This window comes from Aythya marila (genome assembly GCF_965140915.1).
Source record: "Aythya marila genome assembly, chromosome: 15".
NCBI lineage: Eukaryota > Metazoa > Chordata > Aves > Anseriformes > Anatidae > Aythya > Aythya marila.
This window is the reverse complement of record NC_139056.1, coordinates 12,119,408-12,325,489: the sequence shown is the minus strand read 5'-3', so window position 1 is coordinate 12,325,489 and position 206,082 is coordinate 12,119,408. Positions and strand designations below refer to the sequence as shown.

The 206,082-nt window shown below is 51.5% G+C and overlaps 6 protein-coding genes across 15 annotated transcripts; 5 read left to right on the top strand and 1 right to left on the bottom strand.

The window, feature by feature from the left end:
* The first annotated feature begins 44,763 nt into the window (after positions 1-44,763).
* On the top strand, positions 44,764-47,867 carry PSMG3 (proteasome assembly chaperone 3). Of its 2 annotated transcripts, none has more exons than XM_082772007.1 (3): positions 44,764-44,830; positions 45,432-45,649; positions 47,322-47,867. In XM_082772007.1, the coding sequence occupies exons 2-3, from the start codon at positions 45,434-45,436 to the stop codon at positions 47,472-47,474; spliced, it is 369 nt and encodes a 122-aa protein (XP_082628133.1). In that variant the 5' UTR covers positions 44,764-44,830; positions 45,432-45,433; the 3' UTR covers positions 47,475-47,867. The 2 variants fall into 2 exon arrangements, with proteins under 2 accessions (XP_082628133.1, XP_082628132.1); XM_082772006.1 differs by lacking the exon at positions 44,764-44,830 and adding an exon at positions 45,101-45,345.
* Positions 47,868-49,539: 1,672 nt separating this feature from the next.
* On the top strand, positions 49,540-59,134 carry TMEM184A (transmembrane protein 184A). Of its 3 annotated transcripts, none has more exons than XM_082772326.1 (9): positions 49,540-49,617; positions 52,397-52,621; positions 53,056-53,221; positions 54,013-54,103; positions 54,198-54,273; positions 54,833-54,924; positions 55,307-55,476; positions 55,564-55,761; positions 55,880-59,134. In XM_082772326.1, the coding sequence occupies exons 2-9, from the start codon at positions 52,397-52,399 to the stop codon at positions 56,128-56,130; spliced, it is 1,269 nt and encodes a 422-aa protein (XP_082628452.1). In that variant the 5' UTR covers positions 49,540-49,617; the 3' UTR covers positions 56,131-59,134. The 3 variants fall into 3 exon arrangements, with proteins under 3 accessions (XP_082628452.1, XP_082628451.1, XP_082628453.1); XM_082772325.1 differs by lacking the exon at positions 49,540-49,617 and adding an exon at positions 49,658-49,854; XM_082772327.1 differs by lacking the exon at positions 49,540-49,617 and adding an exon at positions 49,899-51,049.
* A 4,710-nt stretch (positions 59,135-63,844) lies between these two features.
* Positions 63,845-73,017, bottom strand: MAFK (MAF bZIP transcription factor K). Of its 3 annotated transcripts, none has more exons than XM_082772127.1 (3): positions 72,941-73,017; positions 65,580-65,659; positions 63,845-64,687 (listed from the first exon to the last, which is right to left on the bottom strand). In XM_082772127.1, the coding sequence occupies exons 2-3, from the start codon at positions 65,613-65,615 to the stop codon at positions 64,253-64,255; spliced, it is 471 nt and encodes a 156-aa protein (XP_082628253.1). In that variant the 5' UTR covers positions 65,616-65,659; positions 72,941-73,017; the 3' UTR covers positions 63,845-64,252. The 3 variants fall into 3 exon arrangements, with proteins under 3 accessions (XP_082628253.1, XP_082628254.1, XP_082628255.1); XM_082772128.1 differs by lacking the exon at positions 72,941-73,017 and adding an exon at positions 67,446-67,661; XM_082772129.1 differs by lacking the exon at positions 72,941-73,017 and adding an exon at positions 66,561-66,671.
* Positions 71,335-84,766, top strand: LOC309883776 (lysosomal alpha-glucosidase-like). Of its 5 annotated transcripts, none has more exons than XM_082772126.1 (20): positions 71,335-71,516; positions 76,342-76,903; positions 77,119-77,264; positions 77,883-78,048; positions 78,328-78,424; positions 79,321-79,440; positions 79,539-79,657; positions 79,736-79,867; positions 80,627-80,737; positions 81,331-81,444; positions 81,709-81,793; positions 82,089-82,206; positions 82,527-82,660; positions 82,802-82,953; positions 83,055-83,203; positions 83,296-83,437; positions 83,631-83,729; positions 83,901-84,065; positions 84,150-84,296; positions 84,445-84,766. In XM_082772126.1, the coding sequence occupies exons 2-20, from the start codon at positions 76,352-76,354 to the stop codon at positions 84,505-84,507; spliced, it is 2,811 nt and encodes a 936-aa protein (XP_082628252.1). In that variant the 5' UTR covers positions 71,335-71,516; positions 76,342-76,351; the 3' UTR covers positions 84,508-84,766. The 5 variants fall into 5 exon arrangements, with proteins under 5 accessions (XP_082628252.1, XP_082628249.1, XP_082628248.1 ...); XM_082772123.1 differs by lacking the exon at positions 71,335-71,516 and adding an exon at positions 74,457-74,644 and having other exon boundaries at positions 84,445-84,765; XM_082772122.1 differs by lacking the exon at positions 71,335-71,516 and adding an exon at positions 74,911-75,262 and having other exon boundaries at positions 84,445-84,765.
* Positions 84,767-85,452: 686 nt separating this feature from the next.
* On the top strand, positions 85,453-114,133 carry INTS1 (integrator complex subunit 1). Its single transcript, XM_082772756.1, has 47 exons — positions 85,453-85,582; positions 85,672-85,962; positions 86,508-86,704; positions 86,944-87,081; positions 87,803-87,962; positions 88,255-88,360; positions 88,630-88,816; positions 88,938-89,083; positions 89,367-89,508; positions 89,905-90,081; positions 90,306-90,414; positions 90,935-91,055; positions 91,739-91,816; positions 92,326-92,483; positions 92,953-93,049; positions 93,482-93,573; positions 93,909-93,969; positions 94,333-94,530; positions 94,810-94,939; positions 95,031-95,210; positions 95,302-95,451; positions 96,014-96,193; positions 96,389-96,493; positions 97,428-97,595; positions 97,943-98,054; positions 98,487-98,648; positions 99,840-99,986; positions 100,359-100,457; positions 100,836-100,960; positions 101,672-101,926; positions 102,581-102,740; positions 103,359-103,499; positions 103,895-104,075; positions 104,157-104,280; positions 104,801-104,919; positions 105,962-106,049; positions 106,680-106,906; positions 107,453-107,576; positions 108,051-108,184; positions 108,488-108,680; positions 108,900-109,027; positions 109,512-109,624; positions 110,182-110,295; positions 111,165-111,235; positions 111,783-111,874; positions 111,988-112,097; positions 112,392-114,133. Exons 1-47 carry the CDS (start codon positions 85,525-85,527, stop codon positions 112,505-112,507), a joined length of 6,564 nt encoding a protein of 2,187 aa, XP_082628882.1. The 5' UTR covers positions 85,453-85,524; the 3' UTR covers positions 112,508-114,133.
* Positions 114,134-121,930: 7,797 nt separating this feature from the next.
* On the top strand, positions 121,931-145,885 carry MICALL2 (MICAL like 2). The gene is made up of 17 exons (XM_082772872.1): positions 121,931-122,221; positions 128,807-128,855; positions 132,030-132,171; positions 133,899-134,059; positions 134,732-134,853; positions 135,224-135,892; positions 136,110-136,285; positions 137,131-137,206; positions 137,527-137,642; positions 138,168-138,320; positions 141,054-141,109; positions 141,623-141,746; positions 142,344-142,434; positions 142,761-142,834; positions 143,145-143,259; positions 144,206-144,252; positions 144,338-145,885. The coding sequence occupies exons 1-17, from the start codon at positions 122,079-122,081 to the stop codon at positions 144,421-144,423; spliced, it is 2,400 nt and encodes a 799-aa protein (XP_082628998.1). The 5' UTR covers positions 121,931-122,078; the 3' UTR covers positions 144,424-145,885.
* Positions 145,886-206,082: the final 60,197 nt, after the last annotated feature.

The following is a 206,082-nucleotide window of genomic DNA, read 5'->3' as shown; positions in this document are numbered from 1 at the left end:
GCTTGCAGAGCAGGCAGCAGCTCTCCATCCCTCAGGCCACACACCAGGCCCTGCAATTCACTGCTCAGCACGGCTTTCCCAAGAGAAGATATCTGGGAGTGACAATTGCAGTCCCCACCACAATTAGCAGGAGCTAATTGGCACAGCAACACCAGCAATCACATCTCTCATCCCACAGACCCCATCTCTCTCCCTTCCTACATCTGCTCTTGTACCTCCTGTGTCCTAACCAGAGGCAGGACGAGCACAAGGGTTATGGCTTTGGTTTCCAAGCCATGTCGTAGGGCAGGGCTGGTTCAGATAAAACAGTAGTAGGTATTTTTATACCCCAAACTAGCTGCTCAAGCACAAACTCCTCAGCATGACTCTGAGCAGGGAGCTAAAGAGAAACTGCTTGAGCATCCCAGGCTTCTGCCTTGTGTTCAGACTGCCCAGCCTGGTGGGGAAAGAGTTAATTAATAACATCAGAAAGTGAGCATTCAGGCCACACAGTTATCCTCTCCTGCCGGAATACCTTGGTGAGCCAGCAGCATCACAACACGGCCAGCTCTGAAGTCGAGACACTTATCCTTTGACAATGGGCTGTTGCAATGACTTTATTTTGATGATACCAGGTGATTAATGCTTACGGCTGCTGTCATTTTGTGTGATAGATTTTGGGGCTGCGGAGTGACATTTGCTCAATGCACCGTTCCTGAAAAGCCGTGCTCGTCTTAGTGAGGAGAGAGGCATCTGGCAGCCAGACTTTCTGCAAGCCACAGGTGATCGGGAGAGTTGCTGCGAGGAACGTGGGGATGCTCACAGAAAGCCCTGCCTGGGAAAGGCTGCATGGAGAGGAAGGTGCATTAAACAGCCAATGTTGTAAGAAATGGTGAGTTTATCTCATCCACAGATTGTCAGTTATAAACATTCACAGCCAAGAGCCACAGCAGACTGCTCGGGTTTGCCACAAACAGGCTGGAAGACGGAGCAAGTTGCAGAGATCGGATCCCCAGCTGAGGCTCTGCAGGGCTGACTTTCAGCCACACTGAGCTCTCACAGCTGCTCTCAGAGCCAAAAAGCATCCAAAAAAATCAAACTGATCAATCAGCAAAACAAGACACAAACAAATGTCTTAATCATAGCATTCACTAACATGAGAAACTTGGAAGCCTGAATCCCAACCTCTGTGCCTCCAACTCCCCCCACCTGTAACACAAGGACAAGAACCACCTACCTCCCCCAGCTGTTGCAAGCTTTTCCTAATCAATCAGCTCATTAATTCATGCAGAGCATTAGGTAGACAGCAGATGGACAGCTTTATACAATAGTCTTTTCTGCAAGGTGAAATATTTCTGCCTAATCCCCCGCCAGCAGCTGCCTGCCCGTTCCCATCCCACAGGCACCAGGGTCTCCCCAGGACCCAAACAGCACCCAAGGCCACACGGGATTCTCTGGCCGGAGACACCCCATCCCAGAGCTTCTTACAGATTTGATTTTCATCTCGTCATATTTAAAAGCTGTCTCAGGAGCGTAATGATTTTAAATTCACTCACCACCACAGTCCATCAATTGAGCGGCGGCTGCTAGCGCCTCGCGAGCGGGCGGTGATGAATGGGGCTTTCGAGATGGCATCGCTCAGCTCCAAGCGAGAGCAGAGCGTGGGCAGAGGGTGGAGAAGGGAAAAGCAAAGAATTTAAAAGGAAGAAACAGGGAGGGGAAGGGAAAAGCCCAATCTGCTCACTGCAAGCTTCGGACAAGCGTTTCCCCACTGCCGGGAGGCATGGCTTTGAGGGAGCAGCCTTGGCTTGTGTTAGTCTCCCTGATCTGATATTTGTCATCTTATATTTGTAATTAAAATATTGGACAGTTTATTTAGTAATCAATAGCCCCACATCTGCCTTGTGGAGACCAAGCTGCCAGCTTCTGCCCCGCACATGTGCCCTTACCCAGCAAGGGGAGGCACTGCTTCCCTTTCCAGGAGGGGAAAAAAAGCAACCACCTCGTACCACAGGCATGTGTTCCTTCGAGAAACGTCAAGGAAGGGCACAGCACTGCAGGCATTACCCCCTTACTCATCCCAAACCTGTGGGATTAGGACAGGGAGCACCAGCACCCATCCCTGCAGCTGCCATGGGTGCTGCTCCCCTCCACGGGAAGCCCAGCACAGCCCTCACCCCAACACCTCCCCACTGCTTGTCCCCAAAAGTCACAGCCACCTCCTGCCACACACACGGGACACATCCCCTACAGGGGTGCTGCTCCGGGGAGATCAGCCCTACTAGCTGCTTCTCCCCCCTGCAGGGGAGGGAAAAAAGCAATTGCATGCACACAGCAATCCCCCTGCTTGGGGCATCCTAAAGTTACATCCCCCAGATCTCACCCTGCTCTGCTGCCAAGCGCCCTGCTCCCCTAGGAGGGGATGGTGCTGAGCACTGGGAAGGAGACACTTCACATCTGGGCCCCTATTTCTCCTTTTTCCTCCAGTTATGGGGCCAGGTCAGCGCTGTGCAGCTTGCGAGCACAAAACTATTCACAGCACATAAAGCTGTACCGAAGAGGCTGCAGTTCGTGGTGTGAGCACCACAGCTGCGTGCTACCACTCTCAGAGAGGGGAAAGAAGCAGAAAAATTAAATCCACAAAACAAGCAAAAATAAAAATAAGAGGCAGTAAAAGTAAATTAATGATGTTGCTCTAATTTGAGCAAACACTAATTAAGAATGTGTAATTGAATTAATGCATTATTTAGAAACCCTAGAAAATACCAAGAAGGGGTAAAAATACATCGTAGGGCTCCTCTGACATCCCATATCTCACGCCTCACTACTCGCAATTTATTTTAATGTCACCAGAATCTCCAGATTTATTTATGTCCTTGTCACTCATCATTGTTTGGTATTTATCCTGTATATCTATATTCTTTCCCCCCAGTTTTAGCCACACATATGGGGCAGTGGATGGCCGTGTGATAAGTCAGAGCCGTGTAATGAATTAGTTCAGCTCTTCAGCCACTTTCCCTCTCTCTGCCCGGTAGCCAGAGGTCTGGGTCTAATTTGTCTAGAGCCTGGAAAAATGTCAAATGCTTCATTAACAAACAAACCCAGTTTCTGGAAATGTTTTCCTCCAGCAGCCTCAAGTGTCACTTCACTGCAAAGGGCCCCACACAAGCAGGATCTGAGCCTGACCCAGAACAGGTCGGCCAAACGGTGTCATCGCAGCCTGAAAACGTGGAGGAAGCACCATCCCAGGGAAAAGGGGGAAATATCAGCCCCTCGAAGGTTGCACAGCAGATATCCATACCTGCAGAAGGTCCCAAGATAATTATATTTGCAAATGGGACAGTTCACTAGTGCTTTGGGTATTTAGTTATAGGTTTTACATACGTTATTCTCCCCCCTTCTGAGCCCTTCACAGTGAGGCTTACAGTTTTTGTTTTTGTTGTGTTTTTTTTTTTTTTTTTTTTTTTTTTTACACCTGGGTTTCCAAGAAGAGATACAGACAAATACACCAAAAGGAAATAAATTGCTTAAAAAAGTCTAAAGACGCTTTCAAGGAAGGCATCACGCAAAAGTAACACAGGCATAGCTGAGCTCACACACACGTAGCTCTAAGAAGGGGGAAAAGCAGCAGCATTACAGCATCTGACACTTAGGTGTAAGCATATATTGTAGCAAAACATGCATGCTGTTTATAAAGCATACTGGAAGACTTTTCCCCCAAAGATGCCGTATACAGTGTAAAATTTTATTATCTCTGCCTGTCCGTTTCACAAAGATCTACAGAGAAACACGTCGACAAACCTGCCTGCAGTTTAACTCCATTAAATCCAATGAATTAGTTTGGCCCACAAAAAAAACTCTGCACTTACTGTAATAAAGCTAAAAGCTGATAGCAGCTGATACAGTAAAACACACATTTCTATACATTTCTTCCTCCTGATTTAAAAATACGAGCGAGCTGCACAGACTGCTCTTGTCCAGCTCCTAAAGAAATGCTGTAATGGGGGAGGAAAAAAATATTGGAGTTTTCCTCTTCACTTTGTTTGAGTTTAAAAAAGCTCACAGCTTTTTCTCTGCTGTTATAACTTCACCAGCTCCACATCCATGTCCTCCAGTGTCCCTCCAGCCCCCTTACACAAGCTGATATCCCCCTTGTCATCCCAGACCCTCCTGCCCCAGCTCCTCTTGGTGCGAGGAAGCTCCAGGTCCCCTTGCAGCTCCTTTTTTAGGATATTTCTTGTTTATTTCTATTACAGGCATGTCTCAGAGAACCAGAGGGCTCCTGTGCTAGGGGCCATATGTATGGTCACTGCCTCAGTGGCCAAGTTGTACCTGAGGTATTATTTTATGTTCTTCCTCCTCTTCCTTCCACACCACCGTGCTCCTCAGGGTATGGAAGACAGAGGGCCACTCAAGGTCTCTGCTCCAGCCCCTTCTCCCTGAGGTCTTCACAGACCTGCTTCACAGCCCTGCCTCCCTTCTTACCTGCGCTTTGGGGCCACCTCACCAAGCCCCAGCCTCTCCCCTCCACCAGCCCCACATTGCTGCTGACCCCACACCTCCCTCACACCATGCCAGAAATCACCACCACACAAAGCCCCAGTGCCATCCACAGTCTCAGACCCTAGGATCGTAACACTAAAAAAATAAATAAAATAAAAATAAAAGCTTATTTTTCCCCAGCAGCCACACCAGCCACCCTGGAGGGCTGCACACCCTGCTCACACCCCTTCACATCCCCTCTGGAGCATCCCCATCCACATCAAATACCCCCTACACCCCAGCACAGCCTACCTGCAGCAAACCACCAGCATCCTCTCCTCCAGGGCCTCACCCTGCCCTGCAGCGGCTCTTTTCAAGCCCCTCTGCTCCACGGTGCCCTTTGCTGAGTAATCCCAGGCTGCCTTACACCTGGGGCTAACGCCAATTCACGGCCAAGTGCCAGCAGCTGTGACTGGGTGCTGCCGTGATCCTGTTTTGTGGTTTTTTTTTCCTCCTTTTTTTTCAGTGAAATTCCAGCCCTGGACTGTGCCCGGCTGCTGCTCTCTGCGTCCCTTGGGGACACGGGGCTTCACCAACATAACCCACAGCCGCTTGCTGGTCCCCAACTCATGCACAAGGAAAATAAGCCCTGGGAAATATTGCCCGAGGATGGGGCTGAGGATTTACAAGCAGAGTCCTGTCCCTGTCACAACCCCTCTGAGTCCAGCATTAGGTCTGGAGCCCAGCTCGGAAACCTCCGAAGCGCTGTCCGCATCCTTCTGTTTGTACGCCTTGTGCGGTCCTATATTTAGCGTGTGATAGCGAAATAAATAATCCATAGCTCGTAATAATTAGCATTACACCTTGAATAAGCCAAAAGCCTGACCTTTCCTAGCGAGGCTGTCCTGGTGAGAGGTTAGATCTCGTGTTTTCTGATCATCAAACGGGAAAGCATCCGCCAGACAGGGAGAACAAGCTCTTATCTAGACCTGATTTCTCTCCCCTCCAGGGGATCCTGTAGGATATTTCAGTTCTCTCCCGCTCGCTGTATGACTCTTCCCTCCCCCAGTTGCTTGAAATCAGCCAAATTCACAATCTCATCTGGCCGGGAGTCAAAGGGGGAAAAAAAATCAAGTCCTAACGCAGCGACTACTTTGAACAGGGACCCGAAGCCCATGAGGAAGGCGTTATCAATCCCAGCTTGGGGCACCTCGGCCACGGAGGGGAAAATCAGGGGCAGCCACAGAGCACGGCTGGGTCCGGCACAAGTCCCTGGTGGGTGCGCATGGCTCGGGTGAGCAGGCACCCATCGCCCTGTGCTGGCACCAGCGGGCACCCAGGGGTGGGTGAGAGCTACGTTCGCTTCTCACCTGTCGCCGTGCGCCTTGGTGTGCGGCACCTTGCAGCGTGCATCGCCTCAGAACTGCTACAACGAGTGTGTGCACGGCAGCGATGCACACATCTACACGGTGCTGGTGTGGGGCAGCTCCATGCGTGAGCAGGGCAGGGGATTGGGGTGTGTGTGTGTCCGTGGGTGATGCTGTGCCCCCAGCACCAAGCTGCAGGACCCCCTAGCAGCCTCCCTCTGGGCAGGAGAAGGCAGCAGAGGAGAGGGGGCACCGGGCCGGGGCTGGGCTCGATTCTGGGTGAGCTCCCGGTGCTTTTGGCCCGCGTCGGCGCTGGCTCCGTGCTCCTTATGTAACCGCAGCAGGGCCGTGGTGGGGAAGGGGCACCGAGACCGGGGGGAGACGAGCCCCCCAAAACCAAAAGGGGCCTGGAGCAGAAGCTGGGTGCCCCCCTTTGGTGGAGAGGGGGGGATCTAGATGGCTACTGGGTGTCTACTGGGTGTGCTGGGCCCTGCTCGGGGCAGCTCCGGGCTCCCCCCCGGTGCGCTGCGGGGCAGGATCCGGCCACTGGTGCAGGTCCCCGCGGGGGAAGCTGCCTCCAGCTCGGCTCCCCTGGGGAAGGGGCTCTGCCCCGGAGCCCCCCCGGTCCCACCCCAAAACCTCAGCGCCTTGTGGTGCCGGGGAACTTTAGGGAATCCCAGATTTTGGAGGGAAGCGGGAATAAAACACAGGGGGAGGGGGGCGTTAAAAAAAAAAAAAAAAAGAAAGCCCCCAAACCCCCGTGGGGTCCCGGCGGCTCCTGTGCCCCCCTCCCCGTGCTGAGCCCCCCCGGAGCATCCCTGGCACCGCGGAGCCGTGCGGCTGCCGGCACCCCCTTACCTGCCGCTCTCCCGTCTGCTGCCTGCCCTGCTCCGGCTCTTCCTCTCCTCCTTCCTCCTCCTCCTCCTCCTCTCTCCCTCTCCCTGCTGCTCGGGGCTCTTTATGGAGATTCATTCATTCATGCCTTCCCATCGGGCCCCCAGCGTTTCCCTGCCTCCCGGAGGCAGAGCGTGTGACGCCTCGCCCCTTTCCAGCCACTTTCTGCTGGCACAAAGCGCCCCAGCCCCGGGGCGGAGGGGGGGGCGTGGGGGGGGGACACGGACACGCGTGGGCAGCCCAGCCCGTGGGAGCCTCCCCCCTAGAGCCGGGAGGGGCAGGTTTAAGGGGCGTGGGCTTTGGGGGGGGGGGTACGACACAAAAAGGTTTCCTCCGGTGCCCATCACCGCGGTGTCGGGTCGCCCGGGGACCCCTCACCTTTTCGGTGTCCCCCCCCACCCACCTCGGGATCCGCTGCACGATCGCAGCCCGGAGCTGCCGGAGCCACGCGGAGCTTCCCCGCCCCCCCAAGTGTCCCCCCCGTGTCACCCCCCTGTGCCACCCGCTGCTCCTCGCACCTCTGGGTGCCCGGTAAAGCCTCCCCTTGCCCCAGCCTTCCCCAGGACGAGGAGGGGGGAGCTCATCGCTGCCTCCCCACTGCTGCAACTTGGTGGGGAAGAGGCTGGCTGCCCCCCACAGCCCCCCCCTCGACGGCATCCCGCTGCCCCCGACCATGCCGGGCAGTTTGGGGAGGGGGTCGGGCTGGTATGGGGGTGCAGGGGGGGCTTTTTTAGGTGCTAAACTTCAGGCGGATTGCCTCCTCTCCGCACAGGCACGGGGGAAACGACTTCCCAGCCAGGCAGAGCTGCTTTTTCCCCTTTAGACGCCGCGGGAAATGGGCAGATTTGGGCGCTGCCAGAGCGCCGAACCCCTTAATTTGGGGTATAAAACCACCTAAAACGCTGCCCGAAGGGCCCCGCCCGCTCACCGGGGAGCCGGGCCGTTTGCACGGGCGGTGCCACCCCCTTGGAAGCGTTGCCATCGATCTCTCTCAGCGCCCGCTTTTATTCACCGCAAACTTGTAAATATTTCATCCAGCGCAAACCGGCCCCGGCACGCCCGGAGCTGCTGCGAGGGGGCTGGGGAAGGGGCGCGGGGCTGCCTCCGGCCTCCAAGCCTCTGCTCCGGGGGGGCCTGTTGATACCGGGCCCCCCCTCAATCCGCTGAGCATCCCTGGGGCTGCAAATCGCAGCCAGGACCTGCTTCCCCTGGGCTCCTCGGACCGGGGACAGCAGGGCTGAGCAGGGATGCGGGGGGTCCAGGGATGGGTGGGGGGCACCCTATGAGGCTGAGGACCCCCGGGGGCCGGGCTCCCCCCCTATCCTGACAGCCCCGGCGCAAGGGCAGCTCCTCACCCGCAATGGCAGGCGCTTGGCTCAGCAGGGACCCCCCCGGGGATCCCCTCCTCACGCCCCTCCGCCCCCCCAGGTCGTTATCTGCTCTTCATTAAAATGCAAGCAAGAAATTTCTTCGGCAGCTCCGGCCGCGGCTCCACGCGTGCTCCGCGCCCGGCAAGTGCCCCCGTCCTTCGGGCTCAGCCGGAATTTGGAAACTGAGCCGGAACTTTACGGCAACATCTGGCACTGCCATCAAAGCCGCACCGCGTCCACCGAGCGGGATCACGCTCCCCTTCCTCCGTCGGCACCTTATTTTTAATTTTTGGGGGGGTCTCAAACTCATAGGTGGGCACCTGCCCCCCCCCCCATCCCCGCCCCGAGCCCTCCGGCAGCGGCACCGGGCGGGGACTTGGGGCCGGGGCCGTCCCGGGGAGCAGCCCCCGGCTGGATGCGGTGTCCCCGTCCCCCCCCCCCACCTCCCCCAGCCACCACCGCCCTCCCCCATTAATTTTCTTTAATTAAAGCACTAAGTGCGGCACGTTTCGCCAGGACGGAAATAGCCGCCGAAGGAGAGCATGTGGGGAGGGGGAGGCACGTCCAAATTACCGGCGTGGGAATGCGGGGGGGGGATGCTGACCGGGAGCGGCTCTTCCGCAGCCCCCACCCCACTCATCCCATAGCCCCCGGGGGATGGGGTCACTCGGGGTGCTCGGGGAGAGCCCCCCTGCGCGCTGCGGGGACGGGATGCGAACGGACCCCCCCTTACCCCAGGGGATGCTGCTGGCACCTGCTGCCCCCCCGGGGCACGGGGGCTTCCCGGAGCCACCGGTTGCAGCAGGAACCCCCCACACACCCGGACTTCTCCTCACCCCATAGCGCTGGGGCGGCCCCGACGTGGGGCACCCCAATGGGCAGGGGGCGTGCGGCGGGGGCGGCTGCCGGGACCCCCCCCGCGCCCCCAACCCGCTCCGGCCACGACTTCCCCGGGGGCACAGGGGACCGGGAGCGGCTCCAGCCAAACCGGGGGACCCCCGGGTGGCGGCGGGGAGGGCTCCGGGCTCCCCCCCCCGCCGCCTGCCCCGCGGCATCCCCATCATCCCCATCCGAGTCCCACGCCGGGCTATGGCGGCGAAAAGTTTGGCGACACGGAGCGGCCACCGGGGGGGTCCCGGCGGCCGGCACCGGCCGGGGGGCACCGGAATAGCGGGAGGGGGGGCTCAGCTGGGGAAGGGTGGGAGCCGGAATCGGGGGGATGCTGCGGGGGCACCTACCTGCTCCGGCGGCGGCTGCGGGCGCCCGGCAGCGGCAGCCCCGAGGCGCGGTGATGGGCGCAGCCCTGGCTGCGGCTCCCCGAGCCCCCTCCAGGCGGGCGGGCCGGGGGCAGGAGGCGGGCAGGGAAACGCAGCCGGAGCCGAGCAAATCCCAGCGCTGGAGCCGGCCTCCGAGAAGAGCAGGGCTGCAGCTCCTCACTGCGTCAGGCGGAGAGCCCTGCCCGTGCAGGCGGCGCCGGGCAGCGCTGCCAGGCCCGGGGGGCTCCCATCGGCACGGCTCGGCACGGCTCGGCCCCGCCTGGCACGGCTCGGATCGGCTCGGATCGGCTCGGAGAGAAGCAGGGAGACGCGGGCAGGGCGGGGGGCGCGGCACGGCTCGGCACGGCTCGGCCTAGCACGGTCCGGTTCGGCTCGGCTCGGTTTGGCACGGCGAGGCTCGGTCCGATCGGGTTGGGTTCAGCGCAGCTCGCCCGGGCTGGGTGCGACCCGGCTGGGCTCGGCACGGCTCGGCTCGGCGTGGCCGGGTTGTCACGGCTCGGAGCGATAAGCGGCTTGGCCGGGAGAGCCGGGCTGGCAGCGGGGAGAGAGGGGGGAGCTGGGGGGGTGCGTGTGGATGGCGTGTGTGTGTGAGTGTGCGTGTATAGGGGGGGGTGTGCGTGTATATGGGGTCTGTGTGCGTGCATATGGGGTGTGCACTAGTGTATATGGGGTCTGTGTGCATGTATATGGGGTGTGTGTGCATGTATATTGGGTGTGCACTCTTTTATATGGTGTGTGTGCACCCGTGTGGATGTGCGTGTGCTCGTGTGTGATGGGGGTGCGTGTCTCAGGGTGTGTGAGCACAAATGTGTGTGCCGGGGGTACCTGCATGTGTGTGACAGTGAGACCGTGTGTGTATGTGGCTGTAGGTGCACCCGTGTGTGTGCACGCGTGTGTGAATGTCTCCATGTGTCACCCGGCCCCAAGCTCTGTGGGTCAAACTGGGCCCAGCCCAGCCAGGCAATGGGGAGAGCACGGGGTTGAGGGCAAGCAGGTGGGGAGCTGAGCAGCAATGGGGCTGCTCCAGGACCCCTGCCCGCATCTCCTGGAGCCCCCTGGGTGGCCCCAGTCCTGGCTGCAGCCAGTGCACCCTGTGTTCAGCCCTGCCCAGGCACCATCCTGCCCCAAGACCATCATCCCCTGCCTGCCCCAGAGGCTGCCCTTCCATCCCCCTGGGGCCTCTTTTGATGCTGTTTAGCAACACAACACAAAACTTAGAGTGACTAAAGTGTGGCTGGCCCCTGGAATAAAAGTGCTTTTCCCTCCTAGCGCTGTCACTGGGGTAAGGGCTGGCCATGACGTTTCTTGTAATGTCCCAGGGTGTCCAAACACAAGCCCGCAAATCCCTTTCACAGCCCTGCAGGGATGTGGCAGGGGAGACACAGAAGGTGGGGTGCAGCAGCGAAATGTTCAGCTTAATAGCAACAACAACAACAGCAAAGCAGCCAAAAAACCTGAAGCGTGGAGCGATGGAGCCGGGAGACAGCTGGGGAACAGGCAGGCCGTGGCCCCTCTCCAAACGGCAGCTGGCAACCTGGCGCGGCGCTCGCCTGTGTTTGGGCACGCAGCCCCGGGGAAGCACTCGCCGAAAGGCAAGAGAAAACCCTGCGGGATGGGGAGGGATGGGGCAGGGAGAAGCACTCCAGCATCTCCTGCTCTGCAGCCCCCACCTGGCCTCTGACCCGCCGGGGGGCTGCAGGGCTCGGTCTCTGTGTGAGCTCTGTGCTCTGGGGTTCCTCTTCCCCTTCCCTGCCACCAGCTGGGCTCATGTCCCCGAAGCACAGGGGGTCCTCCATCCCCTTTCTCCCATGTCCCATGGGCTGCCCTGAAGTCATGGGGTCCTCTTGAAATTGCTCTGAATTAATAAACACACGGGCAGGCTGCAGGCAGTGAGGCTGGAGGTAACGGGTCCCATCCCTCCTCTGCCTGTGCTGGAGAAGGCTCTCGAGCATCACCAAGCTGTCACCTCCCTTCCTGGGCAGGGACACGGCACCTGCCAGCCCCCTGGCTGCAGGAGGGGGGTGCTTGGGGAGCAGGGAGCGACACCGATACTAGGGGGCTTTGTACCCAGGGGGCTCTGGCAGCTGGAGGAAGAATCACCTGCGGGGGACGGGGATGCCACCAAGGCTGTGCTGTGCTGCAGGTGTCACCCATGGACACCAGCAGGGAGGGCAGGGAAGGTTTGCAGAAGGCTCTTTGCAACTCCTAGCTCAGCACCCTGGGGCTGACTTGGGGGAGGCAGCCCCCCAAACCTCCAGAATCATCCATGGATCAAAGACAACAAGCTTTAAAGCAGCAGCATCTGAGCTGCCAGGCCGAGCCGGGGTGGAATGACTTCGTGCAGTCAAACTTTACCAACCCAGATAAACGAATAAAAGAAGTACTTCTAGGCAAGCTGCTCCAATTCGTCTGGGAGGAAGTGACGCCACCCCAGCCTCTAGCCCTATATTTAGTAAAAATCTAAACCAGACATTGATAATATTATTAAAGACAGGAAGGAGTAAAAGAAGATGTAGCTGTGCTCGGATGACTGCTCTATTTACGCCAGGCGCGGGAGGAATGCTGTGAGAAAGGTGTCTCGGGTCAGGACAGCCTCGGGTGGCTGTTCCCCTCCACCAGCAGCAGAAGATGACTGGCACAGCAGGTTCAAGAAGTCCTAACCCAGTTTAGCCAGTGGTAACAGGGGGGAGAGGATGGTTAATAAAGCACCGGCTGCTTCTCCTGGTGACAAGGAGGAGGCATGGGAACGAGGGCTCCTCTGCTGCCTGTTGTAGCATCACCTGGAAGGGAAACGCTGGGCAATGCACAGAGTGGGCAGCACTCTGCTTGTCCATGTAAAACAGGAGGTATTAAGTTAATTAAGGATGTAAATGACTCCAAACTGTGTGACCTTGGGCAAGCGAGATCCCTCCTGGCCTTGCTCGGGGCAGGGGCTGGGCTGTCCCCAGGGAGGTGCCCACAGCAGCAAGGCTCAAATGGGGATTCAGTCTGTGTGACAGTAGCCTGCAATCGTGGCAACCTGCTGTCTTCAAAGAGAGGAAGGCATTCCCCAAAACAGGCTAGTCCAGGAGGGAGAGGTGGCAGTGTGACATCCTCAACACTGCCTCCTGCAGGGTCTGGGCAGGCCTCCCCATCACACCTTCATGGCACCCCACGCAGGGCAAAGGATGGAGGTTTGGGGTCCTTTGCTCAGTTACACCATATTTTCCCCTCAAACCAAGTGGTTTCAAATGCCTTAAAAATCAGAAGCTCCTGAACCATCCCAGTGAGCCCATCGCAGCCACGACCCCCTGTGGACAGCGGGTGAAAGCCAAACTGGGCTCCGGCGAGGGCTCTGCCTGCAGCTCCCTGCTCCCGCCACTGGTGCATCAAAAACAAGCCATGACCAGGAGCTCTGACCAAAAAAAAGGTAGAAGTGCTCCCTGTGGGAAGGGCAGGACCCCCTTCCCACCATGTCCCTGCAGCCTGGTCCCACAGCACCAAGGGGGAGTGAGACACCCACCCTGCAAAACAGGGGGGAGCAGAGCTGCTCCTGTTCCCAGCAAAGCACCGGGGCGGCTCTGGGTGACGTTGTCCAAAGGATCATCTTTTTTGCAGGCCGAGATGCTTTTTAGCTGTTGTTGTCAGATCCTATCTAAAAATCATCAGGCTAATTAGAAAACAAAAAATGACATTTTACGGGCTGTTAGTGCCGTGAGTGGACGAAGGCCTCACGGTATTTAAAGAATGACGGGGAAACAACAGCAAGATTTACATCTGGGATTGAGTTACCGACCTACCGGGCTCAGGCAGTATTTTAGAACATTTTTGTTTAACCTACTCAGCCTTGGTGATGACAAATATTACTGCACATCATTACCCCAATTTTTCAGGGTGTTAATACCTCATCTATTGCAAATCCTACATGCTATAGACTTGGCAGCTTGGATGCGTTTTTATAGATTGCCATTTGTTCTGATTTTTCTTTTATTTTTTCATTTTTGCCTTTGAAACTTTGAAAAAGTCAATTTTGTGTCAGCAAAAGGTATCGGCGGTGGGGACGGGGGCTTCGTGCTAGCCCACACCCAGGCGCAGTGTGGTTGTGCTCAAGAATTGCTCTGCTTAGAGCCTCCTACCTGCAGATGCAGAGACATCCAGGACTGGTTTGGTCTTTTTTTTTTTTTTCTTTTTTTTTTCCCCTCTCATACACACATTGTCCACGAGGAGAATGAGAAATTCCCCAGTGCACATGCGTGGCGTTATTCACAAACCTCTTTGGTGAATAACTCTTGGCTTGTGGTTACTTTCAAACCCACAAGGGGAATCTGCCGTCAGATCTCCAAGTTGTGATTTGAGTCACAGCCCAGAACAGCATGTTTCAAACTGTGCGTCCTAGGGCGAAGCACCAAGGGCACCCAGCCCACCTCGCCACCTCCAGGCACCAGTGGGTGCAGAGAAAACACTTCTCTCTGCCTTTCTGGCACTGCAGAGGCCCCAGAACAGACTGTATGACACCCATCTTCACAAGTGGATGCCAAGCTCGGGCCTCATTTGAGATGTTCATAGTATGCTGCCGGTAGCCAAGGTTTAGCCTTTTGGGGAATGGTGGTGAAGGTAAGTCAGCTTGGATCTGAAGAGTTTCACAGCAAAATTTTTCCACTCCTGGTGTCCACCTGAGCACCTCTCCAGTGCCCCTTTGCTCAAGGAGCCTCCCCTCATCACGAGGGACCTCATCTGCCCCTCACGAGGCAGAGCTGGTTCAAGGCTCCTTGGTGGCTTTGGCCAGACCAAGCGATGCTGCTCCAGGGCTGTCACTGAGTTGGAGCTCCTCAGCTTTGCCAGAGCTGCCCCTGAAGCCAAACCCTGGCAAGAAAGGTTGGCAGGGAGCACACGCCTGCCTCGGAGACATGCAGATGCAGCATGACTTTCTTTTTATTTACAGAGCATCAGATTGCACACTCCCTAAGAGCTCTGATTCATCCTTCCCCAACCCTAGAACAAATAACTCCAAAATCAGTCTATGGCGTGGGGACAGGCTTTGTTCAGTGCTTTGAAAGAGAGCAGGTAAAGTCATTACCCTCACTTTGCATAGCAAAAATGATATGCATAAAGCTGCACAGAACAGCCCTGCAAAGCTCAAAGGAAACAAATGGGCGACTTGCACCATGAATTTCAATGGGACTTTGTGCCGCCAGGATAATAGCCAGTGAGACAGTGAAATATTGCACAGAGAGACACTGGGCAGTAAAAACAAATTCGACTTGCTAATGCGGTGGAATATCCCACGATATCGCATGGGGGGGTTGCAGAGGGGTTGTGTGGGGGCACGTGGAGCACACAGGGGGCAGCGGCCATCCCATGGAGCTGTGCTGTGTGCAAGAATAATTGGGGGTGGTGGCAGGGGGGTCTTTTAAACACTGGGAATTACCCTTTGGCTTCTCACCGGAGCTGCCTCGGAGAGTTATTTATCCATCTTGCCTTGGAGTCAGCAGCTGGTTTGCAGTGAGGTCTCCAGCCGATTTTTCACGTGGTTTGGCCATGGCCCTTTGGTACCCGGCCTGCCGAGCCGGCAGCGGCTGTGCTGCGGGGATCTGTAACCAAGTTTCTTGTTGCTCCCCGGAGCTGCCTGAACACCTCTGCTGTCACACAGCCCTGCTCCAGGTTCCTGCCGTGCTGAGGTCCCAGGCAGCAGGGACATCGATGCTGCCTGTCCTTGAGGAGGGATGTGGCTGGAGGACCGTGCTGGCTCCCCCCTCTCCATCCCAGTCCCAGCCCTGAGCGGCCCTTCATTTCATCCAGCACTCAACTTCCAGATTCCACAACTGTCACCTCTCCCATTGCACTGTCCCCTTCTCCAGCCAGCATCACAACCCCAAACAGGCTCAGTGAGGTCTCTAAATACTGAGGTAGGTCACCCTTTGACACATGGGGAAGAGGAGGTTCCACGTATCTGGATAACTCACCCAAGGCTGGAGCAGCGCGAATTAGCATCCCTTAAATTAAAGAGCTTTAAACAGCATCTTCTCCCCAAACTGCCACTATCTCCATTTCAGTGGTTACAGCAAACACTTTACAAGTAGACCCAGAGGAGGAGGAGGAGAAGGAGGAAGAGGAGGGAGGAAGCCAAGCCAGGAGGACAGGCGATGCTCTGGCACGGCCGGAGGCACGGGCTGGCTCCAGGAGCAGCCGCTCTGCTGCTGAGGCAAACACGTTCCTGTGCAATTCCCTAAGGCACCTTCAGCTTTTATAGATTGCTGATGGTGGAAGCAGTAAATGAAAGGACACCTTTGAGTGAGCACTCATGTATTAAATAGCCTCGGAGGTTGTCCCTGTGCAAAATAGCATGTGTTTTTCAAGGCTGTGCAACTCCACCGCGAGTACAATGCATAAGGGTTGCTAAATCCAGAACGGGAAACCTCGCTGGGACCTCCGAGGTGTGTTTCCAAGAGGATTACAAAGAGCACAGTCCAGGGGACATGGCAGTGGGACGGCCTGAGTGCCGCCGTGGAGACTGACTGCAGGTTCTTATGCATGGCCACAGCACTATTGTAGGGTTTTTTTGTGTTTCAGACCAAAGGGAGAAGGGGGAAAAAGGGGAGAATAACTGAGATGTGAAGGTGAAGCTGCAAGGCAGGATAGGCTAGGTCACAGCTGTTGGGACTTAAACTTTTTGACTCCAAAAAGCAGAAAAAAAAACTGTAAGCTGGGTGAAGCTATGGACAAACTGGAAGTTCAGCTGGGAATCCAGCTACCCCCTGTACTAAATCAGGGATTGGTGACATCATCTCAGCTTCCTCCCTTATTGTAAGGCTGAGAAGGAGCCAAACACGAGCGTACTCCAGAGGAGACCAAGGAAGGTGCTGGCAGTGACTCACACGCTGTGCCTCCGTTCCCCAATTTCCCCCCCAGGATGCAGGCAGCGGAGACCTCCGCACCATCCCCGTTCTTCACGTGGCCCCAGGCAGGCTGAGCGCCGCCTCGGAAGGAGAGCACAGGGAGCTCCTCTCTGCATCTCCACGAACCCACGGCCACGGGGCTCTGATGGCAGCTCTGGGGCAATTTTCCCTTTTTATTGGCACGGCGTTTGGAATTGCTGGGCACGCGGGGCCGCTGACTCAGAGGCACCGAGGTAAGGCAGGAGAGAGGCTGCGAGGCTGCAAGCGCATCCCACGGTGAGCCCCGGCTGTGCCGTGATGCCCACCATCCCAAATATCTTTCTCCCTCCGCTGAGACCCCAAGCCCCCCCTTGGGGAAGGGCAGGACCTGCTATTCGCACCGCTAGCGATGCTGTCAGACCCCAGGGGAATGGTTTTTTTTTGTTTGTTTGTTTGTTTTTTTGTTTTTTTTTTTTTTTCTCAGCGAATGGGAGCTCAGAGGATTTCTGCAGCCTCCCTCCCAAATCTTGATTTGCCTCGCCGAATTAAAAGCAGTGTGGGCTGGGAACGACGTTAAAAGGAAGAAAGGAGACAGAAAAATCCTGCTGAGTGTATTGTTCTGGATAAATAAGACATAGGCGTGTTGCTGAAGGTAGCTAAACCCATCCCACAAATGGTCTTCTCCTGCCAGGAAGATGTGACAAAAATAATTACTTGGGCTATACATAATTATTGTGCTGCTCTGAGCAGCAGCCTGCCCTTGGCACAGCTACGGGAGCTTTTTCCTGATATTGGTTAATAACATTAACCATTAGCCCCTTGATGTCCTGACCTGCTGAAAGGGCTGGGATGCAGCAGGTAGCAGCCCCTAGGGAGACACCATGTGCCCGTCACAAGGGAATTGCTCCCAGTTGCCATTCCCAGTCGCACCAGTGCCCAGGGATGGGTGGTCCCCAGTGCAATCCTGCACTGAGACTTCCACTTAGGCAATTTTGTTTGCCCCCAGCAGCACCAGTGTTGGTCCTGTGGTGCCAGAGGCAACCTGTGGCCCTCAACAAGAGCACAGAGTTGGTGTGGAGGTGAAAAGAGAAAGGGAAGAGGGAATGAGATCTTATATCCCCCCCAACTGGAGAGAGCTCCAAATTCCTCCAGTTTCAGTCCAGCTGCCAGGAAGGGGCCTCTTTCGTGGTCACCTGGAGAAACCTCCACGGGATAAATGAAATGTTCGTCATGTAATTCTCTCAAAGGAGGCAACATGAGTTTTACAACCAGCTGTCAAGTGCTCTGCAGCTAAAATATCAACAAACTATGACAGATGCAAGATGGAAAAAGCCTCTGAGGTTTCCTTTTATTGACTGGAAAGTCTCTGTTTTTTATCTTATTATCTTTCAAGCTAAACCTATATGAACTGTACAATCAGGAAATTGAATAGCATCATTGGCAAAGACCATCCTCTCTCTAAATAGCTGACAGTGACGAATAACCGAGAATACCGATGGCTCCAGCACGGGGGGATGGAACACAACGTGTTTGATCTCAGCCCACACAGCCAATTCGGCAGGGACTGCTGGGGACCCAAGCGTCCAGCACCTCCGAGGGGTTCCTCTGCTGATAATCTCACGTTTGGGCCACGCGGAGCCGGGTCTCAGATTTATAACCACATACTTGAAGATCACAGGCTATGAAAATTATTGCTGTGCTGGCTGGAATAAATTATGCAAAGCAATGCGTTATCTGGGAGCCTGCACCGCGCGCACACGCGCGCGCACACACACTTCGGTGATCTATCGCTCTCCATGCAGATGTTCTGCTGCAAAGACATTTTAATTAATACATTGAAAATATGTTTCCTGCCTTGTCTGCACCGGAGATGAGCAGGGAAATGACGCTGAGTGGGGGAAAAGCCCCCACTGTGAAAGAAATGGTGAAGGGAAAGGCGGTGACTTAAAACCAGAATCAAGCAGGGTCTGAACTGGGCCCAGCTGATGCATTGAGCTGCTGGCTGTGGGAAAGCAAACAGTGAGGACAAATGATGGTCCTGCTGTCCTGAAGGCTCTCCAGGGCTGTAGCAGTAGCTACCCAGCCCTCTCCACCCCTATTTCTCCCTTAGGATATGCCCATACCCACACTCCGTCCCCAGCATCCCCGTTGCCTCCCCGGCTGCGCGGTGGGGGACCCAGCCTGAGGTTTTGGGGGTTCAAAGCAGAAACCAAAACTCAAGTGGGAAATGTGGCTTTTCCAGGAGCACCACCAAAATGAAAAAGGCCAGCTACACCATCCCTGCCAGCAACACCTGGGTATGAATGCCACCTTTGCAGCGAAGAGAAATAACTTGGGAAAGCAATTGTCAGCACTCAAAGCAAAATGAAAGGGTGAGACATTTGGCTTAATTAGGAGAAAGATTTCTGCCTTTCATCCTTTTCTCCTTTTCCACTTTAATTTTCTGACTCTCCTGCCTTGCCCATGACGCTATCTATCCCAGGCAAAGACCATGGCAGCAGTAACACACAACCACAGGCCAGGATCACCCAGCTGTCACAGTGCCTGCTCCAAGAGGCACAGCCCGTGAGCTGTTCCTCCCCATGCCACTCTGGGCATCACAGCTGGCCTCATCCACCCCATCACATAGAGGTGGCTTAAATCACCCCACCAGAGCGGGACTTGAGGGCAGGAGGCAAAATGCCACCATATTCCTGCTCTGTCCCCACCAAGGGGACACAGGCAGGTCGGGGTGTGGGACGCAGTCCATCTGGTCACCCACATCCTGCTCCATCGGGACCCACGCACAGCGAGATCCCAACCCCCCAGATCAATGCAATCAGCCACAGAGGGCTCCGGCTTCATGCAGGGAGAAACCCAGATCTATCCCCTGGAGAAAAATAAAAAAAAAGAGATGTGAAATTAGCCTTGCCAGGCTAGGGAGTGCTTTTAAATTGCAGCAGAAGTGTCTGAGAGATAGCTCTGCTCTCCACAGGAGCTTCTCCCTATCCTTGGGCTTTAAGCCTGTTAATAGTGGAGTATGATGATATTATCTGTTTGTATTGCAGCTTTATCACAAACGGCTCCCAGAGTGATTTGCTATCATGCCCTCTGAGAGCCACTGAAACTCAGGCCCTGATGGGAAGCGATGGTGAGGCAGCCCCCACCCCGCTTCTGGGTGGGAGAAGGGGGAGATTTGGACCAAAAAAAACATGTCCTTGACTCCTCGGGCCCTCACAAATGAGAAATGAGTCCCACTGACCAGGGCACCACGTGTGGAGGACGGGTGATGTCTCTCCCTGAGGATCCCTCCTGCAGGCAGATCCTAGCAGACCACAGCACGAGCAGGAGAAAACAAAATGAAATCCTTTTGCCAGGTGGGGAAATACCTGTGCTCCTCACCCTCCCATTCAATCCCAGGTGCTGGCCTCTGTTCCCCAGCTCCCAGCCCAGAACGAGGAGGATTGATGGGTACACACCTCTGATGGGAAACACAGACTCTTTCTTGGGTTCAGACATGAGACTGAGCAGCAAACCCTGTAGCCTCTAAACCCAAAATCCAAATAATCCGCCCTCTAGAGACCCTAGCTCTGCAGAACTAACCAGGGCCACCCTGACCTGCCTCCTGGCAGCATCCTCTTCACTTCATCCCTGGCTTTGCTGGGATGTGTGGGGCTGAATCCCAGGAATGTGGATGAGGACAACTACAGCTGGAGAGCCAGCAAAAGCAGAACCAGCACCTGCATGAACCACCTGGACACTGAAGTACGAGGATACAGTGAGCATCACCTGGCAATGCACACAATTAGGAGAAGTATTTTTGTTTTCCCTGCAGCACAGGAAGACAGACACACTTTGCCATTTCCTTCCTGAAGAGCCAGCCGTGGGTGCTGTGCCCAGTTCTCCTCCTGCGGCCACTTCGTAGCCAGAGGCACCGGGCACACTCACTCCAACCCCTTGGAGCATCGCGGGGAGAAGAGAGCTCGCTGCTCCGTGCTGGGAATACCAGTGGAGCCACAAAGCGATTTCACTTGCAGCTACATCATCCCCTGATTGACAGCCTGTAATAAAGAGATCCGCCACATAATTACCGTGTGTTTGGGATGCAGCACCATTCTTTTTTTTTCTTTTTTTTTTTTTTTTTCTTAACCCGGTGACAGCTTTAAACAGCAGTTAAAGTATGTGTTTATATTAATGTCATTAGTTATTTTTGTGTATTTATCTGAAAAGGCTTTTCCTCGGAACAGCAATACGGTAAACAATAGCTCGGGTGTCTTCTGGAGACATCTCCACCTCTACGTGCAGATGAGCTGTTTAAGCAAAGGGGAGGGGAAGGGCCTACACACCTTGTTTTATATTATCTTATATTGTCTTCTTGTCTGCCCCAGCCTCACAGCAGAGATGGTAAACCAGGCTTATAGCAAATGAGAGAGGGAGCCTGGCATTTGCTGGTAGGGAGGAAGAGTAATAGATGATGTTTTTTATTAAGAAATATTACCTAGAATGTTTTCCTATTTCAAGGGCCTCTGTCACCCTACAATGTAATAAAGAGGGAAAAGAAAACAGGGAGGAGAAAATTAGAATAATGAAGCTGATCGAATAAAAACACGCGGATATATATGCCTTAAGTCAATAACACCTAGATGCCGCGGCTGGGTTTGTGTTTCTCTGCGATGAGAGAATGGCCACATTTCATAAGCTGATACAAATTATCCCGGAATCAAAATGAAAATGGGGACAAGAGAGAGGTGGTGAAATATTATCAGTCAGGAAGGGGAGCGCGGCTCCTTCCATCACTGTCACCGGGAAGTGGCGGCTCCAGCGGATGTGTGGAGCCCGGCCTCCAAGTGTCTCCACGCCCTCTCCCCGTGGCATCTTTCTGACAGTCCCATCCGTTCCCCAAGGCAGACCCCTGTGCTTCACAAGCGTGTGTGTTAAAGGGCCACGTGGGAGCTTTCAGCGGGCTGCTTGGCCCTGCTCCTCGGCCTCCTACCATCCCCAGCAAGCCATTGTAGATCAGAAACACCATTTCTGTTCTCCCAGGAACAAGATCCTGCCTGAGAGCTTCTCCTTCCATGGATATGAGATGCCATCAGAGGTGCTTTGTACCCACTCTTCTCTTCCCACAGGGAAAGAGAAGAACCAGATCAGCATAAAGCCCCTGGAGGTAAAATCATCTCACCCATGGTGGGACTCTAACTACAGAATACCAACCGAGCATCTTGCTGATTGTCCCCAGTACAGCACCAGGATAGGGACTTCACCCCGCTGTGCCATGGGGGTAGCACACTCCTCTGCCTCCTGCGTGGAATCGCATCCTCTCCTGGCCACGGGGCTGTGATGGACACAACAGAGCTGACCCACGGGCCAGGCTGCAGCTCTGCAGTGGTAGTCACCCATCATTAACTGGGGCGTTTGGACATTTTCCTCAGCTGCTGCTCAGTTCCCAGCCGGCAGCAGAAGTCCGTGTTATCTGTCCTTACGTGTATGACCTTGCTCCACTGGCTCTCGGAGGTTTAATCACTTCTACTCGTGTCGAGATCACCCAGGTCTTCGGCTATGATATTACGTGCCGCTGCGTTGAGGATACTTCCCAGCATTGTATCTCCAGAGTATGTCATTAGCATAAGACTAATTTTTGTACTGAGGTCATTAATTAAAACATTATATGATGAAAACCTTGCTGTTCCCGAAACCTGCCTTTGAGGATCTCTGTGCACCATCAGCCCTTTGCCCAGTGCTTCCCTGCTGCACACTGCACTGCCTTTTACCCCACTAATTCCCACCTGCAGACGGGGGGACGTCACTCTCAGTGCTCACTGGACGGGGTCCCTGAGGTTGATATCTGCATATATAACAAAAAGAGAGGGCACACAATGCCTAGGACAAGACAGAAAAGCGTCCCAGCAGCAGGAGAGGTGCAAGGAGCGCACAGCTCCACGTGGCCCCACGTCTTCTTAACTCTTCCCTCCGGCTGAGTGGCAGGCGAGGCAGGCAAGAAGTAACCTCGGTGATTGCGTTTCTTTGTATGACCCCCTCTAAAACTTTCGACATCAGATAAACAACTCCCAAGGGTCAATTAACATGTCTTGAGATGATTAGAGTCTGACACTGATGAAACCCAGCAGTAATTAGCAAATTAAAAAAAAAAAAAACCACCTTTTGATTAGTACTCAGCATAATTCCCTCCAATTATTCAAAGTTCATGACTACAGGGGGTGGAATATCTCCAGGAATATTTATTTATATCCCTATTTTTTTCCAATCAACTTTGTGAATCTAGTTAATCATCAGCACTTGAACTTGTTAACTTGGAGAGTTTCAGAGCTGTCACTCTGTCTGATTGCTGGCGACAGCCTGGGGAAGAGTTTGGGGAGGACAGAACATTCAAATACCTGTCTCAGGCAAAGAGAAAGCAGAAAGAAAAAAAAAATCAGAAAAAAAAAATCCAACTCACTGCAGCAAGGGAAAATAAAAATACAGTGTTTTCCCTCTCTTTGTTTAGAGTCACAGCTTGGTGCTGGCATGTTTTACATCAGGCTGTCAGACAGTGCTTTGCAAAGGCAGGCAACACACCTCCTTCTGCACACGGACAAAATCCTCTCCGAGGAGATGCTCGTGCCTGCACAGTCCAAATATCTGGGCAGGAGCGGGCCAGGCAGCCAAGCTTGCCCTGGGAATGTGATCCACCGTAATGCAGGCAAAGGATGGCCTCGGGCTGCTGAGCTCCTGGGCTGCAGGAGTAGTAAATCAGCCCCGCAGCCAGCCCTGGCCATCCCTCCCTGCTGCCCGTCCTCTCCGCATGGGAAGCAGGGGCAGGGCACGGCAAGGCTGGGCTTCCTCTGGAAGTCATCATCGCCCGCAGGGAAGCTTTGCTAAAGGATTTCATGCCTGTCTTCAGATGGTATGAGAACCGCTTCCCTGCCCTAAATCCTCCCACATCCTCTCCAGGAGGAGGGAGGGGACCAAGGGCCATGAAGCTGCTCCTTCTGAGTCTCTCCACGAAGCTGCTGCAGCAACCGGTGCTTGTGGCTGCCTGGAGGCAGAGGCAGGATGTGGAGCAGCATCCCACAGAGGTGAGGTTGGGCGCAGCATCCCACAGGGATGGCACCAACATCCCTGCCCAAGCTCATGCTGCCATCAGTGACCCCATCCCACAGCCCCATCCGCCCCCGACCTGCCACTGGCTCCTTGCTCCCAGAGGTGCCTCCAGACCTGCGCGGGAGCTGGATGAACAGGGAGCCACTGCTCAGCACCACAAAGGATTAAAGTGGTCAAAGAGCAGCACGCCCATACCTCCTGGGCTCCACAGCCCCCTCTGTGCCAACCTGTGCCCCCCACAAGTGGACGGAGCTGCTCCCCATCCAGGTGGCCCCAGGGATTGCACTTCCCAGCCTACAGGGCCGAGCACAAGGGACACACAGACCCGACCACCTGGAGAATTGCTTGCTGGGCTCTGAGCTGCAGCTCCTCCGCCCTCGGCTTCATTAAAACCTTCTTTCCTGCCTGAGTGCGCCCTGAGGGATGGAGACTAGTCCCACATAGGAAGACGTATGCTTAAACCTTTCAAAGCCATTTTTCATTGGACTTCTCTAAATTCATCACTGCAGACTAACAGAGATTTTCTCTTTAGTTTAGATGATTTTTTTAGATTTTTTTTTTAATTTAATCCTATCCAGAGAGAGCCCTCTAGGGAGCTCCTAACCCTGCTTTAATAACATGCTCATTAGCAAGGTTATTCAGGGAGTGGTTTCTATTTGACACTCCAGCATCTTTCCAATTAATGTTGCTTTAAAACAAGCAAACCTTAAAAAAGAGGGAATATCAAACAGCTCAGAGTCAGCACTGCAGGAAACCAGCAATTTCCTCTGGATTTTCATCTCCCTTCTCTCCAAAACTTGGTTCTTAGCTTCCCAGCCATTTGCTGAGACAGGAGTAAATTAAAAGACTACGAGGCCCCGTGGCTTTGGAGCCTGAAGGCAGGAGGGGACACAGCAGGTGGGACACCGAGGGTGGCTCGGTGGAGCTGGCCTTGGCTCTGCAGTGTGTGTTCTGCTCAGGCACGGTGGTGGTGTGCAGAGGGATGGTGCCATACGAGCAGGAGCAGGGACACAAAACTCTTTGAGTCTTTCTCTGGGCTTACCCAGCTGCTTGCAGCTTTATTTTCCCCCTTTGCTTAGTTATTTCATAAAGGCTGGATGAGCCCAGAACTCTGACATGATGCAGTGACCTCCCAGGTGGTATTTCCAGGTGCGTGCCTCAGTTTCCCTTCCTCAGAGGGGAGCTCTGGGTGCAGGTACAGCAATGTGCTGAGGCCTCTCTGCTGCAGGAGCAAGAAGAGGGAGAGCCTCACAGGGCAGCAGCCTCAGGAGGTGAAGCATCACAAGGCCAGGGCACGAGCTATCCAAACCAGTTCCCAAACACAGCCCGTTTGCCCACGATAGGCAGGACCGAAGCACTTCCTTTGCTGCGCACCGCTTCCCCTGCCACAGTAACAGGACCTCTTAATTTCATTTTAGATTCAGAAAATTGAAAATCCAGGCTGGAAACGGGGAAGGCAGAGGCATGCACAGGGCACAGCCAACTGCAAAGAAATATTACTGTTGGCAAGGCAGCAGCTGCACAGGGAGCGTGACGGGGCCAAATTCTGCCCCATCCAAGGGTTGTTCTGCCTCATGGACCAAGGAGAGCTGCGGCTGCTCACACCAGGGCTGAGCAGGGCCAGGGAGGGCCAGGAGCTGCTGGGGAAGAGCTGAAAAGCTGCAGAGAGCAGCGATAAGGGGGCTCAGAGCCTGTGAATTCCTAGAGCTGGTACCAGCACCAGGAGGAGATTGGTGTGGGGCTTCCCTTGGTGCTGTCCTCGAGTCATTCCACACACCCTGGACTGAAATAAGGGGATAACTGTGCTGCCTACTGCAGCTCGGCAAGCAACACATCCCTGCCTGTGACGCAGGGAATAAATGTCAGCGTTACCCATTCGTAGGAAGAGCTGAACTCTGAGCAAGTCTGCTGGCATCCTCCGCTCATGATCATCGCGAGCCCCCCTTAGGCTCTTCCCTTCACCTTCCTCAGCCTTACACAGAGTTTTGGCTCCTTCATCGTTAATTAAATGAGAGCCGTCTGCAGCCAGAGCTTGAATTACACCTGCCTGGAGCGACGGGGATTGATTGGGATTGCTGCATCGTTGTGATTGCAAAGGTTCGCACACAAGGCAAAACAAGCAGGGAGAGCAGGCACATGCCGAGTGCTTCCCTTCTGCCCCCGCGCACCCGAGGCCTGTCCCCAGCTCTCCTTGCACGAGCTGAAAGGCAAGACTGAGCAAAATTAATTATTTTATATATATATATATTTTGCCTTGGGCTGTGGCTGCTTGCAGCGCTGTGCAATGGATGTGTTGGCAGCTGCTGGTGCTGGCCGGAGCCGTCTGTGGGAGCCAAGGTGGTGCTGGAGCTGCAGCTCTGCCTGTCCTGGAGGAGTCCTCTCCAGCAGGATCTCAGCAGCCGGTGCTCCCCCGCCTGCTTTTATGGCTGGGGTGGAACGCGAAAAGCCGATGAAAGGGATTTAAGCAGAATGGGCTAAGTTAGAAGAAGGAGCACAAAGATGAAAGGGGAGCAATGAGTGAGGCTGCATGGGAGCTCTGCCCAGCGCTTCCCAAAGGGCTGCCTGCTCTCCTCCCCGCTGCCTCTTCCACCTTGTTCTTCACTCCCCAAACTGTCCTGAGCAGCAAAAGAGGATGCCTGAGACTCACCAGTGTGTTGGGAAGAGCCCATCCCCGAGGGATAGGAAGAGCTCACGGGGGCTGTGGTGGCACAGCCACCTCGGGGAGCACTGGAACAGAGCCTGTGAGCAGCTCGGGGACAGGAGGGTCCAGGCTGTGCCCGGGTCCCCTGCCTCTAGCAGCTCTGCCATTGCACTGGGCACAGTGGGACCAGTAAATATCAAACCAGCCAGTAAACCCACAATCCAAGAAGCAAAATCGTGGGGGAAATCAGGCTGAATTTGGCAAACCTGCAAGGAAAATCCCTACAGGAGGGAGGCAGCAGGGAAGCGTTGCCCTCTTGCATTTAGGCTTTCTGCTGTGGTTTTGGTTTTCTTTGAAAACCAGACCTCACCTTAGAAGTGAGGCAGAGAGAAGGCAGGAAACATTTCTGACAGCTGTGGTCTCCAGCTGAACAATGAAGGTAGAGGAAAGGGGGTGACCCGACCCAAATTCTTCCCCCTTGGTTTATTGAGTCAGAAACCAGCTCAAACCTCTTATGAAGCATGTTTCAAGCTTTCCCCACCGAATGCTGAAAAAGTCGTGTTTTTGGAGGTCTGGAATAGATTCTTCAATGTATTTGTTTGGAGCAATAATGACATCCAGTGGCTGGTTAGCTTAGTCCTCGAGGGGAATCGTGCATGAGCATCCCCCAGGAGCGGTGCCCATCCTGGCCCTCTTTGAGGGTGGTAAAGTGGGGCAGGCTGGAGCAGAAGGAATCGTGTGCAGGACACGTGGGACTGCTCTCACCCCTGGAAGGGACAGCACTGGGATTAGCCCTGCACCTCCTCCAGCAGCCAGAGAACCTGCTCTGAGGACATGTTCCCTCTGAATCTTCCCTGGGAAGCCCTGAGCTTGCTTCCTTTGAAGCTGAAAGCCTCGTGGCTTCAGGGAGGGAGCAGGATGAGAGCCAGGAGCTCTGCTTCTGGCTGCTCCAGGTGCACCCCGGGCTTGCTGGAGGAGCACAGATGGCAAAAGCACACCCAGAGAAGCAAGTTGGGCTGTGTGGGCACTGTCTGCCACACAGAGCTTGTGGCATCGAGTGACAAAAGCCACTCGAGGTCAGGTTGAGCTGGTTCTGTGCCCAGTGGGACCACTGGGACACCACAGGGGGCATCTTTTGATTCTGGTGGCTCAGACAGCAAGCCACCACAGTGGCTTTCTCACATCCCCTGATGGCAGCCAATGCAGGAGGATGGTTTATTTGAAGCGTGAGGTTTGCCCCGTGTCTGCTTCTCTCCCACTTCCCATCTCAGGGAAAGCCGCCCTTGCCCTGGATCCATCTGCAGGATCAGAGCAGCCACAGCCAGACCAGGCATTACCACAGCCAACATACCAGCTGGGTGGGATGTTTTTGGTTTCACAGGTCCTTGGCCAGACGTTGCCCAGGCCCAGGAGCTGGTGGTCTCATTTGGCTCCTCTGGGCCAGCTGCTGGAGCATGGGAAGCAGGGGGTGATCCCAGACCAGCCCTGCTGCGGAGGTTTCTCCAGTGAAATGAATTGTTGTACAGAGCAGGAAAACTTCTCTGATGTTTGCCAGGGGATTTTGCTGAGGGAGAGGCGAGGCAGAGCCAGCTGTAGTGAACGTGCAGCGTGGTGCAAGAGCAGGGAGAGAAAGCCCAGGTCTGACCCCAGCAGCAAGCGGGTGCATGGCCGCAGGCGATGCTGCCAGCTGTTTTGCAATCTCATTTCATACAGACATTGTTTTCCCTGCCTTCAGTTCATTGCTGTTGCTCATTTCTGGCCTGTGGGGAAGGGAATGGAAAGGGAGAAAGGGAAAAGAAAAAAAAAAAAAAAAAAAGGAAAAAGAAAAAAAGGAAGGGAAAAAGGACAGAAAAAAAGAGAAAAGTTATTGCAGACCCATAGGAGCCTTCCAGCATAACATTTAATAGGCTTTCTCCTGTTATATTAGCACTAGACAATCGAACTGTTCAGCACAAGGTTATTTCCCTCTAGGATAGAGCAGTGGCTTGGTGAATGCTTAAGGAGATCTAACAAACATGTTATTGCATTCCTGATGGCGGAGGGACCACCAGCGACCCGCGCTGGTCTCTAATTGCCTCTGTGCTGCTGGGTTTGGGACGAGAGAAACCAGAGGTCTGGGCTGTAAGGAGTCACCCCGCACCCTGCCTCTGCCCTGGGAGGAGGGGACCACATCCCTGGCTATGATATTCAGGATATTTGGGATATTCAGCATTCCTCTCCCAGCTCACCTTCCCAACGTGCTGCTGCTGGCTGCCATTGAGCAGCTGAGACTTCTCCCACTGGAGACCTCTGCTTCCCAGGCCTCCATCACTTCCAAAACGCTGTAGGAAGGGGCATAAACTGCATCCGCAGCCCCACTGACCCCGCAGCAGCCTCTCCTGCCTGCACCACGGAGCAGAGCACACCGAGAGATCCGCTGCCCATTCCCATTACAGACCCCAGACCCCAACCAGCCTTAACGGCAAAAAGTCAGTTTTGGTTATGGGAATTGATTTTCTCCTCTTACAACTCATCCCCACCAGGTACGGCGTTGTCAGTCACTAATTAAAGAAAATCATTTCTTTTCTTCCTTCAGGCAGTGCTCCTTGCAGCCTTACATCTTAGCCTGCTTCTCCCCTAGTCTCCTCCACCTACTTAACTTCCTTAATCCTTCCTCCCGTATCTCCTCACTGCAACGTCCCACTGCTGCCTCACTGCCATGCCCCAGGCTGGATGCGATTCCCCTGGGTGCTCCCCTGTGCTGTGCAAGGCGAAACAGCTGCAGGGCCTACAGGCAGTGCTACCAACGGGCACTTCTCTCTTTCTCACCCTTCCTTTATCTCTTACTCTTCCTTTTGTCCTTTCCCTTTCCTTTCCCTCTCCCTTTTCCTTTCTCCCTTCTCTTCTCCCTTCCTTTCTTCTCTTTCCCTTTCCTTTTCTTTCCCAAAGAAAATCCCCCCTAGGTCCACGTATGGATGTGGGGACAGCAGGGTCCCTTTGAGCACCCAGTCCCCACAGTGCAGAGATGCTCAGTCTCACATTTTCCAAGGTCGTGTGGCTCTTTGGGGAAAGTGAAGGAGCCTCGACACCTCCCCAGCCTGGCACTGCTCTGCTGCTGGCACGAATCCTAGCTCCCCTGTGCTGCAGCAAGCCATTTAGAGCTCTCTTCAACGCCATTACCTTTTCCTCGTACGTTTTTGATCCAAAGCACAGGAGAAAGCTAACAGAGGGAAATCAGCAGTTTAGCTGGCTGATGTGGCAGTTCATAAGCAAGTCAGCTTATACATGGGTTTGGACGATAAAGAAATTGGCTAGTGGGAAGAATATTTACAGGAGTCTTTTCCCAGCTTTGGAATTAGAGAAAATAATCCTACTGAATTAAACAAAAGTGATAATAATATAAGAGAGCGCTTCTTAAACATAACAGCTTCCTTCCTTGCCAGCAACATAGAACTCAATGTTTTCAACACATGTATAATACATTTTTAATGTAAACAGCGGGAGGCATAATTCCAGCATAGGAAGTGAAATAGAGAAATTGTTCAGGAAGGGAGCTGGGGAAATTGCTAACGTTGCACGCAGAATGAAACTTTCTCTAAATCCCAGCTCTGTCTGTGGGGCATTACGGCATCAACGCTATTATCACCGCGCGCCACGGACAGCTTATTGCTATTAATGATGTTAGCGAAATAAAGGATCCTTTCTGGCTGGACTGGGTGGACGATGTTAAGCCGTGCTGGAAAAGCTGGATAAACCTCATTAAGGAGAATTTGGCACTGGGAGAGAGAACACTGCAGCTCTCACCAAGTTCAGGATATTTTGGAGGAAATCACGGCCCCTGATAATGGGGATCTCAGGAGCCAGGACAGCTCTGGGCATCCTTCATCCTGCAGCCCACTGGGGTCTGCCCAGGAAGGGACCGTCCCCACACCTTGCCACCTCCTCAGCCACCAGCTGTAATCCTGGGGTTACGAACTCTGCCCCTTTGTTTTGGGGCTCCTTGGTTAAAGAGAACATGGGGAAAGGGCTGTGGCCCCTAGCAGGCACCCAAGGGGGTGGCAGGTCCCTGGGTGGCAGGCTATGGGGACAGCCAGGTTGCGCATCCTCCTGGCTCCCGCTCCGTCCTGTGTTTGCTCTGAAGACACGTTGATGGATGAAGGAGCAGCTTTATTATGCATGCAGACAAGAGTGATCAGGGAGGGATGGCAAGGACGTTTTGGGGACAAGGCTAGAATTCAAAATAATTTAGACTAGTCGGAGGAAAGGGCCCCAAATCCAGAGGTGAAATGCAAAGTGGGGACGGCAGCAAGGTGCTGCCTTTCAGCAGGAGGCACGGGGAGCTCAGATCCAGGTGGGAATGAAGGGAGGAACGGCCTCTCATCCAGAAGGGAGCTGGGAGAGCAGCAGGTGCAGGGCAATGGTGCCATTAGGAAATGGGACGGAGTCAGGCAGCCCTGTGCCACAGGAGGAATGGTCCCTCACCGTACTTAGCCTAAGAAATAGCAGAGGGGGGCTGTTAGCCTTGTCTCCCCCTCAGCTTAACTGCTAAGTCCTTAAGGCCTTTAAAAGATAACCTTCGGGAGGAAGGGAACAGCCTGTTCTCCACGCCTGCGGCAGACAGGACAAGATGCCACGGGCTCAAACTGCAGCAAGGGCAAACAGGGTTACACCCGGAGAGCTGTCATAGGGCTGCTGGAGCAGGTGCCCTGCGGGTGCTGGGGGCTCTCCACTCAATGGGTTTAATAGCAGCAGAGCTGCAAACTTTTATCTCCTATCAGTGTGTGGTCTTCCCTCCTTCTGTGGTGTCAAAAATGCACAGGGAATGCAGGAATTTCAGCCGTGCTCAGGGAGAGGAGCGGGTCTGGGTTCCCCCCGAAGCCTCTTCCCCTGCACAGGAGAGGCAAGGCCAGCTCATTGCCCTATGAATTAATGCAGCGCTGAATAAATGGGAAAAGATTTAAGTGATGCTATTTTCGAAGGCAATATTGAATGTAAATAGACATGGCCAGGTGCCAGCTTCAAAACATAACAGTTTCCAATGCAGCCAGGAGAGGCATTCAAAGAGTCTTTTGAAAAATCCATTAAGGCTCCATCAAAACAAGGAGCTTTTCATGATGACAGACACATAGGTGCCTCCTTCAGCTTGGCCATTGAAATACAAAAATCAGGCAGGTTTTCTCCTCATTTTCCTTCACTCAGATTCAGCCCCTCCAGGAAAAAAAAAAAAAAAAAATCTTTTTTTTTTTTTTTTTTTTTGTTACAGGGAAGAAGGCAGCACCGTTTCAAGTTTTAACAGATCTCCTATTGATCAGCCTTAAATTCACTGCACGCTGCCTTCATTCGAGCTCTCAGCCCCGCTGCACTGCTGCTGGCATGGAAGGGACTTAGCAGGCAAGCAGAGAGCTCAGCAGAACACGACCCTCATCTGGCTCCAATATGCAGAAGCGTTTCAAGGCTGAAAAGCCCAAGCTTTTGCCTTTCCACCAGTAGGTCTCTGAACACCTCTGGGTCTTCATAATAGCAGCTTCTGCTTCATCATTTCAATTTCTGCATGAGTCACAGTTCCCCCCATGTACTACTTTTCTTTTCCTGCTCTGCCTCAGAGATAAGATTTCACGGTGTCCCAGAGCAGAGATTTGAGAAAATTCAGGCAATGGGTTCATGTCCTGGAAAAAATGGGAAAAAAGAAAAAAAAGGAATAAAAAAAAAGAATCTTATCTATGACAAAAAGGGAAAAGGAAAGGGGAAAAATGGGTTTGTAATAAGGTTGTTAAGAGACTAAATCAGTGCTTCCTTAGGAAGTCTCTACGATGTAAAGTGCCAATTAATGTGCACATGATGTGAAATATGAATAGGCTGGGGTTTTGGCTCATCCCCCAGTACCAACTAAGTGAGGGGCTTGAGTCGACAACACAAGTAGCAATCTGAAGGGAGAAAAGGAAAGCCTTTCATCCCGATCGGGATGTGCCTCCAGCCATCACAGAAGGACAGAGGAAGAAATACGAGTTAGGAATGCCAAGATCCGGAGAAGTGACCTGAGGGTGCCGTGGTCTGCCTTGGACATGTGCTGGATGAAAGCCCCAAGTCCTCACAACGTTTTTTCCCAGTCACGAATCCAACAACTGTTGCAAACTCGTTCACACAAGCACAGACATCAGACTGCAAAGGCACAGCGCAGACCTCCTACAGCTGCGGACCCCCAGGCACTGGGTCACGCTCATCAACCACCCCCCCTGGTGCCTCTGGCGCTAAGGTATTTTTAAAAGGCTATTTTAGGAGACAGGACAAGGGGCAAATTGTTGAGAAAGCCACCAGAATCGGTCATTTGATTCTTTAGGAGATCTGCATGCTGGTGAAGGAGCTGGATGCTGGGGCTGTGCCCTCGGACCATCCCAGCCAAGACAGGATCAGTGCTCACGTCCTGCCCGGTTGTTGATGCTCTGGACCAAGCCAGGCTGGTGCTGAGGCACCGAGGAGAAGCCAAAGCCATTCCTGGTGCGCTCTGTACTTACAGCTGCAGTGCAATCAAATCCATCAGGCAGGAAGAGGAGTTCAGTTGGCGCTGTGGCGTCCCGGAGGAAAGCCGGGTTGACTCAATTAGAAGACGCGTACGAGTATTGATTAATGTCAAGTACACATTCTCTCTCTCTCAACTATGTGGTGCACTGGTAGCTTATTTGCCCCCTCCAGGTTGTTCTTAATTTCAGACCAACACGATCCTTGTTGTTCCAAATGCACAATACAAATTGACAATGTAATGTGGTTTGTATTACCGCGGTCCCTACTGGCCTCTAATGAGTTACTAATTCAGCCATCTGATTTCCTCCTTTTATTTCCTTTGTGCTTGTGGGTTCCACACTCCCTGCAAATGTATTTCTTGCTGATGTTCCAGGCCAAGTCACCTCACAGCAGTAGGCTGCCCTACAGATTTTTCTTGTCTTTGGACTTCACCGTAAAGGTGGCCGTATCTCCTCCTGCAGGACACTTTCCTCATCTCCAGGGCAATTTTTGTGCCCCCGGTGTGAGGTGAGGGCAGGTTCCTGGGAGCCAACCCCTCCCCATGTGCTGGGACAACTGGTTCGGGGAGGACAGCAGAGCCTGGAGCTCCCCACCTCGGTTTACCTACAAAACTCAGGCTGGCCCTACTCAGGGAATGGGTGCTGCACCCTCCAGGACAGCACCTGGACTCCAGCACTTCAGGACAAAGGAAGTGTTAGACCCTCACTGAACGCATCTGCCTACAGAGCTTATTCCTCCAAGAGGGAATTCTTCATCTCTGCCTGGGGAAATAAAGCCATTTGAGTACCTTACTATAAAATTAAGAGCTAACCAGGCTCTCCACCAGCTGAAAACAGAGACCTCGAGGTCCTGTAGCTCAGTCAGAGCAGCCAGGAAGGACCAGCTTTCTGTGCCAGCACTGCCAGTCTCCTCTCCAGGCACTGCAATCCCAAAGCCCTGCAGCTTGTTGCATGGCACAGGCAAAATGCACTGGCTGCATTGAGTAAGGCTGGGGGCTCAGAGGTCTCATGATCTCACCAGAAGATATTAAAATTCTCCATCTTCCTCTTGCTTGATGAAGGAGGGGTGAACTGTGCTTGGGCCAGTTGGAAATTAAACCGTTTCAAGCGTATAACGTCTATTGCTCTCCTTGGGGATGACTCAGGATGTGAGCAACACAGTTCTGGTGGAATGGCACTGGAGAGGACAGCAGGGCCAGCACTTCGGCTCTCTATTTATGGGTATCATCAGAGAAGCTTTATTGGATACATATTTTGCAATCCTCTCCCTGGAGGGTCCAGCTGAATTTCGCAATATCTTTTTCTCTTGCTTTCAGTAGTTGATTTTAGCTCTGTGTTGTATACCTATGTATGACATGGAAGGGACTTGGGGAAGGCTCCCTTCAAGTATGGGGAACTGGCAGGTGATCCCCATTTGGCATAGGAAGGGAAAACAGAGCTCCAACCTTGGGTGCAAGGTCCAGAGCGGGTCTGTCCCTTCTGCCTGTCACCTCACCATGCTTCCCTCCTCCAAAGGAGACCGGCGAATTGCTTGCCTTGCACAAAGGAGGCCTGCCAAGGCTGCTCGCTCTTCTGGTTGCCTGCCAAGATGTGCTGCTTCCCCCATTTTGGCCACCTCTCAAGGGCACCCGATGTCCTCAATGAGAAGTGCCGGGTTCCCTGGAGAGTGGGTCCTCCCCTCTCCAACAGGTGAGAGGCCTGAGGATTTCCTTCCAAACAGGGAAAAGGAAGCAATATTTGGAAAGTTTTCGCAAAGCCAGCACATCCCGCGGGGAGCCTGGGTCAATCAAATGTTTTCTTTCGCTCTCTGTTTTCCCATGTAAGATAAAATGTGGATGAAAAATTGACACGAAGTGAAAATGACTGCAGCTTTGTTTGAAAAATCATCAAAGCAGAGCACTGTAAGCTAGAAGTTACTTTTGAAAAGGCAATGATCAAAACAATATGGCCTGATGTGTCAAAATAGCATTTCCAGCAAAAATTGCTTTGACAACATTTTTTCCGAAAAGCTTTTCATTGCACCTTCCCCAAAAGAACTGCTCCTGGTGACACCACGAGAAGATCATCACAATATCATCCAGGCATTTTTCCCTCTTGTATCTCCCCTTTGGGCAGTGGTGATGTGTATGGCCTCTCCTTCTCCCTTGCTGTGCTATGGGACATTTAGTCTTTAGTACAAAGGTCTTGTGATTATTGTTGGCCATGCAGGGAGCATTTGTGTAAATGGACGACTTCCTAGACCCCTGCAGACTTCACAAGGGTTTCGTGTTCGCCTGCAGGGGCAAGGGATTGGTCTTAGCTGACACAGATGTCCCCAAGACAGTGGTGATTTATGAGAAGCACATGAGGGAGAGTGAGCCTGGCATGAAGGGTGCGTTACACGTTTTGGGCCATTCATATTCATAAGTGCAATGTGCATCTGCTGGCTGAGGCACACGTATAGAGCAGATATTGGGATAGGACGGTGTGTGCTTCTGCAGTTGTCAGCACGGCATTGAGATGGCCGGCACGTAGTAGAAATATATATAGGAAATGATAGTTGGAGCATGATTGTGTGATCTCTGCTCGAGATAGTACATGCTGAACTCCGTCCACACGAGCAGGATGGTACAGACCTGAACAGAGCATAATGAATGCCCTTCTTCATCATGCAGGTGTCACTTCTCCTGACTCAGATTCAATTACACTCGTGGAGCTGATTGCAGATTTCAGACTACTCTCGCATATCAAGAGCATATTCAGTGTTCCGGGGACTCGATGAAACAAAATGTCAGCACGTGGTCTTCTTTACAGCCCCTGGGTCTTGTTCATCCCTGGTGGAGCTACATAAAGAACAAGCTTGGCCTATTTTGTCAGATGCAGGGATATCTGTGGAATAGTATGTTCAATCTCTTATGTCAGGCCATCTATCTCTCCTCAGCAAAATGCATCTGTGATTACTTCTCCGTTTGTTGTTTTGTTTTTTAAATATAGAATTATACAGTAGCCCTCCAACAGAAGGAGGGGGGAATGAAAATGTTTCATTTAAAAGTTTATCTACTCAAAGTAAAGTTAGGAAGAGCACTGAGCATCTCAGGTGCTGGTTACCCTATAAATGAAAAATAATGAAGACAGGGAAGAGGAATATTAAATGAAGTGGATTCCTCAGGGATTCATATCTTGGCTCATATACAAGTCTGAGCTGCTGCAGGAGAGGAATGGGAAGGCTGGGCTGGCGGATAGGAGATAGAAGAAGAGAGAAAACTTCAGTGGAGCCTGGGTAAGGTGAAAAATAGCTCCACCAGCAAACCAGGCCAGGCTGGATTCACCCCACATAACAGCAGCGATGGAGTTTGCCCTCAGAACCAAATGGCAAAGCAAGTTCTGTGGTAGAGCTTCACCACCCATGCAGCCGAGATGTCAGGGTGGTTCACTTTGCACAGAGCTTGCTTTAAGGAAGATGGCATTCACACCGCTCCCCCTCCTCCAGCCAGGGACCCTGTCTCTGGGGACTACACACTGCCTTTTGGCAGACACAGCCCTCTTCATAATTCACGGCAGGCTCCCATGACACTGTCCCCGTCTGCTTTCTCTTGCCCGTGCAGGAGTGTGAGACCAGGATCAGTGCAAGAAACACCAAAACCCCCCAGCAGGTTGTTCATCTGGTGGCTAAGATGGGTCCTGGCACATTTTTCTCTTAGCCCTGCTCTCTTCAGCTTCTTGGTGGGAGCTGACGCTGTGGGAGCCGTGTTGCATTGCTGTGTGGATAAGTAGAAATCTCCACTCAAAAGCTCTGCCTTGGCTTCCAAGTCAACAATGAATAAACTTCAGCGAAGAACACCGTGTTGTAATGCAGGTCCCAGCTGGCTCCAGGAACGTTGTTCTGTTGGAGACTATATTTCACGGTGTGTAACTGTGACAGGGTTTCCTGTAGCAGGCCAAACGCGGGAACATTTCTCACTCCTTGAAAGTTGCTGTTTGTTCCTCGGCACAGATTTACAATTTAATTAAAAAAAAAAAAAAAAAGGCAAGAGAAGAAATGTTGATTAATGCTGCTCTTAATCATCAAGGCTTCCACCGGGGACCACCTGGTTCTGCCCGCCCAAGCCATAACATGCATTACAGGACTGACAGTAGAAATATTCAGAGAGGAGAATATCATAAGAATGAGGCAAATTTGGGTCTCACTTCCTTGGGAGAAACTCTATGACTTAAGTAGCCTTTCCATCTTTCTGTGACCGCAGAAGCTCGGCTTGGCCCAGCGCCTTCTTGGTATTGAACATTTTCCTGGCTTCTAATCTGTAGGACCTTTCCCCAGCAAGCGTCCCTTCAGGCTCCCATTTGTAATGTTTGCATGATATATCAGGAAACATCTAATCACAGTCTGTCTAAAATGAGACATCAGTCCGCGGCATGGAGTCCTCTCTGGGAAATTATCTGCTGCGCTGCAGGCTGTGAAGGGGAGATCTGTTACCACTCAAGAGCTGCCCCATTCAAAAACTGCTGAAGCAAATAGCAAAAATTCTCTGAGTCAAGCCTGAACCAAAGCCCCAGCCAATATCAGGGAGCCCTATTCTGTCAGAAGAGCCTCTTTTCAGATAAGACTTTCATCCAAGGTTATCCGAACACTTGCAATCAAGTGGCATTTTGTGCTAACATTAATCCCGGTGTCCTGGCCATGATCCAGTTTGAGTAACAACACTCTGCCAACCTAGATTCCTCCAGAGGTTTCAGCAGGATGCAATTTTCATCTTCTTTGCTGTCTTCCATTTTGGGGCAGTTAATTCTGGATGGTGTAGAAGACTGACCATGTTCCACCCCGCAGCTGGCAGGGGTACACCGATGGAGAAAGAGGATATTGAAGTGAGTAGGAATTCTCTAGGAGCAAAACACTGCATGAAGCAGTTTATTAGTAACAAATGCCTTTTAAAACACACTTGTACTTTTCTTTTATACTCTGGTATCAATTTAAAATATAGAGCTGGAATACCGCTGAGATCCCTGAGAAAGGTTATTGGCAATCCCAGCAATCAGCAAAGAGAAGTGTATTTTAAGTTGTAATCAATAGGCTTACGACACAAATGAAAGGCAGGTGTTACATAAGGATTTTTTTTCCACCGTAGAAAGCCCTGACAGCCAGTGATTGCAGTGAGGAAGAGAAGTCATCCAGATGGACTCTCTGTCACACTAATGAAGCCGTCTCATAACTGTAACAGAGCCCTCATGTATCTGCTGTGACACTTAGCAAATCCGGGCATGAATAAATAACCAAAGTCCAATTGAATTAACCTCCAACTGATCAGCACTACTAAACAAATTATCCTAAACTCCGAACGAGATGAGAAGGACTGGCATGGGCCAGAATCATGTGGTAGGAGTGTTAATTCAGTTTAACAGGTTTAAACCTAATCTCTCAACATTCTCTGATCCCAGGGTTTCAGGGCAAACGGGTTCCAAAATGCTCTTGGAAGCGACAGGAAAGGAAACTCACATGAAGTTGCGAGCAACAACACGAGCAACAGGCTAGAGTCCCCTGGAGAAACAGAATTAAGTGAGGAGCAGAGAAAGACTGAAGCAGAGCATTTCTTGCAGACACAGAAGAGAAAGTAGGAAATGACACTGATTTCCTTTTGGAGTAGTCAGACCTCATTTCCAGGATGAAATTTTAAAAGTTCACGGCATATCTCCTTTTCTTGATGAGTATGCTTCTTGCACAGAAATAGAAAAGCATTTGTGAAATAAGGGACAATATTTTAATGCCATTTTCTTCAGTGTATAATTGTATTTTTACTCCTCAGAGTATGTGTATACTGTATATCAAAGGCACAATTCCATTATTACAAACTTCAGTTTATTACTTAGGATAGTAATAACAAACAATTTCAATACTATTTTCTTTCTAATGTTGGTTCACTTAATTTTAATGTTGATTCTTTATGTGGTCAGTGAAAATTAACTATTTAAACTTCAGCTTTAACAGACTTAACATTTTCCAGGTTTCTGAAATGTCAAATCTGCTTACAAGAGAAAACATTTATCCTGTCACTCTCTAGGGACAGGAATGGATGCAGAAAATTCTACAAGTGTTATGAAATGGAGATAAGGATCTGAAGCACTTCTAAATACAAATTTGTGCAGCGTATGCACATGCCTCACAAAATCTTTCCAATCACAATATTCTTAGCTAGACCAATTTTTTTGTCATAGCTATGTCCTTCAGTATGGCTTCCAGTTTCTTAAAATCTCACATTTTTTTCAGAGACTGAATCAGGTCACTGTCAGTAGATGGAGACTGGGATCGGAGAGCTCATACATCCCACCGAAGGGTGCCTGCCTCCATTCTTTTGCCTTGTCATGGTATGTCTTTATGCAGGTCTGACATTTATGACCAAAAAATGTGTTATTCATTCTTTATAGTGATCTACAGCATTTTTTTTTTTTTGTGCTAAGTATTTTAATTTTGACTTAATTTTGATGACCAAAAAAAAAATGTAATGAACTACAAAAAAGTTCATTCAGACACCAGGCATTTCCACCATCCCTGTTTTCAAAATCTGTAGAGAACTTCAAAATTAGATGGTGCCATTTTCATCTAATATCCAAGAGTGTTTCTTAACACCCAGAATAATTTTGATTTTTTTGCATTACCAAGGCACAAAGCTACTCACTTCACTGGGAGAAGCCTCAATATTTCCACATATTTAAGTTCTGCAAAATGAATACTTTCTGTAATTCTGAAATTTTTGTTACATGACCCTCAAAATCCAATCACGACTACTGCATACTTTGCTGTTATTTATGCAGTATATGCACTAAAAGTAAATATTTATTCTAATTTTCCACTGCGTGCACTGACTGATATCTCCCAAAGTTAACAGTAGCATTATGAGCTGCAAATGATGATGCACTGTCAAAGTTGAAAACATTTGGTTATATGCCTCTTATATTTTCAAATATTCCCAATGCAATTTCATAACTGTCTTGAACATAATGAGACAATGGATTTTTTCTCTTTCAACTGTGTAATAATGAACAACTATTAGAAACAATTTATTATTTCCAGAGTTTAAGGGATCAGTGGCCACAGAGAAAATATGCCCTTTTCAACCAAGTTTTTAATTGTTTTCTCACTTGAAAGAGGAGCTAATATATTACTGGCAGTGCACAAAGCATTTGTCTCATCAAGACACATCATTTTAACTATGGTTGAATTCTAGACAACGGCACTATTTAATTTGCTGTCACAATTAAGTGATTTATACAACCGACCATGCTGTTAGTATTATACCCATAGTCTGATATTCTCCTGTTGCTTCTGCAAGAGTCAAGTTGTTATTTTGTCTCCACACTTCTTAGCAACAAAGAGCGGTACGAATTTTGTTCTTAGAAGCTACGCTATTATTATTTTTATGATCCACTCCATTTGCATGCTGCCTTTCATTTGACAGACCACCGTGAGCAACTGAAAAACTCCTGCACAAACTAGAGTGAGCTTTATGACAATTACTGCTGTCTTTACTGATCCATGGAAATAATTTCTTCAGCCGTTCCAGCAATTCAAAGTTTCTGCTGCTCACAGAGTGGATCTGTTGATGGATGATACCATCCACAGGCACTGTCATGGTCATGATCAATGTAGGGCTGTTATTTGACAAATGAAAATTATGTAAACAGTACTCAAACTCAATCTTGCAGCATGATGACTCTATCTGCTCTGTACCCCCTGGGTGCAGTGCCCAGTACAGGCAGCTGTTATCTTATGATAAATATTGTAGATAAAATTATTGTTAGCACCACCGAGACTGCATGATGTAATCCCGAGCCTTTTAGGTAGCCGGAGTTCTTTAGGTAGACTGGGGCTGCTCTGGATGCATTTCACACATTTCAAGAATGTCGTTTTCATTTCAGCAGCTGCTGAAGTTATTTCTGGATAATTTTTGCAAATAAACGTAGGATCCACTGATTTTCAAGGTACTGGCTATAAGAAAACTACTGCTGCTCAAGATCAAGCACCCAGGAAACCGTTTTCAGCAAAGTCCTTCTGTAGGTGTGACTTGCCTCACTTGTGCCAGGTTCTACAATCTCGGGAGCAGCCCCTTTCTTAAATTCTCCCAAGCATCAAAGAAGCCCATTTCTCATCCCAGTCTCATTGATCTCAAGTCCTCCTACCCCACTCTGCACAGCAGCCCAGAAAACACAAATGACGCAGCATAACAAAGTCCTATAAGGCCTGGAGTACTTCTTTTTATAGCTTGCTAAATCGGGGGGAAAAAAAAAATGTAAAGAGCTCTAGTCAAATTGCTACCTAGATGTTTCCAGGCCCAGCCAGAGCGTGTTGGCTTATTGCCATGTTTTTAAATCCTACCCTACACACTGAGCTTTTGCAGGAGAATACGCTAGTGTTCATATGTGGGAAGTTGCTATTTACACAGACATCAACGAACATTCCCATATTGTTTTCTTACTACGTTGAAAATGATGGGAAAAAAAAAAAAAAAAAAAAGACAATAGGATGACCTGAGAGTCTCAGGCATGCAACTACATACAGCAATTCAGATGTGCAGCTGACTGCAGTCTAAGGACTATACAGAAAGGAAATAATTAGTTGTTGAGCTTTTGTTTTGTTGTTGTTTTGTTAGAAGGTTGTGGTGGTGTGGTTGGTTCTTTTTTTTTCTTTTTTTTTTTTCTTTTTCAGGCTGAATTCATCACTAAGAAAAAAAAAAAAAAAAGCTTAATCAATGAACAGGTAAATAGCTTAGAGGGCTTCTGCAATGCCTGATTGATTGGCTTAGCCTTCCTCTTAGTTATGCAACAAATGAATGAAATAGGAGATGTCGCACACAATGAGAGCTGTGTAGAAAACTTAAGGACAAAGCACATCTCCTCGACTGGTCTCTTAGAACAGGAAATGATACTGAAACTCTGAAAGTTCTGTTAAGCTGTCACCTAAACCTGGACATGTCCGAACTCAGATTTTAACCTCAGGTTTCCCTGCAAACTTGATGTCCTGTTTCAGTCCACGTGCAGAAGCTGTTCTCTTTGGGTCATGTTTAGCAGGCACATACCTATGTCAGGTGTCAGCCTGACTGGGGTTTAGAAACCAGGAGATACAACAGCCAGCTTCAGCCCCGGCAGGCTTGACTCCTAGCTGTAGGTAGCCAGGTTCTAAGGTGTGCTTCTGCTTCATATCTAGGCGTGACATAGCCTCTCCCAACTGGCTGCAGAGATAGCCAGCTGAGATAAAAAGGCTTCTGGTACCAAAGCTGATCTTCAAGAACAGCACCAAATGTGCTCCTCCACTTTCCCTAGGCTCTCATTTCAGTGCTATTTTCTGGACATGGACACAGCCTCTGTCAGACTCCATTTAAATGCAGTGGGAACTGCTTGAAAAAATCAGGAGGTGGATTTCTGTCATCCCTCTTACCCCTTTGACACAACCGCCCCAAAGAGGGAGCAGTGACAAGCAGGCACATAACCCTGCACCACCCACACCCTCCCGACCTTGCTGTGATGCTGATATGGTGAAGAGGAGCACTCTGATATTGCCTGGCCAGACAAGAGCCCTTAACAGCAGCTCTGCTTCACGCACCTGATTGATAACAAGGGTCAGAATAATTCCCAAGCAGCTCCTCCATCAGGGAGCAAACTAATTCCTTTCCTCTCTCCTTGGATGCGCAGACCAGAGCCCAGCTGCACCTGAGGTTCCAGCTCACAGTCTATATTCTGCATCATAAAAGATACAAGAGAGAAATCTAAACTAGAGAAGTAATAACCTGTAAACTAATAAACCAACCCAGCGCTTTGATAGCTAGGCACTCCCAAGAGCAGGGATTATTAATGGATGTCCTGAAACACTATGTGTCTAGTTTTCAAGAGAAGTGGGAAACATTTCTAATGCTCTGTGGATCCTACGCATTTGCTCTATAAAATCACTTCAGATAAATGCAAAGATTATTATAAAAAGCAGACTGCTTCCAGTCTACACATAGGCACTTAAGCATTTTAAAAGGAAGAGTAGTAAGAAGCTGCTCAAATAAATAATAATAAAGGTATAAAACTGCAGTATTATGAGTAGTTTTTCTTGTCAAAGTATTGGGCTGCACAGTCATTGAGTTTCACTGGTAATTGAGATAGTGACATGCATGACTTATGTTTCTTCAGCACTCAGTGCCTGGGAATGGAAGAGATCCTGGAATCCTGCACAATCTCTGGCCAAGGACGTGATGGCTTCTCAGCTGCTGTCTCCCTCAATTCTTTATTTCCCTTGGACCGTAAAATGGGGTATATTAATAACCTCGTATGTCAAAAGAGAGTTCATGAAGCTAAATGTAATAATGTTTGCAATGTGATTAGGGATCTTTGGATGAAAAGTGCTATAGATAACCAGACTGTAAGCACAGATACGTATCTTTCTCAGCCAGAACATGATGGGAAGCAGGTGGTGGTCAGGCGGGCAGACCCCATGGGAAGGGTCCCATTATCTACCAAGGTGTGCATTCTCAAATCCCCATGCCCTGCCTGCATCAGACAAAAAACAGTCAGACAAATACAATCTCCTTAAAAGTAATCCATATATTTTTAAAATGTATTTATTTTTTGTGATGAAAATTCAGGGCTCAGTTACCTCTTGCTGTCTGCTTCATGCATTTGCTACATCCTACCTCAGATCCATGCCAAAATGTGACTTCCAATTAAATGAAACTGTTAAAAATAACTCTTTGCTCCAAACCTAATGAAAAACAGTGAAGTATGAGGGACAGAGCTGTTTCCATCTAAGTTTGAACTACAGTGGACTGTCTTTGTCCTCCTGTCATGTAAAAAATAAAACAGAGTCTGGCAAGGATGGCAGGAAGAATCTGGTCCTTTGTGTTTCCTGAAGTAAAATTATTCTCCAGAGAAGGTAGAGCAGGAATAAACTTCTTCATGAGTCAGGAGGCTTTACTGACAAGAGCTGCTATTATCTCTGTCAAACAGGCAAAGCCTCAAGTGATTGTGGTAGGCAAGAAATAGGAATGCTGGTTTTTCGCAGTGCTGGAAAACAGACTATTTGCCAGACTGTGCAGAGTGCCAAAAAGGTATCAAGCCTCTCCTTTTGCGTTAACCACAATAACCTGCTGTAGCAGAAGTTTTTTTCCGTGGACCTCTACTGCTCTCTAATGGTGCCTTAAAGCATTCTCAGCACGAAGTTTATGCACTCTTCCTAGAATTTAGTTAAAAGTTTTGCTGAAACTTTTAATACAAAACAAAAATATCATGAGCTCTTAAGAGTGATCTTCTGAAGAGGTAACCCAGCATTCAGGATGTTTTTCCTGCAACCATAGCTGGGATATTTTGTGTCTGGTATGAAGAATGGTAAAGAACAGCTAACAAGTAGAAATGAAGGCTTAGATTGAATTTTAGATGCACTGAGCGCAGCAAATGCAAAGGTCCAGAAAGTTGTGAATCTCAGAAAAAAACAGTTTCCAGAGCTTTGTATAAATTGGCCAAAATTGTTACTCATAAGCACTAGCAATTCAAAGGAGGAAAGGAGAAAAATCCTAATTAGCACTAAAATAACTGTATGAACGTAACAGAAATTAAATGTTTGTATGAATGGCTCATGGTGTATAAATATCTTTTTGCACGCTTCACATACATGCCGTTATCTCCCATTATAGCACAGGTGGGCAGCAGCTACTTGCTCGAGCCATATGCATACTGCTCAGGAACCAAGACCAAAGGGGGCAAGGCTTGAAGGGTATTTTATTGGTAAAAACAACCCCGTTTCTCCCATCAGCATTGAACCCAGGTGTCCCACCAGTGCCAGGGGAGGACGGGACCCAAGTGAAGGCATCCTTGAGCTCATGGATGGCCCAAAACCAAAGGTGTCGTGACAGAATGTGTCCCCTTTGCTGACCCGCCCTGCAGTCCTCAGCCACTCAGCACCACACCACAACCCCCAGCTGCTGGGCACAGTCACATCCTGCGTGAAAACTTGAGAAAAACAAACAAATAAATAAATAAATATTAAAGGTTAAATTTAGCAGCCTCCATCCTGCCACCAGGTCAACCCCGTCCCGCCACACACCCAGGGCAGTCACGGACGGGCACATCCCACTCCCTCCTATATTTTCAGCCGCGATTTTCAGCGAAAAATGGGCAGAAAACACCCAAAAAGGGGCTTGGGGGGGGGGGCGGGGGCTGCCCGTGAGGGGAGCAGAGTTGGGGGGGGAGCTGCAGATGGCGCCTCCCTGGGCGGGCGGCCCGCTAATGGCGGCCCCGCGCTGAGGGGACGGCGGCGGCGGCGATGGCGGCGGCCCTGCGCCATCTCCCCGCGCCGCGGGCGGCTGGAGGGAGGGGAAAGGCGCCGCTTCTGTCGTGGCTGGGCGGGCCCGGGCGGAGAACGGCGGCGGCGGCGAGGCCTGAGGAGGGTACGGGCGGGCGAGCGGGGCCTGTGATCAGCCTGAGCCCGGGGCAGGTTGAGGGGATGGCGGGCACGTCCCGCAGCGAGGGTGCTGTGGGGGCGCAGCGCTGCTCCCCTCATCTCTGAGGGATGCGATGTTGGGGGGGGGGGGCATCCTAAAAAAAATACATAGTTTGGGGTTGTTATTGTTGGTGTTTTTGTTTCCTGCTTGCCTGCCCGCCCAGTGCTGAAGTCTGGGAGGTGCGGGGGGTTTGGGGGGCTCCCCTTGATGGCAGTAAGGGTGAGGAACTGCCATGAGGTTTTGCATCATGCTGCACTTGGTGGGAACAGGTCCACTCATTGTTAAACTGCGAGCAGTGTGAAAACCTATAAACAGCAACTTTTCCATGTAGGGGCATTTGTATTTCACCTTCCTGTGAGGTGCGTGTGTGGACACTGGGTGTTGACAACTGTTCCTGTCCTGGCTCACCGCTTCGCCTACACCTCTGGGTGCTGTTACTCCCTGAAATCAACTTAACCTTGGTACACCAAGTGAATGAAAGGATTCGGGCTTTTTATAGCCTGTGATCTGTGTTTTTAATCTAATGTCGTGTTATTGTTTTCTGCAGCAATGGCAGCAAATCCCATCGTGACGTCAAAGCAGCGAGAGGAAGTGGTACACGGGGTCCCCACGGAGGTGGTGTGCACGGCCTTCTCCAACTCCATTCTTGTGGTGGTAACGCAGTACGGCAAGCTGGGGACGCTCGTCTACGTGGACCCCAACACAATAGGCGACAACATTGGCAGGCCTTCGCTCACCACAAAAGTGCTACTGGGCAAGGATGAGGTAAGAACAGATGTACAGCACGCTGGCACCAAGGCAGAGGGGGAAATGTGGTAGGTGGGGCTGCACCAGTTGCCAGGGAGTTGATGAATCACGGTAGTTAAGCAGTGTTTGCATAGTGGTAAAATTAATGTAAAAATCTGTTCCGAAGGAAGAGGGGTTCATCAGAAAAATATGCGCATTTATCTGTTCTTCAGCGTAAGTTTAACTAACTGAGTGGTTTGGGGGCCTGGTATTTTGTATCTTACAGGATATGGGTTGCTTTGCAGTGTTTATGGCAGGTTTGATACAGCTGGTGTTGATTTAAAGGTTGCAAGATCAAACATTTGGCCTTCGATAACCTTTTCTGGGTTTCAGTTCCAATAAATTTAACTTTTCAAGTCTCGTCTCCTCCCCCCAGCCCCCACCCATGCCAGCCCCATAATGGACTTTAGTTGCCCTCTCCCAAGTGTGCTTGCCAGCACCTGCCCTTGATAAAGTTTAATTTGTTTTGCTTCAACAAAATGAGTTTTTATCGACTATTTCACAAAGCTGGAGAGAAAGCAGAAGGAAACGCATTTTGCAAAGCGTCAACTAGTCAAGCATTAAAACAAAAAGTTACAGAGCTACAAGATTATGAGGCTTTCCATCAGGGCTGGAGCTGTCAAATATTACTTACTAGCCTAAAGTAGAAAAAACTAGCAGCACAGGTTCCCAATTCTGTCTGCAGCTTCTCATTATGGAGTTCTCATTCTTCAGTAATAGCTGCCTTTCCTAGATGGGAGAACCTTTGCTTTGGTAGGTGTGACATCTGCTAATTCTGAATGGCACCACCTTCAATCTGTTTTTATGTTTTATTTTGGAGATGGAAAGTGCCTTTTTATACTTGGTTACATAGTATTTTTAAATAATTTTACCAACTTAATCAATCTAAACTTTAAGGAAAGGCTTTTTAGTTTGCTGGTTTCCTGCTTGTTGCCATTAACATCCCTGTTTGGGATAGGACACGCTTCCAACACACAATGTTTGCTAAAATCAAACAAGCTCAGCCTTTTAATAAATACATAGCTATGGTGCCAATAAATCCTAGACAAGCTTGACATTCTTGTTAAAGAAACATCACTAAGAAAATTCTATCCCTTTTCTTCTCTGCTTTGGCCTCACCATTTATTTCTGTTTTTCATTATTCTATTAAAATCAGAAACACGTCTTTTACACATGGCATGTAAAGAGCATGTATATAACACCACTTTGAGATCTCTAAGAATTGCAAAAAACAAGACAGCTTTCTTCGCTGTCTTTCTACAACGGTGGAAGGAAAGATTCCCCACACCAGCTTTCCAAATTTTCCAAATGAGTGCAAAACTTAATTCAAGTGCAGCTCCCGTTAAGTTGTTTCAGGGTGGGTTGAACAGCTGTTGCTCTCAGGTCCAAACTCTTCCATTTTAAGATAGTTGAGAAAGTGCTTTCTAAAATGTCCTGTACCATGGCTTGGCTTTGCTGACCAGCCAAGCTGCGTGTCTGTTTCTAATCATGCTGGAACTGTTCAGCAAACTCATGTTCAATCTGAGTCCAGTATAGGCAGGTTCTCTGTGTGCTCCACGAACGAGTCATTGCAAGACTCTTCCTCTCCTAACGCACGTAGGAGGGCTCTCCCAGCTGTAAGAGTACACATCTGTATACCTTTGCTTTTCAGCCCCTCGTCCATGTTTGTGCCAAAAACCTGGTGGCGTTCGTGTCTCAGGAAGCTGGGAACAAACCTGTTCTTCTCGCCATGGCTTTAAAAGACAAGACCATGGAAGGAATACAAGCTCTACGGGAAGTGATCCGAAGTTGCCAAGTGTGGTGAAGTTGTACCATCTGGATTCAAGGAAATGATCTTGAGTCCATGACTCATCACCACTTTTTTAAAAGGACAAAAAATGAAAATGATGGAATGTCTTTGTGCTGGTTTTGGACATACTGAGGAATTTGATGAATTTTTCTCTACTGTGTAGAATGTTTGTGGGTTTTATTACTGTGACAGGTTTGCAGTCCATATAGTCAGTGATGAGACAAGCACAACTGTCTCGACATACAAGAGAAATTTTATTTTTATCACTTTGGGTGGGTTGTATATTTGAGAAACATGGCTCTGCATTTGTGTCCTGAGGAGTAATAGATGCCAAGCTCTGTAGCTACAGTGTACCGCAAAGGGGAACACCCAGTGCAGAGTGAATAAAAGAAACATTGATGAATCTAATTTTATGTGTTTTCTTTCTTACTCTGTGAAAATCACTTCAATTGAAATACAAGCCTCGGTAACAAATCAGCAGCAGTTGCATAATAGGAAAGACTTTCTTGACTGTTTTTTTTAAGGAAATGAGTCCTATATGAGTGCTTTTGTCCGTATGTCAGTCCCTTCCTGATGTATTCTGAACCCATTCTTTACTTTCAGTCAAATTTTAAAGAGAGGTAGATAATTAAACTGCTCAAAGTTTTTGAAAGCTGACGTCAGGATGGCAGAAAGGAACCCAAATTAGTAGTGGAAAAAAGACAAAATATTGGCTGTTTACTTGTTATATGTCACCAGCATTTTAGAGAGGCAGCATGTGCGTAGCTCTGGACCACCCGCAGCAAGCTGCCCCTGTTCTAAACCATCTGTCAGAGGAGATGTGAGGTCAGAAGGACTCGTGGGGGTTACACAGCGGTGTGTCTGCCAAGTCCATTGAAAAGAAGTGGTGTTACTTGAAGTCATGTGAGTAAACGCAACACTTAATAGCCCAGCTCTTGCTATTTGCCTGGAAAGCAGGTTTGTTTTTACCTTTTCTTTGAACAATTAACACCAAGTAGTAAATTTGTAAGTAAGCCATTACACACTTTTGTCACTTATGAACTTGACTGAGTAGACAGAGGACAGGTCTTGTGTTTAAATTCTGGGCAGGAAAGACCTGTGTTGTGTTAGGAACCATTGATACTAGCAGAATCAGCACAGCCATTCCCCTTGTAGATCCAGTTGCAGGATCATTTCTGTTGCTAAAAGATCCCCTAAAGGTAGAAAAGCAGAAAATGAACTTCAAAAGGACTCCCTCTGAAGGAAGGGTTATTTACAATATTTAAAGGATAATGAGAAATGAAAGGTTTTTTTAAAGTACATTCAAAAGCTGCAGGCTCGCAGCTGCCCTTGACAAGAAATTTCATCTAAAAATAGTTTTCCAAACTGTGCTTCCAAGAATCAAAGATTTGCATCTGTCAGAACTCCACATTTTCTCTCTTTTACACTTTTTTATGTTGTTGCTCTAGGAGGGCTGAGAGAGGCATGTGGAATTTGTTAATGCTGATCCTGGTTTGCTGGTAGAGATCCTTTTCCGTTACAAAATTCAGTGAATTTCCTGGTTCGTGGTACTCCCACGGTGTCTGTGGGTCCAGCAACTTGTGGAAAGTGTATGTTAATCAGCAAATTGAATGTAAATCATCACATCTCCCACTGTGGTGGTAACGTCAGCACACCGCTGCTGTGCCCTGAAGACCTTGAGTGTTGCTACCTGAACGCCAACCACAGATTAACCACCAGAATTTCCTGGTTCTCTTTGCCACCAGGTCTGCACACAGTGGCAGGCAAAGAAAGGACGTGGCAATCTCTGCCATTTGATGCTCGGAGCCGCAACAGACTTATCTGGCTGCCTTCCTGCGGGTGATAAATCTGACCGTGAGCACTTGGTCCTTCGACTTTGCTCTCTGCTCTGCAGTAAAGCTGGGGGAAGGCCTGCCCCAAAAAACAGCCACGCGAGCCTGGCTGCTTGTACAACCAGATGTCTGCCTTTTAGTCATCGTTATCCTCCGGGAAAGATTTAACTCCCAACTGCAAGGAGAACCGTCTTCGCTGCCCGTGCAGGTGGCACGGCGCTCACCCACAGCCACGGGGTGCTCACGGGGCGCTCACGGGGCAGCAGCGCCGGAGCCTTCCGTGTTTGCTTTCCGGGCGTGGGTGCCAAGTGGGGCGGACTGGAAAGGTACGTTTGGCAGCTTTTCCTCAGGAGGCAAAGCTCTACCTGCTGCTCCAGCCACCCTGGGGCCCAGGGAAGGGGCAGAGGGGCTGGGACTGAGCCCCCCGGGGCTGGCGAGGTGAGGGTGCCCGGCTGGGAAGGTGCCCGGAGGAGGAGTCTGGTGGTGGAGGAGGGCGCAGGGGATGCGGAGGCAGGTGCACGGCAGGAGGCAGCCGAGGCCGGCTCCCGGAGGAGCCCCGCAGGGTGAGTGGGGCCCTGGGATGGGGAAGGGGATCCCGGTGGGCTGCTGGGGGGTCCCGGTGCTCCTCAAACAGAGCAGAGGCTGCCCCAGCCATCGGCTCCCAGCACCTGTGGGTGCAGGTGGCAGGGCAGAGCCTGCAGCAGGAGCCCTGTGCGTGCATCACGCACTGCTCCGCCTTATTTTGGGTGCTGCTCTGCCTTATTTTGGGCACATGCTGGAGGTATTCCTCCTGGCGGGGGGTTGTGGGGGCTTCTGCTCCCTTCCTGGCTGTCCCTGCCCCACGGGGCAGCCGCCAGGGTGGGGTTTGTGCTCCGCAAGGCGTCCTGGCAGCAGGCAGCTGGGGAGGGATCCAGCAGCCTGTCATGCAAGGAAAATCCCAGACAACACAATCCTACAGGTGGTCTGCCCCAAGAAAGGTGCCAGTGCCTGTTTTTTTTTTTGGCTCAGCGCTCCCTTAACATCCCCAAGTCGCAGAGGGGAACAGGGCAGGTGTCTGAGCACAGCCCGGCTGGATGTGGCACTAGCACCATCCCGTTGAGCTGAGTTTTGGAGCTAGAATTACCCTCGCACCTCCTGGCTGCCTTTGTTTTGGAAGCAAACGGGCCCTTGGCTGCATTGAATTGCCCGGCTACCTTGCACGGCCGGGATCTGATTACCTCTGGAGCTGGGAGCCCTGGCTCCGAGTGGCACGGAGGCTGTTGTCTTTAATGACTTGCTGCGACGTGTTAAGAGTTTTACAATGCGGGAGAGCCTGCCAGGGCCGGCTGCTGGTGCCGTGGTGCTCGCTGCGCAGCCGGGCTGTGAAAGCTAATAGGAGGCAGCACGGCTTGGGCCGAGCATCCGCGGCACGGCGCCGGGCTGAGAACAGAATAAATGGGTCTAGCGATTAGGAATTGAGCCGGATCGTGCCCTCCCCCAACACAAAGCTTGGGCAGAGGGACAGCACCTGACACAGGGCATCCCCAAAAAGCACGGGGGGCTGCGGGGAAGGGGGCCCAGCTCGTCTCTCTCCCTCCTCCCCATGCCTCCAGCTCTCCCTGGCCTCCAGTTAATGTTTACAAGGCAGGTCCGCTCTGTCCAAAGAACAGATCCCTCCCCGGGATCCTGCTTCCTGCTGGCCGGGGCAGGGTCACGACGGCTGCACGGGGCAAAAAAACCCAGCTCCTGCCACCTCCGTGAGCCCTCGGCCAGCCGCAGGTACGCCGGGACGAGCCCTTGGGACCTCGCCAGCCCGCGGCCACCCAGCCCGCCCCGGGCATCTCCTCTTACAGGCGGTGGGAGGTATTTTTAGGGCCGTTGATCTGACACCAGCTGGGTTTCCTCTCCTACCAGCTTGGGGTTCGGAGAGAGGGCGAGCCAGGCGAGCTCCAGCTTTGGGTTGGTTCCTGTGTTTTAAGTGGATCGAGGTCGTTCCCTAGCAGGCTTATCGCCGGCAGATATTTTCCTGCCGCTCGCCAGTCCGTGCTTACAGGTTTTCCTCCGGGTGATAGTTACCGAGCAGCTGAAATCTTTGTTTATGACCAGCGTGCCGAGGAGCGTCTGCATTGGTAGAGCTCCTCTCGCTGCTGGTTTTCAAACCACTATTGTTGTACTTGGGGAAAAAGCAGCTTTCCATAGATTAGCACAAAGAGAGGCCAAACACGGCAGTTTGTGCATCTGTTGGCCTTGAGATATGAAGCTGCCCTATAAATAAAAGTGTATTATTAGGCTGGTCCTTGCTGTTTGGAGCTGCAGGGTGCACAGTGCCCTGTGTGTCCCAGCCACTCTCTGTGCTGGGAGTGCTTGGGGTGAGCGGCTTTGGGGAGGGCAGAGCTGCCCATGAGGACGCTGTGGAGGTGCAGGAGTGCTCCAGCATCCCCAAATCCCAGCAGGACCCCCTAAATCCCGAAAGGGCTGAGGCTTGCTCCCTGGCTGAACTTCAAGTGATGGCGATGCCAAATGCCCAGCTCCTTGGTAAACCCCAGGGTTTGCCCCTAGCGTGTTACCCATGGGGAAAGGAGCCACATTTTTTTGGGGGGGGGGAGATGACACTGCAAGGGTCTTGGTGTTCTCTGGAGTCCCAAGGAGATGAAGATGTGCACGCACTGTCTGAAGGGATGTCAGGGGCCTGATGGTTTGTTGGTAAGGGGCTGGATGGGGGTGATTTTAGGCCTTAAGTCTCTGGTGCCTGGTGAAAAAGGGTCCTGAGCCACAAGTGTCCTCCAAGGAGCACAAACATGGGCAGGTCTTTCCCTGAGAAAACCAGAAGGAGCAAGGCAGGCGGGGAAAAGCAGGCATTTCATGGGACACAGGGAGCACAGACACCCCCTTGGAGACACGAGGGTCTGCTCTTGGAGGACATTTGCATTGTCCTGTGGGAAGCAGCAGCCCTGGCCACAGTGAATCGGCTGGCTTGGGTGAGGGACCTGCTGGAAAAGGCCTGGGGAGGAGAAAAACTCACAGGTGGTTTGTCCACGTTGCGTGGGCCGGGAAACCTGCAGGGACCTTCCCCCTCCCCAGCTTACCTCCATCCTGCGCCACTCCCCGTGCCTCTCCCTCCTGCAGATGAGTAATGCCACCCGGGCCATGCCCTCTCCCACGCCACCCGGCTCCCCGGGGCCCAGCACGGTGACCAGGCTGCCCTCGGCCACCCCTTCCCCAGCCTTTGCCATGCCGATGACCGCCCACAACGACTCCCAGGACGGCCAGCAGCTCTTCCTCACCACCACGGCGGCACAGGCCATCTCCGGCATCTTCGTCTGGTCGGCGCTCATCATCACCTTCCACCAGGTACAGGCAGGATGGAGCTGCAGCTCTGGGGTAGCTCTGGGGCAAAGCTATCGATCGGCACCAAGCTCGCTGCAAACCATCGCCCCGGGTGGGTATTTCCTCCTGGGGCTGCAGGGGATATCTCTGCCTCGCGAGCGTGGACTTTGCCCGCATGCTGCCAGAGCTGGGAGAGGTGCAGGGCATCAGCAGCGCCTGCAGGCAGCTCCCAGCCAGGAGCTCCAGCACGTGTCTCCTCCAGCACCCCAGAACTGTGCCTTTGGGGCACGCGGCCTTGCAGCACCCTGCCAGCAGGCACGTTTTGTGATGCTGCTGGTGATTTTAGATCCGTGCTGCTGGGGCTGCCCTGGGGTGAGCCACTGCCTCCAGGAGCCAGCCCCAGCTCAGTCATCAGTCCTAGCCGGAGCTGTGTGCAACGGGCACGCTCTCCTCTGCAGATCTACACGCACCTGAGGAACTACACCATCCCCAAGGAGCAGCGCTACATCATCCGCATCCTCTTCATCGTGCCCATCTACGCCTTCGACTCCTGGCTCAGCCTCCTCCTCCTCGGCAGCCACCAGTACTACGTCTACTTCGACTCGGTGCGCGACTGCTACGAAGGTGAGCACGGGGTGCTGAAAGCAAAGCAGGACTCTCCTCCCACTGACATGTCTCTGGAGCAGCCTGGGTTGCACACGGTGCCAGATCTCCACCATTTTCACTTCCAACTCTCCCTTCCTCCACGTGGAGGTTTCCCCTTCCTTCCCCAGCAGCAGCAGGGAGAGAGGTGGCCCATGGGCAGATGCCTGCTGGCTCAGAGGGAGCCCAGCGTCTGGTCATGTTCCCAGGAAGGGTTTTCTGGCTACCATTGAGGTAGCAATGCAGTTTTTCTAAAGCAGGTACACTTACCTAAGAAACTGGGGAGTTGGGATGTTTGTGGTACAGGGGGGAACTGTTGAGAGCTGAGGTTGCTCTTGCACCAGGTTGCTTCCCCCGGGGCATTTGTAATACTTCAGGTCTGGACCAAGAGAGCACGAAACAAAAATTGGTGGGGCTGGCCAAGAAAACTGCAAGGCTGCTGGGCTTGTCTGGGTGTGCACGAGGGCTGGCTCCTTGGGCACTGCTGGGACACACAAGTGCCACCACGTGCCCTGAGTGCAGGGGCTGTGTGTACACAGTGGAGCTGCTGTGTCTGCAGCAGAACACACTTGCCTTGTACACGTGGCACGGCGCGTCTGGCTCAGCTGGATCTGACCTGCTGGTGGCCTCCCACCCACCTGGACCCGAGTCCCAAACCCTGGTGCTGTGCCAGGGCGGGTGAGAAGACATCTGAGCAGGAAGGGATGGGAAATGTAAGAACCCCCCCACACCTCCACCAGCCCTGCTGATTGTGCCTGCCCTTGCCTTGCCAGCTTTCGTGATTTACAGCTTCCTAAGCCTGTGCTTTGAGTACCTCGGTGGGGAGAGCACCATCATGACGGAGATCCGAGGGAAGCCCATTGCGTAAGTGGTGGCACGCCACTAGCTCCTCAGCTTTTCCTCACCCACCTTCCCCATCCGGCTGCCCCAATGGCATCTGCTTGGCTTCTACTTCCAGGTCCAGCTGCTTGTACGGGACCTGCTGCCTTCAGGGCATGTCCTACTCCATCGGGTTCCTGCGCTTCTGCAAGCAGGTGGGTACCTGCCAGGGAGCATCGCCTCCGCTCCCCTCTGCACTGAGGGATGAGGGCTCTCCAGGCTGTCTCTCAGTGGGTTCCTTACCCAAGGAGAAATCTTACCCGAGATGCTCTTTTTTTTTTTTCCTCTGAGGGAGCAGCTCTGCCGGCACCTGGCCAGCAGCAGAGCGCAGCGCTCGCTGTCCTTGCCTCTGACTCACTGCTGAGTCAGGGTCTCCTCCCACTGCAGAGCTGAGATTTTTATCTCTGTCCAGTCCCAGGTTAGCTGGACGGCTCCCTCACCGCCCAGGGCTGCGCTGCAGGGACAAATCCTGGCACTGGTCTGTCTGTGAGCCAGCCAGTCCTCTGCCTCAGCGTGGCTCTGCTGCTTTTTGTGAGCACTCGGGGGCACAGCCCTGCTCCCTCCTGTCTGCTGGTCCAGATCTCAGCCCGCAGTGCTGGTCACTCCAGAGATGGAGAATCGCTCACCCCTGTGTTCCGGGAGCAGGGAGCTTGGCTGTGGTGGGGCTGGGGGGACAGGATGGCCCTGAGTGCACGGTGTCTCTCCCCTGTGTAGGCCACGCTGCAGTTCTGCATCGTGAAACCCCTCATGGCCATCGTCACCATCATCCTGCAGGCGTTCGGGAAGTACCACGACGGGGACTTCAAGTGAGGATGCTGTGTGGGGCTGGGGAGGAGGCACCGGCCTCCTGGGGGGAAGGGGACAGGTTGGGTCCCTGCTCCATCGCAGGGGACAGGGTGACCTGCCAGGCCTCCCCAGGCAGCAAGGCCATGAGGAGCCCAAAGCACCCAGGAATGGAGACTCACTGTCCCCCGATGAGATGGGGATGAAACGCTCAGGGGCCATCACACAAACGGTCACACAAGAGAGGAAAAGTGACAGCAGCCCCTGCTCCCCCACTTCCCATTCTCCTTCCCCAGCTGGGCTGCCCCCCAAGACAAAGCCACGCACGCCTCCCACCCCCTGCTCCCCTTCTTCCCTCTTTGCCTCTGGTTGTGCTCGCTCCAGCAGCCTGCTCTCTCCCCGCAGTGTCCGAAGCGGCTACCTCTACATCACCATCATCTACAACTTCTCCGTCAGCCTGGCGCTTTACGCCCTCTTCCTCTTCTACTTCGCCACCATGGACCTGCTGCGCCCGTTTGAGCCGGTCCTCAAGTTCATCACCATCAAGGCCGTCATCTTCCTCTCCTTCTGGCAAGGTGGGTCCCCCGTCCTCCTCCTCTCGCAGCACCACGCAGCCCAGGGATGCGGGACCAGAGCTGACCCCTCTCCCTTCCCCTGCACAGGGACGCTGCTGGCAATCCTGGAGAAGTGCGGGGTGATCCCTGAAGTTCAGATCATAGACGGGAAGGAGGTGGGAGCTGGGACAGTGGCTGCTGGCTACCAGAACTTCATCATCTGCATCGAGATGCTCTTTGCTTCCATTGCCCTGCGCTACGCGTTTACCTGCCAGGTGTACAGGGAGAAGAAAGAAAACACAACAGGTAGCTCTTCCTCTCCTCTTCCTCCTTTCTTCTAAGGAAAAGTGTCACTGCAACCTCGGAGCACTCGGGCTGTTGCTCATCTGATGTCCCATCACCCTCCTGCTCTCCTTTTTTTCAGCAAACCTCGCCCCGATGCAGAGCATCTCGAGCGGGCTGAAGGAGACCATGAGCCCCCAGGACATCGTGCAGGACGCCATCCACAACTTCTCGCCCACGTACCAGCAGTACACCCAGCAGTCCATGCAGGAGGCAGAGCACAAAGCGCCGGGCGAGAACGGGCACGTGGCCTCCAAGGCAGAGGGAGTGAGCGGCAGAAAGAGCAAAAACATCGAGAAGAGAGTGCTGATCCTGTCGGACGAGGAGCTGTAGGAGAAGTCAGAGGGGACAGTGACACTGGAGAGGCTTAAACCCATGGAAGGGGGGACTGTCTGGAGGCTGAGACAACCTGGTCTAATCAGAGTGCTGAGAGGAGGAGAGGGAAGCCGAGAACTCTACTCAAAGGGCAGTCCCTTGAAGGGAAGATGCAATAACCCAGGGAAAGGTTAAATCAAACAGTGCCAGCTCCTGCTGTCCTGTCTCTGCTGGTGTTAGGGACCGGGCTCTTTGCTCTGTGGCCAAGCAGTCACGTGCTGAGCTCAGCTCTTTGCTGCCAGGGTTTGGGTGCCAGCCCCGTGCCTGTACCCTGGCTGGGGTCCCCAGCGAGCCGGGCCACCCACCCGTGCCATCGGATGGACTGGCTGCCCTCACCCTCCTCCTGCCTGCAAGCAGCGCCCAGGCCTGAGAGAAATGCTTTTCTCAGCACGGTTCTGCTCTAGTTTTGCCTGATTTGGGTAAAAAATGATCTCAAGGGCCCTGTGGAGAAAAGCAGAGCAGGAAGGTGACTTCACTTCACCTCAAAACCCGGTAATGTTTGAAAGACATCATGCCTTATTTTTACACATTTTCCTTTCTTCCCCCCAAAAAGCCTATGGAGTCATGCAGGAGACCTTTACAGAGGAGGAAAAGTAACTCATCCTCCTCTCCCTCCAGATGGGGATGCAGCTGCCTGAGCAAGTCCCCCGGGAGCAGCAGCGGGACCTCACTCGGACTTCACCACGAGGTCTCACAGCTGCATTTCTGAGAGCTGCTGGTGACAGAGGCACTTGTTTATGTCTAAACCGACTTATCTCTGAGCGGATCAGAAGTTAAAAGGGATTCCAGCTTCCTTATCAGAGGCATTATTAGGGAACCAGACTGTGACTGGTGGTGGTAGGAATGCACTGACCGGGAACTGTCTGTTCCTCCTAACCCCTCTATTCCACATCCCTACCCCTGCTTGCAGGAAACAAGTGCTGCGGCCAGGCTGGGCCAGATATGGGATGCTGGGGGACCCGGGGAGCTCAGCGGTGCAAGGGCTGCGTGAGCCATTTCCCAGATCTGACAAACTCATTTCACCCCTGCCAAGCTGCAGAAAGGCATGTGGGGCTGAGCCCAGCCAGGGTGGTATTGGCAGAGATGCACTCAGGGCAGGAGTGCTCCCAGGGAGGATTTTCTCTGTATCCATGATGGAGAGCGTGCCTCCTTCTGTTAAACTTCCTCTCTGATTTTATTTTTTCCAATTTCTATTCCCTTGCTGTTCATCAGATGGTCCCTGGGAACTTATTTGGGCTGTTGGTTGGGGTGGGAGCTGGGTAGTGGAAGGACAGGGGCAAGTCCGGAGCCTTCGATTTGCATGGCAAACCAACCTCTGGGTAAGGCTTATAGCCATTTTAGAGCTCCTAGTGTTTTGTTGTGTTTTTGTGTTTGTTTGTTTTTTTTTTTGTTTTTTTTTCCACCTGCTCCTGAGCTGCAAAATGTAAATTGCAAGATGAAATTATTTTATTTATGATTTTTTTTCTAATAAACAGCAATTTCTACCATGGATTGAACAAGTGTTTTTCACTTAGGTCAGCGAGCAGAGCCCACACTCTGCCCGTTCCTGCTCTAATGCTGATGCTCTCCAGCTCCGCGTCCTCCCTGCCCCTCAGTGCTGGCCCAGCAGAAATACCTGCACACGCAGCATCCTCCACACTCTGGCATTCCCGCAGGGTTTGTGCTCATCTTTTTCACTCCACAAGCGGTGCGTGCCCCCCTGCTTGCGCTGCACCTCTTCCAAGCCTCTCCTAAGCTGCAGATGCAGCAGTTCAGAGCCGCCGGGTCCTCATCCGCTGAGCCAAGCCCAGACTTCGGCAGCAACAGCACAAAATCTATTTCTTATTATCAGAGAATATCTTATCGTGCTGGAAGCCTGGAGTCAACACGAGCAGGCTATGGCTGAGCCAGTCTGGCAAGTCCTCTGCTCCAGAGCTCCGCTGCTTGTACCTGCCCAGCCGGTGAGACCGCTGCCACGTTTGGTGTCACCCGGTCTGCAAACAAGGGCCATGTGCTTGGCACATCCAGGCACAGGGGCAGGACCCCGCTGCCCACAAAGAGCAGCATTGACAAGGCTGCCTGGCTTTGTCGCGTAGCCGTCAGCGAAGCAGGACCGTCTCTCAGCGAGCATCTTGGTCCACGCTGCCCCTCTGGGATGGAGCCTGCCGCAGCTGCAGGAACAGAGGCTGCTTTGCCTCCCGGGGCGAGGACAGACTGCAGAGGTGACGATGGGGCATCTGCCAGCGGGCTCACAGCCGCTGAGATACAGACTCGCACAAGAACACAGCGAGGAGCGTAGTTGTACTTCATTGCACAAATGATCGACTCCAGCGCATAATGGGCTGCATTCATTGCTTTTGCCAGCAGGTGCAATTCCCACTGCAGACGGTAACAATCGCCTATTTATGTCAAGCCCTGATTACTGTATTATATGTAAAACAGGTCTTTCTTGCAAGCAAAACACGGAGAGAGAGAAAAAAAAAATAATAAAAAACCAGCTGTGACTCATCCGAGTCAGCAGCGCGATGCCAGCCCGAAGGAGCCGTGCTGGGCTGGACCCCAGCTGGCGGCCGCGCTGTGCAGCAGCAGGCAACACGGCCTCCTCCAGCAGGCTCAGCCTCCTGCTCCTCCTGAGCCTCTGAGAGGAGAGAGAGGCTCACGGCTCCTCCTGGGCTCTGCCCCTGCCCTCAAACCCCTGCAACGTCAGAACACATCCACGGAGAGCTGATATACTCGAGGTGCCTTAGGTGGCATGAGTCGTCTAGCAGCTGTGGTGCTGTGTTCCTAAGGCAGGATTCCTCCTCGTCTCCTCTTCCTCTACAACAGGAGCACCCACAAGAGCAGGGGCTGACCGTGCTGGCCTCAGAACATACACTGCAAGGCAGAAGCATTTCTTTTTTGGGGTGGTGGCACCCACCTGTGAGGCCCCAGCCCTCCACAGGCAGCAGGTTGCCAGAACTGCCAGCGGGACTCGTGTGGTGCCAGCCCCGCATACTGAGACTTCCCCCAGCTCTAGGCCTTCCTTCCCCCTACCCTAAGCACGGTGAGGGCCGAGTCTCCTTTCACCCCAAACTTCCACCTGGCTGAGTCCCAACACTCTTTTCCACCTCAGCTCCTGCTCCTCCATCCCTGGCAGACACAACGTCCCACCTCCCTCGCTGCCATCCCTGCCAACAGGAGCTGAAGCAGACGATGGAGGCCTACTCCAACCCCTCACCAGTGACCGCGACCACCAAAGCTAACGCGGCTCCCAGGAGCTCTCTGTCAGAGGCACCACTGCTTTAAATCCCAGAGGAACAAACAGGGAAAAACAAAGTATTGATTTAAGGGGTTAAAGCTGTTTCTCCACAAGCAGTTGCATAGGAAGCACCGCAGGGCTCTTTCACAACCCTGAAGGGAGGGGAGCAGCTCAGGACCTGTCTCACCTCCTGAGCTCCCCACGCCAAGCCCTGCAGGGTGCCCCCAGCACCATGACCAGGCCGCCAGTCCCCATATGCTCTGCAAGCCACCACCACAAAATATCCCCTGATGCTCAAGGAACAGGAACGTCTCACACGTCACGGCTGGGACCTGGGCGAGCTGGTGGCTCTGCAAGCACCCAGCTGGCTCAGACACTCACAAAAAGGCTTCCTCCCAAAAATACAGCGCTCACCCGCAGCACTGCATCCAGCTGCACGCCGCTCGGGTGACAGGCGAGGGAAACATGCCCCTGAAAAAAAATCAATGCAAGCTCCAAAACGCTGACCATACACCAGGGCAAGTCTGAAACCAGAAAATGCTTTATTGGAAAGGTACAAAAAAACCAGTCACTGCAGCTAAATTTACAGCAATAAATTACGTTGTGGCTGTCAAGAGAAAGTAATGGACACATACACAGGGCTACTCGCCTTACAAACAGGAATCCACATTGCTTGGTATATCAATAATTTATTTTATAATAAAAAAGCAGCACAAAAATAAATATTGAAATGAAATTACTGAGTAACCACAGAGGATAGAATGAGCTGGTGATAAAAAACAACTTAAAACAGAAGACTTCTATCATTAAAAAAATGAAAGCAAGTATCCACCATCTACGGAAACACCCCAGCAGACTGAAATACAGACGAAGGAAAACAAATCCACGTTACAAAAGTTTTTCTTTTTCGTTTTGTTTTTCATTTTCTTTTTTTCTTTTTTTTTCTTTTTTAAATAAAAACAATCATGACAATGAAGTTTAAATGATTAGAGAGAGAAAAAAAAAAAAAAAAAAAAGAAAAACCAAAATGCCACCTTCTCCTCCTCCCCGGGGTCTGAGCCATGCAGAAGCCCGACCGCGCCACGTGCCCATGGCATCATGCCCTCGCCCACCAGCACCCATCCCTCCCCACAGCTGTGGTGGCACCCAGGGCTCCAGCAGGTGGTAGGGGTGGGCAAGAGCTGAGATGCTGACTTGCTTTGAGGGTCTGGAGGTGCCCTGGAGGGAAAAGATTTCCCCACTGCCAATGGAGAGACCAGCAAAGGCGCCTACGAGACCAGGGACTCCCTCCCAGTACCCGTGCGGATGCTGCAGGCTGTTCCAGCATCCCACAGTGCCCATGTTTTGGAGAGGCTAGAAAGGCCAGGCCCAGGGGAGAGGATCCCAGCACTCAAACTCAGAGCCCACCGCTCCTTGGCAAGCGAAGAGGGGCAGAGAAGGGAGCCCCGGCACCCCCAACTACTGCAGCAAGAGACGAGCGAGAGGTACTGCGGCGGGGGAGCGCCTTGGGGGCTCTGCAGCTATGTCCCCACGCCACGCTTGCCCTGGGTGTCAGGCTTGCAAGTGCAGGACGGAGAGGAAAAAAAACAAAAAACGAAAAAAAAATAACTAAACAGAAACAAACCAAACCCCAGAGGAATGCAATGTGACAACCCCAAGCTGGAGGGCCCTCCGGGACGGAGGGTAGAGGAGTTGGGTCTCCAACGTGGTCAACAGCTTTCGGGTCATTCCTCCCTCCACGTTACCTTGCAATTCTGATCCCTCTGTGGAAGTTTAGCCAGGACATTTCATTCCCCTCCAGGTCACCACCCAGGGAGCCCTGGACTGGCAATTTCTTTTAATAAAGATTTACAGTATCAAACTTGGAAAAAAAATTATTTTTTTTTTTTACGAAAAATCTGTACGATAAAATGTATATAATTATATATTTATATATATATTTCTCTCTCTTTAAATATTTCCACGTGGTCCTTATGGATATCCAATATGGATTACCTACCATGGCTATGGTATCAACAGCTTTAACAACACCCAGGCCTCTTGTTCTTTAATCGAGTGACCAGAGATTTAAGTGCCTACCAGCACTAAACTAGCAATCGCTTGGACAAGCCTTTGGCACCCTTCCAAGAACTGGAAAAAAAGAAATACTTGGCCGCAAGGGAAGTGCCACCTAAAAGATATGTTTCTCAACTCATTCCAACAGCAAGAAGACCCTCCCCAAGGAGCAAAGTTCAACCTCCGTCCCCCTCCGTGCGACTGGTCTGCTTTCACTGACAGGGGGTCAAGGGCAGCCAGAGGGTGTTCCTATCTAGCCAGGAATGTTATGGAGCTCTGGAGCTGTTTTAAAGACTGGAAGCATTTGGGCATTTTCAAGTCAACTGGCCTTTTTTGTTAAAGTTTTCATTTAAAGCCCCAACAGTGCCAGGAGTCTCCATTTTGCCTGTTTTCGGAGGCACCTGTAAAGGTCTGGGAAAGTTTCCAACATTTGCGAACTGGAGAACATGAGAGGACCAGGAAATGACAGTAACATCTTTCTCTTCCTCAGCTTCTGCTGTGGGAGTCAATAACTGGTACTGATACACAGGACATCGATCTGCCTGTTAGGAGATAGGGAGGGAGTGGAGGAGAAATGAGGTAACGCCAAGTGTCATCCAAACTCCACGGGTTGGAAAACCACTTGTAGGAAACTCCCTGCTCCCCTCCGCGACACGTGGATCCGGCGGGGGCGACAAGCCTGCAGGAAGCGTTTCGCTCGCACCCTTCCTGGCTCAGTAAGGTCACGAAGGTAGGTGTTGAGGACTGAACGAGAACCGAGGCTGAGGCTTCTCTTTTCATTAACCTATTTCACAGAGGACCCTCTTGGGAAATGCAGAGACTCCAATGACAAGGTTAAAAAAAAAAAAAAAAAAGAGGAAAAGCAAGCTAACGACTTCTTCCAAAGACAAAGAGGGCTGAAACTCTGCAAACTTACTGCCACTCAAGACAAGACAGAGCCCCAAACAAGTCATACTGGGTGGTGGATACCAGCCTCCTGGCCTCTTTTATATGGCACTCCAATAATTCTCCTTCAGTCCAAAACACCGGTCAGCTCTCCGTGATCTCTGGCTTCTACTCCGGAGCCCAAATCCCCATAGCTCTTCCCCTCAGCTTCACCTTCGGAAACCTCACTTCTCACCTGCGTGACAACAGGCATCGTCCGTTCCACAAGTCTCTGCCCTGCCAAACTCACAGTCCCTTTTCTTTCCTACTTCAAAAAGAAAATAAAAAATACAACGAAACGCACAAACACCAACATAGCTATTTTTTTTTTTTTTTTACAGTGACCTGGAAACACTCGTCCTTTCAGCGCTGCTGCGCGACAGCAGAATCCCTCCTCTCGGCTTCCTGCCCACCGCCGAGCCAGAAATCCCTCTCCCCAACCACTGCTCAGAGCCACTCGCACGACTTCTCGGTCCCAACTCTTCCTTCCCCCACACACGACCATCTTCGTCCTGCCCTCCGTGCGCCTCCCGGGGCAATTCACAGATTCCCGAGAGGAAGCGTCAAGTTTCAGGGTCACATTCACACAGGTTGTCTGAACACTGAGGATTGTAGGCTGTACTCTTTGGATCCTGACTGACACGAGACAGAGAGGAAAAACCTCACACAGCTCCCATCCAACCTCCCCACAGCCCTTCTCTGGCCATCAAAGAGCCCGGCTCTGTAGCCGGGACCATCACCAATACCAAACTTCCACCAAAGAGGAGGCTCTAAAGTCTCTCCTTCTGCCCGTGTCCCTCTGGTTACACTTCAGTGCTTTAAAAACATCCCAAATACTCCACGCAAACCCCTTCTCAGAGCGCTGAGCCCAGCCGAACCGCCCCGCCGCCTCCGCCTGGTAATACTTCCAGCATCGTTCCTCCTCGTCTCCCCCTCTCCTCCCCATCACACAGCTCTTCACAGCATTTACTGTGCCTCCTTCCCCTAAGCTTCAGGGAATCCACGAAAATAAAATAAAAAAAAGCCGCTATTTCAAAACCGCGGATCATTTGGAAGAAATACACTGCATAAATATACCCAATTCACAGGCACACCTTAGGGAAGGAGCTATTAGGAAACTTGGGCTTGGAATAAAAGGAGGCTGCAATGTAATTTTTTTTTTATAGGCCACACAGGTAGTGGGGCGTATTAAAATATGTAAAATATATATTTTTCCATATTTTAACAGCATAGATTGAAAACAAAAGGTTGTTCCTAATGTGTGAGGTCACACCCAAGCATTAGTCTCCATCATCCTCCCACTCCCATCCACTCTTGGCAGGATGAAGCCCAAACCCAAATGCCTATTTCCCTGCCCTCGCGACAGCAGATGGAAGCGGGGAGGGTAGGGGAGACCCTTCTGCCAGGGAGCAGGATGCCACTAAAGGAAACTCTTTTCCATACATTCATCTCACGTGACGATTTCTACGGTCCATCTGTTTCCTGGCTCTTGAGCATCGTTCATGAAGACTCCGGAGGCTCCTCGGGTATCTTCTCCCAGCTGGAAAGCTGCCCACGGCGGGGAGGGGGCCGGGGGAGGCAGGGGGAAGGAGGAAGCAACTTGTACTGCATACAGAGCTCAAATCCTGGACACGAGGGGTTGGTGGAGCCACCGAGTCCAGCGAGAAGCAGCCAGTTAAGTTCCCTTTGTAGGTTTGGGGTTTGTTTTTTGTTTTGTTTTGTTTTCCTTTTTTCTTCTCTTTTCTTTTTTTGTTTTTTTTTGGCGCTTTTGGAAGAGAATCGTTAAGATGCCAATTCTTGACGTGACCAAGGACTCCGGAACAATGCATAAGAGCCTTCTCCCCTCCCTCCGAAAGGCTGCTCGTTCCCTCCCCCCCGAGGGCACTAGGACGCTGCTGAGAACGGCACAGAACTGGATGAGATTTCGGCGGATTTCACAATGGTGATGACACTGGTGGTGGCAACTTTGGCCGGGGTAATAGGCCCTCGCGCCACAGTACGAGCAAAGGTCTGGAGTGCTTCGTACTTGGAGCGCAAGGCGTCCAGCTCGAGCTTCATGCTGCTGTTTTCTCTGGCCAGCTTCTCCACCTCTTGCTGCAACTCAACCCGCTGCCTCTCGAGCTCCTCTTTCTGAGTCACGCGCTTGATGCGGCAGCTGGCAGCGTAGCCCCGGTTCTTCAGCGTGCGCCTCCGCTGCTTCAGCCGGATGACCTCCTCCTTGGTGAGACCCCTCAGGTGCTGGTTCAGCTCCCGTACGGACATTGACACGAGCTCATCGTCGCTCAGCACCGGGGCATTCTCTCCCGACTCCTCCTTTACCTGCAAACACCAACAGCACAGGGGTAGCAGCGGCCCCGCTGGGAGGCGGAGGGGCTGCCCCCTGCCAGCAGCGCGCCCCGAGGCACCGCGGGGAGCTCAAGGAAATAAAAGGAGGCTGAATTCGTCCCCTGCCGATGACACCCTTCACCACAGCACGCTGGGACACCCGTGCAGCAGGCTCCAAGCAGAACAGCCACTTGTGCGCAGGGTTTAATTCGGCACGCTGTGGCTTTTCATCAAAGGCTGCTCATCAGAGCACTGGCCGAAACCAGCCCTGCGTGGCTGCAAGGAGCACGGCCTGATTGGGTTTTCCTGCACCAGGAGACACCGAGGGCGTGTGCCTCTCTCTCTCGAGCAGGTTTGCTGCCACTGCTACTCCCAGAACATCATTCTTTTGTCCCTTCTGACACTACAGACGCCTGCAACAAAGCGTCAGGACACCAGAAAAGCTGCACCAGAGCATGAACCTGATCCACTGCACAGCAGTTAAACCCGAGGCATTTACTGCCTCGTGGATCTGCAGGAGAACAGGTGGAAGCTGCCTTTCCCTGCTGCACCTCAGCCCTGAGAGCAGAAGTGCTGCATTGCCAGGCCTGGGAGCGCTGCTTTCAGGGTGCTGCCAGCACCTGCCCTACCCCAAGGTTTCCTGGATGGCAACTGGGATGCTCGAGCCCACAATCCCATAGATTTCAGCCATATTTCTAGGTATGACCAGCATTCGTCTACTGTCTCTCTTAGAGATCTTTCCCATAGGTAATGGGAAATTATATCAGCACCCATCTGTAAGAGTCTGTCAGAAGAAAAGATGAGCCACATGTGATGGGTGCTGCACGGAGCACGGCTCTGCCACGGCCCCCCCGCCACCCTGCAGCACCCGCTCGGCCTCCCCTACCTTTAACGCCTTGTTCGGTTTGGGATTAGTCGTCATAACCTGAGCACAGTCTTCTGGACAAAACTGCTCAGAAATTGCAACTGGAAAAAAAAAAAAAAAAAAAAAAAACACAAAACAAGGTTTTCAGGTTACGTCAATCTCCGACATGAAGGCCAGGTAAAGAGAAAAGACACCCAATATACGGCCTGAAACCCCAGTCCAAATCACCCCCGAAAAACACCGCACCATGGCTAAAAACCCTGGGAAGGGTTCAGAGATCCGCCTGCCCTGTACAGACGTGAGGAAGAGACATTTGTATGGACAAGCTCATTGCTGCCTGATGCTGAAGACCTCATCTTTTACTTTTAAGCACACCGTGACGAGGCAGGGAGCGAGGGAAGGACACCCACCCGTCTGTAAACAACAGCAATGCGATGCGAGCGGCCGTGCACGGCCACCTCTTTGCTGGGGGAGCGCGACCACCCGGGCCCCATCCCTCGCTCACCTCCCTCTGGAGGAAACCTAAATGCTTCGGACACCCTCTGAGGGACCGACCGGAGAGTCACCTCCGCTCATAAAAGGCTCTGCAAAGCCACAAGACAACAACTCCCTTCACCCTCCTTTTGACGATTATTAACACGGCTTGACATTGAATCAGCAGCCCAGAAATAGGCTGCCTGGTTCGTCACCTGCTTCCAGCGCCGTCCCCACCCAAAGGCGACGCTACTGGAAAACCCAAACGCCAGGAACAAAAGCCCACCTCCCCCCCCAATAATGACAAAGCAAGGCATTAGACTTTGCCTCTCCCAGCACACCGAGACCTGATGATGCTCGATGCTCGCTGCACGCTGACCCCCCGGCGATGTCTGGCGAGGTGCAGGCAGCTCCCCCGGCGGCACCCTTCGCTCCCACCTCCCCAGGGGGGCTTAAATACACCCCCCAGCCTTTCGGCGACGAGCCACCCGAATCCTCGGGTTTCGGCAGCAGCCTCGGGGACCTTACCCTTGGCGAGGCGAGCGCAGCCGTGCCACCATCACAGCCTCTGCCTGTCGCTCCCCCGGCGGGGAGGGCTCCCGTGGCGCGCCGGTCCCCCCCGCCACGCCACCCGGCTCCGAGGGGCTGCGCAGCCGGCAGCACCGCGCCCGTCTGGCGGCAGCCCGCTCCCCTTCTCCCCCCCTCCCCAGACCCGGCCCAGCCCAAACCCTCCCCATTTCCACGTCTGCGTCGTGTCACACATCCTAATCATTCATGAAAAATCCAGCCGAAGCATCCCAAGCATGATTCCCTTCCGATAGTTGCCATGGTGACCTTGGGAAAGTAGCCAACCCCGAGACAGTCGCCATGGAAACCGAGAAGCCCAAAAGCGATAATGACTTCAGGTCATGTCTGTGCAAAGACATCACGAGGTCGTCGGCGAGTAAACAAACTCATTCATATCTGCAAACAGCGGGTGAAGGGACCCAGGGGTGCAAAGGTGGGCTGCGGGGACACGAGGGAGCCGCGTGGGTGCTGCTGTCACCTGCGCTTTGTCAGGCAGACACCTCACTGTCACACGGCTGACGTACAAAGCGAGCCGAAGAGCTGGGGGAGGAGGGTTGAAAAAAAAAATAATAAAAAAATAAAATAATAATAATAATACTCCCGTAAGCGCTGAGATACTATCCCAGACATCAGGGTGCGCGCGTTCAGGCGCCTCCTCTATTTTCCAGCCCGAGGCAGCGCGGCTCCGCACGCCCGCCGGAGGAGGGACGAGGCCGAGCTGCTGGGTGATGAATGGAGCGCTGCGAGCAACTGGTGTGCTGCTTCTGCCACAGCATCGCACGGCCCTGCCCTGCTCTCCCCCAGCGCCCACCCCACCCCGAGCACGGCTCCCGCTGCCCCCCTTACTCGCCGCGAGCCCGGGGTCCCCCCCAAGCCAACTTCCCCGAGCTGCGTTGGGCGCGAGGGCCGGCTCTTGCCTTCGCCGTCCTCCTCCTCCTCCTCATCGCTTCCCCTCGGCCGCCCACCCCTACCTCCAGGCCGGAGGCGCGCGCGCTAGCACGAAGGAGGAAGGAAAAGCTCCTCGCCTCGGCCCAACGGTCCCGGCGAGCTGAGGGGAGCGGAGCGCTGCCAGTGCGTAAAGGAAGCGGCCGGCAGCCCCCTCCCTGCGCACGCGGGGAGCCGCGGCCGCGCAGGCAGTTGGTGCCATAGCTATGCAGTGAGTCACCAGCTGTTTACAGACTTGGAGAGCTCGCATTCCCACAGCATCAGAAACTCTTCCTCCCCTCGGCATCCCCCCCCCCCCTCACTTCTTCCCTCGCCACCCCCCCGGCCCTACAAGGAAAGGGGCGCGATGCCGGCCCCGTTGGCGGCACCCAACGCGACGCCACGCACGGCGCGGGGCGGCCGGAAAAGGAAAGGCGAGAAGGAGAAGGGGGGGGGAGCGCGACACGGCAGGGCGGTGACACCCACCGGTTGCACAAAAAGCCTTTTGATCCTCACCCAACGTGTCTTCAAAGCGCCTTCTGCGCCAGCCGATGGAAAAACTGAACAGGCCGCTTGGCCGCGCGGGGACGGAAAGAAACGTAAAGGAGCATGGAAAACAGGCAGCGAGGGTTGAGATCGCCTCCGCCGGGGGTCAGCGCAAGGGTGCGAGGTGGCTCGGCGTGGTGACGGCCCCCCCCAGTCACCTGTCACCCTGCGCTGCATCTCCCAACCCCACGCCTTCCTCCGGCTGTGCCGCAGACCCAAGCGCTCCAGTCGGGCTGCGGTCGGTTCTGTTACGTGGTGGGGCTGTGCCACGGCTGCTGGTGGCACAAGAGATGGGGACAAGGATGGGGATGTGCCCAAACAGCTCCAGGAGGAGCACACAGGCTCTCCATCGCCCCATTCATGCTCTCAGTGCCCAGACAGCACCGCTCACGATCCCCACCAGTGGCACGGGCACGTCACCTGAACCACAGACCCCCACCGGCCAAATCCTGCCCCTCAGCACCACTTTGGGCTACCTGTCTCCCAGCATCAGGGCATTCCCACAGTAAGGAGGCGAAAACCCCAGGACGGAGCAGTAAATTGTCCCAGAAACATGCTGAACCCATGGCATCCCCCAAATGCACTGCTCTGGGGTCTGCAGGGACCCCACCCGCGATCTGATTACCCCAGCCCTTCCAGTCTGCACCCTACTGCTGCCCTTCTTTCCTTAATTGCATTTGCTGCATCACGTCTAAAATTAGGAGCTCGGCTTTTTGGAACGAGGAGCGCATTACATCTCTATTCTGTAAGCAGCGTGACACACTTAGGACGCTACATAAATAAAACAGCGAGTAGTAAGACACCCGCCGTACGGGCACAGGCTTTTACAGCTCGGCTCCACGCTCATATCCAAAGCGAGTGTTTTGACTGTGGGTTGCATAAAGAGCCCTGGTAATTCCGCAATGAAGTTACCCACCGGCAGCCTCGCCAACGCCCTCTCTCTCCCTCGCGGAGGGCTCCCGTGCCGCTCGCAGCACTCTCCCCAAAACCCTCCCCAAAACCCACCCCTGGCACCTCGAGGCTGAGGGTCGCAGCCTGGAGCTCCCGGTGACCCCCGGCTCTGGGTGACGGAGGCAGCCCAGCTGCGCCGAGGTGAGGCAGAGCCTTCCACGAGAGGTTGGTAATTAAGAGAAAGAAGAGACGCCAGAACACGATTTCAGACTTTCCACGCTACGGGGCTTTCAGAGCGCGTTCCGCGTTAAGGAATTACTACAAAGGCTCCGCCGACACCCGACGACTGCGGATGAACTCGAGTTTTCAAACTCTTTCTGCGCCGAAAGACAGCCCCGGCCAGAACACGAGCGCCTGGCAGACAGCCCCGCTGGTGCTCGGCTTCCATCCTAACACAAGTCCAGCAAACTGAAAACACGCAACCCTCACCTCCAGCCAGGCCAGCACCAACTTCCAGAGGGCAGAAAAACAGCGAAACGTTCAAGCAGCGGCGGGGATCTCCGCCGGCGAGCCTCAGTTGAGCACCGAGGGGAATTCTCTGCTCGTTCCCAAACACAGGGCTTTAACTGCGGGCAGCTGCTGTAGCAAGTTACCCAAATCTCCTGTTTATCCCCAAATCACTCCCAGCTCCAGGGGGCTAGCCAGAGGGATGCGCTTCCCAAGGACCCCTCTGGATCTGACAGGCGAAGGGAACCACAGATGCTTCGATCTTCATCTCTGCGCCCCCACCACTCGCAGACACGACACGGGTCTCCAAGAGGCTGCAGCACGGCACGCTGAGCACCATCCCTCACCCATCATCCAGAAAGCCCTTCCCCTGCTCTGCCAACCTTCACACAGCCCACGAGGCAGACTGACGCCTGTCATTCATTCGGAACAGGAGAGGGGAGGGCCGGGCTGCCGGCATGAATCCGGGAGCGCATGCGAGGCAATATATTTGACACGAGCAGGGAGAAGACACCAGGAGGGGTGAGTCACTGTTTACTGTTCTCTGCACAGCCCTCGCCCAGCTGGCCAGCTTTCCATTTCCCTTATGGATCGGAACCAGCATCCAGCAGCAAAAGGGAGATTCGGGAACCTTTGGAGCAAACGCCAGAGCTGCCAGGACACGGCTCTCTGGGGCGCTCTCTGGGGAAGGCTGGACAGAGATCAGATGGGCTGTGCTGCTTTGGTAAACAACCCCCTCAGAGAGCCTGTGGTGATGGAGCAGAGCACCACGAGGGTACCAGGAGGGTACCAGGGGGGTACGCCTGTCACAGCCAGAACCCAGGACCTCGGGGGACAGGTACGCAGAAGACACTGCCGGTGCTCACGAGCCACAGTGCAGAGCGCTCTTCCCACCGTGCGCTCACAAAGGTGGTGACAGAGCTGCACCCGAATCACATCCCAGCATCATGAGCCCAAGGACACCTCTCTCCCAAGCAGAGGAACCAAACCATCGAGCAGCAAACGGCTCGGCTCGCTCACACAGGATCCGATCAGATCCTATGCATGTGGCCAGACATCAATTTGGAGATCTTCACCAGCTGTGATACAGGAATGTAATGGTGTGGCTGTCTGGGGTCCTGCCACCCTGCAAAGCAGGGGGATTTGGGAGCTTCGCGGTGCTGCCTCTCTCCCCCCGGTCCTTGTGTTTATGGTCGCGGCGCCGCGTGGCTTTGTGCTTGCTTCATGCTTGGAAGGCTCTGCCCGAGTTTGCAGATAGCCTGAAACAATAGCCCAGACAGAAGTGGAAACTGCCTGCTCATCTCGACAGGGTGCTGAGCCTGAAACTTCCTGATAATTGAAAGTGCTAGCGCTGCTCAAGTGTTTCACAGCTGGATGTTTACAGAAACCGTCAGCGAGCGAGCTTATCCCACAAACCCCAAGTGCCGTGGGGCCAGCACTCCCAGCTGTCCTCTCCTGGCTCCCCAGCTCGAGGTTTTCAGCGCCCAGCCCCACGGCGCACTCCGGCGATCCGTCACCGCTCGAGGCCGACGGGATCAGGAGCGCGTCACGCCGATACGCGCCAGCCGGGTGCATGGCACTGCAACAGATTGCCCAGGCAGGTGCGGGAATGAGATAAAACGTGACAAAGCACGCTGTCCTCGAGGGAAAAGCAATAAAAAAAGGCAGCAAACCGCTGGCTGGTTTAGGAACACTTTTGAAGCAGGGCACGAGCGTGCCCTAATATAGCCAGGGACACGCAGCGCACCGCGGCTCCGGCACAGAGCCCCGGTGAGCCGAGAGGCCGGCAGCGTGTCCTGCTAAGGAGAGCCACCGTGCCCCAACCTCACGGCCAGAGTTAATTACGATTAATTAACGGCGTGCAGCACCTCTATCAGGTACCAGCAGAGTTAACTCTCCTGCCGCCCGGCCCTGCGCGGCGCCATTGGACAGCGGCGGCATCCATCACGCCTCGGAAGTGACTGCGCGGGGAAGGCAGCTCTGCGCCAGTGTGTACACGGAAGGAGAGGGCAAGAGGCGCCGAGCACGCAGCAGCGAGCAAAGCCCAAGGTAAATTAACTCGCCGCTGGAGCACGGCAGCACCGGGCTGGGGCGCAGGGTCGAGCGTCTCGACAGCCAGGGCTCGGACGGCAGCGGTGGCACATGTGGCTCTTGTCCCGCAGCCGTCCCGACGGCTCTCGGCTCCTGTCCCCGACGCCTCCGGGCTTGCCTCCTCTTCGCAGCCCCCCGAGGCCGGGGGCAGGCAAGTGAAAGCGAAAATGGAGGCCTCGCCGCTTCCCGCGGCGGCGCGCTGCCCAACGGGGGCTCGTTCCTAATTGCAGACCTCGTGGCCTGCTTTCGGCACGGCCGGGGAAACAGCCCACGAGGGAGGCGAGCAGCCCCGCCAGGAGCAGCAGCAGCAGCAGGAGGAGGAGGAGGAGGAGGAGGAGGAAGGAGGCCCTCGTCGTCGGGCACTCGGCGAGTCCAGAGGTCTCAGTTCCCCTCCCGGCCGTTTCTCCAGCTCACGCCACTTTTCTTCCCCAGCCCCGCCACGGCTGGGCTTTCCCCACCCCCGTTTCGGAGCAAACCCCAAAATACCAGCACCAAAACTCCCCAGCGCCCCGCGCCCACGTGGCGGCCGTGCCCGCAGCCGGGGGGTCCCCGCAGCCCCCACCCACGGCTGCGCCCACCCGGTTCAGGAGCCACGTGTGGGGCGCTCCGAGCCCCCCCGACCCCACTGCTGGGACAATCCCCGGCCCCACAAAGCCTCCCGGTTTTGGGCCCCCAGCACCACGCCGCTTCTCCTCGGGGGTATTTTAAAGCTCGTTAAAAATCCGGGGGCAGGTTACCGGGGGGGGGGGGCACAGGATGGACCGGGACATGGTTGGGGGGGGGGGGGCTGAAAGCCCCAAGGCGGAGCCGTGCGAGCATCACCGCCGCTCCCCACAACTTCAGGCAACTTTTCCACCGGGCCAAGCAGCGGGACCGACCCGGGGGGGGATCCCAAAAAACGGGGAGGGGGTAAGAAAGGGGTAAGAAAGGGAGACGGGGGGGGGGGGGGGGGCGGGGCGGGTGGGAACGGCGACAGCGGCGAACAGCAGCGGGGTGGCGGCACCCTCGGCTTCTCGGAGCCCCCCCCCCGATTGCTTTCGGTTCCCGGAGCCCCCCCCTCCCGGTAACTCCCCCCCTCTCCTCCCCTCCACGTGCTGGAGGGCTCGGGGCGGCGGCCCCACGTGCCCGGCGCGGTGGTGACTCAGCACTTCGAGCCCAGCCACCGCGGCGGGCGCGACCCCACCCGGACACCGCTCTCCGGGCAGCGGGGGCAGCACCCAACCCAACCGATCCCAACCCAACCGGGCCGCCCTATAACCCCTCCGCCCTATAACCCCCCCTATGCCCCCCCTAGCGGCGCCCCCCCGCCCTTATCACCCGCTCCTGGCTTTATCCCCCCCCACCCCCCCAGGCTCGGTGCCGACCCCTCCGCGGGTGCTCACCTGCAGTGCCGGCGGGAGCGCGCGCGCGCTCCCGGGGCGGCCGGAGCGCGTGGGGGGGGGGGGGCGGCGGCGGGGGCGCTGCTGGGGCTCGCTCCGAGCCAGTCCCGCGGACAACAACAAGCGCGGGGCCGCCCCCTCCCCCCCCCCCCGCCCCGCGCCCCGCCGCGCCCCGTCCGGACCAATCAGAAAGCGCCGCCGCTTCCGGCCCCGGCGCGCGTCAGCGGCGCGCGTCAATCGGTTCCCGCCCCGTGACGTCAGCGCCCCGCCGGCCACGCCCACCGCGGGTTCATTCATGGCGAAGGGCGGCGGGAGGGGGAGGAGGGAGGGGGCGGGGCTACGGGGAGGGGGCGGGGTTAGAGAAGGGGGGCGTGGCTATGCGGAGGGGGCGTGGTCACGGGGCGCCGCGCCCCAAGGGGAGGCCGGATACGGGGGAGGCCGGACCCCAATGGAGGCTGGGTCCCGGTGGAGGCCGCCCCCCGTGGAATTTCCCCCGCGGTGGAGGTGTCCCCGCCGGGGGAGGCTCGCCCCAAGTGGGGGTCTCTCCCCCCCAAGTGGAGGCTCCTCACAGTGGAGGTTCTGCCCCCGAGTGGAGGCTCCCCTCAAATGGAGGCTCCTCCCCAGTGGAGGTTCAACCCCTTTCATGAAGTCCTCACCCAGTGGAGGCTCCCCCCAAGTGGAGGTTGTTCCCCTGTGGAGGTCGCCCCCCAAGTGGAGGTTCCCCTCAGATGGAGGCTCCTCCCCAGTGAAGGTTCTCCCCCCACCCCCAGTGAAATCTCCAACCATTGGAGGCTTCCCCCAAGTGGAGACATCTCTCCTCCAAGTGGAGGCTGCCCCCCAAGTGGAGGCTGCCCCCAAGTGGAGGTTGTCCCCCTAAGTGGAGGTCTTCCCCTAAGTGGAGGCTCCCCACAGTGGAGGTCTCCCCCTATGGAGGTTCCCCCCACCCCATGAAGGTCTCCCCCCCGTGGAGGTCCCACCCCATGGATGTTCTCCCCCCGTGGTGGAGGCCGTGGTGTTTGCAGCGCGTGGGCCCGGTCACGGGACGGTCACGGTGCTGCTTTGCCGAGCCCCCGGGACGCCTGCTGGGAGTCATGAGGCTGGCGAGGGTGATCGGAGGCTATTTTGGTGCCCGCCTTGGCAGCTCCTGGCACAGCCTCCCATCCTCCGTGGGGCACCGAGGTGGTTCCCCGGAGGCCAGCAGGGCGTTGCCAGGCCCCAACTGCACCAAACCCGCAGTTTTGGGGAGTCCAGCTCATCCCGGCGGCACAAGCATCACCTCGTCCCCCCATCCAGGGGAGGCGAAAATGCCCAGGGGGTGAATCAAGGCCGGTGGCTGACCAAAACCACGGCCTCCCTCGAAGCTGACCTCCCTTTTTTTTTTGTATGAGGCTGCTCACGAGTGCATTGCGAAGGCAGCGCCGTCACAGGGCTCTTCGTGCTCCCAGCCCCACACATCCTCGCTCGGGCACGTCACGGGATCACGGCGTGGGTTGGGTAGGACGGGACCTCAAAGCCCACCCTGTTCCCACCCCGCTGCCTCCCAGCAGCCCGGGGTTGTTCCCCCTCTCTTGGCGGGGTCGGGGTTTGGGGGTCCCCTACGACACGGGGGATTTTGCTCGAGATTCTGCTTCTGGGGCAAGCGACCTGCCCCCCGCCTGCTCCTGCTTTTGATTTTCGTTCCCTGGAGAAAGCAGCTCTGCTCCAAAGGTCTGTCGGCCTTCGCCGCTGACCTTTAGACCGCGGCGGCCTTCGGTAGTAAACAGCGAGCGGCTCCCCGGTCCCAGGAGAGCGGGGAGCCCTGGGCGGGAGCACGCACTTCCACGTGCTCGGCAGCCAGACGAGCGTGGGAGATGGGGCACTTGGTGAAACCCAGGGCAGAATTCGGGGCTTGCTTTGGGGCTGTGGGTTGCTGCGGGTCTCACCCACCTGCTGTGTGCTCAGGCACCGCGATTCCCCGTCCCTCCCACCCTCTGCTTTGGCTGAACCCTGAGGACGAGGCGGGGGGCTGGAGGCACGTGTAGGGGCTGGAGACCCTGCGGCCGTACGGTTAAACCCCTAACACCGCTCACCCCCCATATCCCCCTCCACGGGGCTTCCGAACAGCGCTGGGTGCGGCTGTCTGGATATGAACACGTCTGAAAAGAGCACAAAGCAGCCGAGGAGGCGGCCACGAGGCGCGTGCTGGCGCTGCTACTAGAGGAGAGCGGTAGGCGCCGGGCGCCTTGTCGGGGTTTTACGGCGCAGCGGGCAGAGCCGCAGCACTGGGAGCCCTGCCCGCACGCTCTGCCCGCACGCAGCCCCAATGTCAAGAGGAGACACGTGAAAGTAAGCTCCTGGCACGGCCGGAGCGCTGCCTCCCCGGGCTGGGCTGGGGCCCCCCAACCCTCCATGCGTTTCGGCAGGGCCGGCCGCGTCCCCCTCCTTGTCCCCAAAACGCCACCGCCGCATGCAGGCGTCACGGGTGGCCTGGGTGGTGCGGGGGCTGGTGGCGTGCTACGGGGCCTGGGGGTGCATGCGGGGTGCGAGGGTGTTCGTGGGGTCCTGGCCTCGCTGTCACCCCCCAGGGTGGGGGCACAGCACCCGTCGGGGCGCTGCAGGGTGGGCGCTGCTGCTGCGGGGGCTCGCAGCCAGGCCCCGGCGGGCTGGGATGTTTTGGTGTTGGAGCCGGGGGAGGGTTCATGGGGAAGGAGATCTGCTTGCCGATGAAATCCCTGCTGCTGAGATTGCACGGCGCCTTTTGAGATCACACGGTGGAGGTGAGGGGGGTCCGAGCGCTTCGGCAGAAGGCGGAGGGGAAAAAAAAAAGTTGTGGCTGTATTTATAGGGCTGGGACTGCTCCCTGCAGGCAGCACGAGGGGGGGTTCTCCACTTCCAGGCTGGAAAATGTTTGCCTGAGAGGTTTCTGAAACCCTTGTCCAGCTCTCACCGAGCTAAAACGTCTGACTCAGGGCTTTGGGTGTGAGCAGGGGATGCTCGGAGCAGAGGAGGCTCAGGACAGAGGAGGCTCAGAGCAGAGGAGGCTCTGCCCTTTACTGCTCCCAGCACCATGGCTCTGCTCTGATGGGTGGAGGGGGCTTGGTTTTGCTTGCAGCTTCTGGAAACGCTGCATCCCGTAAATTCAGGCCTGAGCAAAACTCCGTGAGGGGATGCTCTGACACCAGCCAAGGTGGGGAGCTCCAGGAGAGCCTTGTGGCAGGGTCTCGATTTTCCCTGGTGGGCCCAGGACCAGCCTGGCACGGGCAGCTCCAGGCAAAGCCATCCTGGGTGCCGTGGGTTTGCAGTGCCCATTTAAGCCTCTGCAGGATGCTCTGCCTAAAATGGGGGCATCGGGCACAGAGACCCCATCCCGGTGAGCTTCCCCTGGCTGGTTCCTTCACCCACGTCTCCGTCTTTCTCCCCCGCAGCCCCAGGACGATGAAGTTGTACCAGAAGCTGAGGACAGCAGTGCCGCGGCTGGTGCTGAGCCAGGAGGATGAAGAGGAGGAAGAGGAGGAGGAGGAGGATGCGGACACCCCGACACCCACCGGGCACAGCAGGCTGGCCCCGTGGTGGGTGGGCAGCGGGCTGCTGCTGAGCGCCGTGCTGCTGAGCGCCGTCACCGTCTGGGTGCTGCGACAAGTGTCCGGGGGCTGGCACGGCCCCGCGCCACCCTCCCAGTGCCACCAGGTCCCCGAGAGCCACCGCTTCGACTGCTACCCTGAGCGGAGCGTGGTGGTGACCCGGGAGCTCTGCGAGGGCCGGGGGTGCTGCTTCGTCGAGACCCCCCCGGCAGTGGGGGGCAGGAGGGGAGTGCCCTGGTGCTTTTATCCCCCCGACTTCCCCAGCTACACCCTGCAGAGCCTCAACCAGACGGCGCTGGGCATGGCGGGGCTGCTGGTGCGCAGGGAGAAGGCTTACTACCCCCGGGACATCAGGGTGCTGCGGCTGGATGTGGAGCTGGAGACGGACACGCGGCTGCACGTCAAGGTGAGCGTGCCTCTGGTTCCCTGCCAGGGCTTGTGACCGTGCTGCTGTCCCCTGGCACCCTCCGTGCCGCGTCTGTAGGTGGCTGTCCCCTGCTCAGAGTAGGACCAGCAGCTGCTTTGCTCCTGGCATGGCCGTGCGTGGCCTCAGTCAGCATCTCCAACCCTTCGCCCTCTTGCCAAGCTGATCTTGAAAGCATCTTCTCTCCCCCCCCACAGATAACCGATGCGGCCAACCCCCGGTATGAGGTTCCTCTGGATGTTCCCCGGGCAAAGAAGAGAGCAGAAAACCCCATCTACAGCCTGGACTTCTCCAAGGACCCCTTTGGGCTGCTGCTGCGGCGCCGAGACACGGGGACGGTGCTGTAAGAGCCACCTCCTGCATGCTGGGCACAGGGAAAGCCCTGCCTGCTCCCAGCAGGTTCCTGCATGCCCCCCTGGGGGTTTTCCTTAGGGAAAAACTCCTGGTGGCATCTCCAGCTGATGGTTACTCATCGCCTTCAGCCTTGGGCTCAGGCATTTAGGGGAAAAGGACTGCTGGTGGCTTTGCCATGCTGCTCCAGTCCCCTCCGTGGCTTTGCCCACGCTGAGCCCCATTGCTGAGCTCCAGCAGCCCCTGGGGACCGTGTCCTTTCCTCCTCGCTCCTGTCCGCCAGGCCCTGTGGTCTCTCCTTTCCTTGGGAACCGCTTATCAGAGGCAGCAGGCGGAGAACCCCCTGGCCACATTGCCTCGATGGTTAATAATAACCTCGGTGGAAGCTGCTGGTGTCAAATGAACGGCTGTGCCGTGCTGGGGGAAGCTTCGGGGGGGGCAGGCTGTGCCTCACCTTCCCCAAAACCCCAATTTGCCACCTGCCAAAGACATTTGGGGTGTGGATGTAGGATGGCACATGCTGTTTCATTGCCCTGGAGATGCTTCTAGAGGGAAGGGAGCATCCCCGATAGGCACGAGGATTAATGTCCCCTCTGTGTCGCCCCGGCAGGCTCAACACCACCGTGGCCCCCTTGATCTTCGCCGACCAGTTCCTGCAGATCTCCACGGCGCTGCCCTCCAGGTTCCTGTACGGGCTGGGGGAGCACCGCAGCACCCTGCTGCACAGCCTGGACTGGAGCACCCTCACCCTCTGGGCCCGCGACGTCTCCCCCACGGTACCCCCGGGGCAGGGAGCTGCTGGGGGGAGCCTTGGAGCCAGCAGGGACAGGGGGTGGTCACGGGGAGGTGCTGGGGAGGATTTGGGTGCGATTGCAAAACACACCCCGAGTGCTCTCCCATGGCTGCCACCTCCAAAACCGTCCTCGGCCATGGGGTGACAGATGCCAGGCTGGGTGGTGGCTGGCACCGGGCAGCAGAAGTGGCTTGGGGACGTTGGTTAGCCCGAGTGTCACAGCTCCGGGCTCCCCTTCTCACCGGGCAACCTCTGCTTGCAGGAATCGTTCAACCTGTACGGCGCTCACCCCTTCTACCTGCTGCTGGAGGAGGGCGGGGATGCTCACGGGGTTTTCCTCCTCAACAGCAACGCCATGGGTAGGTGCCCGGGGCGGCTTCAGGAAGTCGGGGCAGGAGGAAGCCATAAAAGGGACACGATGTGGTTTGCTGGCTCCGTTATTGAGCTTAGCCATCTGTTTCCTGGCTAAGGCCAGGCTCTTTAGCAACTGCCGAGCAGTTTAACCACACGCCCAGCTGCTGAATTGCCGTCGGAAAAGCAAGTCCCTTGTGTGCGGCTCCGTGCCTGCTCCCCGGCTGCCCCAAACAGCCTCACCCCGAGGCTGGCAGCAGGGGTGACCCCAGCACGGACGGGGATGCCGCCTGCTGTCCCCAGCTGTGCCCGCCGTGCCAGCTGTGCCCTGCAGCATCCTCCTGCTGATAACTCCCCGGGGGTCCTGCCCTGCTGGGGATGGCACCGGCAGCCACCCGTCCCCTCCAGCAGCCAGCTGGGACAGCACTGGGGCTCCAGCTGCGCTTTGTTGCAGCAATGCTCCCTCCCCAGGATGAGCACGGGGGAATGCAGCGGCTGAGGTTTGAGGGCTCAGCCCTGTGAAAAGCCCTGGGTGCTGTGTGCTCTCCCGTACAAGTAGCTCTCGATTCATTATTCGCCTACGAGAAGGTTTGGGGGAGGATGTGAGGGATGCGTGCGCTCACTCATCAGGTGGGAGCTGGGAGAGCGGCACAGCCTTCAGCTTACAGAGCACGTTTTGAAAAGGGAGCTCCCTCCCTGTATAAACCAGTATCTCCCCAGTCTGTGATGGTTTAAGCCTCCTGATACCCACTCGGTGTTTGATCAGGGCAAGGCAGGGTTTCTCCTCTCCTCTCCTCTGCCAGAGGCTGAGTGTTGTAGCAGCACCGCCTCGCCCCGCGGTGGAGATCGGGGTCCTGGGGCTGCTCCCCACATCCCACTGTGGTTCTGTCCCCGCTCTGCACAGAGGTGGCCCTGCAGCCCGCTCCGGCCCTGACCTGGAGGACCATCGGGGGGGTGCTGGATTTTTACATCTTCCTGGGGCCTGACCCCAACGCGGTCATCCAGCAGTACCAGGAGGTGATAGGTGAGTGTCCACACCATGATGTTCCCCCTCTCCCCTTCCTCCCCATCCCTCTGCGATGCTGCCGTTGACTCTCGGATGCCCCACGTCTCCTCCCACAGGTTTCCCGGCCATGCCACCCCTCTGGGCGCTCGGCTTCCACCTCTGCCGCTGGGGCTACGGCTCCAGCAACGAGACCTGGCAGACCGTGAGGGCCATGAGGAACTTCCAGATCCCACAGGTGCCCCCCCCAGCCCCGTGGAGGGAGGAGGGATGGGGTCTGGGGGCTGCTGCCCGCCTCTGAGCCGTTTCCCCACAGGATGCGCAGTGGAACGACATCGATTACATGGACGGGTACCGCGACTTCACCTTCGATGCCCAGAAATTCGCCTCCCTCCCCTCGCTGGTGGAGGATCTCCACAAGCACGGGCAGCACTACGTTATGATCTTGGTACTCGGCTTGTCTCGCTCGTGGGCTTGTGGCCAGGCTGCAGGGCAGGGACACGGGGACAGTTGGTGGCCCCGGGTGGTCTCTGCAGGGTGTTAGCCAGCACCAGGGCTGGGGATTTTTACCAGTGTCTGCAAACTGCCGATGGAAATCCCCTGTAAGGGCAGGGACTGCTGAGACATGGGCCAGGTTGTCACACTGTGCTCCTGCCTGCTGCGGGAGCCCAAGGGTGCTGGGGTCCTTGTCCCCTGTGGGTAAAGGGACCGGTGACCAGAGCCGGGGTCAGGCTGCTCAGCTGGTGGCTGCTTGCTGTGGGAAGCTCCGCTATCCCACGGGTGCTGCTAGGCTCTCGTGACCCAGCTGTGATGTCCCCTCACCCCGCTGCAGGGACACGGGATGTGGGTTCTGGGGGTCCTGGGCTGGAAACGGACCCTGGGAGCATAAGGTTGTGTTCCCCTGGCTGGCTGAAGTCCTCTTCGCAGCCTCTCCGTGACCTGATGTTTCTTGCATAAGCGCATGATGACTTATATTTATCCCCCCGCTCCCCCAAACCCTGTAACGGGTCCTTGGGACTTGCAGAAGTGACTTGTTAGAAAACATGCCTGGAAGCGTTGAAGCAAGTTTCTGTTCCTCTTGGTCAAAACAGCCGCCGTGTGTGGGCTCTGGTTGACCCCGTGGTGGTTGTCTTCTCTGAATCACGCTGGCATCGCAGGGGGAAGGGGCTGTGCTGGGAAAGACACTAACCCTCTGCTGCATCCCCAGGACCCCGGCATCAGCAGCACCAGCCCGCGGGGCTCCTACTGGCCTTTTGATGAAGGTTTGAGACGGGGTTTGTTCATAAACACCACCCAAGGGCAGCCGCTGATCGGGCAGGTAAGGAACCGGGGGAAATCCCAGCCCTGGAGGGGTTTGGCAGGAGCAGGGCCAGGATTTCTTCCCTCCTGCTTCAGAAAAGCCATGTGGCTGATGGCCAGAGCCTGGCTGTGCTCTCAGCTCTCCCAGCTCTCTGTGTTTCACTTCATGGCATCCCCACTACCCTCTGGAGCCAGCTCCTGCCCTGGCAGAGGCACCCGGGGAAGTCATATGAGTGCAACGGAGTCGGTGGTTCTGCCTGAGGCCGGTCATCTGATTTCTCTCCCTTCCTGTTTTTGGGGTGAGGCAAGGTTGTGCCTCCAGATCTGCTCAGGACCCGCAGCGGTTCCTTCCCAGTTTATCCCCTCCTTCCCAGCCACTCACTCCTCCTCACCACCTGTAACTTTTGGTAGTCTAAAAACAGGGAGAAAAAGCACCCCGAGGTGCCCAGGTGGATGCTGCACACGCAGCCTCCAGCACTCAAAGCAATCAGCTTGGATTTTCTCATTGGTTTTATTGTCCATGCTCCTTCAGCGTGCTCACACCCCCCTGGCACTCCCTTCCCCACAGTGTTCCCCCTCTGCTCAACCCTCCGCTCTGCTCCTTCACCATAGGTCTGGCCCGGCTACACGGCCTTTGCCGACTTCTCCAACGTGGACACGCGCCAGTGGTGGCTGGAGAACCTGCAGCGCTTCCATGCCCACGTGCCCTTTGACGGCGTCTGGATCGTAAGTGCCCCCTCGCCCCAGGTGGCTCCCTGTTGGACAGTGCCCAGTCCTGGAGCTTCGTCTGTCCCTCTTTTAATGGTTTTCCAGCTTTATTGTATTTAGCAAGCATCGGGTTCTGGCAAGACACCAGCCCCACAGATGTGCTCACCCATGTGCATGCTGGTCAAAGGAGCTCGGTGCTGCCACTGGTGCTTCTGGTGTTAGTGCTGGATGCTTCTGATCCTTAAAAACTCCCCAAAGTGCTCCATGATTTCCTTTGCTTAGGACATGAACGAGCCGTCCAACTTCATGGATGGGTCTGAGGAGGGCTGCCCGCCGGGAGAGCTCGACAGCCCCCCGTACACGCCGGGTAAGGAGGGCGCTGAAATGCAGGCTGTGCTGGTAGGTACCGCGCGCTCTCAAGTCACTGAAAACCGAGTGAAAACCATTTTTAAGAGACATCACATCTTCATTTCAACCCCCGAACGTTTCCATCCCTGCTTCCGTGTGCTGGTACCCGAACACTGCATGCTTGTGGCTGTATCGGGGCCGCGGGAGCTTTCAGCGCTCAGTTTGCACAGCAGCAGGGCACCTCGTTCAGCACGGGGGGCTGCGTGTCCCCACGCCCCCCACCACGTGCCAACGGTGACTGTCCCTCCCGGCAGCCGTGCTGGGCGATTCCCTGTCTGCCAAGACGGTGTGTGCCTCGGCGAAGCAGAGCGCCTCGGTGCACTACAACCTGCACAACCTCTACGGGCTGATGGAGGCCGAAGCGACGGCGAGGTACCTGAGCACCCTGGGGATGGGACGGGGTGAAATCCTGCTGCTTGGGGCTGGCACGGTGTAGGAAAAAGACTAGGGTTTGAGGGCCTGGCCCAAAAGGAGGTGCTCTGGCTGCTCACAGCCTCGGGTACAGGAGTAACCCAGCAGGGCAGGGGAGTGTGCGTGGCTGTGGGGAGGGCTGGGTGGGTGAGGCTGGTCCTGGTGCTGATCCTAGGGAGAGGGGGACCGTGCTGCTTGTACCCTCGGAGCTGTCCCTTGACCTGTGAGGGATAAGGGGGCTGCTCTCACCTCTGGTCCCATGTCTCCCCGTTGCCTTCCAGCGCCTTGATCCAGATCCGGGGGAAGCGCCCCTTTGTCATCTCCCGCTCCACCTTCCCCAGCCAGGGCCGGTACTCGGGGCACTGGCTGGGTGACAACCGCAGCCAGTGGAAGGACATGTACTACTCCATCCCGGGTGGGTGGCACGGCCTCACAGCCCTGTCCTTCCCCGCAGCATGCACAGACCCCCAGCACCACCCCATCCCGCATTTGGGAGGTGGTGCAGACCCCAAAACTCCCAGCATATTGCTGAGCATCCATCCCCACGTGTCCGCAGGGATGCTGAGCTTCAGCCTCTTCGGGATCCCACTGGTGGGGGCCGACATCTGCGGCTTCTCCGGCAGCACCTCGGAGGAGCTGTGCACCCGCTGGATGCAGCTCGGGGCCTTCTACCCCTTCTCCCGCAACCACAACTCCCAGAATGAGAAGGTCTCGGGCGGGATGCGGGATTTGGGATGTGGAGTATGGGATGGGGGATGCCTGGCAGGGCTGGGGCTGGGGCAGTCGCTGATTCCCCGCATCTCCCCCAGGCCCAGGACCCGACGGTGTTCAGCCCCGCGGCGAGGACGGCTATGAAGGACGTGCTGCTGACCCGCTACTCCCTCCTGCCCTTCCTCTACACGCTTTTCCACCGTGCCCACGTGCATGGGGACACTGTCGCCCGGCCCTTGTTCTTTGAGTAAGAGCATCCCTGACGGAGCTGGCGAGGTGCTGGATTCACCTGGATGGCGGATAGCAGCCGATGCGAGCGTTGTCTCCATCCCACCGCAGGTTCCCCCAGGACACGGTCACGTACGGGTTGGACAGGCAGTTCCTGTGGGGCCGCAGCCTGCTGGTAACGCCGGTGCTGGAGCCCGGGGTGGATTCCGTGATGGGCTATTTCCCCCGAGGCGTGTGGTACGACTTCTACACGGTGAGGAGTGCCACCACGGTGCTCGGTTGGGTTTTGGGTGGTCCCTGCTCAGCAGGGAAGGCCTGCAGAAGGGCTGGAGCATTGCGGTGTCAGTGCTGCCCATGGGGCTTGGTGCCAAAGTGGCTGCTCCCTGGTACTTTTCCTGAGCCCCCACGGTGTCCCTGACCCCCCTTGGCTCTCACCACCTGCCCAGGGCTCCTCCGTAAACAGCAGCGGGGAGATGCTGAAGCTGTCGGCCCCCCTGGAGCACCTCAACCTGCATCTCCGCGAGGGCTCCATCCTGCCCACCCAGGTGAGCTCCCACCCACCACCTCCCCGGGCTGGGGACTGTCCCCGAGGAGACACCTCCTGCATGGCACGTGCCCCCGAGTACCTCAAGTCTCAGCCCCCGTGCAGGTCGCAGCCCTCCCCACCCTATCTTGGGCTGTCAAAACCCTACAGTGCCCATGTGTTTGAACCCCAGAAACCCGGACCCACCAGCAAGGCCAGCCGAGGGAACCCCTTGCGCCTCATCGTGGCCCTGTCCCCGGGTGCTACAGCCTGGGGGGACCTCTTCTGGGATGACGGCGAGAGCCTGGACACCTTCGAGCGGGGCAGCTACTCCTACCTGGTGTTCAACGCCACAGAGGTGGGACATGGCAGGGATGGGGCGTGGGGACCCCATAATGTCCCCCTCTGGCTACCCTCATGCTCACATTGTCCCCTCCCGCAGAATGTCTTCACCTCCAGCGTCCTCCACACCAGCACTGAGGCTGCCTCCACCACCATCGGCACCCTGAGCATCTATGGGGTGCGGGAGCCACCCCACAAAGTCCTCCTGAACGGCCAGGAGAAGCCTTTCTCCTACCTGGACAACCAGGTGCGGCCCCGCTTGGGGTGCCCTGTCCTGGAGGGGTGTCCCCAGCCCTGGCAGGGGGCTGACGGTGCTGCTCAGGGAGGGGTTTTGGGGCGGTGAGGGCAGGATCTCTGCCCGCTGCCATCTTGGGATGTCCCCTCTTGTCCTGCAGGTCCTCACGGTGAGCGGGCTGGGCATGGGGCTGGGCCAGGCCTTCTCCCTGCAGTGGCTGTGATGGGGGGCCTGGAGCTGCTCCCACCCCGCCGAGACCACCCGTCCGTGGCCATGGTCCCGAGGCGGGGATGGGATGTGGATGTCGCCGTGTGGAGGCGCTGGGAACTGTCACCTGCTGTGGATGGGGATGGGGACACTGGGATGGGGACATGGTGGGGGGTGGCTGCCGGGTGCCCCCACGCCGTGCTGGTGGTGTGGGGTGAGGGCTGGCGGCCCCGTCTGCAATAAAGGAGTGAGGAGAGCTTGGTGTGGGGCTGTGATGTGGGGCTGGGGGTGTGTGTGGGGGGTGACCACGGACAGAGCTCAGCCACCCAGACCCCGCTGCCGACGCTGATAATGTCCCACCATGGTGTCCCCACATCATGTCCCCTAAAAATGTCCCCCCTACAAAGTCTCCCTGTGATGTCCTTCCACAACATGCCCGCATGATGCCTCCCTGTGGTGTCTCCATAATGCCCCCCGTAATGTGCCCCCCCATAATGTCCCCCATGATGTCCCCCCATGTCCCCCATAATGCCCCCCATGATGGGTCCCACAATGTGTCCCCCCATAATGTCCTCCCATGATGTTTCTTCATAATGTCCCCTGTAATGTCCCCACAATGTCCCCCCAATCCCAGCCCTTCATCCCCCAATCCCCCTCATCCCCAACCCCCCTCTCCCCCCCACACTCCCATTTCCCCCATTTTCCCCCATTTCGCCCATATTCCCATTTTCCCCCATATCTCCCATTTTCCCCCATATCCCCCATTTCCCCCATATCTCCCCATTTTCCCCTATTTCCCCCATATCCCCCCACACCCCCATTTCCCCCTATTTTCCCCATTTCCCTCATTCCCCCCCACCCCCATTCCCGATTCCCCCCCGCTCCCCCCGGGGGCGCTGTGTGCCCTCCTCCTTCCTCCTCCTCCTCCTCCTCCTCCTCTCTGTGGTTCCGCCGCGCTCCTCCCGCTTCCCCCGGGGCCGCCTCAGCGCCGCGGCGGCCGGAGCGGGGCTGAGGCAGCGGCAGCGGCTCCGCCATGAACCGCCCGAAGGCGGCGGCCGTGCGGCGGCCGGGGGCAGTGCCCAAACCCTCGGGTGAGCACCGGGGGGCGGCGGGGGGGTGTCGGTGGAGCCGCCCTCGCCTCAGCTCAGCTCAGCTCAGCTCACTTTTGCCTCTTTCGCAGCGCACCCGCCGCCCGGGGACTTCATCGCGCTGGGCTCCAAGGGGCAGGGCGGCGAGGGCAAAGCCTCCGGCTCGCTGCTGAAGCCGGCCCCCGCCGGGCTGCCCTCCGAGCGCAAGAGGGACGCGGCCGCGGCTCTGGCCGGGCCCCCCGGGCTGGGCGGCTTGGCCAAGAGGCCCAAATTGGCCTCCACGCCGCCCCTCAGCGCCCTGGGCCGCCTGGCGGAGGCGGCGGTGGCGGAGAAGCGGGCCATCTCGCCCTCCATCAAGGAGCCCTCCGTCATCCCCATCGAAGGTAAGGCCGGTGTGCTGCTCTCCTGGTGGCCGGGGTAGGGCTGTGGGAGCCTGGCTCAACGCCCGGCAGCCTTTCTGTAAACCCCCCCATCTCCATTTGTACGCTATCCTCAAGGGTTTCACCCCCTGGTTGTGGCTAAAGTAACGGTTTTGTCTCCTCTTCCCTCTCTGTGTCGGGTTGTCCTCACCCTATCTGATGACACTACATGGAAACCTTACTGAGGAAATCTTTCTGTGGTGTTTTACTCACATCTGTCTCCTGCAGTCTGTGGATCTCGCTGTTTCTTGAAGTGTCACCCCGTTTTCTGGCATTAGGTATATTTACAGAGGATCGTTTTAGCACGGACCAACCCAAAAGTAATCAACGGGGTGTTGTCAGGCACAAAACGGGATTTTTAATAGGGTGTGGATAGGGAAAATGCGTTTGCAAGGAGTCAAGGTAAGCAGATCCATCCTTTGCTTTCCACACGGCTGGTGCTGGCAGCATCCCGGGGCAGGTTATTTTGCCTGGGGGTATCAAACTCACGCCTGTGTTGGTTGCTGCAGTTGGCCCCACGGTGCTGCTGGAGGAGATCGAGGCAGCAGAGGCAGAAGGTAACGATGACCGCATCGAGGGGGTGCTGTGCGGAGCGGTGAAGCAGCTGAAAATGAACAGAGCCAAGCCCGACACCACGCTGTACCTCAGCCTGATGTACCTGGCTAAAATCAAACCGAACATCTTTGCCACCGAAGGGGTTATTGAGGTGAGGGCTGTGCCGTGCGGGGACTCTTGGGCTCTCTGAGGTACCTTTCTGTGTGTTTCTGAAGTACGTTTCTGAAATTCCTGCCAGTAGTGAGCGTAGTTGCAGCTGCCCTCCAGCTGATATCAGAACATAATCAGCGTGTATTTGTAAATACCACAGCTCTGTGGTAATTACTGAGATTTGTATTTCTTTCTTGGTAGATAGCTTAATTTTATTGTATCTGTTTTATAATCTTCCAGGCACTATGCAGCCTGCTCCGAAGAGATGCCTCCATCAATTTCAAAGCCAAAGGGAACAGCCTTGTGTCTGTCCTGGCCTGCAACCTTCTCATGGCAGCTTACGAAGAGGATGAGAACTGGCCAGAGATCTTTGTCAAGGTTGTTGAACACGGGATGCTCCAGCAGGGCTGAGGCACTGGTGGACACGTGTAAAACCAGCCAGGGTCGGGAAGTGGCTTGTGTTGGGGGCAGGATAAAAGCAGAGGATTTATTATTGCTGCACAGCAAGGGGGTGTCCCGTGATCTATCCCTCAACATGGTGGAGGCAGTAAATGGGGACTGGGCTGATGCTGTATGGAGAAGGGAAGAAAAACCCAGTCCTTCTTTTCACCAAGGAAAACCTCCACAGGCTGTTGAAGTGCTGTGGTCTTGTTTGCATTTCTCTGCTCTTCTCTGGGATGCCGCTGATGGTGTTTGCTAACATAAGTGTCTCAGAGACTTTGTGCTCTATAATTTATCTGCAAGGTGTAATGTTTTCTTGTTGATCTGAAAATGAGAAGGTTTTGAAAGGCAAGCTTCTATATCTTGGAGGTAGGAGTTATGGTTAAGTCTTTGTTAGAGCTTAATCTGATTCCCTGCTGGAGAGGGAGAGTGCCCATAGAGGTTAGGATGCGGTGGTTTGTTGTTCTGCTCTCATATGATTTGCCTGCAGTCATCTGGTCTCAGTTTTTTCATCTATGCGTGGCTATGCTAGTTTCCTACTTCACAGTTGCATGTTGAAAATAAATAATAACTTGGGAAGCTCAAATAGTCCTGCAACAAACATGTACAAAAAAGCTTGAGCACGGTTTGTGTTCTCTGTGGCTTTTCTTTCCTTTAGGTTTACATTGAGGACTCCCTTGGGGAGCGCATCTGGGTGGACAGCCCTCACTGCAAGACCTTTGTGGATAACATCCAAACAGCTTTTAACACCAAGATGCCTCCTAAGAGCATGCTCTTGCATGGCGAAGTTGGCCGTAGCAGTGGGGACCTTAGTGCTGGTAAGAATGTGCTTAGGAAATAGAAGCCAATCCTGTAGACCAGGCTTTGAGTTTCTAGTGTTGCTTTTCCATTATTTAGTGTCACTTCTGTTTCTAGTGGATGTTTGAGTGCAAGCAGTTAAAAAGACTTGAATGAAGGACCTGAGTGTGTTGTGATGTGAGAAGGTGACGAGTTGTGGCCTCCTCCAGTGTTGCTGATGTGAACCCTTGAAAGAAGCTGAATGCGTACGAGTGTGAGCAATTGATCTCTGGAAAGAGAAATGGTCTCACAAAGCGCACTGGTCTTTTGTAGGGAGTAGCCCCCACCCTTCCATGACAGAGGAGGAAGACAGTCAGAGCGAGCTGCTGATTGCAGAGGAGAAAATGAGCCCAGAGCAGGAGGGCCAGCTCATGCCCAGGTAAAGTGCATTCCTCTCCTGGTGCAGCCATGTGGCAGATCTGTCTGTGCTCACCCCGCTTGCACTGCTGCAGCAGAGCTCCCTCTTTGCAATAGCTGTCCTGTGGCACCTGCTAGAGAATGTTGAACATCAGGAGAAATTAATAAATGGGTGTTGGTTTTGTTTTTTTGTAACCTTTATCACAAACAAGAAAGAATGCTGATCTCTGGACGCAGCATCACCAGGCTAGCTTGTGCAGAAGTGAATAAAACACAGTTTGTATGGCCCAGGTATGACGACCTTGCAGAGAGCGTGGAGGAGTACGTCCTGGACATGCTGCGGGACCAGCTCAACCGGCGCCAGCCCATGGATAACGTCTCCAGGAACCTCCTCCGGCTGCTGACAGCAACCTGTGGCTACAAAGAGGTGCGACAGATGGCCGTGCAGCGCCTGGAGATGTGGTTGCAGAATCCCAAGGTAAGGACAGAGACTGAACCGTGCCTTTACTGGGCCTGGTCTGGAATCCAGCCCGGAGGTCCAGTTCCATTTCTGATCTGTGCTGGCAGGTGGCTGCAGTATTTCTGTTCTTCCTCTGCAGTTGACCAAACCAGCTCAGGACTTGCTGATGTCAGTCTGCATGAACTGCAACACCCACAGCTCAGAGGACATGGAAGTGATCTCTAACCTGATCAAAATTCGTCTCAAGCCAAAAGTCCTTCTGAACCACTACATGCTGTGTGTCAGGTGAGTGAGCAACTGGGTCTGTAATGGGAAGCGAGCACTCCGGATGATGTACATGGGGCTCTGTCTCTACAAAGTGTTTTTAAATAACAGGTGTGGCTGTGGGGTGTTCTGTGTCACTTTCAAATGAATTTCATTAGTCTGGAAATCTCTCAGTAATCTTTTGTTGTTGCTGACTGTAGCTGCTGCCCCACCATCTTCACTTTTTGTGTTAAATACTTAGAGAAAAATCAGAACAAAGCTGAAATGAAATCTCAGCTCTGATACCTCTGCTCTTCCCTTGCAGAGAGCTGCTGAATGCACACAGGGATAACCTGGGCACGACAATTAAGTTTGTGATTTTCAATGAGCTTTCAAATGCAAGAAATCCCAACAACATGCAGATCCTGTACACTGTTCTTCAGCACAGCTCAGAGCAAGCTCCAAAGGTAGGTGTAATGTCTTGTGTGACTGCTGGTGGGGCCAGACCCCTGCTTGAGAGTTTTAGCTGAACCAAGGCTCAAATGAAATCTTCCCTTAGACAACTGTGGGATCCGCGTCATATTGGATTGAAATTAGGTTGTTAGACTTGTTAGAAATAAACGTGTGGGCATTTTCTAACTCCCACATTCAGTGTGACCAGTTTTGTTACAAAACAGGTAACAAAAAAGGTAACAAAGGTAACCTTTGTTACCTTTGGTAACAAAACTTCATGAGAAACGTGTTACAGCTCCCTGGGGTCTGAAGGGCAAGCATATTACCAGCGTTATTTCCATGTCTTTTCATTCTGTGGTTGTGGATATTTTACAGTGCACTGAAAGCTTTCTTTTTCTGTATGGTCTCAGTACCTAGCGATGGTGTTCCAGGACCTGTTGACTACTAAGGATGATTACCTGCGGGCTTCACGGGCACTGCTGCGAGAGATCATTAAACAGACAAAGCATGAAATCAACTTCCAGGCCTTCTGTCTGGGCCTTATGCAGGAACGAAAGGAGGCTCAGTACGCAGAAATGGAATTCAAGGTACCACTTTGTTTGACCCATGTGCCTGCTGGATGATGCCAGCGGTGTACCAGCCTCTTCTATATATGTTTTTCTGGCAGATTTTATCCGTCCCCACACCTCTTATTATCTGAGTAACTCAGTATTTGCGTCTTGCAGTTCACAGCAGCTCTTCCACATCCCGTTTTGATGACAAAACACTGTTCCAGAAGGCAGATTTGATTTGACTCACTCCTGTTTTTTAGGAGCGGTTTGTCATCCACATAACTGATCTGCTGGCTGTTTCTATGATGCTTGGTATCACAGCCCAGGTGAAGGAGGCTGGAATTGCCTGGGACAAAGGAGAGAAAAAAAGTAAGTAGACAGCCCAGATTCCATTTGAAGATGGGTGGCTTGTGAAGTATTTCCTGGCTGTGTTGGGACAGGGGGAACATTGCAGCTAGGGTTAGAAAGGGGGCTGTAAGCCTCCATTCTAAGTAAAAGCATGGGGTTTCTTGTTGTTCTGAGACTAGCAGAGTTGGGAGGTGTGGGATTTGTGTGGCTGGGTGGAGAAACAGGCAGTTTTCATATCTATGGAAAACACAGATGACTTATTGCAGAAAGGGCAGAGCTTTGGGGACGTTGAAGTGACTGCCCGGATGTCTTCTCACAACCCTAATTCATTTGTGGTGCATCTTGGCATTTTGTTGTGCATCACTTTGACACATCTGCATGTTCTGTCAGTGCTGGTGTGCTAAAGGCTGTCTGATTTCTCTCCCCAGTTCACTGACTGTTTATGCTCAGAGCCCTGGTTACTTTTGGTGTTGAAATGATGCTTTCTCCTGCTTTGCTCTGTATGAGGCTGTGATATGTGAGTAACCTGACTGTCTTTCAGACCTGGAAGTTCTGCGCTCTTTCCAGAACCAAATCGCTGCTATCCAACGCGATGCAGTCTGGTGGCTTCATACAGTCGTTCCATCTATCAGCAAGCTGGCTCCCAAGGACTATGTGCACTGGTAAGAGCGTCAGCTTGGGCATCTGCTGTGCCTATCCAGTCTGTTTCCCAGCAGTTTATGACATGTTAGGAAGACCCATACATGTGCCAGGGTTTGGTTAGATCTCTCTTCCCCTTAACAGACAGGGAGCAGAAATAATGTTTTAAAAGGGTACGGGATGGGACTGTCTCCCCCTCAAGAATGCCTGCAAATGCTTCCTCTCACTGGAAATACACGATAATGAAAAACTCCTGATTTGTGTTATTTGGGTTCACCCTTTTGGCTCAATAGGGAGTTTCCAGTTACCTGGTCAGGAATGATTCCCGCGGACCCCTTGTTGTCCTGCCTGACATCCTTTTTCAGGCTGTATAGTTGAAGGCCCCGTATATAATACTGTCTTCTCTGCTTGCCTCTGGAGATGAGATCGTATCCTAGGGTGTGGTTCAAGGCATTACTGAGGCAGGTCAAGCCAGAACTAATAGTGTATGAGGTGTGTTCACTGGAAGGTATAAAAGTCCAATGTCTATACCGCATAGTCCTCTTGGCTCTGATTAGCACTGTCAGTTTTAGTAGGCTAGTTTATCTAAGGAGGCTCTTGCATGTGTAGAATGGGTAGCGTTAGAAGGAGTATGGGGAGAGTGGATTGCTGAATGTGTTCCTGAGCTTCACACAGGTAACATTTGCTGTTCTCTTCATCCTGACAGCCTCCACAAGGTGCTCTTCACAGAACAGCCAGAGACGTACTACAAATGGGACAACTGGCCCCCCGAGAGCGACCGCAAGTGAGTGCGTGCTCCACCCATGGCTGGGAACATGGACCAGAGCTGTAGCTGGAGGCAAAGGAATTAGTGTTTTCTGGTGCTCTTTATGTAGTTCTTTGTTGGAAAAGCTTGGAACTGTGCCTCATTTTTTCATCCTTGGTTACAGTGCCTTAAAATTGGTGAATGTTCTTTCAGTCTCTCTCAGTTTCTATTCTTGATTCTTGTTCCCTGTGGCAAGCTGCTCTATATCTTAATGCTGTAACTGTAAGAAGGGCAGGCCAGTGCTGTATGGTTTGTACTGGTGTAATGTTAGGGAACTCAGACTCCAGCAGGCTGAAGTGCAGAGGTACAAAGCAATGCAAACAAATTGTTTCTGGCAGCTGCACTTGGAGCTGCAGACCAGGGAAAAGGTTGTAAACCAAGCTGTGGGTTATTTTGTGCTCGGATGATCTGTAGGGTCTGTGGAGGGTTTCAGCAATGTTCATGCTGCTGTCAAGGGAAGCATGATTGATGTCTGTTGTCTCATGCAGCTTCTTCCTTCGCCTCTGCTCTGAGGTGCCCATCCTTGAAGACACACTGATGCGGATCCTTGTGATCGGTTTGTCACGGGACCTCCCTCTTGGCCCTGCGGATGCCATGGAGCTTGCTGACCACTTGGTGAAGCGGGCTGCGGCTGTGCAAGCCGATGGTAAGACTGCACAAAGCTCCAGTGGTAACTTCTGTGTGTTACCATACATACATATACATACAGTGAGTTAGAAAGCTTGCAACAAAGTTGAAATGGATTTTTAGCTTCGGAGCCCCAGAATTTCTGAGCAGACTCACTGCTTACCTGAAGGAACACACTTGAGTTTTGAAAAAGATGTGGATAGCAGGTTGGATTCTTTTGTGGGGAAAAAAATGGCCTTCTGAAGAATTTTAACCAAATTGCAGCTGAAAACACAAGTCACGAGGGTACTGAGTCTTTTTTAAATGTTGCTGCTTTTTAAGAGTTGTGTAGTGGTGTTTTTTGTTGTTCTAATTCTGGAATATCATGAGAGCAAGACCACAACAGCATAGTTGCTTCAAGTTGAATTTTTGTTAGTGTTGCTTTTCTTGAAGGACTTTCTGCCAGGTGGGCCAGTCAATAACTTGTTAGGTCTTTTCTTCTCTTCCAGATGTTGAAGTCCTGAGGGTAGAGAGAATCCAGCTGATCGATGCTGTCTTAAATTTGTGCACTTATCACCATCCAGAGAATATCCAGCTACCCCCAGGGTAAGGCTTGTCAAGTAGATAATCACTGTGTGACCTAGCTCATTTTCACCTTGTTGTGACCTAGCTCACTTTCACCTCGTGACTAACAACACTAGCTCACAGACTTCAGGATGCTATTTCCCATTAGAATTTTTAATAACAGAATCACCAGGAAACCTTTTCAAAGTCATGTTCTGGTGGAAATTTCTCCAGGGCAAGAAAGTTCTGAGTCATGGAATGGAATTTCCTCTGCAAGAACTCTGACCTTTCTGCTTTAGAAATTTTCAACTGAACTCTGTTGTTGCACCCGTGAGAGACTTTTTCATTTTTTCCTTCCTGAAAACCACTGAGCTGGTGTGACTGAATTCAGTGCGTGACTAAGGAGAAGAGTTGGCTTGGGATGCCCTCCGGTAACCAAATCCAATCACTTGTATCTGTTGATGTCTCTTGTAGGTACCAGCCTCCAAATCTAGCTATTTCTACCCTGTACTGGAAAGCCTGGCCTCTCCTGCTTGTAGTGGCTGCGTTCAATCCTGAAAACATCGGTGAGTGTGGATGTTTCTCAGGATTCTGGGTCTGCCGCAAAAACTGGGGAAAGTGCTGGGTGAAGTCTAGTTGCTTGTGTTGAAGTCATATGCTGGGATGGCAAAATAACTGCTGTTAGCTAACTGTGCTGTAATGCATGTTCCTTGTGTGTGCAGGAATGCACAGTGGGGTGGTTTGGACCAGCAGGTGGCAGGGATTACAGTTTCCATGCCCTGAGTGTGGCGAGACATTCCAAAGTGTGTGTGTGTCTTCCTATCATGGATTGCAGTAGGATCCCAATAAACCCCTGACTGGCTTCCCGTATCCCTGACTACCCTTCTCTTCTGTGCTGCAGGTCTGGCTGCGTGGGAGGAGTACCCCTCTCTAAAGATGCTCATGGAAATGGTCATGACCAAGTTAGTATTGTCTAAATCCCCCCCCAAATCAAATAAGGGCACCGAGCGTGTATTCCTGAATGAAGTTTGTGCCAGTTGGCTCCTTCCTTTCTAGTGGGACGTGTAAAATAGCAGGCTGGCAGCAACACTGTAGTTTGAGTGGGAAAGAAGCTTTCCCCCAACAGAAATATTATCAACATGGGAATAAAACTCAGAGCAGGATTGTTGTGCGATTTACTGAAAAGGTCTCAGTCTCCCTGGCTTTGTTGGGAAGCTGCCTTGCATTTTCTGTGTTCCCTAATGGAACTGAGGCCATAGAGACATTATGACTGTTTCATGAATTCTGAATTGGACAAGGTAACTGTTTTTGACTTGTTTTCTCAGCAATTATTCCTATCCTCAATGTACCTTGACGGATGAGGAGACGCGCACAGAGATGATTAACCGCGAGCTTCAAATCTCTCAGAGAGAAAAACAGGAGATCCTTGCATTTGAGGGTCATCTGGCTGCTGCGTCCACAAAACAAACAATTACAGAGAGCAGCAGCCTCTTGCTATCCCAGCTGACAAGTCTGGATCCTCAGTAAGTAGCCTTCTGCAGTCTGGTGCTATCAGGAAAAGCCAGTTAATGCTAGTCAAGAAATTCTACTGCTGATAAGGTGGTTGGGGTAGGCAAGAAGAGCCCTGAAACTTGGTCACCTGTGGGATATGTGTTGCATTCAGTCCTTGTCCTTCTGTTGTAACCTGCATGTGGCCATCACACGCTGCTGACCTGATTAGTCCTCATCAATATTGGAGTGAAAGTGTGCCTTGTCTGTGAATAACTTCTTGTTTCACAAGAAGTTTTGCTTCTTGTTGACAGGGGGCCCCCACGCAGACCTCCACCGCATGTCCTGGAGCAGGTGAAAAGCCTGAACCAGTCACTTCGCTTGGGCCACCTCCTTTGTCGCAGCCGTCATCCTGACTTTCTTCTCAACATCATTCAGAGACAGGTAGGCTCTCCTGACGGGTTGGCTAAGTTAGGATGTGATCCCTCATCTCTAAAACTTGAGCAGAGCGAGCAGGGCTTCTTCTGTTTCTTAGGCCTCGTCACAGTCAATGCCATGGCTGGCAGATCTGGTTCAGTCCAGTGAGGGCTCCTTGGATGTCCTGCCCGTGCAGTGCCTTTGTGAATTCCTGCTTCATGATGCTGCTGACGAGTCAACCTCAGGTGAAGAAGAAGAGGAGGGTGAGAGTAAAGAGCAGCGTGCCAAGAAACGCCAGGTTAGTGGTCTCTTGGAGATCAGTTCTGTTACCTACTTTCTGTGCGTCCTGGATTAGATTTCACTGGAAAGGCCAACTCCTTGTTCCACAGAGACAACAGAAACAAAGGCAGTTGCTTGGACGATTGCAAGACTTGCTGTTGGGTCCCAAAGCAGATGAACAGACTACCTGCGAGGTGCTTGACTATTTCCTGCGACGCCTGAGTTCCTCCCAGGTGGCCTCACGGGTCCTGGCCATGAAGGTGAGTAAAATCAATATCTTGAATCAGGTTTATCAGAAACTAAGGGCAGATTCTTAGATTCTCGTGACTGCTGTGCAGTGCAATTTCCATGTCAATTTTCTTTAGTAACTCATCTCAGTCTCCAAGGCCCGTCAAATGTGTTTCTGCTTCCTGCTGCTCAGAAGCCTTCTCTGTTCAACAGCCAAGTAGTACTTTTCTTAAGATAGATCTGGATTCTGTTATGTTTCCTGTGAAGTTCAGGTGTGGACTCAGCACATCATGTAGTATGAGGAGTAAATGGCAGCAGCTGTTGCCAGTGGGGAATGTAAATCAGTAAATGCCTGGTGCTCTAGAGCACAGTCAAGGCAGGCAGAATTGCAGAGTTCAAAAGATTGTGCTTAAAGAGGATTGAAACTTTCAAGTATGGTAGCTGTCAAGCAAACATGTTTTGAGACCTGTTGTAGGCTGTGTGTGCTGCATTTGCATCACTCCATGACATTTGAAACTTGTTTCTGTTCTGTTTACTAGTATGAAACGAGTGGTCCAACTGTGGCTTCATATGCATGGGCTTTGATTTCTGCAGGGCCTGTCCTTGGTGCTGTCAGAAGGCGGGCTGCGTGATGGAGAGGAGAAAGATCACCCCATGGAAGAAGACTCAGGGGATTCTGAACTGCTGCAGGGGTATCAGTGGCTGCTGAGAGACCTCCCGAGGCTGCCACTGTTTGATAGTGTTAGAGCAACAACAGCTCTTGCCTTGCAACAGGTAAACCTTTGCTGGAAGGGATAAGGGGCCAGCTGTGGGGCAAATTATTCTTTGTTTTATTCATGCTAAAACAAATCTGAGCAGACTGCATGTGGCTATGGTATCGACATGTTTATGTGCATGCAGAAGAATGTGTTTTGCTGGTGCTTGTCTTCATTACCTCCTGATCCCTGATGAAAGAAATTGTCCTTCTAGGCCATCCACATGGAGACAGATCCGCAGACCATCAGTGCCTACCTGGTGTACCTCTCCCAGCACGCCCCAGTGGAGGAGCAGGGACAGCACAACGACCTCGCTCTGGTGAGGAGGCAGAGTGCAGTGGCAGAGAGGTTATCAGAGAGACCTGACACGTTGAACTCCTTGCAAATGGCAGTGGTAGACATGTGACTTGCTGTACCAGCAGGATGAGGTTTTTAGGAGCATGTGAATTTGATAACTGCATGGCTGTGTTTCTGGGTATGTGTTGGAAGGCAACCCGTGTCTTTGGTTTCATATTATTCAGACAGAAAATCAGAGAGTAACAACCTCCAGTCCATCAGTCCATCTCAGCTGGCATGGGGAATGCAAGAGTGGAGAGAGGTTTGAAGGCAATGCCACCATCTGGTAGTGGTTCTCAAGTATGCAGGTGCTAAACCTGCAGTCACATACATTGGGTGACAGTGGGAGGCCAGGAACCTTAGTGGTGGGATATGCATTCTTCTGTAACTGAAACTGGATTTCTGATTCTTTTTTTAAGGCTTTGGTGATTTTGGATGTTTGGCTTGTATGCAATGATTATTCATCGTCACTCTTGGGTGCTCTTTTCATTGCTTTTAAGTTCACTGACCAACATCCTTTGTAACAGTCTTTGAGATTCAGTTGCATGGATCTAGAGGTTCACAGGCTCTTTCTGCCTGCATAGATCTGTTTAAGTATATGGAGATTGTTAAATAGTAATCATACCGTTTCTTCAGGGGAATGCATTTTTTACTTCATAAATACTGCTAAATGCTCCCTTTTGCAATGGGATGCATCAGAATGCAGCTGTACTACAACTGGGGACACTGTGAGGTATCACAAGATGCATGCAAAGCACTTGAGTTCTTCCTGATTTGACAGTTTCACTCTTGACTCTACGTGGTGATCTCCGGTGTTACCTGGGCTGGTGATGGGAACCGGAAGATGTGGCAGAATAAGGCAGGAGGACTCGTGTACGTTGCTTAGTAAAGATCCCACGGAAATTTTTCCTTTACAGGATGTGGCCCGGCTCATAGTGGAGCGCTCTACCATCATGTCTCACCTCTTCTCCAAGCTCTCGTACTGCGCTGAGTCGGATGCGGTGCTTGTAGCTCTCCTCTCCATCTTCTCTCGCTACATCAAACGCATGCGCCAGAGTAAGGAAGGCGAGGAGGTGTACAGCTGGGTGAGTGCCTCTCTGCCTTTCTTAAGCGGGTAGAAGAAGAAAGGATGAGTTTAACACAAGAGATGCCCATTGTGGGTTACTCAGTATGTAGAAACCATGTCTAGTTCAAGGATCCTTGATCTGAAAATAACTGGGACTTGGCGTAGTATCAGAGCCAAATGTGCGTGTACACATAGAAAGCATTTTCTTTTCCTTTTGTATCTTCTTTTGCCACTATTGGAGATACTGGGACTCAGTCAAACCTGTCCATTCTCATGTTGTCCTTTCACCTGCTTCTCGCAGATCTCACTTTGTGTTCTTTCCCCACCGTTGTTCATCTGTTTTTCTTCTGCTTTGTTTTTTTCCAGTCAGAGTCCCAGGATCAAGTGTTCCTTCGTTGGACTAGTGGTGAAACAGCCACTATGCACATCCTTGTGGTTCATGCCATGGTTATCCTGCTGACACTAGGGCCACCTCAAGGTTAGTGAAGTATGCTCAGATGTGTTCAAGGGGTTGTGGACTAGACAGAGAGCCTTTCTCTATCTGCATAATGAATTAGGCTGGTGTTAATTCTGCTTACAGCCTTCTCCCTTGCAACATTTGCTTGTAGCTGTAGGAATGTCAGAATAGTGCTGCACGGAGTGAAGCATTTGCAGGGTGCCTTGTGCAGACAGCAGGAAATATTACAATGATGGTGTGTCCCTCCCTGCTGAACAAAAAGGATGCAGAGGGTTATTGTAGGGTGAGAACTGGGCACTCAGATACACAGATGATGCTTCCATTTGGTAGTATTTATTCCCAAGTTGTTTCTAGCCTTTGAGCAAGAAGGTATTTTAGTGCATTGATTTGTACAGAAGTGTAGTATGTTTGAAGTGCTTCTGAACATAAGAGACTTTTCTGTCTGCTCTTAAGCAGGGGATGGTGATTTTTACACGTTATTGGATATATGGTTCCCGGAGAAAAAGCCTCTTCCTACTGCTTTTCTGGTTGACACCTCAGAGGAGGCTTTGCTGCTTCCTGACTGGCTAAAGCTGCGTATGATCCGCTCCGAGGTCCCACGTCTTGTGGATGCAGGTGAGCCTGTGGGATGTTTGGCCTTTCAGACCCTCCCGTAGGAAAGGGAGTCTTCCCTGCTCAAGCCTTCTGTGTGCCCAACCGTCCTACTTGAATGCCTTTGGCAGGGCCATCAGTCACTGCAGACCCTGCAGCTGAACAGAGAGCTGGGATATAAAAGGCATCGTCTCTGGCTTTTGTGACAGTTGCAATCTGAGCATTCAATAGATTCTTCACTGTGTCCTTTAGGGAGTCAAACAGATACGCAGAATATGAGTTGGTTCTGGGTTCTGTTGGGGGTTGTCCCAATGTTTATTCCCTCCTCAGCCGTGATTTGTAGCCCATGTACCATGGGTTTGAGAATGACTACAACCTTGCTGAACTATCACACAGGTTAATCCCCACTGCATTAAGAGCAGAACTTAGTGAAAGCTGAGGCTGAAGGAGGAGTTTAGTGCCTATGACAGCTCCTTACTGCCGTGTTGAAGGCAGGTCCTCTCACTCTGATCCAAGTGCTGAATCTCAGTGGCATTTTTAAGCAGTGTCAGTTACTTTTAAAGCATGGGAGAGTCTGTATGACTGCTGTGCTTTCTGTGTATTTAAAGGAAATACAGGACTGTGAATTGGATGCCATCTTTATTACAACAGTTCAGATTAAATTAAGCTACACAATCAAAGACAAAGCACTGCTTCCATAGGACATAGCATGCTTGCAATGTGGAGAGCAGTGGCTGAAGGATGTGAGCTATATCTGTAGTTACTTGTATCCTTGCACAGCTTGTCAGTGCTGTCTGTCTTCTTGGTGTTCAGAGCTTTGTCCCTTTCTTACTAATTAAATGACAGCTCTCTATAGCCAGTGATTGAATTATTCAATAATTCCTGCCTGGAGCCATTAACAGATAGGGTGGAAGTTATTTTTTAATATGGATGATTGGGTTCCTGAGGTTTTGATCAAATTAAACGGAAGATCAAATTAGTCAGCAAGTGAATTAACTGAAAGATGCAATAAGAAGGTAATGATTTGCAGAGCAGTGAAAACATAGTAGGCAGCTGTCAGACTTCTGGCTTTAGGCTCTCTGCGTCCCTGTCATTAATGTGCCACTTGGTCCAGCCAAAAGTACAAATACAGGTGATAAAAATGACCCTGTATAAGCAATTTGGTGGTCTCAGGACTCGGTGTTTTTCAGCTCTTTGTATCTTTGTGTATTTCAGCTCTGCAGGACCTGGAGCCACAGCAGCTACTTCTCTTTGTTCAGTCCTTTGGAATCCCAGTTTCCAGCATGAGCAAACTTCTGCAGTACCTGGATCAGGCGGTATCTCACGACCCACAGACACTGGAGCAGAACATCATGGACAAGAGTAAGAGCTCCATCTAAGATTACTCATTTTAATTTTTCTTACAGTCACATCCTGTGACTTCCTGGAAAAAATCCAAACTAGTTCTGCAAACTCTGCTTTTGCAGCCTGTTGTCTTTCCCTGGTGCTTGTCTAGATGGCTCTTGGTTGTATTTCTTGAAGTAGAGAAGGATTTTTCTGGATGGGATTGTAAGGAGTCTAGAAATAGTCTGGAGGCTAACTTGTAAAAGAAATAGGGCTGACTCGCTACATGTTTACAAAGTTCATAGTAACAGCAAATTCTCTTCACTGTGGTAGCTACACTGACAGCAGCCAGTTCTGTACTGCTTTACTAAAGAGGGTGAGACAACTTGTTTGTATTTTGTCCTTTTTCAGACTACATGGCTCACCTTGTGGAGGTTCAGCATGAAAGAGGAGCGACAGGAGGCCAGACCTTCCACTCCCTGCTCACAGCCTCCTTACCAGCCCGCCGAGGTAACCTTACCAGCCCAACATTGCCTAAATTTCTGAACATCAGTCTTCTTCCTCTCAACGGCAACAGGGGAAAGACATTTGGACTAGGAAAAACTGTTTTCAGAAGCAGTTATGTTGCAATACATTAGCAAGCTACAACTAGACACTAGTTCTTCCTAGAGTTTTTCACTTCTGTTAAGGGGAGAAATTCTGGTATTCTTGGAGTTTACTGTAATGATTTGTTCTAAGTGGTACGGAAAAGGTGGTCTTGCTTGGCCTTGAGAGAAAAGGATTCTGAATGAATTCCTCAGAGACATTAAAGCTGAAGGTGATCCAGTGCTAGGCTTCCAAATGTTTGTCAGCATAACAGCATTTTTCTTTATTTTCTTATTATTACAGACAGTGCTGAGACTGCAAGATCAAAATCTAGCCCTGAGAACAGTCAAGGCCAGAGCCGGATCCGGACTTTAAGCCAGGTTCGGGTTCTGGGCCCAGAAGATGACCTAGCAGGCATCTTTCTGCAGGTACTGGTGTAACCTCAAGCTGATTGTCTCTCAACTGCTTCCCTGCAGCACCTTTGCAAAAACCATATCCCTTATACTTGCATCTTTTTGCCCTGTTCTTTCTTCAACATTTGCAGACAGCAAGTAAGAAAACCTTGCATAAAATAAGGCTGCACCATTACAGCCTGGTGGAGTTGATACTGGACGGATTTTTTTCTTGTAATTTGAACATGATGTGGCTTTTGATCATGTCTAATGCTGTCAGTACTTACTAGCTTGTTGTCATCTCTGCACATTGTTTGTTCTGTGTATAGTGCCTTTTTTCTCTGCAGTGCATGGAGGATTTGTGAAATGCTCACAGGGCCTTGGCAGCAAAGCTATATGTAAACAGCTTTTGTACCTTGGCATGTCTGCTAGCAGAGCCTCCCTCTCTCTATTGACTTCAGGACAAACCTACAGGGAGTTAATTGGCCAAGTTGGTTGCCTGTGTTTGGGCAGTGTGGTGATCCCCTGCAGTGTTAGTGTTGACAGTCATATTGGTGTTGCATAGATGCTGTGCCTTTTCCTGTACCAGGCACTAAAAAATTGAAAAAGGTCTTTGAAGGTTCTAGTTAGTCCACAGTCAGTATGATTGTACGAGGTAAATCAATCCTCCGCCTCAGGGATGTGTATGGTATAGCAAGTCCTTTCATTTGTTTTCTCATAAGTGCACTCTGCTTTGTATCCTTCCAGCTCTTCCCACTAAATCCAGACCCGCGGTGGCAGAACTCAAACCTGCGCCCGCTTGCCCTGGCGTTGCAGCAGGCCCTGGGGCAGGAACTGGCTCGTATCCGCCAGGGAAACACGCCAGTGACCGGGATCACCGCGCGACTCCTCCAGGCAGTAGCTGCGCTGATAAACTCACCGCACAGCGGGGCACTGGTGATGGCCATGCATCGCAACCACTTCATCTCCTGCCCACTGATGCGCCAGCTGTACCAGTATCAGGTGAGCAGCATACTGAACAAAGAGGGGTGAGGAGGAAAGGAAAATCTGCAGTGCATCCACTCTGCTGTGCGCAGACCCTCTACCTGTGTAGTGCTGGACGTACAGCCTGGGGAGCGTGGTACAGAGGGACTCAAGCTGTCCCATGGATACAGGCTGGCCTCGTTAGTCTAGCAGTGCTGAGAGCTTGTGTGCAGGGTTAGGTGTACATTAACCAATCTGATAACTCTGTGGCACTGTGGATTGGCAGCTCTGGGTCTCTTTTGGTTTTGGAAGCTCCAATTTGTGCTGTTTTGCAGCATGAACATGTCTCGCAAACCAAGGCATTTGCAGACAATTTGAGAGTAGAGGTCTGTAATTCCTTAGGGAGCTTTGGAGCAGGCTGAGAGTTAACCAATGAAATATCTCATTCTTTTCATCATGATGGAGGAAGGCACAAAGTTGCCCTTAGTTGTGCTTGGAGAGGTATTGTGGGTGTGATGGAGTTTTCTGCTTTGGGCATTAGAGGCTGCTGCCTTGATACCTGTGAGCTGTGGTCCAACAGAGTAGGTGTGCACTGCGTATTCTTGGCAGTACGTGTCACTGTCTGCCTCTCCTGCTGTCTTTGCTCTGTGATTGAAGTGTGTATAAGCAGGTCTCTTTTGCTGCTCTCCCCAGCGCTGCATGCCACAAGACAATGCCTTCTCCTCGCTCTTCTTCAAAGTCCTCATGCAGATGCTGCAGTGGTTGGAGAACCCCGCGGTGGAAGATGGGCCTCTCCGTGCTCAGCTGAAGGCCTTTGCTGTGCAGTACTCCTCAAGGCACAGGATCAGTGACGGTACTGGCATTGGGCAGGTTGTGGGAGTCAGAGTGGACCGAGTGGGACAAGAAAGGGAAAGAAATGAAACTGCACCCAGAGCAGAAAGTTGGGTGGGCTGCTTTTTCTAGAGGTATGCTTAGTAGTGAAGAGAGGGAAAAGTCAGTTTTGTACTGTGCTATAAAATTCCATGAGGATGCAAACAAGTAATTTGGCTCTAAGGGGTTTTAGTAGACACCTACTAGCATCTCATCAAGCAGAGTGGATTCAGGGAGAAATTCCAATTGCTCAGGCCAGGAATTTGTGCTTGCCGTTGTACTGGAAGATGAGCACACAAGAATGCTTCTGAAACAAGGTCACATTGTGACTCGTAGGGTTACTGTCACCTGCCGTCTGTTGAGAGGAGACTGAGAGCTTAGGCATGGAAATAGGTTTGTGGTTATAGAGTATTCTCTTAAGCCATATGTCCCTGTAACATGCACAAGAGCTGTCAAGAGCTACACTAGGAGTAAAATGATAGTAGAGCGTAGTAGGTGCGTGTGTTTCATTAGTTGTGCCCTGCAACCACCTGGTGCATCTGTAGAAGAGAAGCCTGATGTGGCTTGTCCCTGTGATGCCAACGCTGTAATTTCTTTGCAGTTCGAGGTGGCTTCTTGCACCTCACAGAAGCTCTGACTTTCCGTCGTGACCCTGACTTGATCAGCTCCACAGTACGTGCCATCATTGCAACGCTGAAATCAGGAGAGAAGTGTAACGTGGAGCCGGAGCTCATCAGCAAAGGTGTGTCTGTCCTCTCTATCCCTGGTGCTGCAGCAGGCTGGACTTGCAGCCCCTCAGGGGAGTGCTTTATGTGTAGGCAGTGGGAAGCTGCCTTCTTTCTGGATCAGAAAACACAAACTGATCTGAACTTGGTCCTATCTTGTATCCCCTCCTTCCCCTGCACTGGTATGTGGGTTTATAAACCGTGGCCTGTGTCTGGGATTAAGTTCTTCAGAAGACTGCTGGTTTCCAGTAATCCCGTGAGAAATAGAAGCCTACTGTTCCAAGATACAAATGGCTTCCATCCTCCTTACTGAGCCATGCTCTGGGAAATTCATTGCCTTTGTGATACCCTTATGATGTTCCGTAGCTTTCACCATATCTTGTAGCTACTGACACATTTCTGCCTCTTACAGCCCTTCAAGGTCTGATTGAAACTCACTCGCCATACTTGGAGGAGCTCCTGACGGTCCTCTTCTCAGCTACTGTTGAGACCACTGCCAGATTTCCTGCCATGAAACCAGTTGCTGTGGTGAGCTCCTTGCTGCTCCAGGACAAAGAAGAGACACCAGTGAAGAAGGAGCTGGACAGTTGCAGGTGAGTCTGGGTGATGTTGGGAACTCAGTGGTAGGCCTGGTTTCAATGGCATCACCACTGATTCAGGCTTTTTCTCCTCAGCACTGAAGCCGCTTGGCTGGGGCCCTCCTCTGGCCTTCTCAATGACTGGCTGGAGATGTTGGACCCAGAGGTGATAAGCAGCTGCCCTGATCTCCAGCAGAAGCTACTGTTCTCCTGGAACAAGGTAAAAGTTGGTGGGCAGAGGGACTTCTGTGCTGAAATGGCATTTCTGGGGTGTTGACCTGCACCTGGAAACAGGGCAAGGGAATTCTTTGTTTTTCCACATTGCTATATTCCAAAGCCATACAGGTTGACTAAGAGGGGGATTCTGGTACATCAGATCAAGTCATGTTTCATCTGATCTTTATATTTCTTCAGGCCTGTTCTTTTCAGGACTTCAGAGCATGACAGACACAGCCTAGTCCCATAACAGATCAGCCAGCTGTGTTTTCAGTGGTATTTTTGCAGTCAGATAAACAGCCTGTCCAGAAGTGCTATGCCAAAGCTAAGACTAAAACTGAATTTCATGGATTCTGCTGTGTGCTTTTAGACAGTTTTGCAGTTCATATCCTAAATCCATCTGTTGTCTTCTCTGCTATCTGCTTGCTTGTATTGTCATCCTTCTGTAAAATACAAGCTATCTCCTGCATCTACCTCACAGTAATGATTTCTTCATACTAATCTTCCTTGTTTTGTACTTTCAGGCAGGGTCCCAGGTGCCCTCCTTCCGTCCATATCTCCTGGCTCTCCTCACTCACCAGTCCAGCTGGACCACTCTGCACCAATGCATCAGACTTCTGCTGTGCAGAAACCGGGAGCAGAGGTGAGTCTTGTTTTTTGGGCCAAGCAAATCGCCCAACTTAAAACGTTATGTCTGAGAGAGCAAACAGAAGCTGAGAACAAGAGCTGCTGCGTTCCACGGTGCGTCTGCCAAGAGATGTCATCTAGCCAAAAAAAGGCTTTGTGAGAGGGATGCTGATTTCAGTCATGCTGATTTGTGTACCTTGATATAAATGTTACCTGCTGTTTGATGGAAGGAGCACATAAAGATTTGGCTGTGTTTTAAACAGGAAGTGCTAATCGCTGGGTAATCTATCTAGCATTGCCCTTGTTGATAATCTTTATGAACATGGGGTTTGAAAGATTGCTTGGATAGCAAACTGATGGGAGTCTCTGTACCTGGGCAGGCTCTGCTGGATCTTTTGCTTGTACTAAACTCTGTTACCACTCTTTATCCCCCTTCCTGGCATCAGGCCCCCAGTTCTGATCTCTGGAGCAGCCCCAGCTCTCAGCTCCTATATGTTGCTCTCAAATAATGAAGCTCTACTGCAGTAGTGTAGTACTGTGTTTAAATTTGTTAAACTTACCAGGAAACACTAACACTGGTGGCAAGTCAGGCCATGATTTAACTAGCAGTGTGTCTAAAGCTGGCAGTATTTGTTTCTCGCTATTTTATTATTGATCTCCTGCTCACGAACACTTTCATTAATTTCTGCAATCCAGGATAACAGGTAGGATGTTTTGGATTCTGGGGCAGTATGGTCACTGGTCTGCTTGTACCAGTTGGTTATGTTTATGACAGACTTCTGGCTTTGTGGTGCAAGATTCTGTAGCCACCGTACTCTTAGCGAATGCCATTTGTTCAGCTGCATACCCTGTGCTGTGCTTACTTCAAGAAATATTTAGTCACAATCTGGGAACAGAACCAAACCCCTTCTTGGGACTTAATGGATCCTATTTTTATATTTGCAGATGTTTTTCTTCACAGTATTTGTGATGTTTAGAGAAGATGCCATGTGTTTGTGTGCTGCCTGAGGGCTGCTTTGACTCTAATTGCAAATCTGTCTTCTTTTGTCTTCTGGCAGGTTTGACCCAACTGCATCCTTGGATTTCTTGTGGGCCTGTATTCATATCCCTCGGATCTGGCAGGGAAGGGACCAAAGAACTCCTCAGGTAGTGGCTCAGTTCTTCCAAGATTCATCTTCAGATGGGGTGCGAGGTGATGCTTTCACATTGCCTGGCTTTCCATGGCCAAGAGGTGGCTGAAGTGATAGGGGTGCAGCATGCCAAGTTTGCTGCCTGTACCTCAGCTGGTTGCTTTGCTGCTCTGCTCTGCTAAATATTGCAGTGGCAATTTGGGGTCCAAAAAGCTCATATGAACACACATAAGTTTGCCCACTTGACATCTCCTCTGCAGCTCCCGCAGAGTTGCCACAATATCCATTAAAGATCTAGTCAAAAGGCTACAGCTGTGAGCAAGATAAAACCCGGTGTGGAGTAATTCCCACCGCACCGAGAGTAGGGGACTGCATCTCTCTTCCACAGAGGAATTTTTTTGGTTTGATGATTCAGTTATGGCTTCTGTCCCATCACGCATGCTGGGTTGGAAGTAAATGAGTTCAGAAATAGTAGAGGGGTAAAGAGGTTTTTCTTTGGAGGGCTGGGATATGTGCTTTCAGACTTCTGGATACAGGGCAGTTCTTAAGTCTGCTTCTAAGAGATGCTCCTTTTTATGTGGGGAAGGCATAACTAGAAGGGACTAAGGGTCTAGGGATTCATTTTGAGTGTTGTCTCACGTAACAGAAGCGCCGCGAGGAGTTTGTGCTCCACCTAAAAGCACCAGAGTTGATCAGCATGGTGGAGTTGATCCTGGCTGAAGCAGAAACCAGATACCAGAACACAGAAGAGGCCTCCTGCACACTCATCCAGTCTCGACTGCCTCTGTTGCTCAGTTGTTCTCATGGGGACCTTGAGAGCATCAAAAAAGTAACAGAGTATTTGACCAGCTGCATCCAGCAGTGGGGAAGCAGGTGGGGTTGCAAATGGAGAGCACTGTCTGCTCTAATTGTAGTTGTTTGGGCACAGGCAGCCAGGTAATGAGGAAACTTGCCAGTATATCTTCGTTAATAATAGTGTTCCAGAGCCCATATGACAAGTGCTTACACACAATACTCTCTCAGACATTTGGGGGGGAATAAAATGCCATTTTAAGTGCTACTGGAACCAGGAAGGTGACCTTAAAAGTGAAATTGCAGGGCACTTTTGCTTTCAGGAATACAGGATAAAATGCTTGATGTAACTTTTTTCCAGCATTGGAAGTATCATAGTGGTATAGATCTGTGTAGATTGTATGTGGATCCCCATGGACTGTGCATGACTTGAAAGTAGTTAAAAGAACAGACTGAAAAACACTCATTCAGACTGAAAAAAACACTGATTCAGATTAGTGGTGGCTGCACTCTTACACAAGATTTTTGCCAAATGCAAGAAGGTTGTTATGAATCTGATGGGTCTGGGATGTTTTCTTGTGGAACTAAAGCAGTAACCAGAGGGTGACATCTCCCTTTTTTCTTTAGTTCTGTGGGAAAATGCTGCCAGGACCTTCTGCTTCAGATGTACCTGCAACTACCTGAGCAACTTGTGTCTATGCCTGAGGTGCTTCTGAGCAGTGAAGGAGCCAGGGACAGCAGCACTTGCAAGGTAAATTTAGAGACACGGGAAAGCCCCTCTCCAGCTGTGCACCCAGATTGAATCCTACCATGACTAAAAGGAGAGGACTGTCAAAGGCTGGCTGGGTCATTTTGGTTTCTTTACCTTGCTCTTCAGTTGCCCCTTCCCTGCCTGCACTCTCATGAGCAGGGAGTTCAGGTGTAGTTTATTTTGCAGTGTCTGACTATAAAATAACTTGGAGCTCTACTTATATAAACTTCTGTGTGCCAAAGGCTTCTGTAAAGCACAAGTGTGCAGGCGTCTGATCCTGCTTTGATGTCTGTAGGAACTGTGGACTTCAGATCCTGTGCCAGCTGGAACGCTGCATCTGCTCACAGGTTCTAGCTGAAAATAATTTCTGTTAACCTCATCTGTAGTTGGAATGTATTTGGGAAACACTGCCGAAGAGCCAGGGGCTTGCTTTTGCTTTCAACTTAACTGTTTACTCACTACTTTTCTTTCTAGCTCGATGCCCTGGTTCACAGATTCATTAACCTCCTTGCAGACACCAGTGACTCCAAGTCGTCAGAAAGCCGCGTGTGGGATGCCAACATGGCCTGCAGGAAGCTAGCTGTGGCTCATCCTATCCTACTTCTTAGGTACCACTCTCCCCTTTCACCCTCTATGTGGCTGGGTTCACTGAAAAGCATCCACCGTTGCCCTAGAAGGGGAGTGAGTTTGGACTAATCGTGATGGTTGTGACGGGATCTGCATTCATATGTGAAAGTTAAGAGAAAAACAGCAGAAATTGGAAATGGTGCTTGCTGATTCCATGGATAACAGGGATTAAACCCAGAACCCTGTGAGGGGATGAGGGATGCTAACAAGAACTGAGGTGTAACAACCTGTAACTGTGTCTAGGAAGAGGCTAGAGCTGGGTGTTGTTCTGTTTGGTGTTTCAGGCACTTGCCAATGATTGCAGCTCTGCTGCATGGCCGTGTTCACCTCAATTTCCAGGAGTTCAGGCAACAGAACCACTTGACCTTCTTCATCCACATCCTGGGGATCCTGGAGCTGCTTCAGCCACAGGTCTTCCAGAACGAGCACCAGGCGGCACTATGGGACTGTCTGCTGTCCTTCATCAGGCTGCTGTTGGTAGGAAAAGTTCCTGCTCTGCATCCGTGTGTGGGCTGCCAGCCGCTAGAGGGAGAGCCTTTGCATAACTTAGAGCTCAAATGTGTATCGAGTACTAGGGGGAGCTTAAAGGGGAGGCCAGAGATCAGGAATCTAATCCTTGGAGCCCAGAGGTGCAGCATGGGGCAGTGCATCACTGCTGTTTTGTCGTTAACTCTCATCTTCCCTACCCTTTCTCAGAACTACAGGAAATCCTCACGGCACCTGGCTGCTTTCATCAGCAAGTTTGTCCAGTTTATCCAGAAGTACATCACATGCAATGCTCAAGCATCTGTTTCCTTCTTGCAGAAGCACTCCGATCCACTCCAGTAAGCTTCCTTACCCCGGTTAGCTCAATGGAGGGCTTGGTCAGGCAGGTTGCCATGAGATAATTGGACAGGAGACTGCAAGAGGATGTAACAATAGCTGTTAATGTGGCACTGCTTCATCCTCAGGTCACTTAAATGTCTATTAAGATGAGCAGTTTCCCTTTTTGTAGATGAAAGCTAAGCCCAAAGAAGTCAGGTGACAATTCCAACTCACATAATGCCTTAATGCCCCTGTACGGCACTGTGCTGCCCTGCAGACATTTCCAGAGAGCCAGTAGGAGGGGCTGTTCCCTGAGCAGTGGCTGCAGGATCCCACCTGCAGATGTAGGTACAAATGAGTTGGAGTTTATTATGCTGAAAGGAGTAATCTTGTTTCTGCTTCTAAGAAATGTTTCTACCCTATTTCAATGTATGTACATGTGCTGTTAGTTGTCTTCACACCCTTATTGCTATTTAAAGTTAAACGTGCCATCTGTTCCTCTAGTGACCTGTCATCGGACAACAGTGACCTCGCGATGTTGAAGTCCCTCCTGGCTGGGCTGAGTCTGCCCACTAAGAGTGGCATCTTGGACAGGGGCTCTGAGGAAGAGAAGGATGGTGAGTCTGGGTGTTGGAAAGCTATTCCAGCTAGTGAAAATGCAGTACGTTTTGAAGTGCAGATGCTTTTCATAGAATCACAGAATATTCTAAATTGGAAGGGACCCACAAAGATCAAGTCCCTGCTTCCAGTGAAAAGGTATTTAGAATGGAGAACAGCACTTGTATGCTCAACAGCTTGAAGCCAGTATCTGGGACAGGTGATAGATTGTTTTCCCTGTCACTGGTATTACTACTGCTGTGGAATAGCTCTTGGTGAATTTCTTTCCTGTGGATTTTACCTTGCTCAGCCTCACTTCAGGGTCAACCTGTCAGGAAACCCTAAAGTTACCTTGACTTCTCCACTCTTCTCTTTAAAACTTGAATGGGAAAACTCTCCAGTATTAAGACAGGTCAGGAAGGTTTGCTCTCTTGGCATCAGCAGAGGGGTACCAGAAGGTGCAGCGGGGCTGGAGGCCAAGAGCCAGGAAGTCTGTTAAAGTATTGCTGGTCAAGGGAACACTGGACCTGTCTCCCTGTTAAAACTAATAGAAGTCACTGTTCTCTCTCTGCCCCAGAAGAAGCAGCAGCTGGCTCTCTCCCCCTTGTCAACGTGTCTCTCTTCACCCCTCTCACACCGACTGAAATGGCCCCATATATGAAGAGGCTGTCTCGAGGCCAAACAGTTGAGGGTAAGTGAGAACCTGCAGAGCTGCACAAGAACATAAGGCACGTGCAGACAGGTGCCAGCCCTGTTATTAAATGACAGCTGCAGGCCAGTTTCCTCTTTGTCTTGTTTGGAAGTCTCCAGCAGTTAAGCTGGGGTTTTGTTTTGGATGGACTTGTCCATAACCTTCTGTGATTGTGTGACAGAGGCTTCCCATGATGCTGTTGTCACTTAGCGTGGCAATGCTGCAACTGCCTCTGCTTTGGAGCTTTTCAGGGATCTTGAAGGTACTCTGGGAGGTGATATGAGTAATTCAGGGCATGCTACAGTTCATGTTCAGCCAGCACTGATGGTGTCCCAGCTCAGGAGTGCTGATAGGAGCACCTTATTTTATGCTATAAAAATACCAGACTGATTAGAAATGGAGTTTCTAACAAACTTCTTGGATGATCTTCCTGAAAGAAAATCACGTTAACCTGGTATGTGGGAAGAACACGCTTTTTCTCCAAAGGTCTTCTGAAATCACAGGTGTCCAGTGTTCATATCAGACTTACGTTGTGTTATTGGGGTGACAGTTTTCCTAGAAACAGGGGGAAGAAATCCTGTCTGGGCACTGTTCTTAAAAGAGGCTTTCTGTAAAGACCTGTCAGTTACAGAAGGTACTCTGGAATTGAAACCTCACACCCCACACCACTCCTTCCCCTGCCCATGTCACGACAGTGCTTGGTGGCCCCACCTTGGGCAGTTTGCTCTCATCCTTTTTGAAGAACTGCCTTTATTACTCTAGCTGTGTGTGCAGGTAGCAAAAATTGACTGATTGAAGACATGGATTTATAGCTCCTTTGCTGGATCGGTAAATTTCAGTCACCCCTCTCAATCTGTGTCTTCCACCAGACATTTTGGAGGTGCTGACAGACATTGATGAGATGTCCAGGCGGAGGCCAGAAATTCTCTCCTTTTTTTCTGTGAGTATGGTGTCTCAAACTGCCACTAGAAATAGAAGATTCTTTTCACCACAGTCTGTGTTGCATGGCCAGCCTAAGTGCTATCCTTTCCCTGCCTTTTGGGAGGTTGTTAAATTTCTCTGAAGATGCTGCAACTTCAGTTGGGCTTTCTGACAGCAGGCAATATTTATTTCCCTACTGTCTTCCCTCTGTTGCATGCTGGATACATCATCATCCACTTTTCTGTATATCAGAGGAAGAAGTAATCCTCTGTCCCCTTTCCAGTAATGGGGCAAGAAGAGAGCAGAACAGCTCTGTTTAAAAATAAATAAATAAATACTGAAATACAGGTAAATTTCAGCTGTCCCATGTGCCATAAATTTACAGGAGGGTGTTCTAAAGCATTTCAAACAGCACGATCCTTATTACACAGAGGGATTTCCTGTCTCAGCTAGTACCTGCTGGATGTGTGTAGGGCTGGGTGGGTGCTGAAGGGGCAGTAATGCAAGTGTGCACATTTTTGATCCCTGGATGGCCTTGTAATCCTTATTTTTGCGTCTTCTCTCAGACAAACCTACAGAAGCTGATGAGCTCATCGGAGGAGACCTGCCGAAATCTGGCCTTCAGCCTAGCTTTGCGCTCCATTCAGAACAACCCCAGGTGAGGACTGCAGGGACTTGGCTACCGTGAGTCCCTGACGGGCACTGGCTGCCCGCTCTGTGCCTGCTGATGGCGATCTGGTCTGTGCTGACATTGTGATGTTTTAATCCCAGCATCGCTGCAGACTTCCTTCCTACCTTCATGTACTGCCTTGGCAGCCGAGACTTTGAGGTGGTGCAGACAGCGTTGAGGAACCTGCCTGAATATACCCTCCTTTGCCAAGGTACAGTGGCATCTTCCTTCTCTCGTGCTTGGGAGCATCACAGGGGAGGTTTGCCAAAGGGATGAGGAAGGCTTCTGTGCAAAAGATTTGCTCCCTTGGGGTTTTCCTCTCTGAGCTGTGATCCCTCACATAATCAGGTACCCACGGGGCTGTTAGATGGTGGATTATGCCCCGTTCTTACAGAAAGAGAGAACTTTTTGCACGGCTACAAACGTTCATCCAGGTGTTCACTGCTGGATTGCTCTTGCCATATGCTGGAGCTCTCAGTCCTCACGCTGTCTCTCCCTTTCACAGAGCACGCTGCAGTGTTACTGCACAGGGCTTTCCTGGTGGGGATGTATGGCCAGATCGACACCAGCTCTCAAATTTCAGAGGCCTTAAAGGTTCTGCACATGGAGGCGACGATATGAACACGTGGTTCTGGGAGCTCTGCTTCCAGAGGAATGAATTTAACTGGACTCATCAGCTGCATTGAGGCCCTGTAAGAAGGCACTTTATTTCATCCCACGTGCTGGAGGATCACAGATGATGCAGCAGGCCAGACTCTGCTGAAAGGGGGAACGTGCTGACCGAAGATCAGAACGGGCAAGGACAGATCTGTCTGGCTAAGATGCCATTACTGTGGGAGAAGAATCTCCTGAATATTGTGCCAAACAGGGACCAGTTCTGTCATGGGTTCTTAGAGCAGTGGCTGTCACTCCTTTTATTTTTTTCTCTAAGAGGGCAGAGCTGCTTAGGAGAGCAGAAGGGTGCATTGGCCCTTGCACTTGAAGTCTGTGTTAGAGGAAACGTGGACATGTGCAGGGGAAGAGACCATTTTGTGTTTCAGGGGAAGAGTGGGTATTTTTTTTTCCCAATTAAAATGATCTTTGTTTCCACTGTGCCTTTCTCTGCTCCATGCTGCCTTGAGCGTAGCTTGACATCCCTCTCTCCCTGTTCTTCATCCTCTTGCTATTCTAAACAAAGCTTCTGTGGACAACCTGTCTGTGGCCAAATGTGTGCAGAGCCATTTTGGCCTTTATCCTTGAGGGGCTTTAGAAGGGTCAGTGGCATACAGGAGATGAATTTAGTGACAGGGTCTTGGTAGCACCAACTGCTGACTAGACAACTGTTAAGAGGTTTCTTAGAAATCTTTTCTTTAAAAACAAAACAGGCTTCTTGGTACATCTGCAAACATCCCAGCATCTGGCCCTTGTCACAGTGGGGTCTTTGAACAAGCAGCTGGATTTCCTCCTTGGTATCTGCCAGTTTCTCCTGTGATTCTTCTCCTAGACCCTGCTTTTTCTGGTCCTTATCTGCTGAGAGGTGTGATGGTTTGCTTGTCAGCTGTCATTTGAGGACAGAAGGAGGCGTCTCCTTCCCTCTGCTCCAGAGGAATTACTGCTGTAGATGCTCATTCTACAGTCTTATTCTACTCACTGCTTTGTTTTCACATCGTTTGTCTCTTTTTGTCTCACACTCCACTTGCTAGTAGAGAATCTAATACCCTAAAGATAAAGATCCTGGAGGAATTTTATGGACAGTTGTAAATAAGTCTGCTTACTCGTGGCAGGGACAGTTGTGAGCTCATGGAGGGCTGGCTGGAGAAATATCGTGTGTTCTTGCAAACAAGAAATGCTACAACTGAACACTTTGGTTAATGTGTCAAACTATGAATGACTGTAGCTGGCTTCACGGAGCTTGGGAAGAAAAGGGGGAGATAACCTCCCAACAACTGCAAGTAGCCTTGCCTCTAACTAAAGAGATTAGAGCTAGTGCTTAAGGATGCAACATGCTTTTTTCCTCAGCAGCATCTGCTTCACATCCGAAGCCACTACTGTGGCAATTAGCTAGATATAAATTATGTGGAGGAACAGCTGAAGAAGATCAAGTCAGTGAAATGGTTTTCCTGAGGGGCTCGGTGACAGCAGGATTAACGCCTGTCTAAAGGGTTCCCAGTGAGATTACTGACTCCTCTTGTCTTAGTCCCTTATCAGACATCATTAAAACACTGTTCAGTTTGTCAGAGCAGGTTGGTGTTTCTCTCAGTGCTGCTCTGGGCCCAGAGCCACTGGAAATGTGGGATTGGCTGGGAAAGGGCTTTTCACAGGACTTTGAACCAAGGAGAAAGGAAAATGTCCAAAGACTGTTGTTATCACAGCAAAGAGAGAGTCAAACAAGGTAGTGGTCCTTTGGTGAAAAGCCTCCCTGGGGACAGGGCTTTCCAAAATCCCACTCCAGGGCTGCAACAAGAAACATTTATGGGTAAAGGGGAACGGTAATTTATGGATAAATGGGAAATTCTGTGATAGCTGGCTGATCTCATCCGAACAGACCAGCTCCAGGAAGCCTGGTTTGGGCGAGCAGTGGCTGCTTGTGTGGTGGCAGAACTATTTAACCACTGCTCACTGCAGCATGGCCAGGCTTTGCAGAGCAGGGGGAAAACAGGTGGGTTGGAGGAGGTGGAAACAGCATCTCTGTCATCAACAGGAACCGTCTTTTGGGAGACGGGAAACTCATTTGAGGCTACAGAGTGGGTGGAAGTTGCTCAGAGGCAGGGCGTTTCCATAGATCTCTAAATACAAGATTTGTCATTTCTCAGTTTTCTGCTACATAGAAGGCTTCCCCTATGCATTTGTCATGCCACCATCCTCCGCTTGAACGCAGTGGAGCTGAGCGCGCTGCCCTGGCTTGGAGCACACCACTGAAACCAGCTCACGGCTGAGAAGAGGGCTGCCGAGGGGTGTCTGGATGTGCAGAGACAGCTCGGGGCAGGAGTGCCGCGGGAGCCCATCCCTCCTGTCTGCAGAGGCAGCTGTGACAGCTCGGCAACGGTTAGCGACGGCATTACTGATGCCCTGACACTCGCCCGCCTTTTAATCAGCACGCTGTAACTTTCATCTCCGCCTGGCTGAGCACCTTCTCTCCTCCCATCCCTGCTGAGCTGACAGCGTTATCCTTCACAGGGCTGCCGGGCTCCTCCTGGGGGCCGGGGCCGCGTCCTCTGTCTTGGAGGAGAGCTGCTGACTCGCTCAGGAGAGGAGCGGGGAGGAGGCTTGCAGGGTTGTTCCTGGCTGAGCCCGTGGGGGCCCTGTGAGTGTCTGCGTGTGTGTGCCAGAGGCTTCCTTCTAGAGTGGTGCAAAATTGGTGCTTGGATGCTCCCCTGCCACTGGCAGAGCTTCCTAGGAGAGGTGTGGGCTGCCACAGCTGGTCTCTGGTGGTGTCTAAGTGGGGCTAGGGGATGTGCTCAACGCTTTTTGTCTGGTGGAAGAGGGCTGAGGAGCAAAGGAGAAGCTGAGCAGCTGCAGGGCTCCTCCAGGAAGGAGAAGGGACATGGGAACAGCAGTGCCCTTCCAGCTCCAGTGCCTCTCATCTCCAGTCCACGTTGCTCGCTCCAGGTGAGGCCTCACCACACGTACACCATGTCGCACAGCACGTGCCATGCTTGCAGAAACGAGAGTGCTAGGTCCAAGCTCCCAGCCTTTGGGGCACTCGGTGGCAGTCAGGAATTTCTCCAATGGCTGGGCTGGAAGGAGGCTGCTGTGGCAGCAGCACTGGTGTGTGCATTGGTGCTGGCGTGGCTGTGAGCAAGGCATGACTAAGGGAGGAGGTTCCTGCCCGCTCCTGACTCAGTGGCAGCTGCCTGAGGGACGTGCGTGACATTGGGGAACTGGAAGAGGCCCAGCGCTGACCTCAGGGGCAGATCTGCCCGAGCTGCTCTCGGCAGCAGAAAGGCAGAGCGAGGTTGAGGCTCTCCAGGTTACTGCTAACGAACTGCTTTTCATGGGCAGAGGCACCGACACTTTGCTGGTAGAAATGAGGAAGGAAAGAGAAAGAAAAGCCTCGCTTTGCAGGCAGCACCATGCGAGAAGCCTCCCGCAAAAAGGGGAGAGGAGAACTCCATCTCCATTACTTGTCGTGTATGTGTAAATTGGGGGCCGTGGAGTCTACGCAGAGACTGCTCCCCAGGGCCCTGCCATCCTCTTCAGCCAATTCCATCTGTGACCTCGGTCAGTGACAAATACAGTTCTGGCCCTGCCTGACCTCAATTAACTTCCCTCTGGCCATACGGCGGTTCAGGACAGTATGATTCACGCTGAAGTCAGGGAGTTATTCACTAAAAGCTAAAAATGTTAAGACTTTTGTTAGCTTTGGGTATGTCGAAGCCAGCCCCACACCAGCTACTTAGCCTGGCTTCTGTAGAGGTAGCATTTGCCTGAGGTGGGCTGATTTTTAAACCTCTGCCTTGCCTCTCCCTGTATTTAGATAATGTGGCCCTCAAGCAGCAGAAAATAGAGCTTGCATTTTCTCTCCCTTTTAAATTCAAGAGATCTTAATAATAATAATCTGCCTGTCCTGTGTAGCTGGTGTTGTCTTGCCTTTGGCCTTGCCCTGTTTGCGTGAACAGCATCTCTAACTGAAGAAGATATTGGGCGAAAGAACGTCAAGACCCCCAGCAACAATTAAAAAATTCATTAAGCTACAATAGGCCAGTCAGTGCTGGGTAATTATTAAGCTGTAAGAATTGCTAATTGTCTTATTAGCATTAAACAATTATGCAAATAATGGAAAACATACCATAAAAGTAATAAAATTACCTCTCTTTTTCTTTTTAAACCAATAATGAGATTTAAAATCTAAAGTGACGCTTATGGTTTTGCTCTCCGGGGTTTGTTGGGAATGTCTTTGGAGACGTTTTTTGCCTCCCAATGTCTTTGGAGCCAGACCTCCAATGGCACCCAGCACAGGGGGAGCAGGACATCCTGAGCCACATCTCCTGTGAGTCTTTTCGGGAGGTTTGTGGTGCCACCACCCCAGGCTGTGCCCTGTTCTGCACTTGCCACGGGCAGCAACGTGGAGACATGCAGGTGCTGAGGGCTTTGGAGGGCCACGTGGTGGTCACGGTGCTAGACCAGGACTGGTGAGAGCTTGGATTTTGCATTATCATGGGCTTCCTGCAGCATGTCAGGCTTTGTGTCCCCTGTTCTCCCCCAGGTACAATACATGGGGCTTCAGGTTTGGTCTGGGTGGGAGCAAGCTGGTGGGTTTTACATCAATTCAAAGGGATAGTGGAAAGTCCTGGCCTTTAAAGTTATTTTATTTCAAGGATTTTATCTTCACTTATCTTGTTATTAACCTGAGGTAAGAGCTGGCCTCTCCTCCTGGTAAGGAACCAGATGGACTTCAGAGTTCAGCTCTAAGGGAATGCCAAAAAAAACAGCCTTGCCTTCCAGTGAAAGGAGAATAAAGCCTCGCCACCACGGAAAGGAGACTTTGTTTATTTGCGTCCCCAAGAAGCTTGGAAGAGGAAATGGGCTTCTTTGCTCAGAGCGCTAACAATGTTAATCACTAACAAAAGTTATTGTGTTTCCAGGCTTTAAATTGTGCTCCGCTGATAAGAGAGCATTTCAAAGCAGCCCAGCCAGCTCCTGCTCCAGGGCGGGTCCTGCTCCCATGGTGAGGCCGTGATAGATACGGGTCACCTCACCCAATCTCGTGATCCAGAGGGATTTTGATCAGCAAAACACACCTTTCACTTTCTCTTTCCAATAAGAGCAGTGAAGCTCTGGCCATTTTGCCAGGGCTGTGCAAAGATCAGAGATCACCATTAGTCCATATCGGTTTTCTTGGAAGAGGAGGGGAGGTTACCTTCTGCCAAGCACCATCCCCCTTTCCCTCAGAGCGCTCCTTTGAGCTCCCTGAGGTTCTCTGGTGCCCCACCAAGCAGCCGTTCATGGCCTCTTCGTTTTTCCTTCTCGCCTGGTGCGTAGGATGCAGCACATGGGCAGTCTCCCATCCTTGCTGCTTGGAAATGACTTCCTGACATTGTTCCCCCACCTCAGTGTTTTGGGGACAGGAGAACCATCAGGCCACCTTGCCAGCAGGGCAATAAGTGACAGAGACTGTTTTTTTTTTCCATCAGATATTCTGTTATACCTGGGTGACAGGTCATGCTTTGCCCGATGCTCACTGTTCTTGGTCCTTCGAGGTTTTAGGGTAATGGATTTACCATTTATGACCTTCTCAGAGGCATGTGTTGTGGAGAGATTTACCGAAGTGCCACTCTCTGTAACTTCACATTTTGCTTTCATCTTCTTTCAGTGGAAATTCGTGTTCAGGCTTGAATTTTGTAATAACTTTTTTTTCTGCTGCTTTACAGGTCAAACTAGCCAGACTCCGAGGAGAGGCGGGTATCACGCAGAAGCATTTCTGTGTGAGTAGCTGTGAAATAGTTGGGGCATTCTATTCTCTGGTTTGGGCCTTGCTGTCTCGGTGGAGTCAGCCTGGCTGCCTTCTGGGAAGAGAGAGCTGATGAGGCATGTTACTGATGAGACGCGTACTTTCTCCTCCTTGTTTTGAATCCCTCAATTTAATACGAGCCATTGGCAGGGGAATATATGAGAGCTCTTGGCTACAACACACGCTTCCTATTGTTGGGAGTGAACAGCCCTGCATACAGCCTGCAGCAAAATTATGAAGTAGCTCAATTTGATCTACTGATTTCCCACAATAGTTAAAAGATGTGATTTTCCAGTCTACATTGTTGCGCACTCTTATGAAAAAAACGTTAGTTGATTCTCAGCTTCATGAGGCCCCATGCTGGCTGATATGAGGAATCAACCCTTTCCCTCTTCCTCGGGTCTTCAAAATAACAGGCGTTGGCTTGTTTTTCTTTGGGCTTTAGGGTAGTCCTGGACATATATTTAAGTTTTTCTCTACTAATGGTAAAACCCAGGATACTGCATATGAGAACCAGGAGAGGTGATGGCAGAGAATGGTTCCCGCTAGTCATAGCAACCATTGCAAAGCACTCAGCATTTCCCCATTACAGTCTGCTGTCTAGGAAGAGAACTGAAAAGGATTGGGAAGGAAGAAAAGGGAAAGTGTCTAAATGCAGAAGAATAAATCACTCCATGTCTGTGGCCTACTGTTCTCCAACAAGCTTCTGAAAACGCTGCGGGAGGTTGGAGGGAAAAGAGCACAAAATGGGAATAAAGACATATAAAGCTCCTCCAAGGAAAAGATGTAAAAGGGAAAACCACAATCCAGAGTGAGAGTTTGTAAGCTTTATCCCATGAGGAATGTCCTGTGAGAACAGCAGTTGTTGGTAATGGGTAAGCAGCTGCACAGACAGCTCTGCTCTTTTCCTCCCCAGCTCCTCTCTCTAGTGCTTGTTAGTTTACCTGTTGGTGTATTAAACACTCATCATGGCTGTAAACTCCTGCAGAGCTCTCCTTAATCACCAACTAAGAACGCCGCACAAGTCGCTGATGTCTGTATTTTGAAAAGCCATTATTGGGCCCATAGTAATGCTGCTACTGCATTAGCTAACTTGTCCAGCAATGTCATTTTAATCACCTTAGCGTATAACGTGGACCTGTTTCTAATGGTATACCAATGGCTGTGTCTCCAACCTTACCCTCTCTTGGGATGCACAGCTTGGAGCCGACGACTAACAGATTCTTCTTCTGGTGTCTGCAAGCCTGGATGCCTTTCTGATAGGATCACCTCGGTCAAACACAGCTGACCGGGCTCAGTGCGGGGAGGAAGGAGGTGAAATGTAGCGATCTGTGATGTACAGAAAGCAGCAGCTGCTCTCATAGTCCAGCTTGGCTTTCTGCTCCGTGGCTCTGTGTCCCCTGCTGCCCAGCCCCAGCTGCCCCTTCCCAAAGTGCAAGGTAATGAGAACGGACTAACCACACCGACTCATTAAGCTGGGTTTGTTAGAAGACAGATTGTCATGTTAAACAAATATATTTTTTAAAAAACTAAAAATCATTCCCTGTGCTGTGCCCCATCTGGGCCATTAAATCTGAAAGGGGCAACTACAGCTGTGTCAAAGTGAGGCTCGCTGGCTTTCCACTACTGATTGGCAACAACTCCATTTTCAAACATCATTTTTGTCTCCTCATTTCCCAGTGCTGCACTATTTAGATTGCAAGCACGGCAGGGGGACACACACTGCTAAACAAAACAGTCTTTGGGACTTTAAGAGAAGAAACCCCATGAATGTGTTTCTAAAACCCGTTACATCCTTTTTATTTCTCACAAGGCCCCTTCCCTGAGTGACCTGATGGCAGAGGACGGAAGGACTGCCCATCGTTAGCCAGTTTGCTTTTCACAAATTCTGCAAGTTTCCTCAATTTAATGAAAAGGTGGCGTGGAAACAAACCAGGACAGCTCAGCTTTCAGGGTTCCAACACTGCTGTGATGGATATTTCCAAACTGCAAGAAAACAAGCATCTTTTTTTTTGAACTGAGGACACATACACACACAACTTTGAGTTAATCCAGCATTTCTTTTGATTGATCCCTTGGTAATCTGATTAATTCTGAGTGCAGATGTTTATCCCTGCCTTCACAGAATACAGCCAGTACTTGAGAGCAAGCTCTCTGTGCCATATTTCCTACTTGCCACACTGTTCTGTTATTGTTACGGTCGTGCAGCAACATATGCTAAGGCCTTATTACAAGGGATTCCTATAAATGGCATAAAGGATTAATAATGTATTTATAACACAACTTTGTTTTAGTATAAAGTGATCTATAAATTTGTAATAAATGTTTTATAATGTTTTTGTAGCCTGTTATAAATGATAAATGGGAGACTATAGATGCCACATCAAATATTCATGCTGCATTGTGTGCATTATTATGCCGTTACTGTTCAGGAAACCATTAATAATAAAGTGAATGGAGATGTAAAAGTTGCTGACATGCCCAGCAAGCCATTTATAATGAAATGTATAATCCTTACCATAAAGTAAATACATTGGCCAGTGACTGTTGATGAAATGGAAACACACTGAATTATTCGTAAGGTATTTATATATTAATGTATATTATCCATATCATGTCATAGAAATGCCATTAATATCTTATATTATATGTATTATTAATTATTTTTACCTAATTTATAGGCAGCTCCTAAAGTGTTACCTTGTCTCTTCTGCAGTTTTGTCAGCCATATGAGAGCCTATCTGCTGAGTTATTTCTCGTGCTGTGCGTGCCGCGGGGCAATTGTATAAATTAGCCATCGTCGTGCTTTCCCCAGCTGTGGCTAGGCCACCTGGGGCAGGTCCACAGCTGACGGGCTGATTTTTGGCTCCTCACCAAGCTACCCTGCTCCTACCTCTCTGCAGGGAAAGCAGCCTAAATTCATCCACCCCCAGCTCTCCTTGCACTTGTTGGATTTTGCTCTTTCGAGGGCTCATTTCACCAAGGGCTTGGCACAGCGGAGGTGGCTTTGAGTGACCGTCTCTGGAGTTTTTTTGGGTGCCTGACCCCTAACACCCTGCTCTCCTCAGCCTCGGGTTGTTTCACATGGCTGTCGGCAGCTGTACTTTGTCCTTGCTTGTATTTTGCCCTCACGCTGGGGACGCACAAGGTTGCCTCGCGCCCCCTCAGCACCTCTCCGAGGTGAGCTCCAAAAACGGGGAAGCCGGAGCCTCGAGCGTGGGTCTTCCCCTGTGGCCTCCAGCCTGAGGAAAGGCTGCAGAAACCCAGCCTGTCTGCTCCTCAACAACGAGAGGCAAACCTGCTTGCTGACTTTGCAGGCAGATAAATTTCCCTTGTGTTTGTGTGGAACCCCCGTCTTTGTGCGAGGGGGGCGCGGGGCTCCCCTCAGCCGCTGTGGAGCAGGCGGCCGCCCCGCTACCACACACCCACGACGCCAACTTGCGGCGTGAGAGGCATTTTTCGTCGAAAACCCACCTTTCCCTGCCCCTTTCGCCACCCCGCACACCACCAAGCGCGCCCCGCGGGCCCGCCTCAGGGCGGCCTTGAGGGGCCGCCGCCGCCCGCCCCTTTCCCCGCCTCCGAGCCGGCCCCGCTGCCGCCCACAGGGCCGGCAGCCTCCTTCCCTGCCTCCTTCCCTCTTTCCCTGCTTCCCTCCTTCCCTCCCGGCTCGGCTTGGCGGAGCTGAGGGCTCCTGGTGGCCCTCACTGATCCCCCCCGGGGCGTTCATCGCCACCTCCGCCTCTCCCTCCCTGTGCCCGCGCCATGGCGGCCATCCAGAACCTGCAGCTGTGGTGCAAGCAGCAGTGCGAGGGCTACCGCGATGTCAGCATCACCAACATGACCACCTCGTTCCGCGACGGCCTGGCCTTCTGCGCCATCCTGCACCGCCACCGCCCCGACCTCATGTGAGTACCCTGGGCGTCGAGGCCGGCACATGGGCAACCCGCTCGGTGAAGCCGGGACCCGCCATTTGGGCACTCTGCGGGTGCTTGCCCAAGGGGAAAGGGACAAAAAGTTGACAGAAAGGGACCTGTCCTATTGCCTTGTCCCATTGCCTTGTCCCGTTGTCTTGTCCCCTTGTCTTGTCTCCTTGTCTTGTCCCATTGTCTTCTCCTCAGGAGATGCTCGGTCCTCGTGTGAGCTCTGCTAGCAGCAGCGAAGGTCTCTGAGCAGAGCTCTGCCCTCGCTGCTTTTTCCTTTTTTCCCCTTTTTCTCCTTCTTCGGGGAGCTGTGGCTGAAAGATAAACCCTTAAAATATGTCCTTTTCTGTTGCAAAACAAGTTCAGGCACCGTTTTGGGAAATGTTTCCTTCTTCGCTGTTTGTGTTTGTTTAGGCTTGGCTTTCCCCGCGCGGCCAAACTGCAATTCTGTGGGTTATTAGTTAAGAAGCGAGCGCTGTTTGAATCAAATACAAAAGAAAAGTGGGCAGTTTTCTGGAGGAGCTGTGCAGAAGAGGAATTGTGTCTTCCCCCAGCCCACTCGCAGGGCCCTGGGAGCAGGGCAGGCGCCCTCGTCGCAGGGATCCCCTTGTTGGTGCCTGGTGGTTGCTGCATTCCTGCGACTGACTTGTTTGCACATCCAGAGCTCCGTCCGTGGGAGGCACAGTGTTTTCCAGTCCTTGCTGGTTTCTTTGCTGTTGTCCCGTGGGTTTTGACCCGTCTCTGACCAAATGTAACCTCTGGGTATGTAAATTGCCAAAGGAAACTAAAGAAGGGAAAAAAACCCACAAACTATATATATAAAAAAAACCTAGGGAGTTTCTCAAGGTAAGGGAGCAGCACAAAGATCGCCCGGGAGTATTGATTTAAGCATGAGGTCACTCCCAGCCAGACGTGGAGGACTGGGGTGCGTTTTCTGTGCTGTGGTTTCCCTGCTGTTTCCTGAATTCTGCTTTTGCCTCCGACTCCCAGGACAGCCTACTGCTTGTGTCTGTGTGCAGAGATCTCTTTTGCAGGTGTCTTGCTTCTGGTGGAAGCCCGAGAAGATAACCTTTTGCTCTCTCTCCTCTCAGTTGGTTTGAAACTTTGAAGCGGTCAGAGCAGCCTTGTGCAGCAGGAGGTCATGCAGGAACTTCAGGCGCACCCTCTCTGATGTCCCCTCCTTGCCGGTGCTTTGGCAGTCACCATGGTGTTGCAGTGTATGGCTTCCTGACCTGCTGTCACTTCCATGTGACTCCAGATATTCCCTTTCCTTCCTTTCATTCACAGTCCCAGAAGTACTGAAATACCAGGACAGAAAGGTTGGTGTGTCTGGGAGGTGCTCGTGGATGGCTGGGACCGCTTCCTGGCCAATTCCATTGCCAGCCCATCCAGAGCATGAGAGTGAGCAGGGGCTCATAAACTCCTTTAAGTGAGTTTAGTGAGTCATTTGTAATCCTTGAACTGTGCACCACGAGTTGTGGATAGACATATCTTAAGTAAATACTCCTGTGCTGCAGAGAGGAAGCAATCTGTGGCGTCTCTCTACTCCCGCTGAATTCCTCTTCTGATGGAAATCCTGCCTGACTTTATGCAGAACCTTACAGAAACTCCTTCTGACTTGGACCAGCTCAGCAAGACTGCCTGAAGGTTAAGGAAAAGCATTTATCTGTGACCTCCCTCCTTGCTGTCAGTGGTATAATACAGGAAAACACCAGCTGTACTGGGCAAAGTCCTGCTGGAAGCAAATTATACTTTCAAGTGGTTGGTGTCCAGGGCTGCCTGATGTCACGTGTACCTCAGCTCCTGGGGATGAATACTTGTGCAAATTCCCTGTGAATGTACAAAAATCCTTTTGGCGTTTCAGGAGCCACTGACAGGAAGGGGTGACTGGGTGCACATGTGGCTGTGACTCCTGCTTCTCAGGGGCTTGAAGTGATTTATCCTGAGCTCCTCCCCCGGCTTCTAGCAAAGATCCTAGCTGAAGATTAAAAGTATCATACAGAAAGTAAAACTAGAATACGATAATTGGTGTTTGGAGAAGCCGGTGTGTTTGCTGAAGCTCTTGTGTATAAATCACTTGCAGAACACGATTCAGTCACTGCAGAAGAGTTTTGCAACAGCATGTTTTCTTTCGTGGTTTACATTCTTGGGCTGAGGAGTACATGGTATGGAGAGGGGATTTTTCCTTGGAGGAGCCTGAGAAATTCTCGGGAAAACTTCAAGCAATTACAAGAGCTGGTAATAGTCATGTGCTTCTCTCGAGAGTTACATGGGTCGGAGGACAGGCTGGTGCAGTTTCTTGCTCCTTGTTTTCTTGCCAAAAACCATATGGGGTATGTGATAACTCCTCTCAAACTTGCCTGATGTCAGCTTGTATGTTATCAGTGAACAGGGCAGGCTGTGTAAAATTAGAAACGCATTTCCAGCTCACTTCCCACTCACCCGCGGATGCGCAGACAGGCTGGGTTCTGGGGGCGTGGAGGCACACAGCGAATTACCATGGAAATTCATTTCTTTCATCACAGCTGAAGCATGTTTGGTACCCAGCCCCAGCCAGGCACGGGCACATCATCAGGCAGATCCGAGCCCATTTTGTGGGATGAGAGCAGAGCCCTGAAGTTCCTTGTGTCAGAGAACGTGAAGCTTTGCAGCGGTGTGATGTGGGCTCTGCCCTGCAGCTGCTGGCTGTGATGGTGCTGCCGGTGCGAGCTCCAGCTGGGGGTTTCGTGGTCTCAGACTGATACGTGGGTTAGAAGCAGCAGGGAGCCGTGCACGCTCTCTCTGATATTAATGCCAGATGTCGAGGAAAGTTTTTGATTCGGCTCCTTCTCTTCGTCCTGGATCCTGCTTTCCCAGCCTGCTGGCGGGTGTTTAGCAGCGTTCTGGGAAGGGACTGGTTGTGAAATCCCCCTTGGCAGCCGTGCGCCGCTGGGACACGCGCGTTTGGTGGCCGGCGCTGAGCAGCTGCGTGCACCCGTTCCTCCAGCCCTGTTCTTGGGGTTGCCGTCAGCTCAGCCAGACGGGATGAGGCTGGGAGCCTCTAACGTGGACAGGGAGGGTTGCTCATGGTTTCCTTCTCCTCAGCAGAGAGCTGGGGCGAAGCAGAGCTGCCGCCTGCTCGGCCTCTGCGGGGCTGCGGTTTGCGTGCCAGGCGGGTGGCCCTAGGGTCAGGGAGCCTCATCTGTTATTACTCGTCCTCAGCCTCATCTTTTATTAGTTGCAGCCCGCCAGTGGGTTGAGAGGAATGCGGAGCAGGCATTGCGGAGAGGAGGAGGGGTGCGTGGGGGGCATCTTCCACCTGGGGTTCCCAGCCCTGTCCCAGGTGCTTTGCACCTCCGGATTGAGCACTGCTGGGAGATCCCATTCCCGGCACAGCACTCGGAGCTCAAACCCTCTGTTTGAGGTCTGTATGCAGGCAAAGGGTGCTTTGCTCTCTTCCAGTGATCCTTGTGACCGCACAGACCTCCTTGTCTCCAGGGGAAATAGCACAGAAGTACCTACAGACAGGAGGGTCTCTGGAACCCTCACAGCCTGTGGTCTCTGCGACTTTTTTACCTCCATCTGCTCCGAGGTGAGGTTTCCAGCTGAGTTAGCGCCTGCAGCAGCAGCAGCAGAGGGGGAAGCACGTGTGCCTGCAAAGGAGCCTGGTGTGCTGGGAGCTCTGGGTCTGTGCAGCTGGAGCAGTGGGTGGTCACGGAGATTTCTGGGCACGGCAAATGCTCGGCCACTTTTGGCTAAGAGAAGGACTTTCTGCAGAGCTAAAAACTTCACTTCTATTCCTTTGCTAGCAAACTCCATTCTGATTTGTTTCCAGCTCTGGAAGCGCTCTCTTGGGTGAGATTTATGTTTCTCACCTCTTCCAATTAATTCAGTTGCCTGTGTTTTCTCAGCGGAGAACTCCTACTTCTCCATTTAGTATTAGCTTTGCTTTCTTAGGATTACATTGGTCCAGAGAGCTTTGATATTCCAAGATAGGAGATGCACCAGCTTTCAAAAGAAATACTGTATGTAAACTGCTCACCTGGCTAGCCGGGAAGCAGCGATGCTGAGAGGGTAGGGAGCTCCTGAAATGACCGAATGAGCTGGCTGCTTGCACTCTCCCCGGGGACCAGAAGGGGATTTCAGATATTCACCTCCAGAGACGCAGCTTTTGTGTCTCTGTTCCGTGCCACACAAGTGGGAAGCTGTACAGATGATACCACAGCAAACAGCACACAGCAAGGTGGGAGTAAGAGGCGCGGGCTGACAATAAATAGCTCACTCCAGGGTTACTGAGGCCGGCACGGCTCTGCTGCAGCCACCTCCTGCATCTGCGTTTTGACGTGCTGGTGCAGAGCAAAGCCTGGACTCGTGGCCTTGTGTTTCCAGCACGCAGACTGGTTTCACCGGGCTCCCCGTGTGAGTGGGTACTGCTCCTGCTGTTCCCTGCTCCCCTCGGCGCTGTGTTACTGCTCTGCACGGCCGAGGAAGCCAGAGCTCCCCTGGTCTCCTGCAGGTGTTTTCCTGCGCTCAGGATGTCCGCGGAGGCGGAACTGGCAGTGAGGCAGAGGGCTGCAACCACCTCCTTCAGCTGCCTCTTAAAAGAGATGGTTTTCTTGCCTGACACAAAACAGGATGATTACATCTGTTGTTCCACTGAAACTTTTTGTCCTGTAGTTATTTTCACCGCTCTTTCTAACCCATTGTCTCAGGGAAGGGAAGTGCCTGGGCAGGAGCACCGCTCGGAGAACAACCTCTGCAAGTCCCTTCAGACTGCGCAGGAAAGGGGCTAAGATTTAAAGGTGGGATGTGCTTGGCTTGACGTGCTTCACGTGGGGAGTTTGACCTTTGGGTCTTTGCGGTCGCTTCCTCTTCATTCTCTCGTTATCCAGCACAGCAGCCTCAGATGTGGGAGATAGGAGGCAGCCCTGGCTTTGGGTGCCTTTCTTATTTGCAATGCAACGCTCTACTTTCTCTGTGAAGCAGACAAAGGACCTGGCTTGCTCCTTGCTCTTACCAGTCATGGAAAAAGTTCCCCCGCTGCGGTGCGGATCATGTTTGTCTCATGAATAGATCGCCGTGAGCCCGCTTTGCCCTGGCTCTCACACCGCTACCCTCGCTCCTTTTAAAAGGTGAGGCCAACAGGGGTAAAGCTGCATCGGTTATAAAGGTGCTACCTACAAAAACACAGTGTTGGTGGTGTAGCCTTTTTTGTTGGCCAGTGAGAGTTTCCTTGCTGATAAAAGCCTTTCACTGAGCTTCGTGCCAAGAAGCACAAGGATTGTAAAGTGAAACTGGATTATCAGCAAGGAGCTGACCCTGCGCGCTTGCCTGGGCAGGAAGAAGCGGTGCTGGAGAGCGAGGCTGGCAGCCAGCAGCCAGTTTCGTGTTCCCATGTTAGCAAGTGTTTCAAACAGGCTGGTGGTGAAGGTTTCCTCAGCAAGGCACATGCTCTGTGTGTGGGAAAAGCACGCTGAACGGGGGCTCTGCTTCCAAGGGCACAGACTCACTCTCCCCTGTGCTTTCCTGTCTGTCTTCCACTCCCAGTTTGTGAGTTTCTGGCCTAGCCTTGTGCAGAGGTGGCAATTGGGTTGGATCAGAGAAGGGAGAGCAAATCTGGGGAGTGAAGAGAAAATCTGGAGAGGGGAGGAGGGAAGTGATGTCCAGGGACAACAGAAAATGAAGAAGGGTTGTTGACTTTGGCTTGTAACTGCAAGCAGTAATTGTCTCTTCCTTTTCAGTTATTGGTTTAGATTACAAATCAAAAGTGACAGCCCCAGGGAAAGGAGAACGAGATTTTTAAAGGCAACTTCAGTGTTATCAGTCACGGAATTGTGTTGTGGGCAAAGGTGTTTCTCATGCAGGCTCTCGGTCCTGGTTTTATACAGCTGTGCTAGAGAAGGAAAGAGGTTTTGAAACCAGAACTGGTGGAAGCAGAAGCATCTGAGATCAGAGGTATGGATTTATCAAGCAGCATGAGATACAGGCAGTGTTGGAGGTGTCCGTCCCTTCTCCGAGTTCCATGGTCTCTCTTCATGGAGATGACTTGGAGGAAGGGCAGAGATGGATGTGTCTGCTAGGAAAATGTTTCCAGGGAAAGTGTGTTGCAAGTCTGGCTGGCAGCCAGGGGTTTCTCCTCTCAGGGTGGGAAAGAAGAGAGGCTTTTTGGAGGAAAAAACAACAAAAACAACAATAACAAAAACCTCACAAGTCAGAATTTGCTCCTGGCTGTCTCAGCAAAGCCCCTGAACCTGCACGAGTTGTTTTGGCATCGGCATGTCCTGTCTGCGGGAGGCTGCGGAAGGCAGCCCTGCGGGGCTGGACGTGCCAGAAATGCGTTGTGCTGCCCGTGGGCAGATGGCTGTGCCTGCTGGGCCTCCTGGCCGCTCCTGTCCCAGGAGGAGCAGCAGCTCTGTGGCCGTCTGGAGGCTCAGACGGGATCTGCCAGGCTGCTCCCTCTGGAAAGGCAGGGAGGGAGGAGATGCTCTGTCCCCCAGACCAGCGGGGCTCGGAGAGGTTTGAGAAGCTGGAAGCGAAGCAGGTTGCTCAACGACACCAGCCTGAAGTTTTTCTCTTCTTTCTGTGTTTCAGAAACTTCAACTCCCTCAGTAAAGAAAACGTGTATGAGAACAACAAGTTGGTAAGTGGCTTTTGATGTTTTCTTTTGGTCTAGTCCATGGCCTGGCACCTTGCTTGTGTGTTTTACCAGCAGAAACCCTGCAGGTGCAGTGACCTGGCAGTGCCTTATTCAGATCCTTTGGCTTATTCTGCATGCATCCAACCTTCTCATTTAAACAGTAATGTCCAGGCTCACTGGCGGCTTGAAAGCACCTTCAGCCTGTTCACATTTCTCCACGGGCTGCATAGTGATGCCTGTCCTTAGTGTGTCCAGTTCCCTTTGGAACTGACCGTGTCACCGTCTCTGCTGTGTACAACTCTGCTCACTCTGCCAGCTCTTGTCTAACAGAGCCACGACTCCCACGGGCTTCTTCCATCTCTGCTCACCCTACATAGCCCATCACCATCTCTGAATGAAAGGTACTTTGGAAGTGCTTGCTCATCTCAAAGTGGACTTAGAATCCTCCAGGAGAGCTAAAAGCTGGGATCCTGTGTGTTCCTCACCTCTGTGTGCTCCCTAATTTCTGCCGCACTGGGGCAGCGCCATCTCCCTGAGCCTGGGCTGTGCTACGTGAGCAGTCACTCGGGCTGTGGGGTTCAGCCCTGTGTGTTTCCCTCTTGCAGGTGAGATTCAGGCTGAGTGTTTTTGCCTGGGAGCTTTGGTATTTGGCAGGCACAAGGGCCTCTGCTGTGGATGGTGGTCCTCGCCAGAGTGCTGTGAAGCCCCAAGTGCTGCTTCTTCCCTGCGCCTGGCTGATGGTGTCTGTTCTGCTGGCAGCTTTGTTTTTCTCTGGGAAATGAGCTGTACAACTGACCTCCAGTGCTTTTCCTAATGAAAAGCTTCTTTGTGCCTCTCATAAAAACAGTTGCTCCACTCTCCTATGTCAGCCTGTGTTTCCCTCCCTCCCTTTCCTCTGTTGTTTAGTTCATCCTTTATTTTGCTTTCCCTTCCTTACTGCATCTGTTCTCGGTGCCCTTTTACTGCTGCTGTCCCGCTGGCCTGGCTCTGCCGTGGGTGGGATTGTCCCCTCCACCTCCCCGTGGCACTGGGTTCCTGGGCTGGCCTCCTTCCTCGGACTGCTCTCCATCACAGCTTTCTTCCTCTGGCTGCTCTCGGGATACGAGTGGTCTGATTTCTCCCAGCACTGCTCCTCTGCTATTGTTCAGGCCCTCCTTCGTGCCTCACTATTCAGTAACTTCTTTTCAGAGGCTGTGTTACTCAACAAAAAAAATCTTGTCCAGGCTGCGACTTGTCACATGAGGTCTTTTTGCCAAGAAAGAATGTGTCACTCCTCAAGTGCCAAAAAGAAAAAGAAGGGGAAAAAAAAGGAGAAATTGCTGTTGGTGTCTTTTTTTGTTTGTTAAAGATTTCAAAACATGTATAAATAAGAGAAAGGTTTCTAGAGACCTTGCATCCAGTTTCTTCAGTGCTAATGTGTGGTGGCCTGGTGTAGTGGGTACAGCAGTGAAAAGCTGTGCATGGCCTGCTCAGATGTCCTCAAACCTCTTTGCCTCTTCTGTGCAGCGTTCACAAAATGGGAGCAGCAGTGCTTACCTCCTTTGTAAATCCTTGGAGCTGCACCAAATATCACGTCACTTCTTTAAAGGCCAGCCTGGGCAGGCAGGGAGGGCAAAGCAACTGGGCCAGGTGAGGCGGTGGGCTTGTTCACCTCCAGGAAGAGCAGTTCCCAGGAGCACGAGGATGCAGAAGGCACAGGGGACAGACACCACATCCTCATGCTGCCCTTCGCATTGCTCACCTCGTCCTGGCCAAACTGGCTGTGTGCATGGAGCACCCTCAACAACACAACAACCCTTGTTGTGTGCCTGTTGCACGGGTCTGACCAACAGCACCGTGTAGCAGGAGGTGGCACGGCTCTGGCAATGCCCAGCAAGAAAACCCCACTGGTCAGACAAGTCATGCAGCCAGCCCAATGGGGAACACGCCAAAAAAAACATATTAAGTATGAGGTTACATGACGGGCAGGTGCCAGGCTGGGCTGGCAGCCGGGTGGTGCCGCCAGAGGTAACTGGCTGAGCGCGTGCGTAATGTCAGCTCGGTTACATTTTTACTGGGATACCCAATGGAAAAAAATGGTAATTATCTTGCTAAAACACAGTGGCTGTTTGTTTCTTCTAAGCAGGAATAGGGAGCTTGTACACCAGCCCTGTTGTGTGTCTGCGCCAGAGGTCAGATGCGGAGGGTTTTAATGTGTGCAAGTCTTTCTTTAACCATTTAACTGTGGGATTCAGCAGGAGCCTTCCTGGTGTCTCTGCTCCTTGAGGTGCTGTTGTCCTTTGCTCTGCTGACATTTCAAAAGGGATGCTCCAAAGGGGAAAAGAAAGGATTTTCCCATAAGTGAGGAAGGGAGAGGGATGGAGAAAGTCCCTAGCAGAAGTCCTGTGCTGAGTCGAGCAAAGGAAAAGTTGTTTTAGGGATGTTGCTTTTTTCTTTTGTCCTCTTGTGCAGTGGCAAAACAGAACAGCTTTTCTGTCCTTTACCTGGCTTTGATCCTGCAGTGTCAGAGCAGAGGGCACCACAAAGAGGTATATTTGCCCCAAACACATGTTACGTTAGCATGGAAATGGTTAAGCTGGGAGTTAGGTATCAGAAATTCTTCAGCGTTATTCCTCTATTCCTGCTTTCTAGCCTGGGAGGAATGCTTTCCTTCTCAGCCCAAGATTTCCCCTTTTTCAGATGGGGAAGAGCAGGCAGTAGGCAGGCAGCGTTAACATTTGCACAGCTCTCGGAGCTAGAAGGCTGCCTGCAAACACCTCCCGGCACACCGTTAGCTGGGGAGAGCTCCCGGTTGGGCTGGCAGCCTGCACGCCAGCACGGGCTGCCACAGACCCTTCTGCCAGGCCTTCTCTCCGCAGCTGTGTGCATCCAGATAGAGGCAGGCTCGAGGAAGAGCAGGGGAAACCCAGGTGAGTTCCCGTGCACCGAGCTCCGGCCAGCTTGCCAGGCCAGATTTTTGGCTCCCTGCCTGAGTTTTTCAAGGCGGTGGCTGGAAGCCACGACTCTGTTGGTTCCTGCAAGGGCTGGACGATGTCGGAGTTAAACTGGTGCAGCTGTTCCCCAGTAGAATTAGTATCCGAGTGGGGCTGTTTGCGGTGCAGTTTCTCCTGATGCGGAGCGGCTCTGCTGCCTGGGCTGGACGAGACCCCTCATTTTTTTGTTTTCTTCCTTCCCCAGGCATTCCAAGTGGCATCAGAGGAGCTGGGAATCCCAGCCTTGCTGGATGCAGAGGATATGGTTGCTCTGAGGGTACCAGACAGGCTGAGCATCATCACCTACGTTTCCCAGTATTATAACTACTTCCATGGACGGTCTCCAAGTAAGTGCCACGTTCCCTGGAGGGGTGGCCAAGATTGGGCCTCAATTTTGTGCTTTTTCTTTCCTAGCTTGGAAAGGCAAAATAGACTTCATGGAGGCCTTTTGGTGCCAAAACTATTTCAGTGGGGGATCTGACCTCTTCACTTACTGCAGCAGCACCAGTGCTTTTGGAAGGGCACAAGGGCTGTGCTTCATCTTTAAAGTGTCTTCGAATTTAAAATATAATCTAAAATTTATCATGGCCCAGTCAGCTAGGAGCACAGAAAGTTCACTTCTGTGGTCTACACTTCAGCTTTCCTTTCTTGGGTGCCTCCATCCCTGCCCCAGTCCTTGCCACACCAGAGGGCTGCCTTTAATATCTGAATTCTTCCCCCTCCTCCACCTCTTCACTCATTTAGCTATGCTTTCTCTTTCCCTCCACAACCTCTTCCCACCCCCACTTTTTTTTTTTTTTTTTTAATTTCTTGTTTTAAAACCCTGCTGAAACAAATTCTATCGTGTTTGTGCCAAGTGGTGGGAATCTGGGTCAGTTTGGGGTCTTTCCTCCCCCCTCCCCAGCTTCTCGCCTACCACATCATCAAGCACGGCACATTTTTATACTCTCTAGTGTCCCACAAAATGCTTTGGTCGCATTCCTGTTGCTGGGGTGAATGTGTGTGTCTGAAAATGAGTCCAGCCAGGAATGTGCCCTCTGACTCCAAGCGGACTCCTAATACTATCGCCGTGACCTTTGAATGGGCTCCAGCAGGACCATGAAATAAGCAGGACACAGAAGGCCAGAGAGGGCGAGCAGCCAATATTTTATTGAGGTCAGGATTTTACAGAAGAGTAGAGCTGAAGCTGTACTGGGCTTTGGGAGCTCGATATCTGAACTAGCAGGCAGCCTGAGTCTGAAGTGTTTGCTGAGTCTGGTGTCACCATTCCATTGGTCTCTTGTGGTAAAAGAGCCCTGGGTGTTGACTTGGACAGCTGAGAGAAGACCTTGAGAGAAGACCACTAGGAGCTGGGCTTCCTCTCTGCTCCTAACCTGCTCAGATATCCCCTGTATTTACTCAGAAGGATATAATCTCTTTTCAGATGGGTGGTCATTTAGTTGGTTGCTCTTGAAACAAAGCTACAGCTCAGATAACTGCTGAGTTCCCAGAAGGAGTGCAGAGATGTTCAGAATAGGAAGTGACACAAAAATAACATCTCTGCAAGACCCATGAGGAGTCCTGTCTGTCGCAGTTGTACATAAAGCCTTATTTCCCTGGGAAGTCTACCTCCATTTCCCAGGACACAGGGCACTCATGCTGGGCTCTTGACTGAAGGTGGTGGTTCTCTTTTCTCAACTTGCTGTGAATTTAGAGAGGTTATCTTTCATCTGCAATGGAGGGAGCATTGGGCATTTCCAGGCTTTTTGTGGTGATTCTCATTTTCTTCACACCATCTATGTTCTGTATTTTTCCACTCTTTCATTCCCTTCTGGGGAATTTCCCTGAGAAGAAAAAAAAATAAAACAGCAGTTTCAGCTGCCAGCTGATTCCTGCATATGCTGGTGAAACTCGCTTGTTGCCTCTTTCCCCTTGCTCCACTACAGAACTGCTTGTGAAGGAAGCCTGAGTCTCCTTGTATGCTTTGCAGGTTATCCATCAGGCACCTCTGGATCTTCTTGTGTTGTAAATAGCTCCTAAGTCTGTGAATTTTCCTTATGCTCCCTTAGAATCTGCCCTTTTTCCTTTCTTCCAGTTGGAGGCATGGCTGGAATCAAGCGTCCTTCCTCTGAACCTCAGGAGCAGCCTGTTGGGAAGAAGGTGGTTTCAGAGCCTCCCAAGCCAGCGTCTCCAAAACTGCCTCCTGCACACCCACCAGCCAAAGCTAAGCCCAAAGAAACCTCCCCGGTCACCACAGTAAGAAATGGGGTTGGGGCTGTTCTTTATACCTTTAATCTCTTCGGAGAGCTAGGGAGCATTGAGTTAGTTCAAGGCTGCTAGTGCTGGGGCCTCAGTCTCTCAACTTTCTGTTTATTGCTTCGGATTTAATCCAGAGGTCTGGTTGCTGCACAGATAAAGATGGGAGTCACTGGAAAGCCATCAGCCATCTGGGATTCATCTAGAGGTGAACAGGCCATGGGTGTCTCAGGATATGTCTGTGTTGTTCCTAGCCAGTAGATCTCATGGATGGAGATTTCTAACAGAAGAGATTTTGTTTTTGATAGAAAACATGGATTAATTTCTCGGAAACATTTTTGTAGCAGAACAGGGATGAAAACAGGGTGGAAGAAGGGAAGCTCCTCTTTCACTGGAGTAATTAGCTCACAAGCTAATTCAATTCAGAGACCTTTGAACTTCAATTTCCCACATGCAGGCAAACACCCTGGCCTTCTGGCCTTGTGGAATTAGGTTCCCCTTACACTATCCTGTTCCACTTTGTGTAAACTAGGGGTCAGCCACAGCAAGTATTTCCTGCGTATCCCTTCCCTGTACTAGCAACTGGCTGTGCATGTCAAATGCTTATCTGGGAGATTCTGAAGCTGTACACAGGCCGCAGTGCTGCCTGCTCACCACTGCTTCTTCCCACAGAAAGGGGTGCTGGCAGAGAGTGGGAATATCCGCAGCAGCAGCTGTGGTATCTGCGGGAACCACGTCCACCTGGTGCAGCGCTACTTGGTTGATGGGAAGCTCTACCACAGGAACTGCTTCAGGTACAGCTCTCTGAAAGGGAGGGCACAAACCTGTGGGTCCCAGGGGCAGTCTGGGACTGGAGAGAGAGGTGGGAAGCATTCAAGGTGTTGGAGGACATTTCTGACGGAGTGGAGGCAGCCAGTCTCTTGACCTGTGCATAAGGGAAACTCTTTGCACAGGTCTGTTTTCATCCATGCCTTCCCTACCCCAGGCCATGCAGTTAGCAGTTCCTGTTCTGGTGCCTAACGAAATGCACACGGGGTCTGCTCACTGCCAGTGTGGTACCTTCACCCTCCCTGCGTTGGCAGTGTAATTGTGCCTGCGCTCTCAGCTGTGTGTCAATGGCCCCAGAGCTCTAGAGGACGTGTTCTGAGACTTCTTTATCCACAGGTGCAGGCAGTGTTGGAACGTGCTTCTTCCTGGAAGCTACAAAGCTGGGCCTGAGCCCGGTACGTTCATCTGTAACAGCCACCAACAGCCAGACAGTGTCCAGATCTCTGGACTCCGCAGCACCGGGAACAAACCTGAGAGCAGCCCAGCCCCTGCCACTGTCAGGCCATTCCAGAAAGCAGCAGAACCCAAGAAACTGGAGCAGGTGTTGAAGAAACCGAGCCAGGAAGGCATCGCTAATTCAAACACGCCATCTGTTTCATCTTCTGGAAGCTCTGGCTTCAGAAGTCTAAATACTCCATGGTCTTCTTCAGCTGTAAATAAATCAGATGACTGCAAAGGTACCCCGCTGGGAAATAAAACAGAGCATCATGAAGGTACCCCATCAGATCCACTTCGGACAACCTCAAAAACAAAAACACAGCAAGCCCGAGAAAATTTTTTTCAGTCTTCAGACTCCTTCAGCAATAAAACCTCTGACACTACAAAACATGTCCCTTCTCACAGCCCTGGTAAAATTACCTCTGGCAGAACTGAAGCTGCAGCCAGTCCAGAGAATGCCGAGAAGGATCAGGCACGTAACCATATTATGCAGGCTCTGGCTGGGTCAAAAATCTCTCCAAGCAGGCCAGGAAGATTCAGTTTCACTGGCTCCTCAGCATCCAGCAGGTAGGTGCTATTTCCCTTTCCTTCTTTATTCCCAGGATGACTTTGGCATAACTTGGAGAAGTCTCTGCATCTTTCTTCTTTTTCCCTGACTGATGTTTCTGATGGGATTTAAAGACTGAGTGACTCATTCAAATCTTTAGGACACCATTCAGTATAAAGCTCCATCCTTTGCAAAAGGACAGACTTTCAAAACTCATTAGATTGTTCTTTTTTGCAGTGGCAACCTTTCTCCCGCCAGTTCTCAATGGCAGAGTCCAGCTCCAAAAGCACAGTCCAGCAAACCAGGGTACACAGCACCGAAACAGGAGAAGATCACAGAGCCTCTGCCCAAGAATCAGACTGCCAGCAAACCTATTGACTCTGTGCACAAGCCAGAGTCAAAAAGCCTCAAAGGTGAGGATGACTGGTGTGTATACAGCTCTGCCTGGACACAGCGTGACAACTTTAGACCCTTCTCTTGGGCCAGCACAGCGAATATGTCAGTGGGTCACATACTTCCTATCTGTACCGCTACGTATGTGTTTTCTGGGTTCTGGGGATCAACACACTTCCATTTGTCCTTGTGCAACTGCTGCCTGTAGCAGGGCGAGTTTTTCATCTCTGAGGATCTCCAGGTATTTGAAGTTGTAGTAGCTGTCATCAAGTGTTGCGATCATGATGGATTTCAGAGGTTTAAGTACACTTTCCCGGGCTGGAGACCTTGTCATAACTTCAGGATGATTTTGTGGCTACAACTGGGGCTTACCCAGCCTTCTTGTCTATTTTGAACTGAGCTTCCTCCCCAGTGACTGTCCAGTGGGCTAGGGTCTGATGTTCTGAGAGTTCTTAGTCTCAACCACTTTATCTGGGGGGCTGAGAACAGTATCTGTGTGGAGTTTGTTCTGAGCTTGCTGGTCTTTTTGTCTCCCCTCTCCTCCCCCATCCTTTGCTCTCTAAGATCTAAGCTGTTATTGTTGTATTGCTGTTAAGTATGTCTTTGTTTCCATTGTGACTGTGTTTCTGTAGCTGCACAAGTTTTAAAACATTTGAGTTGAAAGGGGCAAAATGCCACCAAGGTTATTTAGTACCTACTGTATGGGAATCTGCCTGTGTTAAACTTGTTGAGTTGGTGCTGGCTTGCTGCAGTAACATGATGGTATCTACCTCTGTGCATGGCTTCTCTCTTCCTCCTGAGACACAAATCTGGTTTGTGTCTTCCTATTGGACCTGATGTTATCTTTCTACGTTCCTTCTTTTAGCAACCATTAATGCTGGTGAAGACAAGTCTGAGAACCCAACAGAGTGGAGATCTCGGTTGAAGCCTGTGGCCAACAAGTAAGTTTTTTTTTCAAGCAAGTGGGTCTTCATGATAAGTGAGTGGGGATGTCCATGTCTGCAGCTGTATTTGTTGCTGCAGGTCTGTGTGCATGTTGGAGGGAAGAGCTCTTATGTTTCAATGCTTCTGTTTTCAACTATTTGAAGGAAAAGTCAAAGGCTTTCATTTCTGGGAAGGGAGAGCACATCTCAAATCGTTGAACTCTGATTAGAAGTGTGACCATCATGGCTGGAGATCGCGGCCCAGGATGTCCAGAGCTCTTTCTGTGGACCAGTCTGCTAGAGGGATGGTTTCCTACCTTTGTCTTTCTTCTTTGCAGAGACCAAGGTGGCTCTAAGAAGCCTACTGATAACTCTCACGTGGGAACAGGGAGCCCAGCACAGAAGGAGACAAAGCCAAGTCCGTTAGTTGTGCCATCAGCAAAGCAGGACTCCGGTATGAAGGATATAAGCTTTGCCTTCATTTTGCTGGTCAGGCGGGGGCAGGCATTAGTGCTGCAAGGCACAGAGTGAGGAACATGCTGGTGGAGATGGTGCCTTCTTTGCAGGGATTCTTGCTCTCCCTAACCCTGCTTTGGCCCTGCAGTGCCTTTATTTGGAGAGCTGTCATTCCCCAAGGAGAGGGACTTAGTCCTCGCAGTGTGCTCCTCTTCTGTAAGACAGCTAGCAAGATTTCACTTGCTCTCTCTTGCATAAATAAGTATTGCTGAGAAATCTTGATGACGGTTCCTGACCTTTCCTTCTTCTCCTCCACCCTTCTCTCATACTGTGGCCTTGTGACTGGTTGTTTCTCTCCATTTTCTTCAGACTCATGTCCCTCAGTGTCATCAAGAGAGGAGTAATAGGACTAGAAATGAAGGCAGCTAGTGATGAATGCCAGAGTCTCTGGGCAATACGGGGATTTTTGTGGGACGAGGCTTGAAATTTCTTACCCAAGACCTGTCTGTGCTTCTTAATTCAGCTTCATCTGGTGGAGTCGTTAAGAAGAAGTTGATCCCCAGCTCAGATCTTATCAGGAGCTGTCAGAATTCAAAGCAAGGCTGGGAAGAACATGGGGGTTCTGTCAAGAAGAAGGAAGAGGGCAACCACCAGTTGCATCAAGGCACTACCACATGTAAGATCTCTTCTGCCTGCTTAGAGCCACTCTCTCCTCTGCACTGTTAGGGATGACCTGAGTGGTCAGTGTGGGAGGCATGTCCCAGCGTTTTCTGTGGCTGTTGTCATGGGGGAAAAATCTGTGTCATTAATTTTTATTAACCATCTTGGGCTAACCAGGAGCCAGCCAGGCCAAGGAATTCAGTGGGAAGAGAAGAAATGAAAATATGGATTTTTCAGGGTTGCTGCTCTGTCATTCTTCAGACTCAAAGCTACGAAGAGGACATCTCCTGATTTGAGGAATGGGAATCTAGCTGTTGCCTCTGTTCCTCTCCAGTTGAGTGGCTTTGGGAAATGAAAGGAATGCAGAGAATTGTCAGCAAGAGACTCCAGCTGGCGGAACACACTGTAGCTCCAGCCAAGGCTGCTGCTTCTTGGACATTCAAAGATGTCCCAGCCAGTTCTGACCAGTTTGTCCCTGCTCCTAATCCAGTTTCTTACTCTTGTCTGTTCAACCTCGATGTCACTATGTACCTCTTCTGTTTTGCCCAGTTGTCCTTGCTGCTTTCCCTCTTACATATCCTACCACAATGAAATTTCATGGACCTAACCTGATGTTTGCTGCTGTTCTGTGTGCTCAGCTTGTTTGTTTTCCCCTTTCCTTACCCTGTCTGGCTGTGTCTTATCTGTTTGAACTAGAAGATCCTCAGAGCAGGGCTCAGCTCTGACTCTGATGTTTGTCTTGGAGCAAGTAGGATGGGCCCCCATGGCTTGGTGGTCTCATGCTTCATTTCTTAGCTGGCTCCAGCACTGTCCTTAGCCTTCAGGTCTGACAGCTGAGTAGCATTCAAATAGCAGTTATGTTGTCTGTTTTAACAAACCTTTATTGCCATCTATTTCCCCAAACTTTCCATCTCATTTTTTCTCACACTCAGTCACGAGGCTCGCCATTACTTCATTCCCCAGGAAGTGAGTTGTTAAGATAACGGAGGCTGGTTTTATATCTCTTTTTAAAGCTTAGTGATTGCTGGTGGGAGTGCCTCCTGTGGGCAACTTTCCCAGCAATTTGCCCCCAGTTTTCACATATGCAAGCCTGGTATCTGAAAGGCTGCTTCCTTGCTGCTGTCTCTGGGCAGCCTGTGGATTAAGGACTGACTTGTTGCTCCTCTGTATAGGTTTCTACCTCAGCAGAGAGCCTCCATGAACAGTTATGCCCTTAATACTGTGTGTGCTTCAAAGGACTGTAGATGATGAGCATTTCTGTAGATAATTAGTTTTATTTGGCGTAGGTATTGTTTCCTGTTGAAAAAGGAGACTGTGTTTTTCTTGCCCCCTGTTCCATTTCCCATTTGCCTATCTTGTGTCTATGGAGACAGAACTTGAGGATATCAGGGGACACCAGACTTTCAGCTGGTCAGCAGAGAGTGGTTTTGCTAGCTGTTGTCCTCCAGTGACCTGGTCTCATGGTCAGTGATGCAGCTTTCTGCCCTGCTTGGAGATGCTGCAGAGGTCACCCAGAAGGAGCTTGGAAATGCAGCGCTGAGCTGGGACAGGGAGGTGATGCTCAGGCTGCCTGTGCCAGGCCAGGTCTGTGTTGGAGGAACCTTTAAGAGAAGAGTGAGTTGCAGGTAGCATATGGGGCAGCAAACCAGCTACATCCAGGGGGAAGAGTGACCTGATGGAGGCCAGCATTGCAGAGACAACACAGCTGATTACCAAATCCAGTACCCGGCATCTTTTGATCCTTTTACAGTCTTCTAGAAAGCCTGTTAGAACAAGGACTGGGCAATCTGAGAGATGTCCTTGAGCTCTTCCTTGAGTTTCTCATCAGCGAGTCAGCACAGTAGCAAGAGATTCTCGGGGGGCTCCCTGGTCTGTCTGTCCTGTCTTTCTCCTTGTGTGTGCCAAGCCTGCATCACTGCTGCCTTTCTTACAGCTCTGCTCTTTTAATACTAGAGTCTTCCTTCCTATCACATCATCCACGTGTGCTTCTCTTCTCTCTCTGTGGTAATTATCCAGCCCAGCCCCTCGGGTATCCGAATACCTCACACTCTCCTGTAGTTATCCTTGCAGCGCAGGTGGGCAGAGGAAGCTGAGGCACAGTGGAACAAACACACATTGCTGAAGGATTGATTTTAATAGGTGTCCAGGGCTTAAATAATGCTGTGTAGCTGGGCCAAAGGGACTTCTCACCTAGGAAGTGTTTTGTGGAAGGAATTGAACCTTAGTTTCCTGAGGCCTATGCTAAGGTCCCCTGGACCATCTTTGTTTCATCGGTATTCACCGATTCTTCTTTGTACAAGAGCACTAGAGGGGCATTTTTAACTGAGACCTGATGTTTCTTGTGACAGTAACCCAATACTTCTGTTTTGCCCTTTGGAAGCTTAATAAGCAGTGCTTTTTGCCATGATAAATATCTGAGTTTTAACAAGATAATGAATGAACATAGAAACCGTTGTTCTCAGGTGCAAGCCCCCAAGCCACACCACAGTAAGGAGACCGCCTGTGCCCTGAGGAGGCAAGCAGCACCCTGTGGTCTGGGAGTATCTGAGTGTCCAGCAGCAAGGAGTAAACCAGGCTGTGATGTTTCCCAAGGACACAAATCTCACCTTAGTCTGGGCCTGCCAATGCATGTGTATTGTCAGTGTCCTGTGCTGGGTGACATGGACTTGTGCTCTCAGTGGTGTAGGCACTGTCTCACAGCACAGAATTATTTAAAGTTTGATATGGGGTTTATTTTTTTCCCTTCTAGATAAATCTTCAGCTCTGATTAACATACAGAACTGTGAAGCAGTGTCCCCAACCAAGGTATGGCTGGAAAACGGGTGTAATGGGCACAGACTGGGGTTGCTGGTTATTCTGCTGAAGTATTTGCCTGGATACATCTCAGGTTATCTTATTTGGAAAGTTTACCTGAATTCTCAGGGAAGGGGTAAAAGGCTTTGGAGCAGAGGCGAAAAGGAGAGACTGCCATTTATCTCCTGGGCAAGGGGACAGTAGAGGCTGGAATGAGACAGATAGATATAGATAACAAAATCCTGTTGGACACAGTCTGCTCCAACAAAGGAGGGGGAACGTCTGTGGACTGACAAGTGTGGGTAGATATTATCACCCTAGTGAGTGTATCACAGCACTGTAACATTGCCATGGCCACCACTCCAGTGTGAACAGCCAGCTCTGCATCTCTGCTGACTTGGTCCTTCCAGGGCATGGCTCTAGAGTTGAGCTCCTTATGTCATTTCCCATTTCTGTTGGGGCTGTGCCTTCAGGAAGCAGTCTTAGGGCACTGAGATGTATTCATTCCTACATTTGTTTTCCTAGCTGCACCCAGACTACATCCCTGAGGAAGAAATCCAGGAGAAAGTACGTGATATTGAGAAACAGCTGGATGAGCTGGAATCGAAAGGAGTGGATCTGGAGAAGCAGCTGCGTGGCTGCGAGGGAGGTAAAGAAAACCAGGGGGCTCTGTTACTGTAGGAAGGTGTGAGGCTTGTGTCCTACCCCTGGGCATTCTTGGCTCTGTTTTTAGGAGCTCATAGTATGTGTGAGACACCGAGTTACCAAAGGTAGCTACTACAGCAAAATAAAGCCCTGGGAATTTGGAACCCACTCCATGCTGTATCCTAACCTGTCGTTTGAGCAAGGTCTTGTGTTTATCTGGCAGAGGATCAGGGAGTTTTGGGAGTCAAAAGCTGCTATTTATCTGGTGGTTGAATCCCAAGGCAGACTGTCTGTCATGGCCAGCTCCAATTCCATGGGGATTAGTGGGTTCATTCAGAGTGGCAGAGCTGAGCCAGCCACATGGAAAATGAGCAGGGTGCCCTGTGATAGGGTATCTGTGAGCAGCTCTCTTCTGCAGGAAGGGGTCTGCTTCCTTTCCTTTGCATCTCAGAGTAGCGAAGACAAGCTGTTTACACTTGAGATTGCTTATGGCTCATACAAGTTATCCTGGGCTCTCCTTCAAGTGATAGTGTGTTTGAGCCAGGAAGAACCGACCTGATGCAGCTTTTGGAGGTGTTTTGCTCTTCTGTGGTCTTTGCAGATGAGTCTGAGGATGCCCTCATGGTGGATTGGTTCAAACTCATCCATGAGAAACAGCTGCTGCTGAGACAGGAATCGGAGCTGATGTACAAGTAAGTAGAACCAGAAATTCACCTGTCTGCCCACACACTTCATCTGTGAGCAGTAAGCAGTAAAGGAGGAAGTGTGGCAGCAACCAAAATAATTTGCTAGCTGATGGGATGAGGGAGGGATTGAGAAAGTCTGTGGGAGACCTGCCAGCATCCTGAGGTATTAGCTGGTGGGCCTTTGAGCTCTGAATGGACAGATGAGCCCCTAAGGTCTGTGATAAGCTTGTGGTGAGGGAAACCTTGTAAATGTGAGGGGGGCAAATTTCTCAGAAAAATTCAGCCCTGGATCGTGGTGGGGCATAACTCATCACTTCTGTGGTCTCTTCCAGGATGAAACAGCAGAAGCTGGAGGAGCAGCAGTGGAACATTGAGATGGAGCTCCGACACCTCATGAACAAGCCAGGTGAGGACAAGCTACACCGAGATTTCTGCTGGTCCCTGGCTGTGCAGAGACCTACGCTCTGCACACCAGCCCCAAGATGTCCTTGAGATCTGAATGATGCTGTCTGCCTGCCAGGGATTATGGTTTCACTGGGGAACTCTCTTGGCTCAGCTGCCAGGTGTTTTCTGAGGGACATGAGATGTACCCCTGAGTGGGAGGATAATCAAATTCAGGCCTGTGAGAGGAACTTGCTGGAGCAGGGTGAAGGCAGTACCCCAGTGGGGAGGTACTGACCTGTAGCTGTGAGAGGGGCCTCTCTTGTCTTGTGCAGAGGAACAGAAGACACGCAGAGAGAGGGAGCGTGAGAAGGAACTGCTGGAGTCCTACCTGAACACAGTCAACGATCGGAATAATATCGTGGAGTGCCTGGATGAGGACAGAATCAGGTGAGGGCCTGTGGGTGGTAGAGGATGAGCCAACACAAGGAGTGGTTTGCACTGTACTTCTTCAACTGCCCAGGATCTAGGGGTGGACAAATGGCTCTAATCCAGACTTCTGTTCCATGAGAGGTGGGTGGTGACCTGTCACCAACCATCTTGTCTTAAATGCTGCTGCTTTTGCTTCCTTGGCACCTGTTAAAAACTGAGATCAGGTCTGCAGCCATGTTCTGAGGATAAGGACTATGAAAATGTATAAAGCAGGAGCAAGAAAGGGAGAAGCTGGAGATGGGGAGTTGGAGGCAGCATGTGAACCCCGGGAGGACTCTGGGAGCGTGAAGCCACATGTCTTTGTCTGCTGCAGCAAAAGAACAGCCACAGCCATTGTGCTGAGAGCTGGATCTTCCCCAAGTTCAAAGGAAGACTGCTGCGTCAAGTAGTTGGATGTGTGCCTCTGGTTGCTGAGAGCAGCCTCCATTTCTTGCCCTCAGGGCAGCAACCCCACCTCGAAGGTTCCAGTAATGCCCAGGCTTTTGGCTCTGGCCTTGCCCAAGCCCTAGGGTGACTGATGTGAGCACCTCTGCAGCACCCGAGGCTACTGGTGTCTCAATCTTTATTCGTCTCCTGGGGTGTGGCGTTGCCTCACAGCAGGGTAAACTCAGATGATTCATAGGCTAGCTGGGGAAAGGCTCTGCTGATGTAGCACTGGACTGCCGTGATCTGGAAATCCCCACGTAGGCCATTGCTTTAAAGGGGGCTGTAAAAGCTGATGTAATTTGCTAATGTCTAGGACTTTAACTGCTTTTTTCCCATCCCCTTTTTGGGGTGTGCTGAGGGGATTGGTCACTTCTGACTGGGGGAAGGACTGTAGCCGTGTTTTTTTGCATGTTTTGCAGCGTCTACCACCTTGTTGTGAAACAGAGCAGTTTTCTAATGCCATGCTCTTCCATTACAGAGAGCAAGAGGAGGACCAGATGTTGGCAAACATGATCCAGAAGTTGGGTAAGGACCTTTTCTGCTGTTAGGGAGCAGCACTGAGTAGCAGTGGGGCCGTGGGTCTCAATCTTCTCTGCTCCCTCTCCTGCAGATGGATCTCTTGAGAACCAGGAGCCAGAGAAGAAGAAGAACAAGTTCCGTTTGTCCAAAATATGGAAGCAGAAAAATAAGAGTTAAACACAGGAGGGACATTCCCCGGCCCAGTGGCACAGCGAGGGCTGTCAAAGGGATGTTCTTTCCTCACTGCTGCTTTCCTGGAGTTGTGCAGGACTGTGATGAGGCTTCTCTTCTCTCTGACATGAAGACTGCGGGTTTGCGGACCAAAGGGACGGTGCAAGTCCTCTCTCACTGGTGTGGGGTGAACCTTTCCCAGAAGACACCTTAAGACCATTTTCCTTCTTTGAATCTAGCTCAGAGCTGGCTTCAACTTTGTTGGCAGCTCGGGAGGGTAGAACTCAATTTGCACATCCACTGCTCAGGTGACTGCAGACCTGAATACAGCAGCATGGCACTGCATGGCACCCCGCAGTGCCCCCCTCATCTCCGCCAGGGCTGTGCCAAGGATGCTGAGCTGGTTTCTGACGGGGCAGTTCTTTCTCCCTCTGTGTGTGCTTTGTCACAGAGGGAGATGCTATGGGGCATTAGACAGATTGAGGGTCTCCTACTTTCTACACCAGTGCAAGCTGTAGCTGCAGGCCCCACAGCCAGGGGAAGCAGAGAGTAGAAACACCTCCAGAAACCTCCTGAACTATGGGGTGGAATGCCCTAGACCCAGAGACATTTCAGCAATAGTGCTCTGTTTCCAGACCTCTCTTTGAGAGCTGATGTAGGCTGTTTTCTCAAAGCCATGAGGGGTTACTCACTGCTTCATTCCCTCTGTGGGGGACATTTTTAGCTTCCTTATTTCCCTAACTGCACAATGAAGCAGGGTCTTTGTTGCCTGTGGCCCACCATACTGAAGACAAACAAAAGTCTTCTTTTAACAGCCTGGTGCTAACTGGGAGCAGAAGGGGATAACTGAGTTTGTCTCACCACCAGTTTTCTTTGTGGGATGAACATTCATCTCCTGAGTCTCTGCCCCTGGACAGCCAGCGCCCTCAGGGTTTGCCATGGTTCAGCCTGGGACCAGGACAGTAGGAGCAGGACAGGATAGGTGCTGGCATGCAGGCAGTGAGTTTTTCCCCTCCATCAGTCCAGAGTGGCTGCAGCCAGGCAGCTGCCCTGGGTGGCAATATCCTATCATCCCAGTCAACCTTGGCAGCAGGGATAGACACAGGCAGGGAAAGATCAGAATAATCCCTGTTGCCTCTAGCACTGGTAAATGTGGACTCCCTGCACTTCCTTCCTCCCTCCACACCAGAGTACTCGGAGATTTCTCCAGGTCCTGTTCTCCAGCAGGGCCTGGGATGTTGCTGGGAGGAGGTTTGCTGCCCGCTGTGCCCTGTGGCAGAGTGGAGGCGATGCGTGCCTTACCCACGAGGTGGCAGTGGGGCTCTCTGGCCGAGGCAGCCCACCCTGGGCACCGCAGGGGTGAGCTCAGTGAGGTACCAAGTGCCCGAGGGGTTTCCTGGTGCCCACGGTATGCCGTGTGTATGGGACACCGTGTACCTGTGTATGTTTTTGTACAATAAAGAGTTGCTGGTGCAAGTCTCAGGCTCCCAGATTGAGTTTAGGCGTGGGTTACGGGGTGTGGGCTGTCCTGCTTGCTGTGAGCACTGACAGTCCCCTGCAGACAAGGGTGACCCTAGGTGGTAGCAGGGGATGCAGGAGAGGGCTGCCCCTGCTTTGCACACCCATAATGCAGGAACTTCCCCATCCAGAGCTCGCAGACCAGCCACAGGTCCTGGGACAGCAGCAGAGCCAAGGGGTTTCTCCATGATTTTCCTGTGTTAAACTCCCCCTGGCTCTCAGACGGGTAAGTGCATTTATTTTCTCCCTCGCTGCTTTAGCATCACACGCATCCCCAAGACTTGCAGGACCCCAGCATAGCTGGCAGTCTGAGGGAGAAGACAAGCTCCAGCTCGTTCTGCCATGGTCGGGCTGTCATCCCAGTGACCTGACTGGCTGAACAGCAGTTTCATCAGGCAAAACACCGATGGAAGCCCTGTCACTGTGCTCTGTGCTCGGTGGTGGCCTGTGCTCACCCAGAGAGGAAGATGAGCTGGGCTTGGGGGACATGCTGACCACCAGGCTCTGGTGTGCTGTGCCTTGATGTCCCGGTCTCCTTTTTGGGAAACTTCCTTTCCTGTTGGTGTGTCCATCAGAACTGTCGTTATTGCTAGGCTTTTATCTTTTCAGGCTCAGATTCACCAGCCCCAAGAAATTTAGTCTGTATGGGTTTGGAGGTGGCAGAATCATCCAAACTTATCCAAGCCTTCCCTCTCCGGGAAATACAGGGCAGTTGAATCATCACCTATCTTGAAGGCAATCAGGAGCTGGGTCTACACAGGAACATGAACCCAAGGTGTTTAAATTACAACCCTACGGCCTCCTGTAGGGTTTGGTTTTGTGAGAAGGTCTGCTGCTGCCAGAAAGCAGGCCCTCTCTAATTTGGACTGAGTGGGGAATCTAGTTCGTGCTGCCTCTCCCCCAGCAGTGGTCACCCCTGAGTAATGAGGCAGTTCGGGCACCTTCCTGCAATCGAACAGGAATCAAATTCCTCTCCTTTTTCCACGGGAGGGGACTGCTTTTGCTCCACTCAAACCCCACCAGACACCGAGCCCCGGGGTCAGGCTGGCAGGGGGCTGGCTGCTCCGTCGCTGTGTGCAGGTGGGTGTCTGCGTTTTGGTGATGACGGAGAGCTTAATTGCTCTTCCAGGTCAGCCTCTCCACTTCCAACATGGTTTCAGGAGGGCTGAGCTCCCCGCTCATTTCCTGTCCGGGTTCGTGGCCTCCCCAGCTCCTGGATACCCGGAGCGCTGTGGCTGCTTTGTTCCTAGCTGATATGTGGGAGGCTGCATAGGGCCTGGGGGCCGCAGCCCTCAACCTCTGCCATTTAGGAGGGTCTCGGGGTCCTCCTGTAGGTTTTGGGGTGAAGGGGAGGCAGCTGCCAGCTCCAGTGCTTCATGACTTGCAGATGAAGCTGTGACTAGGCTCTGTGTGTGTGTGTGTGTGTGTGTCTCTCTCTCTCTTCTGCCGTTTTCTTTAATTACAATCTCAGAGGTAATTTCTGACGCATCATTAACAGTTCTGAGTAAACAAGGGGAATTCTCCAAATTATTCGCCATGAGCACAAAGGGAAATTGGCTTTCATCAGCTCCCTCTTCACCAAGGAAGGAGATGATCTGGAATAGGCACGGAGAGGAGGGGAGCCCTGTGGCTGCACTCGGATGCCTCGAGTTGACGAGACAGAGCAGCAAACAGCCCCATTTATCCCGCTGACTGCGAGGGCAGTGCTGCTGGCAGCTCCTTGTCCCTGCTGCAGAGCTAAGTGGCCAGGGCTTGCCACAGCCGCTGCTGCAAATGCAAAGCGCCTCTTGCTTGTGAGAGTTTTAGGTGCTACTTTTCAGCGTTCACCTCCTGTCTCCACCTGGATAAATCCATACCCCAGCTGCTCGGGAAGAGACCAAACCCATCTGCAAGGCTGGGGCTCAGCTCGGAAGGCGACAGCCCGGTCCTTGGCTATCAGGATGAAGCCTAAGACCCGCGATGTTGGGAAGGGCTGGATGGAGCGCTGGTATGGTGGGACGTGGGTCCTCGGGAGCTAGCTCTGGACATTTCAGCCTAGTGCAGGGCTCGAGGGGAAAGGGGCTTCATTAAAAGGGTGGCACGTGGAGCTCACGTGCCATTAAAGTGGCAACACGAGGCCAGTGAACCTCATGAACACCCACACACCAACCTTCCCCCGGCACAGGGCCCCTCCGGCAGCAGCCAAGCGAGCGGAGGTTATTTATATTCACGTTGCGGCGCTGCCAGCCACGACTCTGTTATCTGCCGTGCGTGAATATCATTTGAATACGGAGTTTGTCGTGACTATTCTTCCGCGTGAAACGAGGGATTTGCGGTGGGATGGCAGCCCTCCCTCCGGCTGTCACTCACGAGGGGTTTCCTTTTCCTGTCTCGCTGGAAGCCGCGTCCCCAGCAAGGTGAGACAGTGGACACTTTTTCTCTTGTTAATATCCATGTCTAATCTTCTCTCAGAGGGGCCCTTTGTCCTATGCTGTAGCCAAGATGAGTAATTCAGGGATAGATGAGACGCTATAATTGGTTTGTGACAAATTAAAACATTTTTCCTTCGGAGCCGAGAGCAGGACTGTGGTCTGGAGCTGTCACGCGTCACAGGGGAGGGCGATTTTCGGAGTAAGCGCCTTGCAAATTGGCTCCAGATACGCCTTGGAGCCTGAAATTAAACTCCAGCTGGTGACTCCTCTCGGTTGGGGTTTTATTTTGGGAGGGGACAAAGGGAACATGTGTGGGGAAGGAGGGGATCGATAGAGAGGCTGTAACTTTTTTTTTGCAGTGAGCAATGAGCTGGGGAGCAGCACCAGGCACGGTGGGGATGTCGGGGAGCACACCAGGGCACGAGAGAAGTGAGCAGGACAAAGCTGGAGCCCACCCTGGCCTGCTGCCCTCCACCCTGCTCCCAGCAGTTCCCCAGTCCCATCCCAGTGAGGACAGGCCATAAGAAGAAGCTGCAGCTCGCTCCAACTCTTCCCCTTTGCTCCAAGTTGGTACCAGGTACAGAACATCCCCAGGAGCCACCGGCTGGTCCTTGCCCTGTTGTGTGTGTTTTGCAGTTTGTTTTCCAGTTTGTTTTTCCATGCTTGTTTTTTGGTGCTGCGGCAATGGCGCCTCCATCGCGTGACGGAGATCGATGGAGAATGGAGGAGACGATGAGCTCGGGAAGGACTCGTGTCTGTAGGGGGGATTTAAGAGAGGCAGCAGTCACCGTGTGGGCTGGTTTGTGTGAAAGGTAGCGGGGAAGGGAAGCTCTGAGCTGGGAAGGGTCCAGGAGACTGGGGTGTGAGGAGCTGAGCCTTGCCAGCCTGGTGGGGTGGAGGCCACAGGCAGGTTCAATATGGGAATGGATCAGATGAGCAAGAACAAGGCCTTGAATTGTTTGCCTTGGTGTTTTCTGTCTGATACTGAAGAAAAGTAGGCCCAAGGAAGGAGCGTTGTGAGTTTTCCAGTGGGCTGTACGTTGGAGAAGAAGGCCTGGAAGAGAAACCTGGAGGTATCAAAACAGCGAATGCACAAAAGCTTTTGGGGTGTCTAAAGAGACCCTGGAGTGAGGCTGGGTGAGAAAATGAGGAGATTTGGGCATCTTCTAGCTGTGAAGGGTACAACTGGCAGGCCAGGGTGGCAGGCTGATGGTGATGGAGTTGGAGGCCTTGGGCGGGAAGATCACAGGATCTAGTTTAGCAGTGGAAAGTGCATAGATACAGCAAATCCTGAAAGGCAGGATCAGATGGCGAGCTGTGACTGGTGTCACTGGCATTAAGATGTTAGCTAATCCGGTTTAAGGGGATAAGCCCAAGAAAAACTGTGGAGACCTAAATTGGAGCTTGTCACTCTTCCGTGGAAAGCAGGAATGTGGAGGAGGAGGAGGAGGATTTGCTGAAAGAGCCCCTGGATGGTTGGTCAGGGGCAGAGGGAGGCTGGAGGAGTGCTGTGAAGAACAAGGGTCAGGACATACTGGGTGGGAAGGAATGAGAGGAATCACCAAAACCCATCACAGGGGAGTGGTTCCCATTGAGGAACCTCTCCCTGGGGCAAGGAGAGGCCGTGGGACATCCTCAGCGAGGGGTGGCCAGGGCAGGAGACGCTGGCTGCAGAGCATGTAAATCTGTCGTCAACTCAGATGCCAGCAATCTCCTCGTAACTGACTGAGACTTCGGGTCGTTAAAGAATATTGCACCTAAAATATTTACAGGGTGAGGGGAAAAGGAATGGTTGAGAGAGCAGAGGAAAGCCTGCTTAAACAGAGACTGCTTGTGACTTAGTGCTGTGCTGGGCAGTGAAGTGTCCGCAGTATTTCAGAGTTCATGCTCAGCATTGATGCCTTTTTGTCCTGTAAGCGTGATGTTGTTGCAAAAGGTTAGTTCAAGTTCAATCCTCTTACTGATGAGGGTAAAACAAATGTTTAGTTACACACTTTTTATCAATATTGCTGGGCGTTTTTCAAAAAGGAGACAGGATGCAGTGAGAGTTTTGAACCCAAAGCGCTAATTGGAAATTGCAAGCTTTGGGAGAAATCGCTGCTCTGGTTTCAGTCCATACATAACTTCCCATGGCACAGCCTGGCCGGGAGCTTTGGGCTGTGTAATCACTCAATAGTTTGGAAGCTGACCTCCAATAGCCTGTCCTGTGCGCTAGGTGAAAGTGGTAAGGTAGCAGTGAGTCTGTAGACGTCCAGTGATTATGGTCTGGGAAGCTTATACGATGCATATCAAAGGCAGTGTGGGAATTGCGTAAGTGTGATGTAGGTCTGGCATTAAAATGATAAGAGTCATATCAAGGGAATAACTTAATTAACTGGTCTTGATCAAAGAACTATATGAATTCAATAGCCCAGTTTTCAGCACTAAATGATGAAGTTTAGAAAAACTGTTCTTGACGCAATTATCAATTTTCCTGTCCAGGGAGCTTTGAAGTTGCATTAAGAAGGGCCAGGCTATTGTTCCACTTAGGACAACTTTCCCCCTCCCTCAAGTGATCGGGATGCAGGGGGGCTCTCTCCTTCTTCAAGTGCTCATTTGAAATGGTCTGAGGCATAACAAACAGGGGATGCCAAGGGGAACAGTATCTCGGCTCTCACAAGTTAATTGTTTCAGATGGTGTAAATCAGGAACAAAGCGCTGTCCTTTCTCTGCCAGCCAGCAGAAATGTCTTAATTTCCCTATAGCTTTCATAATGCTCTGGAATTTGGAGGGGAAGTGGTTCTGTTTAACTTTCAACAAGCCTGGACCTTTTGGTTTTGGTCCCTCTGGCACGCCTGCCCAGCTGCAGCGGAGAGGCTGCGTGCTGCTCATACGAGATGCTGGGTATGAGAGCAAGGAAAGAGGCTGTTGAAAGAAGGCTTCTGGAAGTCTTTAAAATACCAAATGCCACGTGTGCAGTTTAGATGTGTCTGTATCGCCGTGGTGTTTGGCACCTATCCCTTACGTTGACTGTGCAGAATGACTCTTTGGGCCAAAGGGAGAGATGGGTGTCCGGCCTGCCATCCAAACGCAGCCAGTTTGTCCAGCTGAGTGGCGTCTTCTTGATGAATTCCTCAGCTGTTGACTTGCACAGGTACTGAGTCAGGTTTCCAATGTGATTAATTAGCACCTACAGAGCACCGAATGGTCCCTGGAGGATATATGTGCAGGTGTCCCGCCACAGCTCACTCAAGCTACAGGAGATGGGTTCATCCTGGTACAGGACTAATGCAAACAACTCTGGCTGCAAGGGAAAAGGATGTGCAAGTGGGATGAGAACATCACCAGTTCCTTACTTTGATTTCACTCATAACCAACGATGAAGGCAATGCTGAAATGCTGGGAGCAAAAAAAGCTGTGCTAAGGGGACACCAACGCACACTGCAGATGAAGGGACAATCCCAGTACAGAGCGTTATATTAAGTCCCATGTTTCTTTATTCTGTCCATGTTTGTAAATAAAAAATGTTTTTGAAAACTGAGATATCGAATGGTGAAAGGATGCTGTCTTGCAGTCTGTAGGCCATGTCAGAACCCCAGCTCTTGACGTAGTTTTCCTGATGGCCAAATAGATGGTGTAAAAACGGTTGACTCTGAGTCACCTGCCCCTGAGCATTTAATGCTTCTCTGCTTGACACCAAGGTGTTCAAATCCAGCTTTCCCCTTGTTTTTAGTAGATGGGAAGGTGATGATCACCCGTGTTTTAAACCATATGTAGCTTAGTGCTTTCGGTTGGCACCTTCCTGTAAGGATTAGCCTCCAAGACAGCACTACAAGCACAGCCTGTTGCCCCCATCCAGGGTGTAAAACGCACTCTTCCGTGCAATAATAAACCACAGGCCAAGCATCGCGGGGGAATAACAGTGCAAGGCCTGTTCTGCAGAGGGACAGGGTTTTACTGGTCTCCCTGAGCAAAATCAGGCCTGTGTATTTGGTCTGGGATTAAAAATGATGTCATGGCTAGTCAATGAGGCGTTTGTCTGATGAAATCCACCCAGTTACGGAAGCTGAGGTTTAACCTCCTGCAGAACTTGACAGCTATTTTAAGGGAGAGGGGAAAGCCTGCACCACACCCTGCTGCATTAGTGCACATAGTATCACAGAGTGGATTGGGTTGGAAGGGACCTTAATGGTCATGCCCTCCTCCGTGTGCTGCTGGCTTCTGTCCCCTTCGTGGTGTCCAGCTGATGCCCTGCAGACTCACCCATTTGCTCAGCCAGAGTCACTGCAGGAGAGGGTTGCTTTCTTTGGTGTCATCTTGGCAGACCTCAACCAAGTCTTCCAGAGAGCTGAGTCTGTGTGTTTTGATATGCCTCCTGGAAAAGGATATCTAAGCCTCAGTCACCCATCAGGGACAGTGACGGAAGAAAAGTCCTACTGCTTCCAGCTGCTGCTACCTATGGCAGCTCTTCTCCATCCCCTGGGCACCAAGTCCTTCCACTGGTGGGTACCTCATTCCCAAGGCAAGGAGAACTGGGGACATGTCTTGTCTGCCAGGTTATGGTGGAGGCTGCTGTAAAAAGCTGAGAACCTCTGAAAAACCCTTGGGAGGACTAAAATTAATTCAATTTCCTCATGGCTCCAGGACCTTCTGCTGGAGAACATGGACGGACTTTGGATTTGCTCTCGGGAATGAGGTAGATCCTCCTTGTGGGCAGACAGAGGGAATGATTTCCAATGACAGCAAGCCTCAGGCCTGCTCCCTGGGGTCTTCCCCAGCACAGGACCGAGCTCTGGAGGTGGGAATATTTGCACTCCAAGCCACACGCTGGTTTTTTCCCCAGGCGAGGAGGGGAGATGGGTGCTCATAGCCCAGAGGCAAAGCTGCAGCTGGCCATGCCGGCTCTGAACAGCGAGGGCAATTAGAGATCAGAAGAGCTGGGGTGGCTTCGTCACATTTCCCTGCTGCCGTTCTGGAGGTGATAATATAATTCATATCAGAAGAGTTAGTGGGCTGAAAATGAATTGGAGAAATCAATCCAGAGGGTATAAATGAATTAGCATGTAAATGAGGACACTTGCTCTACATAGTTTAATATTGCCTGCAGCTGTAAATAATTCCAGGGATGGAATCAAAAGCCGCAAACAACTTCATTTTTGTGCTCCTCCCCAGTCCGGGAGCACCTGCAGCTACGACCGACCCACCCTTGCCGAATCATCGCATTGCGAGGGAATTACAGGAGATGAGATGTATATACGTTTTTTTCCTGATTGGCCATTATTTACCAGGCTGCTGCTCCTGGTTTCGCGCATCGAGTCGCTGTTTGTGCCTGCACATGGCAGTCGGAGCGGCAGGGAAGGGGGAGACGGCGCTGGCTGGCGGTGAGATCTCATGTGGAGCATCATGAGCCATCCTGCCCGCCCCATGGTGGGCCAGCGTGCCCGAGAAATAGCAATTTCTCACCAAGAGCTGCTGCTGGAAGGGCTGAAGGGTGGAGGACTTACCCCTCCTGGGGTGTCCCCATGAGCTGTGGTGGGAGAGGTGGGTGCTTGCAGAGCAGGAGCTGTGCGGGGCTGGTGGCAGCTCCAGTGTCCTCATAACCAGGGTGCTCCTCAGGTTGTGTTACAGCCTGAAAGTCAGAGGGTGCCGAAATCCTGCTTTATCAGGGACTGCTGAGAAGAGGGGGATGCTCATGGGGCTGTCCTGGCTTTGACTTGCCTCCCAGCACGGCGCTGAACCAAACAGGGTGAGCAGCTGCTGAAATAAAGGGCTTGAAAGGGCTGGGAGCTACCTGGAGAGATGGCTGCTCTGGAAAATGGAAAAAGGTGCAGAGAGGTCATGAGAGCAGGGAAGGTATCGGGAAGTCCCTTTGTGAAAGGCAACGAAACAAGCAGAGCTTATTTAGCCTAACAGGATGGAGCCTGAGGGCTGTGATTGCGCAGGCAGATAAACACGAGGGAGGGAGAAGAGCTGGGTAAGCTAAAGGCCAATATTGATACCAGAACATGCAGATAGAAGCTGGTCATGAATAAATTTCAGAGGGAAATGAGATGGAAGCGTCTAACCACCGAAGCAGAGGCTGTGGACGAGCACCGGAGAGTTGTGGGGAGCCTGCACAACCAGGCTGCTCTTGCACTGGTGTTGGGCTGTAAAATAGGATTACAGGAGCGGGTCCCTCAGGATCAGGCAACTGCGTGCTGTGGTTCGGGAAGTCCTGCCTTGCCAAAAGCCCCTTTAATATCCTGGCAGGGGAAGGATGCAGATCTGAGGAGGGCGTATGTCTCGTTGAGTGACTCCAAGAGTGGTTGTTGAGAGCTTTTGGAGTGGTGCTGATGACAGGAGGTTAAAGATGATCCTCGGCAGTCTTTTATCAGTGCTTCCCTCTTGTTTTTGACACTGACGGATCACTGAGTTCCCTCTTTCATCAGGTTGGAGTTTCAGGTTCTGCACTAACTAGATCTCCCAGGTGGACTGGAAACACTGATTAAGATGGATAGAGTGAAAGCAAGTCCATTAAATTGTTAATAAAGAATATTACACACATACCTTAATCTGCAGCTAGCCTGACACTTTATAAAAGTACATTAGGATATAATCCAATTGAAGCCACAATATCGAGAACATCTTATCTCATCACAAATTGAAATTATATCATATTCCTCATTTCTTAAATTAAAAAGCTAAAACCTTTTAGTTTGCTCTCATATGCTTGTGTAAAACTTAATCAGTGGTTTTAACAACATTATTTTTCAATATGGGCCATTTCTGCTCTCATTTATTTACAAGAGAGAACTTCCTGGTAGGAGAAGTGATTCAATTTGCAGGAGGATACATCAAGCACTTAAGGATTTTGTAGGGATTGATTGATTATTTATCGTGTTATCTTGCCTGGAGATGTCTGATATGGCTGTGCTTTTGCTATCTCTCATTCCCCCTAATGCTCTTCCTTTGCGTCTCGCTCCGCTCCAGTTCTAAGGGCACTCTCCCCGTGTCAGTGGCTGCTGGAGGAAAAGGGGCCAGGGGAGGCCGGGCTGAGGCTGTCCCTGCTGGGACGAGGATGCTGGACCAGACGGAGCTGAGATTCATTTCACTCAAGAGAGTGTGGAGGTGAGAGAGGTTAAAGGGTGGCTTGAAATCCGGCAGGATTTTATCCACAGGCTGCCATGCTGCTCAGCAGTAGGACTCCAAGTGCATCAAATGCGTCCTTCCTCGCAGAGGAAGGGGCACTGTGGATGCCTTCAAGTCACCAGCAAACCCCTGGGCACCTCTGGGGACAGATTCCTGCTCAGCCGAGCTGCCCAGGGCTCTCCATGTAGCCTCCTTTGTCCCTAAGCTGGTGATGAATCTGGTGTCCCAACAAGGCCAGGCTCGTGCCTCAAAGGAAAGTGGCTCTCCTATCGCTCAGCTCTAACTCCCCGTTGGCCAACATACAATATGTTGCCTAACTGGGCTATGGCTTTGGGACGGGGCTCTCTGTGACGATGTTGATGTCCCTATTACTGAGGATCTGTGGAAACTACCAGAATTTGGCTGATGGGGAACAGCAGGGTTGGACTTGCTCTCCGTGTTGCTGTCCTGCAGTATAGGAGGCAATAAAACTTCTTGATTGTAAGAAAGAAAACAATGACAGCAGAAACTCCAACCCCACCCCGGGCTGTTTGGACCACGTTGTCCACAGCACAGCTATGGTTTCTGGCATGGGCCGTGGTTGTCCTCCTGGCAGGTGGAGGCAGTGGGAGCAAGGATGTTTGAGGGTTATTCTTTGTGCTGCTGCAGACTTTGGCAAATTGCTCTCCCTGCCACAGTTTTCCTGGAGCAGTTTGAGATCAGCTGGGTTTATTCTGTTCTGAGAGCCGTAGAGCTGGAATGGCTCTCTTCTGGTGAAAATAAATACAGAAATCCTGAAGCATGACTCCAAAGAGACACGAGCCTGTGAAAAACCACCATGCTGTAAAGAGAGAGTGTTTGGTTTATCTTATTTTTCTTTTGCTTTCTGGCCTTTGAGGGCTCCTGTGGTAGGGATGGCACCACGATGACAAAGCAGAGAGCTCTACAGAATGGAAACACAACCCCAGGACCCCAGGAGCTCAGGCTTGGACACCAACAAACAGCTCTTGATGCACTCGCGAGTGCAGGTGGAGCAGCTGACTTGGAGCACGTGGAGGTGAACGACTCCAGAGCCCTGCAGGGCTGCGTGGATGGGGTTTGCTGGGCCCAGCAAATAAATTCCTGTATGGGATGAGCCATGTGCATGGCCCCTCGCAGGACTGGGGCCAACGCTTGCAAAGTGCTGTGAGATGCTTGGACGAAAGGGCCTACAGAAGCGCAAAGTGTTTACTTTTTCATGATCGCTGGGACTGTTATCCTTGGGGCTGTCCAAATGCTGTTGTTCAAAGCGAAAATATAAAGCCCTTTTGACACTTTTTTTTTCATTGTGATAAATAGAAATGCAGAAGGAAAAAAAAAAAAAAAGTGTCTCCTCCTAACAGTGAGAGAAGGCAAGCAGTCCCTGTGTGATTTGTTACACGTCTTGTTTCTCTGACTGCTAGCTGGAGAGATGTTTAGAGGGAATATTTAGCCAGCCTAGTGCACAGCCTCTGGAATACCAGTTCCTGCCTTGGGCCATGCTTGGTTGAACCTTTTCAGCAGCTTCATGGTTTTTCGACACAGCATTGCAGGAGAGGCTTCAGTTCTGGAGGGTGCCAACTGCGCCGAGTGGGGCTAAGATGATTAATCAAATTATTTGAAGGGCGTTCGCCAGAACTGGGAAGTGACCAGTCTCCTTCCTAATCTCTGGATGGGGATGTTGAGCTGGCCTCCAGCCATGGAGAAGGAATGGTTGTGCCATCCTCCCCGGGGGCTGTGGGGCTGTGCTGTGCTCCTGCAGCTCCTGACCACTCCCAGGGTGTGGGCTCTGCTCCCACCTGGATTTCTGGTCTTTGCCGAGCAGCATGGGGCCATGAGCAGCCTGGCAAGGAAAGGATGCAAATTTTGATCTCCATTCTGGTGTCGTGCCCTCAGAGGAGCCGGAGCTTTTGTCAAAGTCTTTCTGGAGAGCAAACAGGGCAATGGGGTGCTTGGGGCAATGCAGTGGGAATGTGCTGCCGGGAGCTCCGCGAGACGAGAAACGCAGCGGGGAGCAGGGGCTCGGCTCCGACGATGTGCTTTTCTCTTCAGGGACCAGATGGGGCCGTCGCCCATCTGCTTCTGCTTTCAGTAAGCGTTGGGATTTAGCCGCAGATGAAGATGAGGCCAGAGCACCCGAGAAGAAGGAAGCAGGTGCTGCTGCTGCACTGCACGGTGCCACCCGTGCGGGAGGATGCAGCTGGCGGGGTGAGCGATGCTGTGCGTGGGGATGAGGATGGGTGGACAGACCTTCCCTGCAGCACGTGGCCCTGATGCATTGGGAACTGCGGGTCTCATCCCTGCCCTCCAGCTGGCCAGGCAGCGGGTGTCTCTGCTCCATGTCACCCCAAATATCCTGGCATTCCCCCCAGGCACATGGGCTGCGTCACGGCCTCATGACCCAGAGGAAGAAGACCTTGGGCACGCTCGATGCTTCTCCTGCATCCACCGCGCAGATTTTCCTCGGCAAACACCTCCTGACATCTGTCCTCTTGTTTTCCAGTGCCGAACTGGGCACCGTGCGCTCGCAGAGCCTCCGCTCGCCATCTGCGTGGGCTGAGCCACGGCAGCCCCTGGGTTGCTTCACCCTGAGCCCTGCGCCCACGGCACCGCGGCCACGTGCGGCCATCAGCTGATGGGGAGGATGACTCAGCCGGCAGCTGTCGGGCCCCTAAAATAATGACAAAAACAATTAGCAGTCCAAGCAGTAGCCTCTCCTTAATTATCTCCTCCGAGTTTAATTAACTAGCTAAATTATCAGCAGTAATGTAGGCATTAATTATGTCAAATTACAGTGTAAAAATCACAAAGTGTGGAAAATGTCAATTCAGCTGCGCTCACCTGCCGGGCTGAGACAGCGCCGGTGACAGAGGCTCAGCCCAGCGCAGGGGCAGGGGCTGCTCCCCGTCCCCAGGGGCACGGGACCCCGCCACAGCCCCCCTGGTGGCACCAGGGGGACGCCAGTGCCAGAGCTGGTGGCACAGTTTGGGTCGGGAACCGTCGGGGAGCGGCGCAGGAGCAGAGAGGCTGCGGCGATTTGGCTCTGGCGGAGGGAGGGGAAGGAGCGTGGCTCCCCAAACCAGATGGCTTGGATGCTGAATTATTAAATTATGAATATTAATACAAATCAGACACGGAAGAGGTAATAATTTTGCTGCCCTACAGAAATAATTAACATAATTTTGATAAATTACATGATAAGAGAATCTCAAAATTGAGGTAGATTTATCTTAATTAATATCTTGGACTTGCTCCGAAAGGTAAATTTTTCCACTGGGGACCGGGGAAGGGTGAAGAAGGGGTCCCCAGCCCCATGAGACCTTTCCCAGGGTGTGTGTGTGCAAGGGGACGGGGTGGCCCCCCCAGGGTGCACCCACCACGCATGGGGAGCGGTGTCAGGGTTGTTCCCATCCCAGTGTTTGCACCAAGGGACCGAGTGGCTGACCACAGCTTGCAAGGTCCACTGGAGAGCGTTGGTTTTAATTGGCATCCCCAGGCTCCCATGCACTGAGTGCCACCCTCTCGGGCAGGCACTGGTGGGGATAAACGACTCCATCAGGAGCAGGTGCCCAGGTCTGATGTGGGGTTGTGCATCGCAGCACGCCTGCCTGGTGCTTGTATCCATCAGTGCAACTGCAAGCACACGGGGGTGCTGAGTGGCTCCTTGTTTCCACGATTTGGGCAATAATGTGGGCGTCTGCCCTCATCCACTAGCCCAGGGCTGTGCAGTGGGGTTAAGCCCGCGTGCTTTCTGTGCTCACACACGACTTTTATCCTTTTCAGTGTGTCCTTAGCACCTTCATCCACGGAGCAGTGTCTGTGCCACACGTCGGTGACAGCACCGAGGGACCGGCGCAGGGCTGCATCCTGAGCACATGGGATGGGTTTGCTTTCTGCAGGTGAACCCCAACAGGCTGCACGTGGCTGAGCAGAAGTCAGCGGGGCTGTGCCACGGTGGACGTTAGCCCAGAAGAGATGGGAACGTTCAGGTATCAAGCGATTTGCTTTGCCATCCATCACGGTGTTGTTTGGGCTGCTTTGTTGCCACGCCGTGGCATTGTTTTCATGCAGCTTTCAGTAGTCTGCGTGGCTCCTGGAAAGCCCAGGGACTTCTGCAAGTGTTTGTGCATGGACTGGGCGATGCCTTTCCCCTCGGGTGAGCTTTGGTTGGTGCCAGCATCTTGGTCTGGGTGCTGCTGCTGCTTCTGGTCAGCTCAGCTTGCCCAACAGGGGTGTATGGGCAGGGTGTGCAGGTTGCTTTATGGCGTGTGAAACTTTGCACTCGAATCCCAGCTTCATCCAAGTGAGTGTCAGCAGAGGTGCAGCCCAGAGCAGGAGAAGAAGTGAGGATTTAATCACTGGAGCCATAGACATCGCCTGAACGTCGGCCATGCATACACTGGCATAGCTCTGCGCATGGAGATCGCTGATAGCTGGTGCCATCAGTGCTGCAACTCAAATTAGAGGGCTAATTGCAAAATTAAAGGAAATTACGCTTTGCTGTGATATTTCTGCAATACCAGTTCAAGCAATCGAGGAGAAGACGTTATCTGCATGTTAGCACTGCCTGGATAGACGTCCCAAGCAGTGGCCCTGCTGCAGTCCTGTTTGCAGCCCAGTTACATTTCAGTGTGTGTCTGCCGGGACAGCTACAGCCAGGTTCTGTGACACGTTTCTGACACAGATGAGCCCGAGGAGCAGCAGGAGAGGCTGATCTCAGGAGGCTTCGGTCGTGGTCTCGAGCTCAAGAGGTTTTTAGATTCACATCCATGCGTCCGCCAGCTTAATTGGCAAAAGCTTTAATTTTTCAGAAGGGTTAGAAATCTTGTTGATCTGTTCCCACTGGCAGTGTGTAAAGCCTCCAACACTTTTCTTTTTCAAAGAGCTGTACAAATTAACTAATACAGCCCTGCTTGCGGGTAATCTCTGGGTGGGGAAACCGAGTCACGTGCGGTACAAGCCTGGGAGAGGGATCTGCTGGGTGCCTCATCTGGAAAGCACCCTCACCATCCTGGACCATGCAGGAGCTCCTGAGAAAATCAGGGGAAGGAAAACCCCAAAGCCGCCAACCACAGCAAAGGCAAAGCTGGGGCTGGGGGAGGCAGCAGGAAGGTGGCTCTGTGGCCCCTGCACAGCCGGTGGAGACACAGCTGGGGCTTGGCATGGCAGATGGGTGGCACCTCTTTGCCTGCTCCCGCTTTCCTCTTTGCATGAGCAAGCAGCCCCTGGGTCCAGGGTGGGCTCGCTGATGTGGCAGCGTTGGCATATCTGGGTGAGATCCACGGTGGTGCTCGGGATGCTCCTGGGGGACACGGAGCAGTAACCAGCTCCTCACCCAGCACTGGGAATATTGTTCATGGAAAACATACCACGGGAGAGTCCCTTACTTACTGGTGGCTTTTAAGTACAGACTGTGAGTGCTGCAGCCATGGGTTAGGGAGATTTTCCAGCTCTGGTGACAGAGGGTTGTGGAGCTTTGTGTCCGGACAGTGCTGGAAGTGCTGCGGGGACACAGGCACCCCAACAAGGAGCCACAAGGGGGGCTCCATCCACATTCAGCACCCATGGGTGACCCACCACTGAGCAGCCCATGCTGTGTGCCTGCTAATGGGCACCCATCCTATACATGCATTTATCTGTATGTTTTCCTTTCAGTGGAAATTAGAGCCCAGGCTCTGGCTGCAGGGAGCATCCCATGTACATTGCGCTGCACAGCCCCCGGCAGGATTTTTGGCATTGGGGGGGCTGCATGCTGCGTGTAGATGTATGCGTGCACACATGCATGGACAGACGGCCAGCGATGCCCGCTGCATCTAACAATTCAATTTAGGCTCAGCTTTAACCCTGTCACCCTAGCAGATGAGGACTGGGGATCTACCAGGATAGGGCAGCAAGCTGCCGGTGGTGCCTTGGTGGGGTTGGGGGGGACGTGGCTGGACCCAGGGGCACCGAATTGTGCCTGGAGGTGGGGGCGAGGAAGGGAACATAAACACGGAGGGATGGAGGGTACGAGGGAGGGAGCTGGGCAGGTCTGGGTGGAAGAGGAGTCAGATGGAGAGAGGGGCTGGTGGGGGCACAGGTGGTGGGGGAAACAGGCTCAGGGAATGGGTGGACATCCACGGAGCAGGGTGGCTTCTTGTGTGGCTGCCCTGCTCCTGCACAACGGGAATGGGGATGGGAATGGGGACTGGGTGAGGGACACCTGCATGGGTGATAGAGGCCGAGCAGAGGTGGGTGACCCATCCTGGGCGAGCATGCAAACACAGATAGGTGCCAGCAAGACGTTCCCAACATCCTCACCTCCTCTCACACCCCCCCTTTTGCTAATGCTGAAGGTGGGGAGACTCGCTCTGCTTCTGCCTTTTGTGGTTGCTGTCTCCACTTTGTTTCAGGTTTCTCCTCTTTTGGGACTTTGGGCCTTTCCCTTCCCCAGTAATGATATAATTACTTCACAACATGCTGCAGGAATAGTCAGGGAGATGGCTACAGCTAGCACAACAATGGTGACAAGTAAAACATTAATTTCTGGAGTTCTTTTAATTAATTCATCAGGAATCGTGCTGTGCGGGATGATTACGTTAAAGTGTTTAATTACAAATTTATATGTAATGATGCACTTTAATTACTTTGGACTGGTACAATATTATTGGGCCCTTTTCCCAAGATTCCTGGCACTGGGTTTGGGTTGCACATAAGCAGTGCCATGGATGCTTGTGCTTCTAAATTATTTACATGGCATGGGAGAAATCCGGTCCTGATTGATGGGAGGAAATTCTGTCCTTCACTGAGCGGGCGCGAGGGCCGTGGGGAGGCAGAAGGACGGTCAGAGCGGCTCGCGCGGCAGGCAGGGCATCGGGGCGCTTTTTGTTGCAAGAATCGAGGTTAATCTGGTGGAAACCGAAGTGATAGAGAGCCTGGCACGATAAATATTTATCCAAGGGGCTGGTGTGAGGATGCTGGTTCGCAGATGCAGCTCCGGTGCGGGCAGCTCTCCGGAGCAGCGCGCGGTGCCGCTGCAAACAGCCCTCGCCTGCCGCTTCAGGTCCTCTCCTCCAGCCCCGGCCTTTCGCTCGCCCCCCTCTCTTTGTCTCGCCTGCCTTTGTGTGCACGGGTGGGTGTGCACGCTCATTTTCTTTCCCTTTAGGCTCTCTTTCTCCCCTCATCCCGTCTCTATTTGCCTCCGTGCATGGGGAGCATCTGTCATCCCTCCTCCTTTGTCGGTGCCTCCCAGGCTGGCCGGAGCCCAGGGGACGGCCAGGCGCAGTGAAGTTGGAGGACAGCCCATCTTTAAGCTGCTCTGTGTGTAAAAGAGCTGGGTTTTGTAGCGTGGAGATATATATGGTGAAATACATCCAGCCCTGCTGCATACAGTCGTCTGCCCTAAAGCAGCAGTGCTCACACCTTGCCCTCGTCAGCAGCACCCAGTGCTGGCACCATGGAGCACCAGGGCTCTGCAGCCACCTCGCTGCAGCTGAGTTAACCTTCAGGCCTCTGTGGTGGGCCCTGCAGCCTGCTCGTGTTCTCCAGACAGACAGACTGACCAAGTTTCAGAGCTTCCCCTCACTGCTGGGCCCCAGGAGGGCAGCAGGAGAGAGCAGCTTCAGTGGTCGCATCTCTTGGGGTGTCACTGTTGGGACACCGTGTTGGCTTTGCCTTTGCTTGTTTTTCTCAGGGCTCTGCAAGTCTTTATTGGTTCATAGCTGTCTTTTTTATATCATCTTCTAGTCTTGGGCCCTCTTTGGCTGCTCTGCCACCTCAAAGCCACGTTTCACCCCAGAGGGCAGCTCTCTCCCTCTCTGGGCCAGCCGCAGGGCTGGGCAGGCAGCGCTGGGCAGCTCAGGGAGAAGGAGATGGGCCAGGAGCAGCTGGCAGCAAAAGGACAGGAGGTTTTAACGGGGAGGACACCAGGCCTCCGTGTCTGCTTAGATGTGATCTGGAGCACCTCAACTGCAGAAATGGGGTAAAAGCAGATCTTTTGGTAACCTCCGGGCTCTGCTGACTGCAGGCACATGGTTCGGATGGTGCCCGGTGGTGTCAATTGCAGTTGTGGCTGTGCCCGTGGAGGAGAGAGCAAAGCAGCTCCCACACAGCTGGGATGGGCAGGGGAGCCCACAGCTCGGTGACGATGGAGCAGAGCATCGTGAGCAGCTCCTCCGAGGGGACATAGAGCCAGGCACGTGCACCAAGGCCTCATTGCGTGGGCTGCCCACCCTGGGCAAGCAGGAGGCCAACAGCTGTGCACAAGCAGGGCTTGGGGGGTCTGCATGTGGGCAAGCAAGTTGGGGAGAGTCCTGCGGGGAGCCCAGATGCGCATTGCCCTGCTGGCTCGCAGCAGCTGCTCTTCCTGACCAGGCTATAGGTCAGGCGAGGTGGGAAACAAATCCTCCACCATGCTCTGCCCCTGCATGGGGAGGGTGCCAGCACCCTTCGGCAGGGGGCTGGGGGCACAGGGCAGCTCAGCAAGCACCAAAGTGCTGCTTGCCCTGCGTAGCTCGGGTGGTTCCACACTGGTGCAGGGCCGGCAGGGTGCTCAGCTTGCTGCTGGAAGCCTTGCCCTGGTCACCCCCGCCAGAATTGCTGTCTCAAGGAGCAGGGCTTTTCTGCGGGGTGGGCAGGAGATGGGGCTGTGGCCAAGGTGCCAGCAAAACGTGTGAGTACCACTGAGGGCAAACCCACCAGGCTGGCCTTCATCCCAAATTCCCAGCACCTGGAGCAGGCTGTACCCCACAGCTGTTTGCAGCAGCCACGCGGTGGAGTTTGTTGGACTGCCACGCAGGCTTCAGGCATCTTATTTTTTTTTTAATCTTTTATTTTTCCTTGACATTAATCCAGACATCCAGAAATCGTTCCAGTGCCGCCACTCACCGAGGGAGCAGCAGAAGGGGTTGCTGCACAACCCCCCCGTCTTTACTCTGCCCTGCGCCCTTTCTCCCGGCATCTCCGTGTGCCGAGCGGGGCTGGCGCCATCCGTCCATCCGTCCACCCGTCCGTCCGTCCGGGCTGCCGGTGCGGGAAGGGCTCCTCGGGCCTGCCAAGGCCAGATGGTGTTTGCGAGCGGCGCCAGGTCCCAGCTGAGCGCTGCCCGGCGAGACGCGCGCGGGAGCTGCCGCCGCAGCCGGCGCTGCCAAACCCGCGGCATATGCTGTGCTCGGCCCTACACCTGCCCGTGGGCAGCCGCCGCGCGCCGCCGGCTTGAAGGAAGGAGGAAAATCGCAGCCCCATCTGGAAGGAATTTAACGGATAAACAACAGCGGCGAAACCCCCAAAAAATGGGAAAAAAAAAATAAAAATTGAAGAGCACGCGGGAGACGCAGCCAGACAGGTAAGGGCACAGTGGTGCGAGGGCTGGAGTGGATGGGGCATGTCCATGTTTACACCAGGACCACCATTTCCACCAGGACCCCCATTTCCACCAGGACCCCCACGCGCAGCCCCAGGGCCAGCTGCCCTGCCCTGCCCACCATCCCCAGCTTAAGATGCTGAGGAACTGCTTGGGGATATTTACTTTGGAGAAAACCCCAAATGACCATGAGCAAAATTGATGGGGGAATATACTTCCTGCCTGCTTTGTATTTACTTCGGTAAACTGTGCACACTCCGGGCTCGGGTCTGTAATTTATTGAAAGGAACCAGACTGGAAACCAGATTCACACTGTGAGTAATTTCCAACATCACTGCCATCTATCACCGGGAGACAGGGCACTTTGTTTCCCTGAAAAATTATTTTTGTAGTTGGCTTAGTAACAACAACAATTATTATTATTAATATTAATAACTACTTGTGTAAGGCCTTTCATGCACAGTTTAGAAAGCATTTTGTGCACGAGACAGTAAGTGTTTGATGGATTTTGTGGGTAGGGAAACCGAGGCACGCTGCCTTGCTGAGGTTTATCCTGGTGTGCAAATTCCTTGCTCCCAAAACATGGCTGGAACCTCTGGATGCCACTGCCCTTCCTCTACTTCTAAAATAGTTGAGGCTTTAGTAATGATGAAGGAGCAAATTAGAAAAGGATTTTCTTTAAAATTTGGGTCACTGTGGTTCACAAAATTGTTAAGGAAACTCCAGATCTGTCCTTAGCTCCACACTTGCTGCTCTTACTAAACAGCTCAGTGCCACAGCACTGGGATCTCCCAAATCCTTCTTTTTACAGGGAAAAAAACACTGCTTTGGGGTGGGGAGCAGCAAAAACCTGCTCCCAAAAACACACCTCCCGGATGCTGGGTCAGACAGATGCGGGTGGGGACATTGTGATGCTACTTTCATCACCTTTAGCTGCTTGGGCCTCCTGCAGACCAAACGTGCTGGTTCTGGACACGTCAGCTCCTTGTAACCCAGACTACTCTGGGTGGTAAGTACGTTTTTATTGGGAAGTGCCATAAACTTTCCATCCGTACGTTTTTCAAGACACTATTTTATCTATAATGAAAGTTCTTGGTCCAGACTCTATCCCTGTCTCTTTCATTTCTTACCTTGATGCAAGAACAGTACTGGTTAATATTTAGGGAGCACTTTTCCCCCTCCAAGTGCATTTGCAGGTATTAGCTAATGAAGGGCTCCCTTCTGTCCAGCTCCTTAATGAAGGGCCAAGCCCTGCACGCCCAGATCCCTTCTCCCTCCTGTATCACCTTGCTGTGGTGTGCTGCTGCTCTTCCTCCCTCCCTCTCCTCTTCTCAGGGCCTTCCAGGCCCAGTCCAGTGCAGGCACGTGGCACTTGCAGGGTGCTGTGAGGACGTGCTCAGCATCGCCGCTCTGCGCCCTGCCATGACCCCGCTGCCAGCCCACGCTGCCTTCCAAATTGCTGAAGTCAAATTAGGGTAAGTGGCTATATCAGGCTGACCTATACCTTGTCAATCTTTACATCATTCAAAGGCAATTTAGCCTATTCATTCATAACAAGAGCCTATTGATTGAATAATCTCTGTTATTAGCGTCGGGGTGGAACTCGCTCCTTGTTTTATTTTATTATTGTTTTCCTCGGCCAGCTGAAATCTGCTTCTGTTCTGCCCTGCTCTAACTGCCGCTGCAATTACAGTGAGGAGTGTGAGAAGTTACTTGATTAAGCCTCACAGAGATTATTGCAAAACAAGGCCACCTTCTGAATGCACATATTTCAGAAGAAATAGCATAAAGCAGCAGGCACGTGTGAATTCTTAGAATCTGCAAGCACAGTTTATCCTTGCAGGTCAATAGCTCATATTGTCTGCTCTGCCAAATTGTTCAAACATATATAATGCTCTCAAAACATTGCTTAATTAGATTCTAGAGAACATTGACACACAAACAAAAGATATTAATATCAAGGATTTCAGCATCAAATGTAGTTTACACAGATCAAAGAACATTTTTGGTGCAAAGAGGTTATGGATGTGACAGGTTGTTACTCCGCCAGTGAAGAATATGACAAGAGGGGGATGCGGTGAGCAGGGAGCGAAGCACAAGGCGGAAGGAGTACGAACTCACGAGGGATACGGGGAAGATAAAGCTGCAGAAACAGAGAAAAAAGATTACTGGAGAGGCAGGGAAAACACTGTACAGGAAACAGGGGGAGGCTCTAAATGGACGCAGAGATTTGGGGGGCTATAGGACAGTGCAGTAGGACAGGGTTTGCTCTCTTTCAGAGGGATGGCATATTAAAGAGTGAGACCCAAAACCTACTTGTAGGCAAAATCTTCCTCCAAATTAATGGCTCTGGTCTGAGTGAAGACGATTTGTAGCTGGGAGCCTTCTCTTGCGTTGCCAGTTGGTGTGGTCAGCGTTGCCTGAAACTGGAATGAGGTAGAGATGAGGTAAAGGATGGGGCTCTGGAAACCTCCCGAAAGCCCAGACCTGCTCTTGGTGAGCTGGCACTTTGAGAAGTGATGGTTGAAGTTAGAGGTGGTTGCAGGAAAATGTGCAGTCCCAGCTGGGCCTGGCACCTTGGCGGGCAATGAGATAGAAAAGGGGGGACAGATAGAGTTAACCTTGTCCTGTCTTGAGTTTCACAGTATACTGGGAACAAGTGACCTGCCTGTGTATGCCCAGGGTGGGGGAGATTGATGGTCTGCTTGGGGTGTGGATGTGCTGTTCCCATCCCCTTGGTAGAGCTACAGGGGCTGGGGGCAGCTCCATGGGGGCCTTGGAGATCCCAGGGCAAGCAGGACCACCCCAGTCTGGTCAATGGGGTCTTAAATCAGCTCATCCACCACACCTGGAGCAGGAAATTACTCTGCTTCAGCTACCTGGAGCAGAAGCAAGGAGCTGGCAAGGAAACATGGGCAATGTACGTAAAGGTAGGCACGAAGTAGCAGGCCAGGAACACAAGCCAACAGCTAAAAGAGCAAGCCAAGGGGAAGTCGATAAAATCGACTTAAAATACATATGAATGAAAAAAAAATTAATAAGCCAAAGCTGTATTTAATGTCAATATTGTTGTAGTAGTCTGAGAAATCATGAATAAATAAAACCAGATGGTGGATTGATCAGACAACACCAAGAAAGGCACTTGTGAAGAGTATTTTCTTCTCAAGGCACACAGATTGATACGCATGTTTCTCATTTGCTTTAATGGGAATCATGTTTGCAAACTCGTGTGCATTGAGAAACAGGTAAAATTCAGTGATTAGGGCTTGTTTTGACACAATTATTTCTTTATTCTCCCAGAAAGTATTAACTTCTGTTTCAAAAGTCTTCCCCCTTCATATTACATGATATATCACAGCCACCTGCCAAATCCACCAAATTATTCAAAAATACACTGACAAAACAAGGACCAGCGTTTTAAAATGTGGTTAATTTGTGGTGTTATCGAAGAGTAACCCCCCTCCAGATTTTCCCAGCCAGTGCTACAAGCAGAGCATCCTTGAACCTCCTCCGAGCACCCGCCGCCCCTGGCAGGGAGCCGTGCAGCTGGGGCCGAGGGGTGCTGAGTGCTCTTGGAGACACTGCTTTGGAGCTGCTCAGCTCCTCACCCAGCTTCGCATCTATCGAGTTTTCTGGGCAGATAGTGCATCGTAATATCCCATTTATAAAGTTGGGAAGAGAGGAAGCGGCATGAAGATGAGCTACGTATTCCTGGCACAGAGGGCTCGCTATTAGGCCCAATTCCAGAAGATCGTTTCAGCGTGCGCTTTCTGAAACATCTTATTTTTATTAGGCTCTTTCATTAGGTAGGTCCTTAGCTATGCTGCAGTTGCAGAGAGCAAGCAATTTGTCTGTCTGTCTCTCACTAGTTCTCATTGCCAAGCTATGCAGCCTCCAGAGACTGAAATAACATCCTTAACATCCCCTTGAAAGTGCATTATTTGCCTTAAAAACTAACTCCTATTATTAAAATCAAAGTGAGAGCAGTATGGAAGTGGCCAGGTATACAATTGTCAGAGCATGTTCAATTACGTGCCGTTTTTAGCCCAACTTTAGCGCTCTTCATCAGCAGCAAAACCAACAGCTTTGAGTTTCTTCCCCGAGACCTGAGGGTATGTGGCAGTTTTGGCAAAGCACAGCTGGGTGGAAAATCCCACTAGTGCATGGGAAGGGTAATGGGGTGAGAGCAGGGGGGTGGCCCTCTTGCATGGGGTCACCCAGTTTGTGGTCACTGTGGGACCCCCAGCAGCACTGGTACCAGCTGGGGGGACTGGTGCACAGGAGCAGGACCACCTCGAGAGCACAAAGCCTGTTTCTGCCTTGCTAGCCTTGTTTTCCTGTGCCATAAGAAATTTGTGCTCAGAAAACCTCCTCTGTAGCCTTCATGGTGTGTTGCTTCGTGCTTTGCTCCCTTCCTGAGCTCCTTTCCAACCTGCTTGCGTAGATCACAGCCCAGGTATTCTTCTGTTTGCGTGGCATCTACGAGGGTGAGATCCAATTTTTGGCTTGTGCTCTTCATGTGTGTGACAGTTCTGGTTTGTCTGCCCCGGGAGATTTGTTTTTCCCCTGGAAATGATGAGGTTGCTGTGGAATGGCATGAGGCACTATCAGAAGGAATAGGCAAGAGGAACATTAACTGTGCAGAAAACACAAGAGACATATCAACAGGTATTTCTGAAAGGCGTTTGGGGAGATGTGCTCAGCACTTGCTAAGGGAAACAACTTGCAGAGCCATCGGCCCGATTGCTAGTGCACTTTATTGCAGTTTATAAAATCGGATACAATCCAGATGTGCACGCATGCCCATGGTAGCTGTGTGGCTGGGCAGCTCGCTCTGTGCACACCTTGTCCTGGGTGACTTAAGGGACTGCCTGTGCCCTTCATGATGAGACCAAAACTCCCAAAAAGCAGGGCAGGCCGTGTCAGTCTGAACCCAGCTCCGTGTCAGCTACCCAAGCAGCAGGTCTCCAGCAGAGCAGGGACAGGAGACCCGTGCGTCAAACCAACCAGCATGGGGATTCAGTCTTCCCATTAAAAAGAAGATTTTGCGACAAGATGTAGGCACACAACATGGACAGGAGAGGCGGAAAGGGGTGATTTGGCTGAGGTTTAGGAAATTCTGAAGGCAGCAGGGTGTGCGAAGGCCATTGCCTGTCCCCAGGGCAGGGGACACTGCTGTCCCCACTGCCCCCTGCCACTCTTACAGCCCCGCTCCCCATCCCTCCTGCGCCACCACGAGCCCCTGCAACAGCAGCTGCCCGGAGAATACCTCGCCGCTCCGGCATAAGACGCATGGATCAATTAACTCAGTTGCTGGGTTTCGCTTTTGAATCAATTAACTGGAACTGAAATTAACTAAAAATATCCTTTGCTTATTAACAGACCGAACTAATTGCAATAAAAGGTGGAAAAAAAAAAAAAGAAGAGACAAACACAGAGATGCTATTTGTCACAGCGAATCTCTGCCCTCATCTTTATTGCAAATATTTCTCATTTGCTCAGCGGACTAATGACTCCACAACCTCTGCTTCGGCGGTGTCACCCTGCCACGTGTTCCCACCACCCCCAGTGCCACCCAGCTCATTGGGGCCGGGACGGGGCCACTCGCGTTGTCCCCACCAGCCTTCCTGCCCCGGCTGCTCCGTGGGGCCTGGCAGCGTGCAGCCCTTTTGTCTCGCCTTCCTTCCCTTTGTTTCTGGCTCCCGTTCTTTGTTTGCCTGCTTTTTTCCTTTTTTTTTCTTCTTTTTTTTTTTTTTTTTTCTGTTTGCATCCATCATTCCCTTCCTCACCTCTCCCTTTGCCCCCACCCCATCCCGAGGATTTCCCTCTGCCCCCCCAGCCCTTTCGCCCTTCCCGTTTCCACCATCCTCTTCCCCTTCCCTCCATCACCGCCCTGTCCTGCTCCTTCCCTCTCTCTTCTCGCCTGCAATTAGCGCTAATCAGATACCTGAGCAGATCCACAAAGCTATTAGTGGCTTCCCCCTCATCCCCGGGGGAGACGAACAGAGCTGGACAATTAGGCTTTTCCATGCAGCCCCCACTCTGATAAACACAATAAACAACACGGAGATGTGGGGACCATGCTGGGCACGGCCGGCGAGCATCCTTGGCTCCACACATCATCCCCCAGTGGCACCCAGTGCACGGGGTGCTCCTGGCCCCTCTGCCTGCCCCATCTCCTGCCCTCATGCCAGAGAACCCCATTTTTTGGCTCCTCGGGGGTGCTTTTGGCCGGGACGCAGCCCTTCCTGCGGGGCCGATGCGCGGCGTTTGTTGCAGAGAATTTCCCCGCTCGCTCGGTAGCACGGCGCACCCCTCCTGCTGCTGGATCTATGAGCTGTGTGTGTGTTTTGTAATTAAGCAGTTAATTGCACTGGAGTTCTTGATTAGCTTTGGGGGATGGTAATGTTCTAGCAGGATGAGATGTTGTGTACAGTTCAGAATCATTTACAGAAATTGGAGCTAATTTTGCTGTCTGTGCTTATTACTGCATTAATTTAATTTGGGTTGCTTTTAGCTCATTAACACATCTAATTAATTCGTTGACATCACTATTAAGATGTCTCTTTGAAATTGGCGTCTCCAGATAATCAGGATGGAAGAGGCTGACAGATCAGGCGCGAAGCTGACTGGGAAAATGGGGAAGGAAAAAAAAAAAAAAAGGACGACTAATGAATTTTCCATCAGAATCGCACGGTTTGGCAGAGTTGGTATCAGAGAGGCAGAGACAGAGCTAGCGAGACAGAGAAAGGGCGTGAGAGAGACAGCAGTGGTAAAGGGAGACACGTCCTCTCCAAAATATTATATTTGTTAGGAGGGCAAGCAAGACGCGTGAGAGGACAATAATTATTCTTTAGCGAATCGGCATCCAGGCTGCATATTTCTTAGCTAATTTTCCTCTCTCCCTGGTTTTCCATCGTGGCCTTTTGGCTGCTTTTATTTTCTCAGCTCTGCAAACAGTTTGCAATGCTGGCGCCGGGGGCTTCGGTGTCCCCGTGCTGCCCCCCCTGCAGCTGTGGGGTGGCTGTGGAGGGGATGCCGGCTGTGCCCTGTGCTGCAGCGAGCGTGGAGTTTGGGGGGGGGGGACAGAGCAGTGCAAGCCATTTATTGTTGTCGTTTAATGGGTTAGCACATACCGGCAGAGCCGTGCTATCTGGCTGTTTGCTGGCCCTGCTGAAATAAAAGAGTTCAGCTTAAACCTGCCTGGTGGAGGAGAAATGTCGTACAGGGTTAGAGGAGCTCTGGCGTGCTGCTCCGGCTGGACAGCCCCGGTGAGGACATGCACGGTAACACCGTGCCCTGGCCCAGGAGCTGCAGGTCCTGCAGGTGGGAAACACACTGTGCAGAACCATGTCCCTGGGAGCTGAGTGTCCCTTCTGCAGCTCCAAGAGCATCTTCCCCAAATCACAGAGGTCCCAGGCACGAGGGGAGCAGGGAGCAGACACAGGTACGGTTTGTGGTTTATTACGGCTTAATCCCATAGATAATCCCCATCCAACCTCTTCGTATTCCACTTTCCCTATGACAACAGGTACAGAAACAGGAGAAACAGTCCCCAGAACTACTTCACACGTTTCTTCACTGGGTTTGGACTGCTCCTAGTAGGTGGTGGTGGTGGATGGAGGCGAAGCGGAGCTGAGACCTTTCAGTTGTAGGGCAAAATCAAGCTGTGATGGGTGTGGGGAGGCTGTGTGCTGTGGCCAGGGTTGTCCATCTTGGAAACTTATGTCCTATGTAGTTATCTGTCTGGTTCTCTAAGGTACCAAACCAGACCAAAACATGAAATGGGGAGGCTGGTTTTAAGAGCCTATTTTCTGGCAATCTTGATTTTCCCCACCACCATCACGCTGAAATGCCCTGAAACACAGAATGCCTCTGTAGGTCTGTTCTACCTGTGACTTGGGAGGAAAAAAAGCAGAAATATCCCAACATCCTCAGTCTAACAAGTGAACCCAAGCAACCTTTTGTCCCCTGCACGGCAAGCCTGTCCTCACGAGGAGCACAGGGTGATTTACGGCAATGCCAAGCTGCAGTTCCCACCTGGGGAAGGGAAGTTTGCTCCAGTTTCCATTCAATCTCACTCAAGGAGAGAATATTAGAAACTCCACTCTTTAGTACTTCATTAAACACTTTAGTTTAATAGCATCCTCCAGGGAATCCCAATCTGGACCACGTGAGCCAGGAGTAAACAGCTGCATCAATTAACCCCATAATCTCGAGGGTGCTATTAGAAGGTGAGATACCCTTAGAAAGTGCATATGCCTGCAATTAGGCTTAAAATACTTATGTGTCAATAGCTTTAGTTATTTGTGCTCTCTGCTATTGATCTTGCTTATGTTTTCCACTTTAAACGGTCTTTCTTACTTCATCAATAAATTAAGTGCTGTTTAGATTTATTCACTTTTTCTATTACACGGTGCAAGCTCCTGAGCTCCTGACCCAGCTCCATCCAAGGCTGAGAGCTCCAACCCTCTTTGCTGGCAGCTCCATCTCAGTCTTGTTGTGTGGAGAAAGCAGATGATGAGGACCTGCTGGCCTGGACTGACCATCAGCATAGCTCAGATGGGGCAGTGGCGACATTTGGGATGGGTTTGCTGGATATATGCCACTTTCCATGTTTATTTTCGCTGCCTTGGTCAGATTTCCAGGAGATCTTTGAAGGACCAGCTGTCCACACTGTGAACATTGTAGAAAGGACTGGGTTTCTGCCACACGGAGAACCTGATGAAGGGCAGGATGTATGAGACCATGCAGAAGATGGGGCTTTTCTTTCCATGAAAGGGCTTGGTGAGAACTTTGCATCCTCTGAAATGGGCAGGGAGCGATGCCACCAGCAGTCACCTGCGCTGGGAACCAGTAGGATGGGATGAAGGGCTGCTCCTCTTCTTTTCCTCCTTTTTCTTTTTTTTTTTTTTTTTTTTTCCACCAGCCTTCCTGTAAGGAAGCCGTGCAATTATTTTATTGGAGAATAGTTCTAGAGGTACCGGTTTGCTCTGTTTTGTTTTGTTTTCTACTGGTCATCCTGGCTTTTCTGTGCTTTGTTTAACAGAAGTTGTGGTGTTGCAGGAGGAGCGAGGATGGAAATAAAGGCAAGACTGGGTATTTAAAGAACAGCTTTTCAGATAGTTTGCATTGTTCAGTTTGCTGCTTGCCTGTTCTCAGCTTCTTTAGGGCCTACCCGGTGTGGAATTGTGGATGCAATTTTTTATTTTCAACCAGGACCAAATGGAGCCTGGCAGGCCCTTGTTGTTACAATTAAGCCATGTGCTACTTTCCATAACTCATTAGCCCTTTAGTTTCTGGATTAATTCAATGTGCAAATAATGTCACAAATTGAATATTACTGGACTTCTATTGAGGATTAAGCAGCAGTAAAAGCATATTGCTGTGTCTTCATCCTGCTTTGCACGACTGTGGTTTGTCCAGCATAGCAAGCACCTAGTTAGCTACCTGAGAGCTTGTGGCCTTCTTTCCTGGACTGTTTTTTTTTTTATTTGTTTGTTTGTTTGTTTGTTTTTTGTGTGCAATAACCCAGAAGAGAAAATTAGAAGAGAAAAGCACCAACTGTGCATGTAAAAGTGGGGATGCACAAAATGAACCTCCTCTATCACTTCTAGTTCTTTGCAGGTAGAAAATGGGTGTGGGATTGCTTAAATCAGCATGGGCACCTCTACTGCTGCTGCAGAGATTACACAGAAAACCAAATTTTGGTAGGGTGCAAAGTCCCATGCCAGCCCAAGATCCTCATGGGGTGCCAGTGCCTGACCCCAAAGCTCTAGGGGTGATTTTGGGACCCATGGGTGGTCACTGCAATGCCAACACGAGCCCGAAGCTCTGAACTTCAGGCGTTTTGGTGGTGCCGACACAGGGAGGATGGCTCCATGCCACGAGAACTTCCTGGGCACTGCTGAACAAAATGGGTGCAGCTTTCTTTTAATGCACTGAAGTGGAGGCAAATTTCAATCTAATAATGTAAAGCAGCAATAACCATTATAATTAATTTATATAAAAGACATTATAAAATTACACTTGATGCATTTAAATCCCATCCAGGAGCAGTGCTCGTTTTCCAGTTAAGCTATGGGCTGTGCTAAGGCAGACGGGGAAAGAGGTATTTCAATATTTCTTATAATTTTATATTCTTTCTAATATCTCTCATGCTAATTTCATTATGCAACACAGTCAGCACAGTGATGTAATTATTGAAAAGTAATTTTGCAATAAATGGATTTAAATGTGTTCGAGTCCATTGTAAATTCAATCTCTTGGTAAAGGTGGATTGAACAGGCAAGGAAAAAGGGAGCTGGGACATTGCTGGGTGAAAGCTGAGAAGTCCCGGGCATCCCATGCCGAGCATCCTCTTACACCAAGTAATAACATCCACTTTGGATGGAAACTGCTCCCAGAGCTGACTTCCCTTCCCTTGGGCACCCATAGCAGAGGGCACGTCCAGCGTTCAAGGTGGGGGCAATTTAGGAAGTCTCCTCCCGGAGCAGGGCATCGCTGCCACTGGGTGTCTGCGCCGCTCTTGCAAAGCGGTCCCGTGTAGGTGTCTTAGGCTGGATTAAGGGCTCAGCTACTGGGCAGGGACATGAAGATATTCTTCTGCATAAGACACGGGAGATGTGATTTCTATTCCTGGCTCTGTCAGAGACTTCCTGCATGAGACTGGGCAAGCAGTATATCATCTCTGTGCTTCCATTTCCTCATCCGCACAATAGGGATAAAGAGTGCTTCCCCAGCTCATCGGTGAAATTAATGTAACATATGTAAAGTGCATGTATATCCCCAGATGAAAGGTGCCATTGTAATAATATTCAAATTATTATGGAAAATAGATAAAGCGACCAACCCCTGCTAAATGATCGTCTAGCTTTTCACCAGATTCATGAGATCCACGTAGAATGCGATAAGAAAACCTCAGATGTCAAGTGGTTTAGAGTCAGACTCTTCTCATGAAACAGAGCTGGCTGTGTCTTTTAAGTGGAGGATGAGATAGGGAAGAATTTGGGACTTGGGAAGTTGTCACCCTGGTTAAGCTGGCTGGGATTTTTTGGATGCTGCCATGCACCTAGAGGGGAAGCTGTGGGGGCTACATTTCCTCACGGCCAAATCTGGACCCAGGAACTATATTCTGATGCTGAAATCAAAGCGGTAGCAGGGCTGCTTGGTTGGTTTTCGTTTTTTGGTGGTGGTGGTGATGTTTTTGGGGTTTTTTTGGGTCCTAACAGATGCAGACATTTGGGATATCCCAGAAAGGTCCTGTGTGGAGGGAGGTGGCAAAGGGGAGACTGGATGAACTGTCTCACTAGGAACATTTCACCCACTAGGCTCATGTTGGACCTTCACCCAAGGTAAAGGAGGTTCTGGTGTCACTTGTAGGGCCTGAGCTGACACTGCAATGGAATGATGCGCAGATCTAAGTACCGGGGTGATGACTTCTTTTCTCCCATGTCCTTCATGCATCTCTCCCTCTCCACAGCATCGCTGCAAGGTGCATTTGGACAAGACAAAGACCTCTGTTGTATAAGGAGCATCCATGTTCCTTGCAATAGGGTTGTATGTGAGCAGGGATGGTAGCAGGCAGAGGTGTGTGCTTTCTGTCTAAGCTGAAACAAATGGACCTCCTGGAGCCTCCTTCCATTGTGAAGGAGGTGCTGGCTTGGCCTCCAAAAGAGCCAGGCTGGGGATTACTTGAAACCTGAACTCACCGGAGATTTGACTCCAAAACTGCTGTGCCTGTCTCTTCTGGCACCATTGTATAGTTGCCCAGCACCAAATGCTCAATTATAGACAAAATTGAATTTACAATTTGCTTTTGGGCAATGTGTAAATTGGCCCTTCATTGATTATTAATGAAGTGCTAATTGCTCTTTGCAACCAATTTTTATGCAAATGCTATTAGTGCTATTTGCACAATCCTGCAATTTACAGTTTTACATTGCAGTGGCCTGGTGAAAAGATGCGAAAAGATGACAGCTTGTCCTAAAAGAAAACAAGAAGGGGAGGGGGGAGACAATGGCAAAACTTGCAAAACTTGGAGTAGCAAAATAACACAATTAGGAATGAGAAAACGTTTTATAAAAAAAAAAACAACAACGAATAAACAAACCCTCTCTATTGATTGTTACAGATTCAGCGTTGACAGGGGTTGTTCTGAATGTAACAGGATCCCATGGCAGATGTAAACCAGACTGAAGGCACTCGCCGTGTGTATCGCCGAGGAGGTCAGCCTATGAATTTCCCTGTGAAAACATCGAGGCAAGGCTGCCAGCATTACCCGTTGCAGAGCTGGGTGCTGTTTGTGGTGACAAGTGATGCCACTTTAGTTTAGGAACGGAGCCTGGGCAGCTGCTGAAATGTTTTGGTGCAGAGCTTTTTTGGCTGAGTTTCTCATGAAGAGTATGAAATGGTGGAGTGTGAAATCAGGCTGAGCCGCAGGCTGTGCCTAACTGTTCCCCCTCCATCAGTGAACTGCGCTGATGGCATCTGAGGGACCAGAGTGGCCTCATCTGCTGCCAGGTGATGGGTGGGACAGGGCTTGCGGAGTCCCTAAGACACATTTGTTTTTTTTTAATGTGGGCAGGGGCAGACCGCGGTCACCAGGAGCCAAGGGAGCGACAGGCAGCCCCTGTACGATGGGTAACGGGTGCGTGGGCAGGCAGGCTGAAAGTAAAACCAGCGCAGGGAGCCTCGAGCAGAGCACCGCTGAGGTGGGTGCCAGCTTGGGGCTGTGTGTACTGCGGAGAGCAAGGTAACGGGAGAGTTTGTTGATAGCTGTTTTTTCTGATTTATTTTTGCTTTTAGTGCTTTGAGCAGAAAGGTGCTGTATCTGCCTTCATGCCTCTGTTCCTGCAGCCAGGGATCCCATTTATTTGTGGGTCAGAGCTGTGCACCGGGAGCTGCTGCCAAGCTCCTCAGCCAGTTAATGTATTTCGCTGGGACAAGCCCAGGAAGGGAAGAGGTCTGGGTTATGCTTTTTTTCCATCCCATTCTTGTGTCACACCCAATTTTCCCCAGCAGTAACTTAAAGTTTTCTTTCCAGAGCCTCGAGGAGAGCACCAGCCCTGCCAGCCACCCGTGCCTTTGGCTCTCGGAGGATTGCTGTCCAGCTCTGCTCTGCCCACCTGGACCTGAGCGGGCAGCAAGCAGCGGGTGCTGCTTTGGGATACCCCACCGCTGCTGCAGCCCCCCGGGCTCTCTCCTCAGGCAGAAATGTTGCTGCAGCCTCAGGGATCGCTGCCGGCTGCCTGGCTGCTGTAAGGCCCGGCACGGACACAGCGTGGCACTCTTTTCCAGAGCACGGCGCCCAGCGCCCATGGGAGCCCACGGGCGTCCCTGTCCCCGCCGGCAGCCGCAGCCGCAGCCACCCCAGGGCTCACCCAGCCCTGCTCGCCACCTGCACGCCCAGCTCCAGCCCCCCAGCTGATTTATCTCCTCCAAAGCTGGTGCCTTGCTGAGTATTTTAGCTCCGGCCGGCAGCCACCCGAGCAGTGCCAGGGGTTTGCCTCAGGGAAGTGCTCAGAGGATGCTCGGAGTGAGTATCAGGATGTGTGCATCGATAAACCACGAGTGTTTTGGAGATAGAGCTGCCAGAAAACAGTGTCCAGAGGGGTAAAATCTTCATTTTTAATCCTGGGAGAACTGTGAGGATGTGTCTTGGAGGTGGTGTCGGTTTGCCTTGTTTTGGGGGGATATAACCTGCTCATCCAGAGGGGATGTGGCCCTAATCCAGATGAGGACCCCCAAGTGACAGCTGAAGGACCAGGAGGTGGGACTGCACCGGGGGCAGGATCCATGCAGCCACCCCCTCCAGGAAACACCACCTGGGGAAAGCCAGCCTCGTGCCTAGGGAGAAGAGATTTCTTAGCCTAGAAAACCCCAAGGAGCTGGGCTGGGCTTGGCCCCGGGTGGCTGGTGACGTTGGACAAGTCTCGTGGTGCTTTCAGGTGGGTCCAACAACACTCACAGCCCCCCAGGAGTGATGCCGTGGGTGCAAGCAGCCTGCACGCAACCCCACTGGGACCCCCCCAAAAAGCAGACGTCAGCAGGGCTCCGGAGCACGAGGGATGCAGCTCCCATTTAAATAATTGTTGCCAGGGTTTCGGCGGTGACTCATAGTCTCCAAGACAGGATCCCTTGTTAGCAGGGGGCTATCTGGGGAACACCCGCCCCGTGTTGCCAAGGCACCTCGACCAGAGGGACCTGCACCTCCTTCTGCTCCTTCATTTCTTTTCCAAAACACTCGCCCCAGTGCAGTCGGGGTGCATGTGTGTAAGGGAGAGCTGTGTGCACCCCAAAAGAGCTCTGCTCTGCTGCAGCAGTCGGGCTCCCATGTCTGTGGTTTGTTTTAAGAGATAGGAGAGGCTGAGAAAGGTCTGCATTCAGATATTTTGCTGGGTCAAGATTCTTGGGGATCAGTCTGGCTTCTTTGCCAGCAGGGTGTCGCCAGCATCCCGAAGTCCCAGCACAGCAAACTGTCCTTGGCCAGGTAGGCACCTTGAGGAAGGACAAACTTGGGATTCTGAGACAGGAGGGGAGCAAACTCACTCAAAGCTATTTTAGCTTTCAAATTCCCTCCAGGCTTAAAGCACGCTTTAATCTTCGGGATTTTCTTCTGTTTTCTTTCCAACATCTGGTTTGGAAAGCTCTTTTTCCAGTGGAATAGGAACAGAGCTGTGCTTTCCCCTACACCTTGGCATTGGCTGCTTGCCATCAGTGGTGGCAGCTCTCCCCAGCCCGAGTCCCACATCCCAGGGAGGGTCTGCCAAAGAAGAGGTTTGCCTTTCTGCTGAGATACCACAGGTTTTCCTGCCTTTGGGTTGGCACTGCTTGTCCACGCTGAGCAGGGAGGGATCTGCTCCATCACCCGCCTTGAGCTGCCTCCCTGTGCCCCGCCAGCCCCAGTGACATTGGGGATGGACTTGCTCAACTCAGTTCATCCTCAGCCTCTAGACAGCACGGGGAGGCCCAGAAGGCAGAGAGAAAATCTCTTCTCCACTCCATACCACAGCACATCCCTCCTTGTGCTGCTGGGTTTTGGTGTCCCTAACAAAGTCCCTCCCTCCCACGGCAGACAAAGCCCAAGGAAGAAATAGTGGGACTTATTTTCTGGGGCCAGAGTCCTAGCGGGACCTCATTTTAAATCACCTAAATTTGAGGAATATGTATTTTAAATATGATGCTATAAAAACGTAGTAAATATTTAATTTTATTTTTATTAAATACTAAATTGATGATGGCTGACACTTTATTAAAGTGTCAAAGTGAGTGTTCCTACATTCTAATTACTTATTCTAACAAGGAGGCAGTCTCGTCAGGAGCTGCGCGCGCCAGCGTGCGCAGGCGAGGGGCGCTCCCGTTAAGTAACACCTATTAAACTATCATTTGCACCTAGAGGCATCTCATTAATATCTCAACTGGTGAGACTGCGCTGCCAGTGCCTACCTGACCCGGGGCATTGACAGGAGAAATGGCTCCAGGAGGCCTTTCCTCACTCCAGGCTCTCCTGTACAAATAATTCCTATAAAATTAATAACGACTATTCCACTTAATTGAATTCCTGATAAATGAAGATTCTCCCAAGCCCCGTTATATGCATCCAGGAGATGCAGGAGGGCTGCTGCACTACAGTCTGGGGAAAGTTTTGTCCTTCTCTCTCCTCCCTGCTTTCTTTGTCTCTCCATGCCTCTTCCCACCCTCTCCAGCTGCTCCCTCCCTGTCATCCTTCTCCTTCTCCTCCCATACCTGTCTGCTCTTTTCTGCAGCACTTTCCCATCCAGCTCTTCCATATGAATCCCTCCTACTTCTCTGCCTCTGCCTGGATCTATCTCTACAGTATCTCCATCATTTATCTTCCTTCTCTAAACTTCTCCTTCATTTCTCTCTTCCCACTCCATCTTTCTTGCCCTTCCTTCCACCTTCCATTTTGGTTTTCATCTCACCATCTGAGCCATTTTTCTCAGGTTTCCTTTTAAGCCCTGATCCTGTTGTTTTAGAGAAATCTTCTCCCTGCTTTGAGACCTCTGTTGGATGAGGACGTGGCAGTGCATCTCCAGAGCTGTCCGGTCACCGAGGAGATGCATCATCCCTCAAAGAGGAGATGGCCATCACCAAAAGATCTCGTGGAACATGCAGGCCTCCTTTCGTCCCATCTTCCCCATGGACGGAGAGACAACTGTGTAAGCAGAGGTACCTGTCCTCAAGACGTGGTCAATACAGTCACCACTTGGCTGCCAAATCATTACAAGAGAGGTAATGGGGTTCTGCAAGGGACATTTTGCAGTCTGAGGGGGGTTTTGTTGCTGTTTTTGAACTGCAGGGCTGTCTTTAATCTCATTTCCTCTGCTCCTGGCAGTAAGGGCGCTGTCTTTTTGCTGTTATCCTCCACAGGTGCACTACTGGGGTTTGGCTGTTGGGGTTTGCTCTTTGTCATTCCTGTAATAAACGCAAAAATACTCACTAAAAAATTCCATTCTATTTTTATTTCATTCCAATTAGGAAAACAAACTAGAAACTACACTTAGTATTAAAAACACCAACTCAGGATTCAAAGCAAGCAACTTAAAAATAAATAAATACATAATGGAAAAAAATATCATTAAATAACACATGAATAACAAGTAATGGGATTTTAATCTTCTTGCTAGGAGAGGCTACTTCTTCAGCACTAAAGGTGACTCACAAGCAGCATCACTCCAGGAAAGTTAAAAATGATAATTCAGTAAGACTCAAGGATTATGTGGGACTCGAGGAGGGCTAAACTAGCCTTTTGCAGGGGCTGTCTCCTAGTGATGAATGAAGCTGGAAAACCTGGTCAGTTCAGAGCTGATGAAAAATAAAACACCATCACCTCTTTGTGAGCACCCAGGTAGGCTGGAAGTCAGTGCCCCACGGTGCCATGAAGTCTGAGAGCTGAACAGGGTTCAAGAGATTCAGCATTTGTATGGATAGCTACATCCAAAATTGTAGGAATCAATATTAAAATAGAAAGAACAAACGAAATAACACCACCCTCTGAAGAGGTCTGGAGAGTACCTGTGGGTGCCTGTACCAGCACTTGCCTAACCCTCTGTTGTCAAAATTAGGAAGAAACTTCCTGCAGTGCCAAGGTACTCCCAAAATGTGGTTTCTTGCACCAGCTTCTGGGGCATCCAGTGGTAGAGCTGAGACCTCTGGGGCACCTGGAAATGGGGCTGTAGTGTCCAGTTTGCACTTGAGCGGTGCATTTCTGTTTGTGCATACATCTGTGGGGGCTTCCAGAACAAAGTGAGAGAGGTGGAGGTGGGAGAAGAACAGAGTAAGGCAGAGGAGAAGACTGGTCTTGCAGTGTCAGTGGAAAAACCAGTGGGGAGGATGGGGAAGACCTGAAAGGAAGAAGAAATAGGTGGAAGAAGAGGAAGGATTTCTCTAAGGAGTGGTAGGATTTTAAAGGCCAGTGCTAGATGAATTTCACTGCAATCCAACAGCAGTTACTCGGGGAAGTACTTTTGAATATCTTGAACAAAGTTGATGCTTGATGTGGGGATGGTGGGTGAACTACAAAACCAGAAATAGGCAAATATGAACTTTGAGGGAGAGGTGCAGGGAAAGAGCTGGGAAAAAAATGTGTAAGCAAAAGAGAGCACTTAGGGGTACTGGTCTACACAAACAGTGTGTGTAGGGTGTGTAGGGTAGAGGACGTACCTGCCGGTGGGTTTCCTTCAAGTGCAGAAAGAGACAAGTGGCAGGAGCAGGCACTGCTGGCCCACAGGCACCACGCTGCCCTCCCCATCCCATGGCTAGTCATTGACAGACATATAATTTAATGTAGAATTTGGCCTTTCTTACATATGTCATTACTTATTCGATTTTTGTTTTGATTTTAATTCATCCATTTGTGTGCATTTTAGGTGTTTCATCTGCCTGTGGTGCCTGGTGTCCCAGGTCAGAGGGAGGAGAGCACTGTTCCCCTGCTGCAGGGAATGGGCAAGTTGTAGGTGCATGAGTTTTGTATGGAGAGAGGGCCGTGAAATGGTGTTAAATATGGGAACACCTTGTAATATTTCTACAACTGCTTTGCCTGCCTTGGTTCACCCTCCCTTTCCCTCCACCATGCCTCTTCCATTCTCTGCTTGCAGAATGTGGCTCTTTATATTTAAAGACTTTTTGGGAGCCCATCCTGCCCACCCCTGGTACAGGGTTACAGCTGGCCAAGAGGCTAAGGGAGGCTTCAGCGTGTCCCTTGGCTGGGGTGCTGGGGCACAGGGTGCAGGACAGGGTGCCGCACCACCCGCCAGTGAGCATCCCCATCCTCCTCACTTGGTGGTGAATGGGGCAGGCTGGTTGGAGGTACAGCTGCCCGGCTTCAGCTTAGTGTTTATTTTCCAGGCTGAAAGGAAGCTTGTGATCCCAAAGCCCTTCTGTGTTTAGCCAGACCTCTCATTCACTTGCAGAGGAAACCCATGTCAGCCGCTCCCCTTTGTCTCCCCTGAGCTATTGCTTTGAATCTGAAAGGATTGGGTGCAGATTTCAAGGGATGTTCAGACAAAGGCTGTTTGAACAGCACTTGTGTAAATAATCCATGAAAAACTCTTTGAATAACCTCAATGAAATTTTCTCTGAATTTGCTATTCTTTTTCCACGGCAGCAGAAAGAAGTGGAAGTGAGGGAAGGGAGGAGAGGCGGAGGAAAGGAGGGAGAGCGGGAGGAAGGGGGTGGGAGAAGGACCCACACTTTTTTCTCTCTGCCAACTTCTCTGAATGCCAAGAAGTAGCTTGGCTTAAAAAAAATCTCTTTGTTATTTTCACAGCTTTAGGAATAATCTCATACGGGACCTCCGCGTCCTCAAACTTCTCCGTACATTAAATGTAAGGGGACACCCTTGTATTTAACGCAGCAAGGGTAATGTCGAGCCAGTTAATTATTAGCCGTATGGTTTAATGTTCACTTGCTGTACATATGTACGAAACAATTCCCCTTTAGCATGTCGTTTAGTTTGCATTAAAATGGAGATAATTGTTTTGATGCCAAATGGTCCCGTTCCCCCCTCTTCCCCCTCCCTAGTGCTCTTCATACAGTTTATACAAATTACATCCTTAAACAAGAGGGACAAAAACTGCTTTGATTTGGTTTCTTTTGAAGATATCTACATAGAATCCTGTACGTTGGTGGCTGGGGACACCTCCACTGAGGTGTCGCGGGTTTTGGCCTGGGATGTGCGGGGTCCCCCCAGCGCCCGCAGGATGGGGATGGGGATAGGGACAGGAATGGGGATAGGGATGGGGATGGGGAGGTTGCTCCTGCACGAGGAAGGGCTCTGGGTGCTTTTGGGGCTCGCAGCTTTTTCGGGAGCCGGTTCTTTGGATGTCCAGGAGATGGAGCAGTGTTTCTGTGGCCTCTGCCGCCGGTGCCCCTAACGAGCCAGTCTGTCTGAACTCGGAATGAATTTTGTTCCCTTTTCATCACTCTCTGATGTCCAGCTGCTCCTGTCAACACCTTCTTATAGCATGTAATTCATCGCTCAGACTGACAGCTGGGGCCGTGGGCCTGGGACCAGCTCCTCCTGCCATCGGCTGCACCCAGAGAGGGTCCCTGCCCTGTGCGAGGGCTTCCCTCACCCCCCTCCTGCACCTGGGGCTCGTGAACTCTCCGAAGGATTCCCGAGACAAAACCAGGAGCAGCCCGGCTTGCTGGGGAGCCTCTGGGGGAGGCTGGGGGAGAATACCTCCCTCCCAGGCCCCCTGGGGCTGGAGGAGGCTAATGAGAAGGCAGGGAGGTGGCTGAGGCCTTGCAGGCTGCTCCCCGCAGGGCGGTGGTGCTGCCTGAGCCGTGGCACCCAGTCCTTCTTTCCCTGGGTTTGGGCTTGTTCTGGCTGTGGGATGAAGCCAGAGCGACCTCCTGCCCAGATTTCTGGGCTCACTACCCGAAAACAAGCACTGCCTGTTGCCCCAAGCCACCCCCAAAATGCACCTAGCAGGTCTTGCTGATGCCACAGTGCACAAAAGCATGCAACTGCCATACAACACCTAATTCCTCTGGTGCCAACCCCCTGCCCAAACCCCCTCTTCCCTTCTGTCTACCAGCCAGTTTCTAATAATTATCCTTTAACTCAGCACTTCTGCCTTCAATTCTCCTCCTGCACCTTCCTGTCTCCCTATAATTTATTCTATATTTCACCCATTTCTTGTCCTCATTTATAATTCTTCTTTATTTTATTACTTTGCATAATTTCCTTTTAGGATTTGTCATAAAATAAATTCTGCCACCTCGGTCTTCTCATTTCTGCTCTCAAGTGTCGGCACGCGCTCTCCTGCAGTGGCTCCCGATGCCTTCCCAGCCCTGATGCTGCAGCTACCCCAACCCCGGGGGACCTGGAAGGGACCCCGGTTTCAGAAGAGCCCTTCCAAATGAATCAAAGCCCTGAATGGTCTCTGGAAAGGTGAGAGTGAAGGTAACTTCAGGGTGAACATCCAGCCAGATTTTTTTCTGTGGTGAAATTCTGGCATGTGTGGAATCAGCACTGCAAGATTGCCCAAATCCGAGTTAAAAACACCGATGAGTGAATGAAGAAGCTGAGGAGAAAAGCTGCTGGTGTGCCTGATGTGGTCCATTTTGGCCATATTGATGCATTTCCCATTCTCTGCCCTGGGAGGTTGGAAAGCAGATGGGGAAACTGAGGCACAGAGCTCTAATCCAGATTTTTTGAGGATTTTAGATGCCTGGCTCCCTTTAAAACCAATAGGAATGAAACATCTGACATTTTTGATGGTGTGAGTCCAAGTCAAGCGTTCAGAGTCACATAGGACACTTGCAGAAATGTGATACAGAAAAATGAATGAGAATTTCCTGTGATTCATCCCAGAACCCGAAAACCTGAATCTTTACCTGGAAGGTGGCCTGGCAGGAAGGAGATCCAAGCACTTGGAGGAGCTGCACCACACCTCAGTGCACCCCATCACCCAGGAAAATAAAAACTATCCGTGGGGAGCTGGAGTCCAAACAGTGTTCTCTGCTGTTATGTCTCCTGGAGCAGCAGGTGGACCTGGTGCTTTCAGGGAGCAGCCAAGGGAGCATGAACTTCCAGTTACCTCTGTGGCGAGGAAATGTAAAATTTCCCCAACAACTTCAGTGCAGAGTCAAGAATTTAGGAAAAGTGTAGGAATCACGATTCCTATAGAGGTTCAAAGCAATCAAATCCCAGCCCTGGTAATGTCCTCCCTTCCTGAAAGCCCCATTTCCCCTGTGGAAACAAGGAGGTCCCACTCCTGCACACAGCTGGAGCAGAGTTTTGGGCCATGCCCAGAGGAGGCTCTGCAGGGAACCAGGAGGCTGTGGTTCATTTCATTTTTATCTAAGAGTCCTGACTGGAGAAAATAGAAATGAATGAAAGCATCCTATCTGTGCCCAAAATTTGTCATGGTTTCTCCAGCTGCAGGCATCTTACCTAGTTCGAAATTTTTCAGGTTATGACATAGTCTGGTAAGGTCTGCGAACCCTTTTGAGGGATATTTTTTGAATGAATCCAGGCCAAAAGATGCCTTTGTGTGTGAAAACCACATGGTCTCATTTGCCATTCCTTTGATTTTAAGATTCACTTGGATTTGAAGTTCAAAGTGAGACCTGTGAAAACAAACCCTCAGACGGTTTGGGATGGAAAGCATCCTCCTGGTTCCTTGCGCTGGAAGAAAACCTCCAGCTTCATCTTCCCAACGCGTTTTGTTTTGTTTTGTTTTGTGTGTGTGTGTGTGTGTTGTGTTTTTTTTTTTTTTTTCTAATATGGAGAAATCCCTGTGTGGTTTGGGTTTGCGAGAAGGATTTTCCCTTCATGCGCTGCCACAACAACTGAGATCAGCTGAGGCACTCAAGTGAACGGATCCTGGATGTAATTGTCTGAGGGCCAGCAGCCAGGTTTTGTCAGAAGAGGGTCCGGTTGGCCGGCTTTCAGTCCCACCTCTGCCTTGACAGAGCCTGTCTCCTTTAATCATTAGAGTTCAGTGCACGGCTTTTGCCTGGCACGAGTTGGGATTTCATTTGTTTTGGAGGAAGATTGCTTCTTTTGTTAGTTGAGGTCTTTTGGTTCCAGTTGTGTAAACTGGGACGAGGCGATCCCATTGGCTCCGAGCAGCTTACGGCCGGGGGAAGTCTGGCCTGCTATCACTTTTGGGGGTTGGTTTTAAATCTTAGAAACACCATTCTTGTGTCTGTAATGAGGCACGTTTTATGAATTGAGAACAAAATGAATGCGTGTTTCTCCCAAACTCGGAGCAGTCAACACAAACTCAGCAGCATAAACTGAGTTCCCGAGTTTCTGGATTTATTCCGATGAAAGTGAATGTTGCGTTATTACAGCCTTGCAAAACTCCAGTTAATTTACGGTGGTGTAAAATCCATTTTTTTAATGACTGTGACACTGCCAAAATCTTTGCAGATGCAGAAACAGCTTCGCAGGAGAATTTCAATCTAACATCAACAGGAGATTTGGAAGATGAATTGTGCAAGGGTCTCCTTCCTCCAAAGATGCTGCTTTGTTTTGCTTTTTAGCATTTGGTTTGGCTCTAATATTGTCTGTTTTATGATGTTTTAATTATTGTTGTTTATTTATTATAATCATATTTTAATTGTTTGTGTAGTGCCTTGAGTGCCTTGGCAGGGGGGCACATTATAAATTAAATTATTATTAAAAATTTGTTATTATGTGTACCTACTCCAAACTGAGCTAGAGCAGGGAACGCATTCAACTGCCTGGAATTAATTTACCCCTTTTATTTTCCTTTGTCTTCTCTCTACTCAAGAGCATAGTTCAAAGGGTTGGAGAGAGAAAATGAGGTTTCTCTACTGCCTCCTGGGGCTGGGTGAGGCGAGGGGAGCTCTGCTCTTGGCTCCCTTGGGTGCTGGGGATGAAGTTAGGGAAACGATGTGCTCTGTGGGCAAGGCAGGGAGGGCAGTTATTTTCTAAAGCTTTTCTGCCTCTTCCCCCTCCTAGAGAGCAGGTTGCTGGAAAAGGCTGGTTGATATTTGCTGCATTATAGCAGGATTCACTAACTGTTAAGCTAAAAAGGGGGCTGTCATGTGTGCTCGTGGTGTGCTTGCAGGGAAGGAAGGGGCTGCCAGCTCCGGTGGCCAGGTGAGGATGGCAGGGAGGATGAGGATGGCTCCTGTCCAAGCCCTGCTTCTTGTGTCCTGACCTTTCTGGTTTGCTGCAGATGTCACCATGCCCACCAGCAGGGTCCCCAGCAGCCCGGAGAAATCCCAGCTGGGGAGGCTGCAGCTCTCAGAATGGCAGCCAAGGACTCAGCCATCCTTTCCCATTGCTGCCGCACCAGGTAGAGGCCACAGCTCCTCCACTTCTGCTCTGACCTCAGAGGGGTTTCCATTGACCAGTGATTTTCTCAAGGCTGGTGACAGGGAGGACACAACAAAACACCCTCACCCCAAGACCAAATAGGTCCCTTTTGGGATGAAGCCAGTGGAGAGACAGATTCCCTCCAGTTTATTCTCGTTTACCACCGACAGGTTTTCCCCTGTCCCAACAGCCTGTCTGTTGGTGTTGCAGCCCAAGCAGGTAACCCTCCCCTGGGACAACCAGCTCTGGCAGGACTGGGATCCAGCTCAAAGGTCACCAAATGTTCAGACCAACTGGTCCACCAAGGCTCCCCGCCCATGGAAGAGAAGGATCTTCCCCTCCCTCAGACCTCCTCCCCACTTGCCCGGAGGCTCAGGTATGGATTATGGATCATTCTCCAGGAATAATCATCCTGCTGCTCCTCACAGACGTGCTGCAGGGATGCTAGAGCTGGGGAGGCGCTTGGTGTTATGATGATGGGAGCCACACAAACACCATTGGTGGCTGAGTGATAATGTGAAGGTCCCTGCTACGTTAGCTGTCAGTTTGCTAACGAATATTAAGAGACAGATGTCATATGAGCATCTCTACACTTTGGAGCTGGTGGCAAACTTCACACCTCCAGCTCTCCTAATAAGACAGTATTTCATCCGGCAGTACCCCACTCAAAATGCTTATTATAGCTAGGCTGATAAGTACTCAGATCTCATTATTTATCTATATGCTTTATTTTGAATAGATAATTGAAAAAAAAGTACTTAAAAGGGCAGCAATAGAGTCCTAACATTTAGGAATAAAACTGTGATTTTGATTTATTCCAGTTCGTGGGCCCCTGAACAAAGTTTTTCAGCAGAGGCCCCAACTTCTTTGTGCTTGCTCTGGAGCATAAAGATCTTGCTTTATTTCACGGCCTTCTACAGACCTCAGTTTGCAACCCACAGGAGTCTGGAGGCCACAGTTTGGAAACCACAGGGATGGAGAGAAATGGTTTTGGTGCCTGCTTTGGGCACTGCTGTTCAGCCTCTGATCTCCTACCTCCAGGAGGAGAGAGCTCCCTGGGGAGCCCCAGCCGGGGCTCAGCTGCTGCCCTTCTCCACATGCACTCCCTTGTCCGCATCCCCCTTGATGGGGAGGGAGCTGCCATCGCCCCCGTCCCTCCGCAAAGCCCTCGTAATCCTGCACCCGGGGGCCATTTAGCCCTGTCTGCCTGGTTTGTGGCTCAGCATTGAAGGGTCCTAATTTGGTGTCATGTACACAGTGGGCACAGGGGCAGGGCAGGGCTCCCAAGGGCTGTGGTCGCCTCCTGATTTTATGCCAGCAGAAATGTTGAGCCTTTTCCTGTCCCTGCCCCTCCAGTCCCCAATGTGGAGGCAAAAATAAAAGACTGGGAAAGGGTATTTGAACCCAACACCATCAGCTGTGTTGTTATTGTGCATCTGTTTTCTTCCTCTCGACATCCAGGCTTAAGGTTTTAACGTTATTTTGTTTGTTCATGGTCATTATGTAATTGATGCTTATGTGGCTTAAACACTTTGAGCTCGTCTGACTTTCTGTTTCTGTAATAGGGCAAGTAAACTTGTACCTGGATAAAATTAGCTTTAGACCTTTAGACTCTCTACACTATGTGCTATGTATCTTCATGTCTTTACATCTAAGGAGAATATTTGGGTGCGTTTGGCTTTGAACATGATGCAACTTGCTTTTCTTGCCCTCTGCACCTAACCTTGCTATCTTAGCCAACCCCACTTATCTTGTCTCTGCCCTTCCCACTAATCCACCTCCAGTGGGACTTCTCCCAAGGCTGCAAACCCCTGTGGGCATGGGAAAGGGGTCTTTTTGAAACCATGTGTCCAGAGGTGGGCTCCCTCCACCCACCTGCACCAGCTCCCTCCCCTGTCCACAGCCCTGCACATTCAGGTTTCGGTCCCACGTCCCTCTACCCAGCCCTGCTGCATGGGAGAAGCCACCTCCCACGTGCCATGAGGACTCAGACCTGGAGATTTGCACCTCGAGTCCTTCCACGGATTCTCCTGGATTTATATGAGGGCAGGATGTGGCCTGCAGAGTTTAACAATGGTTGTTAACCTTGACTGTGATCAAATTAGACCGGAGCATGAGCTGGCTGTTGTATTGTGACCTAAGTTGTAAGCTGCTTGGAAAATAATATGCATTCTTTTTTTTTTTCTTTCTTTTTTTTTTTTCTTTTTTTTTTTTTTCATATGTGCTCTGGCTGTGTCTGTGCTGGGGAGGGATTGGCAGGATAACGGGAGTTTCTGACCCAGATGGGTTCCATCCTTTTCTGTCATCAGGCTGGAGCCAGAGGAGCTTTTAGCTGAAAGCAAACGTTTTTCAAGCCCTCTCCATGCTTCTACTCTTCAAATATGTTTGAAAGTGTTTTCCCCAAAGCCTGATGTGTTTGTAACATGTTTCAACTTCAGTGTGACTAAATGCTCGTCTCTTGCAGGTCTGCAGCACAGCTCCTCGTTCGCCTGGCTGAAAACCAAACCTGTACGTGCATTGGGTACTGGAGCTGGGCTGAGGTCCTGGAAGCCATTCCCAGTGTGGAAAGGTCCTTTGTGGGTCTCCTTCCAGACAGGAAAGCCCTGGTGGCTGAGATGCTAAAAATAACAAATGTGGCTCCGTGCCTTGAGCAGCAGGGGCCTTGGGTGGGCACAGCCCGGCGTTCGAAGGGTTAAGGAGGCTGTGTCCTTGGTGACATGCAATTTATGATCTTGTGAATCCTTTTTTAATTATTTTGCTGTGACAGAGGTGGAAATATCCAACTTCAAACGACTGGCTTTATTGATATGCTGCTATTTGTGCCTCTGTGGAGGAACAATCCCATAAAAGCAATAAATTAGAAAACCCCTTTTCTCATCAGAGAGAGACAGACTTTCTGGCTGGGAGCAAGAGGCCCGGTGCAAAGGCGTTCCAGCTCCACGAAGGGGCTCCCTGTGATCTGTGCTGAGAAGCCCTCTCCCTCTAGCCGGGCACGTTCACGTTTTTCCAGCAGACCCACCGTAAAGCCCCCACCTGCCCGGCTGCTCGTCCCCCCGAGCCGGGCCAGGCTCGTTGTGTGGGGCCGGAGCTTGGGATTTTTGTCTGCATCCACGGGCACGGGCTTAACAGCTGTAAAACGTTTATGGCCTTGTGGCTGCTCGCATTGGTTGGTTATTTACCATATTTGCACTGAGAGGATGATCAGAAAGCGCATTTTAGGACAGAAAAAAGGGATTTTGAAGTACAATTAACTAATGCTGCTGGAGATGGGCTGGTTGAGGCCAAAACAGCAGTGTTTATCTGCAGACATGAATGACCGCTTCTCACCATGGGGAACGTAACAAAATCCATCTCATGAATCCAGATGAGAGCAAATATGACATTGTATTTTTTTTTTTAAAGTGTAAATAGTTACCCGTAACAAAGATGTGCAGGCCTGGCCACAGGAGTACCCCGGCGCAGCCGTACAAACACCCGCGGTTATGGAAAGATTTCTGCTTCCAGCTGGATTGGCAGGTGCCAGAGCCGAGCCGGGCTCTGCCGCGTGCAGTGCACATCCCATGGGGTCTGACCCGCTTGTGGCAAGCCCGTTCCCCTCTGTTTAGACAGGCACAGTGAGACATGGAGAGAAAGGCCTATGGGGCCTGATCCTGAGGCCCAGGGACACCCCTGACCAGATCATGAGAGTCCTTGGTTGCATGAAAGCTGCTCAGCCTTGCAGCTTTGGGGCTCTTGTTCATTACAGGGAGGCAGCCCTTTTCCCATTAAAGACCCACCTCAGACCGAGCTTCCTGGCTGCCTCTCTTTGCCATACAAGTGACCTGGTCTGAGGTGCCCCGAGGGATTTGAGGGACCGGCATCCAGCACCCCTGTGCACCATGCGGGTGGGGGGTGAGGACCACTTCTGGTCCATCCTGGGGGTTTCTGTGCTGGTGCAGGAGTGTGGATGGGGCAGTAGCTGCAGAGTGGAAATGAGGGCTTGAATCCAGTGCAAAGCTGTCAGTGTGCTCGAGTTATGCTCACAGTGAAAATCCAGGTAAATCACCCCAAACCTTTAATGGATACCAGTCCTGAAGAGTCCTGGAGACAGGTCTGGAAGGTGAAGTCCTTTAGGGTTCAAAACAGGAGTTATAAAATCCTCAGCCCAGTCCTGCAAAGAGAGGGAGACTTTACCAAGGCAAAGCTCACACATTTGTACCAAAAGTAAAGCACCAGCCCCCAAACACATCTGTACCAAAGGGGAGGCAGCAGTGCACCCTTAGCTGGAAACTCTCACTGTGTTAAGAGGATCTGTGAAATCTCTGCTGGTCTTCTGCCGGTGGATATTTCCATCATAGCAAAGACCTTGACTCCTTTCATGGAGGCTGTCCTTCAGTGATGATTTTCGCTATCGGTCAGCCTGGACCACCCCATGCCATCCCTTGGAACCACCACAAAGCAGAAGGTAGGTCCTGGTTCTCCCTTGCACCCTGCCATAAGTCAGGAATGCTTTCACCAAAGTCCCAGGCACTTCACGCACTCTGGAGGTGATATGAGAGAAAGATGAATTAGTCTCTGAGTATTTACCTGCCGTTGATCTAATTCTGAGATGCTGCAGTAAATGGGATATTGCTTTTGACTTACACAGACGCTGGATCAAGCCTACAGCGATTAACATTCAACACCTGTGCTTCAATCAAGCTACTTTTCCGTAGTAATATCATTTATGCTGAAACTTCGTCTCCTTCAGTCACTGATCTTCAGGCTTATCTGCCTTAGCCTGGTGTAAATCCAGGGTAACCCTGTTCTTATTGGAGTTATTCCTGATCAGCGCTGGTTTAAATGAAATCCGGATGTGACCCACAGATGACATCATTTTGGGGCCCTGTAAAGATCAGAGCCGTATCGGGTTCACTGGTATCGATTGCCTCATTTATGCTGACAAGAACAAACAAAGCAAGGTGGTGGAAGATGCTGTTGTGTTTTCATTCATTGACACGGTAAAATCTGAAATGTTCTTTGTTTATAGGACGGGTTTTTATGGGGCTGGGAAGCACCCACCTCCATGCTGGCCCATTCCTGGGGGTTTTTCTCCACTACAAATCTGTAAAATCCCCAGGCTTGGCATGTGTTGCACTGGGAGATTGATTGGAGCCAGTCTGATGGAGATCATTTCCCATCCAGGGAGAGAGGGCCTGGGCAGGCAAGCAAACCTGGCCTTGGGAAATTGCAGCTGCTGATGGATAGAGTTTGCCATCTGCATGGAAAGTCCATTTTCTGGAGGGGGAGTTATCCCACAGCACCCCAAACCTACAGCTCAGTGTTCCCCTGGGCTCACACCCCAATATGAATGGTGCCTTTGGGTGGGCTGGGCACCCAACCCAACCCAGAGCATCATCCAAAAGAGTCCTTTGCTGCTGCTTGGTCCCATCCTGAAGGTCACTGGTGAGACCAGGCAAGGAGAAGGCAGTGTCTGCCACCTCGCTGGTCCTCCGGGGTGTGTTCACACCTCTGACCTTGGGACCCCTTAGGAACCCATCCCACTAGAGGGCACTGGGAGTTGATTTTCTGTCCCCTCCTTGTAGTTTCTGCTCTTTATTTGAGTTTCTCCTTGCTTAGCGTTCTCCCCACCTCTCCCTCCTCTTTGCTGGCCAGCTCAGACTGTTTAAATTGGAAATTATTTGTATTACTGTCTGTAAATAATAGATGAGGGAGTGAAGTGGAGTTGGTGTCCCTTCCATAAACTCCTCCTCACTTTAATTAGTGCGAAACAGCCTGGTGAGAATGCGAGCTGCCTTGATGCTGGTAATTAAAATTGAAACCACTGAAAAGCTGCTCTATTTTTTATCGGAGCTGCTGTTCGGAGCCGGGAGCCTGCGGACGGCTCTGCAGTAAAGAGTGATAATGAAGGTGTGAATTCCCGGGGGGAGGAGGGGCAGCTGTAGCGATGGCTGAACTTACACCAGATGAAAATGCAGGAGCAATTAGAGGTGGCTGTGTACAAGCTGGGCATCGGAGATTAGTTGGCACCTTGGGAACGTGGCAGGGAGGGACGGGGAAGGGGGAGGGATTTTTTTTTTCCATTTTGAAAAAATTTATTAACAAAAAAAAAGGGGGGCGGGGTGGAGGTTGGCAACTTAAAATAAAGGCAGACCTGTGCAGTGTCCTTGGCTGGCTGCTGCTGGCCTGCCTGAGAGAGGGATGGAGGGAAGGTGGAAGATAAAAGTGGCTGCAGAGCGTGTATGGTGGGCAGGAGGCAATGGGTCCTCTGGCCTGGGGGCACACTGGGTTTTGTCGACAGCAAAGGCATGGCCTTGCTACAGCCTCTGGGTGTGCTGCCCCTAAATGTGGGCTCTGTGTGTGTGAATTGGTCTGCGTGTCCTTGCTCCTGCCCATGGGACTGATCCAAAGCTAACTGCTGTCTGTTGAACCTTTCCTCCCACCCACAGTCAGGTGTTGGATCAGAGCTGGAGAATGCTGACTGTTAACGCAGGCATCTGACAGCGTCACTGCTGTGACAGGAGATGGAAGAGCACAAGCAGAGGCCTTTGTTACTGCTAACCAAGGAGGGGTTTGGGAAGGGCTGCTCCAAGTAATCAGACGTTGTTATTAATTGCTTCCTGCCTTGGTGCATCCATCCTAGTGTGGCCTTCACTGCACCACTGATAGTCTGTTCGGCAGCAGGAAAGATGTCAGTTAATACAATGCACTTGGTCAGAGCTGTGAGCCTGCAAAACCTTCTTCTGTCTACAGCCACCTTGGAGGAAAACACTCCCTGTGAAGGAGAGCACGTCAGATGGGCACCTCCACCCAGAGGGCAGCTTGCTCCACCCTGCTCGTTAGCTGCCCAGGGTGGAATTAGTCCTGGCCCTGGGGATCACCCTAATGTGCCAAACTGTCTTAATTTAGATGGAGGAGAAGTTCTGGAGAAAGGAGGTTAAAGAGGCTGTAAAGAGAGCTTCCACTTCAGGCTGTGATACCGTCCTCCTTGTGGCCTTGGTTTCAGAAGTGGGAGAAGCCAAGGCTTCCTGTAGGAATTTTCAGTGTTAGAATAAAAAGCCAAAAATTAAAACCTGACTATGAAAAGAACAGTCTTAATTTATCTTGGTTTATCAGGTTTACTACATGAGGTTTAAATAGTCTGTATATTATGATCTTATAACCAAAAAAATGAAAAACAACTGCTTAATTTGAAACACACACTTGCACCTTACCAGAACAAAGGATTCTATCTAGTTTTCACCAAAAAATCCAGTGCACTGGTGATTCCTTGAAAACTCCATTATTATTATTATTATTTTATTTTTTTTTTGGTGGAATTAGCATTTTCTGGCAAAAGACCATCCAATTCTTGCACTCAGCTCTAATATATTTCTTTATCATTGATTCACATTAAAAAAATGTTTTTATACTTTACATTAAATCATTTGATCTCCTGATGAAAGACTCTGAGGGGAGACCAAGGGCAAAAGAATGAGGTGAGCTGAGATGCCCATGGGAGGTGCTTTGATGTTTTTGTTTGTTTTTAGTTAATATGATATTTAGTTAATGATATTCTCAGGAACACGTTGATCCAGCTATAATGGACTGTCCACAATGCCAATGAATGCTCTAGCATATTAGTGAGGTCTCAGTAATTCATATTTATCTCCTGTGTCTGCTCTACCTGTGAGTTTCCAAGGTTTCTCCGTGACTTCATTTGTAAGGTATGCACATCCCTCGGAGAGACCTCCCTAAGCTCTCCAGAGTTTATAAAGTCTGGCAATTTATAAACTCTGGAGATGGGCAAGAGTAGATTCATGTGGGGCTCAGAGACTCTGATGAATTGTATTTTTCACTTGTTTGTTGTAATAAGGCTGTTTTATTTCATTATATATATATGTTATATATAGAACTGGACAGGCCTTACAGCTGGATTAAGCATTTGTTCACTGTTGTATAAGTTGTTCAACATTATTTTCCCTGTTAATAAGTTCTATTTTCTCACCTGTTAGGCACGATATAAAAATGTGATTGAGCGGATTTCAAAACTAAGAGTGAGTTTACTCAGGTCCATGGAACACAATTATTTAACAACTTGTTTCACACACTGGTCACTGGCTGTTATTTAAATCAAAATAAAGAAAGGACAGGTTTGTATCATCTGAGCCAGCTTTTTTCAAGTATTTAGGACCTGAATGTGTCTTGATGCTTTTCCAAAGAACTTTTTCAAGAGAACAGAGCTGTCAATATGTTAGAAGGAAATAAAATAACTCTTTAGAAATGCTTATTTCCTTTACTGAAAGTTAGGAAATTCCCAGAGAAAAAAAAAATCTTATTAGGATAGAACTAAGTTAGAAGATAAATTGAAATCCTTTGATTGAAAGTAATGTTATTAAAAAGTTTTAATTATTGAGACAAAATTGTAGGAAAGGCACTCAGAGCTAACATAAAAATGATTGGAAACTGGTAATTAAAACAAAATGCTTGAAAATTAAACATCACAATATATGAAAATGCAAACTCAGTTCTGATTCATTGCAGCACTTAAAACCTGGGATTGATGCTGAATTTATGGATGGTTGGTTTGGGTTCTGCAGGTCTGTGTTGGGCAACTGCCACTGCACTTGGCTGACCAAGAGCATCAGGTTTCACATCCCGTCCCTGTTCTCCCCTTTCCCACTTCTCACTGTCCTCTGTTTAAATTTATATTTTAAAGGAAAGCTTCCTGCTCTCTCAGAGAATACCTGGATGCTAGGTGTTTTTAAGCCACCGCAGCTCCACTCATACAAATCTTTCATGTTTTATTTTGCAATGCCAATACAATTATTTTCAGCGGAGAGCTGTGTCTCTATGTAGAGCACCAGTTTCTGCTCAACAAATGCTGCTTTCATCTGGGGGTATCCTGTAGATTTCTACACAGACTTCTCCAGAACATGCTCAGGATCTTCCAGGACCAGCTCTGCATTTCCTCAGGAGCCCTTCCAGAAAGCAGTTGGCATCAGAGAGTTCCTGTGGTCAGTGAGCTGATTTTGGGGTCTGTGCACTGCCAGATGCCACAGGGAGCCCTGCACTAGGTGGGAAGTGCCAGCATGCCACTGTTAGCATTTGTGTTCCAGGAGAGCCATCGCCACTCAGCTAGCCAGAGCCAGACAGGACCCACCACACCATCCTTTCTTACCAGCATCTTGTTTCTCAAAATCACTCCATTTTCCACATTACCAAGGCAGTGAATGTCACCTTACTGACTTTCTTCTGAAGGAAAGACTGCCTCATCCCTGCTTGGGGGACAGCTGGGAGAAACGTCCCCACACAGGGCAGCCCTGGCTCCTCTCTGCCCACTGGGCTCATTCCCAGGAGAGAGCAAGAGCAAGCAATCTTAGACTTGGAAGAAGGTAATTTGAATTGGATGTGAAGTTGTTACTAATTTAATGTTTATCCAATAACAAGGACTTTGCAAAACCCCTTACCTTTTCATGAGCCTCAGGTAACACTGTCAATTCATAATTGCTATGATCCCTTTATCCTGTGGTTTAATAAATAATTTACCTAAATTATTAAAATGAAAATTTCAACATTATTAAAAATTAACCAGGTTAAATGAGCAAACAGTAAATAGTGCTGGGCTTGTCCTGCGTGACAGGAGTCCATGGCTTTTATTGTCTTTTTCCCAGGCACAGAGGATACGTTCCTCCCCCCGCTCCCTCCCTCCCTGTCTCTACTTTCACTGCTGTGCTCTTGCCTTTCACAAACTCCTCTGCTGCACCTACTCCTTTCCTTTATACTCATCTTCTTCACAGCCTGTTATTTCATCCCTGTGTCCTCTTCTGCACTCTTGGTTTGCTCTTCCTTCCCATGACCTCCATCCCATTGCACCCGTCGTCCGTCTCCTCTCTGCACACGTCATTCTGCACACCCGTGTGGCATGAGATGCCTGGTGGGCCTTTTTGTGCTTTCTCGCCTTGATCAGTGGCTGGCAATCCCCTCTGATGCCAGAAAGGCATAGATCTAGGAGAAAATGTGATCTCCAAAGAGCAGAGAGTTTGTCAGGTCTTCAGGATCCATATCCTGAAGATATGGCTGCTTCCAGTCATGAAGAATTTATTAAGATCTGACTGCTCCTAAATGATCGCATCTCTGTCATTTTTAATTGAAACAATCAGTTTGCCCAAAATGAAGTGCTCCATCTTTCGTGCTGTGTCTCTTGCCAGATTTTTTTTTCTCTGTAATTCCTGCTGAACTGCTCCTTCTGCTATTTTCTGGCATGATTCCTCATTGACTTAAAAGGGTTCTCCCCCAGGCTTCCTCCCACCCATTTTCTCCTTCAACACATGGCAGTCCTGGAAATGGCCTTTCCTCATGCCTGGCATTTTTCACCCAGAGCACTTACTTGCATGAGCATAGGTGTCAAAGCACACAGTGGGTCTTTCCCCACAGACCAGGAGAATTAGGCACCCAGCTCTCATTGAGGTTGTGTGGGAGCGCAGTGCCTGCAGGAACACCAGCCAGCCTCCTGGCCCTTTTCCTGGGTGCCCACAACACTATTAAGCATCTCCTGCAGATATCTGGGCACTGACAGGAGGTTGTGGGTAACTTAATGTGTTCTGATAACATTCACATTTCCTTTCTGCTACTAAGAAACCACAAAGTGAGCAAGGATCCTGGATCTGCACCCGAGATTTAGCTGTGAAGGCAGAGGGTCCCCTGCCTATCCCTTTCTGAGCAGCTCTTGTGTAGTACCCAGCACTGTTATGGCCCTGCTTAGGGTGGGAGGTGAGGAGAAATCCCACCCGCATGCAAAGCAGAGGCGCTGTGAGCTGGGAGGATGGCTCAGCTGGGAGGTTTCCAGGAGGATGTATCCTGAGCGCCTGCTCTTGTGATACAGCCCAGGAGGTGAAGCCCAGAGGGTCCGGTCAAAGTGAAGGCAAATGGATGCACTAAGGCAGCGAGACCCAGAGCCTATAAAGCACGGGGGCTCTGTCTGTGGGGACACGGCCGTTATTGACTGCACCATCACATGGCACGGCCCTTCGCTTCCACAGGCAAGGCTGGTATCTGAATTACTTTGGATTTTAACCACAATTAAAGAGCTAATCAAGGTCAACAGCTCCTTTCAAATACAGTTTAGTACAAAATCCTAATGCAGGAATTACACAAATTGATATTGTCAATATAATGGATTCAAGCCAATTGTTCTAAACAAGGTTGTATCAAGTCTGTGCTCTGTATTAGGTGAGGGCTAATTCTGTCTAGCAGCAGTGGAGGCGAACGGAAAAACAGATACATCAAGTCTTCACAGTTCGGATTTATTACTGAGGTGATTTTTACCCCTCTCAAAGAATTCATTAGTCTAAGAAAACAGTGCAGTTCTGAGGATTTCGTTCGATTCAGGAGGCAGAATGTGTAACATTGAACGCACGCAATGTATTGGTCTGATACACAGGAGGTGCAGGGAAGGACCTGCTGAGAGAAAGGATGAGCCTGGAGAATAAATCTAAGCAGCAGCCTTTTGTGAAAACACATGGGGACAAAGGACTCTGCTCAGGTACCCAAATGTATTGCACTTCTTGAGGCATCCTAAAGCATCCAAGACAGCAGGCATGGCTGCAGATGTAACAAGAGACCAGCAGAAAACCCATGCTCCTCCAGTGTGGCAGGTACTCCAGAGCATCTCTGATAGACCCTGGGAGGTCTGACCCTCTCAGATCAGGTGATGGCTCAGCAGTGAAGACTGCCTCTTATTTACCTTTCCTCTGAGACACTTCAGGGTTTCACCACCACCAACAACTGCTTTGGCATCCCAGGCAGCCCCTCTTTGGTAGGTGTGAGCCTCACTGCTCCCCTTTAGGCACGGGGATTTACAGACCTGTCCGTGGTCACTCAGTAAATCAATGGTGCTGGATTGTTGTGGGTTTTATTTTTATTTATTTTTTCTCTGTTATTTCCCATCCAGAATCCAACTTTTCTTCTGTGAAGGGGTTTCTGGAATGGCAGGGTGGCTTTATTTATTTATTTATTTATCTATTCATTTATTCACTTAATTGAAACTGATGGCAACCCCAAAGTGGCAAGACTAAAGAAGAGAGAGGGGCTTTCTCCAGGGAACAAGGGACACCCAGGCCTGCAGGGCAATGCTGCCCAGGAGGCTGGGCTTCTGGAAGTTGGAATAACCAGCTTTGCAGACATGGGCTAGCTCCTTCCCTTCATCTCGGTTCCCGCTTTTTGCTTCCTCTCCTCATGGGAAACGTATGGAATGACCCCAGCCCGTGCCCCCACCCTCGGGGCTGCTTTGGGAGGGTGGGAGATGGCCAGCCTTTCCGGGGCCCGTGTGAAAGAAGCTAAATGGGAACATGAAGGTGGTAATAGAGTGGAAGCAGAGCAAGGAGAGCCTTGCTGATGGATTATTAGGCACTGTCAAAGTTTCAGCAGAGTGGAAAACTTGGAGGCTGGAGTGAGTAGTAACCCATGAAAAATCACCTCTTCCTTTTCCTGTTCATGGCAGGGCAGCGTGTCCAGATCAAAGCCACCCGTCACTGCTCGGCCTCAGCCACACGATTTACGAGGCACTGGGGCACCAGCCCATTAACAGCCCTGGTAATTCATTGCAAGGGCAACAGGAGGTGTAAATCCCCTCCCCTCCAAACTTACACATTTACCTAATTGTCCCCCGACTGAGGGCCCTGGACATCAGAAAGGTTGATGTTGTGAGTGTGGAGGGCCATGAGAGGTGCGATGGGAAGGAGAAGGGGGCTGAGGAGAGAGCCTGGGGTGGTCAGCGTGGGTGGGAGAGACATGGCCCAGCAGGCAGACCCTCTTTCCTTTGCACCTATTAAGTAGCAGAAAATCTCATTGGTTTTAATTGCGTTTTGACCTTCCGGAGTTCCTCTTGGCCATTTCCCTCGGGATTAGTGTTGGTGAAGGAGCACGCTTCATGCTCACAGGCAGCTGCGAGGTGTCCGTGTTTCCCAAGGCTCCTGAGACACTGTGCTCCATGCACGTGGCAGTCCCTTCTGCCAGCAGCTGAACAGGGGCCCAGCACCACCAGAACCACCAAAATCATTAAGGAGAGATACGAGGTCCCAACTTGGTTTGGGACCTGAAGTTCCAGCCACCCTGGGGGGATAAAATTCATCTACCACTCCCTCACTTTACTGGTGGTACTCAGACTGTGCCATCCCCACATTCAAATATATAAATATACACACACATTCTTATATACATATATATATACTGGAGAAAGCTAATTCTTCATTGTTCTCCAAAAACACTGAAGATCAGATCTGATCTTTATTTTTTTGCTGCTGGCTACTCTGTCTACACTCACTTTCTTTCTGTCTTTAACCTCCCCTCAATCTACCAGGTCCCCTTTTTGATTCCCCACCACTTTTCTCACCTAGTGCTCTATTTTCCCTGCACTAGTGTCTTTCTGCTATTTGTGCTTGGCTCCAGGCATTTCTGGCTTTCAAAAAGGTCCCTTTCCTTTTGCTCTTCCCTGACTTTGTTCATTTTTCCCTGTGTAAATGCTCAATTCTGTAATGTTAGCTAATATTTGATATCAGAAAACTTCCCCTCAGCAATATGAGTATATTTAAAATAACCATGCATTTACAAGAAAACTTTGAATGTGAGCTTTCCACTCCCACAATCTGTAAACTGGAACTAAATCCTCATCAGAGGTGTTTGCCTGTAAGGGCAGCAGTGGAGATTAACAGGCTCTAAAGCAGAAAAAGGAGGCTTGCTGGTAGTATTCAACAGGGGGGACAAGATGTCCAGACCAGTGGAGCAGTCTTGCAAAAATATATAATTTTCTCCTAAAAAAAAAAAAAATAATATAAAAATAATAATAATAAAAACTTCACTACAGTTTCTTTCATTTCACCTTTTATTTTTTTAGACAAAACCAGGAACTGATTTCCATGAGCAGTTTCCCTCAGAAATCCATTTTCTTTCCCTCACTCTGAGGTTCACAATAAATAGGTTGACCCCATGGCTGCAGGATCAGGCTGATGTGATGGCTGGCCAGGAGAGGCCAGGTTTGGCTCAGCAGGGGACAGGGCAGCCACCAGCTACATGGGGACGAGGACTGAGAGCTTCCTGTTCCTCCATGCAGAGCAAATGCCAGCCCTTAAAGCATGAGTAAGAATGAGAATTGGTTAAAAGATAACAGAAAGGGGGTAAATGGAGAGAGAATAAAGTGCAAATTAGATGAGACTGGGCTAGCTGGGAGAAAAGGACGTTGTTAGGGTAATGATTTGTAAGGAAAATCTATGAGATTTGGGTTCACAAACGCTCTTCATTCTTGAACAATATGATTTAGGCACTTTGGTGCTGTTTAGGTGCAGGAAGTTCACTGCTGGTTATGAGGAATGAACACAGAACTGTAGTAATTACATTAACTACTTGTAGTAGGGCAAAGGAAAGTTTAGGACACTTTTCTAGTTCTGACTTACTGGAAAGCAGACCTCAACCCCACATGCAGTTTCTCCATGGTCTGTCACCCTGGGAGGATGCCAGGAGATGAGGAGAGGTTTTGGTGGCTCATCTTGTTATTTTCCCAGAAATTACATTGGTAAAATTAGCTTGGTTCTTGGATGTTGCCATGGGAGTTGCAGCTGATTTGGGACTCTGGGTTATGGTTCATCCCCACCTATAAAGGCACGTGGCTTGTCCTCTCCAGTTGGAAGGGAAGAGGAGGGATGACACGAAGTCCTTCAGCAAACAGTGAGAAATGAAACGGGGCGATGGGAAGCCAAACCTTTGACACGGCACAGTAGAGAAGTCCAGTGTGTGAAAGGGCAGAGCCTCCACCAGGTCTTGCCACACATGTGAAATCCATCAGGGTCACCGTTCCTGCGGTGCTCTGTTGTCCGAACCATAACACGACATCCTACGGGGAGGGAAAGGCACCTGGTGGGCAGGGGGCAGAGCTATCTGTGGTTTTAAGAGGTTGGCTGGGAATTAAGAGAATACTTTATGGTGGTTACACTCTGAATTTATAGTTTCCTCCTCTTGCTTTTTAATGTTCTCCTGCCAAATTACCTACGGTTTGTCCTGAAACTTCAAGCTGCCCTGTGGCCTGACATGTCCCAACACCACCTGGGACACATAAAAGAATAAAACACAAGCAATCTGTCAACATTTCAAAGAAGAGAAAGGCTGCACTACAAAATGTAGATTATTTCTGGACCTAAACCTTAATTCTCCAGACTCTTGGGTCAGGATTTAATAAATTTGACCTCTGTCATAATGAGACAATGGTGACTTTTAGGTACAGATCAGAACTTTCTCATTCAAAAAAATGTGACTTGGGCACCCTGTTTTCAATAAACCTTTGGCTGTGAAGTTCAGAAAATATCTACAGCCTATTAACCTCTCTGTTTTACCACCTGGACATCTGAACCATTCCACACACATCTATTCTCATGAGACAGAAGAAGAAGGTTCATCATCAGCATCTCCCAGAGCTTCAAAGCACAGTAGGACACCCGCTCAGAGCAGACGTTCTGGTACTTCCCATTGTTTTCCTGGAGAAACTAAAATCAGGTCACACTTAGCTGCTAATAAAACTTGTGCTGAGTACTTGCCATTAATTACTTGGAAATGAGAGATTGCCCCAGAGTCAAGGGTTTGGCAACCTATGTAAAATATTTTTGGAAACCTGGCCATATTCTGTGAGTGACTGGAAACTTGGTTGGCTTTTACGGAACTGTCTAAGGAAAACTCAAAAGGCAGCAGTGGACAGTGCCTGTCTCTTTGTGAAGGTCCTTCTTCATTGCCCAGGCTGTACTTCCACCTCTTTGATGCAAGCGACCTCCTGTTCCCTTCACCCTGTCTCCTCCTGCCAGGGAGCTCAGGACCAGAGGCCTCCACGTGTGGGCTCCCAGCAGAGCTGTTCCCTGCCACATCCATACGCACCAGGAGCAGTATTACAAGCCCAGTGGTGGGAATGATCTGCCTTTTCTCCCCACTGCCCTCCCAGGTGCTGTGCTCCAGCAGCTCACCTCGGTGGCCCTAAAACAATTAGGAGGTTTGAAGTTTCACACGCCCCAGCAGATACAGACGGGACAACTCATCCGTTATCGCAGCCCCAGCACACAACGCTTTGTAATACCAGGCAAATAATGTGGGGAATGGTGAACTTGGCAACCCCTCCTTGACCCTTGTCTGAGCGTAGGGTCATCCCAATATCCGGGATGGATGCTGGCTGAGCTCGCGTACCGGTCCCTTTCAACTGCGGTGCGGGGGACCCAAGCATCCCGAGGCAGGACATCGCCTGCCAACTCGAGCATTAAACATTAATCCCAGCAGGACTTTCACTGCTCTACCTCCGAGGCAGAAGCAGATTAGGGATTTGTTCTCCTGAGCTGACTGCACGAAAGTCAGGCCCTGGAATCGGCTCCCTGTAGCTCCTCCATCTCTCGTTCGTTACATTGGTGCTTTGTCTGTCATTAGATGCTGCTGCCCTTTGAGTATTTTTTGAGGTTTTCTTCCTTCACCTCCTGTAGCTTGTGGGGGGACCAGGGGGGCACTCAGGGTGTCTTGCCTCCAGGAGCTGAAGCTCTGCTGCCTGCCAGGCCTGAGCAAAGACAACTACAGCATCTGAGGTTAGGGAGAGGCAGCGAGCTGAGCCTATGTTGAAATGAAAAAGGGGAAAAAGAAAAAAAAAAAAAAAGCAAACTCTTTCCAACGTCTGTTTTCCTTGGGACAAGCAGACTGGTAATTTAGCAAGACCGCTGGGTTGTTTTTCCATGCCACCGCCTTTGGCCCCTTGTTTGGAGCAGCTGAGCCAGCGAGAAAGGAAGGCAGCAAGCTCTGGGGCTGGCGCTCGCCAGCATGGGCTCACATCTTCAAAACTGGCCGGAAAGAGCAGGGCACCACAGGAACCTCCTCCCGGGTCTCTGACCCTGGGGCCCAACACCCACCAGCACAATGACAGCTTATGCAGTGTCCTACAGCACTTCCTGCACCATCCTAAAGCACAAAGGGAGCAAGAAGCCCAGGGAAATGGTGCCCCAGCCTGAGTTTCTCCCATCAGATTCCTGACCTTGTAAGCCCCCTGCAACCCTAGACTGTTGCTGTGGCCTTCACCCCACAGAGGTGCTGCAGAAGGTGAAGTCCTTCCCTACCTGCCCAGCACCTTGTGCCCTACACTTTTGTGTTGTGTCAAAGCAGGCAGTCACCAACCCTCCAGCCCTTTGGTTTGGTCCTGCTGTGCTGGGGGGAGTTGGACAGGACTTGAAAATCTCTTACAACATTGGGTCAGGAACCCTGGGAAAGGTCTTCCCACTTTCTCCTATTGCTGTGGGTCACTCCATGAGTGGAAAAACCCTTCCCATGTCCAGCAGGGAGGTGGTGGTGCTGAGTGTGATGCTGTGCTTACTGCGCGTAGCAGCTCTCCGCTGGCAGCACCTCTCACAGGGATTGCAGAGTAGCCAGTGTGCCACGGCTGGATTGAGCAGACAGATTTAATTAAGTTGCGATTTAATTACCTATCAGCATCCCTATTTAATAAAGCTCAGGAGGATTTTAATTTAAAAAAAAAAAAAGAATAATAATAAATGATACGGCCTGTCACAAAGCAGCAGGAGCAGCACAAGGTCCAGGTGCAGGGCCCAGGCAGGGCAGGATGGCATCAGGGGCAGTGTTCCTGGTGTCCCTATGGTGTCCCTGTCAGACTGCAAAACCAGGGTGTGGATGCTGGGAGAGATCCAGTTTTATTTTAAACTTGAGGTTTACTTTTGACTCATGAAGCCAAAGCCAAAGTGCAGACCCAGGGTTGGATGTGATCCTTAGCTGCCAGGGCTTGGGGAGGTTTGGAGAAGACATTCTGCTTTGGCTTCTCTCTCAGAAGTAAGTTAAGATATCGGCTAACAGCTGAGTCTGGGAGAATTTCCACAAAACAAGATTTTTCAGCCACTTTAGCTGCCATCTCTTTCCAAGCTCCTCCCAGTCTCGTTAACTTCTGCACAACATTCATCTCACTGCTTTGCTGAGGATGGTTCCTAAGGGCT

What these genes read in the sequence shown, in the direction of transcription:
- INTS1 (XM_082772756.1), top strand. Translation starts at nt 85,525, where the DNA reads ATGAACCGCCCGAAGGCGGCGGCCGTGCGGCGGCCGGGGGCAGTGCCC. An exon ending in CCACCGAAGGGGTTATTGAG is followed by an intron (nt 86,705 to 86,943) that starts GTGAGGGCTGTG and finishes ATAATCTTCCAG; the next exon opens with GCACTATGCAGCCTGCTCCG. An exon ending in GGACAAAGGAGAGAAAAAAA is followed by an intron (nt 90,415 to 90,934) that starts GTAAGTAGACAG and finishes ACTGTCTTTCAG; the next exon opens with ACCTGGAAGTTCTGCGCTCT.
- TMEM184A (XM_082772326.1), top strand. Translation starts at nt 52,397, where the DNA reads ATGAGTAATGCCACCCGGGCCATGCCCTCTCCCACGCCACCCGGCTCC. An exon ending in ATCCGAGGGAAGCCCATTGC is followed by an intron (nt 54,104 to 54,197) that starts GTAAGTGGTGGC and finishes TTCTACTTCCAG; the next exon opens with GTCCAGCTGCTTGTACGGGA. An exon ending in CTTCCTCTCCTTCTGGCAAG is followed by an intron (nt 55,477 to 55,563) that starts GTGGGTCCCCCG and finishes TCCCCTGCACAG; the next exon opens with GGACGCTGCTGGCAATCCTG.
- LOC309883776 (XM_082772126.1), top strand. Translation starts at nt 76,352, where the DNA reads ATGAAGTTGTACCAGAAGCTGAGGACAGCAGTGCCGCGGCTGGTGCTG. An exon ending in CCCGCGACGTCTCCCCCACG is followed by an intron (nt 78,049 to 78,327) that starts GTACCCCCGGGG and finishes CTCTGCTTGCAG; the next exon opens with GAATCGTTCAACCTGTACGG. An exon ending in GGCAGCCGCTGATCGGGCAG is followed by an intron (nt 80,738 to 81,330) that starts GTAAGGAACCGG and finishes CCTTCACCATAG; the next exon opens with GTCTGGCCCGGCTACACGGC.
- MICALL2 (XM_082772872.1), top strand. Translation starts at nt 122,079, where the DNA reads ATGGCGGCCATCCAGAACCTGCAGCTGTGGTGCAAGCAGCAGTGCGAG. An exon ending in AAACCTCCCCGGTCACCACA is followed by an intron (nt 134,060 to 134,731) that starts GTAAGAAATGGG and finishes TTCTTCCCACAG; the next exon opens with AAAGGGGTGCTGGCAGAGAG. An exon ending in GAATCGGAGCTGATGTACAA is followed by an intron (nt 142,435 to 142,760) that starts GTAAGTAGAACC and finishes GGTCTCTTCCAG; the next exon opens with GATGAAACAGCAGAAGCTGG.
- PSMG3 (XM_082772007.1), top strand. Translation starts at nt 45,434, where the DNA reads ATGGCAGCAAATCCCATCGTGACGTCAAAGCAGCGAGAGGAAGTGGTA. An exon ending in TGCTACTGGGCAAGGATGAG is followed by an intron (nt 45,650 to 47,321) that starts GTAAGAACAGAT and finishes TTTGCTTTTCAG; the next exon opens with CCCCTCGTCCATGTTTGTGC.
- MAFK (XM_082772127.1), bottom strand. Translation starts at nt 65,615, where the DNA reads ATGACGACTAATCCCAAACCGAACAAGGCGTTAAAG. An exon ending in AACCGAACAAGGCGTTAAAG is followed by an intron (nt 64,688 to 65,579) that starts GTAGGGGAGGCC and finishes TGGTGTTTGCAG; the next exon opens with GTAAAGGAGGAGTCGGGAGA.